This window comes from Lygodium microphyllum, chromosome 12 (genome assembly GCF_053477565.2).
Source record: "Lygodium microphyllum isolate KBCC chromosome 12, Lygodium_microphyllum_v1.1.10, whole genome shotgun sequence".
Classification (NCBI taxonomy): Eukaryota; Viridiplantae; Streptophyta; class Polypodiopsida; order Schizaeales; family Lygodiaceae; genus Lygodium; species Lygodium microphyllum.
Genome location: NC_141146.1, coordinates 30,626,214 through 30,914,571, shown reverse-complemented (window position 1 = coordinate 30,914,571; position 288,358 = coordinate 30,626,214). Strand labels below are relative to the sequence as shown.

General features: G+C 42.8%; 1 protein-coding gene and 1 pseudogene across 6 annotated transcripts; both read right to left on the bottom strand.

The window, feature by feature from the left end:
* Positions 1-59,906: 59,906 nt before the first annotated feature.
* On the bottom strand, positions 59,907-272,509 carry LOC148027597 (uncharacterized). Of its 6 annotated transcripts, none has more exons than XR_015692610.1 (20): positions 271,846-272,507; positions 270,318-270,380; positions 212,965-213,068; positions 180,837-180,923; positions 180,655-180,730; positions 180,140-180,214; positions 179,997-180,050; positions 173,543-173,602; positions 173,255-173,371; positions 173,051-173,145; positions 172,764-172,957; positions 140,376-140,473; positions 139,046-139,149; positions 138,768-138,930; positions 138,014-138,136; positions 137,730-137,812; positions 89,996-90,131; positions 74,458-74,528; positions 60,630-62,050; positions 59,907-60,338 (listed from the first exon to the last, which is right to left on the bottom strand). XR_015692610.1 is itself a non-coding variant. In XM_087689309.1 (20 exons), the coding sequence occupies exons 1-20, from the start codon at positions 271,882-271,884 to the stop codon at positions 61,333-61,335; spliced, it is 2,358 nt and encodes a 785-aa protein (XP_087545435.1). In that variant the 5' UTR covers positions 271,885-272,509; the 3' UTR covers positions 60,345-61,332. The 6 variants fall into 6 exon arrangements, 4 of the variants coding, with proteins under 4 accessions (XP_087545435.1, XP_087545431.1, XP_087545433.1 ...); XR_015692611.1 differs by having other exon boundaries at positions 60,336-60,463; XM_087689309.1 differs by lacking the exon at positions 59,907-60,338 and having other exon boundaries at positions 60,345-61,778; positions 61,881-62,050; positions 271,846-272,509.
* LOC148027598 (uncharacterized) lies at positions 252,859-253,794 on the bottom strand (annotated as a pseudogene).
* Positions 272,510-288,358: the final 15,849 nt, after the last annotated feature.

Genomic DNA, 288,358 nt, shown 5'->3' with positions numbered 1-288,358 from the left:
AAAGTTGCAACATTGAGGAGAAAGGTTGAAAATCATACAGATGTAATATTTCAAGGTATGATTGTGATGGTCCTTTCTTATGTGCAATCTTCTTCCGAGGTTTAATAGTCTTTTTAGGTTTTAATGAAGTAAACCTAGATTGGACTTTAGGCTCCTCCTTGTGGCATGGCTTAGTGGATGAAGCTTGTGTTGGACAAGGTTGGTCTATGATCTCAATGCTTGTTGCTAATGATTCCGAGGAGAGTACAATGACACTTATCCTTTTGATTTCTTTGACCAGTGTACTTGAAACAAAGTCACTCAAGATATGCAATACACTTCTAATGTATGATGGTCTATGTGTTTATAATTGTACACATAGCCTTAAAATTTTAAGCAGAGCACTTAGTTGTTTTCATTTCCTGATAAAAACATTCTGATTGTGTAGGTATTAGTAGCAATGATGATTTAAACAAAGTGCCTTAGTGTGTACAAGCACTCATCTGTAGCTCATGTTGGTAAATGTCGGTCTTAATGAGCTTGATGTTGACTCTTCGAGTAGAGGAATTTTTGAAATGAGATTCCCATATTAATAACACACTTTGGAAGAGTTGACTCAGTGATTAAAATCACTGTTGATGACCAAACATTGAAAAAATTTAAAGATGGATGAAGCTTGAAGCTCCTGGCTATGGCTGCTTAACTGACAGTTAGGGTTTGGCTTGTAGCAACCAGCAGAGGTTGAATTTCTCAGAGCCCTCTTAGGAGTAGATGGCCCACTAGGGGAGCTACAAAACCCTATGGTGGTCGCCATCAATGTGTCTCCTATAGCCCACATTTCAGCACGAAGTAGTCGCCTGCCCAGAACTGCGCCGTTCTGACTCAGAACGTAATGCTGTCCTTCTGCATGCCTGATTCCATAGTCTATGGTGATAGGCAGCTATGCCCTGATATGTGGAAGAGTTCCTTAGAAGGAACAAGGAGCTTATATGGCCTCCTTTGTCCTCCCCAAGTCCTTCATCAGAGGTGGGTCTGGTTTGGCTATGGAGGCAAGAGATAAAAGGTGAAGATGATGGACAATCATGTGCACTTAGTGAGGCTGAGGGTATAGCAAGCTGAGGGGATAACAGGAGGCTCTGATACCATGTTTGAAAGCAGAGTTGTAGCATTGGAATGTGTGCACAAGAGGGAGAAAGAGGCTCAAAGTACAAGAACAAATTCTTGTTTAATAAGTTGCTCAAGGTACAGCTTGGGTACACTCTATCTCACACTTGATAGTGGCCCATAGGCTGTTTATATAGCCTCTACCAAGCTAGGGTTAGGGTTTCCCCTGCCCCTAAGGCTATTCACACCCATCTGCCCTCATACTCCCTTGCTTATAGTGGGTTCCTATGCCTATCTTCTAATAGGTCCGTGTAGATGTACTTGGGCTGATTCGGCTTTGTATTCACTGAGTAGACACCAACTTGTGTCAAGTCTTGGCAGTGGTACGTACATTTTTCCCTATTGATTGGGGGATGTACTAACTTTACTAACAGATTTTATTTGATATGCTTGGATGTTGGCTCATGTCAGTTTGACTATTACATACTTGTTGATACCCACTTGATGTTGGTTTTGCATTGACAATTAGTGATTGACTTTGAATATTGGGGTTTGCCTACTATCACCTCTCATTGCACACTGATGTCATAAATTACAACAAGCATATATCTCTGGACTATGATATATTTTTCATGCTAAATCATCCTGGTTTTGTGTACTTTTGATGGTACTTAGTGGGAAGCATCGTAAAATACTCGTTTCTTGCCATTTTGCCTTGGTTTTGGTGGTTTCTTGGTCATTTTCTATTGTTTACAACAAGTAGTTTTGAACTGTCTACATTGTTTCAGCTTGCAGTATGTCATCTTCTTCCACTAACAATGCTATCTTCAACATAACTAAGCTTGATGGTATAAATTATGCCTATTGGAAGAGCCAAGTTTGGTAGGTACTGGTGCAAAAATCACGGATAAAGCCACTAAGTATGCATGGCAAGCAGCTTGAAACTATGACTAATGACGAATGGGATGAGCTTGATGAGTTATGCAAGTCCACTCTCATCTTGTCTCTCACTAAACAGGTGCATTACAATGTGGTTGAGGAAGCACAGAGTGCTTGGCAACTTTGGGATAAAATCAAGAATCTCTATGACAAGAAAAGTCCAACAAGTCAGATGCATTGGCTGAAGCAACTTATGGACTTGCGCATGAAGGAGAATATGACGATGTCTGCTCATTTGAGCCAATTCCATGCTATTCTCAAGAACTTTACTTCGCAAGGCATTACCTTCAATGATGAGGTTACTCTATTATTTTTTAATGGGACTTTGAGTGAGTCATGGGATGTATTCCACACTGCCTTATGTGCTCCTACTACTATTTTGAACTTGCCTAATGTAGAGAGTGCTCTTCAGTAAGAAGAGATCAATCGTAAGAACTTGGATGCCTCTCATGTGTCATGCTTTGACTATTAGAGGCAGAGATGGTAAGAATGACCATGGGTGTGGATGTGGCAGAGACTCGCAGAAGTCTAAGTTTAAGTCGCATGGTAAGTCATGCAACAAGTCTCGTTGGAGAAATGCTAATGTGACATGTCATCATTGTGGCAAGACTCCCACAATGTAACGAGTTTCGCAATGATAAGCGCAAAGATAAGGGAAAAGAAAAAGTATAGGAAAATTCCTCTGTTCGTAGCATGGCACCTAAGAAATCCAGTGTAAAAATAGAAGAGATAAATGTCATGCAGACTGATGACTCCAATAGGGAGTACATACTTGCAGCTAGTTCTTGTGATGCTACACCATTGATCGAGGTTCACTCTATGTATGCGCAGTGCTGGCTTTTGGATTCTGGTGCTTCATTTCATGTTACACCTTGCCCATGAATGGTTCCACTCCTACCGCACTGTCTCTGGCTTAGTTTGCTTGGGTGATGATGACAGGTCACTTGCTGTTGTTGGCATTGGGGATGTACAGCTGCAATTCTCTATTGGTGGTAGTACTTTTCTTTTACAGGATGTACATCATGTACCTGCGCTTACACGCACTCTTATGTCTGTACGGTAGCTTGATGATGTTAGGTTTCATGTATCTTTTGGGGATTCTGCCTGGAAGGTCATCCATGGCAGACTTGTGCTTGCTAGAGGTGCCAAGGCTAGTAGCCTCTATCCTCTTGTAGTTGATGGATCCTCTGTTGTCATGTTTTGTCAGTGGGCTCCATCCCACATGTATCTCTTTGGCATGCCCGTTTGGGCCATATATTCTTGATGAAAATGCTTTCTAGTTTGCAGTACTTACCGCCCCTTGACTATGCATCTTTTGATTCATGTGAGCATTTTCTTTATGGTAGACAAACTAGGAATACGCATAAGAAGCCTGGTAGGACCACTCATAAGTGAGCCCTTGGCATTGGTACATTCGGATGTCTGTGGGCCCATGCCCTATCAGTCTATGGGTGGTGCAAAGCATTTTGTGACGTTTATTGACTATTTTATGCGTAAACTCTGGGCTTATCCCATTAAGCTTAAATAAGATATATTGGTTGTGTTTCAGAGATGGCTTGCATTGGTTGAGAACTAGACTGGGCATAAGCTGAAATGCCTTAGGACTGACAATGGGGGAGAATATGTGTCACATGCCTTTGAGCAGCTATGTGATGAGAGGGGTATTAAGCATAAGCTAACCGCCCCCTATACCCCACACCAGAATGGTTTGGCTGAGCAGATGAATAGAACCATCCAAGGGCGTGTACGCAGTATGCTTAGCCACCATGCAAGCCTACCACAGAGCTTTTGGGCTGAGGCAGTCATTACAACTGTGCATATCATAAATAGATCACCTTCCAATGGTTTGGGTTGCAGAGGAGGTATGGACTATAAAACCTCCATCTTATGTGCATCTACTTGTATTTGGATGTGAGTCATTCTACCATGTGCCTAAGGACAAGCGTCATAAGCTGGATCCTAAGAGTGTCAAATGCATTTTCATTGGCTATGGAGATGCAGGAGAGATGGGTTACTGTCTATGGGATCCGCATGCATGGAAAGCCATCCGTAGCCATGGTGTAGTCTTCCATGAAGGCAAGATGCATAAGCAGCCTTAGAAGGTGGTAGAGATATGCATGGTTATATTCCAGGAGGAGCCAGGTGCTCCTGCACAGCCAATGGGATAGCCTACAGCAACAATTGGTACACCTGACCAGGGTGTTGGACTGGCAGTACAGCCTGCAATGAGATGGTCTACTAGAGATAGACATCCGCCTGATAGTTTTGAGCCCTCGATGAATTATGTCTTTGTTACAGATGCAGGAGAGCCTCTCACCTATGATGAGGCTATGCACAGGGGTGACAGTCACTCCTGAGAGAGGGCTATGCAGTCTGAGATGGACTCCCTGCATAAGAATATGACTTTGGATTTGGTTGCATTGCCTGAGGGCAAGAAGACTTTGCCATGCAAATGGGTATACAAGCTGAAAAGTACCCCTGGAAACCCCAAGCCAGCTTATAAGGCAAGACTTGTTGCTAAGGGTTTTAAACAGGAGCATGGAGTTGACTTTGATGAATTATTTTCTCCTATGGTCAAGATGACTACCCTATGCTTGATTTTGGCATTAGTCGTGCAGAAGTGTGTGTGGACACTCTTGTAGATGTAGTGCTCCTCACTCTCTACCTCCTCTTGGCATAATCTACAAATTTGTAAAAAGATAGAGAAAAGAAGAAAGAAAGAAAGAAAGATATATTAATGTCTACATAAGGCCAATGTGGCCTATGAGACAAAATCCAGATTACATCCATGTCTAATGCCATCTCATCAGTAAGGTAAAGATAACATTACAAGTAAGTGGGTGGCCTATGAAACAATACTGAAAATAACTATACGATGGGGCTATACTAGGGTTGAACCATGTGTAGTGTTTTTTCCATCGATAGAAAAGAAAAGGAAAGGAAAGGAGAACTAGATCTGATTTAGTCATGTACAAAAGTGTGGTGGAGACTATGGGCTGTAGCTTATCTCAAGATTTGCACATGATCTCAGCTATGATGCGGTCCCTAGCTGCTTCACTGATATGCCTGGTGGTGAGTCTGCGGTGTCTCATGATAATGGCTCTAATTTGACTGTGGTGTGGCCTTCTCGGATGTGGTCCTAGTAGACGGGGTCATTATGCTCAACGAGGGAAATGGCTGTATCTAATGTGACTCCACGGTGTGACCTGTAGGGTGTCTGGTGGGGTGGCTTTGTCTCTGCTAGGCTGGTAGTGTCAATACGGTCGGCTCTGTAGAAGAAGTCTATCACTGCTCTGTGTGTGTGTTCCTCTGGGTGAGCTGACCTCCTATTTTGCAGTAGTGTAGTTCGGCGCTTCTCAAGCTCCAGGAGGAAGAGACTAGGCATCTCTGATCCTCGTACTCCATGACACGATGAAGGGGTCCAAATCCATACCGGAAGAGGTAGTGGTACCATCCTCTTATGTCATAGTATACTGTGCATCTGCATATGTAATGCTCCTCCATCTCATGCTCTTGACCACAAAGCTAACAAGTCCTATCCTCTGCTAGGGTATTTGTCCATCTGCCTATCTCCATTTGGAGCCTATATGAAGAGATGTGAATCTGACCGATAGCAACTTATATGCTATGGGAGAGATGGGTGTCCATATATGCTAGCTGAATAGTGAAACCATCATCAGAGAGGCACAATAAATGACTCATGTAGAACTCCATCCTTGATCTTAGAGGGAACGGTGGGTGGATCCATGTCCTTGCCGTCTCAATCCTCAAGATATCAGCTTTGATCACCTGGTTCAACTCTGATTGGCTGAGAGAAAGTGTAGGGCAGTCAAGGCTATAATCCAAAGGTGGAAGACAAACCATGTAGGCTCATCCAAATAGCCATATGTGAAAACCAATAGTTCTTCTCACCTCCTGTTGCTAGTTGTCTAGATGAGGTAAGTGCTAATCTAGAGTATCTATGGCATGAAAGTTCCCATAGTCTGTGCCAAAAGATCACTTCCCTAAAGAGTGCCTCCATGACTATGGGTTGTTGCCCCTATCTTTGCTCTGACAATGGGGTGTGGGTGGAGGGCTTACTCCTAATCATGCGCGCTATCATCATGATCAATGGCCTTTCCGTGCTATCCCAGCCATCATAATAATCCCTCTCTACTCCAATCTGATCAATGAGTGGGCTAAGGTGCCTATGGTACAACCTACAACCCCATACCTTTGCTCCATATAGTAATGTAGGTGTGACTAGGGTGTCAAACAACCAAAGTTTGGTGCGGGGCTCTTGGAACTATATGTGAGCACATTGAGTCTCAAGTGCCCCTAGTGCTATGTATCCACGTGCCAGACATGTCTCTGACGCCCCTCTCAATGAAAAATGTGGGCTAGAGAAAGTGACTCCCAAAGAGACATATTCCCTCACATGCTCCAGTATGTCTCCCCCAAATGTGAATTGGTACATATATCTAGTCACCCATGCTGCTAAAGTATTGAAAACCATGGTTTTGGTCTTCCCAAGGTTCAATGTGAGGTCTTTATCTCTACAAAAGATGTGCAAAGCATCTAGATAGCATTGCAAACCCTCTAGTGAATCTAAAATGAGAACAATATCATCTGCATACAGTAATGTCGGTATCAGCACCCCTGCCAGGTTGGCTCTAGCTCCTCCTCCTCGGTCTATGTAATCAAACACTTCATCTATGTATAGACCAAACAATGTGGGTGAAAGTGGACATCCTTGTTTCACTCCTATAGTACTGTCAATCCTCTCTGATAGCCCCCATTTGCTCGTACATGACCTATCACTGCCTCATATAATGCATAGACACCCCATCGTATACCCTTTGGTACTCCAATGTCCTGCAATCTCTGCATGATGCGTGTACGAGGCACTGTATCAAAAGCTTTGTGGAAGTCTACAAAGCAACAATAGATCCTCTTGTCTCAGGCTCGACCCTCCTCAATAATGGCTCTAAGTGTGAGAATATGGTCCAGCATGGTATGTCCTCATCTGAAACCTGCCTGTTCTTGTGTTATCTTGCCTTGCATTTTAGCCCACTCACTGAGTTCATGCTCCAATATAGATCCATATGTCTTGGCCAAAGAATGACCGATCATGATAGTCTTGTAGTTGCTAGGAGTAAGGGGATCACCACTTTTAAATAGCGGAATTATAGTATTGTCTAACCAACTCATAGGGAAACCTTCACATACTGCTCTATTGAACATATGTGCTAATATGGGTGCTAATATGTCACCATCATGTGAGAAATGTTTTGCTGCTAGTCCATCCTCATTTTGTGCACTCCCATTTTGTAATCTATAAATTTCATCCCTAACCATTTTCCATGTGAAGAAAGACCATTGTGTTGGCCTACAAGCTTGTGCGGGCTGCATAGGTGGCTGTCCTGGCAGGTCATACAAGTGTCTCCCATAGTCAAGCCAAGCATCTAGTGATGTAATTTGTATGGGGGGTTGTCTTTCATGAAACATCTTCCATGCACTCTTGCTGTCTTGCCCCAAAAATAGCTGATATAACTCTACTTCTGCTTTTGTTAGGTAGTCTCGTTTCTTCTTTCGCACAAGGCGTTTGAAGAACGCCTTTGCTTGGTGATTTGTTTGAGTGCCTAGCTCCACTTCCCTTTGTAAGCGAGCTCGGGTGACTCTACACTCATCATCATACCAGCTATTTTGGGGAGCAGTAGATCATGTGGGTCTACATTGGGGCAAGGTGCGTGGGAATGCATACATGGCGGATCCATGTATGGCCTATGCTAAATCCCTTGTACATTCTTCCAACGATCTACTCAAGTCCAATGTATGTAAACTGGTCTATAGAGAACCACTATAAATGTGTGAGGTGTCTTCTGTAAAGTAGTATTTGGGATGTTTAGGGAGGCATGGTGTTTCATGTTTCATGTGTACACAAGAGAGAATGAGTGTCAGAATAGCATGATCTGTTGCTATGCCAATTGGCCTCTTAGATATCTTGAAATTTTGGATGTCTAGTATCAATGCTAGTGAGCCCATCAGGTATTCCACAATGCTTGCCCCTCCTTTGTGATTCCAACATGGCAAATTGTTAGATCCTGGCCATTGTGGCAGACCATTAAAGATGGCTAGTCTATGTGCACTTCCCAAATTCAATAGTTGTGTCCCATAGTTACTGACTTCTTTATCCTGGGCTCTCCTGCGTAGGCCTATTTCATTTATGTCAATCTCTTTGAACATGGCACTGTCATGCATATAAAAGTCACTTTGTCTATCTTCAGTGCATGCATTGAAATCTCCTACTAATAATATGTCCCCAATGCTAGCATATCTCATGATATCCTCATAGAGTACATCAAAGGGAGATCCATCTCGTGTGGCATAGGTAGAATTTGCAGGAGGAATTTACCATATTGCGATGAATATATCCCGTGGTCTTCCTGCATGTATCCTAATCCATAAATATCGCACATCATCATCTCTTTTCATTACTTGCACTATCCCTTTGAGGTCTTCCCGGTATAATATGGCCGCACCTCCAGAACCCCTAGTGCTTCCTAGTTTTCTAGCTGCTGGATGAAATGCACTTTCCCACCTATATCCTCTCACGTCTAGTAGTCGGCTACCTTTACATTGGTGTGTTTCTATGTACATTGCTATATCTATGTTTCAGAAGCTATCTTCAAAGTAACCAACATCCAAGCGCAAGGCTCCATTACAATTCCATATTGACATCCAAAGTGTCTCATAGGCCTCGCACCGTCATGAAGTCCTTTTGTCAGTGATGATGACTTATCCATCCCTATAAACAGCCCACTTTCCCTCTTTGTGAGCCTCCAATACCTTGGGCATGTGTTCTCTGCGATGCCCTATCTGTGCTAGGTTAAGATCCTCATCCAAATAAATCTTCTCACCCTTGAGGGCTCTCCTCTTGGAGAGGAAGGTCTTTTTTTTCTCTATGTCTCCAAAGCAAAGAATTAGAGTCTTGGACTTAGAGTCCTCTTTCCCCACTCTCCAAGAACTAATGATAGATACGTCTAAAGCCCCAAATTATTCAACAAGTGTCTTAGCATCTTCCTGTGGGCTCCTCTTCTCCTCCCATCCTACTACATGTACATGTAAAACCCTAGTCCATCTCCTAGCCTCTTCTTCCAATGTAGCATTCATTACTTCAATCTTTTTCATTGATGTTCCCTTATTCTTTTTTATTGCCTCAATCCATGGGTTGGCTTCTTCTATCTGATTTTGTGTTGTCTTTGCCACTTCTGCCCATGAGTGAACCTCCCTTTCACATGCCTTCAAAGCCTCTTTCTCTTTTCGTAGTTCTTCTTGTGAGTTCATTCCTTTTTTCTTAAATATATTCAATTATTCCTCCAGCTCTAAGATTTCAGCTTTGTAGGCATCTACAACTTTCAACATTTCAATTTTCAGCGTGTGCATTTCAGACAGCATTTGTGCTTGTAGGTCATTCAAAGAGAGAGAGAGAGAGAGAGAGAGAGAGAGAGAGAGAGAGAGAGAGAGAGAGAGAGAGAGAGAGAGAGAGAGAGAGAGAGAGAGAGAGAGAGAGAGAGAGAGAGAGAGAGAGAGAGAGAGAGAGAGAGAGAGAGAGAGAGAGAGAGAGAGAGAGAGAGAGAGAGAGAGAGAGAGAGAGAGAGAGAGAGAGAGAGAGAGAGAGAAAGAAAGTTATATTAATGTCTTCTAAAGACCAAAACTGGCCTATGAGACAAACTGTGAGACAACTGATGAGGTCCAGCTATCCAAAATAAAAGTGCTGAATGAAAAGCTAAAAACTGGAAACTGAAAATACGGTGCTGTGAGTGTGATAAGTGTCGTGTATGTGTATGTGCATATGTAGCTCTGGTACTCCAGATAATGGCTACAAAAGGGGAACAAATGTCGGCTGTGATAGGGGAACAACTGTCGGCTGTGATAAAGTGGTGCAATGTGTATATGTAACAGATGCAGGGAGATATACTATCCTGGGATGTAGTAGCAGTCGTCGAAGTCGCTAATAGCAGGTGGTCCCTCTTGGATGCAGGATGTGGTACATCGGCGGTGGAGAAAGAGCAAACTGGAGGTCTGAGATCCAGTGTGTCGAGTGTCGTCGGATCTCAGTCTGCTGTCGATGTAGATCAAGAATCCTCCTGATCTCCTGTCGGTGTGGCTGTGGGGTCCGAAACCCACGGATCCTCGTGCGGCATCGGGTACGCTGGTCCTCAGCCTGCTGTAGAGAGAGAGAGAGAGAGAGAGAGAGAGAGAGAGAGAGAGAGAGAGAGAGAGAGAGAGAGAGAGAGAGAGAGAGAGAGAGAGAGAGAGTGTGTGTGTGTGTGTGTGAGTGAGTGAGGGAGAGAGTATACATGAAACTTTTTGTGGATACATAGTTATCCTGATTTTTCATTGTCTTCACTTATATATGACTATACAATGCTTACTAGTATAAGAGGTACTTACATAGCCTTTGGTGTAGAGCGTATAAGAAACTTTTTTATTTCATAGCACTAAGAAAAAGGAAGTAATAACATCTTTTAGTTTATTTTATGAATGTGACAAATCGACCTTCAAAGGCCAATGCACCTTTAAGGAAGAATGAAATAGTGGAAATATTAGCCAATGGTTCTCAACACTTTACAATCAGCAAAAGCTCTTGGGAGATAAACTCTTTATAATAAAATCTATAAGGTTATGATCTACATGAATCTTCATAAGGTTATGATTTGTATGGATCTTCACAAGCTCAAATCCAAGTGTTCTCAAGCACACACATGATTAAGTGATACTTCATCTCAATGTGCTTTACTTTGCATGAAAGATAGGATTCCATACCAAATGGATGGCACTCTAACTTTCACAATCCATGAAAGATAGGAATCTATGTAAAGTAGATGCCACTTTGACTATCACAATGCCAAATGACCTTGCTTGCAATACCAAAATCTCACACTAGATGAGTAGCCAAATAGCTTTCCTACATGCCTTAGTGGGTGGTCGTAGCATAATTAGCCTCAAGCAACCCATGAGACTATCCTCTTATGAATGTGAAGACAAAACCTATCATAAACTTTATATCTGCATATCTAAGAATAGATGTGTCCTTCCTTCCAAAGTATATGCACATAGCCTTAGTGATATTCAAGTATCTTATAATAATGTTCACTGCTTCCCAATGCTTCTTGCTAGAGTTTACTATAAACTTGCTAATCACTCCTACTACATAAGCATTAGGGAAGTTTTAAAGTCTTGAAAATGCCTTTTAGGATTTAGAGAGAGTGTGTGCTTTAGACCTATGAGAGTAAAGCCATCGTAATGGAAGTTCTATTTAAAAAAAAGAAAAAAAAGATTTTATAAATAGGCATGGATACAATACTATTATTAATATTTATTTTATAATTGTGATTATGACATCCTTTAAATTAACATACGATCTCCACCACTTTGTATTAATGACATATTACCAAAAAGCTTAGTATTTACCAAAATGTTTAGTGTTTACTAAATTCATATTAACCAAAAGCTGAGTGTTTATATTTTTTTCCTCCCTTATTTTGCTATTCTCGTCTCTTTCTTCATTGGTGGTAGCTTGTTTCTCTTTCTTCGCTCTCTTTGCTATGGATACAAAAATTCGATCTCCAACAAAAGGCGTCTAAGATCTGAAATTACATACATATTTATGTTTAATTCATTCCAAACAGATGGAAGATGGATTTCTATCATAATTAGTAAAGGTAGTTGGATTACCATGCAATGAGCAAAACGTAGGAAAAGACAAAGATGTGAGAGCTCATTTATATCTACTTGTGGAAGGGTAGGATCAAAGATTTCAGACTTGGAGCAAACAAGAAATTAAGAATAAAAAGAGGTCTTAGTACAACATGTATATTCATGTATAGAGAGTTGTATTTGAAACCTGGAGCATCACCCATTACATAGAACAAATTATAAGTATTTTATTCTCAATTTTTTGATGATATTTTTTATCTTATCTCTATGCTGCATAATGGCCAATGGAGAGAAATATCCCTACTTTCTTTGCCTGGTTTTACAAGCTTTGAGTTATCTTTACGAAGTTCATACACTATGCAAAATCTTTTCTGAGATACAAAAAATGTTAAATGTTATATCTCAAGTAGGGTAAGCAATATTACTTTGTTTATGATTATTAATATGCTCATTGATTTATTTTTCAATGCTGAGATAATAATATCAAAGGCTACGCTGTCAGTCAAGAGGATGGTATATGATCATATCCTACAATTTGTTCATGGGGGGTAGGGTGTCTGGATAGAAAGTAAGATAACTTCTAAGATAGATTAAGACTATGTTGGTCGCAAATACATGCTTGCTACCCAAAATTTCATCCTTAGATTTTATTATAGTAGATGGCATTATTTTGGTAGTAGAGATGTTTGGCTCAATGAGAAAATTCTTATGATACTAAAGGTTATATCATCATATACATGACATCAAGTGACTCTAGATTTATAAAATGAACATATCATTGTTATGTTCATTTGTATTTTGACTTTGTATATCAAGTTATATATATTGTGTGTGTGTGTGTATACATACATACATACATACATACATACATACATACATACATACATACATACATACATACATACATACATACATACATACATACATACATACATACATACATACATACATACATACATACATACATACATACATACATACATACATACATACATACATATATAGTCACTTTTTGAATGGTAAACATCTGTATTAATTTTTTTGTAGATATCAAAGAGAATAGATAAATATGTGCATGGACATTAAAAAAAATATACCTTTACTTTCAATATAATACAAGTTCAAATATTGTAGCAAAGTTATATTTTCTTTTTTAATTATCTATATACATGAGGTTTTACATGACAATATATAAAGGCTTTCTTTTTGTGAGAGGAATATTCTTTTTGGTCTCTACCATTCTTTAATGCTTTGGTTGCCTTAGCTATTGAGGATCCCTCCTTCTCCACTTTTACACTCGCTATCTCTTCTTTTATTCCCTCCTTATATGTGGCCTCCTTGTCTCCTTGTTTTTCTTATATGTAATTAGTAAGTACTTACTTAAAAATCTTTGCTCGTACATATCAAATATACTCACAATTATAATAATATTTGAAAAACTATCACACATCTTAAAGGAATACGAGCTTAGTGTTATTTCGCAATGCACTATCTTTAAAGTGAAATGATATCTTAAAATTATTATTTTTTCATTATCATGATGAATTTATTATTATTAAGATAAATAAACTCGATCAATCTCCTAGTATCGTTTAAGCACAAGAATGATTATCATCTTGAGGGCTCTACAAATAGCAACACAAAGAAAAATTATACAACCTATTTGTGGTAGTTTATGAAATCAAGTATCTTGATGTATTTTCTAAAAAACTTATCACAACTTTTCTATACTCCATTTGTGCAAGTAGATTAAAAGATATAGAAGGCTTTTTTTGTAGAACTTCAATTAATCTTTTTGCAGCTTTACATAAAAAAACCAATAAAATTTAGAGTACTTACAACAAGCAAAGGTTCAAATGATCAAGGAGCCTTGGGATAATTTAACTTACATCTTAGCATTTTTATGTATTTCTATCAAATAATTGATTAAAAACACTACTTATCTACACAGTCTATAGCAAGTATGTTCCAATGAGATCTAAAAATAATCATAGACAAATAATTTAGTATAATGAGATCTTTTAAAAGTTAAAAAAAAACTAAACAATTTACTTTTCATGATATAGAATCATAACAAGCTCTAAGGTATCAAAATCAAGTCTACTAAGTCAATGGTCAAATGCATTTGCTTCAAACTCACATAACCTCATATAGTGGGAAATTGAAGGATAAAAAATCTCAACCTTTTGTTGTATATTAAAAGGAAGTTCATGCATCATACACCTAGTAAAAGTAATAAAATAGTAAGTATATAAGAATAAAATTACTATTAGAAAATTATCATTATTAAGAATTGAAATTGTAAATATTTTATACCTCAATCTAGCAAGAAAGTTGGAGTCACTTACTTGTCTTCTCTTATTCTTAAGGATCTACATACATTTTGAGTCCAGAAAGATAATATACTTTCTCTTGCATATGTTACTAGGTAAGAAGCAATATACGTTGAAACCTATTGGGTTGATTGTGTCAAGCATGTCAAAAAGCTCATCCTCTATAGATCTAGTTGCTCTGTTTTTTCTCTTCTACTTTCTTTCTCTTATGGTCTCTCCATTTCTATGCTTGTTCCTTTGTAGCCTTTTCCTTTTTCTCATGTTGTCTTGTCGTCTCTCTCTCTCTCTCTCTCTCTCTCTCTCTCTCTCTTCTCTCTCTCTCTCTCTCTCTCTCTCTCTCTCTCTCTCTCTCTCTCTCTCTCTCTCTCTCTCTCTCTCTCTCTCTCTCTCATGTGTGACATCCTCCACTTTAAGATGTATCTTTTTTTTCATGTATGGTCACACATTAAAAATATTCACATGTAAGAGAAACTGACTCTAAAATCTTGGAGAATCTATGTCTCAATCTTTGTGGGATAATCATATCATTATCCATAAGTGTCACCCTACGTATATGGGCAGCACAGATGCATGTATCTTGAAAAACTTCAATTAAAAAGTACTTTGTACCCTCCTAGATGCAAGTAGGGGCACGCCTTGTCCACCTATAGCTATTGTGACTATGCAATTGTAGTTGTGGAGTCTGTGTGTGAGCTGAGCTGAGAGTGAAGGTGTAGAGAGTTGAGAGTAGTAGAGTGAGTAAGTGAGCACGACACAATGGGTATTCGATACAATGACAAAATGTACCACATTTTAGGTTTTGAGTATATATAAAGTGCAAAGTGTAAGGGTGCGTTCACACCCAAACACAATAAAGGCACGGTGAGCCTTTATTCCTAACAATCTCCCGCCTAAAGGCAACGTGCCTGAAGATAGAGGAAAGAATAAGCTAAGTGTATGTATATACAAAGTTGAAAGACACATGTACTGTCCAACCCCGATCATTTGGTGGCAATGAGCAAACCGCTCAGCTAGGAGACCTTTTGTGAGAAGGTCTGCAAGACTATCATATGTATGTACCTTGACAAGCTAAATGCCTTTGTTTTCAAGTACGTCCATGATGAAGTGCTACTTCACCTATATGTGCTTTGTCTTTGTGTAAAAGACAGGATTTCGTGCTAATATGATAGCACTCTGACTGTTAGAGTGGAGGATAGGAACCTCTGTAATCCCAAGATCTCTCACCAAACGTTAAAGCCATAAAACCTCTTTGCATGCCTCTGTGGCGGTCACATATTATGTCTCAATAGTAGACAATGAAACACACTTTTGCAGCCTAGATGTCCAAGAGATTGCTCCTCCTAGGAACATAAACACATATCCTCAAGTAGACTTCTTGCAATTAGCATGGCCAGCATAGTCTACATCCATGAAACCAATAACATATGACTTCTACTTACCAAAGAAAATACACAAATCCTTTGTGCCCTTAAGGTATCTCTTGATACCCTTCACTACTTCCCAATGCTTTTTGCCAGGATATGCCATGTATATGCTAACTACTCCCACTGGAAATGCAATATCATGACGTGTAGCAACCATAGCATATATCAAGCTACCAACAGCTGAAGCATAAGGTATCTTGGCCATTTCAGCCTTACTATCATCTAATGTAGGGATGATGTTTACACTAAGTTTCATATATGGAGGCAATTGTACACTAATAGATTTTCCCCCCCTCCATATTGAAACATTGCAGAACTTTTGTAATATACTCTTGTTGTGATAGATAAAGAAGAATTTTTTATCTGTCTCTAAGTATACACATGCCAAGAATGTGATTTGACTCACCAAGATCTTTCATATCAAAGCTATTGTGTAGGCTCTGTTTTAAGGAGTCCAAGGCATGAACATCCTTGCCTGCAATTAGCATCTCATCCACATATAAAACCATGAGAATAAGGCTGCCATGTGCTACCTTCTTGGTATATAAGCAGTGATCAACTTGAGAATGATGAAACCCCTGAGATTGCATGAATGTATCAAATTTGTGATACCATTCGTGTGGTGCCTACTTCAGCCCATACAAACTTTTTTTGAGTTTACATACCATGTGCTCTTTTCCTTTTGCAACAAAACCGTCACGCTGCTGCATATATATTTCCTCATGCAGATCACCATGTAAGAAGGCGGTTTTTACATCCATCTGTATGAGTTCAATATCCTCAAATGCAACCAAGCCCAAGATGGTTCTCAAAGTAGTCATTTTAACTATAGGAGAAAAGATTTCATCAAAATCAATTCCATGTTCTTGCTTGTACCCTTTAGCAACCAAGCATGCCTTGTACTTGGGCAAAGAACCAGAAGCGACTTTCATTTTGTAAACCGATTTGCAGGGTAGCACTTTTTGTCCTTTTGGCAAAAGTACCAAATCCCAAGTGCCATTCTTCATGAGAGATTCCATCTTTGATAGCATTGCTTTTGGTTCACATAATCAACCACATAATTTACTTTATGAACAAATCTATTTGGTTGTTTTTGCACTCTGGTCGACCTACGGACCCAGTGGTCAATATTTGCTGATTGTTCAGCTTGTAAATTTGCATTAACAGCTTGTTGTTCTGCAAGTACAACTTAACATATAACTGGTTCAAGTTGTTCTAGGTGCAGATATCCTTGCTGAATTTGTGGGACATCATGGGCAAGATCTTGCTGATCATTTATAGCATCATTTCTTGCATTTTGAGGGACATTTTCAATAGGTATTTGCTACTGTCTAATGAACATTCTTTACTGTCCTATTGGTACATCCTCTCAGAATACAACCCTTTGCAGCTCCTCTGTTCTTTTAGGTTGTTTGTGCATGCAATATTCTAGAACGATGACATCATTGCTGCGTACTACTTTTCTTTTCTCAGGATTCCATAATCTATACCCCATTTCACCTTCATCACCATATCCTAGGAAATATACATTTATAGGACTTTGGCTCAAGTTTCTTGGGTTCTTCCTTGCGTATGTGCACAAATGCCTCACAGTTAAACACTTACAAGTGTGCATAAGAAGCTAGCTTGCCCGAACACACTTCTTGGGGAACTCCCCTCCCCCCCCAAAGATCTACTTGGTGACCTATTAATCACTTGTGTACGGCTATCATAACAATCTCTACCCAAAAACCATGGGGTAAAGAAGCATGTGACAACATCGTACGAACCTTGTCTTGAATGGTCCGATTCATACGCTCTACAACACCATTTTGGGGCAGATTATGAGGAGCAGTAAGCTCCCTCTTAATCCCTTTGTTGTCACAAAGTCTTGAAAGGATTTGGACACATATTCCCCACCATTGTCAGAGTGAAGGTATTTTAACGTTTTGCTATTCTGATTTTCATCAAGTGCCATGAATTTTTTTAAATTTATCCAAGGCCTCGTCTTTGCGACGGATTGGATAAACCCAAACTTTGCGTGTGGCATCATCAACAAAGGTAATAAAATACTTCTTACATTATGCAAAACAAAGGTACATGTCTCACATTATGCAAAAAAAACATGGAGCCATGCTGAAATTCTAGTTTCACACTACCAATGCCTACAATTTTACATGCATAGTTATCCTTCAAGTGGACAACACCACATATTGTACCATTGCAGTTAGAGAACCACTCATGATGGGGTGTGACATGAAAAGACGCACCTGAATCAAGTATCCAAGTGTGAATATCATCCTCAAAATCTACAATCATCAATGCATGTGCATCCAAAGAAGAAGCTAGAAGTACATCACCGTCACTTTCATTATCATGAGTGACTACATTAATCTCTTCTATTTTCACATTGCTCTTTTTAGCTTGCTAGTTGTTCTTGTTTTTAGCCTTGTTGGCTCCATTGTTGTTGTTTTTTCCCTTCTCTTTCTTCAGTTGAAAACAATTCCTTTTGTAGTGCCCCTTATTGCCACAATGATGGCACTCCACATTCTTTCCATGAGATTTGTTTGTGCTCTGCTTTCAGAACTGCTCTTATGTTGAAATCTACCTCTGGTGTATAATGCATTTGAAGTCTTGTTTGCCGAGTTATTCTGCTTATTCATTTCTTCCATCAACAAAGAACTCTCCACATCAGAGTATAATAGCTCAGCATTCGAATTGCTCAAAGTTGTCCTAAAAGTATCCCAAATTTCAGGTAGAGTGAATAGCAAGAAGGTAGCTTTGAACTCTTCATCAATATGAAAATCCAAAGCAATTAGCTAACTAAAAATTGAGTTGAACTCATTCAAATGTACAGACATGGCTGTACCCTATTTCATGCGAAACTTCATCAGTTTTTTCCAATAAACCCTTGCTGGGTGCACTTTTCTGAGCATACAATTCATCTAGCCTTTGCCACATTGCATATGTTGAATTCGGCTTCTCAATGTTGAAGAGCAAGTTGTCTAACACTGAGAACTCAATGGTAGAGCGAGCAAGCTTGTCCAAGTCATCCCTCTCATCTTGATCCATGTTTGCTCATTTGATTCCTTTTGTTTTGATGGGCTTTACATGTTTCTTCTACACCAAGACATTATAGCATTGTTTTTGCCAAATTGCAAAATTATGGCACCCTCAGGCTTCTTAATGTGCAAAAGAATTAATGCAGTCACTCTTTCCAGCCATAATTTACAGTCCCAAATTGACTAACCAGTCACCAAAGGCAAGCCCAAATATGACACAAGTGACCACAGTGCACAAGAGTGCCAACCAACAATGAAAATCCCAAGATTGTAGAAATTTTCAAATCTGTAAATGAATTTTTAGAATTAAAAATTTTCGTTTGCTGCACTCCTTAAGCAATTTCTAACACAATTAGAGACCATGCCAATAGTCACATGTGAAATCCCTAAAATTTCAATGCAATTTCTACTCCAAAGGCATTCCCGAGCACAAATTTGACAATTTGGGTCAAAAGGCCCAAAATTTTTTAGGATAATCTGTTCAAAATTGCATCAATTCAAGTGCCCAAGTACATATACCAAGCATTTCTTGCACAAATCGATGAAATTCTACAAAAGCCCCAAAATTTTCAAGTTCGATGTGCACGAATTTCACTAAAATCGAAGAAATTTCACTAAAATATGAAAAGCCCCAAAATTTCACGGGCAATTGTGCATTGATTTCACAATTTCTAAGTCAAGTTGTCCACTTCTACATCAGAGTTCCAATTTCGAGAAAAGCCCCAAATTTATCGATCAAAAATTGCACATTGTGCTTGTGCATTTGAATGCCCGGTAGAGGGGAGAAGGAAAAATTTCAAGAATTTCACAAAAATTTTGATTAAAAAAAGGAAGACATCTATCGTCGTGTTGACTTGTCTGAGGCTGGTTACACACCAAGTAATGGACGGCCAACCCCCGCCCAGAGTGTGGGGATGCACTTTTTGAAATTGGGCACAAACATGGGCGTCATACCTTTACACACCAAAGGGACACAGTTTGTAAAAAAATAAAAAAGAATAAACTTACAAATCTTTTGATTGGTTGCAAATGCAAAAAGTACACCCTTGTCCGCCACTTTACAAAGTGGGTAGGGGAGACTCCCCGTCCAAAAGTGGGCGGGGAGTTCACCTGTTTAACAGGTAAACAACAGGTCATGTCCTCTCCAGTGTGTAAAGGACTACGGACGCCAACCTTTAAATGTGTTTTGATTGGTCAAAGTTTAAAAAGTGGGCGGCCCTTTTTTGGTGTGTAACCAGCCTGATAGCGTCAATGCCTGCCAGTGTGTGTCGTCAATGCCTGCCTGCCTCTGTGCCTTTAGCATGTCACGTCAGTGCCAGCGCTATTCATCCCGTCTGCGGCCAACTTGTCTGTCGCACATCCTGACTGCACACGCCTGACTGACCTGTCACATGCCTTGACTGGCCTGCCGCACGCCCTGACTATCACTTGTCACCTTAGGCATATCACCTCATGCCCATCACCCACTTTGATACCACTTTGTTGTTGAGGAATCTGTGTGTGAGCTAAGCTGAGAATGAAGGTGCAAAGAGTTGAGAGTAGTAGAGTGAGTGAGTAAGCACGACACAATGGGTATTTGGTGCAATGAAAAAATGTACCACATTTTAGGTTTTGAGTATATATAAAGTACAAAGTGTAAGGGTGTGTTCACACTCGAACACAATAAAAGGCACCGTGAGCCTTTATTCCCAATAGTCTATCACATATCTCTTTGACTACTCTTTGGAATGGCAACTTTTGAACTACATTACTAAGAGCTTACATTGCCTTCCTAATTTTCCTAAGACATCTCACACCTTGCGAAAATCTCCCTTTATACTTTTTGGGTGGCTTGGATGGCATAGAGAATTGATGGATCTTATCAGTAATGTTTCTAAGATTGACCTTCTACTTCTTTGCAATAGCCTGAGGTCTAATCATAGCTTTAAAAAAACAATTGCAACAACATGACAAGAAAAATAATTATCAATCAAATTGAATCCCAACATATGAAACACAAAAAATAATGCATTAAAAAAAAGAAGGCATGTAGATTGCATTTCATTTGACAGAATAGAGAAAACGGGACACAAAGCACATGAAATATAAACATAGACTAGTGGGAGAAGAAACCTTACAAAAATTTGTGTTTCACACAGTAGGGTTTCTAGGTGATTAAAAATCGCAAAGACTATGACGTTTTAGACACCAGAGAGAGATCAGGCAACATCAAATGTATAAAATTCAAGAATAAGCCAATGGGATTTGAGACTGGATAACTATTTTTATGTTTTATATGACATGAGAAAGTCAAGCAAAAACAACTTGCTCTGTGATGCATATAAACGTTAGATTTCAACATAACGTTGAGAATTCGTAGTCAATTTGATAGAAAAAGATCACAAAATATAGATTTATATATGCAAACCTGCTGATTGCTAAAAGTTTTTCATTTGAGTATGGATTCTTACAGTAGAGGAGATTAACCTTGCTAGAATACTCTTGTTGGATCTAGAAAGCCAGTTGTATTCTAAATGAGGTTGTCTTGGAATGGGAATATGAAAATGAATCTTTATTGGAAAGACTGAGGTTAAATCTCGAGTTAACATTTTAATTATTGACTAGGGTGGTACTTGCTAGTAAGGTCTCATTATTCACTATTTATAGGCCTAAAAAGAAGTCTCACATGTCCAAAAGTATCCTTTAAAATAGAAAAAAAGTAAGAGCTCTCATTTCGGGCAAAAAAAATCATTTTTGGCACAAATTTTGAGAAAATGGCTCTATTATTAAATGCCTTTTTGGGAGTCTTTTTAAAGAAGTATCTCACAATCATCGACCATTTTTACTAGTAATCTCTTCTATCTCCATTAAACTAAAGCTAGGTCCTTCTGTGCTCTATTTAAGGCAAAGGCAACCATATACAATCAAATCAAATACTATAAGAGTGGCTAAATCGACTCATTTCTCCTCTCATGTAAAATAGAATGTGATTTTTTCAACACTTCTTGTGCTTTCGTCACTTATGATTGTGTTTTACTAGAGCTTTCAATTTTTCAAGTTGCCTATCATAGTGTTGTATGAACACAAATGTAGTTATATTATTGTCTTCTACCTACTACTAAACTTGTGTTTCATATATCATGGCTTAAGTTCTTGACATAAAATTTAATTTTCATAAATTATGATCATGTAACATCAAAATTTTTAGTTTGTCAAGGTGTGTGTTGTTTGAAACGCAAATTTAGTGGTCTCGTTGTATGTTGCTTGCTATAAAACTTGTGTTTCATATGTCAAGACCTAGGTTTTTGACATACAGCTTGATTATTTACTTTTTGGTGCTTCTAAGGTTATGCTTTGCATATTCTTTGCTTTTTTAGGGTGTTAGGAAGTCAAAGAGAAAGCTATCCCTTAAGTGGACAATTCAAGAAAAGGAGGAGGACAATTGTGATAACAAGCTTTTTGATTTCTTATAGAAGACAAGGAACTCATCCAAATTTATATACATTAGGGAGATATTTAATATTCCTTTCGATTTGCAAGAGCTACTAAGAGATCTTGATGAGAAGCTTAAGGACTACAACCTTTGGATTATTTTGCTACATTTCCTACCTACCTTATCGACCAAAAAAGATATGTATTTCTCAATGACATTCAATATCTCTTTGATCTCACAGAAGATTAATATTTAGCTATTCTAGCAGCATGGGGCCAAATTGATAAGGATTTCATAAGTTATGAACCATGCCCACTAGCAACTTTGGATGTTGAGGGAGAGAATTTACCAAGGTAGCTCCATGGTCTTGCATACATGTATCAATGAGATTGTGGAATGTGGAAAAAAGGGGATATCTAGAAAAGAAGAGTTTTTAGAGGTGCAAAAAAGGCTTGGCATTGAGGACATGGGGTATGAAGTCATACTGAAGCAACCATCAGAGAAGCCAAAGAACTCAATAAATCTCTATGATGAGAACCTTCTTGAAGATTATGAAAACCTAAAGGTATTAAATATGTTTCCAAGATCTTTCCAAGCTTAGTAGTAGATATTAGAGATAAGTGACTTTAAGATATTCATCTATCGACAAGAACACAATATTAGTGAGTTTGGGAATCTCCCAATTCCCATTTTTCGAATACTAAAAAGGTGGCACCCAGATAACAATATTAGCGAGTTTGGGAATCTCCCAATTCTCATTTTTTGAATACTAAAAAGGTGGCACCCAGATAATATGCTCATAAGTTTTCCAAAACCATATGATGTGACCTATCATTGGAAAGCGCTTGAAAAATGGAATCTATTGAGCTATAGACTTCTTAATTTGGAGTTATAGTGTTCAAGTTATGACAAATCCAAAGATTTGACAATGTGTCCCAAACTTATGGGAAATTCACATATCCCCAATATGGTGTTCAAGGAAAACTTTTTAGTTTCTGAGATAACTTTCTTGAAATTGAAATTGAAATTGAAGATCCTGAGATAACTTTCTTGAAAGAGCCAAGGACTCTAGACCACTGAAGCTTGGGAAAAGTTAAGGACTTAGCTACTATATTGGAAGGTTAAAGAATTAAGCTGTTACAATTTATCACAATAGATTCTCAAGCTCTTCAAGTTTTTCAATGATGCCTTTAAAATCTATTTGCAAAGTCATTGGATTTGAAGTTTTATATAGAGGAGTGTGGAATATAATTTTGGTGGAGAAAGAAGAAGTCACAAGGATTTTTAGCTACATACTTGGGTACAGTGGGTCTAGAGTTAGATACTTTGGAGTTCTTAGCTCCTATTCATTCTCCCATGTAGAAGATGCAATAGATTTAAAGCTTCTCCCATGCTATAGAAAGTAAGAGTTTTTGAAATGTAGGGACATTATTGAGTGGATTGAAGGACCTTGAAGCATTAAGGGTTTCTTGAAACCCATCTTTTTCTTTCTCTTTGTTTAGTTTGTAACCATTCTAAAAACCTTTTCTTTGCATAAGAGTTTAGATATCCCTCTTTTCTTTTTTATGTAACCATTTGTATGGTTTTGCCAAAGATGATGTCTTGCATGATGTGGATGTATCTTTAAGCTTGAATTTATGCCAAATTTGTATGTAAAACCATTGAAAGACCTTTAATAAATCGTTTTCTTTGACTCTTTCTCCTTTACATCTTGTGTGCCTAAAGTATTTTGTTCTTTTTTGATCATGTTGTTTTTCCATGCCTTGGGTTGACCAAATTGATATGCTTCTATATTGTTTGATAAAATATAGAGCATGGTTGTATAAATATGTTGCACAATTAAAAATCTTATATGAGTTAGATAATTAAAAAACACAATAACTTTTTACCATATAGTGAGTGAAACGTTGATTACCCCAAGTTTTTGTCATTGCCTTTTTGAAAAGGGTTCAATTGGTCTTTGAGGTCTATGAGATCTTGCATATTAAATGACATTGAATCACTACAATGACTTGATGAAAGTGCTCTATTCATTAAAAAAAATGGACCCTTTCTAATTTCATACATTTTAAAATCTCACTTTCATCAAGTTTAATCACAAACCTGGCTACTCATTTTGTCCCTCTTCTAAAGATAAATCATAGAATCTAATCATCAAATGTTGCAAAGTAGGTAGATCGATGAAAATGTTATTGAATTTATTGTTAAAAAACTATTTCATCATGCTCTTGAAGTTGGCCTTGATATGGAAAGGTCACCCAAAACTTCCATCACATTGCCATTGGCTCTTCGTCTGATAATCTTCACCATAAATATCCTTGGAAGTAAACAATTGAATACTTGATCCTGTTTCATATTTGATTGTATGAGCTGAGAATTTGTGTATATGCATCTTGACTAATACCAATACTATCCAAAGTTTTTTGCACTAGCTCAGAATCCAAAGAATGATGTCTAATAAAAGAATCCAAGCATTGTCTATTTACTTTTTTGAACTTCTTTTTCTCAAGAATATCATTTGGGATTGCTAAGGGCAAGATATGATAATAAAACTGAGATGCCTTTGAAGCATCTCTCTCACCTACATTTGGCTAAAAACAGACCTAAACAAGATTAACATCATAACTCGGATACTATAAGAAGCAAAGTTATATTCAACATTTCTTAAGTAAAAATATATGCATTAATGCTTGTATTCTTTTACTGCAGCCACCTTCTTCTCATTTGAAATGCTCAATATTCTTGAGATCTTTGATGATTTTGAAGACCTAAAATAGTTTTCTTTTGTTGGTATGCTTTGATGTGTTTCACCAATGAATGATTCTTCTATTAACAATCATGTAGTTTTTGCAACAACTCATTTCTATGTTTTGTTAACAAGTGATTTTTCAATCTAAGAACATCCTTCTATGTAAATAAGATTATGTATAAATATATAACCATCATAAACAAACCAGAGAAGAGCTATTATAAAAAGGAGTATTATTTTTTACAGGATCTTTGGGCCATCCAATAAAAAATCAAGATTTTTTTTCTTCAAATCAAAACACATGTTTTATGGACTCTAAAATAATATTTTGTTTTTTTCTTTTCCTGATTGGTTCATACTTACATTCTAGCTCAACATGAAGATGATAGAGAGCTCTTTTACCAGTGTTACAAGGATCATTGGATGATTGATCCATAGCAAAAGATGTGATTTGCAACTTTGAATAAGAATACTATGTGAATTCAAAAAAATCAAAGAATGAGTAAGTAAGTAATAAGGTGAAGAAAAATAAGAAGAGAGAATGAGGATGGAGAAAGATAACGAAATGTCAAAAAATGCAAATTGAATATTTGCTAGATAGGATCTTCATTAAATTAATCATCACCATCTTTATGATGGCCTACATTTTTAGGTTTGATACAAGCCACAAGAATATTATGATAATGATCTTTTAATAATTTTAGATATGCTTATTTATCAAAATATAAACTTTTTAAAGATTGTAAAATATATCTATTTCTTAAAATATTGTCTCTCTCTAAGATCTCTTCACGACATTTTGGAGACCTAAAATCTTCCCTTATGCAATATTTGGAATAGTAATAACCATAGTATGCATCAAGCTATCAAAATAAGATGCATAAGGTATCTTGGATATTTTAGCCTTCTTCTGATTCAACTTAGGGTTGACCTCTTAGTTAAGTTTCAAATATGGGGGTGATGGAACATTGATAGCCTTTACCCTTTCCATACTAAAACACTAAAGTATCTTCCCAATATACTCCCTTGAGATAGAAAGAGAAGATTCTTATCTTTGTCCCACATAATCCATATGCCAAGAATATGACTAGCATTTTGTAAAAGAAAAAGGAGAAAAGTACAACATGTACATAGAGTACAATAGACAAAGGAAAGATGGCATCTCATCCTATAACCATCAAATTCCTAAAGAAGACATATTGTTCCATTGGGAGACTTTTAGTGAGCATATCTAGGCTCATATCTATATGGATCTTGACAAGCTCAATGGACTTGTCCTTTACCACCTCTCTAATGAATTGATAGTGCACCTCAATGTGCTTTGTCTTTGCATTGAAGACCTAATTATGGGCCACAATGGCACTCTTCAAATTCGAATGTAGCGTAGGAGTCATAGTGATTCTACAATCTGCAATTAGATAACCTAACCATAGGGCCTACTTGCAAGCCTTAGTGGTTGCAATATACTCGACCTTGGTAGTAGATAAGGCCCTTAGATTTTTGCACCTTGGACATCCAATAGATAGCACCTCCAATTACAGGGAAATACATACCTAGAGGTGAACTTCATACTATTTTCATATCCTGCATAATCTGCATTAGTATAACCCATGACTCTTGTATCCTAGCTACCATAACAAATGCATATATTCACACTACTTTTTAAGGTATCTCATGATAGCCTTCATGGCATCCCAATGTTGTGTGCCAAGTGTAGCCATATAAGGTGCCACAACTCCCACTATAAATGCTATGTCATAAGAAGTGGCTATCATGGCATACATCAAACTACCCACTTTGGATGCATATGGAACTTGGGGGAAATACTTAAATGCCCCAAGAGAAAATGTGGGTTGCAACTATTGTTCCTAAGATGCATGTAGATGCACTGAGGAGAAACTTCCTTAGCAAGTATTGGAGCATGGAGGTCCCATGGGCATGCATGGAATCAAAAGTGTGAGACATGGACCAACTAAGAGAATCAAAATATGTGCAAGACATAGAATCTTACTAGAAATGAGATTATTGTCTAACAAGTGTTCATGAAGCCAATACATCATGACTTGTAGCATCTTTGTTAATATCATGGAGGAAGATTCTAAAAAATCCTAGTTGGAAAAGTTGCCAATGTCTTCCAAGTGGTTTTCTCAAGTGCTAGACTTAAGCAAGTCTAGTGCTAGACATAAGCAAAAAAATCCTAAATACGGATTTCTTTCTTAATAGAAGGATAACTTGCATAAAGGCATGAATGAGCTTCCCCAATGAAACTGGGACTTCCATTTCAAAAACTAGGTTGCATTCTTGGCCTCCAATCTAGTTTCCCTTCATGTGAGCTTTGTAGTTGATGCCATACATTAGGCTTCAACCAAAAACTCATGAGTTGTAGATAATCTTGTAGGTTGCCTAAGCCCAAAATTTTAACCTAGTTCTCACAAATTAGATCTAACACATTACATATATTTCCATTCACACACACACACACACACACACACACACACACACTCTCTCTCTCTCTCTCTCTCTCTCTCTCTCTCTCTCTCTCTCTCTCTCTCTCTCTCTCTCTCTCTCTCTCTCTCTCTCTCTCTCTCTCTCTCTCTCTCTCTCTCTCTCTCTCTCTCTCTCACTCACTCACTCACTCACACAAACAAACAAAGGTTCAAAAGACAATATTTGTCTTTGTTGTTCAACTAACAATGACTATATTTTAGGTTATTTTAGAGTTTGTATTTTTCAAGTATGTTAGTTATAAAACCAACATTTCACATAGATATTGAACATGAAAACCAATCCTATGGCAGTCATTGTGCCTCCCCACATCATAACTTGTGGATACTAGGTCCTAAGACTAGCTAATAACACTCGATAATCCCCTCTTCAACCCCTCATATTCTCATTAAACTAACTTAACTCTTTGGTTCATATGTATAATCCCTAACCAAATATGCAACTTGCACCATGGTATAGAGCACTAAGCAAATGGTTCAACAAGAGCTCTAGGACATCCAACTAAAGAAGAAGCTTGGCCCAAAATTAGTACAATAGAGATATGAAAACCCCATACCAACAAGCTCCTATGAGACATAAGCATGAGGATATTGGCTAATGTCAATCAAGGAATTCAGCTCAAAGCAAGATAGATGGAACGACAAGAGCATCTAGGACAAGCAAATCAAAAAACAAGAAAAAGGTACAACAACAAGCTCATCCTGAAAAGCTAAAACTAAAGAAGGTACACTCCCAAGAACTCTACATATATATGTTTCCATTGTAGGGTTCAACATATGGAATAGCATACATGAGGCTAGAACTTTGATAGGATTGTGTCACGGACCAAGAACTCTGATATACTTCATGATAGCTTGGCTTCGAACAATTAGATTTTATTGTTCTCTTCAAGTCCGAGGATATGGCTCTTAAGGTACTAAGTACTCATCGATGGATGATAAAGAGAACACACATGAATTTGTTCAAATGGAATAAAGAGTTTGACTGGACAAGACCTAGGTCCACAAAGGTCCCAATTTGGATTCAACCACTAGGGCAAATACAATGAAATACCATTTTTTGTTAGCATTGTAGCATATTCCTTCTTGAGGGACATTATATCTCCAATGACTAAAGTGCTAGACTAGGGCACAACTGCATGGCCCAATCCTCTATGGAATCCAGGAGTTCTGAATGAACTTGGCATTAGTTGTAAGCTCCCAAAGTTCCTCCTCATAATAGTTTCAATAGAAGCTTAAACAAAAGGATAATTTGTCATATAGAAGATTATCCCTCCTTAAAAATAATGGGTTTTAGACATTCTCCAAGAGAGGATAGTCCCCAAGAGAGAACAAAAGGAATAATAACAATACTAATAATAGAAACCCTTGCCTTTTCATGCCTCCTAGTCTACACTCTTGTCTATTCCTACCAAGGTCATATCTATAGAGCATGGTATCCTTATGATGGCTACCTTCAACTATTCATCTATTCACAAACTTAGGATGAGGAATCTCACAAGCATAATGGCCTATGTGCCATATGTAAGTTCATTGGCTCAATACATTTTTATATCAACTTTGAAGAGTTGTACCTCTCTTTTGATTCTAAACAAGTGTGCATCAGGGATATTATTAGTGATTCTAGTTTCCTTTTCACCATTTGTTATCCTAGGCATCTGATGAATCATATAATATTGCTTTTCTTTGTGCATGATGATAGAGAAGCTGAACTTTGACAATAGCAAAAACCATCTAGCAATGCATCCTATAGCACATGGTTTGTTTACCAAATCAAGTAGTATCAGATGGTCTACAAAGAAGGTAAGCATAGTGGCAAGTAATGTCGAAACTTTTGAACTACATACACCATTCCTAATTCTTCTCATTTTTGAATAAGGGATAATAATCTATCTTAGTAGTTGCATTTACTTTCTTCCACTTTACACATACTATGATTATGAGTATGATAGGTGGTACCTAGATCATATGCTCAACTTTATATATGAATCTACCTTTGAGATGTTCATCTCACATTTCTCTAATATGATGCACATGTATCAAACGTAGGGTATATTTTTCAAGGTGTACCCAAGGTTTGAACTCGCATACCCATGTACACACCCCCACACTAGCAGGTTCAACTCTTCACTTCAGCTAGGTCCTTCAATTGGTATGTTGAAATCACTCTCTTTGTGGTAAGCATTATAAAGGTCATTATAACAGTGCAATATCCTTTCTTGAGCTCTTTAAAATGCTTCACAAGATCTTTGGGCTTCTTTTTGTTTCTCGCATTATAGCCTATATCCCTTTGGGAATTCCTCTTTGTCTTTCTCATGTTGGAAGGTTGAGAAATCTTGGGATCACTATCAATGTCGATATCCAACTCTAAGCTTGAAGCTTTCAACTCGCTTAGGAATTCACAATCTAATCTCTCTCCCTTTTGAATTGCATGAGAACTATAAGAGTAGATATGAGGTCTACGGGCTTATACCCTATGAATTCGTGATCTACGACCTTCACATGTTCTATCCATTCCATTTGTTAAGACCTTGAGAAAAAGTCACATCCCAAGTAAACACATAAGAAACTCTAGAGATACATGTATCTAACTAGCTATCGAGGGCAAAAAGGTAACATACTCTAGCTCTTTATGAGTGCAAAAGACCTCACCATCCCAATTAAGCTCAAATATAAGTGTCTTCCTTGAGAGAGAAAATTGTGACTACCAACCTACCTGACCTAATAAGTCTAATTCAAGCCTTGATAGCTAAAGAACCAAACACAATGTTTGATACTAGCTCAAACATTTGAATCTAAGCTTTGGCTGCATGGAGTTCTCTTTGAATATCCAACACCTCATCATACTATATAACCAACAAATAGGAGTAGGGCTCACAAGGAGATCAATGGAATAAATACTGATAGACATCACAACAAAAAGAAGGCTAGGTAGGGACCTCTTACAACAATGGGCTTGGTTTACATGAGCACAAAGTTTTGATAAGCTTAGGAAAAAAAAAAATATAGAACAAATCCAAAGAATCCAAAACTTAGCAAGGGGACCTACACTTGAAAAAGGAACAAAGGATGCTAGATCATCAAACACAAATCTTATAGTCTTAGAACTCCTAATCAAGCTATTAATCGATGTAACAACAATAGAAGGAAACATCATTCTCATTGCTTCAATCTTATTTAGATTAGAAGTAATACCACATTCAAGGAGTCTATCTAAATTTCCAACTGTCACAAACAAGTTAACAAGTATAGAGCTGAGGATGGCCTGTCTAGACCTTCAAGATGCTAACAAGAGAGCACAAGACTTCAAGTTGTGTTTAGGCGAGAAGGGCAAGACTTGATTTGTGAGTCTTGCTAAGATACTGAGAAGAACCATTTTAATGTGCTCAAATACATGTTCACAAAGAGATTCTCCAAAGTGGGATATGTGATAACCTTGCTCTCAAACTCATGAATGTGAGCCAAAAAGACAGAGGAAATCCCAGTCTAATCATCTATGTGCATGGCCTTTAGAGGAGAATCCACATGGTCAAAAGACCCAATTACAAGGCTGCACAATAGTCTTCATAAATGGGATCACCCTACATTATCCGAAGATTTTTTGTGTACGTTTAGTACCGTGCTAAGTCCATGTACTAGAGACATTGTATGAATTGTACCTAACTACCTTGGTCCAAATCCTGGGCATCCCTTTGCCTAAGGTGACCTGTTGATTCATCTACCTTTTTTTTTGGGTGATGTTGATATCAACAATGATGCTAAAGCAAAGATTATAAGGATAAGTTAAAGCTAGAGTAAAAACTTATCCTAGCAATCATGTCATTTACTACCTAAGAATAAGGACAGCTATATACTAATTCTCTACTTACAAGAGGATACAAGAGTGCTGAAGATGTCGACACATTTAAAATGTATTAGCATGGCCTTAGTAAGACTTGAAATTGTGTTCTAATATGAGGCTTCTACAATGCCATTCCTTTTCCTGGCCACAGCCCACATCATCTTTGATTTAGTTTACTTATCATGAGTCTCATGATACATGACACATGTACATTGTATATGATATTATGATCATTGATGACAGTGTGACACTTGGGCTATTGTGCCATGCCGATATTATATTTGTACTTGCAGTCTTGTAGTTGCCCTTTGGCCTATTTTGGCATGCCGCATTTTGCTTCAGTCTAGAGATTAGACTTTATATTTGTAGTCTTTTTTGTGGCAATGAGCACGTTCTTTCAAAGATTAGGCTTCATATTTGTAATCTTTTAAGTTTTTCGGCAATGGGACCATAGGCATGTTCTTTTAGCTTGAACTTTAAAGTTTAGTTCATTGTTCATTGTTTTATCATTTATGGCATATGTATTATGCATTTTATAATTGAATAGCTTACCTCTTGAGCCTTGTAAGTTGTAATTCAATTTCTAATGAGTAGTTTTAGAATGACACATGATATCTTAAAGTTAAAACTTAAAATGATTTGTCATTGTGGATTATATACCTTGGTTTTAACACTCAAGATTCCATATGGATTATGAGTGAAATATTATTTTTTTTTCATAAATTTTACTTTTTTAAATGCCCTTCCCATTCTCATGTCCCCGTTCCCTGGGTTTGGTGTCTCCGTCACCATCCTCGTTCCCCATTTCATGTTTCTATGACTAAATCAAAGATCATCATCATAACTAAGGCTGCTCTAGCTACTCCTGAAGTGCCAGTCTCATCATCATGTGTACCATGAATTGCTACATCTCCCTCAGCATCAACATGTATCTCCTCTTCTTGCTACATCTCCCACTCTGTGAATCGATCAAGATTTGTTGTCATACTATTACATAACATCCTCAAATTAGCACTAACGAATACTAGATTGTTTGCCCTTTCCACACAACACCATATTGGGGAATATGGGAATTTCCCATAAGTTTGGGACACATGGTCAAATCTTTGTATTTGTCATAACTTGAACACTATAACTCCAAATCAAGCGCTCTATAGCTCAATAGATTCCATTTTTCAAGCACTTTCCAATGATAGGTCACATCATTTGGTTTTGAGAAATGTATGGGCATGTTATCCAGGTGCCACCTTTTTAGTATTCAAAAAATGGGATTTGGGAGATTCCCAAACTCACTAATATTGTGTTACACCAAGACGATTCCTCTTCTTTGAAGCAATGTAAGTGTATATACTCCACAATTGTTCCAAACAAGAGGAGCTAACTAACTGGCTCAAAATACGAATGGCTAGTTGCTGCAACTCAGGACCATCTGAACCATAGTCCTCCCACCATAAACCTACCCCAATCTTACAGCAATCCTCCTGTGCATCCCCACAACCAAAAGAACCCTGAAAGGTCCTATAACATGAAAGTCGATCTTCAAACTTTCCTCTAGTGCCATGATTCGAGACAATTTAAGTCTCCATGCATCCATAACCTCAGTGTCATTCTCCTGATCCTTGCCTTGGAACTTAGGATCCACAACAAATGTAGCTGCATGCATGGGCGAGCTATAGGAGTTCCACCTCATCACAACTAAATGGCATATCTCCTCATACGCCTCATCATTTGGTGCCAAATTCTACAACTTTTCATTCAGCCTATCGATAGCCACATATACCTTGCCACATATGCCTTGCCAATGCAAGGTTGCATAGCATCCATAACCCTCAATAAATGCACAATAGGTGATACCATAGCATCTATCCACTTTACATCATCCCAAAAAGTGGAGTTATTTTCTTTCTCCAAGCATAAGATACCTGTAGGAGTATCTACCAATGTTGATGAGGTGAACTCATCACTAAGAAATAACTACCTCAAGGCACCACTGCATTCTCTTAATCTGCCTAGCATCAAGAAGTTAAAGGAAAATCGGGTATCATAGTATTTTAAAAGTGTATTCTTCGATCACAAAGAGAAGTGATGGCGAAGAAACTAGTGATTCAAAACAAAGCTAACCATTTGAGCTCCTTGCTTTAGGACAGGTGCAATCCATGACAGGTTACCAATATCCTATAGTAGGTTAATCAAGAAACGAGCCATACAATATGAAATTGTGATATGCGGATAATATCCCTGGATAATAGCACATGCTGCCTTATTTGCGAGCTCTCCATCTACAACAAGTCCCACAACATGCTCTGGATCAATAAGCTCAATACCTGCAACCCACTCTGCTGCAAGTACATCTATTGACTTTCCTATCCCCGATGCATCATGTGAAGATATGAAATGCATTTCCCCATGAGAATAAGCAACCATACCATGAATGGATCACTTACGTATATCACTCCAACCATCAACAATCATGGAAACTCCATTTTTAGCCCACATGCTCTTTCTAGTTACTATTGCTTGCTCAACAAGGTGCTTTTCCTTGTCGAGCAAAGTGGTGCGTAAGGTCTTTGATGATGGAGGTACATATGAAGGGCCATACTCACCAATCTTCTTGCACATCAATTTAAAATACTCTGACTTGGCTGCATGAAATTGAATGTGGTCATGATTAAAAAAATGTGTCACTGATGTATCCACCACTTCCTTCTTCTTGGGATCCCAACTAGCATCAAGTGTGCTCTATCTATGCGCAACATGTTGCACTGTTGATGCCATGGCTGATGCAATGCCTGCAGTAGGTGTGGAGATAGCACTTCCTAATACTGACCCTGCTCTAAACACATTTGATGGGGATGGGGTCACAAAAGTTGTATGGTTAACTGCAACATGTCGTGCTCTAGATGTAAGAAGATAAGCTTGTTGACCTACTACACGGTCACCAAGCTCCCTTTGCTTCTCCAAGGTCACATTCGGACAAAACTGTACCTTTGAATTTGGCTCATGTAGGAGATGAGCTCGAAACTAATTATGCATAAGATGGAACAAGTGACTATTGGTATTCCATATTCTAATATTTAAGTAACTTTGAAAAATTAAAATCAATAAAAAATCAATTTACAAATGCTCGGCTCAATGGATTACCTTGTTTGCTCCACTAGTTTACTTGTATGGGCAAAGCTTGCAAGTCCATGGTTGAGATCCTCCACCACTCAATGGGCGATCGGCATTTACTTCTTCCCACCCCCATGACCAATCATTCGACCTTCTTCCTTGATCACTAATCTATCAAGAATTGCGTGGTGGGGGGAGTTGCTCAAGATGCTGTGCCAAACACACACAGAATGCACAAGGAGAAGCTTACTCAAGAGACAAGAAGAGAGATGGAGGCCAAAACGTTTTCTTGCTGGTTTCTTCTTCTTCTTCCACACAATTTTACAATGTACACAAAGTATAGATAAGATGCAACATAAAGGAAAGTGGCCTACTAAGTCAAACAATGCATAACCGACTACACTAGTTGACTGGCGCTATAACTATGCCAGCTGTAAATAGGTGTAACAATCTGAAGATAATAAGTAATGAGTTAGTGGCCATGTGAGAGCCATAATGACCATCGACGTGCTAAGTGTAGATGTGTGGACCCATCTAACCAGGCAGTCCATCATCAATGTCCGCATGTGTTGAGCTTGTCATCTCAACACTCCCCCTCAAGCTCAACTGCATCTCTGTAACTCCAAGTAAGCTTCGAAACTTTTGAAGCTTCTCTGTACCCAATACCTTCGTGAAGATGTCAGCTATCTGATCCTGTGTGTTGACATACACCAAGTCAATCTCACCTGCTAGTACCTTCTCTCTCACAAAGTGGTAGTGTACCTCAATATGTTTTGTCCTGGCATGGAACACAGGGTTCCTAGCCAACTGTATACTGCTCATGTTGTCACAATAAATGACAACTGGACCTTCCACCCGCATATGCAAATCAGCCAATAACTTTTGCAGCCATACTACCTCACATGCTGCAACATCAACACCTCTATACTCAGCCTCTGTACTCGACAAAGCAACTATAGATTACTTTTTGCTGCTCCAAGCAATTGCTGCACTACCAAGAGAGAACATGTATCCGCTGGTAGACCTTCTATCAGATATACTACCAGCCCAATCTGCATTTGTGTATCCAAACACCTATACATCTATACCTGCCTCATAGAAAAGTCCATAATGTAATGTGGACTTCACATATCTCAATATGCGTCTGACTGCATCCTAATGTGGCTTTCTAGGTACTTGCATAAACTGACTCACAAGACCAACATCGTAGCTCAAGTCTGGCCTTGTAATGGTCATGTAGATCAAACTCCCCACTATCCTTTTGAACATAGTAGGGTCTTCTATCTCATCCCCAACATCAGCACTCAACTTTACATTCTACTCCAATGGGACTGAAAGTGGTTTGCATGTTGTCATACCATACTTGGACAACATATCCAAGCCATACTATCTTTGGGACAGCCATATACCATCATCACATCTAATCACCTCAATGCCAAGGAAGTACCTTATCTCACCTAAATTCTTCATCTCAAACTTCTTCTTCAAATTGCCCTTGACTTCAGCAATCCCACTATCACTATCACCTGTAATAATCAAGTCATCCATATAGATGACTATGATGACCAAACCTGCATCTCCCTTTCTCACATAAAGTGAGTGATCAGCATCAGAAACATAAAAGCCAATATTGACAAGATACTCTCTGATCTTGTCAGACCATGCTCTAGGTGCTTGCTTGAGCCCATAGAGCACCTTCTTCAACCTGCACACATACGTGGGATGATCTAAATCTTCATAACCTGCTAGCTGATCCATATACACTTCTTCTTGCAAATCACCATGCAAGAAGGCATTCTTCACATCAATTTGCTGCAACCTCCAACCTTTGGCTGCTGCCAAAGCAATCACACATCTGATAGTTGCCATCCTAGCAACTGGACTGAAGGTTTTATCATAATCTATGCCATATGTTTGGGCATAGCCTTTTGCAACTAGCCTGGCTTTGTACCTACTAATAGAACCATCTGCATTGTGCTTAATCTTATAAACCCACTTACATCCAATAGCTTTCTTGTCCTTCGGCAATGATACTAGATCCCAAGTCTTATTGGCCTCTAATGCAGCCATCTCCTCATCCATTGCTGCATCCCAATGAGCATGACCAACAGCCTCCTCAAAACATGTGGACTCAACATCCTCAACTAGTTTCACCATATAAGCATAATGGTGAGCTGCATAACCTTCAAAACCAAATCTTTTAACAGGGTATCTGACCCTGCTAGATTTGCGTGTCACTGGATCACTCAATGGAGTCTTTGCATTAACACATGCTCTCTGCACAACTAGAGTCCTCACTGAAGGAATGCCAAGCTCATCATCCAAGCTCTCTGAGCCACTGGAATCTCCATCAAGAACTGCATCAATGCCTTCTGACACTTTATTCTTTCCTTTGTCTTTACCTGTAGTGCTACTAGATGCACCCGAAGATGTAGAGGTACTCCTTAGTCTCCCAGACCAAGGACTACTAGATGATGTCTCTGGTCCACTAAGAGTCCGTGATTCTTGCTTTTCAGCCTGCACATGAGTGTCATGATCGTCATCATCATCCAATGCATCACCACTAGATGCATACCAACTGCTCATTTCATCAAAGATGACATCCTTGCTCACTCTGAACTTACATGTGACAGGGTTATAACAACGATACCCTTTTTGCTCTAAAGAATATCCAATAAAGACACACTTTTCAGCCTTTGGATCCAGTTTCTTTCGCAACTCATCTAGCACATGAACATACGCAATGCAGCCAAACACTTTCAAGTGTGATACATCAGGCTTCTTGCCAGTAAAGCATTCTTCAGGAGTCATACCATGAATTGCAGCTGTGGGGGTTCTGTTCATAATATAAATAGCAGTATGAACAGCCTCAAACCAGAAATGCTTAGGCATATTCTTTTCAGCCATCAAGGCGCGTGCAACTTTTGCAATATGCCTGTTTTTCCTTTCTGCAACCCCATTTTGCTGTGGAGCATACTTGCATGTGAACTGTCTCTTTATCCCATGAGACCTCAGAAAATCATTGAACTCATTTGAGAGGTACTCTCCCCCTCCATCTGACCTCAAGCACTTTACTTTCAAGCATGTTTCTCTTTCAACTGCAGCCTTGAAAGTTCTAAAGTGCTCAAAAGCTTCACTCTTTTCCTTCATAAAATATACCCACAGCTTTCTAGAACAATCATCCATGAATGTGACAAAGTATGAACTGCCTCCAAGAGATACATTTTGTGTAGGCCCCCAAATGTCCGTATGCACAACGTCAAGGATATTTTTGCTTACATCTCTGTCATGTGAAAAGGGTTGTCTTGCATGCTTACCAAACTGACATGCTTTGCATACCTTATGAAATTCTACAACTTTAAATGTAGGAAAACCTATAACCAACCCTTTGGACTGCATTAATTTCAGCCTTTGTACATTTGCATGTCCAATGCGTTTGTGCCAAATTTCAATGTCTGCAACAACACCTTTTCCTTTGGCATACATAGCAGTATTCATAGTAGGAATTCCAGCATCCAGAGTAAACATACGTCCAACTCTACTTCCCTTTGCTACCAACCTGCACTTGTCATTGAAGTCTTCTACAAAGCAGCCCTTTGCATTAAATCTGACTTGCAGCCCTTGCTCTACCATTTGACCGACTGACACCAAGTTCTTTGTAATAGATGGCACATGTAATACATCTGAAAGACTCTTTGTCTTACCATCATGCAAGGACAAGGGAACTTTTCCAATGTGTAAAATTGGGTGGCATGAATCATCACCCGTCTGCACATAACCTGCATTCTGCAAATCCTGCATCTCTCCAAACCATTCTGCATGGCTGGTTATATGATTGGATGCACCTGAATCAACATACCAAACATCTTCATGTGTTCCCTTTCCTGTAACAACATTCAACATATGCTGTATAACAAACAAATGTTCATTTTTGTCTTCATTCTGTCGTGAAGACGATGCATAGTTTCCTTGCTGCAACTTACCACTGTGGATATCATCTTTCTTAGCATAACATTGGGCTGCAATATGACCTGTTTTGCCACAGTAGTGACACACAATACCAGAATTGTTAGAGCCTCTGTTTTGCCATTCACCTCTTCCTCAAAAGCTCCCCCTGCCTCTAAAGTTACCAAACCTCCTGAAACCTGCATATCGCCAAATTGCTGATTTAATATGTTTTGCTGGTTGTCACTACCAGGTCCTGTACCACGGCCTCTTGAAGAGAACCTCCCACGTCCCCTTCCTGAACTGGAGTAGAAAGCCTGGACCTGTTCACCACTTCTTTCAGATGTCTCACTCTGCATGTTGATTTCTTCAGTGATCATTAGAGAGACCAACTCATCGAAATCTGGGAATGGCTTTCTAACATATACGAAAGTTACAAAAGACTTCCAAGCCTTTTCATTGTTAAATCCACTCAAGGTTGATGACACCAAATCATCCCGTGATAGCTTTGTGCCAGGGATGGCGATTCCACATGTTGGGGGGCTGTTCCGACTGTTTCATGTTTCTATGGTGGAAGCGTCCCCGGATCTTGTAGTATGTTGGGCACAAGCTGGCGGATTTGGCAGATCCGATCTTCTAGGGGGAGGGGGTGGGCCCCGTATCTATCTCCCTCGACCCGTAGCTAGTGTGAAGATATACGAATCTGTTCGATGGCGTTCTAACTCCATGGGACAAGTGTGTGTCCATGTAGCTTGGGCAGGTAATGAAGCCGTCTGGAGATATGTGTAGGAAGTGCTCCCGGTAGAAAGCCTTCTTTGTCCCTAAGTCTTCTATAGGAGTCCCCCATGTCTTGGCCATGTGTAGCTAAATAATGTCCATTTTGATGATACAGTTCATCTCCTCCCTGTTGAGCTCCAGGTGGGGGCAATCTAGGCTATATTGTAGTGGGGGGAGGTGGTCCATGTGTAGGCCATGTGGCCGTAGCCAGTCAAGCATACCAACATTCAGTGTCCCCTTGTAGTGCTAGCTGTTTGGACGACTCCACCGTGAGTCTAGGGTACTGATGCTGGTGCAAGTCCCATAGTTGGTGCAAGAAGTCCATTGCTTGGAAGAGGGCCTTAGCTATGATGGGCGGTGGCCCCATCTTTGCTCTGATGATCTCGTGGCGCACAGAGGGCTTGCTCCGGATCATCCGTGAGATCACAAGTACCAGGGGTCTCTCTATCTGCTCCCATCCCTCATAGGTGGCCTCCTCCTGAGGTAGCAGTGGCTGGTCCTATGTGGCCCTCCTCGTGTAGTAGAGATTGGATCCCCAAACGGGATCCTCGTATAAGAGTGTTGGTGTGACTAGAGTGTCAAATAACCATAGCTTTATACGCGCTCTTGGAATTGTATGTAGGCGCATTGGTTCTCCATGGATCCAAGGGCTGCGTAGCCTCATGTCAATCTATCTTATGCTACCTTTCTCAACGTGAACCTCGGTCCTAAAAATGTAATCCCTAGATGGATGTATCTTTGGACCACTTCCACAGTTTCCCCCCCGTATGTGAAGGGCGATATTGACCATCAAATCCATTGGGCTGAAGTGTTGAACACCATGACCTTGGTCTTCTCCAAGTTCACAATGAGGTCTTTATCGTGGCAGAAGGCTGATAGTGCTTCCAATTGGCGTTGTAGCCCTTCGGGCGTGCTGGATATGAGAACTATGTTGTCCCCATATAGTAAGATGGATATCAGTATCCCTCCTAGGCTAGATCACTCCCCTCCCAATCTATCCATGTATTCTAATATCTCATCAATGTAGAGACCAAATAAAGTAAGTGAGAGTGGGCATCCTTGTTTAACTCCAATGGTGCTAGTCATCTCCTTTGATAGTCCCCCCTAGTGTTCAAACTCGCCCGTGACTGATTCGTGTAGTGCTAGAGAGAAAGACTAAAAACACAAGTAGGACAGCCTGTGGGAGAGAGAAAGCTGCCAAATGCAGGTTGCTAGACAGCCTGCAGAAGTTGGGTGATAGCTAGAGGAGAGAAAAATTTGCCAAATGTAGGTTGCGCATGACGTGGCATGTAGTACGACAACATGTTTGTGCATGAATAGCAGTTGCCTGGATGGAATCAGCTCCAAATTATGAGAAGAGGATTGGAAATCAGGTGCCAACTAATGTAGACAGCAACAATGGATAGCTTTGGCTGAGATGTCCTCTACGAACGAGGTGTGGGCAGCAAGTTGAAACACCTAAAATTTGCAAAAATGAGATTATTGACTGAATGGAGGGTAGCATACATATTTATAAAAAGTTTCGGCCCTCCTAAGTGGATTTGTGCTTATGGGACAAAGAAACTCTCTAGGAAACCGTTTTCTTGAAATAAATAAGGTTTCTTCATTAATTAAGAAAGTTTTGGGACTGTTTAAATAAAGCTAATGCATTTTTAGCTCAACACCCCCTCTTAGGCCCAACAACGATACCACGAGAAAAATCTTTTACCCCAAGGCGTCCCACCCCAAAGTAGCTCGAGCATCGTACAAAGGGTGGGTATCACTGCCCAATGGCCTATTAAGACTACATAGGCGATGGTAATCTTTCCAAGGGAGCCCAAGTGATCACCCCAGAGAGGATAGGGCATCGGACAAAGGGTGCATGTCGGCTACCTAGTGGCCTACCAAGCCCTTTAAAGGCGGATGGAATCAGCTATGAACTTTTTCTTTTGTTATTTTCTATTTTATGAATTTGATAGATTTAGCATTAAGTGTAGGTTCAAATCAATTTTCGTCATATTGAGTATCCATGCCCCACATGGGAGAATGATAAGGATGGTCAAACCCAAGACCTTCACAAGCATACTATCCCTACCATTACTTGGTGTCAGTGAAGAAGGAAAATGGGTGTGGGTATAACAAATATGTGAAGCAAGCTAAGGAAAAAGTGCCTTTGAGACTGCCATGGGTAATGCCACGAATATGGTGAATCCAGAGTTGACCACTCCACAGGACTGAAAAGGGATAAATGCACACAAATGCATGTTTACATGAACAGAATGCCAATGCATGGGGTAATGCAAAGGGCGATGCAAGATGGCATGCTCACGCAAGATGCAATGCAACAATGCCACCATTGCCCTTGCAAGGGAATTGTTCACTTGCCCAAGCACCCTTTCAAAATCATATTATCTTGACAGTGCAAATGAAGGTACAAATGTTGATAATACAATACAGAAAAATAAATGAATGAATGTCTAAAAAACCATAAGCATCATCACTGTCACTATCAAGAGAAGTAGCCGCCTCCTCTCAAACTGGAAGGGAAAGCAAGAGGGAAGCACCCTCTCCCTATCAAGATGAAGAAGTAGGGGAGGGTGTACCCAAACCAATCCTAGGTAACAGGTATTGAAGAATTGGTTGGTTGATCTCTTTGGTCAAAATATCTACAAAATTGTCAGATGTAGGCACAAACTCTAGGCGGCTGCTGCCTAGCTCAACTTGCTCTCTAGAAAAATGGAAGTGAACTCCCACATGCCGCATTTGTGGTGTGATAATCAGATTGCCCGCAAGGGCAATGGCACTCTAGTTGTCGCAATAGACAATGGTGGGAGAGTCACATGGGTAATGAAGTGCCTCCAATAAACTCCTCAGGTAGATGGCCTTAGTGGTGCCATCAAAGAGAGCTTGATACTCAGTCTTGGCCGTGGAAGCCGTCACCGTCTCCTACTTATGGTTTGACCAAGAAATGGGAGTTGCACCCAAGGTAAAGAGGTAGCCGCCATGGGAACGTCGGGTGTCAGGATCTCTTGCCCAATCAGAATCAAGGTACCCTTGCAAGCATAAACAAGAACCATATGTCATGCCATAAGAAAAAGTACACCATAAATAATGCAACACACAAAGACATGCAATCCAATGTGACATCCTAGGTGTTGTGAAATACTGACTGGGTATGCTAATTGAGTACGCTAAATCTAGCCTAGTGTGAATTAACCAAAGAAGTTTTCCTACAACAAAGCAATAGGTATGTGCATCAAAGGGCTGTCCTAGGGTATCCTTCGACAAATGGACAGTAGGATCAAGAGGTGTGGCCATTGGCAATGTCTGATCCGAAGTGTGTTATTCTACTAGCTGAAGTGCGTACTTCTGCTGTGACATAAAAATGCATCCGCCAAAATGAACTGTCTCCCAAAAAATAAGACAACAAAACCAATTCTGTCATCTCAAAAGTAGCACTAAGCTTTGCCTTGATGTCTGTTATGGCAGCAGAATCTGAGCCTATGATGAGTAAGTTGTCAACATATAGCAGCATATAGGTGACGCCCTCTGCAATAGATCAAACATATAAGTTCGGATCATAAGGGGTAGAATGATATCCATGAGTCCGTAAGAACTCATCCATCCTATGGAACCAAGATCGTGGTGCTTGCTTCAACCCATAAAGAGCTTTAAGCGGAATACCTTATCCCTCAGATTCCCCGAAGGAAAGCCCAGTGGTTGCTCCACATAGACTTCCTCCTCCAAATAACCATTCAGGAAGTCACTCTTGACATCCATCTAATATATTGGCCAACCACGGTGAGCGGCTAGCACGAGAAGCAACCGGAAAGATGTCAACTGCATAGTAGGAGAAAATGTCTCTTTGTAATTGATGATGTGCTTCTATTGAAACCCTTGCACAACAAGGAGAGCCTTGTACTTATCCAAAGTCCCATCAACTTTTAGCTTGGTTCTGAAAATCCACTTTGTCCCAATGAATTTCTTGTGGCTTGGACGATCCACCAATGTCCAACTCTCATTTTGGTCAAGACTTTGGAGCTCCTTCTCAATGGCCTCTCACAATTAAGGGTGTTGAAGACCCTCTTGCCATGTATCCGGCTCAGAATGCGCTAGATAATCGGTTGTAAACAGTGACGCAAATGAAGCCTGAGGAGCAAACTGGACAGATCTTCTAGATCCCTCCGAAGTGGATGCGATGGTAGGATCCTCGAATCCCGCATGGTTTGCAAGTACTAGTGAGGTAATAGGTCTCACGGAGGGGGCTTGGGAGATGAAGAATTTGCAGTAATGTCAAGAGTGGGAAGTAGACCAAGCTCACTAGGCACGATCTCTGATGATGTGGAAGAAGGAATAGGAGCGGAATCCTATGTAGAGGATTTCACGATATCCCTCTCATAAAAAACGACGTCCCTCCTAACGATCACCTTGTTTGTCTGAGGATCAACTTTCAATTTTCAGAGGAATATTTGACAAAATTAAGGAGATCATCTTGGGGAGTGAGCTTTCTTATCTTATCATTAGGGGTGTGTGTGTGTGTGTAGACATGACACCCGAAGACTTTGAAGGGGGAAATGATAGGCCGAGAGCCAAAGAATACCTCATATTTGGTCTTTTGAAGCAGAGCCGCAGTTGGGCACCAGTTGAGGATGTACACCTAAGTGTTAACAGCCTCAACCCAAAGGTGCTAAGGAAGCTCTGCTTTGAATCGCACAGAGTGTGCCATTTCCATGACTAACTAGTTCCTACGCTCTATGACTCCATTCTGAGAGAGGGAGTTAGTAGAGATGAGCTCGCGAGAGATGCTATGCTTCAGTAGAAACTCGAAAAACTTGTGGGAGATAAACTCACCACCACTATAACTTCTCATACAACCAATACGACATCTGGTGTGGTTATGAACTAGCAACACCCAAGCAAAAAAATATGTGAAAGCATCTGACTTATGCTTGAGGAAGTACACCCAATGATCATCCACTATAAAAAAGAAGTATAGTGTGCCATTTAAGGCCGGCAGTGGATGTCGGCCCACAAAGATCAACATGAATCAATCTAAGAGGCTGCTCATCACGATGTGTGGACTACTGAGGAATGGGGCACGATGCTGCTTTTCAAAGTGCACGATTGGGTTGGGGTTCTAACCCTTGCAAAACACTCCATAGGTTTTGGGAGTCAAGGACATGTCTCATCAAGTTTGACCGAGTGATAAAGCTTCACTTGTTAAAACAAGTCTTATCATCGAAAGCATGCTTGGTAGAAGATGAGGTGGAACCATGAGGTGTCGGGAAAGTGGGATAAGATGGAGGTGGAGGGTAAGATGATGGTGGTAGGTGTGTCTGATAGGAAGAGTGAGGGGAAAAAGATAGGTAGGTAGAAATAGGCTCGAGGTGTCCAATGAGTGCCGATTGATATGGAGGCACTAACTGTTTCCATAAGGTGCCGATGGAGGTGGAGGCATTGGGACATGAAAACCTGGTCCAAAGCTTGGATGGGGCATAACAGAATGACTAGGAGGTCCACTAGGTAATGCTATAAAGACAAGCTGTGGTACCAATTGATCCACACTCGGGAGAGATTATTGGGGATACCCAAGCTGCAATGATCCTGAAAGTGTGTGAGAAGTAGGTGGAACACAACTCAATGGAGGAAAGGATAAGGTCCTAAAGGCAGTGCCTATGTTTCCATAACCCCCCAATGCGGTGATATGAGGTGTTTGATAAGGGAATGTAAATGGTGTAAAAGGAAGTGGAGAAGCAGCGGAAAAGTGTTTTGGGATGGGTGGGTTTTGAATTTGTGGAGTGAAGATGCAAATGCATTTTGTTTATTTTTACCATTTAATAATTGAAAATGAAATGATGATGATGATGATGCACCATCCAATGTAGAAATAGGAACACCAAATTCATTCTGATTTTGAGAAGTAAACTGAAAACAACGAAGGGCAGAAGAAGTACCTAAGTTTTTCTTATAATCCCCACGACGTGTGTTAACATACAAGAATTGGTCCTCAAGAGAAGCTTTTCCATAGTCAATAGATTGTACTCTATCTTCCTCATGATTTCTACCAGTATATTGCAAAGCAGAAGAGGTAAAAGATGAAGGAACAAAAGACGAATCTAAAATACCTTACACCGGAGTGGACAAAAGAGGATGAAAGAATGGAACATACTCCGGATCTCTTTCTCGAACAGGGTGGCCCATCCTTGAGAGAGGTCTCGACAATCCTGCAATATCATCAGATTTATGCGCAACATCTGAAGAGAGAAATTCATCCATACCTTCATTGAGTAGCTTCTCCTGAAGGGCAAACCTTCGATCAAGCTCCTCAATATTCTTTCCTTTGAAGTCCAGGATCACATGATATTCTTCAGTGGAAAGGTTGTTGAAATATTTGCAATCACACCTACTTTAGTCCCTTTGTGAGGGGCAATGAGGTCTCAAGACCAGAATCCCATATGCATAGTAGGAGAAAGTACCACCACTCAAATCCTATAAAGCATTGTACTTGCACTCTTTTTCAAATGCAATGATAATACTCTTTTCTTTCCAGTAAAGTGTCATGTCACTGTCAATACACAAGATTGTGTTTATGAGTCTAAGTCTCAATCTTGAAACCTAATTCACTTGTATAACAATTTGTCCTTGTCAGGGTCAATGTCTTCATGAGATTTCTTTTCCTCTTTCAACCTCCATAGCTTCTACATCTGCCATGCTCTAGATCCAACATATTTTAACATGGTATCAAGGAGTATAGAGGCTTTAGTGAAAGCAACACCTGCAAAGTGTGGGCATACCATAAACATGGCAAAACACTAGAGGGTGTCACAGAAAAGGCTAAGTGTGGGTACCACAAACATGATGGACATCCAGAGGCTATAGCAGGGGCCTCACAAAGTGTACAGAGGTTGTAGTACAAGGCTAACTGAGGAGTTTACAAGTTTATATTTGAGTCATTAGGGCTAGGAAATACAAAACTAAAAAAGTTTATCTGAATAGAAGGACTGATGAGGGTTGTCCTTCTCCTGGTGGTCTTCTTCTTCCTTTTGCTCCGTTTTTTTCTTTTTCTTCTTTGACTGCAACTAGATAGGCCTCGGGACCAAAATCCCATATGCACAATAGGAGAAAGTACCACCACTCAAATCCTATAAAGCATTGTACTTGCACTCTTTTTCAAATGCAATAAAAGTACTCTTTTCTTTCCAGTTAAGTGTCATGTCACTATCAATACACAAGATTATGTTTATGAGTCCAAGTCTCAAACTTGGAACCTAATTCACTTGTGTAACAATTTGTCCTTGTCAGGGTCAATGTGTTCATGAGTTTTCTTTTCCTGTTTCAACCTCCATACCTTCCGCATTTGCCATGCTCTAGATCCAACATATTTTAACAAAGCTTGTATAGCCTTTCTTCCGTATTGTTAGAAGTGTCTTCCACCATGTCGAAACTTTGTGGAGCAAGCTATTATGCCCGGTTCTTGACATAGGTTGTTCTGGAGATTGAATTGCTATTGATGTGTTCGAAGTCATTTGAACCTACTGTTGTTCTTGCTTCTTGCAGAGATCTTTCAGATCAAAGACCTAAGTTTCTTAGAGAGTACCAGGCTCTGATACCATGTAAAGAAATACACTGACACTGAAAACACAAATAACAATCGTACGACAAAGCACAGACTAATAAAAGAACTTAGTTAGGGTTAGGTAAACTCAGAGACAATGAACATAGAAAATAACTGAAGTGATATAACTGCTGAATATACAATGCTCATGCAGCAAACATGCTATGTAGTGAATGAATACTAAACCTCGAACTCCTGTATCTCAAGGAACAGGGCAGGGTTAATGAGCTAGAGAGTATATCGTACTCTAAATAAATCCCAAACTGCAGCAAGGCAGCCTCAGGATGTAGAACACCAACAAACGTAGTAGTGAGAAGTCGGATCTAATGCAAATGATAGTGAGGAGAGAGAAATACTAAAAACGCAGGCAGGACAGCCTGCAGGAGAGAGAAAGCTGCCAAGGACAGTCTAGCGATAGCCTGCAGAGGCTGAAAATCAAGCGCTAACTTATGTAGACAACAATGGATAGCTTCGTCTAAGATTTCCTCCGGGAACAAGGTGTGGGCAACAAGTTGAAACACCTGAAATATGCAAAACCGAGATTGTTGACTGAATGGAGGGCAACATATGTATTTATAGAAAGTTTCGGCTCTCCCAAGTGGGTTTATGCTTATTGGACACAGAAACTCTCTTGGATCGTGTTTCTTTTAAATAAACAAGGTTTCTTCATTAATTAAGTAAGTTTTGGGACTGTTTAAGTGAAGCTAATGCATTTTTAGCTCAACACAATGCAACACACTTTTACAGTTTAGATATCCAAGAGATTGCTCCATCTGTGTACATGAACACATATCTTGAAGTACACTTCTTGCAATCAAGATGGCCAACATAGTTTGCATCTGTGAACCCAACAACAGACGACTTCTGCTTACCGAAGCAGATACACAAATCCAGTGCCCTTGAGGGTATCTCATGATACCTTTCACTGCTTCCCAATGCTTTTTGCCAGATAAGCCATGTATTTGCTATCCACTCCCACTGCAAATGCAATGTCAAGATGTTTAGCAACCATAGCATACATGAAGCTATCAACAACTGAAGCATAGGGTATCCTAGCCCTTTGAGCCTTTCCATCATCTGATGTAGGACTTTCATCTGCACTAAGTTTCATATATGGAGGCAATGGTACACTCATGGCTTTCCTCCCCTCCATATTGAAACACTGCAAAACTTTTGTGACATACTCCTGCTGTGACAGATAAAAAAGACCTTTGATCTATCTCTGAGTATATGCATGCCAAGAATGTGATTGGCCTCACCAAGATATTTCATATCAAAGCTATTGTGTAAACTCTGCTTCAAGGAGTCTAAGGCATGAACATCCTTGCCTGCAATCAACATACCATTCACATACAAAACCAAGAGAATAAGGCTGTCAGTTGCCTTCTTGGTGTATAAGTAGTGATGAACTTGAGAACGATGAAATCCCTGAGATTACAATGAATGTATCAAATTTGTGATACCCTTCTCGTGGTGCCTACTTCAACCCATACAAACTCTTGTTAAGTTTACAGACCATGTGCTATTTTCCCTCTATAGCAAAACCTTCAGGTTGCTACATATAGATCTCCTCATGTAGATCACCATGTAAGAATGTGGTTTTTACATCCATCTATATGAGTTTCATATCTTCAAATGCAACCAAGGCTAAGATGGTTCGCAAAGTAGTCATTTTGACTACACGAGAAAATATTTCATCAAAATCAATTTCATGTTCTTGCTTGTACGCTTTAGCAACCAAGCATGCCTTGTACTTTGGCAAATAACTAGAAGTAACTTTCATTTTGTAAACCCATTTGCATTGTAGCACTTTTTGTCCTTTTGGCAAATGCACAAAATCCCAAGTGCCATTTGTCGTGAGGGATTCCATCTTTGATAGCATTGCTTTGTGCCCTTTTTTACTATCATGTGTGTCCATTGCTTTTTGAAAGCATAACGGTTCACCACAATTTGTTAACACGACATAATTGGCCACACTTTACATCAAGAATGAACCTATCTGGCTATTTTTGCACTCTGATCGGCCTACGGACCCAATGGCCAAGATTTACTGGTTGTTTAGCCTGCAAATCTGCATTAACAACTTGTCCTATAGGTTCAGTATGTTGTACAACTAGTTTAGGTTGTTCTTAAGGAACATGTTCTTACTAAATTTGTGAAAAATCATGGGAAAGATCCTGTTAATCATTTTCAGCATCATTCCATGATTTTTTAGGAATATTTACAACACCTATTTGCTGATGTCTAATGGACATTCTTTGTTGTACTATTGGCTTATCCTCCTGAAATACAATCCTTCTGACCTCCTCTGTTTTTTCAGGTTGTTTGTGCATGCGATCTTCCCAAAAGATAATATCATTGCTGCGCACTACTTTTCCTTTCTCAGGATCCCATAATCGATACTCCATCTCACCTTCATTACCATATCCTAGGAAAATACATTTACATGACTTTGACTCAAGTTTGATGCATTCTTTCTTGCGAATGTGCACAAATGCCTCGCAATCAAACACTCTCAAGTGAGCATAGGAAGGTGGCTTGCCTGACCACTCTTCTTGAGAAACCGATCATCTTGCCCCTCCTCCCCCCCTCGAGCGCCCCCCTAAAGACATGTTTGGTGGCCAATTAATCAAGTATACCGCTGTCATAATAGCCTCTCTCCAAAATCCATGGGGTAAAGCAGCATGTAACAGTATAGTACGAAACTTGTTTTGAATGGTCCTATTCATACGCTCTCCAATACCATTTTGGGACAAATTATGGGGAACAGTAAGCTCTCTTTTAATCCCTTTGCTATCACAAAAGTCTTGAAAGGCTTTGGACACTACTCAAAGCTATCCTGAAAGTATCCCAACTTTCAGGCCAAGTACATAGCAAAAAAGTAGCTTTGCACTCTTCGTTGATATGAAAATACAAAGCAATTAGCTGTTTGAAAATTGAGTTAAACTCATTCAAATGTACAGACATGGCTATAGCTTCTTTCATGCGAAAGTCAATTAGTTTTTTCAGCCAATAAAGCTTGTTGGTTACACTTTTCTGAGTATACAATTCTTCAACGCTTTGCCACATTGTATATGCTGAATTCAGCTTCTCAATGTTAAAGAGCAAATTGTCTGACATTGAGAGCTCAATGTTAGAGCAAGCAAGCTCATCCAAGTCATCCCACTAGTCTTGTTCCATGTCTATTGGTTTTAATTCCCTTTATTTGCATAGACTTTACATGTTTCTTCTGCACCAAGACATTGTATCATTGTTTTTGTCAAATTGCAAAATTATTTGCACCCTCAAGTTTCTTGATGTGCAAAAGATTATTGTTGTCATTGTTTCCAACCATAATTTGCAGTCCCAAATTGACTAATCAGTCACCAAAGATAAGCCCAAATGTAGCACAAGTAACCACAATACATAAAAGTACCAGCCAACAGTGAGCCGCCTCAAGTAATTACTGATACATTTAGAGACCAAGCCACCAGTTACATGAGAAATCCCCAAATTTTCACTACAATTTTTGCTCTAAAGACATTCTTGGGCACAAATTTGACAATTTTAATCAAAAGCCCCAAACTTTTAGAGGATAATCCGTCCATATTGCATCAATACATGTACCCAAGTACATGTACGATGCATTTGTTGCATAGATTGGAGGGATTTTGCAAAAGCCCCAAATTTTTGGATTCAAAGTGCACACATTTTAGTAAAATTGAAAAAAATCCGCAAATGTTAGAATCCCTAAAATTTCTCGGACAGATGTGCACCCAATGTGCAATTTTTGAGTCAAATTGTCTTGTCCCACGCTGAGATCCCCAAATTGAAGAGAAGCCCCAATTTTCTTGGGTAAAATTTCACTTTATGCCTCTGCATGTGAATGGACGGTAGAGAAGGAAAAAATATATATATATTTCAGATAAAAAAAAGGTTGACTGGCGTTCTGTCGTCGTGTGGCCTCCGTGGACTGGTCGCCGCGTGCCAGTCTCGTGGCATCCCGTCGTCACCTGGCCACCGTGCACTGGTAGGCGCCAATCTTGTGGCAACTCATCCTAGTTGCCGTCCCGCTGGCCTTGCCCATCGTCAACTGCTCGAGCCCCAGTGCGTGCCCTGCGACCTGCAACTCCTACGACAACACTAACATGCACTTCAACACCTGCAACTCCTGCTTGCCTGTGACACTTGCAACTCCTCCTGCTCGCCTATCCCGTGGCCTGACGCCTGTCACTAGCTCTGTTACCAGTTTGCTGAGGGCAAGCGAGTAAGATATTACACAGAGAGTAGAGAGCATTAGAGAGGAGAGTGAGCACGGAACACTTGATGATGTTCGATACAAAGATGAGTGTACCACTTTTTAGGGTTTGATAATATATATAAAGTGCAAGAGTGTAAGGGTGTGTTTATACACGAACACTGTAAAAGGCACAGCAAGCCTTTATTCCCAACACCGTTTATATAGGACATTGTGGTCAGAGCTTCTTCCAGCCACCTGCTACCATTTGGTGTCTGACTCTAGCATTCTGCACGTATTTGTTAGTGTCACCAGGTCTGTGAGGCTATCACCTACAGTTGGGTATCGTCACCCACTATTCGATGTTGTTGCCACGTGTTGTCTATTATTGCTAGGATTTTCTATCTTCTGTGAATGCTGCATTTGCACTTTTTGGCTGCCCAGCTCTGTCATTTGTGTTTGCATCTAATAGCTATTGTGCAAATTTTCTCTCTCCTCAGGTACTTGCGTTTTTAGTCTTTCTCTCTCTTGGACTACCGGCTGCATCATTGCGTTTTCTCCAATGCCTGGTACAAACCCTATTATTTTAGATTATATGCCAATTGCTTCTGTATTTTCTGTTGGATTGGGGAAGCTCATCAATAAGAGACTCTTTAAAACAAGCTTTGGTTTGTGAGTAATGCGAAAGACATGTATTTCTTAATCAACTCAAAACTAGGTAAAAAGCTCAAAGAAGAACCAGTAAGTATTCTTACCCTTCCTTTTTCTTCAAATGATTTTATTTCTTATGGTTAATATGGAGTGGGTGCATCTTCATCTAGTGCATTTAATGGACAAAAGGAACCGACGACGTTTCCCACAATAACATACATCACAAATCCATTTCAGCTTCCACCCATCCCTCCTTCATTTTCCTTTACACCTTTATTTCCGCTTCCATTAAGTACACCATATTATCCACCATACACCACACTAGGGGGTTTTGTACATTTAGGCATAGCCTTTAGGTCCTCTACATACCTGTTTTTGAGTGGTGTACCTATGATATGGAGGTGCGACCTCCCACACACATACTTTCGAGTTTTCCCTCTCTAGAGCATTCTTGGAGTGTGGATCGTTTGGTATAGTAGTTTGTCTCTATGGCATTATCTAGTGGACTATTCAATCATTATGTAGTATCCTAGCCGACATTAGGACAAGGCTATCATGTCCAAGTGTCTTTACCTACACCTATGCATCATATGGACCTATGTCTGTTTTGGTACCTCCAGCAATCAACACTCATTGGAGATTAACAACCTATTTCAACATATCCATCTTTACCCCCTGCTACTTCTTATCCCCCACCACCACAGCCATCTTGTCCTCCATCTTATCCCATCTATTCATCTTCCCAAACATCTCATGGTTCTAGTTCCTCATCTACTAGGCATGCATTTAATGAAAAGACTCGTTTCAATGGGTCAAACTACACTACTTGGTCAAATTTGATGAGGCATGTCTTAGACTCTTAGAACCTATGGAATTTAATACAAGGGTTGGAACCCCAACCTGATCCCGCCCTTGTTCCATAAGAGGTCGTTCGCTCATGGAAGGCTCATAATGCCTCCGCTATTGTCGAGCTTATGCAGGGCTTGTTGTTCGAGTTTCACTCTCAGCTTCAACATTTGGACTTAGCACCTAAGCCTTAGGCACACTTGATTGACTTCTATGCAACTCGGGATAGGACCCATTGCATCAATTTGGATTATAAGCTTCAAAATTTCAAAATCACTGATAACTTGAAAGTCAAGTTGGCTGAGTGTTGGCATCTCCTCGCCGAGTTCTCAACCAATAAGGGTTCTAAGTTCTCTAACGATAAGGTTACCTTGTTCCTTAACAAGCTGCCAAGAACATATTTCCATTTTGTGCAGCATGTGATTTCATAGCCTCATATGCCCACATTTTATGAGTTTGAGTGTCAACTGATGCATTATGCACGGTTGTGCAATCAATCTCATAATACGTCCTCGATAGAGGGGGCTTTTGCTACATCTTCTCAAAGGGGGCAATAGGGCAAGGGCACACAAAACTCAAATCAAAATCAAAATCAAAATCAAAATAGGGCTAGTGAATCCCAAAGAAACGATAAATCTATACTTAAACTTGGATGGTAGAATGTATCTAAAAACAATAGGTATTATCAACATTGTCAAAAGGTGGCGATTATGACGATGAGTGTTGCTCTAAGGTAAGAGGCACACAACCCAAATCTAAGACTCAAACCCCCTTACCCCAGTCGGATGACCCTCAACAAGGGAAGCAAGGTGGTAGCAACCCTCAACAAAGGCTGTGGAGAGATCAGATCCACATTGCTATCGGTTCATCAATATAGTCGAGAAAAACTACCCGACTCTAGATATAGAGGGTTTGTTCGACCAGTTTACAAAGGTCCACATCGGATGTGAGTCTCATTCACATCTGTGTTGCCTCTTGATGAGGTGGCTACAAAGGCCCACTGGTCGCAATAGAGCACGTCGGTACTTGTTTGCCTTGTGGACAATGAAGCTACCCATTCCATGACTCGTAGAGCGGACATTTTTATTTCTCAAGCCCCTGTAGCTTGGATTGTTTTTGTAGGAAATAACTCTTCAGTCACGATTCAGGTCTACAATCGTGTTAAATTTTTCACTAACCTAGGTCCAAATCTTGCTTCATTGGATAATGTCTATCATGTCATCCAACTTGGGGTGAAGTTGTTGTCCATTTAGTAGCTTTGCTAGTTGCGGCGAGTAGTTTTCTTCAGAGCGACCATAGGAGAGGTCTTAGACTCTTAGATTGATTTAATAATTGCTCGCGGCAAGGCATAGCCTAATGGCCTTTAACACATGACCCATTTTCTTACGAAGTCCATTGTGGATGATTTTGAGTTTCATCGCTTCCAAGCTTTGGCTACTACACATGGGAGCCTACAGACTCTAAGCATCTTTGGCATTTTTGCTTAGGACATCTTGGCTATGACTCTCTTTGTGAGCTATCACATCAGGGGAGGGTTCATGGCCTTCCATGCCTAAAACTATCTCCAGAGGTTTGTAAAGCATGTTAGCTAGGTAAGTAGCATCTTACACTCTTTCCTATGCAATCTATCACTCGTGCTTATGAATCCCTTAGGCTTGTTCATGTAGATCTTTGTGATCCCACATCCATTGCTGCCTTAAATGACGCAATGCACTTCTCTTTGATAGTGGATGATTTCTGCAGATACGTGTGGGTGTATTTCCTCAAGCTCAAGTCCGATGCTTTCACTTATTTCAATGCTTGGGTGTTGTTGGCTCATAACTAGACTAGTTGTCGTGTGGGTACTATGAGGAGTGATTTTGGTGGTGAGTTTCCCCCCCACAAGTTTTCTGAGTTTCTACAGGAGCAGGGCATTGCACACCAACTCACCTCTACCAACTCTCTTGCGTAGAAAGGAGTCATATAGTGTAGGAACCACACTGTCCTAAACATGACACATTTTATGTTCTTCGCATCAAAGCTTGATGAGCACCTTTGGAATAATGGTAGGAGCGCACCTCTCGCAAATCTCATGTAGGATGTAGAGGGTGCACTCTTGATTAAAGAGTTTAACAAAAAGAATGTCGATGCTTCTTGCACCTCTCATGCTTTGACAGTTAGAGACAATAATGGTAACAGTAGTAATGCCTGCCGTGGGAGAGACTCTCAATAGTCTAACTCTCAATCGCGTGGACAGTCTTGTGGATGTCAAACCTCATTGACGTCTCATTATTGTGGTTGTTAACACTGAGACTTGGACCCTCCTGGATCGTCTTAGTCACAAGCACGTCATTGAGACAAAGTGGATCTTTAGGAGCAAGCTAAAGTCCGATGGTACTTTAGAGAAATACAAGGCTTGCCTTGTAGTGCAAGGTTTTAGGTAAAAGCATGGCATTGACCATGAAGAAACCATCGTAACTACTGCTCGGTTGATGTCATTTCCTTTGTTGCTTGCGCTTGCCGCTTGCTACAGTTGGTTGATCTATCAAGTGGACATCAAAAGTGCATTTCTGAATGGTTATTTGGAGAAGAGTCTATGCGGAGTAGACCCAGCTTTTCTTCTGCTTGCCATAGTGGTATGGTATTTTGCTTGTGGAAAGCTATTTATGGGCGTAACAAGCGCCATCGTCTACAGGATGGACGAGTTTTTACGAACTCATGGATACCATTTTATCCCCTATGATCCAAATCTATATGTTCACACCCCTAGCGCGAGGATTAGCTATATCGTGCTATATGTTGATAATATACTATTCACTAGCTTAGATTGTGCAGCTCTCGCAAAAATTAAGGCACAACTTTGTGCTACCTTTGAGATGACAGACTTAGGATGTCTTATTTCTTGGGAGTGGAGATTGTTAGATCTGAGAAAAGTATATTTCTGTCACAACAAAAGTACACACTACAACTAGTGGAACATTATTGCATTGATCAAATATGTTTAGTGGGAATGCCTCTAGATCTCAGTGTCCATCTACACAAGGATATCTCAAGTCTGCCTTTTGATGCTTGTATCTATCGTTATGTTCTAGGAAAATTACTTTGGTTGATTCATAGTAGGCTAGATCTTGCATTCTCAGTTAGTTTGCTAAGTCAATATTTTAATGTGCCTAGAATGTCTCATTGGATTGTCGTGTATTAACATATTTAAGATATACCTATCATTTTGGGCTAACTTACGGAGATGGTTTATGCTTGCAAGGGTACACTAATTCTGACTGGTGGGAGATCTTGATACCGACATTCGCATGGAGGCTCTCTGTACCTTAGGTACGACAACCATCTCTTGGGTCAGTCGTAAGCAAGAGATGGTGGCGGCTCCCACGGTCGAGGCAAAGTATCAGACTCTCTTCGATGGCACTATAGAGGCCATCTATTTGAGAAACTTACTGGTTGCGCTTCAATTCCCTTGCAAGTTGCTTATAGCTGTCTACTGCGACAACAAGTAGAGTGCCATTGTCCTTGGGGATAATCCTATCATCTTCCCTCGGATATGACACGTGGCGGTTTACTATTACTTCACCAAAGAACAATTTGAGCTAGGCATCATTCGCCTAGAGTTTGTACAGTCAAGTGACAACATTGCAAATATTTTAACCAGGTGGTTAAACGACCAGTTCTACAATATCTGTTATCAGGGTAAAACAATATATATCTTAAGAGCTAAGAGCTTATTTCTCATGGGCTTTGTTTTGGACCTAACACGAGGCATTGAGCTAAAAATGCATTGGCTTGACTTAAACAACCCGAAAATATGCTTATTTAATGAAGAAATCCTATTATTTTAATAAGTATGATCCTAGAGAGTTATTGTATTCCACATAGAAAACCCTAATTTGAGTATCCCAAATTTTCTAAAAATAGCATGCAAGCCGCTACTCTCCCTCCATCTCATTTTTGCAGGTTTCAAGAGCCATAACTGTGTTGTCCACACACTATTCACAGAGGAAATTGCACTTAGAGCTTCCACTACCGCTTGCTACCATTTGGCATATGATTCAAGCCTTGTGTATACGTTTGCTGCTGTCACTAGGCATGTGGAGCTGCCACCTATAGTCGGGTACTATCGCTCACTATTGGATACTTCCGTCACCTGTTGTCTGCTGTCGCCATGATTCTCTTTCCTTTGAATGCTGCATTTGCAGTTTTTGGCTGCTGCCTGACATTGTCTCACCTCTCTTATCTGCATTTGCATCTACTAGTTGTGCGGATTTTCTCTCTCCTCAGGTACTTGCGTTTTTAGTCTTTATCTCTTTTACAAGGCCGTTTCCATCAAATCCAACCTTCCTTGACTGTGTTTGTTGATGTTCTACAATCGAAGGCTACCTTTGCTACAACCTGGGATCCGTTCGGAGTATGACACACTCTATAGCTCATAACCTCTACCTTGATCCTAGATATATGAGAGTTCAAGGTTCAATATTCACTGTATAGTGTGTTTGCTGCATGAGCACTATATATTCATTATTCATTCACTTTATTATTCATTGCCTTCATTGTTTGAGTTACCCTAACCCTATGCCTAACTATATTCTGAGTTTATCAATCTATGCTTTATTATACGATTGGTTTTATGCTTTCTGTGTTTAGAGCATTTTTTTACATATTCCACTCCCCCAACCTATCCACCCTACCTTCATTATATACCTTATCTTGTAGCACTACCACTCTTGTTGCAAGACCAAAAACACCTTTACAGATAAGACTTGTTTTAATGGGTCAAATTTCACCACTTGGTTATCTTGATACAACAAGTGCTTGAATCTCAAGGACTTTGAAATCTTATCATTGGTCTAGAGCTTATATTGTAGCCTTGATCAGCTCACACCACACTCAATTACAACATTTTCTCATCGCATCCAAGCATTGGAGTCATCTCATTCACCGTTATGCAACAAAGGATCGCACTTGACCTATTGTTAGAGTTTTTCATTAAGGAAGGGGATGATGTGAAAGTCAAGTTGACTGAATATTGGCAATTACTCGTTGAGTTTGCCACCAATGGCTTTTTGAAGTTAGACGATGATCTTCTTGAACAAGTGTGTCGAAAATACTTCCATTACCTAGCACATTGTCTTAGTACCTAGATTGCTGACCTTCTACAAGTTTTAAGTGCTAGTTCTTGTCTTATGCAAGGCTGCAGGACCAAGTCCATAGCAAATTCTCAACACATACTTACTCATAGAGAGGGCTAGTTGCATCTTCTTTTTAAGGTAAAACCAGCAATGGCAAGAACTTGTAGGATGCAAAGGCAAGCCAAACTAAGGGTAACTCCCCCTCTTCAAACAGACCCAAAGAAACAAAACCCATTTGGCAATAACTCCTAAGAAAAATACGTACACATTGCCAGAGATGCAGTCGTGTGGAAAAGAAGTGTCATACTAAGGCCTAGGGTCTCCCTCCTAAGAAACCTTTGCAAACTGCTACGACTTGCCTTGACTCCCGTTGGCCAATCCAATGGGGTTATGCCTCTTGTTGCTACCCCATCTACTCCTTTGGCCACACATTTTTGAACATGTGGCATAGAGATAAGCTCAATAACCGTCCTCTACTCTTTAGGGGTTGTTTGATTGCTTTGTGAGTACCAATTCGATTGCACTTCATGCATCCATTTCACATTCACTTACACGTAGGGCTACTTGACAACCTTGTTAGGAGTTTCATTGGCAAAGACTTACGAGTAGGTATATGCAATGATGGTAACATCCTTGGATTTTCTCCATCTTTCAACTCTTAGGTCTTTAGTCTATTGAGTTGGGCCCATAGAAATTTGTCCTTGGGTTTTCATTCTTAAGACTTTTGTTGCATTTACTCATACACACATTTTTATCATTGCACTATTCATTCAGTTAGCTTTTCATTTCTGTTTTGTTTTGTTTTTGGAGCATCTCACTATTGAGCATCTATTTTAAATGACTTCTTTCATTTGCTCTGCAGATACCCCTTTAACAATCTGCTTCATCATCACATTGAGAACATTATCAATTCATGCATTGAAAGCAATACTAAGTTGCTCATAAATCACCTCTTGTTGGAATGTGATTTGGTCAAGCAAATTTTGGAGGTTGATGCTCTCTATCCTAGGTATGTTTTTATTACCTGCTCTCTCTTCTCTATCCTAATTAATTGAAGTGTGGTTTCGTTTTAAAATATCAAAGAAAGCATTAGAAATTCTTGACTATAAAAGCACAAGAGCTATTTCATAAGTGTGGTTTGGTTTTTAACTATCAGACAAAGCTTTAGAAATTCATGACTATAAAAGCACAATAGCTATTTCATGCTTGCACTTGTTGTTGGTTCTTCCTGTTGAGCTGTGATCCATGAAGTGTGATGTCCAACCTAGGTCTTTGATGTTGACCTTTGTCTAGATAATGAGCTTCATAAATTGATAACAGCAAACATCAACCACTAAAGTGAGTACCAAGCAAGGGAGGAGCTTCCAATACTTATTAGGTCCCAGCCTAGGTTTCGAGAGATTTTTCTCTTTTCAAAAAGAGAAGGCATTTCACGATATATAAATGGTTCTCCTCGTACATCGAGGAGGAATCGAAAATGCAAGTGGACTGTAGTAGTTTACTTTCTAAGGACTTGATCAAATATGAGATGCTTGTACATAGTTCTGAAATAACTGGTTCAACATTGTGTCACTGACATGATGATGGTATGCTTTTAACTGAAGCCAATTCTGAGGACTGTCATTTTTGACAGCCTACATTTCCGGCACCCAGTAAGGCATCTCCAAGGCTAGGTAACATTGGCCACCTAACAAGGATTGCTAATCGACTGGTTCAGGCTGCAAACAACAATCTAGACATTCAAGCTCACTTACAGGTTATTGATTTTGCTAGTGTAATATGATTGGGCTGTAAGGTGTAAGAGGATGTGAATTTGATTTCTTTTTATCTTTGCAAACATATAGGTACTTGATTTTGCTAGTGTGACATGAATGCATTGTAAGGTGTAAGAAGATGTGAACTTGAGTGCTTTATAACATTGGAAATGTATGTCCTGAAGATTTGGCATTCCATTCAGGGAAATCCAGCGTGGTCTGAGTGGCAAGAAAATACACTATTCAATCGTAACTCCACCGAGAATGTGTGCCACTGGACATGTGGGTATGTTAAGTACCAACCTTGTTCCTTTACGAGTGTGATTGCAAAGGGCTGTGTGTGTGTGTGTCTGTGTTTCTGTGTGTGTTTTCAAGCACTTCCCTTGAAAATTTTACCACTGTTTAGTGACAAAGAGGTATCTTTTAGCATGCTTTAACGTAGTTCCATACAATCTTCTCAGGTGACAAAAACCCAAAAGGTTTATCAGAATTTCAAACCTTAGGCTATCAGTATGATTTTGGGGGCTAAACAATGACCCTATTTTTAGCCACATTTTCTCTAGACATTTATTTTTAGTCGAAAAAGTGAAAATTGCCTAAAAGGAAAACATTAGTGGTTGAGAAATGAAATGAAATGGTTTATTAATGTCTATGAAAGAAATGGTTTATTAATGTCTATGAAAGGCCAATATGACCTATGAGACTAGGAGTTACAATCATTTGTATTGTGATATAGTAGTTTGAAAGAAAATAATAAATATAAATATGACCTATGAGACTAGGAGTTACAATCATATGTATTGTGATATAGTAGTTTAGAAGAAAATAATAAATATAAATGAAAGGCAACTAAAATAAAAGTCCTAGCTGATACAATGTGAGAGAGAGAGAGAGAGAGAGAGAGAGAGAGAGAGAGAGAGAGAGAGAGATTAATGCCTACAAAAGGCCAGAGACCAAAATCTTACATCTGAAAGTCATGGAAATTTTTGAAGTCCCAAAATAGCTGTCATCTAATGCTTTGACTAACTAAATGGAGAATAAACAATATATAGGTGATGAAGACAACACAATGTCAAAACCAGATACAATGTGGAATTGCTTTAGGGGTACATGAAATCGCAACCCCTGGCACGATTCTGCATGCCGGGGGGCCATTCCGGCTGTTTCATGTTTCTATGAAACAAACTCACATGACCATACCTTTGATTTGCCTACACCAAGTCATCGTTTGCTGTTGGGATGCTCAATCAGCCTAGAATCATGGTACTTTCGGCAACCTGGTCGATTCTACCAAAAAACCACCTGTCAAAGAGTACCTCAATGGAGTGAGAGTGGCCCAGCATCCTCAACTTCCAGTAGTGTTTCTAGACTTCATCAAAGATATTCAATTTACTTCAGGTGAAAGGTCAATACACCATCAAATCTGCCTGTTCAGAATAGCAAGGCTTTAACAGCATGAGCTGCTAGGGTGGTGGAAATTAGGCACAGAACAAATGATCATGAAATCTTATTTTTAATTCTAAATTTCCACTGGAAAATACATAGACATTTGACAGGACATTTCCCTAGAGGCTTCAACAAATTTGAGCATACCTTGGTGTGAACAGTAGTTTGAGTGTAGGATTTAAGTTCATATTGGAAACTCTTGTTAGTTTATTTTGAATAAATCTGCTGGTGTGCATAGAAGTTTGAGCATATGACTCCCATTCATAATGGAGATCTCTGTTAGCTCATTTGAAATTCATCTGCTAGAAATGAAGTGATCAAGAAAGTTCTATATATTCCATGGCGATTCCAGTTTCACATGGATGTTTTGCAATAAGCAGGCAAACAGCTGCCCCTCAACCACCCATCTGGTGTGGCTACTCTTCTGCAAGTCCAAGCAAACTGCCCTTTGGACAGAATAATACAGGTTAGGCTGTCTTTGAGGCTATGGCCTTCCATTAAAAAGAAACTGAAGGTGTGATCATACAACCTCAATGCATCCCCCTTGTGAGAGAATCGACAATCACATCTAGCTCCCTTCAAGAACTCTGTGAACCTCGACAAGGAATGAATTTTGAGGGAACCTAATATACAGCAGGGCCCATAACTCTAACTGCAGAGAGCCCAGTGAAGAATGAGTATTAATAAGAGAGCTTGAGAGAACCTACCTAAAATACAAGCATGGGCATAGGTAAGAAAGAGATGCAACATGTTTCTCTCCCCTTAATGCCATTACAAGCTTCGTGAAGTTAGTGGACAGGTGTACGTTCCACCTCAAGCCTGCCCAATCGAGTGACTTGATTCTTGCATCTCAAAGTGATTCCACTTCAGTAAGTGATGGATTAAAGTCACTTCTCCAATAATTCACATCACTATATGCATAATCCCCTACCATGTCACTACTCTGGGACTGGAGTTCTGTTTGTAATGGATGCTTCACTGGATGGATTGGTCCAGCCTCTGCAACTATGCCTTCCTTTAGAGCATGCTCCATAGCCTTTGCAGTGCCTTCAGACTCTACACCTAGATATTGAACTGCTTCATCAAACAGCAATTGACCAGTTTGTTCACCCTCTAACTCTGCATTACCTCCCCCAAGATTGCTACACACACTTGCATCTGCCATTGTCTCCGTACAGGCATCTCTGTCTTCAACAGGCCTACACCTTGTCATGTTAGCTGCTTCAAAATTTTGTGGATCGTCTTCAGAGAAGTTGTTCCTTAGAGCCACCTGTCCCAATTGACCTGAAACATCTCCTTCATCCACTCCAAGGCTGTCAGTCCCAAACTTGTTTTTACACCCATCGGTTAAAAAAGTGTCGTCAGAAGTAGCTGTATCACTAAGCTCATCATCCTCACCAATAATGACTTCATCATTAACACTGCTGCTGTTAGAAGATGTATTGTGGCTCCGCTGTCTATCTTGATGGTCTGACGTAGATGTGGAAACCGAAAATTGTTGGTTTGTTCTTTCTTCAGAAAATGTGAACCAATTTGTCCCTGAAAGAAAACTGTCCTTTGCTCGCCCACTGCAAACAGAAGGCAGGCTTGTAAGTATTTGTTAAAAACCACGAAAAGTGACAGGGAATATTGATTATTGAACTTGCAACAGTCCTGATGAAAGAAAACCTTTTCCTCTCAGACAATATTCATAACATACTGCATGATGAAGAGGAAAATCACGTCACCAAATCACAAAGACTAAAAGATGCACTTTTAAGGATTATGGCAGAGAAGTCAAGTTTAATGTACCATAAATATAGCCCAAACATCTCAAGTAGTATGCGCTATCAAGTAAGGATCTGCTTCTAATTGGTGATGGAAATTTGACACGAAACATCGAAACTGTGAGTGTGCACTCTCACACGTTATCAGAGCCTCGGTGGGCACCAGAGACGATGAAGTGGAGATGCTGTTCACATTGCTACCAGCCAGGTGTCACCTTTCCCTACTGCTGGCCCTGGATTTGCACCATTTGTGACCAGGGAGGCCTGTTTCTGCCCTCCCAGTTGCATTTGTAGGGACAAACCCTTCCAGGTCTGTGTTTGCTGGCTGATGACCAACCATACTGCAGTGTTTCACTCTGAAGGCTGCTGTACCAGCCAGGTGGCACCTCATACCTACTACACAGCCGGTTTCAGGTGCCAGCATCATCCTTTCAGGTCAGAACATCTGCATTTTCTGCACATTCATTCTTTCCCAGCTGTCTTAAGTTGTTTTCAGCCCTCTACAGACTGCATTTCAAGCCTGCAGACCCTGGCCAGCCTGTGTTTTCACTTCAACACATCTTCCCAGCAGCATGTGGCCACTCCCGCCTCGGATACTTCCCATCTACACTGCTGCACATCAGTATTTTGCTGCCCAGCAGACCAACGGGCCCTGAAGAGGTGGAGAATATCCAGAGCAGCAGTCTTTTCTTGTGCTTTTTGCTGGTTTTCTTGAAGCACATCTATGGCCGATGAGTGTGATTGGGGGGATTGTGTGGACCCGGGCTGCAAGGACCATCAAAGTTACAACTAAGACCGTGACAATCGGCATTCACATAGCCGTGACTATGAGGTGTTGAGAAACCCTTCACCGGCAGTTGCGTTTTGCGTTTAGGGTTTGCAGCTCCAAAAGGGGCGCCATCCTAGACTGATTGCACATGGGCCACTCTCTCATTCATTCCTTACGGCTGATCCTTCAGTCCGTCACTGCCACTCTCTCTTCGTCACTCTTTTGACACTCTCTCTTCCATCATCTCTCTCTCTCTCCTCTCCAACCATCATCTCCACAATCTCCTGGCACCAACCTTCATCTCCAGTTGGCTGCGTTTATGGTGGCACTGTGCTCTTCAGCTGGCATCCAACCTCCATTGTTGGTGACAGCATCTTCTCTGCTCCTACACCTTGCGTTTGGAGTCCACACTCTCTCTCGGTGTCAACATCCACCTTATCTGGTGTCATCCTCCACCCTTTTGGCGGCACCATCTTCTTGCATTTGGCTACCAAGGAGGTTCCCCACCATCCATTGTTTCTCTCTAGTAGGTGTTACCTTCATCAGAGGAAGTTGCACCTTGCGCTTCACAGTTGGCGTTTCACTCCCAGAGGCTATCTTCAACTGCGTTTTCAGCATCTTGCTCATCCTCTCCACCTGGGGTCACTCCCAGCAACTAGCGTCACCTCATCCAGCTTGTGTTTGCAGATGGAGGCTTCATCAGCTATCTCCCTGCTTGTAGGTACCACTCTTAATCCCTACGTTTGCAGATTCAAAGGCTTCTCACCCTTCGACGGCAATCTCCCTGCTCCAAGCGACACCTCCTCATCCTATGTTTGCAGACTCAGAGGCTTCTTTGGCAGTCTCCCTGCACTCCAAGGCTTCCTTTGTGCTACAACACCCTTGTATCAGATTCATTTCATCAGTATGATTCATCTTTCATCATCTTCTGTGTTTCTTTTCTCTTTCAATGTTTGCCGTACACACTGTGTTTTCCCTCACAAACCCTATTGTCTCTCTGGTCACTTAGTAATTCTGACATGGTATTAGAGCTGGAGGTGCTCAGAGAGCCACAAAGATCCTCCTCATCAGAGAAGACAAAGACTGGTGATGGGTTCAGCATCAACATTTGATTTCTCTATCATTTCCGCTACGCGTTGAGAGATCTCCTTTTTCTCCCTCCCACCCTTCCTTCTCCAGTTTGGCACACCGGTACCATGGCATCTCCACCCATAAATTGCCACTCTACTGGGTGTTCCTACTGTGGAAAGAATGGTCATTCCACCGATGACTGTCGACATCGACATTTGCTCCCCACCCCCCCAGAGTATATGTATCTCCCACCTGGCACTTCCTGTGCCACCTCTCCTTTCTAGGCCACACAAATCGTTCTGCATTGGCTATCGGAGTATTATGCTCAAGGCAATAAGTTCCAACCGACATGCACTAAGTCCTTTCAAGCACAGAGTGGCTCTAAGACCTTATGAGTTGATAAGCCCTCCTGGAGACCACCCCACTGCACGGAGGTTTCCCCCACCCACTTCTGGGTACAGTGGCTTCCATGGCCTACATCTCCTCCACAGTCCACTCTCCTAAGAGCCCGCAACTGTTCCCCACCCTGGGCTCATCCTAAGCCTCCTTCCCCACCCTTTTCCACTCAGGTTCGGGAGGCCACTTTTGGGTGCTTTCCAACTTCTTCGGACCCCTTGATACCTTCTTCGGTACGACTGGTAGCACTTACTTTGTCATCAGATGCTTCGCAGTCTGTGAGCCATGAGTGGTTGGATTCCCTTTGTCTCTCAGACTAGATTCAGAGGGGGATTTTCTTACTTCGCCTTCAGAGGGGGCTCCTACTTCTCCTTCCGATTCAAAGAGGGACCCTATGTGCCATGAAGTTCTTCTTACACCACCACATTTGACTTTCGAGGAGTGGATCTTCTTTGAGCAATCGTTTCCTCTACTCATGCCGAGCATGCAACAAAAAAAAACGCTCCCTAGCCCATCACGCTGCTGCCGCCATTGCACCCAGCTCTCCCCTCTCCTCCCACAGCATTACGCCTTCCCCACTCGTTTCTGTCACGCTACGCTCCCCCTAAATCTTGACGCGTTGTGCCCCTTCTTCTGCTAGCTCATCCTATTTACGCTCCCCCCCCCCCCCCCCCCATCGTGCTGCACCACCCTTCCATCCTGACGCGTTGCACTACCCTCCCCCGTCAGCTCCCTTCCCTAGCCCTACGACTCTGTCCAGAAGGTCCCCCCACCCACGTGTTCCATCAAGATTCGGCAATCCATGGAGACCAGCGCCTCCCCCACCGCCAAAAAGGAGCATCTGCCCCCCCTCCTCACCACCGACTCCCCCCCCCCGTTCCCGTTGCTCCCTCCATTTGCAGCAACACTCCCCCCCCTCCGGTAGCACAGTAGCGTGATTGGTAGGTTCTCAGCAAGGACGCGCAATGGAAACCTCTAGTCAGACACCGGTGCATTCTACGAGTACCCGCTAGTCAAATATCTTGAGCGTCGTCCTTTCTGAGGAACAACTCTTAGCTATCTGTGCCACAGAGCTGGAGCTAAAAGAAACAACGATCTTTGGTCAGGTAGTAGGACATTCCCCATCCAAGGCCCAGCTTTGGGATGGCCTTCACTCCACGCTGTGCATCGGCACAAGGCAGATCGTGAAGGCAGTTCTAATGGGTCAAGGAATCTTCATGGTACGACTCACCTCGGCAGACACATCTCGTGAGCTACTGGCCAATTCACCCTATGCTTCCACGAAGGGGACCATCCACATGATCCCCTCGTATAGTGGTTTCACATTGGAGGCATTTGCACTCCACAACAGATTCCTGAGACACCCGGTCACCCTACTGTTCCCCGGACAGGCAATGGAGTATCGCTAGTTAGTGGAAGACTTTGGACGGCTCTTCAACACTGCCCTTTCTTCCTCTTTCGCAGATGCAGTGATAGCCGCAGGAGTCCCAAAGATACAGGTGGTAGTGAAAGAGACAAAGGATATACCACAGTTTCTAGAGATCGAGGCAGGTGGACACTCTTTCAAGCAGCAGGTTATTGTGATTGGGTAGCCAAGGCAATGCCTCTGTTGCCATGACTTTAGGTATCAGGCAGCAGAGTGCACACACTTCGGAGACAAGGCAACCTCGCCGACAGGCCCACATATGGATGTGGATGGCTTTACACGCTTCGAGAGACAACAAAGAGCGAGACGGCAAGGGGGGCCGCAGTCAGCCCCTCAAACACAGCCATGGCAGCAGGGTGCAAAAGGGCAAGCATCGCCACCCCGACAGAACACCACGCATGCCCCTCCTTCCTGTCCCACCTGGCAGGACCACAAGCCTACACAACCACCACCCGAGGAGGCGTCATAGGCCACCTCACCTGAGGGCCCACACCCCCCACACCCTACCCGCCCTACACCCGCCTTGTGCATCTGACCACCCCTCCATCCATCGATCCTCCCTCTCCCCACCATTGACCCCGTCAACCACCCCCCCTGATTCCCATCCAGTACAGGTGACAACCCCTTCCCCCTCTATAAGAGGTGAGAGGGCCATACGCCGACATCCTCCGCTCATAGGCAGTCTAGCTCCTCCCCGCCACACATAGCCACCCATTCATCTGCCCATGCTACCCATAGAACCTTCCTAAGACAGACACAATTGCTACCATAGAAGTTTTTTCGCAATAGGATCGTGGTTCTCCCTTAGAGTTGCAGAGCGCGGAGAGTTCCCACTACCCCTTGAAGTGGAAATCTTCGTGGTACGCAAGTCAAGGAGTGGCAAGGTCCATCTAGTAACACCACCGAATGGACCAAACTACGCTTCCTTCTTTCAAACCTCTCACATAAGAGACTGGGCGATGACTCAGATAGAGGAGGAGGTGAAGTGCCAGGTGGCAGATCACATCTCCCAGTGAATGGGAGGAGGACTAACATTTTTTTCCTAGCAATGGCCAGGTTGCATGATGGATATCAACTGGTGGACTGGGGCCGAGGTCCCACATCTGAGCATTATCTTTCGAGCCCCCCCGTATTGGAGAGCTCCGATGGATGTGATCGAGTGGCGCCAGGCACAGGTGGTCCGTTTCTACTAGTGTACAGAGTCCCACCTATGAGCCTCGCTGATAGATGCCCTGGTGGTACCACCAAGTGCATCCATCACCCCCATCGTTCGCACCATGGGGAAATGGAGTTCAACGTCCAGGCCGACAGCAAAGCATATCTACATGCCTCGTAGCTCCTCTTCTTCGTCAGTAGCCTCCACACCGATCAGATGCTTGTTCGGTCAGTCACAGGTTTCCCTATGAGCTTACATCTTGCATCCTAGAATGTGAATAGCCTCCACTATAGTGGAGCAAGTGGTTCCAAGAAGTTGATTGTTTTGTACGAGCTGCAGCTTGCCCTTGCCGGACATATCGACATCTTACTGTTACAAAAGCACAAGCTCACTTCCGCCTAGGCCCAACGGGTAGGGAAGGTACTCCCGGGCAATTCACACACTTACTAGGAGTTTTCCATCAGTGCCCACAGCGGGAGTGGACGTGTATGCACCTTGATTGACCTGAGCCTTACTACCTGTGTACGAGACCATGGGACAATTGTGGCAAGGAGGGTTCTATGGATCAAATTGGATTTTGGGGACTCGTACCTTAGAGCCCTCAATGTCTATGTCCCTACTCAAGTCAAGGCACGCAGCAAGTTCTGGATGGAGATTGCAGCACGACTCCCAGAGGTGGACTCTAGGATTTTTAGAGGAGATTTCAACAACATGGAGGCCTTAGAGGACCAACATGGCAAAAGCAAAAACTATCAAGGCATGGCTAGGGAGAAGCAGGAGGCATAGGAGGTCTTCCTACTGGCAGTAGGAACACGCGATGCTTGGAGAGACCCAGCTTTCCATAGGAGGGAAAGGTTACTAGACTTCTCGTGGGGATACAGGCGGCTAGGCGAAGTCTTGCTGGAGCAATTGGACAGGTTCTATGTGGGAGAGCGAGGATGCTCTCACGGAGGCTAGATAAGGCAGTTGGCTAGCACCACTCTGTCCGATCACTGCCCGGTCCACCTGACACTTGATCCCCTAACATCTTTCCTAGGTACACGATCCTGTCGGATCCCTGACTCGATCTACAAGAGGGAGGAAGTGAAGAGACAGATTGAGCAGATTTGGAGAGCAGTATCTGCCAGGAGGCAACTCTACAGGCCAAGCAGCCGAGCTGGAAGGAGGAGAGAGCACTTTGGTGGAACCTAGCAACCACGCAGAGATTACCATCCTCCACGCACAGGAGGTGCACGCATGAGCAGCCATTGCCGGCCTAGAGGACAGATGCTCGGAGTTCTCATTCACAGGAGGTGCACACATGAGCAACCATTGCCGGCCTAGAGGACAGACGCTTGGAGTTCTCATTTTGCACCTCAACAGCCTTCTAAGCGCGGAAGGGGGACACGATGTGCACAGAATTTTTTCAAGTACATAAGCCTCGCACCTCAGAAGAGGATAAAAGCAATCTTCAGGATCAGTATGGAAGGATTCCCTCTAGCCCAGATGAGGTGATGGAGATTGCCATCAACTACTACACACGCCTTTTCCAGCAAGAGAGAGCCTCAGCCAAAGAACAGCAATGCAGATAGCACGTGTGGGATCACATCCCGTCCTCGTCATAGAGAAGATGGGACGCTCCCTCCTAGACCCCTTCACAGAGAAGGAATTAGAGGAGGCTTTCCACAAACACGACGGGCAGAATTGCCTGGGAGAGGATGACCTCTCTAAGGCCTTTACCACCTACTAGGAGGTAGTGAAGGACCCCTTGCTGCTAGCTTTCCAAGAGATTTTCAGCTCAAGACGAATGCCATGGAGTCTATCGACAGGTCTTATCAGTCTCCTCCGCAAAGGGAAAAACCAGTTGGAGCTATCCCAGTGGCGATCACCCCATTGCCACTAGCCTATAAGGCACTGGCAAAGATGATTGATAGGCGACTCCACCCTATGCTTCCAAACATCATTCATGACACACAGACAGGCTTTGTCCAGGGTAGGAGCATCCTAGACAATGTCTTTACCTTCTTTGAGGCAATAGAGTGGGCCCAATACAGTGGTCAGGGAATGGCTATACTACTCCTGGACTTCAAGAAAGCCTATGACAGGGTGGACTGAGACTTCTTGGAGGGCACCATAGTTAGCTTGGGCCTCCCCGAAGGCATGGATCCGTGGGGTCTCTGCACTTTGCAAATCGGCTACTAGAAGGGTTCACATTGTTGGTAGGTGAGGGGAGGAGTTTCAGCTGGAGAGATCAGTACGGCAAGGCTGCCCCAATAGCCCCGTATCTGTTCCTACTCTTTGCAGAGGCGACGTCTCACTTCCTCAGATCACGTATGAGTGGGTTACGCAGCCTCTGACATCCGGTGAGAGAGGAGACGAATCTGTTAGACTCAGAGTATGGAGATGATACAACACTTTACATAGAGGATAATGAGTTGATGCTGGAGAGAGTGAGACTAGCTCTTGAGGTGTTCTGTAATGCAGCGGGAGCGAAAATCAACTGGCGAAAGTCGGTTGGTTTCCTTACAGGCTTGGACTCTAGTACGGAGTGGGGCATCCACTTGAGATTTAGATGGTTGTGCAGAGGGCAGACCGTCCATTATCTAGGGTTCCAAGTGAGACTCGACATCACTCCCGCCCAGTAGTTTCTTACAGTCCTCGACTCTATTCGAAGGGAGCTGATCTACTAGAGTACTCCTTGCCTTTCCCTAGCAGGCTGAGCCCTGGTGGTCAACCATGTCCTCCTAGTAACGGCTTGGTACATCGCCTCGTGTTGGTGCTTCTCCTCGTCTTGTGTAGCTCAGCTTCGCTACCTAGTGCAGAATTTCCTTTGGGCCAGGTCAGACGGTTCTAGGAACTCTCAAGCCAAGGTGGCTCACACCGCCACAGTTACATATGAAGATCTTATTTCACTTTTTCAGATACTGGGGATGCTCGCACATTTGGACCACGCGCAATGCTTTTCTCTTTGATTCGGCCTCTAATGTACCGAGACATATTGCCAGGCTTAAAGGGCTCTTGCATTGGCAGCTAGATCTCATCCGACACTCCGACTTGCTCCCTCGAGAGGATTTGCATCCCTGGCATATGGCAATTGCCTCTGGGTCGTTGCCATGATTGGTGTAACCTTTTTAGTGCATTAGTACGGGGATTTCCCACACGTTGGCCTAGGGCCCTCGTGTCTCTTGTAATCATGTAATCATGTAATCTTGTACCTTTTTTCCGTAATTAATACAATTACCTTTTACGAAAAAAAAAAAGAGAGAGAGGTGTGTGGAGGGAGGAGGGGAAGGTTTTATTGCCGATCTTCAACCCTCAATCTTGTCTCCATTACTTTTATATTTCCTTGATTGTAATTTTTTAAATAATTATCATATTCAAGTTTAAATATATTTTTTCTCCATTTCTTGAAATATTAAGTCTTGAAAACAAACAAATATTGTTCTTATTGAGGTTACTACGTTGTTCGGAGTGTTTACACTTTTCTTCATGGACCATGTGACTTGGTATTCTTTGGCTACATCTACTAGGCTCGAGAGAAGAATAAAGATGCACAAAATTAAAGCACAAGTAGTACCCACCTTCCATTTGCATAGACAAGGCATCCCAGAGCTTTTTATCAAACTTTTAGAGAAGGCTAGATGAGAGCTTTAGGCCACTATTAGCCCACAAAAGCTTAGCAATTCGCACTTGACTTGGATGCAACACGGACCCAATGCCATGTGGGAGACACAGTTAGCTAGAGAAGATGCAAAGATATTGAGATTGTCCTGTTGCTTAGGAGGTTTAGAGAAGAGCCCTTAAGATGGCCTTCTATGGCACACCAAAGACCATGGTTGTGACTTCATGGGCTATAGCTTAGGAACAGATAGAGACCCAACAAATGGATATAAGGATGTTTAAAGAAACCGGTCTTTCCTCATTACTCCACAACATTTGAGCATGGTTCCCACTCCAAACATCTCACAAGCACACTAGATCAAGAACACAGTCACCTATAGGAGCCAATTGCTAGTATTATAGCTCGGTACATCTGGACCGCGGTTTATAGCTATATCAATGACCTTTAGGATGTATCCCTAGCCAAAACCCCTTGAGGATTTCAACGAAGAATATCCACACTCTCCGCTGAAGATGGCAGAGGATGTTGGGAGAATCTGAAATGATGATAGAAGAGAGGCCGCCTTGCAAATTTAGAACTCAAGTACTTTTTTCCAAGGGCTCTTCGAATGGTCTAGCATCATAGCCAACCCGATTGGTTGTTCACACAACCGTTGTACTTGTAATGTAGTTAAGAGTCTTAGTCACACTCTTCAAAGTCACATTGTACTTCATATTTTACAGCAAACTATTTTCTCCAATGTGTTATTAATAGACTTCTCTTTTCTTGGGAGAAAAAAAGTTTGCAAAGCAAAGAGACTTGTTTCTAATAAAGATCCACAATATTTTTCATTTGTTCGGGAAAGAAATTTGCAAAACAAAGAGACTTGTTCCTAATAAAGATCCACAAGATCATCTAATAATATTGTCTACCATTTAATCTATAAGTAAACATGTATACCAAATTCCAAAATTGTTTCACCCAATGATTACTATGGCTTACATGACCCTAATGCCAACGGGGTGACATCGCCTATCGTGACTTATGTCACGCCCAAATACTACATCCCTAGATTGGTCACCACCTCGTCTCCATCCCTCACCTCCCTTCCACTTGTCATTCCTTATTCTCGTCACATGTTGGTGCTGTCACTCCAGCCAACATACTTCTCCCCAACCCTGCCTAAGTCTGCTAGACATAGCCTACCCAAACCTGCCTCTACTTGCCAACCTCTTGCAAGACTTGAGGCCTACCCTGCTAGAAGCCAATCACTTGTCACCTACTTTCAGCCTCCTCTTTCATCCTTGCAGCCTTCTTTCAATTCCTTGCCCAAGCTGCGTCCCTCTCTTCCTATCCCATCTTCCCTCCTCATGCACCGGAACTACAACAACAAATGTTCAACTTGCACAATGCAACAAGCCAGCCACTCATTGAGCTTGCTTTCAGCATCCTCTTCCACCCTCTTCTATTTTCCCTCCTTGAACATCAAAATCATTGCAATAGGCACCCAACATACACAATGCTCAAGATACTTTAACAGCTCAGGCAAAAGGAGCACATCAAATCTCTAAGTGTACAGTTAATTCTTCAAAATCACAAATGGACTCCAGTGCAGCCTCCCATGCACACGCAGTCAATACTTTTCCGATCCATTCCTTGTTACACCATGGTCCATGACATTAGGAAGATTATGGGATCGATCAGAGTGGGTTTGGAGAGGCCCAGACCATGCAATGTAGCCTTCTCTAGCTACACCACCAGGCTAGGGAGGAGGATATAGATAAGTACCATCAAAACAGAGCCGACAATCACTCATCACTAGCATAGACATGGTATCTAAGCCCCCTTCTTGGGAGACTTTTGAAGGAGGTTGGATGAAAGCTTCAAGCCTAGGCAGATCTCTCTCTTCCTAGACTAGTGCCTCATAGGAGTTTGGCTTCAGCACATGGCTCAATTATGGCAGGACCCCAATGGCATGTGTGATGTATAGACTTAGAGAAAACTCAAAAGCATGGTCTATGCGATTGTCCCAAAGCTAAAGAGTCTAAAGGAGAGCCCGCAAGATGATCTTAGATGGCATAGCAGAGACTATGGTAGTGACTTGGGAGGCAGTAGCTTGGGTCATGAATAAATGTCTAGGATATAGATAAGAGGATTTTCAAAGGAGCCACTCTTCTCTCATCATCGGTTGGTATTTGAGCAAGATCCCTACTGAAGATTACTCGCACACGTAGCCAACTTAAGGACACTGTCATAGATAGGATCCAAGTATCATTCCTTGGTTCATTTGGACTGCAAGGTGTAGCCATGCTAGTGACCATTAGGTTGCTTCCACTGCAAAGACTTTTTGTAGAATTTGAACAGAGATCTTGTATACTCCCCACAGGAAATGGAAGAGGTTATAGAGTGCCTCTAAGTGGAGACAACAAGAAGGAGAGATGCTTCCACGAGAACTGGGATTCCATTACCCATTTTCACCTAGCCCCTCATACAGTCTGGCACTACAGCCCACCAGATTGGTTTTTCAAAGAAACATTCTAATTGTGGCATCCCAAATACAGGCTACAATATCCAGATTATAATGAGGTCAAAACCAAAACTAAGGCCATCAAGCAAACATTTTCTTCATTTACATAATGGATCAATTAGTTGTATATTTCAGTTCTGAATCTTCTCCTTAACAACACTAAAGCGCATGATTCTTATGCCAGAATTAACATAGACAATGCCGACCCAAGCATGCAGCCATTGATGGGAGCTCATAACTAGCATTATTGCTTGGTATGTATGGACCACCAGATGTAATAGTGCTATAGATTTATTGGACATATCCACTGCAGAGAACCTCTCCAAGATTTGGGTGGACATTGTCCACACACTCTGTGGGAGATGGTAGAGACTCTTCCTTTCATTGTCACCCTTATAGAGTGTGCCACTATAGACCTCCTGACCCATTATCCATTCAGGCCTTGTAAATGACTTCATGCTTGTTTTTGTTACAGAAGTCCCTTACACAGTTGTTTTATACTTTGGATTTTGCCTTTGGATTTTCCCCTTACACTCTGGTTTGAGTACTAATAGCTCCTAAATATGTCTATTGCAATACCCTTTCACATGTGATACTGATGATTAATCCGTCTGCCAATGATCATAAGCTTTTGCAACCTTATTTTAGAATATTCCAGATATGCTGACATCACAAGTGCATGTTAGATTTTAAACCCATCTTAGGAACCTAGAGATCTAGCTTCAACAATGTCTTCAGCTTAACCCCCCTCAACACAGCTTACAAAAGATTAATGTGATTAACCTTTTATTTTTAAACAAATCTAATTTAGTAAATATTTGCAAGGTGCACATTTATCAATTTACTCCTGCTAATAATCTTAAGTTAGGCTGAGGTTATTGCAAATAACCTTAGAATATGGCTTGCGGCTAAACCTTTTTGAACAAAATGTGCGAGATGCATGTTTGGAAATGTTTTCCCTCCTTAGAAAACTATCCTCATAGGATAGGGTTAGAGGCATTACCTTCAGAAGTAAGGGTTAAGATTGTAAACAAGGTAAAATATTTCCGTCTCTTCTATTTCCTTTTTCCTTTATGTTACTAAAGCACATTGTGGTTTACTGTTAGACATATACGTACATGTGTACATGTGCATGTGAGCTTGCATGCCTGCATACATGGTCTCTTCAGTATTGAATGTGAATGTGTATATGTATGTGCCCATGTGTATGCCAGGGTGATTCTCGTTCCACATTTTTGAAGCTCTCTAAATCTAATAAGTCCAACAATATATTATAGAGAGAACCTGTCGTGTTCTTCCCCAAGTCGTAAGGAAGAGATCACCACCTCTGCAGACTCATCATCAAAGAAAACATCCTGCAATCATGAAACATTTTTCATATGAAACCCAATGTGACCAATAAAAGCAGAAATAATTATATAGACAACGAACAAATGATACAAATAGACATGTTGTACCTTACAATGTACAAAGAAAATTTGAATAGACAAAACAAGTAATCTATGCTGGACACCCTTCCTTCAAAAGAAATAATCCTTCTATTCTATGGTCTGCTGTAAACGGATACAAACACATCAGCAGATCCCTTTGCAAGTGCTGCAACCAATGACAGTTGAAGTCTCTGTGTGTGAATGAGATCAAGAAAAACATGGACTATATTCACTGGGATGTCCCCCAGATGGTGAATGATAAAATAGCACCAAGAAATCAAGTGGTCCACATAAGCCAAGGAGTAAGACTCGCTATAATTCCTATCTCTGAATCATGTAATTTGAACTCCAAGGTGGAATTGGTGCAGTAGGAACATAGTCAGAGGACAGGAAGTCATCCCAGTGCAATACACTGGCCAAATCCACAGGTCAATTAGCTAAACCACATGGTAAGGTGAAGCACAATCGCATAAGAAGAGAGAATCCTCATAACAATGTAAGTACTTTACAGAACCGTAGGCCTCCTCTAGATCTGGGTTGTGTGATAGCATCCGAAGCCACCTTCATGCTAGGCAAGTTCCCATCTTCTCGTGACCAGCTAAAGTTCCTAATAAGGTGCTTCACCTGGCTAATGCATTACCTGAAGAATTCTCAACAGGAAGCAATGATCCGCATGATCACGAGAAGAACCTCGTTGGCAACCACCACTCTCCCTACTAATGAGACCCTCACCAAGCTCTAATAAGTCAGCTTCTCTCTGATGCTAAGAAGAAGAGATGCCGACTGCTGCTCTAAGGTAATGTCAATGCCCACATGGCATCCCAGCTATCTCACCGCAGTCCTGCAGGAAGCCCAAGTAAAATCATTGTCTAGTGACCATTCCAACTGCCTATTGTTGTCAAGAAATGACAAAGAAACCAGAGAGACAGTTGGGTTTGCAAGGAGAAACACAGTGTGTCTGGCAAACAATAAAAAGAGAAGAGAAACTCATATAAATAAGATGATGAACTGAATAAATAAAGTGAATCTGATACAAGGGTGCCATAGCACAAATGATGCCCTTGAGTAGGAACACTGCCAAAGAAGCCTCTAAATTTGCAAACACAAGGATGATGAGGTGTCGCCTGAAGCAAGGGGACTGACTGCTGTCGAAGAGATGCCTCTAAATCTGCAATTCAAGGATGAAGACTAGTGATGCCTAGAGCAAGAAGACTGCCGTTGAAGGGTGAGGAGCCTTTGAGTCTGCAAACACAGGCCTAATGACTGACACAAGCTACTAGGGAGTGATGCTGGAGGTGGTGGAGTCAAAAGCTGAAAATGCAAATGTAGCAGCCTCTAATGCTCACACATGGTGAAGGAGGAGGTCGCCACCTGTGAAAGAGATCCCAAATGCAACAAACACAAATGGGTGGAGCCGCTCGATTGCCAAAAACACAAAGTGTAATGGCTGGTAATCTATCGCCAAGTGATGGAAGAGCCCTCCAGACAGCCAAACGCAAACTGATGAAGCTGCCTAAAGGAGGAGAAGCAAACGACCACCATGTAGGAAGGTCGCCAAGAGAGGAGCAGAGCAGAAGATGACAAACACAAGGAGTGCCACCCTAAGGATGCTATTGTCGTGATGAAGGGATGATCACCAGCTAGAGATGGAGCCTCTGCGACCATAAATGCACACCTTTGTGGGAAGGTGATTGGTGCTTGATGAGCACGGATGGAGATGGTGGAAGGAGAGAGAAGAGACAAAAGTGTGGTGAGTACCCATACAAAATGAATGGGAGGTCCCATTCATATAGGCACGAACAATCTCAAGTCTCACCCATTGAAGTCTCTTGAACAGCGCTCAGACACTCTCGGAAGGCCCTAAAAAGCTTTTTTGGGACTGGAAAGTGAAACCAAAAATGGGAATGATGAAGGGAAATTGTATAAAATGATGTGGTTTCTCAACAACCCCCTCTCAGGCCCAAAACGGAGCACGAAAGAGGAGTGAGGGAAAGAGAAGAAGATCCACCTTGTAATCAGAGGATGCCACCTGAAAGGAGACCTGTGAAGATAGTCAGGAGACCCAATGAGTAGTAGAACCTGAATCACAACCTTAGGTACGGAGCCACTCACTCCATGACACATGTCAGAAGGAATACGAAGGCCTAGTCACAAAGTTGCTGCTGAAAATCCAAGGGCCCCAAGATCCTCTAGATGTTGGGTTTCAATGGAGGCAAAAGTACTCGAAAGAGAGCCAAACCTCAGAAGTAAAAGATGGTTGGGAAAGAACTCCGAGAGTAGTAGTGTCCCCCTTTGAAACTCGAGGAGTGGGAGCCCCCTTCAAAGCTAAAGAAGTAATGTAAGCCCTCTCTGAATCCCCCTCTAAAGGAGATAGGAATCCAAATGCTCATGATTCATGGACTCCGAGATCTCAAATGACGAAGGAAGTACCACCGATCCCGCCAAAGAAGGTAAATGGGGTTCAGAAGGAGTGAAAGCCGAAGAGCACCCAAGGTGTCTTCTCAAACCTGAGTAGAAGAGGGTGGGATAGGACACTTAAGACGAGGATGAGCAAAGGGTGGGGAATAGTACCAAGCTCTCAACAGAGTGGACTGTGGAGGAGATGTGGGCCATGGTAGACATTGAACTCAAAAATGGATGGTAGAAGCCTCCACATAGTGTGGTAGTCTACAGGAGGATTAATTGCCTCGTGAGGGCATAGCGCCTCCATTTGCTCGTAAGGAATTAGTGAGCATCAGATGCATCTTATTGCCTTGAGCATAGTAAGCTGAGAGCTGATACAAAATAATCTCTACGGCCCAAAAAGGACACGTAGCACAAGGAGTCCCCGGTGGAAGATGCATTTACTTCGATGCGGTAGGGAGTAAAAGTCGATATCGATAAGCTTCGAATATGTGACCGTTCTTGCGGCAATAAAAGCACCCAATAGATAGGCAATTTGAAGGTGGAGACACCAAAGTACCAGAGTGGCAACCTGTAAAAGGGAGGGTGTGAGGAAAAAGAAGGATATCTCCCAGTGACACAGCAAATGTAGAGTAAGAATCAGATGTTGATGCCCACCCTGCAACCTGTCTTTTCCTTCTCTGATGTGGAGGATCTTCAAGGCTCATTGAGCACCTCTGGCTCTAATACCATGTCAACAAATGACTGAGCAACTAGAGAGAGAGAGTAGGGCTTGCAAGGGAGAAACATAGTGTCTGTAAGGAAAACACTAAGAAGAGAAGAGAAACTCAAATAAATAAGATGATGAAGAGCTAAATAAATGAAGTGAATTAGATACAAGGGTGTTGTAGCATGAATGATGCCCTAGAGGAGAAAGACTACCGAAGAAGCCTCTAAGTTTGCAAACATAGGGATGATGAGATGTCACCTTGAGTAGGGAGATTGCCTTCGAAGAGAAGCCTCTAAATCTGCAATGCAGAGATGAAGAGTGGTGATGCCTCAAGCAAGAAGAATGTCGTCGAAGAGTAAGGATCCTCTAAGTCTGCAAATGCAAGCCTAATGACTAACAGGAGCAATTGGGGAGTGATGTCCGAAGTGGAGGAGTGAGAAGCTAAAAATGCAAATGTAGCAGCCTCTAATACTAACATCTGATGGAGGAGAAGGTTGCCAACTATGAAGGAGATCCTAGATGCAACAAATGCAAATGGGTGGAGCCTCTTGACTACCAAACACAAGGTGCAAAAACTAGTAATCTATCGCCGGGTGATGAAGGAGCCACCTAGACAACTAAACGCAAATTGATGAAGCTGCCTAGAGGAGAAGCCGACACCCATTTTGTAGGAAGGTCGCCAGGTGATGAGCAGAGCAAAAGATGACAAATGCAAGGAGTGTCACCCTCAAGATGTTGCCGCCATGATGAAGGGATCGTCGCCAGCTGGGAATGGAGCCTCTGCCACCATAAACGCAGACCTCTAGAGGAAGATGATTGGCACCTACTGATGAGCAAGGATTGAGATGGTGGAAGGAGAGAAGGAATAAAAGTCTCAGAAGAAGTGAGAGAGTGTGGTGAGTAACAATAAAGAATGAATGGGAGGTGTCGTATATATAGGCATGAACAATCTCGAATCTCACCTACTGAAGTGTCTCGAATGGGGCTCCAACACTCTTGGAAGGCCCTAGAAAGCCTTTTTGGGCTGGAAACTAAAACCAAAAATGGGAACAAAGAAGGAAAACTATACGAAATTATGTGGTTTTCAACAATTGTTACGTACCTAGAATCCATAGGACTTGTCCTAGTTAATTAGTGCCCATGTTGCTCTCCAAAATATCTCCATGGTTGCTAAAAAAGCCCTAAAGTTATTGTCATCCCTCTCTAAATAAATTGTTGTGTCATCAACAAACTCGACATTAAGAAGTTGCTCGAACTCAAGAATGGGTGTCATGATACCTTTGAAACCTCTCAATCTCTCTCTCAAGAAGGATCTCAACTACAAATAAGAACAAGAAGGTGGTTAATGGGCAGCCCTATCTCATTGATCTCTGGATGCACAACCCACCAATCATAACCTTGAGGCTCGTTGTTCCTAAGGAAGAAAAAGGCGGTACTCCATCCTCGATATTGTGCGCTTTAAGAACTCCCAATCCAGATGGTGATATGCCTTCTCAAACTCAAGGAGCACAACAAGGTATTGGTTCCCTGAGAGCCATGGGCTCCCCAAAAGTGAAGATGTTACCCAAGATGGTACGCGGACAAAGCCAGTCTAGATGGGTGGATAACATCTAGCATCAATAGAGCTAGTTTGAGACTGATTGCTATCACAAGGATCTTGTACACAATTTCAAGCAAAGTGATCCAACTCCACTATGTGATCTCCAATCTGTCTCCACTTCCCTTGGAAATGAGGTGCATCAGTCCCTAAAAACGTCTCTCTAGCATAGCCGCTAATGCCATAATCTCTTAAAAAGTCTCACTGACATAGTCCCTAAGAGATTATTACATAGCCCCTAATGCCATAATCTCCTAGAAAGTGGAGATAAGGCCCACACTAATAAGATCCTCGTAGATCAAAGAGAACTTATCTAGTTCAACTTCTCCTGGAGTCCTGCTTCAGGATAGTAGTGTCTTTTCCAACTTTTTCTCTATAAAAAAAGGTCATAAAGTGTGTGCTCATCTTATTTGTGACCACCCTCCTAGTGATTTGCCATTCTCTCTCTCTCTCTCTCTCTCTCTCTCTCTCTCTCTCTCTCCGTAAAAGGTAATTGTATTAATTACGAAAAAAGATACAAGTTTACATGATTACAAGATACACGATGGCTCTAAGCCAGCATGTGTCAACTGTCAGTACAAAACCAGGGCAGAGTTACACAAGTCATGGCAAAGACGCAGAGGAAATTGCCATATGCCAGGGAAGTAAGTCTTCCCGAGGGAGCAAGTCAAAGTGCCGAATGAGATCTATTTGCCAAAGCAAGAGGCCTTTAAGCCTGGCAATGTGTCCCGGAACATTAGAGGCCGAATCAAAAAGAAAGGCATTCCGAGTGGTCCAATTGTGCCAACATCCCCAGTATCTAAGAAAATGGAACAATATCTTCATATGCAACTGTGCCGGTGTGGGGTATTTTGGGCGTACAAAAACCCAATCGAAAGGGCTCAGCAAGAAACCAACCATAGCTCGCTGAGCGAGAGGGCAAGAGATAAATCGATGACGGGCCGCGGTCAGCCCTGCACAGCCACTGCCATCGAAGATGGCACATTATTATACACAGTTCTTGAGGATATCAGAGCAGGGATTCATAGAGATTCCGAGATATATGCAGATCTATATGCCACATCGATTGGGAGTTCTTATTGGACAGCTCAGGGTATCATCACATCAGCTTATGATTGAGAGTGGCAGAGCCAGTGGCATCCCGCGGGAGGAGAGGATATGCCCCCTTTGCAGATCAGAGGTGGAGAGTGAGGAGCATTTTGTTCTTAGATGCTCGGCATACTCAGAGTTGAGATCTAGATACACATTGAGCAGCTCACTTCAGGGATGTATGACTGATATGGATCAGAGATCATTTGGCCGTTTTCTAGGAGAGGCATGGCACATCAGAGAGCAGAGCACACAGCGGGTCCCAGTCAGACAGGGGCCCACCCAGACGACTATTACACAGTTCTTTCAGACAGACAGAGTGAGAGCTACTGTACCAGCCTCGAGCTAGACCTCCGGGCTCACACTACAGCAGGCTGAGGACCAGCGTACCCGACGCCGCACGAGGATCCATGGGTTTCGGACCCCACAGCCACACCGACAGGAGATCCGGAGGATTCTTGAGCTACATCGACAGCAGACTGAGATCCGACGACACTCGACACATTGGATCTCAGATCTCCAGTTTGCTCTTTCTCCACCGCCGATGTACCACATCCTGCATCCAGGAGGGATCACCTGCTATTAGCGACTTCGACGACTGCTACTACATCCCAGGATAGTATATCTCCCTGCATCTGTTACATATACACATCGCACCACTTTATCACAGCCGACAGTTGTTCCCCTATCACAGCCGACATTTGTTCCCCTTTTGTAGCCATTATCTGGAGTACCAGAGCTACATACGCACATACACATACACGACACTTATCACACTCACAGCACCGTATTTTCAGTTTCCAGTTTTTAGCTTTTCATTCAGCACTTTTATTTTGGATAGCTGGACCTCATCAGTTGTATCACAGTTTGTCTCATAGGCCAGTTTTGGTCTTTAGAAGACGTTAATATAACTCTCTCTCTCTCTCACACACACACACACACTCTCTCTCTCTCTCTCTCTCTCTCTCTCTCTCTCTCTCTCTCAAAAGATAATTGTATTAATTACAAAAAAAAAGTACAAGTTTACATGATTACAAGATACACGGTGGCTCTACGCCATCGTGTGTAAAAACTCTCTCTCTCGCTACAAGAAGTAAACAACCCAAGAGTTACAAAAAGTCATGGCAAAGACGCAGTGGAAATTGCCATATGCCAGGGAAGTAAGTCCTCCCGAGGGAGCAAGTCAGGGAGCCGAATAAGATCTATCTGCCAGAGTAAGAGACCTTTCAGCCTAGCCATGTGCCCCTGAACATTAGAGGCGGAATCAAAAATAAAAGCATTCCGAATGGTCCAGTTATGCCAACAGCCCCAATATCTAAGAAAGTGAAACAAGATCTTCATATGTGGCTGTGTCAGTGTGGGGTATTTGGGCTGCACAAAAACCCAATCAAACGGGTGAGCGAGAAACCAACCACCGCGCGCCAAACTGCCGACAAGAAAGACCAGATTTTCTTAGCGACAGGGCAAGAAATAAATCGATGACGAGCCGATTCCACACTGGTGGTACAAAAGAAACAATTGCCATTGGAGATGCGACGCTTGGAAAGGGCTGAAGCCAGCGGAAGACCACCAATCATTACCCTCCAAAGAAAGACCTTATATTTGAAAGGTGTCTTGTTCAACCAGGCTTCCATCACCGTTACCCTCCACCACGACCGGGATTTACGCAATCCCCATAGAGTATTGGCTTTAGTAACCAGCCATTGATGATCTTTAATCAGAAGATGATACACCTGGTTAGCTGAAGCCTTTTCCAAATTCAGCCGGCCTGCAAGGTCCCAGTCCTGCCAGGGACGATCCGAAGCAAGGGAAGGAAAGGGTTGTCTGTTCTGGAGCATCATCAAAAGCTATCCCCATAAATCCCTGTATCCAGGAGGGATCCTGAAAAGTCTCCTGGCTGTACGAAACGCTATCAATACATTGCGACTGGCAAGGATGACATCTGCGACCGAAGTCAAGCCCAAACGTGCCATGCGGTTAAATATTGGTCTAAGCTCATGTTTACCTTCCCAAGAAAGTAACCACAAGACTGCCAACAATTCCAGTTGGAAGGAGTTAGTAGCTAAGCGGTCCTCCGCTGGATGCCACCGAGCCTTCTGGAGGACTAGTCTCCAAGAATATACCAAATGGGCAAGCAGAGATGATGAAGGACTCGAAAACAGAGCATCTGCATTAAGAATATGCCACTAAGAACCCGGAATTTGGGTATTACCGTGCAAAAGCCCGTGATCCTCAAGAAAATAACAGGCTATAAAAACCCACGGGTGATGATCCAAGCACACGGCGCAAAAAAGAGACCAACGAAGTGCCAGCATATGAGTTTTGGCATCTAAGATAGCCCCACCACCCATGTGTTTCGGGGTACATGCATGCGACCAAGAAATCCACGAAATGCCTGCATGCAAGGAATCCTTCTTCCATAACATGAAACGAATATACTGCGTAAGAGCATACAATGTAGTAGTAGTCCAAGGCAGCAAGGGCAAGAAATATGTGAGCATTGGCAGCATAATTGTCTGAGCCACTTTGAGGCGAACATGGAAGGGCCAAGCTTGTGACTTCCAATACAGAAATTTCGCTGCCAGTTTCTATGAAATCCACTCTAGTAGCTGCTTTGGCGGAACATCAACACCCAAAGGGTATCCAAGATGCCTGACAATGGAACCACGAGGAACAACCATTCCCTGCCAGTCCAATGACTGCAAATCCGACTCCGTGCAGCTGAGAATAGCTGATTTCAAAGCATTGATGCGAAGACCAGAGGCCTGACCAAAGAGAGCGCAAACATCTAACGCTTTACGAAGATTCTCCTTGTCCGCACACAGAATCATAAAGCTGTCATCAGCCAAGGATTGACCAATGAAGTGCTGTCCAAAAGGAAGAGACAATCCAACCAATTGCGAAGAAGCTTCCAGATGAGATAACATTGAAAGAACTGGATGAGTCGCAAGGGCAAAAAAGAGAGGACTCAAAGGGCAACCCTGTCTCACAGAGCGGGCAAGGACAAAAGGCTCGGTAACACCTCCATTCAGCATGACTCGCGAAGAAGCTGCAGCACTAATGGTGTAGATCAGACGAGACATCCGAGTACCAAAGCCCATAGTAGACATAAGTTCTGCAATGAAAGACCAGTCCAGATAATCAAAAGTCTCTCTCTCTCTCTCTCTCTCTCTCTCTCTCTCTCTCTGTGAGGAACAGAGTCATCAGACAGGAGATATGGCATATTTATATACAGAGGACATGGGTCAGTCCTGCACAGCCACTGCCATCGAAGATGGCACATTATTATACACAGTTCTTGAGCATATGAGAGCAGGAATTCATAGAGATTCCGAGATATATGCAGATCTATATGCCACATCGATTGAGAGTTCTTATTGGACAGCTCAGGGTATCATCACATCAGCTTATGATTGAGAGTGGCAAAGCTAGTGGCATCCCACGGGAGGAGAGGATATGCCCCCTTTGCAAATCAGAGGTGGAGAGTGAGGAGCATTTTGTTCTCAGATGCCCGGCATACTCAGAGTTGAGATCTAGATACAAATTAACCAGCTCACTTCAGGGATGTATGACTGATATGGATCAGAGATCATTTGGCCGTTTTCTGGGAGAGGCATGGCACATCAGAGAGCAAAGCACACAGCGGGTCCCAGTCAGAGAGGGGCCCACCCAGACGACTATTACACAGTTCTTTCAGACAGACAGAGTGAGAGCTACTGTACCAGCCTCCGTCCAGACCTCCGGGCTCACACTACAGCAGGCTGAGGACCAGCGTACCCGACGCCGCACGAGGATCCGTGGGTTTCGGACCCCACAGCCACACCGACAGGAGATACGGAGGATTCTTGATCTACATCGACAGCAGACTAAGATCCGACGACACTCGACACATTCGATCTCAGATCTCCAGTTTGCTCTTTCTCCACCGCCGATATACCACATCCTGCATCCAAGAGGGATCACCTGCTATTAGCGACTTCGACGACTGCTACTACATCCCAGGATAGTATATCTCCCTGCATCTATTACATATACACATCGCACCACTTTATCACAGCCGACAGTTGTTCCCCTATCACAGCCGACATTTGTTCCCCTTTTGTAGCCATTATCTGGAGTATCAGAGCTACATACGCACATACACATACACGACACTTATCACACTCAACACCGTATTTTCAGTTTCCAGTTTTTAGCTTTTCATTCAGCACTTTTATTTTGGATAGCTGGACCTCATCAGTTGTATCACAGTTTGTCTCATAGGCCAGTTTTGGTCTTTAGAAGACGTTAATATAACTCTCTCTCTCTCTCTCTCTCTCTCTCTCTCACACACATACACACACACACACACACCCAAGAGGTCTAGTCATGGATCCGAGCAAAGTTGTGTACACCTTTGTAGCCACATCTTCCAACTCCAAAAAGCCTTGTACAATAAATACATCAGCTCCCCTAGGCCTTCGTACACCTTATCTAAAGTGCAGAAAAAGTTTCAATTTACCATGTGTCACAAGGAGGTGAAATTTTATTCCTTTGCTTAGCATTTGATTAAAATTTAATCAATGTGCCAATATGACTTGTACATGTGAGGTGCAAGTTAATTATTTCATAGTGTGGGACCCAAGACCCCAAGATATCAGTTGATGCCAAAGGCAAAAGTTGTAATAAGTTATGCTTGGCAGGTACTAGGTGGTACCTAATGTTAGATTTGGACCTAGACTAAATTATTGACGCATTGTATCCCGCAGGGATTTGTTTACCTTTGTTGTTGCAGCTTTTATTGGCAAATTGGTGCAATATACCGACAATGCACTGTTAGAGGTGTTGAAGAGATTGTCTTGAAAGCCATTGATGGCTCTACTCTCCATTTGCAAGATGCTTTATATGTGCCAAGGATGAAGAATTTACTATTCATGTCTTCTTTAGCAAAATGTGGAATATAAGTCACTTTTGATAATGATAAATACATGGTCGAGGATAAGGAATTCTTTACTTTGGTACTCACTCGCACATTATGTCATTGACTTTATGAGTTAGATGCTCATTCGGTTTATCAATCTGTTTATTTGGCATCCACTATTACTCTTGCTATATCACAAGCAAAGTTATGGTATGCTCATATGGGGCATGTGAACTATGGTAGTTTAATGCTTATGCAAAGTACGGAAGGCTTACCTCTCTTGGAGAGATTTCCTGAGCACATTTGTGAGGGATGAATTTTGGGAAAAAAGCATCGGTTTTCTTTTCCTTATGATGCGGCTTTTAAAAGCTACAACCACGTTGCAGTTTGGGCATTCAGATGTATGTGGACCCATGAAAACAAAGTCATTGGATGGATGTTATTACTCGGTGACCTTCAATAATAACTTTACACGTTTTTGTTGGGTTTATTCATTGGTGAAAAAGTCGAGAGTGTATGATGCATTTTTGGCTTTTACTGCACTTGTGGAAAATCAATAAATATCTTCCTTGCCAAATAATTTTTTGAAGCAAAAAGGCATTGCACATCAGTATACTATTGCACATACTCCACAACAAAATGAAGTTGCAGAAAGAAAGAATCGGTCACTCATGGAGATAGCCAGATGTATGCTGAAAGCTCAAAAAAATGCCACATGGCTTTTGCATGGAAGTAATTATGTGCGCTTGTTACCTTTTGAATAGGTGGCCTATTAAAGCATTGAAAAATATAATGCCTTTTGAGGCTTGAAACAATCAAAAAACTTCAGTTGGTCACTTTCATACTTTTGGTTGTCTTGCATATGCTCATATTCCCAAAGTATTGAGAAAAAATTTGGACAAAAAGGCTATCAAGTACATATTTGTGGGGTACAATAGTGAAAGCAAAGGGTACATATTGTACAATCCTATTTCCAAGAAAGTCTTCGTCAATAGAGATGTGATTTTTTATGAAAAATCAGAATTATCTCTTGTTGGTTATGACACATATCAAGCCGCAAACGATATGTTTGAAGGGCCACTGCCTATTTCTTTTCGTGATACAACTAGAGTTCAATTAAATGAACAAAATGTTCAGCCAATTGCTCCATTACATAGTGTAGAAATTCAGCCTATGGCTGATCTGAACATTCAACAAGATACCGAACTTGAGGTCATCAACGTCATGCACATAATCAGGAGACTAGATAAACACCTAGATGGTGCTTGCAAACTCTACAAGACGATCATTTGGATACTCCTTTTGTTGGTCGTACTCGAAGACAAACAAGTTTGCATAATCATGCTAGTGCGATGGAGTTTCTTATGGCAGAATACACACTTGATGATGATGAGCCTGATTCTTTTGAGGATCCACAACAAAGTGAGCATTGGATGGCAGCAATGCAACCTCAATTTGATTTTATCATGAAGAATCAAACATGGAATCTAGTTGCATTGCATGTTGTAAAGAAAGCCATTGGTACTGAATGGGTCTATAAGCTGAAACAAAAAGCGAATGAATCCATTGATAAGTACAAGGCTAGACTTGTGGCAAAAGGCTATACGCAAAAGAAAGGCATTGATTATGAGGACACATTTGCTTTTACAAACCGTACGACCACTATTAGGCGCATGGTTATATTGGCTGCCCATTATGGTTGGATTGTGCACCATCTTCACATTAAAACTGCATTTTTACATGGGGAACTTCAAGAAGTGTATGTTCAGCATCCCATGGATTTTGCAATTGAAGGATCCGAACACTTGGTATGCAAGCTGAAAAAGGCTATGTATGATTGTAAGCAAGCTCCACGAGCTTGGTATGCCAAAATTGATGCTTCCTTACTTAACCAAGAGTTCATTAACAGCCCATTAGAGTTCACTCTTTATATATGCAAAGAGAGGGGATCCTTGCTAGTCATTTGTCCTTATGTATATGATATTTTGCTCACAGGGACACATGCTGGTTAAATTTCAGCATTTAAGAAAAGTTTGCAGCAAACTTTTGATATGTCAAATTTGGGGCCTTCGCATTACCATTTGGGCAGTCAATTTATTCATGATACTAGAGGCATTGGATTGTCACAGTCAAAATATATTGGTAAACTCCTTCAGAGATTTGGCTTCCACGATTGCAAGGCAGTAAGCACACCAATGGAGACTTGACTTAAGCTACCTTTGCATGATGACAGTGATATGTTTGACATTCATATATATACTGCAATAGTTGGATGCCTCATTTATTTATGCAACACAAGGCTATATATTCAATTTGCAATTTCATCCTTGAGCAGATATATGTACGACCCACGCATGTCACATTGGCAAGCTATGAAGCGCGTTTTCCATTATTTGCGAGGCACTAGGACTCTTGGATTGCTTTATGCCAAGGGTAGGACACTGCAATTACATGCTTACAGTGATTCCGATTGGGCTGGAGATTTTGATTCTCATCACTCTACAGGTGAAAATTGTTTCTTTGTTGGCTCTTCTTGCATTTCTTGGCTTGGGAAGAAACAATCCACTATTACCACATCGTCTTGTAAAGCTGAATACAAGGCAGCTTTCACTACTACAGTTGAATGTGTATGGCTGAGACGTTTATTGGCTGATCTTGATGAATCTGTCATGGAGCCTACTCCTTTGTTTACTGACAATCAAAGTGTAACTGCAATGGTGCGGAACCCAATGTTTCATGTATGGATGAAACACATTGACATACATTATCACTTTGTCAGAGAGAGGCTACATGCAAGAGATATCAACCTTGTCTAATATCCTACCAACAACAAAGTGGCAGACATCTTCACCAAAGCTCTTCCTCATGACAAATTTGAAGCATTTCACAATGCTTTAAATTTAATCTCCTTTCATAGATGATGCTTTATGCTGATCACTTATCACTCCAAGGGGGTTTGTTGGGTTTTACTCGTGCCTACGCTCACACAAGAGTATCGATGATCCACGGGGGCACTTTTTACAATCCACACGTAGGATAATGGGGCACTTTTTACTCTCCATAAGAGAAGTTTTTTCCCCCAGTCACATTATTCTTTATTTGTGTATTTATGTGACAATCTGGTCACTTACTGCACACTACACACATTTGTGTGTCAACGCACTTTAAGCCACTTACACAATCTTAAAGTCTAAGGGTTGTACTTTGTACTTTGTGTTACACACTTTCCAATCAATCAAGTGTCAAGCAGTGACCATACACTCTCTCTCTATTGTCTACACACTCTCCCAGGCTGAGTTGTTGTCCATCTCTATCGAAACTCAAGTGCTCCGAGGGCTGCATAACCTCTACCCAACCTAGCAGCAGCTGCATTTTGCAATGAAAATGTGGGTCCAATGAACATGACCTCCACATTAACATAGGATCTAGCATACTCAACCATATCACCTCAGAGGGTAAACTTATGCCCCACTCAGGAAGCTCATGTAATACTAAACAACATCACATTGATCTTTCCGAGGTTCACTGTCAAACCTCTATTTGTGAAAAAGGCATGCCATACATCCATGGGTCTCTGCTACCCTTAGGACAGTTTGTGATCACTACCACATCACCTGCATAAAACAAGATGGAGTATTGATACACAACTACGCTCACACCTGGTTGAAACAATCTATCCACATAATCTAAGAGCTCATCAACATAAACACCGAATAGAGTAGATGAAAGAAACCCTTCATATCACTTATCATGCAAAGCATAAATCCCTACACTATAGATCCTCTGCAATGCGAATATCCTGTAATGCCTGCATGAGTCTGGCTTGGGGGGGTGTGTGATTGGGTGAGGGGGTGGGGGTGCTGGCTGCTCCTCAATTGTTCACTTCAACTTTCCATCTACAACTGCCCAAAACAAGTATATATTGGAACACCCATCATCATCACTGAAGCCAGATCAAGCTCCATTCTTTAGCATTCCAAACCATTTGCTTCTATTTGAAGGCATTTGCTTGAAGAAGTCGCATGGTAGGGATAGTATTGTAAGGCTGACCTTCATCTCAAAGTTCTTCCATCGTCATTTGGAAATACAGATAAACATTTTCTGACACTATTTACCTAGAAATTATTACCCTGAAAGTTTATCTACAACCTTGCCTGCCCATAGTAATATGGGATGGCTATTTTCTAGATTCCCGTTCCAGTTCCATCCCTCCCATCCTGTCCTCATACTATCCCAATCCCATCCCCATGTTAGAACCCCCTCTCATGGTGATAGGGGAAGGCCATTCCTGTCCCCATGCCTGTTCCCAAAACGCATCCCATGTACTAAGTGCATGCCTCATTCATAAAAGAAAGCAGTAAAACACTAGGGAACTAGAAGATAAAAAATCCTAACTAGACATAATCGTCCTTTAAAATTTTGAACTTGCAGAATTCAAACCTCACAACTATGTCTGACAACATACAAGAGTAGGCCTTAACATATGCACACCTATTTACATGTTCAGAAGCATTCAGATACTGAGCCTAATTAGGGAACCTTTTAAAGTGGCAACAAGTAAACTCTTGAACAAAAACATCCAAGGACATTGCAATACCAATACCGATTTGGAAATCATTCTTATACAAAAAGAGAGTGATCATACACGAGCTCAAGCAACACATCATCATTATTTCCCAGTTGTGAAAGACTACCTCATCCGCATCTTCAGGGTCTAAAATGCCATATCTAAGGTCTAAATTTCGTGACATTGAGGTGATATCATAGTCCTTATCTCGAAAATCATCTTCATCACTATCAGCAGGCCGAACATGCACAGACGTTGGACGCCTGTAACAGGAAAAAAAAACAAACCATTAAACAACTGAAAAACTCTCTCTCTCTCTCTCTCTCTCTCTCTCTCTCTTTTTTTTTTCGTCAAAGGTAATTGTATTAATTACGAAAAAAAATACAAGATTACTTGATTACAAGATAGTTGATGACCCTAAGCCATCAGGTGAAGAAGTTCTCTCTCTCTCTCTCTCTTTCTGATTACAAGAGACACGAGGGCCCTAGGCCAACGTGTGGGAAATCCCCGTAGTAATGCACTAAAAAAGTTACACCAATCATGGCAACGACCCAGAGGCAATTGCCATATGCCACGGATGCAAATCCTCCCGAGGGAGCAAGTCGGAGTGTCGGATGAGATCTAGCTGCCAATGCAAGAGCCCTTTAAGCCTGGCAATATGGCGCGGTACATTAGAGGCCGAATCAAAGAGAAAAGCATTGCGCGTGGTCCAAATGTGCCAGCATCCCCAGTATCTGAAAAAGTGAAATAAGATCTTCATATGCAACTGTGGCGGTGTGGGATACTTCGGGCGCACAAAAACCCAGTCGAAAGGAGTTAGTGAGGATCCCACCACAGTGCGCCAAATGTGCGACAAGAGTGACCAGATATTCTTGGCGAGCGGGCAAGAAAGAAAACGATGTCGGGCCGATTCCGCCGATGTGGTACAGAAGAAACAATTGCCATTCGAGATGCGACGCTTGGCAAGGGCCGAGGCAAGAGGAAGACCACCAATCATTACCCGCCAAAGGAAGACCTTGCATTTGAAAGGTGCCTTATTCAGCCAGCCCTCCATCAGCGTTGTCTGCCACCAAGTCAGCGATTTCCGCAGGCCCCAAACAGTATTAGCTTTCTCACCCAGCCATTGGTGATCTTGAATGAGAAGATGATACACCTGATTAGTAGAGGCCTTTTCCAGACTCAACCGGCCTGCAAGGTCCCAGTCCTACCAAGGGCGATCCACAGCCAGGGAAGGAAAGGGTTGCCTACCCTGAAGCTCCGACGAAAGCTTTCCCCATAAATCACGGTATCCGCGTGGGCTCTTGAAAAGTCGCCTAGCAGTCCGAAACGATACGAGGACATTGCGAGTGGCAAGGGTAGCATCCGCAACCGATGTCACACCCAAACGGGCCATGCGGTTAAATCTCAATCTGAGCTGATGTTTATCTTCCCATGAAAGTAGTCTCGATACTGCCAACAATTCCAGCTGAAAGGAGTTAGTCTGCAAGCGGTCCCCTACCGGGTGCCAACGGGCCTTTTGGAGCACCACTTTCCAGGAGCCGACCAAGTGCAGTAACAAAGCGGAAGAGGGACTGGAAAAACGGGAGTCAGCATTAAGGACATGCCACCAGGAGGCCCGAAGCCGGGTGTTACCATGGCGGAGCCCGCTGTCCTCAAGAAAATAACGGGCTATGATGGTCCACGGGTGATGATCCACACACATGGCACGAAAAAGGGACCAACGGAGAGCTAGAATATGAGTTTCTGCATCCAAAATAGCTCCACCACCCATGCGCTTAGGGGTACATGTATGTGACCATGAAATCCACGAAATGCCTGCCTGCAGTGAATCCTTCTTCCATAGCATGAAACGGATGGGATGAGTGAGAGCCTTCAAAGTAGTAGGCGTCCATGGCAACAATGGCAGGAAATACGTTAGCATTGGGAGCATAATTGACTGAGCCACTTTGAGGGGGACATGGAAGGGCCACGCTTGCGACTTCCAATACATAAACTTCGCCGCCAGTTTTTGTGAAATCCACTCCAGCAGGTCCTTTGGCCGTAATTCCACCCCCAATGGGTATCCAAGATGCCTGACAATAGAGCCACGGGAAACCACCTGGCCTTGCCAACCTAATGACTGTAAATCAGGCTCCGTGCAACTGAGAATGGCTGACTTAAATGCATTGATGCGAAGCCCAGAGGCCTGACCAAAAAGCGTCCAAACATCTAATGCCTTGCGAATGTTGTCCCTGTCCGCCTGCAAAATCATAAAGGTGTCATCAGCCAAAGATTGGCTAATGAAGTGCTGGCCCAAAGGAAGAGACAACCCTGCCAGCTGAGCAGAATCTGCCATGGAGGATAACATCGAAAGGACCAGGTGAGTCGCCAGGGCAAAGAAGAGAGGACTCAAAGGACAACCCTGTCTGACTGAGCGTGCAAGGACAAATGGCTCTGTAACCCCACCATTGAGCATAACTCTGGAGGAAGCCGCAGCACTAATGGTGTAGATCAATCGGGACATCCGGGTACCAAAGCCCATAGCAGACATGAGATCTGCAATGAAAGACCAGTCCACATAATCAAACGTCTTTTCCAAGTCCAATTGAATCAATACCACTTCCTGACCGGAGTGTCGCGCATAGTCAATAGCCATTTGCACATTTAAGATATTATGCAGAATGTTGCGGCCCTTAATGAAACCATATTGGAGAGGATGCACAATAGCGGGAAGGTGCTTGTGAAGCCGATTCGCCAGCACTTTGGAGTAGATTTTATACATACCCCATTTCTTCAGGTCAAGTAGGTATAATCCTTGCAGATATATGAGCAATATGCATTATTATACCAATGTTATCATAGTCTTATTTCAAGCGCTTTGAACTTTTTCTTTCAATTCACGCAAACTACACAGGATTAGTAGCTATGCAAATCACATTAGAGAGCTGATGTTAGTTTCTAGAGAGTTGTGAAAAGCTAGGGATAGCTGTGCAATGAAAAACAAAGATAAGAGGAGATTTTTAGTTGAGTCAAACCATATTGAAGATAAGGGGGTGAGGGTAGTGACTCCTACTGGGAATACGTTGGTTGAGAACTTCACTCTCAAGGAGGAACTTGGGTCAAATCTATTGATTACTTCTCAAAGATAATATACTTAGAATTCTTCATCAATCATTAACTATTCATTCCAAAATATCACAAGCACCTTATCAATCTCTATCCTATAATGATATCTAGTCACATTGGGATCATATTTCCATCTACAAATGTGCTCTCACTATTATTTCACTTTGCAACTATCAAGTTTCAATTTCAATATATCATCTATCTATATGATGAGCCCCCATCAAAGAGATTGGTCTCCAGTGTTGCAGCTTTGACGACGAAGGGACCTTTGGAATCAGTTTGATAAGGCCTTCTTTCCATGAGGAGGGCATGACCCCTGTTTCCCAAACCTGCTGAAACATGACCACCAATGGCTTCACCAACTGCGTGGCCGAGTTCTGAAAGAATTCATTAGTGAGACCATCCCAGCCAGGACTTTTATCCGTAGGCAGGTGCAACAAAACATCCATAACCTCCTCCTCGCAAATATCCACCTCCAAAGTGGCTTGCATATCCAATGGAACCTGCTGGCGAACCAGCTGATAGAAGACCGAGCGGGCATGCGTAACCTGGCTAGAAGGCAAGGGAGAAGAACCAAGAAGTTCCATAAAATAGTTTCTGCACATATTGACAATGGTCTGCGGATCAGTGACCATGCGACCTTCCGAATCCTGGAGTCTGGTCATATTGTCGCGAGCCGGAGACGCATGCAAGGCGCGAAAGAACTTATGAGACTGGCAAGCACTATCTTGCAATGTGTCAGTCAAGTTATGCAGCTTGGCCTGCTGATAAGATTTCACTGAAATACTTGAAGAAGATGGGCCAAACGCCTCTCCAATGACAGCAGAAAATCATCATCTGGGGAATCCAGGAGCAAGGAACGGACCAAAGCCAGTAACTCCTCTGCTGCAGATCGACGACGGCGACAAAGCGAGGCATGATGGATCCCATACTGCCGAGCAACCCGCTGTACATTAGAGAGCAACCGTGCAAATGAAGGCAAGCCCTCAGAGGCGAAGTCCAGTAAGAACCTCTCAATCAATTGCTGCATATAGCCTTGGAAAATTGAATGCTTCAAATAAGAGGAGTTGAAACGTAAAGGGAGCCTATCCAGCAACTGCATAAAAGGTGCAATAGATTGTGCCCGCATCTCAAGCTGGAGAGGGAAATGATCCGACAACGAATACCGCTGCAAGACCTTCATTTCCAGCATCTCGGGAAGAAAATCGTCCCCCTGCATGATATACATTCTGTCCAGCCACGACCAAGTAGTTGCATATTGTGCGGAATGAAAAGTAAACCCTGAAAAAGAAGGGTGAAGCCACGACCAAAGATCCTGCTTACGTACGTGCAAAGCAAAGGAATTCCACACCCGGCTTTCCGGCGCATCCATTACCGAATGCCCTGAAGTGGACTGAGAAGACTGAACACACATATTGAAATCTCCCATCAGAAACCCCCTTCGGCCAAGGAGGCCTGCAAAGTGGACCAAAGATCCCGTCCGGATGCGGGATCATTCGGAGCATAGAGGCCCAATAACCATAAAATCTCTCCTTCAAATAAGACTTCGATTACCAGAAAGTGGCCCTGCACATCATTTTTAATAAGGACAGGCTGATATTTCTCATGGACAATCATCAGCACGCCCGAATAGTGCGTAGCATGGGTGCCTGCATAAAACAGACGGAATCCATGATAATCCACAACTTTTCCTGCTTCACCGTGACTTTTCTGCTCAACTGCACACAATACATCCCACTGGTTCTCATGCAAGACAGTCCACATGGCATGTTGCTTATGGCAAGAGCAAATGCCTCGCACATTCCACGTGGCTATCTTCATATATCTTCAAAAAAGGAAGTCAGGAACGAGGCGCCTGTTGCCTCGATTTCACCTTTTCCGCGAGAGCTTCCAGGACGCCCTCATCCAGAAAATCAGCCAATACTGCAAACGAATTCTGGCGACCTGCTTTGGAGGTAGAAGGGAAATCCACTGCCTTGGGAGTGGGGCGGGGATAACGCCGATCCCAGGGTGTAATCACATTACCTTTGGTATCAAACGCCAGCTTAGTAGGAGGGCCTTTGGGGCCATCGGTATAGACTTTCCTTGGAGACTGATTACGGGGGGCAGACGGGGCCGTAGTATGCGCAGCCTGCTGTGAAGTGACCATTTATTTTCTGCGCGTATACGTGCGCACGGAATCCTGGGAAGCAATAGGCCCAAGATCCGCCAGGCCTGCATCCAACTTTTTACCTTTTTTGGGACGTGCCTCAATCCAGTCAGTGCGACGGGAATCCAAACCCAAGACCTGTTGTTTGCCTTTATCCATGACATGAGGTGACTGAAGGGCTTCCTGGGGCGGGGCATCAAGCACCATGTCATCCTTGGGCAGCACAACCTGCGCATCCTTCGAAGACGGTTGCCTTTCAGGGCATTCAGCCATGAAATGCCCCAATTTACCACATGAAAAGCAGTGTCCCGCAAAGTTGCCCCATTTCAAGCGAAAATGCAAAGAATGCATGCCTGAACAATTGAGGCGAAGCCACGCGGGCCTTTTCCTGGCCGTGTCCCATAACATGCATAAACGGTTGCGGTTCATTGCCCTGAGGCTTGGGGGAACCAGCACTGTTCCCACAACCGCCATCGCATCCTTCAACATTGGCCAATAGACCGCCGGACAATTTTCCACTTCCACCCACACCCGGCATTCTCGTTGAAGCAGACGCTGGAAGTCGGCCATGGGGCGCCATGGTACAACATGGACCAAGCGGCGATCAAAGAATAGTGGCAACTTGGACAGGAGCTCAGCTCGATGCGTTTCCGATTTCAACAGCACCTCATAAAAGCCGCGAGGTCCAAGGAAGATCTCCTCAACACACTCCCCTTGCAATAAATGGTGCATCCACTGGCGAATATGCGACAGCACTGGGATCCTGCCAGTGAAGAAAAGTATAACTGCACGATCATAAAATACCGAGAAGGATCGCAAGACCGATTTGGGGTCCACCGTGGCTTCCAGCACATCATCCGTTCCTGCTTCAGAAAAAGATTCAGTATTATGCTGGACATAATCGCCAAGCAGAGTATTGGCAAAGTCTAGCAAATGCTCCCAGTCAATTTCCTGCGAATCCACAGGATCAGAGGCCACTTGTGCATAGGAACGTTCCTGAGGACCCATTGGCTCAATTAGAAGTATGCTTGGAGCGTTTGCCGGCAGGCGGCAGTTCAGAACCCGGCAGTTCAGAACCCGGAGGCAGCTCCTCCGTGCATGGCACCATATCCTCCGGCTCCTCTGCATCGGAATCAGGGCCAAGGGCTGCCACCGTCCGGTCGAGAAAATCCATATCCAGGCCAGCCATACTGCTGTCTTCTCGCTCTCTCTCTCTCTCTCTCTCTCTCTCTCTCTCTCTCTCTCTCTCTCTCTCTCTCTCTCTCTCTCTCTCTCTCTCTCTCTCTCCCTGTGCAAGTCCCGCAGACCTGCAAAATCAGGGAACCACCCGAGGTAACGGGTCAGGCACCGGTGAGGCGTCAACGCGGCTGCAACAGCCCTGTTCGTTGACGCAGAGCAGTCAACCACGGACGGAATGCTCTGCACCAGTCAATCGTGGACGTGGCAGGCGTCACGGGGTCAGGCAGAAGGCAGACGGCGAGGGGTAGATGCGAAGGGCGCTGCTCGCTGGCATAGAACCAGCGACCAGCGGCGGAAGTGGCGGGCAGATGGCGGGCGTCCACGGGGCCTGGCGATAGAGGGCGCAGGTTAGGGCGACGGCAGGAGGCGCGAGACGTAGGCAAAACGGGGCGATGGGGCGCAGGTTCTCTCTCTCTCTCTCTCTCTCTCTCACTCTCTCTCTCTCTCTCTCTCTCTCTCTCTCTCTCTCTCTCTCTCTCTCTCTCTCTCTCTCTCTCTCTCTCTCTCTCTCTCTCTCTCTCTTTGTAAATCTTTCTCTCTCTCTTTTTTCGTAAAAGGTAATTGTATTAATTACGAAAAAAAGGTACAAGTTTACATGATTACAAGATACACGATGGCTCTAAGCCAGCGTGTGTCAACTATCAGTACAAAACCAGGACAGAGTTACACAAGTCATGGCAAAGATGCAGAGGGAATTGCCATATGCCAGGGAAGTAAGTCTTCCTGAGGGAGCAAGTCAGAGTGCGGAATGAGATCTATCTGCCAAAGCAAGAGGCCTTTAAGCCTGGCAATGTGTCCCGGAACATTAGAGGCCGAATCAAAAAGAAAGGCATTCCGAGTGGTCCAATTGTGCCAGCATCCCCAGTATCTAAGAAAATGGAACAAGATCTTCATATGCAACAATGCCGGTGTGGGGTATTTTGGGCGTACAAAAACCCAATCGAAAGGGCTCAGCAAGAAACCAACCATAGCTTGCCAAACCGCTGACAAAAGCGACCAGATATTCTTAGCGAGAGGGCAAGAGATAAATCAATGACGAGCCGATTCCACAGTAGTGGTGCAAAAGAAACACTTGCCGTTAGAGATTCGACGCTTGGAAAGAGCCAAGGCAAGAGGAAGACCACCAATCATTACCCTCCAAAAAAAACCTTGCATTTGAAAGGTGTCTTGTTCACCCAGCCCTCCATCACAGTTGCCTTCCACCATGACTGACATTTCCGCAACCCCCATACAATATTAGCTGTAGTAAAAAGCCATTGATGATCTTTAATCAGAAGATGATACACCTGGTTAGCTGAGGCCTTTTCCAAATTCAACCGACCTGCAAGGACCCAGTCCTGCCAAGGACGATCCATAGCAAAGGCAGGAAAGGGTTGCTTGCTCTGGAGCACTAACAAAAGCTGTTCCCATAAATCACGGTATCCACGAGGGATTCTGAAAAGCGTACTGGCAGTACGAAACGATATGAAGACATTACGACTGGAAAGGGTGGCCTCTGCAAACAACTGAAGCCAAGCCCAAACGGGCCATGTGGTTAAATTTTGATCTGAGCTCATGTTTGCCTTCCCATGAAAGTAATCTCGAGGCTGCCAACAATTCCAGTTGAAAAGAGTTAGTATATAAGTGGTCCTCCGCTGAATGCCAACGCGCCTTTTGGAGAACCAATTGCCAGGAGCCGACCAAATGAACAAGCACGGATGAGGAAGGACTCGAAAACCGAGAGTCTACATTAAGAACATGCCACCAGGAGCTTCGAATTTGTGTATAACCATGCAGAAGCCCGCAGTCCTCAAGAAAATAACGAGCTATAACGGCCCACGGGTGATGCTCCACACACATGGTACGAAAAAGAGACGAACGAAGTGCCAGCATGAGTTTCGACATCCAAAATAGCCCCACCACCCAGGCGTTTGGGGATACATGTATGCGACCACAAAATCCATGAAATACCTACATACAATGAATCCTTCTTCCATAACATGAAACGAATGGGCCGAGTGAGAGCATTCAAAGTAGTAGGAGTCCAAGGTAGCAATGGCAAGAAATATGTGAGCATTGGTAGCATAATTGTCTGAGCCACTTTGAGGCGAACATGGAAGGGCCAAGCTTGCGACTTCCAATACAGAAACTTCGCTGCTAGTTTCTGTGAAATCCACTGTAGTAGTTGTTTTGGTCGAACATCAACACCCAAAGGGTACCCAAGATGCCTGACAATGGAACCACAGGGAACAACCTATCCCTGCCAGCCCAATGACTGTAAATCGGACTCCGTGCAACTAAGAATGGCTGATTTGAAAGCATTGATACGAAGACCAGAAGCATGACCAAAGAGCGTCCAAACATCTAAAGCCTTGCGAATATTGTCCTTGTCCGCACGCAAAATCATAAAGATGTCATCAGCCAAAGATTGACTAATAAAGTACTGACCAAAAGGAAGAGACAATCCGGCCAACTAAGTAGAAGCTGCCATGGAAGATAACATCGAAAGAACCGGATGAGTCGCCAGGGCAAAGAAGAGAGGACTCAAAGGACAACCCTGTCTCATAGAGCGTGCAAGGACAAAGGGCTCTGTAACACCACCATTTAGCATAACTCGCGAAGAAGCCGCAACACTAATGGTGTAGATCAAGCGGGACATCCAAGTGCCAAAGCCCATAGTAGACATAAGTTCTGCAAGGAAAGACCAGTCTAAATAGTCAAAAGCCTTTCCCAAATCCAATTGAATCAATACCACTTCCTGACTAGAGTGCCTTGCATAGTCAATAGCCATTTGCACATTTAAGATATTATGTAGAATGTTGCGGCCCTTAATGAAACCATATTGAAGAGGATGCACAATGGCCGGAAGATGCTTGTGGAGCCGATTCGCCAGCACTTTGGAAAAGATTTTATACATCGAACCCATCAAAGAAATTGGTCTCCAATGTTGCAACATTGACGGCGACGGAACCTTTGGAAGCAATTTGATAAGACCTTTCCATGAGGAAGGCATGAACCCTGTTTCCCAAACCTGCTGAAACATAGCCATCAATGGCTTCACCAGTTGGGTAGCAGAACTCTCAAAGAATTCATTGGTGAGACCATCCCAACCGGGACTTTTATCCTTAGGCAAGCACAACAAAACATCCATAACCTCCTCCTCACAAATATCTGTCTCCAAAGTAGTTTGCGTATCAAGTCGAACCTGATGTCGGACCAGATCATAGAAGACTGAATGTGCATGCGTAATCTGGTCAGAAGGCGACTGAGAAAAAACAAGAAGATCGAGAAAATAATTCCTGCACATATTGACAATAGTCTGAGGGTCAGTGACCATTCGACCTTCTGAATTCTGGAGTCTAGTCATATTTCTCGAGCAGGAGAGGTATGCAAAGCGCGAAAGAACTTATGAGTTTGACAAGCACTATCTTGCAAATTCTCAGTCAAATTTTGCAATTTGGCCTGCTGATAAGATTTCAAGTGAAACTCTTTAATAAGATCAGCCAAACACATCGCCAGTGATAGCAGAAATTCATCATCCAGAGTGTCCACCAGCAGAGAACAAACCAAAGCCAGTAAGTCCTCCACTGCGTGTCGACACCGCCGACAAAGAGAGGCATGGTGGATCCCATACTGCCGAGCAACCCGCTGCACATTAGAGAGCAATCTTTCAAAGGAAGCAGTGCCCTCAGAGGCGAAGTCCAATAAAAATCTATCAATCAATTGCTGCATATAGCCCCGAAAGATTGAATGCTTCAAATAAGAGGAGTTGAAACGTAAAGGGAGTCTATCCAGCAATTGCATAAAAGGTGCAATGGGTTGTGCAAGTATCTCAAGCTGGAGAGGAAAATGGTCCGACAAGGCATATTGCTGCAAGACTGTCATTTCCAGCATCTCATGAAGAAAATCATCATCCTGCATGATGTACATTCGGTCTAACCGCGACCATGTAGTTGCATACTGTGCCGAATGGAAAGTAAACCCTATAGAAGAAGAGTGTAGCCATGACCATAGATCTTGCTTAAGTACAGCAAGAGCAAACGCATTCCACACCCGACTTTCCCGAGCATCCATCACCGAATGCCCTCAGGTGGACTGTGAAGAATTAACACACATATTAAAATCCCCCATCAAAAAACCCCGTTTGCTAAGTGACAAGGAGGTCTTCAAGGTATTCCAAAGATCCCGGCGGGATAAAGGGTCATTCGGAGCATATAGGCCCAGCAACCATAAGATCTCTCCTTCAAATAAAACTTAAACTACCACAAAGCGGCCATGTACATCATTTTTAATAAGAACCGGTTGATATTTTTCATGTACAATCATAAGCACACTAGAATAATGCCCGGCGTGTGTCCCTCCCTCCCTCTTTCTCCCTCCCTCTCCCTCTCTCTCTCTCGCTCTCTCTCTCTCTCTCTCTCTCTCTCTCTCTCTCTCTCTCTCTCTCTCTCTCTCTCTCTCTCTCTCTCTCTCTAGAGGTAGTATCTACTTTCAAATACTTGTGGATTGAGATACCTACAAACCACAGATGGCATACCTGTGTGGAGCAACAATTAGCGGCAGGGAAAAGTAAGTATTATCACTTTGGAAACGACTACAGTTGTACAGATACTAAATGCTGGAAAATACGTTGTATGATTTTTATGCATATGTTCTACAGACGGTATTATATGGAGTGGAAGTGTGAAGGGGGAGCATCTCCTCATCTGCATGGAACGACATTGAGTAGCTGCAAAAAGCTTTTATTCGTAGACATTTGGGCATCAAAAGCACCACACCATATGTACTTATGCTTTTCAAAACTGGCCGTGGGCCAATTGACGTATATGCTATGATCCGAGTACTGAGATATGCCATCTGAGTACATCAAATGAATGACACTAGGCTCCCCTAACGGGCATGGGATGCTAACACACGCCTACAGAAAACATGGAAAAGTAAAGTGCTTTCAACAGGATGGGTGTTTGATATGCGAAAATGGTCTAAAGGGTAGGGAGTGGATAGATACCTAGATAGGGCATCCGAAGATATATGCATGGACACATTTCAATCACACCTCTTACGAGCATATCAAGCAAAACATCAAAGCAAGGGAGCAAATGGAAAACTTTCTTATAACAATATGCATATCTATCCTTCATGTTGGGAATCCTACATGCAAGCAGACGCACACAAGCAACCATACATAGCCAATGTCACCAGGTGGTGATACTTTTTGTAATTGCTTTCCTTATTTACTTATATAAATATTTTATTTTTATTTTCTTTAGTTGTTGTTGCTTTTTAACCCAGAGTTCTCTTGGATTAAGCCGGGATCTTTGCATGGCCAGAAGAGACAGCCATTGGGACAAATTGGACTAATGGTTTGTCTAAGCCTTACGACACGTTCCATATCGAATGGACACTAAAGAATAGAATGCCAGTGGTTTGGGACTGTGTGCTCTGGTCTGTGCCAAGGTCACAATTTGCACCGATCACAGAGAATTTTAGACCAGAAGGTTTAAACGGAAAAATTATTACATGTATGCCATGAGGCATAAATTCCCAAAAGAGAGAGAGAGGGAGAGAGAGAGAGAGAGAGAATTAAAAAAAACGTAATAAACATAATAGGCAGATCTAAGAGTGAAGTTTTGAGGAGCTGAGGGCAGATTGTTGCAAGCCCATCACCTATGGAGAGTGCTTCTTCGTCTCTGACTCATGTACGCATATAAAGCTTGCTCCCTCTGGTCAACTCTCTCTCTATTCTCAGAGGAAATGCTCTGCATGATGGGCTGATTCCATCGAAGGTACAATTCTGTGTTTTCTTTGCACTTCTAATGAGGCAAGAGCCTCACTGTCCAAGTTCAGGAGAAGCTGTTGGCTACTCCAATGCAAGAACTAAAGAAAGTGATGACCATGCCACATAGAACAGGGTTTTTCAGCTTTGATTTAGTGCTGTTTGTGGGACTGTTTTACTACTAGAATGATGCTAGGGTGAAAGGGATGTTGTTCTGAATATTCTGAACAGTAAGAACAGTAACTACAGAGTTCTATAGACTGCAATTCTACACATGAATCATTGACTTATGGTCACAAAAAATGCTTTCTGAAAAGAGATGTTCTGGATATGCTAGATAGTAAAAACAGTAAGTACAGAGTTCTGTAGACTGCAATTCTGCACATGAATCATTGAGTTATGTTCACAGAAAACGCTTTCCTAAAAGGGATGTTGTTCTGGTCATGTTGTACTGTCCTTATGCAGCTGGGATTTATTCCAAAAAAAAAAAGAAAAACCAACTGTTCACAGCTTATGTATTTTCAAACATTTCATTTTTTGTAACTTTCCATCTTTTAATTCATAAAGAAATACCGAGAGGGGCGCTAGTCTTCGAGGCAAATCTGGTGTTGAGAGAGGGAATGAGAGGGGGGGGGGGGGGGGGGGGGGGGGTTGTGTGTGTGTGTGTGTGTGTGTGTGTGAATGTGAAAAGACCAGGCGTTAATTGAAGAAACTACCGCTTTATGTGAGTCATAGACCGGTTTCATGGTTCCATTGCCGAGATTTGAATTCTTTTCTATAAGAATTTAAGCTCAGACAGTTTTGGGTGAGAAGGCCATACACAAAGGTTTTACAGAGATTACAGGACGAGAGAGATGGCAGACATGGATAAAGGCAAAGGAAAACTCCCTCGTAGACACCAAAGAGAGAGTATCAGTGCACATGTGTCAGCACCTTCTAGAACCGACATTGAACCACACGATGAGGAGCAAGAACTGGAGGACTTGTTTATGGCACAACTCCTCAGTATGGTTGGCTCTTTCTAATAGCTTGTAAAGAATCCTCGAATGCAAAAATTTTTGAAGCCACATAATGAGGATTCTCAGGCTGAGTCATCACATCATACCATGGAGCACTCAAAAAGGCAAACCTCTAATGTGCGTGAGCATGCGGAAAGGACACCAAACATGGAGACAAGTCCAGTGCAACAAGAAGGACAAGCACAAGACTGAGGAGTGAATAGTCAAGGCAATAATGCACAAGTGGCACAACAGACTATTTCTCCTCAATTTGCTACTTATCCTGGTTACTTTGGTGGTGGGTTAGTTTTTCAAGCAAAAGCTGGATTACCCATGGGTTATCAGGGATACTTGCCTAGAGGGCCACTAGGAATGATGCCTATTGAGGTAGTGAACCCACTTTATGCTAATATTGGTCTACAGCATGATTATCAAACTCTGCAAAGTCCTATTTGATGCCTGGAGTACAAAATGCAACGGCTGGTTTTTCTCAGCCTAGTGGGCATATGGCAGCTGAGACGTGAAATGAATGCTGATAATGCACCTAAGGAACTCCCCTTTTTACAGCCACCTGTCTATGACAATTTGACACCAAAAAGTGCAAAGCCTAAAGACTATAAAGAGGGTGCTTAGGCATTAATGTTTGAAACCTTCAGTGGTATGCAAGTTAAGCTGAAAGCTTTGACATTTATATAGCAGTTTGATGCACGTTACACTTGAGGGAATTTTACTGAGACTTCTAAGGTGCGGAAGGCTGCAACTTTTTTGAAAGGTAATGCTTTGCAATGGTGGAACATATTGTTGATACAAGGATATGCACCCACCACTTGGGTCCATTTTAAACAGTTCTTTGCAGCCTCATGGTTAACTAACACATTTCAAGTAGATGTCATGATTGCATAGCATAAATTGGACATGGCAAATTATGCGGATTTAGAAGAGTACAATAAGAAATTTTGGTAAGCACTTTTGCCCGTGAGTTCTTACAGGACAGTTCCCCTGAGAGAACAAATTGAAAAGTACTATTGTGGTTTGCCTGAAGCCATCAGGGATTATTGAACCAAGACTAGGGTTATAAATATGGTACAATTAATTGAAAATACTGGTGTGGCAAATGCATTGTTGAAAGGAAAATCTGACAGCTTTAAAAGCACTGAAAAGAAGGATTCTCAGTTTAAGCAGGATCCTGGCAAGAAAAAGAAGCAATTTCCAGAAAAGACCAGTTCTATAAAGAAGTCTTTTTGGAATAAAAGATTTCAGCAGCAACCTCAAACTTCTTTTAAATAGGGTAAAGGACAGAAGAGGCCACTTTTTGGCAAATCATTAAAAGAAAGAAAGGCTGTTATGATGGCTGGGAAATGCTTTATATGTGAACAAAAAGGCCATATGGTTCGAATGACCATGCCCCTGTTGGCAGCCTCATGGTTCGAATGACCATGCCCTTGTTGGCAACTCGAACTCCTCGCCCACGAGCATGCTGACTACGACTGTCACGGGTGTCTGCTGCTATGAGCTCTCTATAGAGCTTTGTAAAGATCTACTCCTCCTCCTCATCGACCTCCTGATGTACACCCGCAAGAGTGTCGCCCGTCAACTTGAATGTATCAACATTCACCTACAGAATGCATATAAGATAATAGATTATAAATACTTGGTTTTTTTTGCGCACTTGGTTTTTGCAAAGCAAATTAATAAAGTTGACAGTAATGTGTCTGTACTAGATGAAAGTAGAAGGGCTTTCTTGGATAAATTCAGTGACTGTTTCTCAGATTCGTTACCAAGAGAGTTACCCCTTGAGAGGCCTGAAGATCATACCATAGATCTTATTCCAAGAACTAGTCTGCCCAACAGCCCACCGTACAGGGTTAGTGCAACACAACAAAAAGAGATTATGACACAGGTTAATGAGCTTTTAGAGAAGGGACTAATTCAGCCCAGTAGCTCTCTGTTTTGTTCACCTGTGTTGCTAGTTCAAAAAAAGGACGGCTCTTGGCGAATGTGTATTGACTACAAAGCCTTGAATAAGAATGTTAACCCCAAGTCAAGATGGCGGAAAACGAAGGAAAAAAAGCACAGAAAAAGCACGGAAAAAAAGCAAAGACACGCAGGCAACCACTAAAGCTAACCCGGGACAAAAAGCGCAATTTTAAATGAAAGGCGCCTCAAAAACTTGGAAAACTCTTGTAAAAGAGCGCCAGGCTCCCTCCTGTGCCAATTGTAAAATATTAGACGGGTGTAGGCTAAAGGCATAATGCTAGAAGAGTAAAATGGAAAAAGGACCTTGCCACAATGGCCGGTCATGTAAAAAAGGGGATGGGTGTCCATGGGATTTTAGGGCTTGTATATAAAGTTCAATAAAATGAATGGAAGCTCATTATTTGGTGTGTGGCTAACAAGAGCTCTCTTCTTCTCTTCTTATTTTCTTCTTGCTTGTGTGTGCTCTTGAGAGAGGGAGTGTGAGAGTGTGAGGGAGTGAGTGTGTGGGAGTGAGGGATCAAGAGGGTGAAGCTCTTCACCATCTCCTCTTCTCTTTTTCTCTTCTCTTTTCTCGCGCGCGTGGCTATGGACGATGGAGCTTGGAGATGGAGGAGGCTTGAGAATGCTTGAGCTAGCATCAAGAATCGTGGAGCTACCGAGGTGTGCGAGGGAGGAGGCTACTCACATCGGTATCAAGGTAAGCTCACTACATTCGTAGGATCGACGGCGCATCGGCTAGGTGAGAGATAGCCATTAGAGCTCGCTTAAAACGCTTGAAGCAATAAGCGGTCCGTGGGTCTTGGCGGTTGAGCGAAAGCTCCCACATTTTGGTTCCGTTGCAGGGACCAACGGATTCAAGCTTGAGCACTTGCGCGCCTCATATCGAGCATCGAAATAGGGGATTCATCCCCGAAAAGGAGCTTGAGATAGGTAGGAAGTTTGGGTGTTTTTTATCTTCAAAACAAGTAAGTATTTTGGGATATTTTGGTTGTTTGATGATTGGAAAACATGGAGAAATTATTTCAGTTTTTTGCTTTCGATTCTTGTTGCGTTTAGAGTAGGCTAACATTAGGAAATTGCACACGAGAGGCATAGGGTTTGCTGCTGTAAAACAGGGAGAAAATCGGGGAAAACAAGTGAAAAATAGAGAAAATGCTCATTTGAATGTGTAGGAATCGCAAGGAGAGTGATCGGTAACATCCGGGTAATGTCTAGCAGGGGTATAAGTTCTTGGAGGGCAAGGAAATCCTCATTTGCAACTAGTTTAGAGAGAGAGAGAGAGAGAGAGAGAGAGAGAGAGAGCTTGGGTGACCCATTTCAATCGATTAGTGCGAGGAGTTACGTTGCTATCGGCGATCCCCAGGTATATAGACCTCTTCCCCATTACTCCAGCATCATTCCTCTTAAATCTTGTAGCCTGTAATAATCAATACCTTAAGATTTTTTACGATTTCATGCTCGAAAGTGCGTTCGGGTCGGCGAGATCAGACATCCGATCCAGTGTCCGATTCTCAGAATTGGACGTCCGATTCTAAGAATCGGACGCTCGCACAACCGTCCGAACCGGACCATCCTGTCCAATCGGACCACTTGGACCAACCCGTCCGATTTTGTAAATCGGACCATAGGAAATCGAACCACCTGTCCGATCGGACGCCTCGTCCGATCGAGGCAATCGGACCCACGAATTAGGACACGTCAGCAATCGGACCACCCACCTGGTCCGGTCGGACCACTTGTCCGATTTTCGAAAATCGGACACTTGACCCTTGTCTGATTCTGAGAATCAGACAGCTCAAAATTGGACCAACCTGGTCCGATTCTGAGAATGGGACAACTGGTAAATCGGACGTCCTATTCTTAGAATCGGACACACCCTTAGGCAGAAAAAAGAAAACATAAAAAATTGACCCCCGCGACCGACTGGAAGCACAACCCGCTCCAAGATAACATAGCGAACGCCTTGTAGGCAGTTCCCGACGTAGGAGTCACAACCAAGGGACAGGGGAACAGTGCTGGAGCACTCTCCAGCGACCTGACGCGTTGAGAACGGAAATCCAATCATAGGACCTTTGATCAACCCCCGAGTGAACAGCAAGAAGCAGCGCAGACCCTAGAATCCTCTAGAACGGCCAGGACTTGAGCGACGAAGCTTATCAGGCCCGAGACGAGACAAGAGGGCGTAAGGCATATAGAGATTGTTTGCCGCACTCACATTAAATTCCGCACTTGAAGTACACATAAGAAAGCTGAAAGCCTGATTGACCACAACTGCACGAGAAACGACACTTACTGAGTGATCATAAATTGAGGATTGTATTCAATAAGTCAAGGAACTCGCTCAGATAAAACCACTCAAGGAACCCACGAGCAGGAGAGAACCAAGACAGAGACAAACCATCAAAGCGCAGAGTAGGACCAAGCAAGAAGCGCCAACGACGTGGATCTGTCAAGTCTATTCAACCTGATCGACAGCTTAGTGGAGCACGAGAACTCGACCATCGCGGAAGAGAGCTCAGACCATCGGTCTAATGAGGAGCTCGATTTGAACATATTCCCAGATACTATTCAGCAGCTGCTGGTGAGCAGTTATGACGCGCACGCCCGGTACGAGCACCGCGGCAAGACAGCAAACGCAATCATCGCAGATCTAAAAGAGGAGAGAAGGATAGCCCGCAAAGCATTGCACAGCATAGCCGAGTACAATAGGGATCAACAGGCTAGGAGCCAAAGGCAAAGAATGGAGCTGCATGAGGTGCAGCGAGTGCTGAACTTAGCTGGCCGAAACCGAACGGACCATGAGAGAGCACTAGAGAGAGCCTTGACGTTGAGCGAGCTTCTCATGAAGCGGCTGCTCAATAATACAGCAGCAGAGCAGAGTGCCACCGCACTAGTGACGTCGCTGCTCGCAGGACTAGGGGCGAACCAAGGCTCAAAGAGCCAGTCCAAAATACCGATTGTTGCCAAGCAACTCGACAAGAACCAACCCCATGACGACCCATACAGCTTTGTTAAGTAGTTTGAGCAAGTCTGCGAGGCCAACGGCCTCAACGACCTAACTCAACGCTTGCAAGCGTTCGGGCTTTGCCTAGGCGGCAAGGGTAGGACGTGGTATACGAGCCTAGATGCTGTAGAGCGAGCCAACTTCAATGGCCTCAAGGATCTCTTCATCAAGAGATTTGCCGAGCCTGGATACTCCGATAATCTACTAGTACGCTTGATGAACGTCAAGCAGAAAGAGGAGAAGGATATCCGCGACCACGTAACCCATGTGAGGAGCCTCTTCAAGAGAATCCCTATGGGCGAGCGACCGACTGAAAGAGCAGTTTCGACTATATTCATCAGCGGCATTCGGGACGAGGAGTTATATAAGGCTTTAACAGGCAATTCGAGCTTGCAGCGAGACGCGATAGCTAGAGTGTTTGAGGAAGCCATCAGAGTCGATAATCAGTTGAAGGAGCAGAACTCCAGGAGCTCGAATCTAGAGGAGACCAACTCGCGAAGCTCAGAGAGAGCGTCAGCCTCTAGTGAGCGATCAATCCCATCATCCCAAGATAAGGGGAAAGCCACTGAGACAGACCAAGGCTTGGCTGATGTCAAGATGGAGTTAGCCAAGTTGCAAGACATGTTGAGACGACCAACGCGCCCGCACGTCCAATGCGTGTACTGTGGCGGAAACCACTTGCCGGCCGAGTGTCAAGACCCTAGGTCAAGACCTTGTGCTAATTGCGGTAGGTTCGGCCATGATATCGCACGTTGTAGATTACCAAGAAGACTTCCGTACTCGCAACCCTATGGCCAGCCTTACCCAGCGAACCGGCCACAACCATTCTTCGAAAGAGGAGCCCCATTGGCTCTTCCCGCTTCTAACGATATGAAACCAGCCGTCCCTAGAATGGACATAAACCCTACAGGCATTCCTAGACCGCCTGGTCCTTACGTGACCCATCCATCGAGCGACGCTCCAGTCCACTACGTGGAGGAGCCGAATGAGGAAGAGACCTACATATACCCTTACGTCTCGCACGACGACGAGGGCAACACTGTCCTCATGGACTATCGACCTGTGCCGGTGATGGTGTTAGGAAGAGGACGACGTAGAGGCCTAGGAGGGCAGATGCAGGACCTAGTCACCTGTTGGACTTGTGGTCACCCCGGTCATGTCTCATCATGCTGCCCTGAAAGAGAGCAGCAAAACAGAGATAAGGCTGACCAAAGGTGCGCAAAGTGCGGAATCACCCATCTCTTTGTAGATTTCCCAAAGCGAAAGCCATCTTCTAGCTCAGCCAACGTACCATCTGTCCCATTGGGGCTGTTTGGTGTCGAAAACCTCGATGGGGAGGCCACACCTATCCCATTGCGCGTAATGACCCGAGCATTTTGCACATGCATGTTATGCACTAGCCCCTATCTTGGCGAGTCTCTTCAATAGAGCCTTATGTGAGGGATTTCCAGTAAGTTGGTGTGACCACACAATAGTGCCGATTTTTAAGAGATTCATTGGTCGCTAACAACTACCGCACTATTATGATTGGCCATATACTAGCAAAGATATGCACCTCTATTGTGGAGCATGAGTTGAGTTGGTGGGCTGAAACAAAGAAAATACGGTCTACAGGACAAGCCGGTTTCCGCCAGGGATACAATACGCTAGACCATATATTCACGCTAAGGGCCTTGATTGAGGAGGGACAATCCAAAGGCAAAGAATCTACTATTGTTTTGTGGACCTCCGCAAAGCCTTTGATACTATGCCACATGCAAGACTCGTGCAAAGGTTGCCAGTCGTTGGGGTCCCAGAGGTTATGCAATGGTGTATTTATGCATTGTATGAAACTGTGACAGGGAGAGTACGAGTGCCTGGAGGCACAACAAACTCAGTCTCTAGTACGATGGGCGTAAAGCAAGGTTGTCCCCTTTCTCCTTTGCTATTTGGACTGTACATTGACGAGATCTCTGATTATATGCAAAGATGGGGTGGTACAGGAGCCACTTGGCTGGGGTATTGATACCAATTTTGTTATATACTGATGATATGGTGCTTATCTCCAATTTACCAGAGGGACTACAACGGCATTTGGATGGATTGCATGTGTTCTGTGAAGAGAAAGGTCTCAAGGTTAATCTCAGAAAGACTAAAATCATGGTCTTTAACACCTCATCAACTTGGGTGACACACTCAAAGCATTACTTTGTGTATGACGGCCAGCCTGTGGAAATGGTTAGACAATATGTATACCTCGGGGTCACTTTCAAGGGGCCACAGTTTTCATAGAAGGAGACTTCAGAGGCTAGGCTTGCACGGGCATATGCAGCTTTGGGTATTCTAGAGCGATAGTGTGCACATATACAGTTTCAAGAGCCTCGTACCAAATTGTGGCTTTTTGACACTTTAGTTAAGCCCACACTGCTCTATGGGGCAGCCATTTGGGACCCAAGCCTTTATCATACTAGACGGATGCCACTTATGGACTGCAATGGACCGGAAGCACAACATTATGATGGCTGGGAACACGTGGAAAGACCACTAGTCATGACGATAGCACGTATGATAAGGTCAAAAGCCTCAGTACCACAGAAGATCATCCGGGCAGAATTAGGCGCTACACCCATGGTAGTTGAGGCATTATTCCAAGCAATTACTTTCCTTCAAAGGATATGGCAGCTCCCTAAAGACCGATATCCTAGACTAGCACTGGAGTCTTCAAGACAGCTTGCAACAGAGGGAGATAGACAGTGTTGGTATGCACACATGAGCACGTGGCTGAATTTGCATGGCATGAGTACAGATAGACTACCACCGTTTGATTACAGCCTCGAATGCCCTACTTTGAGCCTTAGTCGTGCAGAGCTGAATAGTGTGATCAGGGCAGACATCACTAAAGTGGGGATAGAAAGGACTTGGTCCAAGCCCCCTTTCCCATTAGGCATGAAAACGGCACAATACCAAAGTCACTTCATGCAGCTTTCTCATGACGGTTTCATAGTGAGGCCTAGATACATGGATGCTCAACTCTCCCACAGACTCCGAGTTGCTATTGGTCAGATCCACACCTCATCGCATCAGCTCATGATTGAGACAGGTCGATGGAGCCATATTGCAGCCGATGAGAGGATGTGCCAGCTTTGTGGATGGGAGCCAGAGACACAGAAGCACTATATTTGTAGATGTATTGTATACTATGATATCCAAAGCCGCTATCATTACCTCTTTAAGGAGGGGTTTGGACCACTAAGACGAGTGATGGACTATGAGGACCAAAGATGTTTGGGCCTTTTCTTACTAGAGCTCCAACGACGCAAAGCATTATTGTTACAGGATAGGAGGCGACCCTAGCATCATCCACCCCTCCAGAGAGCAATTACAGACTACCTCAGCGTAGATGAAACCCCAGCCGCAACCACCCCAGACACTACATCTCCTACTGATAGGCGTTACTGAGATACAACATCAGGAGGCATCACAGTTGACAAAGCTACAATGCTACGCAGAGCACAACGCCCTAGAGTACCTACATGGCAACATAGGCGTGCCCATATGCACCACATTTGCATCACGCTAGCTCGGTACAGAGGCAGATTGGCTCGATGACTCAGTCGGAGGTAGCTTGCAGAGTCTTGGTGGATTCCATAGACTGAGGGGGAGATACCCTACACTCTTGATCTTTTTAAACTTAGGTCTTTTTCCAACTTTTTCAGTTTTTTCAGTTTCCATACATCTCATTCCAATATACCATGTAAACTTACACATAAATTTTCTCTCTTTTTATCTGGTGAGAGATGATGATACCAGTTGTATTGGTTATGGTCTCATAGGCCATTCTAGCCTTTTAGAGACGTTAATAGATCTCTCTTTTTTTTTCGTAAAAAGTAATTGTATTAATTACGGAAAAAGGTACAAGTTTACATGATTACAAGATACACGAGGGCACTAAGCCAACGTGTGTGAAATCCCAGTACTAAGCCACAAAAAAGTTACACAAGTCATGGCAAAGACCCAGAGGAAATTGCCATACGCCAGGGAAGCAAGTCCTCCCGGGGAGCAAGTCCGAGTGCCGAATGAGATCTATCTGCCAAAGCAAGAGACCTTTAAGCCGGGCAATGTGTCTCGGTACATTAGAGGCCGAATCAAAAAGAAAGGCATTCCGAATGATCCAATTGTGCCAGCATCCCCAGTATTTGAAAAAGTGGAATAAGATCTTCATATGCAACTGTGGCGGTGTGGGGTATTTTGGCCGCATGAAAACCCAATCGAAAGGGGTTAGAGAGGACCCCACCACTGCACACCAAACCTGTGCAAGAGCGAGCAGATCTTCTTGGCTAGCGAGCAAGAAATAAATCGATGTCGGGCCGATTCCACAGTAGTGGTACAGAAGAAACAATTGCCATTCGAGATTCGACGCTTGGAAAGGGCCGAGACAAGAGGAAGACCACCAATCATCACCCGCCAAAGAAAGACCTTACATTTGAAAGGTGTCTTATTTAACCAGCCCTCCATCACAGTTGCCTTCCACCATGACTGAGATTTCCGCAATCCCCATACAGTATTAGCTTTAACACCCAGCCATTGATGATCTTTCATCAAAAGATGATATACCTGATTAGCAGAGGACTTTTCCAGACTCAGCCGGCCTGCAAGATCCCAGTCCTGCCAAGGACGATCCACAGCAAGGGCAGGAAAGGGTTGCCTGCCTCGAAGCACTAACAAAAGCTGTGCCCATAAATCATGGTATCCACGCGGGATTCTGAAAAGTCTCCTGGCAGTACGAAACGATGCGAAGACATTACGACTGGCAAGGGTGGCATCCGCAATTGAAGTCACACCCAAACGGGCCATGCGGTTAAATTTTGGTCTGAGCTCATGTTTGTCTTCCCATGAAAGTAATCTCAAGACTGCCAACAGTTCCAATTGAAAGGAGTTAGTATGCAAGCCGTCCTCCGCCGGATGCCAACGCGCCTTTTGGAACACCACTTTCCAGGAGCCGACCAACTGCAGTAACAGAGAGGAGGAGGGACTGGAAAACCGAGAGTCTGCATTAAGGACATGCCACTAGCAGCCCCGTAGTTGTGTATTACCATGCCGAAGCCCGTTGTCCTCAAGAAAATAACGGGCTATAATAGTCCACCGGTGATGATCCACGCACATAGCGTGAAAAATAGACCAATGAAGAGCCAGCATATGAGTTTCAGCATCCAAAATAGCTCCACCACCCAGGCGTTTGGGGGTACATGTATGTATCCACGAAATCCATGAAATACATGTGTGCAATGAATCCTTCTTCCATAACATGAAACGAATGGGGCGAGTGAGAGCCTTCAAAGTAGTAGGAGTCCACGGCAGTAATGGCAAGAAATATGTGAGCATTGGCAGCATAATTGTCTGGGCCACTTTGAGGCGGACATGGAAGGGCCACACTTGCGACTTACAATACATAAACTTAGCTGCCAGTTTCTGTGAAATCCACTCCAGTAGTTGCTTTGGCCGAACATCAACACCCAACGGGTACCCAAGATGCTTGACAATGGAGCCACGGGGAACAACCTGACCATGCCAGCCCAATGACTGTAAATCAAACTCTGTGCAGCTGAGAATGGCTGATTTGAAGGCATTGATACGAAGACCCGAAGCATGACCAATGCTCGAGCCAAATTTTTTATGTGTAAATTTTTCTCTATAAATGTGTCATTCTAATGTGATATAACCATAGCATGCATGCTTTGTGGGTGGGTGCAATACATTTTTTGTATTTGCAAATCACTTTGATAAACAATAGTGAGTGCTCAATAGTTTTGGAAAATAAATCAAAGTTGAGTCAAGATCCAAATTAGAATACACAATTATGAAATTTTAGATTAGTAAGTAAAGAAAAGTTGACCCAAGATGCATCCAAACATCTAATGCCTTGCGAATGTTGTTCTTGTCTGCACGCAAAATCATACAGCTATCATCAGCCAAAGATTGGCTAATGAAGTGCTGTCCCAAAGGAATCCGGCCAGTTGAGCAGAAGCTGCCATTGAAGATAACATTGAAAGAACCGGGTGGGTTGCCAGGGCAAAGAAGAGAGGACTCAAAGGGCAACCCTGTCTCACCGAGCGTGCAAGGACAAATGGCTCTATAACCCCACCATTGAGCATAACGCACGAAGAAGCTGCAGCACTAATGGTGTAGATCAATCGGGACATCCGAGTACCAAAACCCATAGCAGACATAAGTTCTGCAATAAAAGACCAGTCTAAATAGTCAAAAGCCTTCTCCAGATCCAATTGAATCAATACCACTTCCTGACTAGAGTGCTTTGCATAGTCAATGGCCATTTGCACATTTAAGATATTATGCAGAATGTTGCGGCCCTTAATAAAACCATATTGAAGAGGATGCACAATAGCTAGAAGGTGCTTGTGGAGCCGATTCGCCAGCACTTTGGAAAAGATTTTATACATCCAGCCCATCAAAGAAATTGGTCTCCACTGTTGCAACATTGACGGCGAAGGAACCTTTGGAAGCAGTTTGATAAGGCCTTCTTTCCAAGAGGAAGGCATGACCCCGGTTTCCCAAACCTGCTGAAACATAGCCGCCAATGGCTTCACCAGTTGGGTAGCCGAGCTCTCAAAGAATTCATTGGTGAGACCATCCCAGCCAGGGCTCTTATCCTTCGGCAGGTGTAACAAAACATCCATAACCTCATCCTCACAAATATCTGCCTCCAAATTAGCTTGCATATCAAATGGAACCTGATGGCGAACCAGATCATAGAAGACTGAACGTACATGCGTGACCTGGTCAGAAGGCGACGGAGAAGAACCAAGAAGATCCAGAAAATAGTTCCTGCACATATTGACAATGGCGTGCGGATCAGCGACCATGCGACCTTCTGAATCCTAGAGTCTAGTCATATTTTCGCGCGCAGGAGAAGCATGCAAGGCGCGAAAGAACTTATGAGTCTGACAAGCACTATCTTGCAAATTGTCAATCAAATTGTGCAATTTGGCGTGCTGATAGGATTTCAACTGAAATTCTTTAATAAGATCTGCCAAACGCTGCGCCAGGGACAGCAGAAATTCATCATCTAGGGTATCCACCAATAGCGAACGAACCAAAGCCAGTAAGCCCTCTGCTGCATGTCCGCGCCGCCAACAAAGAGAGGCATGATGGATCCCATACTGGCGAGCAACCCGTTGCACATTAGAGAGCAGTCGTTCAAAAGAAACTGTGCCCTCAGAGGCAAAGTCCAATAAAAATCTCTCAATCGATTGCTGCATATAGCCCTGAAAGATTGAATGCTTCAAATAAGATGAGTTGAAACGTAAAGGAAGTCTATCCAGCAACTGCAGATAAGGTGCAATGGGTTGTGCCACTATCTCGAGCTGGAGAGGGAAAGGTCCAACAAGGCATATTGCTGCAAGACTTGCATTTCCAGCATCTCAGGAAGAAAATCATCATCCTACATGATGTACATTCGGTACAACCGTGACCATGTAGATGCATACTGTGCAGAATGGAAAGTAAACCCTGGAGATGAAGGCTGTAACCAAGATCATATATCTTGCTTAAGTACCGCAAGAGCAAAGGCATTCCACGCCCGACTTTCCGGAGCATCCATCACCGAATGCCCTGAAGTGGACTGTGAAGAGTCAACACACATTGAAATCCCCCATCAAGAAACCCCTTCTGCCAAGTGACATGGAGCTCTGCAAAGTCTTCCAAAGATCCCGGCGAGATAAAGGGTCATTCGGAGGATAGAGGCCCAGCAACCATAAGATCTCCCCTTCAAATAAGATTTCAATTACCACAAAGCGGCCCTGTACATCATTTTTAATAAGAACAGGCTGATATTTCTCATGGACAATCATAAGCACACCAGAATAATGCACAGCATGTGTCCCTGCATAAAACAAGCGAAACCCATGGCAATCCACAACTTTTCCTGCTTCACCGTGACTCTTGTGCTCCACCGCACACAAGACATCCCACTGATTCTCATGCAAGACAGTCCACATGGCATGTTGCTTATGGCAAGAACAAATTCCTCGCACATTCCACGTGGCTATCTTCATATATCTGTAAAAGAAAATCAGGAACGAGGCACCGCTTGCCTCGATTTAACCTTGTCTGCCAGAATGTCAAGGACACCGTCATCCAGAAAATCAGCTAACACTGCAAAAGAATTCTACCGGCCCGCTTTAGAGGTAGATGGGATATCCACTGTCTTGGGGATGGCACGTCATAGAGATCTCTCTCTTTTTTTTTTTTTTCCGTAAAAGGTAATTGTATTAATTACGAAAAAATACAAGATTACTTGATTACAAGATACATGACGACAATCCAAGCCATCATGTGAAGAGGTGCTAAGTACTACAGGTTACAATGTCATGGCAAGGATGCGGAGGAAATTGCCATATGCCAAGGACGGAAGTCCTCCGTAGAGAGCAAATCAGAACGATGGAGAAGAGCTAACTGCCAATACAAGAGGCCCTTAAGCCTCACAATATGCCGCTGAACATTATGGGCGGAGTCAAACAGAAAAGCATTCCGAATGGTCCAGTTATGCCAACAGCCCCAGTATCGAAGAAAGTGATACATGAGCTTCATATGTGGCTGTGCGGGAGTAGGGTATTTGGGCTGGCCCAAAACCCAATCAAAGGGGCGCAGTGTGATACCAACCACCCCTCGCCAAACGGCCGACAAAAATAACCAAACTTTCTTAGCGACGGGGCAAGAAATAAATCGGTGGCGGGCGGATTCCATAGTAGCGGTGCAAAAGAAACAGGTGCCATTGGAGATTCGTCGCTTGGAAAGAGCCGAAGCAAGCGGAAGACCCCCAATCATCACTCTCCAAAGAAAGACTTTGTATTTAAAGGGTGTCTTGTTGACCCAGCCCTCCATCACAGTTGCCCTCCACCATGACCGGGATTTACGCAATCCCCATAAAGCATTCGCTTTAGTAACTAGCCATTGATTATCTTTAATCAGAAGATGATACACTTGGTTAGCAGAAGCTGTGCTCAAATGCAGCCGGCCTTGTAGGTCCCAATCCTGCCAGGGCTGATCCGAAGCAAGAGCAGGAAAGGGTTGTCTGCTCTGGAGCACCATTAAAAGCTGTTCCCATAAAGGCCTATATCCACGAGGGATCCTGAAAAGCCTCCTAGCAGTACGAAACGATATAAGCACATTGCGACTGGCAAGGGTGGCATCTGCAACTGAAGACAAGCCCAAACGTGCCATCCGGTTGAATTGTGGTCTAAGCTCATGTTTACCTTCCCACGAAAGTAAACGCGAGACTGCCAGTAATTCCAATTGAAAAGAGTTATTAGCCAAGCGATCCTCCGTTGGGTGCCACTGAGCCTTTTGAAGGACGTGTTTCCAGGAACACACCAAATGAGTAAGCAGCGATGAAGAAGAACTGGAAAACCGCAAATCAGCATTAAGAACGTGCCACCAAGAACTCCGGAGTTGGGTATTGCCATGCCAAAGCCCATGGCCCTCGAGGAAATAACGGGCGATAGCGACCCACGGATGATGATCATCGGAGCACATGGCGCGGAAAAGGGACCAACGAAGTGCCTGCATGTGAGTTTGGGCATCTAAAATAGCTCCGCCGCCCATGCATTTGGGGGTGCACGCATGCGACCACGAGATCCAGGAAATACCTGCATGCAATGAGTCCTTCTTCCATAGCATGAAGCGAATAGACTGAGTGAGAGCATTCAGAGTCGTAGGAGTCCAAGGCAACAATGGCAAGAAATATGTGAGCATTGGCAACATAATTATCTGGGCTACTTTGAGGCGAACATGAAAGGGCCAGGCCTGAGACTTCCAATACATAAACTTGGCCACCATTTTCTGAGAAATCCACTGCAGAAGCTGCTTTGGGGGAACATCAACACCCAAAGGGTATTCAAGATGCCTGACAATGGAACCTCGAGGAACAACCAGACCCTGCCAGTCCAAGGACTGCAAATCCGACTCCGTGCAGCTTAGAATGGCTGATTTGAGCGCATTGATACGAAGGCCTGACGCCTGACCAAAGAGACCCCAAACATCCAATGCTTTTCGAAGGTTAGCCTTGTCCGCACGCAAAATCATAAAAGTATCATCCGCTAGGGATTGGCCAATGAAGTGTTGTCCTGTAGGAAGCGACAGTCCGGCCAACTGGGAAGAGGCGGCCATATGTGATAACATGGAAAGAACTGGATGTGTCGCAAGGGCAAAGAATAAAGGGCTCAAAGGGCACCCCTGTCGGACAGAACGGGCAAGGACAAATGGCTCAGTAACACCTCCGTTCAGCATGACTCGCGAAGACGCCGCAGCACTAATGGTGTAGATCAGACGAGACATCCGAGCACCAAAGCCCATAGCAGACATAAGGTCAGCAACGAAAGACCAGTCCAGATAATCAAAAGCCTTTTCCAGGTCCAGTTGAATCAGTACCACCTCCTGATTAGAATGCCGGGCATAATCAATGGCCAATTGGGCATTCAAAACATTGTGTAGAATATTTCGGCCCTTAATGAAACCATACTGGAGAGGGTGCACAAGGGCAGGGAGATGCTTATGGAGCCGATTCGCCATTACTTTGGAGAAGATTTTGTACATTGAACCCATCAAAGAAATTGGGCGCCACTGTGTCAACTTAGATGGCGAAGGAACTTTTGGAAGCAGTTTAATAAGTCCTTGTTTCCATGAGGGAGGCATGATCCCCGTTTCCCACACCTGCTGAAACAAAGCCTGCAATGGTTTCGCCAGTTGGGTAGCGAAAGCTTCAAAGAACTCATTGGTGAGACCATCCCAACCCGGACTTTTATCTTTGGGCAAGTGTAACAAGACATCCATAACCTCTGCTTCACCAATATCTGACTCCAGAGTAGCTTGCATGTCCTGCGGAAGCTGATTGCGGACCAAGTCATAAAAAACCGAACGGGCCAAAGTAATTTGGGCTGAAGGTGGAGAAGCGAAACCGAGAAGGTCACGGACATATGCACAATAGTCTGTGGATCCAGGATAAGGTGGCCTTGTGCATCCTCGAGTCTGGTCATATTCTCTCGAGCAGGAGAGGCATGGAGAGCTCGAAAGAACTTATGGGTCTGACATGCACTATCTTGCAAAGTCTCTGTCAGATGTTGCAATTTGGCCTGCTGATACGATTTTAACTAGAATTCTTTAATAAGATCGGCCACCCGCATGGCCAGTGCAAGCAGAAATGCATCATCCGGAGTGTCCACCAGCAGGGAGCGAACCAAAACCAGCAGGTCCTCCGCTGCCTGTCGACGGCGCCGACAAAGAGAGGCATGATAGATCCCATATTGCCGAGCAACCCGCTGCACATTAGAGAGCAATCTTTCAAATGATGCAGTGCCCTGAGAGGAAAAGTCCAAGAAGAATCTGTCAAGCAATTGCTGCATATAGCCCTGAAAAATTGTATGCTTTAAGTAGGACGAGTTGAAACACAAAGGGAGTCTCTCCAGAAATTGCTTGAAAGGGGCAATGGGTTGTGCAAGCAACTCGAACTGCACAGGGAAATGGTCCGACAAGACATATTGCTGCAACACTTTTATTTCGAGCATCTCAGGCAGAAAATCATCATTCTGCATGATATATATACGGTCCAACCGCGACCATGTTGTGGCATACTGGGCCGAATGGAAAGTAAAGCCTGGAGAAGACGGGTGTAGCCAGGACCAAAGATCTTGCTTAAGAACAGCAAGAGCCAACTCGTGCCACATACGACTTTCCGGCGCATCCATGACCGAGTGCTCCGATGTAGACTGGGAAGAATCAACACACATATTGAAATCCCCCATGAAGAAGCCCCGTCTGCCAAGTGACAAGGAAGTCTGCAAAGTCTGCCAAAGCTCCCGGCGAGATAACGAATCATTCGGAGCATAAAGGCCAAGTAACCATAGGATTTCCCCTTCGAATAAGATTTCAACCACCAAAAAGCGGCCATGAACATCATTTTTAATAAGAACAGGCTGATATTTGGCATGTACAATCATGAGCACACCCGAATAATGCATGGCCGGTGTTCCTGCATAGAACAAACGAAAGCCATGGCAATCCACAACTTTACCGGCGTCACCGTGACTCTTGTGCTCAACAGCGCACAGGACATTCCACTAATTCTCATACAATGCAATCCACATGGCATGTTGCTTGTGGCGAGAACAAATTCCTCGCACATTCCACGTGGCTATTTTCATGTGTATACAAAACACAATCAGGTACGAGGCACAGCTTGCCTCGATTTGACTTTGTCGGCGAGAATGTCCAGGACTCCCTCATCCAAGAAATCCGCCAACACCGCAAAAGAGTTCTGAGGACCAGATTTGGAAGTAGACGGCATATCTGCTGGCTTGGGGTTGGAACGTGGGTAACGACGGTCCCATGGAGTAATGACGTTGCCTCTGGTATCAAAAGCCAGCTGTGCAGGTGGACCCTTTAGACGATCCGAATACATTTTCCTGGCGGGCTGATGACGGGGAGCTGAGGAAACCATAGCAGGAGCAGAGCGCTCGGAAGACATCATTTCCTTCCTGCGCATATATGTTCGCATGGAATCTTGTGAGGTAGTAGGCACAGTACTCTCCATGCCAGCACCAATCCTGTTGCCTTTTTTGGCACGTACTTCAACCCAATCACTGGCACGGGAATCCAGACCCGAAACCTGTTGTTTACCTTTGGCCAGAACTTGGGGCGGGTGGATAGTATCCAGCGACGGAGCATCACACACCATATCTTCCATGGGCGGAGCAACATGACCCGCATCTGAAACGTGTTGTTGCTCTGGGCATTCAGCCATAAAGTGCCCCAACTGTCCACAGGAAAAGCAATGGCCTGCAAAATTGCCCCATTTCAAACGAAAGTGTAACGGATGCATGCCAGAGCAATTGAGGCGTAACCAAGCAGGCCGTTTCCTTGCAGTATCCCATAACATGCACAAGCGGTTGCGATTCACAGCCCTGAGACTGGGAGGGACCAGAACCGTGCCCACAGCGGCCATAGCATCCTTCAATAGCGGCCAATAAACAGCCGGACAATTTTCCACTTCTACCCACACAGGGCATTCACGTTGCAGGAGGCGCTGGAAATCTGCCATCGGGCGCCATGGAACCACATGAACCAACCGACGATCAAAAAACAAAGGCAGTTTAGACAGGAGAGCAGCACGGTGCGTCTCTGTTTTCAAGAGGACCTCAAAAAAACCTCGGGATCCAACAAAAATCTCTTCAACACATTCCCCTTGTAGCAGACTCTGCAGCCATTGGCGAATACGGGAAAGCAGCGGGATGCGACCAATGAAGAAGAGTATCACCGCGCGATCATAAAATACCGAAAAGGAGCGCAGGACAGTTTTTGGGTCAACGGTAGCTTCCAGAACATCGTCTGGAGCAGAGTCAGAGAAGGCTTCCTGATTATGTTGAACATATTCACCAAGCAGAGTGTTGGCAAATTCCAACAGATGCTCCCAGTCCACCTCCTGAGAGTCCACAGAATCCGAAGCAACCTGCGCATAGGAACGATCCTGAGTAACACCTATCTCTTCCGGGGTATGCTTGGTACGTTTACCCGCAGGCTGGATGTCAGGACCCGGGGGCAATTCTTCAGTGCACGGAACCATATCCTCCGGTTCCTCAGCATCAGAATCCGGGCCAAGTGCTGCCACCGTTTGGTCTATGAAATCCAGATCCAAACCAGCCATCTCTCTCTCTCTCTCTCTCTCTCTCTCTCTCTCTCTCTCTCTCTCTCTCTCTCTCTCTCTCTCTCTCTCTCTCTCTCTCTCTCTCTCTCTCTCTCTCTCTCTCTCTCTCTCTCTCTGCCAATCGCTGCAGGAACAGGCGGCAGGCAGCTGAGATGCAAACGGGTGGCTCACAGGTCGCAGTCCCACAGGGGTGCAGTGTTACGCACACAGGCCTTCGTCACACAAGCAGCACACGCGCAGGCGCACGGTCGCAACTTTCGCTGTGTCTCTCTCTCGAACCAGGGCAACCCCAGAAGGAAGGTCGCAGCCAGCGAGCAGTAGGGGTCGACGGGTAGTCACAGGACGACCAGCGCGTAACACTATGGCGATGGGGCAAAACGGACCCAGCAAACGCCTGAGGGGAGAACTCAGGCAGGGCGCAGCTCGCGCTGACAGGTGACGGCATGGTTAGGGGGGTTAACAGGCGACGGCAGGGTTAGGGCGAACAGGCGATGCACGGCGGACGGGCGGACAGGCGATGCAGAGCGACGGCAGGGTTAGGGCGAACAGCCGATGCAGGGCGGACGGGCGGACAGGCAACGGCCCAGATCTGACGGCAACAGGGCCGACGGCCGACGACCACACGCAGGACACGCAGGTCAGACGGCCGGCGGCAGGGCGGAATCCACCGTCGCGTGCTCTCTCGCCATCGCGTTCGTCAGACGTTTCTTTCTTTCTCTCTCTAGGTCGTCGTCTCTCTCTCCGCCATCGCCCGATCTCGTCTCAGTCTCTCTCTCTCTCCTCTCTCTCTCTCTCTCTCTCTCTCTCTCTCTCTCTCTCTCTCTCTCTCTCTTTTTCGTAAAAGGTAATTATATTAATTACGAAAAAAATACAAGATTACTGGATTACAAGACACATGATGACCCAAAGCCATCATGTGAAGAGGTTTTCTCTTTCTCTCTCTCTCTCTTTTTTCTGATTACACGATACACGAGGGGCGTAGGCCAACGTGTGGGGAAGCCCCATAGTAATGCACTGAAAAGGTTACACCAATCATGGCAACGACCCAGAGGCAATCGCCATATGCCACGGATGCAAATCCTCCCGACGGAGCAAGTCGGCGTGTCGGATAATATCTAGCTGCCAATGCAAGAGCCCTTTAAGCCTGGCAATATGTCGGGGTACATTAGAGGCCGAATCAAAGAGAAAAGCATTGCGCGTGGTCCAAATGTGCCAGCATCCCCAATATCTGAAAAAGTGAAATAAGATCTTCTCATGCAACTGTAGCGGTGCGGGATACTTCGGGCGCACAAAAACCAAGTCGAAAGGAGTTAGCGAGGATCCCACCACCGCGCGCCAAATGTGCGACAAGAGTGACCAGATATTCTTGGCGAGCGGGCAGGAGAGAAAACGATGTCGGGCCGATTCCGGCAATGTGGTACAGAAGAAACAATTGCCATTCGAGATGCGACGCTTGACAAGGGCCGAGGCCAGAGGAAGACCACCAATCATCACCCGCCAAAGAAAAACCTTGCATTTGAAAGGTGTCTTATTTAGCCAGCCCTCCATCAGCGTTTTCTGCCACCATGACAGCGATTTCCACAGTCCCCAAACAGTGTTAGCTTTCTCGCCCAGCCATTGGTGATCTTGAACAAGAAGATGATACACCTGATTAGTAGAGGCCTTTTCCAGACTCAGGCGGCCTACAAGGTCCCAGTCCTGCCAAGGGCGATCCACCGTCAAGGCCGGAAAGGGTTGCCGACCCTGAAGCATCGACGAAAGCTGCTCCCATAAATCACGATATCCACGCGGAATCTTAAAGAGTCGCCGAGCAGTCCGAAATGATACGAGGACATTGCGAGTGGCAAGGGTAGCATCCGCAACCGACGTCACACCTAAACGGGCCATGCGATTAAATCTTGGTCTCAGTTGATGTTTATCTTCCCATGAAAGGAGTCTCGATACTGCCAACAATTCCAGCTGAAAGGAGTTAGTCGGCACGCGGTCCCCTACTGGGTGCCAACGGGCCTTTTGGAGCACCACTTTCCAAGAGCCGACCAAGTGCAGCAACAAAGAGGAAGAGGGACTGGAAACACGAGAATCAGCATTAAGGACATGCCACCATGTAAACGCCCCGAACAACGTAGTATGCTTAACAATTATTATATTCGCTTGTTTTCGAGATTTAATATAAAAGAGACTGAACACTTAAAGCTGAAAATGAAAATTACTCACAAAATTACAGCCATGAAAATGTAAAAGTAATGGAGACAAGATTGAGGGTTGAAGATGGGCAACCCCCCCCCAAAGGAATGTATTTCTGCTCAACCCAAGTCCCTTAGGGAAGAGCTCAGTTACAATCAACCTGAGAGTGAGAAGAAGTAATTCTCACTCTCACAAGATCATGCAAAGATGTACAAACACACATGCATTATCTATTATGCAATGATAAGAACTGATTTCTTTACAGTATGAGAGAAGAAAAAAGGGAATTCAGCCTTTCTCCATCGTTGATCAGCAGTACATGGATAGGGCTTGCTTCTTGTAGCTAAAATGGAAGAAAGAGCTCGAGAAGGAGGTGCTGTAATGAATTTACAGGCTTGCTGTCTTGTAAAAAAAACAGTGATAGAAGAGGAAATATGGAGGAATTTGATAATGGAGAAGTGGGGGATGATGATGGGGATGGATGGGGCCAGTTTCTGGCTATCTGTGGATGCTGTACATGAGTTTACAGCAAAGAAAAATGATGATGAATGAAGAAAAACGAGCTCTTATTTATAGGAGAGGGGAGAGCTAGTATAAAAGGGGAAAGTGGAGTAGCACAAGACAAGTGTCCAGCCACATGTCATGAGATGTGACAAGTGGTGGGACACTTGGAAACTTGTGTGACAAGTGTCTTGACACTTGTCTCTTCTCATTGGCCTTCCTTTTTGGGTTGAATACTGTCAAGAATAGAAACAACCAAATTTAGTAAGCACAGTCAGAGTACAGAACTTACTATTTTTAGAATGACATCCCTATTTTTTAGGACTAGCATTTTTAGGCTAATTCGAGGCTCCTAAATTTTAGGGACCTCCTAAAATTTAGGGACCCCCCCAATATGGGTGTCATATGAAAGCTTTTTCCGTGTACATCGCAAAAATGGTATCCGAATCTTCATGTGACTTTCCTATGCAAAGAAATGTGCATTTCAAGCTTTCAGCCCACACATGCACATTATACAAGCATTTCATGATCATGCCATCTTGTTGATTGTAACTGTTTGTTGTGGTGGATCTAGCCCACACTTCAAGGCATCAATCCTTTCTGTGTGCGAGTCTAACCCTGATATGTGTGAGTTCTAGTCACAGGCGCCCAATCGGGTCATATAGGTGGAAGTGTGAACTATCTTTTCTCTAACCCACCGCGTGGGTCCACCATAACCTGTGACCACTCATCAGTAGCCAGCTCCAATGCACTTTTCTTTATATCTAATTAGTGCAAAGGAAATAAATTTAATAAATCATTATATAGACAAATTAATGAAAAAGGATACAAATTCTGTTTCTATAGAGTTGTGACACACCAGGAGGCCCGAAGCCGTGTGTTGCCATGGCGGAGCCCGCTGTCCTCAAGAAAATAACGGGCTATGATGGTCCATGGGTGATGATCCACACACATGGCACGAAAAAGGGACCAACGGAGAGCTAACATATGAGTGTGTGCATCCAAAACAGCTCCTCCACCCATGCGCTTAGGGGTACATGCGTGTGACCATGAAATCCAGGAAATGCCGGCCTGCAGTGAATCCTTCTTCCATAGCATGAAACGGATGGGATGAGTGAGGGCCTTCAAAGTAGTAGGCGTCCATGGCAACAAAGGCAGGAAATACGTTAGCATGGGAAGCATGATTGTCTGGGCCACTTTGAGGCGGACATGGAATGGCCACGCTTGCGACTTCCAATACATAAACTTCGCCGCCAATTTTTGTGAAATCCACTCCAGCAGGGCTTTTGGCCGTACATCCACCCCCAATGGGTATCCAAGATGCCTGACAATGGAGCCACGGGAAACCACCTGGCCTTGCCAGCCTAAGGACTGCAAATCAGGCTCCGTACAACTGAGAATGGCTGACTTAAGGGCATTGATGCGAAGCCCAGAGGCCTGACCAAAGAGTGTCCAAACATCTAATGCCCTTCGAATGTTGTCCCTGTCCGCCTGCAAAATCATAAAGGTGTCATCAGCCAAAGATTGGCTAACGAAGTGCTGACCCAACGGAAGAGACAGCCCGGCCAGCTGAGCAGAGGCTGCCATGGAGGATAACATTGAAAGGACCGGGTGAGTCGCCAGGGCAAAGAAGAGAGGGCTCAAAGGACAACCCTGTCTGACCGAGCGTGCAAGGACAAATGGCTCTGTAACTCCACCATTAAGCATAACTCTGGAGGAAGCCTCAGCACTAATGGTGTAGATCAATCGGGACATTCGGGTACCAAAGCCCATAGTCGACATGAGGTCTGCAATGAAAGACCAGTCCACATAATCAAACGCCTTTTCCAAGTCCAATTGGATCAATACCACTTCCTGACCGGAGTGCCGCGCATAGTCAATAGCCATTTGCACATTTAAGATATTATGCAGAATGTTGCGGCCCTTAATGAAACCATATTGGAGAGGATGCACAATAGCTGGAAGGTGCTTGTGGAGCCGATTCGCCAGCACTTTGGAGTAGATTTTATACATGGAGCCCATCAAAGAGATTGGTCTCCAGTGTTGCAACTTTGACGGCGAAGGGACCTTTGGAATTAGTTTGATAAGGCCTTCTTTCCATGAGGAGGGCATGACCCCCGTTTCCCACACCTGCTGAAACATGGCCACCAATGGCTTCACCAACTGCGTGGCCGAGGTTTGAAAGAATTCATTAGTGAGGCCATCCCAGCCAGGACTTTTATCATTCGGCAGGTGCAACAAAACGTCCATAACCTCTTCCTCGCAAATATCCGTCTCCAAAGCGGCTTGCATATCGACCGGAACCTGCTGGCGGACCAGATGATAGAAGGCCGAGCGGGCATGCATAACCTGGCTAGAAGGCGAGGAAGAGGAACCAAGAAGTTCCATAAAATAGTTTCTGCACATAGTGACAATGGTCTACGGATCCGTGACCATGCGACCTTCCGAATCCTGGAGTCTGGTCATATTTTCGCGAGCCGGAGACGCATGCAAGGTGCGAAAGAACTTATGAGACTGGCAGGAGCTATCTTGCATTGTGTCCGTCAAGTTGTGCAGCTTGGCCTGTTGATAAGATTTCAACTGAAATACTTGAATAAGATGGGCCAACCGCCTCTCCAGAGACAGCAGAAAATCATCATCAGGAGAATCCAGGAGCAAGGAACGGACCAAAGCCAGTAAGTCTTCTGCTGCATGTCGACGTCGGCGGCAAAGCGAGGCATGATAGATCCCATACTGGCGAGCAACCCGCTGCACATTAGAGAGCAGCCGTGCAAATGAAGGCCAGCCCTCAGAGGCGAAGTCCAATAAGAACCTCTCAATCAGCTGCTGCATATAGCCCTGGAAAATTGAATGCTTCAAATAAGAGGAGTTGAAACGTAAAGGGAGCCTATCCAGGAATTGCACAAAAGGTGCAATAGAGTGTGCCTGCATCTCAAGCTGGAGGGGGAAATGGTCCAACAACGCATATTGCCGCAAGACCTTCATTTCCAGCATCTCAGGAAGAAAATCATCGCCCTGCATGATATACATTCTATCCAGTCGCGACCAGGTAGTTGCATATTGTGCGGAATGAAAAGTAAACCCTGAAGAAGAAGGGTGAAGCCAGGACCAAAGATCTTGCTTGAGCACGTGTAAAGCAAAGGAACTCCACACCCGGCTTTCCGGCGTATCCATTACCGAATGCCCTGAAGTGGACTGAGAAGAGTCAACACACATATTGAAATCTCCCATCAAGAACCCCCTTCGGCCAAGTGACATGGAGCCCTGCAAAGTGGACCAAAGATCCCGTCGGAATGCGGGATCATTCGGAGCATAGAGGCCCAACAGCCATAAAATCTCTCCTTCGAATAAGACTTCGATCACCAGAAAGCAGCCCTGCACATCATTTTTAACAAGGACAGGCTGATATTTCTCATGGACAATCATCAGCACGCCCCAATAGTGCGTAGCATGGGTCCCCGCATAAAACAGACGGAATCCATGACAATCCATCACTTTTCCTACTTCACCGTGACTTTTGTGCTCAACTGCACACAATACATCCCACTGGTTCTCGTGCAAGACGGTCCACATGGCATGTTGCTTATGGCGAGAGCAAATGCCTCGCACATTCCACGTGGCTATCTTCATGTATCCTCAAAGAAGGAAGTCAGCAACGAGGCACCTGCTGCCTCGATTTCACCTTTTCCGCGAGAGCATCCAAGACACCCTCATCCAGAAAATCAGCCAATACTGCAAAAGAATTCTGGCGACCTGCTTTGGAGGTAGAAGAGAAATCCACTGCCTTGGGAGAGGGGCGGGGATAACGCCGATCCCAGGGTGTAATAACATTTCCTTTGGCATCGAACGCCAGCTTGGCAGGTGGGCCTCTGGGGCCGTCGGTATAGGCTCTCCTTGGAGACTGATTGCGGGGGCCCGACGGGGCCGTAGGACGCGCCGCCTGCTGTGAAGTGGCCATTTCTTTCCGGCGCGTATACGTGCGCACGGAATCCTGTGAAGCGGGAGGCCCAGGATCCGCCAGGCCTGCATTCAACTTGTTACCTTTTTTAGGACGTGCCTCAATCTAGTCAGTGCGACGGGAATCCACACTCAGGACCTGTTGTTTGCCTTTATCCATGACATGAGGAGACTGAAGGGCTTCCTGGGGCATGGCATCAAGCACCATGTCGTCCTTGGGCAACACAACCTGCGCATCCTCCGAAGACGATTGCTTTTCAGGGCATTCGGCCATGAAATGCCCCAATTTACCACATGAAAAGCAGTGGCCCGCAAAGTTGCCCCATTTTAAGCGAAAATACAAAGGATGCATGCCCGAACAATTGAGGCGAAGCCACGCGGGCCTTTTCCTGGCCGTGTCCCATAGCATGCATAAACGGTTGCGGTTCATCGCCCTGAGGCTTGGGGGAACCAGCACTGTTCCCACAACTGCCATTGCATCCTTCAACATGGGCGAGTAGACCGTCGGACAGTTTTCCACCTCCACCCACACCGGGCATTCGCGTTCAAGTAGACGCTGGAAGTCGGCCATGGGGCGCCATGGCACAACATGAACCAAGCGGCGATCAAAGAATAGCGGCAACTTGGACAGGAGCTCAGCGCGATGCGTTTTCGATTTCAGCAGGACCTCATGAAACCCGCGAGGTCCAAGGAAGATCTCCTCAACAGACTCCCCTTGCAATAGATGGTGCAGCCACTGGCGAATATGCGAAAGCACCGGGATCCTGCCAACGAAGAAAAGTATAACTGCACGGTCATAGAACACCGAGAAGGATCGCGAGACTGATTTGGGGTCCACCGTGGCTTCCAGCACATCATCCGTTCCCGCAACAGAAAAAGATTCGGTATTATGCTGGACATAATCGCCAAGCAGAGTATTGGCGAAGTCCAGTAAATGCTCCCAGTCAATTTCCTGCGAATCCACAGGATCAGAGGCCACTTGCGCATAGGAGCGTTCCGGAGGACTCATTGGCTCATAAGGCGTATGCTTGGAGCGTTTGCCGGCAGGCGGCTGTTCAGAACTCGGCGGCAACTCCTCCGTGCATGGCACCATATCTTCCGGCTCCTCTGCATCGGAATCAGGGCCAAGGGCTGCCACCGTACGGTCAAGAAAATCCAAATCCAAGCCAGCCATACTGATGTCTTCACACAGAGGGCGAGCTCTCTCTTTCTCTCTCTCTCTCTCTCTCTCTCTCTCTCTCTCTCTCTCTCTCTCTCTCTCTCTCTCTCTCTCTCTCTCTCTCTCTCTCTCTCTCTCTCTCTCTCTCTCTCTCTCTCAAGGCAGAGGTGCACGTCTGTCTGCCTCAGACGTGGCCTGTCCAGAGATAGTGTAGGTGACGCAGAGGGCAGGGCGCAACCGAAGGATGCAGGTTTACCCACCGGCACCCACCAGCAACAGACCGAGTAGGGTGGGCAGACGGGGCAACAGCTAGGGCGTACTAGGTATCTGAATGGGTGGCATAGCCTGTCGAGGCGACCTGATGTGCAGCAGGTGACCAGGGGCGACGCGACAGCCTGGCGAACTCAGTCGGGCCCAGAGCCAGCCGTCGACAGCGCGCAACGAACCGACGAAGAGGCGGGCGGGATGCAGCAAACAGGCGACGGGCGTAGATGCAAGCGTCAACGGAGAAGGGGGCGTAGGTCCAGGCGTCCACGCGGCAGTGGAACCGCGACGGCAAGGTTCGACGGCAGGGCTCAACGATAGGGCAGGAGCCAGAAACCCGTTGCTAGGTCACGGGGGCATTGGGTCCGCCATCGCTCTCTCTCTCTCTCTCTCTCTCTCTCTCTCTTTTTTTTTTTTTTCGTAAAAGGTAATTGTATTAATTACGAAAAAAGGTACAAGATAACTTGATTACAAGATACATGACGCCAATCCAGGCCATCATGTAAAGAGGGGCTAAGTGCTACATGTTACAAAGTTATGGCAAGGGGGCAGATGAAATAGCCATAAGCCAGGGACGGAAGTCCTCCCTAGAGAGCAAATCAGAATGCCGGAGAAGATCTAACTGCCAATACAAAAGGCCCTTAAGCCTCGCAATATGTCGCTGAACATTATAGGCGGAGTCAAAAAGAAAAGCATTCCTAATTGTCCAGTTATGCCAACAGCCCCAATATCGAAGAAAATGATACATGAGCTTCATATGTGGCTGTGCAGGAGTGGGGTATTTGGGCTGCCCGAAAACCCAATCAAAGGGGCGCAGCGTGACTCCAACCGCTCCTTGCCAAACAGCCGACAAAAAGAACCAGATTTTTTTTGCGACAGGGCAAGAAATAAATCTGTGGCGGGCTGATTCCACCGCAGTGGTGCAAAAGAAACAGTTGCCATTGGAAATTCGTCGCTTGGAAAGAGCCGACGCAAGCGGAAGACCACCAATCATCACTCTCCAAAGAAATACTTTACATTTGAAGGGGGTCTTGTTCAACCAGCCTTCCATCACAGTTGCCCTCCACCAGGACCGGGATTTTCGTAGGCCCCATAAAGCATTGGCTTTGGTAAGTAACCATTGTTGATCTTTGATCAGAATATGATAAACTTGATTAGCAGAAGCTTTGCTTAAAGGCAGCCGGCCTTGTAGGTCCCAATCCTGCCAGGGATGATCTGAAGCAAGGGCAGGAAAGGGTTGTCTGCTCTGGAGCATCCGCAAAAGCTGTTCCCATAAAGGCCTATATCCCCGCGGAATCCTGTAAAGCCTCCTGGCTGTACGAAATGAGATAAGCACATTGCGACTAGCAAGGGTGGCATCCGCGACCGAAGACAAGCCCAAACGAGCCATCCGGTTGAATTGTGGTCTAAGCTCATTTTTGCCTTCCCATGCAAGTAAACGCGAGACTGCCAATAATTCCAATTGAAAAGAATTCGTAGTCAAGCGATCCTCCGCTGGATGCCACTGAGCCTTTAGAAGGACCCGTTTCCAGGAAAATACCAAATGATTGAGCAGCGACGAAGAGGAACTGGAGAACCTCGAATCAGCATTAAGAACATGCCACCAAGAAGTCCGGATTTGGGTATTGCCATGTAGAAGCCCATGGCTCTCAAGGAGATAACGGGCTATATCGACCCATGGATGATGATCTGAACACATGGCGCGGAAGAGAGACCAACGGAGTGCCTGCATGTGAATTTGGGCATCTAAAATAGCTCCGCCACCCATGCGTTTAGGGGTGCAGGCATGCGACCACGAAATCCAGGAGATACCTGCATGCAATGAGTCCTTCTTCCATAGCATGAAGCGAATAGACTGAGTAAGAGCATTGAGAGTGGTAGTAGTCCAGGGCAATAATGGCAAGAAATATGTCAGCATTGGCAGCATAATTGTCTGGGCCACTTTGAGACGAATATGGAAGGGCCAGGCTTGAGATTTCCAATACATAAACTTGGCCACCATTTTCTGAGAAATCCACTGCAGAAGCTGCTTTGGTGGAACGTCGACACCCAAAGGATACCCAAGGTGCCTGACAATGGAGCCACGAGGAACAACCAGACCCTGCCAGTCTAAGGACTGCAAATCCGACTCCGTGCAGCTGAGAATGGCTGATTTGAGCGCATTGATGCGAAGGCCGGAGGCTTGCCCAAAGATGCCCCAAACATCCAATGCGCGCTTGAGGTTGTCCTTGTCCGCCCGCAAAATCATAAAAGTATCATCCGCCAGGGATTGGCTAATGAAGTGCTGGCCTGAAGGAAGCGACAGACCGGCCAACTGAGAAGAGGCTACCATATGGGATAACATGGAAAGAACTGGATGCGTCGCGAGGGCAAAGAATAGCGGGCTCAAAGGGCATCCTTGTCTGACGGAGCGGGCAAGTACAAATGGCTCAGTAACACCTCCGTTCAGCATGACTCGCGAAGATGCCGCAGCGCTAACGGTGTAGATTAGACGAGACATCCGGGGACCAAAGCCCATAGCCGACATAAGTTCAGCGACGAAAGACCAATCCAGATAGTCGAAAGCCTTTTCCAGGTCCAATTGAATCAGTACTACCTCCTGGTTAGAATGCCTTGCATAATCAATAGCTAGTTGAGCATTCAATACATTGTGCAGAATATTTCGGCCCTTAATGAAACCATACTGTAGAGGATGCACAATGGCCGGGAGATGCTTATGAAGCCGATTCGCCATTATTTTGGAAAAGATTTTGTACATTGAACCCATCAAAGAAATGGGGCGCCACTGTGTCAACGTAGATGGCGAAGGAACTTTTGGAAGCAGTTTAATAAGGCCTTCTTTCCATGAGGAAGGCATGATCCCGGTTTGCCACACCTGCTGAAACAAGGCCTGCAATGGTTTCGCCAGTTGGGTAGCAAAAGCTTCGAAAAACTCATTGGTGAGACCATCCCAACCCGGGCTTTTATCCTTGGGCAAATGTAACAAGACGTCCATAATCTCTGCCTCGCCAATATCCGACTCCATAATAGCTTGCATGTGCTGCGGTATCTGATTGCGGACCAGGTCATAAAAATCGGAACGGGCCTGAGTGATTTGATCTGAGGGTGGAGAAGTGGTGCCGAGAAGGTCACGGAAATAATTCCTGCACATCTGCACAATAGTCTGCGGATCCATGATAAGGTGACCTTCTGCATCCTCAAGTCTGGTCATATTTTCTCTAGCAGGAGAGGCGTGAAGAGCTCGAAAGAACTTATGGGTTTGACATGCATTATCTTGCAACGTCTCTGTCAGATGTTGCAGTTTGGCCTGCTGATATGATTTCAATTGGAATTCTTTAATAAGATCCGCCAGTCGCATGGCCAGTGCGAGCAGAAAGGCATCATCCGGAGTGTCCCCCAGCAAAGAACGAACCAAAGCCAGCATGTCCTCAGCTGCCTTGCGACGCTGCCGACAAAGAGAGGCATGGTGGATCCCATACTGCCGCGCAACCCGCTGCACATTAGCGAGCAATCGGTCAAATGACGCAGTGCCTTGAGAAGAGAAGTCGAAGAGAAATCTGTCGATCAATTGCTGCATATAGCCCTGAAAGAGGGCATGCTTCAGGTAAGACGAATTGAAACGCAAAGGGAGTCTCTCTAGAAATTGCTTGAACGGGGCAATGGGTTGTGCAAGCAGCTCAAGCTGCAGAGGGAAATGGTCCGACAGGGCATATTGCTGCAATACTTTTATTTCGAGCAGCTCAGGAAGAAAATCATCATTCTGCATGATATATATACGATCCAATCTCGACCATGTTGTGGCATACTGGGCAGAGTGGAAAGTAAACCCTGTAGAGGACGGGTGTAACCAGGACCAGAGATCTTGCTTGAGGACGTCAAGAGCCAACACCTGCCACATACGACTTTCCGGCGTATCCATCACCGAATGCTCCGATGTGGACTGGGAGGAATCCACACACATATTGAAATCCCCCATGAAGAAGCCCCGTCTACCAAGCGCCAAGGAGGCCTGCAAAGTTTGCCAAAGCGCCCGACGAGATATGGAATCATTCGGAGCATAGAGGCCAAGTAGCCATAAGATTTCGCCTTCGAATATAATTTCAATCACCAAAAAACGGCCATGAACATCATTTTTAATCAGAACAGGCTGATATTTGTCATGGACAATCATGAGCACACCCGAATAATGCATGGCCTGTGACCCAGCATAAAACAGTCTAAAGCCCTGGCAATCTACCACTTTTCCGGCTTCATCGTGACTCTTGTGCTCAACAGCGCACAGGACATCCCACTGATTTTCATGCAACACAGTCCACATAGCATGTTGCTTGTGGCGAGAACAAATTCCACGCACATTCCACGTGGCGATTTTCATGTATACTCCAAGCAAAATCAGGTGCGAGGCACTGCTTGCCTCGATTGGACTTTGTCAGCGAGCATGTCTAGGACTCCCTCGTCCAAGAAATCTGCCAACACTGCAAAAGAGTTCTGCGGACCAGATTTGGAAGTAGACGGCATATCTGCTGGCTTTGGGATGGACCGGGGATAACGACGGTCCCACGGGGTAATAACATTACCTCTGGTATCAAATGCGAGCTTCGCAGAGGGACCCTTAGAACGATCCGAAGACATTTTCCTAGCGGACTGATACCGGGGGCCAGAGGAAACCATAGCAGGAGCCGAGCGCTCAGCCGACTGCATTTCCTTCCTTCGCATGTATGTACGCATGGAATCTTGAGATGTAGTAGGCACATTGTTCTGCATGGCCGCAACAACCCTGTTGCCTTTTTTTGCACCTACTTCCACCCAATTATTGGCGCTAGAATCCAGACCCGCAACCTGTTGTTTACCTTTGGCCAAAGCTTGGGGCTGATGAGTAGCATCCAGTGATGGAGCATCACACACCATCTCCTCCATGGGCGGCACAGCATGGCCATTATGGGAAGTGTGTTGCTGTTCCGGGCACTCGGCCATAAAGTGCCCCAATTGTCCACAGGAGAAGCAATGCCCTGCAAAATTGCCCCATTTCAATCGAAAGTGTAACGGGTGCATGCCAGGGCAATTGAGGCGTAACCAGGCAGGCCTTTTTCTTGCAGTGTCCCATAGCATACACAAGCGGTTGCGATTCACAGCCCGGAGACTGGGAGGGACCAGAACAGTGCCCACAGCGGCCATAGCATCCTTCAATAGCGGCCAATAAACAGCCGGACAGTTTTCCACCTCGACCCAAACCGGGCATTCACGTTGCAGCAGACGCTGAAAATCTGCCATTGGACGCCATGGAACCACATGAACCAATCGGCGTTCAAAAAACAAAGGCAGTTTCGACAGGAGAGCAGCACGGTGCGTCTCTGATTTTAACAGGACCTCAAAAAAACCCCGGGAGCCAATAAAAATCTCTTCAACACAGTCCCCTTGCAGCAGATGTTGCAACCACTGGCGAATACGGGAAAGCAACGGGATTCGACCAGTGAAGAAAAGTATCACAGCGCGATCATAGAATACCGAAAAGGAGCGTAGAACCGTTTTTGGGTCCACGGTGGCATCCAGCACATCGTCAGGTGCAGAGTCGGAAAAGGCTTCCTGATTATGTTGAACATAATCGCCCAGCAAAGTGTTTGCAAATTCCAGCAAGTGTTCCCAGTCCACTTCCTGAGAGTCCACCGAATCCGAAGCAACCTGGGCATAGGACCGATCCTGAGAAACGCCTATCTCTTCCGAAGCATGCTTGGTACGTTTCCCCGCAGGCTGGATGTCAGGACCAGGGGGCATCTCTTCATTGCATGGAACCATATCCTCGGGTTCCTCCGCATCAGAATCCGGGCCCAGTGCTGCCACTGTTTGATCTATGAAGTCCAGATCCAAACCAGCCATCGTAGATGATGATTTGCTCTCGAATGAGGACTGACCCTCTGTTTTGCCGTCTCTCTCGCTTTCCCTTTTTCCTGTACCGAGGCGCTGTCCAGGGGTGCACTCAGCAAGGAGAGCTAATGAAAACCGAGGTTTACCTGTCTCCGTGCAGGGGCAGACAGGCGAAACACAGGCCGGGCGGTCTCCACAGCAGGACGGGACAGGCTGGGATGTCGGTTAGGGGTCCGTCGGCAGCGTCCGGGAACAGGGCGTTAGGAGGATGCTATCCTGAACAGGGCAACAGCGAGAGGGCAGCTGGGCGTTGACAGGGCGGCCGGAACAGAAGATGCGAGCTCCAGGGGCAGGGCAACTGCTCCCGCCGGCTCCAGGAGCTGGACTGCCTGACGACGGCACCAGGGATGATGGTGGTGACGAACTCGAACGCCTGGCGAACAGGGGCGACGACGCGCCTGAGGCAAACGCGGGGTGGCGACAGGTAGGGTTTTGCAGGCGGCGGCTGGCAGGGAACTCGGCTCAGTCGTGCGCGCGGGGTCCCGTGGACGGGCTGATCAACGTCAGGCAGTGGTCAGTCAGGGCGCGGACCAGGGTGAGCTTGGGCGAACGGGCGCAGGCAGGCGCGACCAGGCGTGAAGTGGGGCGGACAACGGGCAGACGAAGGCGGGCAAAAACGGCAGGAACTAGGGCGGACGAAGGCGAGCAGAAACGGCGCGAAGCAGGGCGGCCTGGTTCGAACAAGCGTGGGCAGGTCAGGGACGAACGACGACAGGATGTGCAACGCACCTGCGAGTCGCGACAGGCGCCGAAACGATAGGCGCAGCATCAACAGTTGCAGAGACGGGCTGATCGCTCGCTCCCCGCCATCGCTCCCTTTGCCCTCTCTTCTCTCTCTCTCTCTCTCTCTCTCTCTCTCTCTCTCTCTCTCTCTCTCTCTCTCTCTCTCTCTGCGTGTACAGATCAGTGGGCACACTGTCCACGACACTGCCGCTAAGAGCTGGGCGCCTCTACAATCTCTCTCTCTCTCTCTCTCTCTCTCTCTCTCTCTCTCTCTCTCTCTCTCTCTCTTCGTAAAAGGTAATTGTATTAATTACGAAAAAAATACAAGATTACTGGATTACAAGATACATGATGACACAAGGCCATCATGTGAAGAGCTCTCTCTCTCTCTCTCTCTCTCTCTCTCTCTCTCTCTCTCTCTCTCTCTCATTGTATCACCTAGGACTTTTCTTTAAGTTGCCTTTCATTTATATTTATTATTTGCTTCTAAACTACTATATCACCATACAGATGATTGTAACTCCTAGTCTCATAAGGTCATATTGGCCTTTCATAGACATTAATAAACAATTTCATTTTGTTTCCCAGCTACTAATGTTTTCCTTTTAGGCAATTTTCACTTTTTCGGCTAAAAATAGATGTCCACAGAAAATGTGGCTAAAAATAGGGCCATTGCTTAGCCCCCAAAATCATACTAATAGCCTAAGGTTTGAAATTCTGATAAACCTTTTGGGTTTCTCTCTCTCTCATTGTATCACCTAGGACTTTTCTTTAAGTTGCCTTTCATTTATATTTATTATTTGCTTCTAAACTACTATATCACCATACAGATGATTGTAACTCCTAGTCTCATAAGGTCATATTGGCCTTTCATAGACATTAATAAACCATTTCATTTTGTTTCCCAGCTACTAATGTTTTCCTTTTAGGCAATTTTCACTTTTTCGGCTAAAAATAGATGTCCACAGAAAATGTGGCTAAAAATAGGGCCATTGTTTAGCCCCCAAAATCATACTGATAGCCTAAGGTTTGAAATTCTGATAAACCTTTTGGGTTTTTGTCACCTGAGAAGATTGTATGGAACTATGTTAAAGCATGCTAAAAGATACCTCTTTGTCACAAAACAGTGGTAAAAATTTCAAGGGAGGTGCTTGAAAACACACACAGACAGACACACACACAGCCCTTTGCAATCACACTCGTAAAGGAACAAGGTTGGTACTTAACATACCCACATGTCCAGTGGCACACATTCTCGGTGGAGTTACGATTGAATAGTGTATTTTCTTGCCACTCAGACCACGCTGGATTTCCCTGAATGGAATGCCAAATCTTCAGGACATACATTTCCAATGTTATAAAGCACTCAAGTTCACATCTTCTTACACCTTACAATGCATTCATGTCACACTAGCAAAATCAAGTACCTATATGTTTGCAAAGATAAAAAGAAATCAAATTCACATCCTCTTACACCTTACAGCCCAATCATATTACACTAGCAAAATCAATAACCTGTAAGTGAGCTTGAATGTCTAGATTGTTGTTTGCAGCCTGAACCAGTCGATTAGCAATCCTTGTTAGGTGGCCAATGTTACCTAGCCTTGGAGATGCCTTACTGGGTGCCAGAAATGTAGGCTGTCAAAAATGACAGTACTCAGAATTGGCTTCAGTTAAAAGCATACCATCATCATGTCAGTGACACAATGTTGAACCAGTTATTTCAGAATCATGTAGAAGGATCTCATACTTGACCAAGTCCTTAGAAAGTAAACTACTACAATCCACTTGCATTTTCGATTCCTCCTTGATGTACGAGGAGAACCACTTATATATCGTGAAATGCCTTCTCTTTTTGAAAAGAAAAAAATCTCTCGAAACCTAGGCTGGGACCTAATAAGTATTGGAAGCTCCTCCCTTGCCTTGCACTCACTTTAGTGGTTCAAGTTTGCTGTTATCAATTTAATAAACCTCATCATCTAAACAAAGGTCAACATCAAAGACCCAGGTTGCACATCACACTTCATGGATCACAGCCCAACAGGAAGAATCAGCAACAAGTGCAAGCATGAAATAGCTCTTGTGCTTTTATAGTCAGGAATTTCTAAAGCTTTCTCTGATAGTTTAAAACCAAACCACACTTATGAAAGCTCTTCTGCTTTTATAGTCAGGAATTTCTAACGCTTTCTCTGATAGTTTAAAACGAAACCACAGTTAAATTCGTCATTTAATTAGGATAGAGAAGAGAGAGCAGGTAATAAAAACATACCTTGCTTTGTAGGGGAGCAAAAGGGTTGGCATCAACCTCCAAAATCTGCTTGACCAAATCACATTCCAACAAGAGGTGATTTATGAGCAGCTTACTATTGCTTTCAATGCATGAATTGATAATGTTCTCAATGTGATGATGAAGCAGATTATTAAAGGGGTATCTGCAGAGCAAATTAAAGAAGTCATTTAAAACAGATCCAGCAGACCATGTCGATTGCTGCAGTAACCTTCTTTTGAAGATTCTAGATAAACTTTAAACTAGATCAGGTCACCTACTCAAAAAACAACTTCAAGACAGTCTGAATCGCACCAAGCCGAACTAACTCCTTCCTAGCTTCTTCATTGTTGGTTTGTAGCAAAACGGCAAGAAACTCAATGATCTGTCAACCATAAAAATGGATGGCATCCATTAACTTTTGCCCGGATACTCTTTGCTTGAGTTATCATATAAACATCAAAAATCAATAATACTAAAGGCCCAAAACAAATCCACATAATATGATGCTCCTTGATCTGAATGCTGCATCGTAATGATCACCAGTATTAAGTTGGAATAAACATGTACAAATACACCATTTTTCTTCCTGCACATTTATAAGCATTTATTCTGACATCCTGGCACGATCATGCACTAGTAACAAGGGGGTACTATACCTCAAATGCACAATGTTCCTCCATGCTCCAAGTTAGCTTGTCACGGGAAACAAATACCTTATCTAGAGACTCACATACCTTTGTATTTACAGTTCTAGCAATTCAATTTGCCTCATGATCTTTGATAGCATTGTGGACTAGCTTCCTGAGGCTGTACTTCACCCTCAAATCATAGCCTGATTGTCTTCCAGGCCTCCTCTTCTCTGAGGTTGAAATAAAAATCTTGGAGCTTTGACACCACCAATCAAGGGTTTGATAGGGACATCTTTTCCATTTATGAACTTCTTAAGATCTTTTGTTTATGTAAACATCTCCACAGCCTAGACAAATTTCAGATAGAAATTTCTCCAATTGCTTGTAATACTTGTCTCCTATATCCCTTTAGGATGAAGCTTCCACGAAATCCAATATAAAAATATACCAATTCTTCAACAGCTCAACATATAAAATCATAAACAAGAAGCTCATTAAAGGGTAGCAATAAGAGCACCATTACTTATTGGGCTTGCAAATTGAAAAGAAAATAAAGGACCTGTACTGTGGTCTGATATTAAGTCCATGGGAATCAGTTATCTCTGTTGATCTCAAATTCCGAAGTCACACTAAGGAACTGATTTTTTCTGGAGAGACAATTCTTACCAAGGAAGAAAATAACTCAAAGAGCTTTAATCGAGACTACTTACTAAAATTACAACACCTCAAATTAGTCAACGCATGATCATTCATCCAACATATCATACTAACAATGGGCCTGCATGCTTTGTTGTTGTCAGATCAATGAAACATATTTCAAATATGAGGAATTCTATCTATATCTTCAAAACTCCAGACTTTGAAACACATAGTAAACAAAGGAGAGGGGGGGGCTTCTTTTCTCAACTTGGAGGTTCTCAGCTCTATTTCATGTCTCGGTTTCTTAACTTATTGAGGGTGCATAAAACAATCAGTGTACCTTCAAACGATGTGTCCCAAGGGGTGGGCGAAGCTCTCCATACGTTGTTGGTAATATAGTCTCCTCTTCCAAAATATTGAGTAACTTCAATAGGTCACCTGCAGTCCAAACGCACACATGTGCACATGCACACTCTTAAGCTAAACGAAGCGCATTTCACATTAAGCATTACCTAGCTCATTTAAACAGACCCAAAACTCAAAACTCCATACTGAAAAGAGTTTGTGTCCCATAAGAAAACTCCCACAGTTTGGTTGGTTCATCGTCTATAAATCGATAGTGTGCTCAGTCACCTAGCATCCCAATCATTCAGTTCAGCCTGCCCCATCCAGTCTTCATCACTCATTGGCTGCCAGCTCCATGACCAACTGCTGCCACCTGTCTTCTATAACTTGGCGCCTTCTTTCCAGCTGTCGCCTTGTCTACAGGATGTTCCCACATGTGGCCTTCTGCACCAGCCTGCTGACATCAGTATCCTGCACAACTCACAACCAGTCTGCCTACTATGTTTTGCTGTTTACAGCTCTCACCTGGCTGCTGGACATCATCTCATTCCCGATGGACCGCTTCCTCAACTGCCTCCAGCTCCTAACACCCTATTCCTAGCTGCTGCCCTGGTTTCCCGCCACATGGACAGCTTCATTTTCAGGCCTGATCAATCACCAGCTGTGACAGCTCCGAGAGGCCAAAGTCTGCTCAGATACACTCCTACAAGCTGTGTTCCTGCTGCCTGCCCACTCCTCTCAGCTCCAACTGATCATTACAGCACTTCGGATCCATCTCCAGTGGACATCGCCTCCAACATCTCCCTCAGCCTGCTCCCACAAGAGCCACAGCTGTTGGACAGCTCTGCCTTTGAGCATTCTATGCAGCCATTCATTTACTTTAAGCATTCATAAAGTTTCTTCAGAGTTATCATTTTCTCTGTTTTGTGTTTTTGTGTTATAGTCTGAATTATTGTGTTTTGATCATGTTCATGCATTCTCTGTTTTCTCAATGCAAACCCTACCACATCTTTACATGGTATTAAATCCAGTGCTCTTCTAAAGAGTATCATACAACTATTGTGGAGGCCTGATTTGTGCAAGATACACAAGTGACATGTAGCCAATTCACAACCGCTGAGAAACCTTCCTCTTTGGAAGCTATGGTGTCTTCTTAGGATTCTCCTTCATTGGAGGCCTTGAGGACGCATTATGGCCTCAATTGTGGTGGTGATGGTGGTTTTTGGGGGCTTCTTCTTTTGCAGATGTAAGGCAGACAGTGGACAACAAGTTTAGATTATTCGTGTGTATCAAATACCCGAGCTACACTCTATCCTTAAATCATTCTCCCAAAGGACATGTGCAAGAGTCGAAGTTTAATGGTTAGGATGGCCACCTCTCAACTTAGGAAGAATGTAACCACATTCAAAACAATTAGCCAACCTTTGTCCTCATCACAACCATGCCCAATGTCAAGTTCATACAATCCCTTTGCTTTACATGAAACAAAACCCTTCTCTATCACTACCATGGAGACCATGACCAGTACATGTTAATATCCATAGAGGTAGGCATATCTACAGGTACACATGATACAATACCATAGCTTACACTTGCATTCCACATCTGCATCAAGCACAACAAGATCAAGATCTTTTGTTTCCATTTCTAGTACATTTTATTTTTCAGTTCCACATGTTAGCTACCAACAAGTGAATGCCACTCTAACCTTAGTACATCATTATTGGGAATATCACCTACAACTATCGTTAAGGCTTGGGGTGTGCGAGATACACGGGCAACACGTATCCAACCCACCATGGCTTAAATACCTTCCTCTTGGGAAGCTATGATGTCTTCCTAGGTTTCTCCTTCACAAGAAGCCTTCCAAAGGCATTATGCCCTCAACAAGGGGGACAACACATCATCTCCTTCTTCTATAGATGTAGGTTGGATGAGAGACAAGGGGTCCAAAGAATTTATCCATATCCAATACCCCAACTACACTCCTCTATGCTTAAATGGTTCTCCAAAAGAAGTGTGCATTGATCATAGTCCGATAGTCAAGATGGTCACCTCTCCACTCAGTGAGGATATACAACATTCCAAGCAACTAGAGAACCTTTGCCTTACTCACAGCCACACCTAGTGTCAGGTTCGTATAATTCCTTTAATTTATATGAAGCAAAGTCCTTCTCTATTACTACTAGTGTGCAAGATTCAGATCTCAATCACAATGGAGACCATGACCAATATGAGTATGTTAATGTCCGTAGAGAAGGCTCTAGAGGCAAATGTACGTCTACAAGTACATCTAATATAATGCATTCTATTCCATATAAGCATGTTGTCAGTTTCCATGCATCGCAATACCCTCCCATCCCTTCCTCCTCTCTTGATCACTTAGACTCTCTTTCCTTTTCTTTTAATTTCCTAGACTTAAATTTCACATTTGCATCAAGCACAATAAGATTAGGATCTTCCATTTTTGTCCCTAGGACATTTTCTTTTTCAATTCTATACATTAGCTACCAACAAGTGAATGCCATTGTGCACCCCTATAAACCATTATCGACAATCTCACCCAATACAGACCATAACTTAAGTGTTACACATAGTTGTCAAGTACGAAAGGTACGATATAGTATGGTATGATAAAATACAGCACTTCATAGGGCAATAAGAAACAAGGGGCACGCAAGTGCCACTATTGCGATAAGCCAGGCCACTACATCAATGAGTGTAGAAAGCGCATAGCCAAGGAGAAGGAGTCAAGGATATCTTTTTCTAATACACCTTCTACTGCTACTGAGTCCGCATCCTTTGTTGCATATAGGGACTATTGTTTTTACACATGCAGTTATGTGTCTTCTTGGGTTGATAGAGCATTTAGCTCTACTGCACATGCAAGCACATGGTTTTTTGATAGTGATGCTTCCAAGCACATCACATCTCACAGAGATTTGTTTGCTTTGTTACTACAGCCCCACTTGGCAAGTCTGTACAGTGTGCCAACAATGCATCATACCCTGTTAGAGGTATTGGGGAGATTGTGTTGACAGCCATTGATGGCTCTATTCTCCGCTTGCAGGATGCCTTGTTTGTGCCAAGTATAAAGAAGAATTTATCTATTTCTTCTTTGGTAAGGTGCGGTTTGCAGGTCACCTTGATGATAATAGATACATGGTGAGAGATAAGAAACAGATGACTTTGGTTTTGACTGGCACTCTATGTCATGGGTTATATGAGTTGGATGCTTTTTCAGTTGATGAGTTGGTCTATTTAGTGTCCACTCTTAATTCTACTATGTCACAGGTAGAGTTATGGCATGCTCACATGGGGCATGTAAACTATGATAGCTTGATGCTTTTGCAGCGTACATAGATGCTTAACAGTTTACCTCTCTTGAAGAGACCTCCTGAACACTCATGCGAGGGATGTATTTTGGGAAAAATGCATTGTTTTTTGTTTCCTCGTGATGTTGCTTTTAAAGCAACAGCCAAATTACAAATTGTGTACTCAGATGTATGTGGCCGTATGCAAACAAAGTCATTGGGTGGTTGTTACTATTTTGTCACTTTCATTGATGACTTTACTAGTTTCTGTTGGTCTACTCTTTAGTGAAAAAGTGAGAAGTGTATAATGCATTTTTGGCTTTTGCAGCACTTGTTGAAAATCAATCTGACTGCAAGGTGAAGATTCTCCATTCGGATGGAGGGGAGGAATACATGTCCTCCATGCTGAATTCGTTTTTGAAGTAGAAGGGCATTGTTTATCAGTATACTACCGCTTATACTCCACAACAGAATGGGGTTTTTAGAGAGGAATCGGTCACTCATGGAGATGGCCAAATGTATGCTGAAAGCAAAGAGCTTGCCACAATTTGTGGATGGAAGCAGTTATATGTGCTTGCCATGTCTTGAATAGGTGCCCCACGAAGGCATTAAAGAATGTCACGCCTTTTGAGCTTGGGACAGCCGAAAACCTTCTGCTGAGCATTTTCATACTTTTGGGTGTCTTGCATATGCACACATTCCCAAGGTACTCAAGAAGAAGTTGGATAACAAGGCTGTTAAATGCATTTTTGTGCGGTACAACAATGAGAGCAAAGGATATAGATTATATGATCATGTCTCTAAAAAGGTATTTGTCAATAGGAATGTGGTTTTCGATGAAAAATCAGAATTATCCCTTGCTGATTTTGACACATATCAAGCTGCCACTGACGTATTAGAAGGGCTGCTGCCCATTTCTTTCGGTGATACAAGTGGAGCTTCAGCAAGTGAACTTAATCTTCAGCCAGCTGCTCCATTAGGTAATGCAAAAAATCAGCTCATGGCTGATTTGAATTTTTAGCAAGGTGCTGAATTGAAATTCAACAAGAGCTTGTACATAGTCAGGAGGCTAGACAAATGCCTACATGGTATTTGCAAACTATGAATGATAGTCATTTGGATGCTCATATTGCTGGTCATACTAGAAGGCAAGCTCATATGCATGATGGTGCGCATACCATGGAGCTTGTTATGGCAGCAAATTCATTTGATGATGAGGAGCGTGAATGTTTTGAGGATGCACAACATAGTGTGCATTGGATGGCAACAATGCAAGCTAAGTTTGATTCCATCATAAAGAATCAAACATGGGATTTAGTGTCTTTGCCTATTGGGAAGAAAGCCATTGGTACGAAGTGGGTCTATAAGCTGAAAAGGAATACACATGGATCCATTGACAAATATAAGGCCAGGCTTGTGGCCAAGGGCTACGCACAGAAGAAAGGCATTGACTATGAGGAGACATTTACTCCTACCTCTTGCATGACTACCATTAGGTCTATGGTTGCTTTGGCTGCCCATTATGGATGGACTGTGCATCAGCTTGATATAAAGACTATATTTTTACATGGGGATCTTCAAGAAGAAGTGTATGTACAGCAGCCCATTGGTTTTGCAATTGAGGGATCCGAATACTTGATTTGTAAGCTCCTCGAGCTTGGTATGGAAAGATTGATGCCTTTTTACTCAGCCAAGGGTTCATAAACAACTCATCAGACTCTATCCTTTAAGTATATAAAGAGGGGGGATCCTTCCTGGTCATATGTCTATATGTTGATGATCTTTTGCTTACTAGGACACATGCTGATCAGATTTCAGCATTCAAACAAAATTTGCCGCAAACTTTTGAAATGTCAAATTTGGGGCCTTTACACTATTATTTAGGCATTCAGTTCATTCATGATGCTAAAGGCATTGAATTATCACAATTGAGATACATTGGTAAACTTCTTGAGAGGTTTGGCTTATAGGATTGCAAGCTAGGTTTGTACACCAATGGAACCTGGACTGAAGTTGTCATTGCATGATGGCAATGACTTGTTTGATATCCATGCATATGCTCCAGCAGTTGGATGTCTTGACTCTTATCTACCTATGCAACACAAGGCCGCACATATAGTTTGCAGTTTCAGCACTGAGTAGATATATACATCAACTACCCATGTCACATGCAAGGTATTAGGACTCTTGGATTGCTTTATACCAAGGGGGGACCACTGCATTTACATGCTTATAGTGATTCTTCTCACTCCACTAGTGGCAATTGTTTCTTTCTTGGCTCATCTTGCATCTCTTGGCTTAGCAAGAAACAATCCACTGTTGCCACATCGTTATGAATACAAGGCAGCTTTCACTACCACAGTTGAATGCATATGGCTTAGATGCTTGTTAGCTGACTTGGATGTATCTGTCCCGAAGCCTACTCCTTTGTTCACTGATAGTCAAAGTGCCATTGCAATGATAAGGAATCCATTGTTTCATGCACGCACGAAACACATTGAGATCCATTATTACTTTGTCAGAGAGAGGCTACATGCATGTAATATCAGTCTTGTCTACTGCCCTACTACCAGTAATGTAGCAAACATCTTCACCAAAGCTCTTCCTCCTAACAAATTTAAAGCATTTCACAATGCTTTAAATTTAATCTCCTTTGGTGGATAACCCTTGTATTTTGATCACTCCTCACTCCAGGGGGGTTTCTTGGGTTTGACTCACGCCTACACTCACATAGGAGTGTCGGTGATCTTCAGTAGGACAGTAGGGCACTTTTTGCTCTCCGTACGAGAGGTTTTTTTCCCCAGATTGATTCCCTTTATTTTATGTGTCTATATTACACAGTTTTAGGCACTTACCATGTTTCACACACTTCAGGTGTACACACCCTCTTACAACCCTTTAAGGGTTGTACTTTGTACTTGCATCTTACACTTCAAATAATTGTATTGGGTGTCGTACTCTCACACTCTACACTGTCTACTCCACTCTCAGCTAAGCTTCAATCTCTTCTTGCTCTCATAGAGAAATGCTGAGATTTCCTAAGAAGGGGTTTGAGAAGGTGAAAGAAAGCCAAGATGAGAGAGAAAATTGTTTATCTTTGCAAGAAAATCCTAGAATCTGTAGGATGCTTGCTCCAATCTGCATTTAATGGAGTCACCTACTGCCAAGCACCTCCAAAATGTTGTCACCTAATGACCAATGTTATTACCAGTCCCTGGAAGCTGTCTCCCTGCTGTCCCCTGCCTACTAAGGCCCGAGATAGCTGTCTTCTACAGAAAATTACTATTCTTTGATCACAAAATGGACCAGCATCTCCCTCTCTCTCTCCCCTACACTGTAAAGTGACTGAAAGGCTCAAACCCAACCACCAAAAACGTTTTCTCAAATTGCATGGCATTTTTGCGAAGTGGCAGCCTTCTAAACCCATTTTTCAACATTATCCAACCATTTAATTGATCTTCAAACTTAAATAATCTTGAAATTAAATTTCAATCCTTCCAACCCTTTCCAAAAATTAAATGTGATCATCCATAATTAAATTGGCTAAAACATTTGCAACCTAGAGTAGTCCCCAACCTTTGTTGACCCTTAAAAGGTAACTAAAGGGCAAACACAAGCAAAAATAGTGTGTGTGAGGGTTGGCGATAGCAATAGAGGTTTAAATACAGCAAACGGATGGTCACCACGCAACAAATAGCAACATGGACGAAGTCGCCAGCCAATTGGAGAATTAGAGAGAGAAATGGCAGCAATCTTGCGAAGGTTAGATGGTGAGTAAATAATGGCCGAAATCTGCAAACAAGGATAATGAACCTATACCAAAGTGATGTAGACTAAATGGGGCAGCATGTCTATTTATAGATGAGGATGGGCACTCCCGAATTAGGGTTTCATAGAAAATCTCTCGAATTGCGTATTGTTTTAGGATTTCTCATTAAACAAGTATGTTTTGGGGAAATTTAAGAGGGTAATTAGCATGTAATACCCAAGTTTTTCCAAGGCATCCCATCCCAAAGCAACCAAGGCATCGGACAAAGGTTGCATGGTGGCTGCTCAATGGCATATCAAGACTACAAAGGCAAGTAGTCACCCCACAGATGACAAGGCATCAGACAAAGGGTACTTATCGGCTGCCCAATGGCCTACCAAGTCTTACAAAGATGGATGGAACCACAAAGAACTTTCTTTTTTGGGCAAAAGTTTATAAAGGTGATTTGAGATGGTTTGCGGTCAATTAAGTAATTGTATCATACGGGAGAATGAGAAGGGATAGTTAGGTCCAACCCATCACAAAACAGACAAGCTACCTATCCACTTGAGGGTATCGATGATCAGGAAAGGGTGATGAAGTAATATTGGTGTGGTGTATAAACCACTGGCGGAAACAACATAGGATCCGTCTAGTGGTCCTTTGCACAAGGAGTATGCTACATACTGTGAAAAGCTCATGTAATAGATGCCACTTGAGTGATGTCCCTCATGGGAAAGATGTTCACTTGTCCAAGAACCCTTTACAAAGATGATGAAATCATGCAATGCAAAAGGACAAGGTACAACACCAACAAGGATAGCAATCCCCTCTCAACCTTGGATGTTAATGATAAAGGAGAAAGAGAAGCCAGATGTCAATCTTCGTGTGGTACCAAGAACCATGAAGCAAGAAAGCAATCCAACTCGAAGAACAAGATAGAAGCCACCACTATGATAGCATCAAGAGAGATGCTACATGATCCGACTCAAGAGCGGAAGCCACCATCCTGGTAGAATAGCAAAACTCCTAGGATGATAAAACCATAAATGAAACAACGTGCATCCCAAGTCTCTAGCCCGGGTAGAACTACCACAAACATGCATGTTAGCCCTATGTTGAAAACAAAACCCTACAAAAGAGAGAAAGATCTGCAAGCATAGAGCTCAATAGTGAGAAGCCCCAAAAACAAAACAAAACTGAAATGAAAAGCTAACTGAATGAATAGTGCAATGATAAAAATGTCTGTGTGTGAGAGAAAATGCAACAAAAGTCTTAAGAATGAAAATCCAAGGACAAAATCTTATGGACCCAACTCAATAGCCTAAAGACCTAAGAGTTAAAAGATGGAGAAAATTTAAGGATGTTACCACCATTGTGTATACCCACTCGCAAGTCTCTGCCAATGAAACTCCTAACCAGGTAAGTGAATGTGAAATGGATGCATGAAGTGCAATGGGATCGGTACTCACAAAGCACTTAGACAACCCCTCAAGAGTAGAGAAGAATGGCCGCTGAGCTTATCTCCATGCCACATGTCCAGCAATTTGTGGCCAAAGGAGTAGATGGGGTAGCAACAAGAGGCATAACCCCACTGGACTAGCTAACCGGAGTCGAGACAAGTCATAGCAGTTTGCAAAAGTTTCTTAGGAGGGAGACCCTAGGCCTTAGTATGACACTTCTCTTCCACATGGCCACATCTCTGGCAATGTATACGTATTTTTCTTAGGAGTTATTGCCAAATGGGTTTTGTTTCCTTGGGTTTGTTTGAAGAAGAGGAGTCACCCTTAGTTTGGCTTGCCTTCACTCCTACAAGTTCTTGCCACTGCTGGTTTTACCTTAAAAAAGAAGATGCAACTAGCCCTCTCTACGAGTAAGTATGTGTTGAGGATTTCTTGTGGACTTCGTCGTGCAACCTTGCGTGATACAAGAACTAGCACCTAAACTCGTAGCAGGTTGGCAATCTACGTACTAAGACAATGCACTAGATAATGGAAGTATTTTCGACACACTTGTTCAAGAAGACCATCATCTGATCATCGTCTAACTTCAAAAAGCCACCGGTGGCAAACTCAACGAGTAATTGCCAATATTCGGCCAACTTGACTGTCACATGATCCCCTTCCTTAATGAAAAACTCTAACGATACGTCGAGTGCGATCCTTTGTTGCATAGCGGTAAATGAGATGACTCCAATGCTTGGATGCGAGGAGAAAATGTTGTAATTGAGAGTGGTGTGAGCTGATCAAGGGTACGGCATAAGCTCTAGACCAACAATAAGATCCCAAAGTCCTTGAGATTCAAGCACTTGATGCATGAAGTTGACCAAGTGGTGAAATTTGACACATTAAAACAAGTCTTATTTGAAAAGGTATTCTTGGTCTTGCAACAAGAGTGGTAGTGCTACGAGATAGATAAGGTATGTAATGAAGGTAGGGTGGATAGGTTGGGAGAGTGGAATAAGTGAAAATATGCTCTAAACACAAAAAGCATGAAACCAATCATACGATACAATTAGGTATAGGAGGGCTAGGGTAACTCAGAGACAGTGAACACAATGAATAATAAAATGAATGAATAATTAATATATAGTGCTCATGCAGCAAACACACTACGAAGTGAATAATGAACCTCCAACTCTGATATCTCTGGGATCAAGGTAGAGGCTATGAGCTGTGGAGTGTATCGTACTCTGAACGGATCCAAGATTGAAGAGCAAAGGTAGCCTCCGACTGTAGAACACCAACAAACACAGTCAAGGAAGGTTGGATCTGATGCAAACGGCCCTATAAAAGAGAGAAATACTAAAAACGCAGGTACCTGAAGAGGGAGAAAATCCGCACAGCAACTATTAGATGCAAATGTATATAAGAGAGGTGAGACAATGTCAAGCGGCAGCCAGAAACTGCAAATGCAGCATTCAGAGGAGAGAGAAAATCCCGACAACAACAGACAATATGTGACGACAGTATCCAACAGTGAGCGACAGTACCCAACTATAGGTGACAGCTCCACATGCCCAGTGACAGCAGCAAACGTATGCACAAGGCTGGAATTAGATGCCAGATGGTAGCAAGTGGCGGGTGGAAGCTCTCACTGCAATGTCCTCTGTGAACAGGGTGTGAACAACACAATTATGATTTCTAAAACTTGCAAAAATGAGATTCAGGGAGAGTAGCGGCCTGCATGCTATTTATAGAAAGTTTGAGACACTAAAATTAGGTTTTTTTATGTGAAACGCAATAACTCTCTAGGATCATACTTCTTTTTAAAATAACAGGATTTCTTCATTAAATAAGCATATTTTTGGGTTGTTTAAGTCAAGCCAATGCATTTTTAGCTCAATACCTTCTCTCAAGTCCAAAACAAAGCCATGAGAAATAAGCTCTTAGCTCTTAACATATATATTCTTTTACCCCAGAGCGTCCCACCCCAAAGCAACCAGGGCATCAAGCAAAGGACAGAGATTGACTACCCAGTGACCTACCAAAACTACAGAGGCAATGGTTATCTTACCAAGAGAGCCCAAGTGATCACCCCAGAGAGATCAAGGCATCAGACCAAGGGTGTGTGTTGGCTGCGCAAGGGCCTACCAAGGCCTGCAAACATAGGTGGAATCAACAATGGACTTTGTGATTTTTATTTTTTGAAGGGTTATTTGTGTGATGTTTTTTTCCAACAAATTTAGCATTAAGTGATAGATTCAAATGAGTTTTTATCCTATCAAGTCATTGTGCCCTGAAGTATGAGAAAATAAGGATGGGTAGTCCCATGACCTTCAGAAAAAGCAGAACAATCCCACATACTACTAGCAAAAGTGTATAGGGATATCTAAGTGTGTGTGTATGTGTGCCAATCATATGAAGAGTATCTAAAGAGAACAATAAAACAGGTAAGCAAGCAAAACCAACGGCGCCAATATGCAACCATAGAAAAAAGAATATCTTTGGAGATTGCCATGTGTAATGCAACGATTATGGTTGTTTATAGTCGACCACTCCAAGGGTGACTGAAAAGAAATAAATATGAATAGATGCATGTTTACATGACCAAAATACAAATGCATAGGGTAATGCAAAGGAAAATGCAAATATTGAGGCTCATGCAAAATGCGATGCAAGGGTGCTACTTGCACAGTGCCCTCATAGAGAAATTGTTTACTTGCCCAAGCGCCCTTTTACAATCATGTCATCTCAACAATGTGGATAAAGTTACAAATGCCCATAATACTACAATACATAAGAAATAAATTTCGAAAAGTAAAAAGGTATAAACATAATCACGCTCACTATCAAGAGAAGGAAATAGCCCCTCTCAAACTGGAAGGAAAATAAGAGGGAAACAGTATCTCGCCATCAATCTAAAGAAGTAGAGGAGGGTGTATCCAAGCCAATCCACAGTAACAGATACTGTAAAACCGGCCGGTTGACCATCTTGGTTAAAATATCTCAAATGTTGTCACTTGACCATACAAACTCTAGGTGAATAATGCCTAGCTCAAACGGTTCTCTGGTGAAATAATAGTGAACCACCACGTGTCATATCCAAGGGGAGATGATAGGATTACCCCCAAGGACAATGGCACTCTACTTGTCACAATAGACAACTATAAGCAACTTGCAAGGAAACTGAAGCGCAGCCAATAAGTTTCTCAAATAGATGGCCTCTGTAGTGCCATCAAAGAGAGTCTAATACTCTGCTTCGACCGTAGAAGCTGCCACCATCTCCTACTCACGGCTGACCCAAGAGATAGTTGTTGTACCTAAGGTATAGAGATAGCCCCCATGAGAACGTCAGGTATCAAAATCTCCCACCCAGTCATAATTAGTATACCCCTGCAAGCATAAACCATGTCCATAAGTTAGCCCAAAATTATAGGTATATCTTAAATATCTTAATGCACGACAATCCAATGAGACATTCTACGTACATTAAAATACTGACTTAGCAAACTAACAAAGAATGCAAGATCTAGTCTACTATGAATCAACCAAAGTAATTTTCTTACAACAGAACAATCGGTACCACTATCAAAAGGTAGACTTGAGATATCCTTGTACAGATGGACAGTGAGATCTAGAGGCTTTCCCACTAGACGTATTTGATCAATGCAATATTGTTCCACTAGTTGTAGGGGATACTTTTGCTGTGACAGAAAGATACTTTACTTAGATCTAATAATCTCTACTCCCAACAAATAAGATAACAATCCTAAGTCTGTCATCTCAAAGGTAGCATAAAGTTGTGCCTTAATTTCTGTGAGAGCTACACAATCTCAGCTAATGAATAGTATATCATCAACATATAGCACAATATAGCTAATCCTCACGCCAGTGGTGTGCACATATAGATTAAGATAATAGGGGATAACATGGTATCCATGAGTCCGTAAAAACTCGTCCATCCTGTAGACCGTGGCGCTTGTTACGCCCAAAAACAGCTTTCCACAAGCAAAATACCATATCAATCCGGCCAGCAAAAGAAAAGCTGGGTCTACTCCACATAGACTCTTCTCCAAATAATTATTGAAAAATGTACTTTTGATGTCCATTTGATAGATCAAAGAACCAAAGCAAGCGGCAAGCGCAAGCAACAAACGAAATGACGTCAACCGAGCAGTAGGTACGATGGTTTCTTCATGGTCAATGCCATCCTTTTACCTGAAACCTTGCACTACAAGGCAAGCCTTGTATTTCTCTAAAATACCATCAGCCTTTAGCTTGCTCCTAAAGATCCACTATCTCAATGACCTGCTTGTGACTAGGACGATCCACGAGGATCCAAGTCTCAATGTTAACAACCACAATAATAACAAGTCAATGAGGTCTTACGGCCACAAGACTGTCCACGTGATTGAGAGTTACATTGTTGAGAGTCTCTCCCACGGCGAGCATTACTACTCTTACCATTATTGTCTCTAACTATCGAAGTATGAGAGGTGCAAGAAGCATCGACATTCTTTTTGTTAAACTCTTTAATCAAGAATACACCCTCTACATCCTACAAGAGAGGTGCCAGAGGTGTGCTCCTACCATTATTCCAAAGGTGCTCATCAAGCCTTGATGCGAAGAACATAAAATGTGTCATGTTTAGAACAGTATGGTTCCTACACTCTACGGCTCCTTTCTGCATAGGGGAGTTGGTAGAGGTGAGTTGGCGTGCAATGTCCTGATCCTGTAGAAACTCAGAAAACTTGTAGGAGGTAAATTCGCCACCAAAATCACTCCTCATAGTACCCACACGACAACCAGTCTAGTTATGAACCAAGAGCACCCAAGCACTGAAATAAGTGAAAGAATCGAACTTGAGCTTGACGAAATACACCCACATGTATCTGGAGAAATCATTCGCGGTAGTCAAAAACTGCAAACGCAGCATTCAAAGAAGAGAGAAATCCTAGCAATAGTAGACAACAGGTGGCAACAGCAACAAACACGTGCAGAAGGCTAAAATCAGACACCAAATGGTAGCAAGTGGCTGGCAGAAGCTCTGACCGCAATGTCCTGCATAAACGGTGTTGGGAATAGGCTCACTGTGCCTTTTACAGTGTTCGCGTGTAAACGTACCCTTACACTCTTCTACTTTATATATATTATCAAAACCTAAAAAGTGGTACACTCATCTTTGTACCGTACATCAAGTGTGTCGTGCTCACTCTCCTCTCTAATGCTCTCTACTCTCTGTGTAATATCTGACTCGCTCGCCCTCAACTCACTCAATCAAGATCCGTCAAGCTCCATCAAACTGGTATCACAGCTAGTAACAGGCGTTAGGACGCGGGAAGGGTGAGCAGGACGAGTTGCAAGTGTCACAGGCAAGCAGGAGTTGGAGGTGTTGAAGGGACAGCAACCACGACCAGTCGCCACAAGACTCGCACGGGTCTACCAATCCACGGTGGCTAGGTGACAATGGGACGCCACAAGACTGGCAAGCGGCGACCAGTCCACGGAGGCCACACAACGACAGGACGACAATCAACCTTTTTTTTCTAAAATATCTTTTTTCTTCCCCCCTTCTCTACCGAGAGTCAACACGCAAAGGTACAAAGTGAAATTTTACCCAAGAAAATTGGGGCTTTTCTCCAATTTGGGAATCTCACTCAATGAGGGACAAGACAATACGACTTAGAAATTGCACATTGGGTGCACATCTGCCCGAGAAAATTTGGGGATTCTAAAATTTTAGTGGAATTTCTTCAATTTTACTAAAATGTGTACACTCTGAATCCAAAAATTTGGGGCTTTTGCAAAATCCCTCCAATCTATGCAACAAATGTATGGTACATGCACTTGGGTACATGTATTAATGCAATCTGGACAGATTACCCTCTAAAAATTTGGGGATTTTGATCTAAATTGTCAAATTTGTGCCCAAGAATGCCTTTAGAGCAAAAATCGCAATGAAACTTTGGGGATGTCACATGTAACTAGTGGCTTGGTCTCTAAATGTGTCAATAATTGCTTGACGAGGGCAGCAAAAGACATCCTTTTAACTCTCAAAATCTATTTGCAGATCTGAAATTTCTGCAATCTTGGGATTTTCTCACTACTGCTGGGTACTTTTATGTACCTGGTTACTTGAGCCACATTTGGGCTCATCTTTGATGAATGGTTAGTCAATTTGGGACTGCAAATTATGGCTGGAAACAGTGACACCAATAATCCTTTGCACATTAAGAAGCTTGAGCGTGCACATAGTTTTGCAATTTGGCAATAACAATGCTACAATGTCTTGGTGGAGAAGAAACATGTAAAGCCCATCAAAACAAAGGGAATCAAACCAACAGACATGGAACAAGATGAGTGGGATGACTTGGAGGAGCTTCCTCGCTCTACCATTGAGCTCTCAATGTCAAACAATTTACTCTTTAACATTGAGAAGCTGAATTCAACATATGCAATGTGGCAAAGGCTTGAAGAATTGTATGCTCAGAAAAGTGCAACCAGCAAGGTTTATTGGCTGAAAAAACAAATGGACTTTCGCATGAAAGAAGCTACAGCCATGTCTGTACATTTGAATGAGTTTGCCTCAATTTTCAGTCAGTTGATTGCTTTGGATTTCCATATTGACGAAGAGTTCAAAGCTACTTTCTTGCTATGTACTTTGCTTGAAAGTTGGGATACTTTCAGGACAGCTTTGAGTAATTCGAATGCTCAATTGTTATACACTGATGTGAAGAGTAGACATGAAACTCATACAAATGGATGTAAAAACTGTCAGAGTGCAGCGGTGCGGAAGCGTAGGACTGAGAGAGAGAGAACGCAAAGATAGAAGAGAGAGAAAGAGACAGTGGAAGATGAAGATCTGCTGTATAAAGTCTCCTGAATACAAAGATATGCAGATATATACACGGGCGCAGTGCGCTGAACTGCGTGTCTCCACCTCGACGATGCAACCTGCTGTTCACCTCGAAGTCCGCTGCAGTCTGCACTATCTCCTGTCTGAAATCTGCGAACAGAGACAGAATCTGCGCGTGTCCCCATCTGAAGATCCAAAGCCAGGAGGCTACTCAACATAGATCTCCTCCTTCAAATCACCATTGAGGACGGCCGACTTCACATCCAACTAGTAAACAAGCCATCTCCTATGGCCAGCCAAAGCAAGAACAGCTCTAATGGTCGCCATACGAGCTGTGGGGGCAAAAGTATCATGACAGTCAATCCTTGGGCGCTGTGCAAAACCTTTAGCAACGAGGCGAGCCTTGTGCTTATCCAAAGAACGGTCGCTAAGGGATTTGGTCTTGAAGACCCACTTGACGCCAATCACCTTCTTATTCGGGGGGCGGGGCACGAGTGACCAAGTGCCATTCCTCTCAATAGCCTCCAATTCGGCTTCCATAGCTTTCTTCTATGGTGCGGACTATAAAGCCTCCTTCACGGAGGTGGGCTCTTGATCCTGCATAACACGGGTCATCAAACAATAGTTAGAGCAAACAAGCTCCGTAGAATGTGCCTGGTGCCGCAATGACCGCCGCGGACCATCCTGCGGTCCCCACTCCTCAGGAACACCCTCGATCCCTAAATCACGGAGTGTGTCACGGGCCCAACGAGGAGGAGGCCGAACCTCCCCTCCTCTCTCTCCATCAGCAGAAGACTCTGGAATATCCACCGGTGGTAACTCCTCTGAGATGACCGGTGGAACAGTAGACTCTGTGTCAGAAACAGAATCATAATCAAAAGGCACGGGCTCCAGTGGAACTGTAGAAGGAGCCCAACTCTCCTCTGGATCTCCAAGAACGGGATGCTCCTCAACCGTTGAGATAGCCGGAACCTCCACAAACCGCACATCGCGGCTAGTGTACACATCCCGCTTGACGGGATCATACAATCGATAGCCTTGGGACTGGGAGCTGTAGCCAACAAATACCTGTCTTCGGGAAGCTGCCTTAAATTTATCATGGTGAGCCTTGGGAATGTGAACATAGGCATCACACCCAAAGACCCGGAAGTAACAAAAATCTGGCTTCGTCCCAAAATAAGCCTCAAACGGGGTCATCCCTTCCACGGCCGAAGTAGGGGATCGATTAAGGATGTGGACGGCAGTAGCCACAGCCTCGGCCCACAGAACCTGAGGGGTTTGTCGGTGCTCCATCATGGTGCGCGCCATCTCGATCACACTGCGGTTCTTCCATTCAAGAATGCCATTTTCTTGAGGAGTGTTGGTATTGGCAAACTCCTGGTGAATTCCTTTATCTGCACAAAACCGAGCAAACTCATTAGAAACAAATTCACCGCCCTTGTCGGATCGCAGGGTCTTCAACTTCCGGCCCGATCGGTTCTCCTCAAAGAGAAGCCAATCCTTGAAGTGTGAGAAAGCTTCTGACTTTAATGCCAAAAAGTAGGCCCATGTCATCCTGCTGTAGTCATCCACGATCAGCATGAAGTAGAGCTCCCACGCAAGGACTCATTCCTCATAGGACCACATAGATCCGTAGATACAAGCTCCATCGGTGAAGTAGACCGCCGCGAAGCTGTGTGGGGAATGGCATCCCTATGCTGCTTCCCTCGAATGCAGGAGACACATGGCTGCTGGCTCACCACTATATCCGGCAACCCTCGAACAAGCTATCCACGTGACGCCCTCCGAAGATAATCATAGTTCAGATGACCAAACCGAGCATGCCATAACTCTAACTGTGACTGAGAGGTAAGAAGAAGAGTAGAGAGGGCGGTGGAAGACTTCAGTTTATAAATGCCGTTCTCCTCATGTCCGGATGAGAGAACCTTCCTCGATCCACGATCAAGGACTCGCACCGTAGTACTGTCAAACTCCACCAAAAGGCCAAGGGAGCAAATCTTATGAACTGAAAGGAGATGGTACCCTAAGCCTGGTACATGTAAAACCTCTGAGGTATGGGTACCACCTCGTCCATCGGGAATAAGCTGCATCTTACCCCGACCTACAATAGATACTGAAGAGCTGTCTCCAATGAGAATCTGCCCACGCGAGGGTCGCAACTGGGCAACACCATCTGATGAAGGAGTCGTGTGCCGTGAGGCACCACTATCAACGATCTACTCTCGAGCTTGGGGAGCCGTCATCGCAGCATCAGAAGCATTCGATGAAGCGTCCTCAATGACAGCTAGATGAAGAAATGCAGTTGATGAGGGTGCAGCCACCACTCCAGAATCCTTGGTGTCCTTCTTGTCTTTGTCAGGGCAATCCTTCTTCCAATGGCCAGTCTTTCCACAAATATGGCATGTGGAGTCTTTGTCCTTGTCCTTCTCCTTGTTCTTCTTGGACTTGTTATCCCTCTTCTTCTTCTTTTGGTCCTTCCCCTTCTTCTGAGAGGCTTGACTTGTCAGCGCCTCCGACTTGGAAGCATTCTGTCCCTTTAACTGTTCCTCTTGGTCCAAGACCATAGGAACCAACTCTTCCCACCGAAGAGTAGACTCTCGCCCCGAAGCAATAAGGGCAGAGTAGAATGTACCGAATCGTGGCGGCAACTGGGACAAAAGTGTGATTGCCATGTCTTCGGAGGAAATCGGCTTCCCCGCATTCTGAACCTGCTCCCGCAGCGAAGAAGACTTGTTTACGGACAAGGTCCGCATCTGTACCTCCAAAGAAACCCGCTTCAAAAGGGTCATCCGATTGTACATCTGATCAAGCTCCAGCCATATCCCCCGAGCCACCGTCAAGTGCTCGATGTGAGCGATCACGGCTGTAGTACATGATAGAAAGAGAAAGAAACGAATCTTGGCATTCAGTTTGTCCCAATGAGACTGAGCCTTGGCCAACTCCGCACGAGCATCGGAAGAGAGTTTGGACTCATCTCTTACCGAGGGCCAGTCGATCTCCTCTTGTACCAGCTCCGCCAAATCATAGGACTCAAGGATGGCCAACATCATGACGAGCCAAATGCGGTAGTTGTCGCCGTCGAGCTTCTGATCTGCAGGAAGAGCCGATAAGACAGGCACCTTCCGGTCCATAATCGACTGGAACTCCAAGTCAATCTCTGTAGACATCTTCACCTGTAATGCCTTCACAAACGCAAAAGCAGCCCCCTCTGACTGGGAAAACTCAGCCTGCTAAGGCTCTTCCGCGTCCTGAACCTTCTTCACCTGCCGGAGGCGATGAAAAAGCAAAACCTGCACTTGTAGGCTGAAAACTCAAACTTCCTCCGCGTCAAACAGCAGTAAACAGCAGCAAATCCACCACCTGGACTCCTTTCCTGCGCGCCCACACTCGCTTCAGCCTTGTTCCAAGGCGCAGCCCTCCTGTCCGCCCTTAAACGCAAAAAACCACAAATTTGTGTCGCGATGGAAACTCCTCTTCAGGTTGATTCTGCGCTCAGTCAGCCCTCTAACACTGCTCTGATACCATGTCAGAGTGCAGCGGTGCGGAAGCGTAGGACTGAGAGAGAGAGAGAACGCAGAGATAAAAGAGAGAGAAAGAGACAGTGGAAGATGAAGATCTGCTGTATAAAGTGTGCTGAATACAAAGATATGCAGATATATACACGGGCGCAGTGCGCTGAACTGCGTGTCTCCACCTCGACGATGCAACCTGCTGTTCACCTCGAAGTCCGCTGCAGTCTGCACTGTCTCCTGTCTGAAATCTGCGAACAGAGACGGAATCTGCGCGTGTCACCGGTCTGTAATCTGTGAGCAGAGAAGTGTAGGAGACTGCTGGAGATGTCGGCTATTTATAGCCAAAATCTGGACAAAACAGGGCGCTAGAAATACCCTGTCGGCTGCATTAAATGCAGCCGACTGCCTGCACAGGTCGGACTGCTACGTGGCAGTCCGACTGCACACTGTCCGACTGGTCACTGCAGCACCTAACTGACTGAACCTGGCTATGATCTCTAACAAAAACCACATTCTTACATGATCTACATAAGGAGATCTATATGCAACAGCCTGAAGGTTTTGTTGCAGAGGGAAAAGAGCACATGGTCTCTAAACTCAACAAGAGTTTGTATGGGCAGAAGCAGGCACCACAAGAATGGTATCGCAAATTTGATACATTCATGCAATCTCAGGGATTTCATCGTTCTCAAGTTCATCATTGCTAATACACCAAGAAGGCAGCAGATGGCAGCCTTATTCTCTTGGTTTTGAATGTGGATGATATGCCGATTGCAGGCAAGGATGTTCATGCCTTGGACTCCTTGAAGCAGAGTTTACACAATAGCTTTGATATGAAAGATCTTGGTGAGGCCAATCACATTCTTGACATGCGTATACTCAAAGACAGATCAAAGGGTCTTCTTTATCTGTCACAACAAGAGATGTCACAAAAGCTCTGCAGCATTTGAATACTGGCACAAATTCAAGCTCATAATCACGAATATAAGAGGCTAAAAATAGATATTGGTAATACAAATTCATAATATTATTATATATGTATCTTTTTGTAAAATAATTTTTTACATTTTTTAAAATAGAAATTTTGTTACGGAGGCTTTGCTCCTATTGGTCTAGAGCACTCTCTTTCTATCTCCTAAAAGGCATTTTCGAGTCCTCAAAACTCCCCCTAATGGGTTCCTTCACCAACAGTGATGGTGACAAAAAGAAGAAGGGCGATAAGAAAAAGTTTCAATGAGATTTTTTCTATTGTAAGAAGAAAGGACATGCAAATGCAAATTGTGATGTCAAGTAGGGAGAGGCTCAAAGGACCAAGATACCCTATGCTTCAATTGATAATAGCTTCATGTATGCTATGGTTGCTACACGTCCTGACATTGCATTTGCAATGGGAGTGGTTAGCAAATACATGGCACATCTTGGCCAAAAGCATTGGAAAGCAACGAAAGGTATCATGAGATACCTCAAGGGCACCAGATTTGTGTATCTGCTTCGGTAAGCAGAACTCATCTGTTATTGGATTCACGGATGTAGACTATACTGGCTATCGTGACTGTAGGAAGTGTACTTCAAGATATGTGTTCATCTACACAGGTGGAGCAATCTCTTGGATATCTAGGCTCCAAAAGTGTGTTGCATTGTGTTGAGCTAAAAATGCCTTAGCTTTACTTAAACAGCCCCAAAACTTGCTTAATTAATGAAGAAACCTTGTTTATTTAAAAGAAACGCAATCTTAGAGAGTTTCTGTGTCCAATAAGCATAAACCCACTTGGTAGGGCCGAAACATTCTATAAATACATATGTTGTCCTCCATTCAGTCAACAATCTCGTTTTTGCAGATTTCAAGTATTTCAGCTTGCTGCCCACACCCCGTTCACGGAGGACATCTCAGCTAAAGCTATCCATTGCTGTCTACAGCAGTTGGCACTTGATTTCCAGCCCTCTTCTCACAGTTTGGAGCTGATCCCAGCCAAGCAACTAATGTTCCTGCAAACACCTGCTACCGTACTGCCTACCGACGTATCTACAGCCTACATTTCGCAGTTTTCTTTCTCCTCCAGGTGTCGCCCAGCTTCAGCAAGCTGTCCAGCCTGTGTTTGGCAGCTTTTTCTCTCTTGCAGGCTGTCTGCATAGTGTGTTTGTTGCATGAGCATTGTATATTCAACAATTATATCACTTCAGTTATTTTTTGTGTTCATTGTCTCTAAGTTACCCTAACACTAACTAAGTTCTTTTATTAGTCTGCGCTTTGTCGTATGATTAATATTTTTGTTTCTATGTCAAAGTATTTCTTTACATGGTATTAGAGCCTGGTACTCTCTGAGAAACTTAGGCCTTTAATCTGAAAGCTCTCCGCAAGAAGCAAGAACAACAGTAGGTTCAAATGACTTCGAACACATCAACATCAATTCAATCTCCAAAACAACCTATGTCCAGAACAGAGCAAGAGTGGGCAGAACAGCTTGCTCCACAAAGTTCCGACATGGTGGAAGACACTTCTGACAACACGCAAAAAAGGCTATACAAGCTTTCCACTAAAGAATATAATGTGATCATGGACTTTAGACGAAAGAAGATTGAGGAGCACGATCAAAGGATTGCCCTTCAGGAGAAGCTACTCAATGAAGGTATGCATAAATTTCTCTCTTCACATGTTGCACATAAATTTGATGATATTGTAGGACCGTCGAGACCTCCCTCAAGGATGGGCCCCCCTATTAAAAAGAGAGATCCGAAGTATGTTTCATTCTTTCATCCTCTTCCGTCCACTCGATGCAAGGTACTTTAGATTCGTCATTTGTTCCTTCATCTTTTACCTCTTCTACTTTGCAATATACTGTTAGAAATCATAAGGAAGATAGAGTACAATCAATTGACTACCGAAAAGGTTCCCTTGAGGACCAATTCTTGTATGTAAACACATGTCGTGGGGATTATAAGAAAAAGCCACGTACCTCTTCTTTTACCGTTTCTTCTTTTCAATTTACTTCTCAAAATCAGAATCAATTTGGTGTTCCTATTTCTACATTGGATGGTGCATCATCATCATCATTTCATTTTCAATCATTAAATGGTAAAAATGAACAAAATGCATCTACATCTTCACACCACAAATTCAAAACCCTCCCATCCCAAAACATTTTTCTGTTGCTTCTCCACTTCCTTTTACACCATTTACATTCCCATATCCTGTTTCCATAAACCCCTGTTTCCATAAACCCCATTTCCTTAGTAGTCCACACATCGTGATGAGAAGCCTCTTAGATTGATTCATGTTGATCTTTGTGGGCCGACATCCACTGCCGCCTTAAATGGTGCACTATGCTTCTTTTTCATAGTGGATGATCATTCTAGATACATGTGGGTGTACTTCCTCAAGCATAAGTCAGATGCTTTCACATATTTTTCTGCTTGGGTACTATTGGTTTATAACCAAACTGGACGTCGTGTTGGTTGCATGAGGTGTGATAGCGGTGGTGAGTTTATCTCCCATGAGTTTTCCGAGTTTCTACTGAAGCATGGCATCTCTGGCCACCTCACCTCTACTAACTCCCTCTCTCAGAATGGAGTCTGAGAGCATAGAAACCGGACAGTCATGGACATGGCACATTCTATGTTATTCACAGCAGCGCTTCCTTAGCGCCTTTGGATCGAGGTTGTTAACACTTCGATGTGCATTCTCGACCGATGCGCGACTGCGTGTCTTCTTCGAAAGACCCCGTATGAGGTATTCTTTGGCTCTCGGCCTGTCATTTCTCACTTCAAAGTCTTTGGGTATCGTGCCTACACACACATACACGCCTGATGATAATATAGGAAAGCTCACTCCCCGAACTGATCTCCTTATTTTTGTCGAATATTCCTCTGAATCGAAAGCCTATTGTTTGTTCAATCCTCAAACAAACGAGGCGATCGTTAGGAGGGACGTCGTTTTTTACAAGAGGGATATCGTGCAATCCTCTACACAGGATTCCGCTCCTATTTCTTCTTCCACATAATCGGAAATCATGCCTACTGAGCTTGGTCTACTTCCCGCTCCTGACATTACTGCGGATTCTTCATCTCCCAGGTCCCCCCTCGTGAGATACATTACCTGCTGGTGCCAGCAAACCATGCGGGATTCGGGGATCCTACCACCGCATTCCACTCCGGAGGGACCTAGACCATAAGAAAGTCATCGAGACAAACTGGATTTTCAGGACCAAGCTAAAAGCTGATGGGACTTTAGATAAGTACAAGGCTCGCCCTGACGTGCAAGGATTTCGACAGAAGCATGGCATTGATTATGAAGAGACCTTTGCTCCTACCGTGCGGTTGACATCTTTCCAGTTACTTCTCACGCTAGCCGCACCACGATTGGCCAATATATTAGATGGATGTCAAGAGTGCCTTACTGAATGGTTATTTGGAGGAGGAAGTCTATGTGGAGTAGCTACCAGGCTCTCCTTAAGAAAACCCGAGGCATAAGGTATTCCGCTTGCAGAAAGCTCTTTATGGGTTGAAGCAAGCACCATGATCTTGGTTCCATAGGATGGATGAGTTTTTACGGACTCATGGATTCCATTCTACCCCTTATGACGCGAACGTATATGTTCGATCTACTACGAAGAGGGTCACCTATATGCTGCTATATGTTGACAACTTACTCATCACAGGCTCAGATTCTGCTCCCATAGCAGACATCAAGGCAAAGCTTAGTGCTACTTTTGAGATGACAAACTTGGATTTGTTGTCTTATTTTTTGGGGATAGAGGTAATTCATTATGAGGGATGCATTTTTATGACACAGCAAAAGTACGCACTTCAACTAGTGGAATAGCATACTTTGGATCAAACACGACCAATGGCCACGCCTCTTGATCCTACTGTCCACTTGTCGAAGGATACCCTAGGACAACCCTTTGATACACATACCTACCGCTCTGTTGTAGGAAAACTTCTTTGGTTAATTCACACTAGGCCAAATTTAGCTTACTTAATTAGCATACTCAGTCAGTACTTCACAACACCTAGGATGTCACATTGGATTGCATGCCTTCGTGTGTTGCGTTATTTACATTGTATTTTTTCTTATGGCTTGACATATGGTTCTAGTTTATGTTTGCAAGGGTACACTGATACTGATTGGGCAAGAGACCCCAACACCCAGCATTCCCATGGCGGCTACCTCTTTACCTTGGGCATAGCTCCCATTTCTCAATCAAGCAGTAAGCAGGAGACGATGGCAACGTCCACGGCTGAGACTGAGTACCAAGCTCTCTTCGATTGCACCACTGAGGCCATCTACCTGAGGAGTTTACTAGCGACATTTCATTACCCATGTGACTCTCCTACCGTTATCTACTCCCAACAACTAGAGTGCCATTGCCCTTGAGGGCAATCCAATTATCACATCACGAATGTGGCATGTGGGAGTCCACTTCGATTTTTTCAGCGAGCACGTTGAGCTAGGCACCATCTGCCTAAAGTTTGTGCCTACATTCGACAATTTTACAGATGTTTTGACCAAAGCGGTCAACCGACTAGTTCTTCAATGCCTGTTACCCAGGATCGGTTTGGGTACACCCTACCCTACTTCTTCAAATTAATGGGGAGAGGGTGCTTCCCTCTTGCTTTCCCTTCTAGTTTGAGAGGGAACGGCTACTTCTCTTATTAGTGACAGTGATGATGCTTATAGCTTTTTAGACATTCATTCATTTATTTTTCTGTATTGTATTATGGACATTTGTAATTTCATCCGCACTATCAAGATGATATAATTGTAAAAGGGCGCTTGGAAAAGTGAACAATTCCCCTACGAGGGCACTGTCCAAGTGGCACCGTTACATTGCATCTTGTGTGAGCATGCCATCTTGCATCGCCCTTTGCATTACCCCATGCATTGGCATTCTATTCATGTAAACATGCATCTGTGCGCACTTATCCCTTTTCGGTCCTTTGGAGTGGTCGACTCTGAATCCACCATATTCATGGCATTACCCATGGCAATCTCCAAGGCAGTTTTCCCTTAGCTTGCTTGCTTGCTTCACATATTTGCTATATCCATACCCATTTTCCTTCTTCACCGACACCAAGTAATGGTAAGGATAGTATGCTTGTTTTGTGAAGGTCTTTTATTTGACCATCCTTATCATTCTCCCATTTGGGGCACGGATACTCAATAGGACGAAAACTGATTTGAACCCACACTTAATGCTAAATCTATCAAATTCACCAAAAAAAAAAACAACAACAAAAAAAAGTCCATAGCTGATTTCATCCGCCTTTGTAGGGCTTGGTAGGCCACTAGACAACCAACGTGCACCCTTAGTCCGATGCCCTATCCTCTCTAGGTGATCACCTGGGCTCCCTTGGTAAGATTACCATCGCCTCTGTAATATGAGTAGGCCACTGGGCAGCCGACGCGCACCCTTTGTCCGATACTCGAGCTACTTTGGGATCGGGCGCCTCGGGGTAAAAGATCTTTCTCGTGGCACCGTTGTTGGGCCTGAGAGGGGGTATTGAGCTAAAAATGCATTAGCTTTACTTAAACAGCCCCAAAAAATGCTTAATTAATGAAGAAACATTATTTATTTAAAGGAAACGCGATCCTAGAGAGTTTCTGTGTCCCATAAGCACAAACCCACTTCGGAGGGCCGAAACTTTCTATAAATACGTATGTTGCCCTCCATTCAATCAACAATCTCGTTTTTGCAAATTTCAAGTGTTTCAGCTTGCTACCCACACCCCGTTCGCGGAGGACATCTCAGCCAAAGCTGTCCATTGCTATCTACATCAGTTGACGCCTCATTTCCAGCCCTCTTCTCGCAAGTTGGAGCTAATCCCAGCCAAGCAACTACTATTCCTGCACAAACCTGCTGCTGTGCTGCCTACCACATCATGTGCAGCCTGGGTTTGGCAATTTTCTCTCTCCGCCAATTGTTGCCCAACTTTTGCAGGCTGTCCAGCCTGTGTTTGGCAGCTTTCTCTCTCTTGCAGGCTGTCCTGCTTGCGTTTTTAGTCTTTTCCTCTCTTGCAGCCTGCGTTTTTAGTCTTTCTCTCTAGCACTATACAAATCGGTCACAAGCCGAGTCCAAACACTAGGGGGGGCTGTCAAAGGAGATAACTAGCACCATTGGAGTTAAACAGGGATGCCCACTCTGACCTGCTTTATCTGGTCTCTACATTGATGAGATATCAAAGTGCATGGATAGATTGGGAGGGGAGGGATCTAGCCTAAGAGGGATACTAATACCCATCTTACTATATGCGGACAACATAGTTCTCATCTCCAACACGCCCGAAGGACTACAGAACCAATTGGAGGCACTATCGGTCTTCTGCTAGGATAAAGACCTCACCGTGAACCTAGGGAAGACCAAGGTCATGGTGTTCAACGCTTCAACCCAATGGATTCGATGGTCAGGACTCCCCTTCACATATGGCGGGGAAACCGTGGAAGTGGTCCAAAGATACGTCCATCTGAGGATTACATTTTGAGGACGAGATTCACTTTGAGAAAGGCAACAGAAGATAGATTGACACGAGGCTATGCAACCCTCGGATCCATGGAAAACCAATGCGCTTGCATACAATTCTAGGAGCCCCATACAAAGCTCTGGCTAATTGACACTCTAGTCACACCAGCACTCTTGTACGAAGCTCCCATATGGGGATCTAGTCTCTACCACATGAGCAGGGCCACATAGGACTAGCCACTGCCTCACGAGGAGGCCACCTATGAGAGATGGGAGCAGATGGAGAGACCCCTGGCACTTATAATCTCATGGATGACCCGAAGCGAGCCCTCTATGCCACACGAGATCATCAGAGCAAAGATGGAGGCACCGCCCATTGTAGTTGAGGCCCTCTTCCAAATAGTGGCCTTCTTGCACCGACTATGGGACTTGCCTCGGCATCGATACCCCAAACTCGCACTAGAGTCGTCCAAACAGCTAGCACTGCAAGGGGACACTGAATGTTGGTATGCTGGAACAGAGACCTAGCTATGGCCACATGGCCTACACATGGACCACCTCCCCCCACTACAATACAGCCTCGATTGCCCCCACCTGGAGCTCAACCGGGAGAAGGTGAACTGTATCATCAGAATGGACATCATTCAACTACACACGGCCAAGACATGGGTGACTCCTACAGAAGACCTAGGGACAAAGAAGGCTTTCTACTAGGAGCACTTCCTACACATATCTCCGGACGGACTCTTACCCACAGCTACATGGACACACACTTGTCCCATGTAGTCAGAAGCGCAATCAGACAGATCCGTAGATCTTCACACCAGCTACAAGTCAAGACAGGTAGATATGGGGCCCACCCCCTCCCCCTAGAAGATCGAATCTGCCAAATGTGCCAACTCGAGCCAGAGACAGAAGAACACTACATATGTAGGTTTCTACCGTACTACAAGATCCAGGACGCTTCCACCGCCTGTTGAGAGAAGGATTCAGGCCACTCTCTAGTGTGATGGGTTTCAAGGACCAAAGATGCCTTGGGCTCTTCCTGCTGGAAATCCGACGCCACAGAGGCCACCTCCTCCGGACCTTGGAGCAAAGACAAGGAGCCATCCAACGCCTGCTCACAGAATTCTACCGAGAGCCAACTACCATCCCTACCCCTGAGTCCCCCACCAACCCCACTGGCCTCCCAGCCGCGGGAGACTACCCTAGCCATAGCCACGGCACGAAGCAAAGCCCAGTGCCCACATCCAACCGGCGCTCATCCCTGCAAGAGGCACAAGTCGACAATACAAGGGATACTACGCCGCTACCGGAGGGCCCTACCCCGCCGATTCAACCTCCCGATGTTAGATAGACCCATGCGAAACATTTTAGAATGACCAAGCTCCATGAGCAATTCCACACCATACTTGGAACACATATGAATTGTACCTAACCTATTTACCATTTTGTACCTACTCAATGTGTTTATCATAGTATTAAATGGTAGCTTTACTGGGACCTGAAAAGTTTCCCAGACATTTTGTATGTAACGTTTTGGTCTCATAGGCCAACTTGGCCTTTCGTAGACATTAATATAACTTTCTTTCTTTCTTTCTCTTGCAGGCTGTCTTGCCTGCGTTTTTAGTCTTTCTCTCTCCTCACTACCGTCTGCATTAGATCCAACTTCTCACTGCTACGTTTGCTGGTGTTCAACATCCGGATGCTGCCTTGCTGCGATTCGGGATCCGCTCAGAGTACGACACACTCTCCAGCTCATTACCCTTGCACTGATCCTTAAGATACAAGAGTTCAAGGTTCAGTTTTCATTCACTGCATAGTGTGTTTGCTGCATGAGCATTGTATATTCAGCAGTTATATCACTTCAGTTATTTTCTGTGTTCATTATCTCTGAGTTAGCCTAACCCTAACTAAGTTTTTTTATCAGTCTATGCTTTATCGTACAATTGTTATTTATGTTTCTGTGTAAGAGTATTTCTTTACACATTATCTACTATAGAGGCAAAATATGTGGCTGCCACTAAGGCATGCAAAGAAGCTTTATGGCTTTCACGTCTGGTGAGAGAGCTTGGTATTACAGAGGTTCCTATCGTCCATTGTGACACTCACAGTGCTATCATGCTAGCCCGAAATCCTGTGTTTCACGCAAAGATAAAGCACATATAGGTGAAGTATCCCTTTATCAGGGATGTACTTGACAACATAGACATTGAGCTTGTCAAGGTACATACAGATGATAACCCTGCAGACCTTCTCACGAAGGGTCTTCAAGCTGAGCGGTTTGCTCATTGCTGCCACATGATGGGGGTTGGATAGTATATGTGTCTTTCAGCTTTGTACATATATAGACTTAGTTGATCTTTTTCTCTATCTTCAAGCACGTTGCCTTTAGGTGGGAGGTTGTTGGGAATAAAGGCTCATTGTGGCTTTTACAGTGTTCGAGTGTAAACGCACCCTTACACTCTTGTACTTTATGTATATTATCAAAACCTAAAAAGTGATACACTCGTCTTTGTACCGAATATCAAGTGTGTCATGCTCACTCTCCTCTCTACTACTCTCTACTCTCTGTGTAATATCTCACTCGCTAACCCTAAGCTCACTTCACTCCAGATCCGTCAAGCTCCATCAAACAAGGTATGGGCAACAAAAATTACGGCTCTTGAAACCTGCAAAAACAAGATTCAAGAAGAGTGGTGGGCTACATGCCTATTTATAGAAAGTTACGGGTACCCAAATTAGGGTTTTGCATAGGGAACATAGTAACTCTCTAGGATCGTGTTTCTTTTTAAAATAAGAGGTCTTTTTTATTATTTAAGCATGTTCTTGGGGCTATTTAAGTCAGGACAATGTATTTTTAGCTCAACATAATACACTTCAGCATTAAACCCAAAGTGTGTGGGAACTGTGCACAATGGATCCGAATGTAGATATGGACTCACTAGGCATAGGCACAGTAACTGCATGAGGAGCCCATGGTGGAGGGATAGGGACACATGGAGGAAAGGATGGGAATCCCTACACAGGATTGACCCATGGAAAGTGTGATAATGCACCATAAGCAAAGGATGCAAATCCATGCATCTGAGAGATCAAAGGATGTGTCAGACTAGGGATAGCGAGAGGGATGCTCATCACAGTCATCCCAATGGAAAATGATGTGCTCACTTGTGAAAATTTGGAGGGAATTGTGTTGAAGGATGGCATGACATGTAATGAAGTCCCATGGTGCAAAGCAACTTGAGGGTAAGTGAAGAGCATAGTGTTAAAGGGTGGCATTACCTAGAGCAATGGATCGTGATGTGAAGTGGTGGGAAAATGTGAGTACGAAATGGAGAATGAGAATGTGCTACGAATGGAAGCCGAGGTTCCAACTCCCAATATGAGGGATGTAGATATGGAATGTAATCCAAGGGTTTGAAATGAAGAACAGAGGAAATTGACATGTGAGCTAAAGGAGGGTGGGATAGGAGGGATGTGAGAAGAGTGGATTATATGCTCTGATGAAACAGAAGATGTAGATATACCTAATGAAGGATGTCTCCCTCCAGAGCCCCCTCTATTGAAGTTTACATATAGAATCTCATCCGGATCTTGCACACCAAAAGGCAAAACAGAAGAGGGTTTGACTCATATGACTTAAAGGGACTATATGAACCTAACAATCAACCTAATTGAGATGAAGATGATGGCTTGCCAATCGTCCCAAATGTCATATGTCATCCATTATCACAGAGGTAGCCAACCTCACCAACCGGTCTGGATGAAGTAGTAAAGCTAGTAGAAGGGATGCAAGTTCAACTATAGGTAATGCGCAAGTACTCTTTAAACTCCTCTCTCATGAGATTGAAATCTAGATCAGGAGAAAACAAAGAAGGTGAAGATGGAGGTGGGTTGTCGTCTTCCTCACTAAGTCCATAATGACTCCTCAAGGCCTCCAATGATGGAGAAGCTTGATAAGACATCATGGGGTCCCAAGAAGAAGGTGTCTGCGACATTGTGATTCAATTACGGGTCGTTCATGTGCCTCCACAAAAGCAAGCCTCCACAACATACGCAAGATACTCTTTACAAGAGCGCCGGTTCTAATATCATGTGAAGAAAATTGTGTAGTAGATCTTGGGGTTTGCACTAAAGAAACACAAAGTGTACGACCACAATAGGAACACAACGATACAAACACAAACACGCAAAACTCAAACTCTAAAGCCAAAACTCAAAACTCAAACACAAAAACAAATACAAGCAAAAGGGGAGAGAAAGAACACAACTCTAAAGTGAATGAATACTGTAGATGGATATCAGAGGTACAGAGTGCCCAAGGGTACAATGGTAGTGTCGTAGAATGATGTCTACCAAAGATGGATCCCAAATATTGTGACCACCAGCCAGAGTGTCAAAGTGAGGAAAAACTATCAAGCACAAATCCCAATGGAGGTTGGAGAAGCTAACAATACCAAAGATGATGCTTGAGAAGGCAGGCCGCACTAGAAGCTGCAACGTAGCAGTGGAGGGGGTGATGACAAGCAGCGGCAACCAGAAGCTACAAACACAAGTGTGGAGCAGCCGCCTGATGAAGTACACTTGTCGCTTGGGCAGCTGAAGAGTAAACGCACGCAGAAACAAAGTGTCTGAGGGGTGGCGATGGTAGTGGAGATCCAAATGCAGCAAATGGATGGTTACTAGGCAACAGGCAGCAGCATGCAGGATTAGATGGAGTGATGGCATCAATCGTGAAGGCTAGGCCACTACGTGGTGGGAGACTGATGGCCAAAAGCTGCACACAAAGGGTGAGAAACCTGCACCAAAGAGATGAAGACTGAATGGGGACAGCCTGTCTATTTATAGATATGGATAGACCCTCCCAAATTAGGGTCGACAGAACTGCACACCATTTTAGGGATTTTGATTAAATAAGCATGTTTTGGGGCTCTTTAAGAGACTAATCAGCATGTCATGCATTTTTTAGCTCAACAAACCCCTGCAGATATGCAGGAACAGTAGAACTAGTAGACAACTTGATGGAAGTACCAAGTGACAATTATGTTAAATCACCATGTTGCAGCTTAGCCACTGCGCCGCCCCGCCCCCCCGGGGCCTGTTTTTCAAACCACCCAAAAAGAAAAAAAGAGAACCTTTGACAGCAAAACCCAAACACTTAAAGACTCCATTGAATTTCAATAGTGCACCTCAATGCAAGAATGTTTCATGTCCCATAAAAGCAAACAAATAAAGGCACCTTTGGAACCACCCTATGCTGCCATGGATGTCGCCATATAAGAAGAAGGGACCAAAACTGTAAAACCCAAGTCTGTTTCTGAACAGAGCTCATGCCAATAGGTAAAGGCTAGAAGGCTTAATGAAAAGTCATAATGAGCAGCTACGAGCCACCCCAAAAGTAAGGGCAGCCCTTCCATCAAGCAGTGAGGTTAGAAGCAATAGAAAGCTGCCAATAAAATCACCCAGCAGCACAAAGAATTGCCATAGGTAGAAAGGGCAGTTGTTGCAGAAGATATAAAACCTCTTGGTGGCACAAGTCTGAAATGCAGATGTGGTCCACTTTCATGTGTTCAAAGTGTAGAGCTGCATTGTATCTATAAACTTCAGCTTGCCTATATAATGGAAGGCACGCAAATTGAGCAGAAATTGGTTTCAAAACATAGCATTCAGATCTTACGTGTAGTGATACCCTTGCATGTACATGGTCATTTTTGTAGAGTTCTAATATCTTGTCATACTATGTAATTATTAGCAAGTATGTATTAGTATATTTAGAAGGTGCTTAGAACTGATTTCATGGCCTACACATAGTATCAAAGCCACACTTAGGTACAGTAATCATGGTAGAAGCCAATCATCCAAATAGGAAATCCTATCCACTTTCATGAAAGCAAAGACACTAGATAGAAAGTGTTGTAACAACAGTTGACAACACACTAGTCAGCTTCTCTAATCACTAACACTAAATTAGCTACTGGGACGTGACTTAATATCTATTCCAAGAAAAATTAACACTTGGAGACATTTTATTTTGAAGGCTGCAATACAGACCTAGCCTCTGCAACATTCCCTCGATAAGATCAGGACTTGTGGGTGATGATAAGGAGTCAGGAATATGTTGTCCTCTGCCAACCAGCACATACTTCTTTGGATCCAGTAACGAGATGCATACAGTCAAAGAATGTATTAGAGCAGATTTGGAATCTGGATCCTCTAAAGCATGATGGAATAGCTTCCCAATAAAACTGCAATTTCCAAGTTTTCACACAATTTGATTAAATAACTTTAAAAACATAAATGAAAAAACCATCTTCTTGCTTGCAATTAGCCATTCAAACCTGGGCCTTGACAGCTTAGCTGCAAGTGCTGACTGTGACAAACGAGACACTGCTGAAAGAGCTTCCGCGGCATTAGCGTGTGTCTCTGAGGAGTTCTAACATCAATTGAATTCACCACCAACATGATTTAAGAAAATGTCAAGATGAGACTACCCTTCAAGATTTGTCAAAATGAAGTTACCCACTTTGCAAAGTGCAACTTACTGGGGCGCTGAGCTTATCTATAAGTAACTCTAGCAAGTCTGTATCCACCAACCAATGAAAAGAATCTTCATGAAAAGCTCGAATGGTGTCATCAGCTCCAATTAGCCGAATCAAGACCTGCTAAAAGAAGCATTGTGCATCAGATGGTTACACTAATCATTAACTTTAACCCCATCAACATATTGGCGAGGTAACACTTATGTCCAAGAGGTATGTTTGTTTGATCCCAGCAAACAGCCTACAACATATCCTCTAGAAAACTTTTTGATTAATTGGTTAGTGTTTCACCTCCATGATTGATGTTATTGCAACCAAATCTACTAATTTGTTGAGAATCTCTTGGTGAACCTGCAAAAAAAAAAAAATTGGAGAGAGTAAAGTTTCAGTCCAGCTGTAAATCAAAATGTAAGACCTATATTTAAAAAGATCCAAGTATTCCATAAAAAGGTTCCAGTGAGGCAGCACGTATTCCATCTAAAGTCTATGATGACACCCAAACTTGGCCAATGTTGGCCTGACTTAATACACGTACTTAATATTATTGAAAGAAAGTAACTAGCATGTTGAAGATAGCAAGTTGTATTTACAGCCAAGTGTGCATCTCTTGAATGGTGCTTGCAGTATCCTTGTAGTGTGCATGTACAACAACTTGACAACTCTACCCCATTGTCAAAACCAAGAACATGTTTCCCATTGAGCCTATGATTGAAGATCATATAAATAGATTGTAAGCTAGACGGAGGCAAGCCTGCATTGTCACAAATGGGAGCTTGTAGCTACCATTATTGTTTGGTACATACGGACCAAGGTAAACACAAAGCATTTCACCCTTGAAATGCTTCACTCTCAAAATGTTGCATTTCAGCCTAGAACATTTCACTCCTGGGGATACGTCATAAGTGAAATGCCGCATGACACAGCAGAATCACACATTTAAAATACATATGTCAAGCAAAATTTTCATGGAATTGCTCTTTTCTCTTAGAGTGAAACGGATAGGCAAAACAGGTCCACATTAAAACATTTCAACAGTGAAACACGTTTCACATTTCAACCCTAGTGGAACACATTTTATGGTTACCATGTATGATCTGGACTGCCAAATGCAGCCATGCCATAGATTTATTGGACATATCTACTACACAGACATCTTGGAGAGAGATTGTCCATACTCTCCACAAGAGATGGGAGAGGATACATGGCAGCTCTAAGACTGAGCAGAGATGCTTTTTCTCAAGACGTAGGATTCTTGCACTTTTTTCCATTGTCAGCCCCACATAGTTTGGAGCTATAGACATCCCCATTGGTTATTCAGTCAAGCCTTCTAATAAACATCCCTTGTTGTATATTTCAAGTTATGGAAGCCTCTTATGGGGCTCCTTTGAACTTTGTATTTTTTCTTGGAATACTTTGCAAACAGATTTATTAGATTTGTTTCTCGTCTACAAAGAAAATAAATAGATTGAGAAAGGCCTCCAACTCAACAAGTAATAGATCGATACAAACTTAGATTAAGTTGTAGTAATCATGCAGGCCACCCCCTTGCTGTAGACTCTTCCTTATCCCCACATCCTAGAGTCTTGCTCAAACAAGATCAGGCCACAGGCACTTACCAATGCTAGTACTTGGCAACCAGTTGACTTCAAAATTCCAACCAGACTGCTAGGCTTAGTAGGCGTTACCAAAGTTGAGAAGGTTAAAGTGAGAAGTCCTCCCCCACAATTGACACCAAGGGGTTTTTTCTTTTGTTGCCCCTCCTTAAAAACTTCAACTTAATTGCAAACGCCCCGAACAACGTAGTATGCTCAATAATTATGATATTTGTTTCTTTTCAAGATTTAATATTTCAAGAAATGGAGAGAACAAATACTCAGCTGAATACAACAATTTACACACATGGAAATGTAAAGGAATACAAGATTGAGGGTTGAACATGGGTAATGGGTAATCACCCCCCCAAACCTTCCCTAGCAACAACAAATTTATTTCTGCTGAACCCAACTCCTTTGGGCAAGAGCTCAATTACAATCAACCAAAGAGTGGACAGAAGTAATTCTCACTCTCACAAGATCATGAAAAGATATACATGCACACATGCATCACTTAATATGCAATAAAAACAAAAGATTTTCTTTACAATATGTGAGTAAAAAGAAGGAAAAATGGCCTTTCTCCATCATTGATGAGCAATGTAGTGATATGGCTTGGTTCTTATTCTTGAAATAGAAGAAGAGCTCGAGGAGGAAGGGCTGTAATGAATTTTTAGGTTTGTTGTGTTGTAAAACAACATAGAAAGAAGAGCAAATATGGGGTATTTGATGGTGGAAGACTGAAATGCTAGGCGGTATATCTACGGGCAGTGGCCATGAACACAACAGCCACGTGGCGACCAGGAACACAGCAGTCAAGCTGCGCTCCAGGTGGCAAGGACTAGCACTGTCAATCAGCGCTTGCTTGTGACTGAAGTTGGCAATGCTGGAGCTAGCAGGATTGCTGCACGGTGGCATTGGGTGGTGGCAGCCTGAGGAGGCAGCAACTGCACAGTCCAAGACAGTAGCTCCTCCTCCTTTCGGACAGTGAATCTTCTACTCCTCTACCTCAAGCTGAGAGCCGAGCAGGTGACTATAGAGACTCAGGCGGAGTGGCACCAACTAGCAATGGTGGTTGAGCAAAACCCACGCACAGACAGCTCTAATACCAAATGTTGGAAACTGGACCAGCTATGAAAAGAGAAATGAGAGAGTAAGAGTAGACAAAGCGAGCTGAAAACAATGGATTATACTTGTTGAACTGAAAGTGATCATTGGAGGTAGAGTAAACCCCTAACTCAACTAAAATTAGCTAACTCTAGAACTAACTCTAAGTGTGGTGACAAAACTTATTAACTTAGTTGTGTTCACATTGCAAACTAACTAAATGAAACATTAGGCACTGCCTACAGAGACCTCCAATTCTATGGAATAATTGATTGCTCATCTACAACCGAAATCATGAGGTTGGACTTATTTCTTGAACTGATCTTCTCGACAAATGCGTCATAGGGTAAGATTACTCAATAGTGGTAAAGAGTGTCCAAAAGATTATTTTATTAAGCCTCTTTAGTCACCAATTAGCGCACCCATACTTCAAGTAATAGAAGGATGGCCTAGTAATAGGGACTTCTAGCATCTCTTCTTGTGAACCCAACAAAACTCTTGACAGATATTGAATGTGTCCAAGACTCTTTCCCTGCTTTTTAAGTTACTTTATCCCACCTTTCATTGCCATTGTTACTCTTAGAGATTTCGGTCTAGATGCTTCATCCATGTGCTATATACTGCATACTCACAATGTTGTTCATATTGGGCCTTGTGCTCCTGTTCTAGCACCCCGCCACCCAAAAAAAAAAAGAGGTCTCTACCCCCTGCCACCCTAGGAGGAATCTAAACATGTTCCATACTTGTATGAGACATACAAAACCTTTCATTCTTGCAGAACATGTTTTTGATACAGCTTGAAAAACGTTTCTTTACGTGTTAAATTTGATTTGGAAAATTGAAAGATAGAAAAGATAAGTAGAGAGGAGAAAACCACATTATGATTAGAAACTAATGGTTACTGGGTAGTATGACAAAGACTAGTATGTGGGTAGCTTGCTTAATCATGAATCAATGTTCATTGATTAGTTGTGAATCCGTAATTGATAGATTATGGTTCATGAATCTTAGTCAAGGTTCATTCAAGCTGAAAAGTGTATTCTAAGTCTAAGATTGTAAGTTGAAGACTACCTATCTTTTGTTTGCATATTCAACTTAAATTTTATATATTAACATTTTTCACAAGACTTATTTCTTGCCATTTCAAACGTTCAAATAAATCATTTCCTACATATAAAACCTCCTGGTTCTGACACTCCTGGCAACCATGCAGGTTGCTGCCTCCAACCAACCACCGTGCCTGCATTACCAGTAATCTACCAGCATTAGGATTGACCTGCATTACGGTAAACCTGCACTACCAACAGATTACCTCCTGCACTACTTTCTGCACCTCTCCCTCAGCATGAATGGCAAGCAACTTGACAGCTGCAAACATCTGCACATGAGGGAAAGAAAGACAGGAAACAGGCTCTGGGAAATATTCAAGATTCAGGATGCTAGGTTAGAGGTGCATCAAAGAGGAAATGGAGAAGCTCACAAGCAATACAAAGGATGCAATTATAACAAACCATTATACAAGAAATGGTAAAGGAAATGACACACTGGAAAGCAAAGAGCTATGAAGGGATGGATGCGCACTTTTTGTCATGGAAACCTGAAGCAAATGAGGAAATGTATACTCAGCTTACTTCATGCAGATCAGACATAAAGGGAATTGTCACTCAACATCATGACTCATTTAGTTGTTTTGAGTCTTGACATTAGTATTTGGGTCTTGGGATCTATCGTTTCCCTGTTCTGTATAGTATACTCCTTCGAATATTTATGCAAATTGCAGCTCTATTACTGGCTCAATGCTCATTGTTTGTAAGCTGTAACTCAATATTTTACGTGCTTCAAGTTTGCACTAATCATATATGACGTAAGTTGTAACATGTTCAAACTTCATGAATCATCTGACATGAAGGCTTGAAGTTTCATGTAAAATTTGAGTAAATGTTGTGGACATTGATATATTTAAGTACATGTGTATGGAGTTTACGCTAAATCCGAAAGTCCTCCCCCCATTCCCAAGACTGGTGGAAACTCCAAAACTGTTTTTTTTGTTATCTGTTTCATTTCCAAAGCTCCCCTGTACTATGAGATCTTAGAGGATGATCTCACACCAGCCCAAGTTCCACACCACTTGCAAGTATATGCTGAAGATTATGGAGACCTGTAAGGCAGGCAAATGGACAGTTGGCAGAGATGGTGATATGATCGTCACAGTATCCAGCCTATGAGACATGAATGTGCTTAGCAATATAGAGCTGCAATGAAGCAATGACAACAAATGTTGGCTTATTTGAAGACACCTTTAGAGGCAAAGATATCATAATATAACAAACATACACCAGGCCCTATATGCCCACTAGAAGGTGAGAGGCTACAAATGGGAGCCCACATGCCATTCTCAAGCACAATCGTTAGAGGTACTAAACAATCTAGAGAAGTCATAGTCCTCTATAAGAGGATCTACAACATGCTACGCAGGAGGGTCGCTTTAAGAGAATCTACAAGTGCATTGACCACCCATGTGACTTCTGTATGGCTATATACTATTTGGGGCCTAAGGACTCCACTTATTTCACAATTGTCTGCCTCTGCTAATCGTGTTGTTTTCACTAGTGGTAATGCTGTCTCCGGACAAAGCAAGTTTATTTGTGCCTAGTGATGCTGCTTTGGTGGTCTCGAGGCTGGCAATACTGATTCGGACAGGGTGATGCTTTCCTAGAGCTGATCATGAGACCTAAAAGCTGGTTCAAGCACTTTTGCGTGCTTCTGCAAGATTAGTTCTTCCTGCTATGTTTTGTGGCATCTAGGAGAGATCTTTCGCAACAAATTTTGCCAGAGGGTTTTCTTCTACATAAATTGTGACTGATGTGTTCTATGGCTGCACTGTTGGGTGCATGATAAGTGAAAATCTTGTCTAGTTTGGGCCTTCCTAATAGTGCACGTGGAGAATCTGGTAAGACTTAGGGTTCTGGCAGATTGGTCTTCTTGTGCTTTTTTAGATTCATAGCAAATATTTTCCAATAGTGTTCTTGGTCCTCGCTAGTGAGAGCAACTGGAAACAAGTTGTTGAGCACTGTAGATCCATTGAGCAGATGTGCTGAATTGGCATGTTGAAGGCTGAGATTGGAGATCAAGTGAGTAATGTTCTCCAAGCAGTTGTACCAGCAATTCAGTAATGACAGAGAAATACCGAAAGGGGGAAAAGGCTGTGGGGCCAATGATTCTTGGTCTCATGGTGCATGAGCATTCAAGCTCCAAAGTTTTATTTGGATTTCTGTTGCTCCATTTCTGTTCTTAAAATTAAGTGCTTACCAGCTAAAGTCTGCTGCCCATTGTTTTACTGAAGGCTAGTTTCATCAAACATCTATATAAAGGTACAAAGACTTTTCTAGAGATGGGTCAAACTAAGTTTCCACAACTTCTCAAAGCTGAAGTGCACCAGCCATGCTGAAGGGAGGGTGAAAGGCTAGTACCAATTAAGAACAATCTTAGATTCTGGTGTGGGACAATACTAGTCAAAATAACTTTGTGCCTGTGTGCATGCACTTTAGATGCATTTAAAAAGAGTCAAGCTACTTGGTATTCTCCCTTCTTGTACTCATAAATTCTCTCTTCTTCAACATCAAACAGCACTTAATGAATCTTTCTCCTCTCTTTGAACTTCACGCTCTGCGAGTGTTTCATCCCTTTCAAAACCGAACACAAAGTGACGAAGATAGCCAACCATTCTACATCCTTCCTTTACTCATATATTCTATCTTCTTGTACTCATATATTTCTCTTCTTTAACATCAAACAAAAATCTATGAGTCTTACTCCTCTCAATGAGCACACTCTTCAAGTGTTTCATCTCTTTCAAAAGTGAACACAAAGTGATCAAGATGGCTAATGATTCTACATCCTTATCTTATAAGAACATAAAAATATGTACCCCAAATGTTTAGAGTGATAAAGAAAAAACCCTTTAGACCAACAAGACAACAACATCAATACTTGAACTTCGTCCAATGTTTACCATGCTAAAGATGAAACATTTAGCACCATGTTACCTGTAAGTACCGCATTACAGCAGCCGTCTTTCTCATCAAAAGACTGATAACAACCTGTGAAGAGTTATAGCTGATCAGATTTGAAGACTGGTTATACATGATCTGTTATGTATGCAACCATCAACATCACCATATCATTCCACCTTGCTGAAATAACCAGCCAGTAAAGTCCCATGCGGCCTATCTGAATCCAGGAAGGAAAATAGCAAATCCATTAACTGCACACAAACAAGGAACTGGGATTAAATTTAAAGAAAAAGATCCTTCATTAGACATAACCTTGTTTCACAAACAGTAATGATGATATCAGTATAGAAACAATAATAATAATAATAATTTACTGTAAAAGGTTTGATTTGGTTTATAAAACATGGTTTCCAAAGGAAGAACTTGCAAAACCACTTTTGGAAAATTGTGCTATCTATCATCCATATGGAGGATCCAACAACTATCCAAACTGTATGGACTAAAATTGTGTCTATACAGCAATGCTGCTAGTTTGTCAGGAAAAGAGGGGAGCAATGAGTACTTGATTAAGAAAATGAAAGAATGAAATACAATTTTCAATTTTTCAATAGAAACAGTATCTCCATGAAAAGAGGAAAATATGCCTCAAGTTCTAGGAAAATGCAGAACACTAGACAGAACACATACTTACCTCTTCATCTTCCACCATTGTTCTGCAGATGACCTCAATTTCACAAGTAAAAATTTCACAAGCAATGAAAGGGAACCTGCACGGAGCAGAGTAGATAACAAAGCCTTCAGTAGAGATATTATTAGCCAAGTTATTGCTAAAGTTGAGCCTGATGAATACAATGCACAGTGAACTCTATGTACTTAAGTGCCCGCTTAGTGTCTGCCCCTTCTGGTGGTTCTTCAACCACATATTGCACAAGTTGTTGTATTTGAGATTTGCCACGAAGACTATCAAAAAAGCAGACAAAAAAGAGGAAGAAAGATGGAATCAGTAAGTTGCTGTATAAGTTTAACTATAAGCTATTCATTAGAATCATAACCCAGTGTACAGTACTACACAAGAACCCCAGAAGCATCACATGTAAACATAGACTGAGCCAAACACTGTAGTACAAACGTTAGGGCAATTAAAAGCAAGAAACGGCTCTAACCTTTAGCCCAAACGTTAGAAGTTGATACTAAAATCTGACTGTTGTTGCATCACTTCTGATCATTGAAACAGTGAGCTGTAGCATACAGTAACTAGTTTACCTAACCTGTAGCATTCAGACATATCCAGCTTAAATATGCAAGAGATGGTTGCCTTTCATCTTAGCATGTTTGGGCATGCCCAAGTACCCAAGGACCTTTCTAAAGGGTTTTCACTCACGAGTCTCAATAACATCAAATAAGAAGCTTCTCGTTGTAGGAAGCGATCATCCAATGCACTGCCCAAGAATGTGAGAGAAATGCTACTAATGACAAGGTCTCAAGCAATCCACTTCCACCACATTATAACAAGAAAGACAACTAGGTACAAGAGGCTTTGCTTTCTAGTACGCCATCATCCAATTCATCACCAAGACTATGAGACAAACTTGAGCACCTTACTTGAATGGCAACATGTCAATAAGCCACTTCTTTCCACCTGGCACCACAGCACAGCAGAGTTGTTTTCAGACATGTGCGATATGTTGTGTAGACATTTGCAAAGATTTGCAGTCTTTGAGTATGATATATGGGTTTTACATTTAGGACTTTTTAAGGCTGAAATTCTGATAAACAGCTGAATGAAGTGATGTTTTTGCTAATGCTTCTACGCCTGCTGGTCCAAGAGGAGGAAGAGGACATTGTAGCCCCATTGTCAAATATGGGAGCAAGCACAAGTGATGTTTCCTGGCCCAAGTGAGCATGAAATGGATGACAAGGACGACAAGGAGGACAAGCAGGAAAAAAGGGAAAACAAACTCTCCTTTCAAGAAGGATGAAGACAACCAGTAAGCTAGTTTAACAAGTACACTACACACTGCCTATGAGCCGGATGGCATCAATTGATGCCAGCTTTCTGGACTTGTTTGAAAAGCTCAACCACATCACATGATGTTTCAAGCTAAATGATCAAGAGACGCTTATAGTAAGCCAAGTTGGCCATGGTCAAGGCTTTTGCTTGTATAGAGAAGCCCAATAGGGAAATCATAGTTCGGCTGAGCAAGGAATCTATGATGTGTTATCTAAACTGGCTCTCTCAATGAAGTGCATTGATGTGTTGTCCAAATTAAAAACTCCAAAACAATCTCAGGATTGGTTCTTGAGGTTTATGGACCACTAATGGGGTCAAACATACCCTAATGGCTCGACTACAAAAGTATAACAAGGATCCACTTACTCTTCAAGCTATTATCAATCGATCTTCCCATGAATCTCTTGTTTGTACATCAGCTCAATGGTTTGAACCATACTCCAATCATACTTTTAACCTAATTGTGTAACAATTGATAGTCATTGGTAACTAGACTGAATATGTAACCTCTAGTCACCTCGACCGAAGAGACCACAAAAAAACATTGAGTCCTGCTCCCAAGACAAGAAAACAGTTTCCTCCACAGCACAAAGTCACTAAATTAATCACTTATTGCACACACCTCCTCTTCTTGCATCCTCTTCATGCTCACTCCATGCTCCACAACTACTACTACTCTCGACCCTCAAGAAAACAAACCTTGGAAACCAACCCTTAATCACCTAGAAAACGCATCAAAATCATAATCGATGAGAAAGGGAGTATTAGGAGCACAAACAAAAGCATTAGTCAAAGCCTTCAACACAAGAAATTAATTTGTAAATGCAAACGCATCAATAACACCACCAATTAATTCCTAGAAACACCTCAAACACAGTTGATTCAATGAAAACTCCATGACAATGATCGGCCTGTCACACGAAAACAAAATCGCACCCAAGCTCAAAGACGATCACATACAACATAATTTGCAGCTTCCTTTAATGTGGAAAACTTTTATGGTGTATTTGTTTGGTGGATGCCATTAACTGTGGGGCTCTAAAAGATAGCTGGCAATGCTTTTTGTGATATGTTTCATATGTTGTGTCCAATGATAGTAGTATCCTCCTCCATCTATAATAACTCGAACAACTTTTTTATGAGATACATATTATTAGAGTCAGTTTCCTTTTCATAAGTGTCAATTGCTTCTTCCATAAGTCATGTGTAGTGGTCTCATTCATAACTATAAAATACACACATTTGGCCAAGCGCAACTTGACAATGGGTTTGGTCAATACATCAAGCTCTAGCCAATCCTCTTCTAACATGTCTATTAGTTTTGCATCTATACCTCTTATGGGCCTCAACTACTACAGGATATCTTGGATCTGCTCCTTCCACAAAATGAAGTTAGTACCATCAAACTTCCTGATGCTCTACAATTCCATGTCCATTGCAGATGATGAAGCCATTTATGAAAAAAACAACAAAAACTATCAAGTAATAGCAATCAGAAAATCAACAAACAACACCGCAAAACTGTCAAAATTTCAACAGCATCTGCTTAGTATAATCATACCTAAGAGAAGATACGAAATGAACCACTACTGAGCAGTAATGCATATATCACTATCCAAATGTTGTGAAAATCATTGTCTATAGTCACAACATTGTATTATTGCTTCAGTACTTCCTCACAGATATAGCAGCATAACATCATCCAACTATTCAGAAGTACATCAGTAGATAGATCTCCCCAAAACCACTACAGTACATCAAAGAACAATGCTCCTACTCTTTAAAGAGCAAATATGCATGGATAGTCTTTTGATACTATATGCAGCTCAAGAATTGGTATATCTTATACATTAAAGTCTGTACTCTAGTAGTCGTTGCTGTATACAATACCATCCAACAACAAACTCCAAAACTGTGAAATCTAACCTGCAACTTGTGTCAAGCAACTTGCAACGTGTATACAATACCATCCAACAACAAACTCCAAAACTGTGAAATCTAACCTGCAACTTGTGTCAAGCAACTTGCAACGTGAAACTACTTATTTCTAATAGTTTGTTGCTAGTTACCAATGCTTGGTAACCTATATCAATGAACGTCGTAAGCCTTGACCTGTTTTGCAAATTCTAACAACTTGTGCACAATTTCAGAAAAAGACAAAATGTTTTGTGCAACACTTATACGTTCTTGAAGTAGCCTCAAATTGAAAAATGGAGTAGATTGAACCCCAATGGGATTATCTCGAGGATTTGTTGACCTATTTGCATATGTTGAATCTCATCCAAAATGGAGACCATGAAGAATTCCAGTGGCCTGCTAGCTAGAGACTTCCACTTGTTCTCATGCCAATTGATGGAGCTACAAAGAGAATGGAGATTGCACAATGATATATTAACACTAATAGAAGGCGAAAATGGCCCATGAGTTACAATCATGTGTATGATGGTATAACTTTTTTGAGCAAAACATGCAGCACAAAGCAAATAAGAAGGAAACTAACTAAGACGATGTGTAAAACATAGAGCTCTATCTAGTAACATTGAGCTCGAGATGGTACAATCTCATGTGGATATGGAGGGCCTCGAGGGATAATCTCCTATAACCGCCTATGAAGATATCATTGATGCTTGTGTCAAGGCCTAGGCCATCTAGATCAGCTAAGCTGAACGGCTCAATCAATCAGTACTCCTTGTCTGTGTAAATTGGTGCGGTGAGAGTCTCCCATGTGGACTGGGGCTATAAGTACACTGAGGTCTCTTGAGTCCCCCTTGCAAAGAAGTCTCTGAGTTGCCTCTCAAAAGGGCCTCGACGTCCTACATATAGCTTAGTTGGTTAAGTTGAAGATGTGGTGACCATAATGTCTTTGGGTCAACTCTTGCATTCTACATGATCATTTCAAATAGGTATAGGAAAATTGAGATTTGAACCTCGGTCAATGGATTAATAAAATAAGTGGCTTACCACTAGAGGAGCCACTAGATAACGAACATAGAGAGAGAGAGAGAGAGAGAGAGAGAGAGACTATGTTTGTGGTGCCTCCAATAGCTCTCTTGTGAGCAACACATTATTTTCATATCACCTCAAAGAACAAAGAATGAGTGTATACATGTATGGTTAGGGTTATTGGGACTACCGGCCACAACAGCCTTTACCCTAACACTGAACTACAACGTACAATAATCACGGTCATAGAAACAAGCAGCTTCATGAGCAACAAGGGAAAGCTATATCAATAATAGCTTAAGGCTTTAATAAAGGGTTAGCCTTTAAAAAAAAGTAGGGTGCCTCCTGTCCGATCTTAAAACTATATAAGGGGGCCCCCTCTTCCCTTCATGACACAATAACCATATGCCTAACTAAATCTTCATTTCCTCCTCTTGCCATTACCCAAGAGGGTCTTCTCAATTGAGATGTCACTCTTTTCGTGTTGTATCACGTTTATGCCTATGCCTTGAATGCCTCACCACTTCGCAATTCAAAATAGCACTTTGCCCAAGGCATTGTCACACATATTATTAAAGGTACTACAAAATGCTAGATAATTTCACCATTTCAGGGCAATTTTCTCTCTCTCCAAGAACTTTACATTGATTTTTCCCAACAGTTTATACAACTATCATATAATTGTTGACCCAAGTCCACAAACACAATCCATGAGATTTGGAAATACCTATGACTACGGTCGATCCTAATTGTCCTAGTTATCTATGAAGCTAAGCACTTTGTTTGTGAAAGGAAAAGGAAAAAATTTAGACAATAGTTTAATACCTAAAGGTCCTTGTAGAGTGCACACTATGAAATCTAGGTGAATGATTTGTGTAAAAATGGTTGATAACAAGACACTCAGACAATGTATAGATGTGAGTCTAGACAAGTCTGCCTTTAAAATTATGAACTTGGATAATGTACACCCTACTAAAGTTAACAAAAAGTATGATAAGCAATTTCTCTCTCTTTCAAAAATCTAAATATTCATTTTTGTAGCTCAAATGGTATTTAGAAAGCCCAAGCTTTCTAAAGCTAAAGCCTTATGCACTTCTGAGGACTAGCCCAACTCACCCCTTCAAAGTCTCCAATCTCAAGTACCACATTACCAAAATTTCATCTCAACATGCATGTCTTAAAATTACATTCTCTTGCAGTAAAATTTTGAATGGTGCACATTACTTCTACAAACAAGAAAAAAAAAATTAGGTTCTTAAAGCACTACTAAATTCTCAAAAGCTTCACCCATAGAACGTTGCAAGAACACACAGGTCTATTGAACTAGTGAAGGTAATATTGTACCTCTTGCAAGGGTAGAAATGGATATCTACCTTCCACATGCCCAAACAACACTTTCTACTAAGTACATTGCAATTTGTAAATTATCCAATTCTGGTCTTCCATCTGATTGCACCTTTGTCTATCAAGACTAAACACAAGCTTTATAACCAATTCTATCATAGTTGCCTCCGTACGTTGTATGGCACTAATTGTACCGTACGATATGGTACGTATGCATTTGATTTCGTACAGTCAAACTAACCATTTCTAGCCGCTGCATCTAGCACATTTCTACATGTTCCTCTACGTGCTATGCATTTTTGGGTCTATGTCATCCTACGTGGCACTTTAAGGGGGTGGGAAGCCTTGGATACTTCAATACACCCCCTATTCTGGCTATGCACTCCTCCCCCAATCCCCCTTAGATTCCATCTAGCTAGAAAGCCTATTTGATTGTTTGACCCTTCTCTCATCTACAAAAGGTGCTCCTCTCCTCCATGCTTCCACACCAATTCAGCAAGCATTTTCCATTCTCACCTTCCTCTCTAGGATCTTCAATATCGGTAGTGATTTGTGATTCACGAAGCTCTAGCCTCTCACTCTCTCCTCTTTCCCGCATCCTATCAAGCCTCAAGCCTCAAGCCTCTCCCATCCCCTCCCTCTCACTCTTGCTCTTTCTTAAGACTCAAGCATCATTATAGATTTCGACGTATGAAGCCAGACATCTAGACGGATCTCAAATCTGAGCACGTTTATCTCCTAAAAAGTGAAAAACCCACTTGGGCAAGAGTGTCAACACAAAGTAGTAAACCAGTTTTTTCTAACCAAAGGCTTAAAAGCTTAAAACAAGCTTTATGAATGAAATAACATGACTTCTCAAAACCAGGGGAGGGGAGGGAGGCGGGGCTTTTTTATGGCGCCTCCTTCCATGATTAAAAAATGATTTTCTTGATCAACAATCATTGAGGGAACCCTCTTGGTTGTAAGCTCCGCTATTTTATTGTCCTTCATCATCGCAAAGATGACCGAATTTGATGCATTATACAAAAAGATCTGATTTTAGTCTTTCTCTCTCCTCTCTCCTCTTGTGGGCTGTTCTCATGGATCAATGTAAAAGAGAGGGGAATGGGCTGAGATGGCCATTTTTGGTCAAATGATGATGCAGGAGTGCAAAGAGACATGAATTGAAGTTAGATGGATCGTCAACGGCCTGAAAGAGCGTCAACGGGCCTCCAACGTCGAAAAGTGCGCGTCATAATGAGCAGTTTTATGAGTAAAAGGTAGATTTTACCGTTTTATGATCAATTGTTATTTGAAATTATTAATAATGCTTAGATCTGATTGCCAATCCTTTGTTTGATCAGTCATGTTGAAAGAATCATGAAACAATCAATTGTATAATAATTCTATGCAAACCACGCAAAACCGGACTAGGCGGTTTAAGGGAAAATATGCGGTTTTTCGGGTTTTGGTGTGCATTTGCCGTTCTTATGGAATGAAACATGCTAAGAAAATCATTTTCTATAAGAGTAATCAGTCTATACCTGAAAATCAGTAATTATCTACAATTTTCTATAAATAAATATGAAAAAACAAAGAAAAATGAAAAAATTTAGGTTTTTTGCGTCATAAAAATAAGGAAAAATAAGATTAATGTGTGTGGACATATGATGGAGCTGAAGCATGAGGTTTAGCCTCAGTTCAGCCCCATCTCTTTGTTCAAGTGAGTTTTTATCGCTTTCAATAAAGAAAAATACATTAAAAACCACGCCTTACACATATTAATGCATGCAAAATTTTAAACCATAGAGAGTAGGGGGTTGCTGAGTGGTTGAAGTACATTTATTGCTTGTGTTTCATGTTGCATATCATATAGGGTTCACGGTTGTTTAAAATTAAAAGGGACCAGTAGCACCAGGAAGCTCAGTGCTAGCCCTAAGCAACAAAGCACTATCGTAGTAGAAAGAAAATTATGAAAAGAATTATCTTCGCACTTTCACGTTGTTGATTTCCAATGAATATTTGTCCGAGCACGATGGTCATATTCACACTTACATTGATATACCACATGGTATCGTATCTTGGATGCATAGCACCTGTTTGTATGAGTGATGACCGACACTGAGAGTGTGAGATATCCCAAGTTGTAGAGCTAGATATTTAGTTCCTTGGGAGTTATTTAGTAAGGTCTATCTATCATCTCCTAGATCGTTTAATTAAAAGAGTGGACTTTGTTTCAAATGTGCTTTATATTCATGGCACATCTTGGGGCCAATCCCCGAGGTGTAGGAGAGCCATAGTGAAGCCGTAGTGATTAACTGAGGGGTACTCCCAATGTGTATGCTACGTAGTATATAACACCAGCATGTTTAAGGACTCCTTTTGAGGACGGGGCGGGAGGAGCGGGAGGAAGAATTATTCATTGGACTACCAAATCAGACAAACGCAAAGCTCTTGGACGCTCCTAGCCATGAGGCTGTGTGGGGTGGTTTTAGGTGAGTAGTAGAGGCCTCGCTAGTGTCTTAGAGCCAACATCGGGCCCATTTTAGATCTCGATATGGTAGTAGGGGCAAGCGCATTCAGCACCCTCCGATATCGAGGAGGAGTGGTTCAAGTGGCTTGCATATATATTAAGACAAGGCTCTAGTAGCTCCTATCCCGTGTCTTATGATGATATCCCCCCTTGTCTACTTAGCTGGCGCCTAAGAAGCCATCATTTGATGATGATGGTAACCTCATTAGTGAGGATGAGTAAAAGAGTGTCTCATCATCTGACGTCGAGGAGTCATCTTCAAACTCTCTTGATGAGCACTCAGATGGTTCTGATGATGATGGTGATCATGATAGTGATACCTCATCATAATCTATAGATTCATAGGTCTCTCTCCTTTTTTAATTGTATCCACATGCCACTATGATCCATTATCCATAGATGTACTAGACTCTAGTTGTATCGCATCTTGCATGCAACTCATGCAACCATGAGAGCCACCCTCATGTATATCATCTTATTTTGTAATGAAATGGCTATTTCCACTTTAAACATGTATTTTATCATTTTATAATTTAAGATATTTTTAATGAAATTTTTAAAAAAAATCGAACTAATACTGTACCATACCTTATAAAATCATAAGGTACCATTTAGTACCGTATTTTATCGTATTGTACCGTATCGTACCATTCGTACCTGACAACTATGAATTCTATTGAGAGATCATCTAATCAAGTAGGGTATTGCTTACTGTTATCTTTAACCAGTATTTAAAATTTTGTGACGTTACCTATCAACCCATTGACCACTTTTTGACAGATTTCTAAGAGAGTTCACAAACTGCCCCTTTCTCCCTCGTTTCTAGTCTCTAGTTGCACCTTCCCCTCTTGCTCTCACTCACACAAGTAACACAAAAATCAAAGCTCTTGGCATATTTGATTTTCTTACGCATCTAGTTCACTCCTTATTGATTGTAGTTGTAACCCTGAGATATGGATCTAATGCTGAATCCTCTATCATGAGAAACCAGCATTTTTATTCCAGAATAAGGAGGACAATAGCTTAACAAACCTCCCCGTGTTAATGTTTTCTTCTTGTGTCTCAAGGTATATGTCAATCGCACAATGCCTGCCAAGTTTTATATGGCCTCATCCTTACAAAAATTATAACCAATTGTCCTAAGGATGTTTATTAGAATATGGGCCCAATCCTCCTAAACAAGCCCACTATACCGCCCTCAAATCTTTCAAATGAGAATAATGAGAAGATTCCTTCCAAAATTCTGAATCATGATAATCAAAACTAGAAAATCTGATAAAGATGGTCCTTGTCCAGCCAACTTTGCCCTCAAGAGAAACATGCTTGCCTCAAAAGACATGAAAAAGCCCAACATATGTCAATCAAGTAAAACTCTAGATGGCTGGAAATGGAAATTGCAGCCTTCTAACAACTAGTGGAAGAAAGTTATCCCAAACAATTAGCCTACCATGGATGCAAAAGGAATAGAATGGCCTCAACTGTTGAAAAATGGTGCCTAGACAACGACTAGACTACTTCTAAAATGTACAAAGCATTGGAGCAAAAAGGCCAGAATAGGAGCAAATCAGCCTAAATTGATGGGAGCTTGACCAATCTCTGTAATAACGAGCATAGTTGTCAAGTATGAAATGTACAATACGATAAAATACAGTACTAAATGGTACCTCAAGGTTTTATAAGGTATTGTACAATATTAGTACCCAAAAAAATTACGTGATTATTTTGGACTATATGAAACCTACCTTCCTTCTTAAATAGGGTGTTATGTGACCTGATTTCACACAACTACAGCAAGCAATTAAATTAACAAATCTAAAATGCATGCTTTACCAAGTAATCTTGGACAGCCAACACCCAATTGACCCCAACAACTGGTGCCCCTTGCAATATTTCTTTAACTTGTATTGCACTGAGTTGAAGTACACCAAAATATGGCCCCTTGATTAGGCACTTTAATTCGGGCACAAATTGATCTTCAATCTCTTGCATGCAAGTACAATCAAATGGGAATGGGCTCACCTTTGGATCAGCTATAAATTCCCAATTCACAGCTACTGCTCCAAATTTTGGGTCTTTGATTATTGGGCACAAATCCCAAGATGGCTAAGAAACCCTGATTGCTTCTGTAAATTAGGATTTCAGCAATAAAAATCAACCATGCACACGATGACACCAAGGCATGCTAGACATGCACATGACACCAAGGAATACCAAGCAACACATCACAACCCTCCAAAAGTGCTATGAAGCACTCTTTGCTGTCCACATAACTCTAAATGTGCAAGCAAAGCTTTCTAAGAAGAGGTATGTGATATACCAATCTCTCCCATGGGACCTATCTCATCCTCTTGATGCCTACACGGGCAACCACGTGTTGAGCTAAAATATGCATCACTTGCTAATTAGCCTCTTAAACAGCCCCAAAACACACTAAAAATGCTCTTTTAAAGTAAAACCCTAAAAAGGGGAGAGGTTCGAGAGAGTTCAGTCGAAACCCTAAAACAAGGAGCGGTTCGAGCGAGTTTAGTGGAAACCCTAATTTTTGGGGCGCCCTTCCACATCTATAAATAGACAAGCTGCCCCATTCAACCATCATCCTTGTTTGCAGGTTACACCAGCCCACACACCCTCTGCTGCTGTTTGCGCCCAGTCTCTAGCCTGCAGCCCGCCTCCATCTGCTGTCCAGCCATCATCGACTACAGCCACATTATCTTCAGTCTGTCCATTGCTGTAGGTGACAACTCTCAACTGCTGGCGACTGCTCCAGACTGTCCAAGACTGTTGTTCAGCCTGCTGTCCATCATCCCCAGGGTCAGCCAACTTGCGTTTTCAGCATTGCAGACCTTGACACTCTCAAACATTGTTTCAACCTGCTGTTTACAGCAGACTATGCACAGTTTCTAGCCTACGGTCGGTGGTACACTGCTACGTTTACCAGTTTCCAGCCTCTAGACTACTGCGTTTTGGTGACCAGCCTACTGCCATTCACTATTCAGCACTCCTACACTCCGACTCGTGGTCACAGACTTGGGATCCATCTTTGGTGGACGTCACACTCCAACATTGCTCTGCCCTTGAGCACACTATACACTCTTACATTCATTTACAGCATTCATTCACTTCAGAGTTGTGTTCTCTCTCTCCCTTCTTCTGTTTGTGTTTGAGTTTTGAGTTTTGTGTTTAGGGTTTGAGTTTTGCCCTCTGTGTCTGTGTCTGTGTCTGTGTCTGTCTCTTTGTGTTTCTATCGTGGTCGTACACTTTGTGTGTCCTCAGTGCAAACTCTAGCAAATTTCCTTCACATGGTTTTAAAGCCGGTGCTCTTGTAAAGAGTATCCTGCGGATATTGTGGAGAGCTAGTCTTTGTGCAAGGCACACAATACGACTCGTAACCAAATCACAATGTCCCAGACACCTTCTTCTCCAATTCCTATGATGACTTATCAGGCTTCTCCATCATTGGAGGCCCTAAGACAGCATTACGGACTCGGTGAGGAGGACGACACTCCACCTTCACCAAATTTCACTAACATGACAGAGGAGGACTTTGAGGAGTACTATCGCAACAAGTATGGTGATGTTTACACCCCTCCTACTAGTTTTGCTACCACATCTGGACCAATTGGTGAGGCTGGCCACCTCTCCGATCATGGAGGACATACGGCATTCGAAACGTCTGGCGATCCATCTTCATCATCTCAGCCAGGTCCAATGTCAAGTTTGTACAATTCTTTTGTGTTGCATGAATCAAAACCCTCGCATGTTCCTTCTTTTGAGATACAAGATCCCGATGGCTTTGCATATGTGAACTTCAATGGAGGGGGCTCACGAAGCAGACGAAATTCAGGCACATCCACAGCTTTTGTTTCATTTGAGCATATCACACACACTTCACTTCGCTCCCATCCCACCCTCTTCTATATCACACCTCTTATCATATTTCCAAAACCTTGGATTACACTCCACATCTGCATTACACACCCTAGGGGTTGCATCTTCCATATCCGCTCCTAGCATCTTTTCCTTCTCCACCCCATTCTCTACCTCTTTGCACCATGGTACTTCGTTAGGGGGAATGCCACCCTTTAACATAGTGCCTCTCATCTTTCAGCACATGAGCACACCCGTAACTCTTGGGACGACTGTGATGGGCATCCCCCTCACTATCCCCAGCTTCACATCTCCCATGACCACTCATCCACAAGGGTTTCCATCCTCAGCTTATGGTGCGTCTTCACGCTCTCCTTGGGTTACACATACGCAGGGATTCCCATCTTCTTCTCACAGTGTTCGTGTCCCACCTCCTTGGGTTCCTCATGTAGCTACCATGCCCATGCCTAGTCAACCCATCCCTACCTATGGATCCACCTTGCACACTACGCGCATGCCTGGTGGGCACTCTGGGACCCATTCCCAAGTGTACTCCACTCCCCCATCCTACCCACACTATACTTTTTAACACTATCCATCTCCGAGCACTACCACTCTTGTTGCAACGGCCAAGAATACCTTCACGGATAATACACGTTTTAACAGGTCAAATTTCACCACTTGGTCCAATTTCATGCAACAAGTGCTTGAGTCTCAGGGTCTTTGGGACCTCGTCATTGGTCTAGAGCCTATGTCGGACCCTCAACTAGCTCACCCTGATTACATCCATCAATGGAGAGCCCGTAATGCCACAACCAATGTTGAGTTAACGCAAGGATTGCTTCCTGAGTTTCGCTCTCAGTTGCAACACTTCCCGCTTGCGTCAAAGCATTGAAGTCACATTCTCGACCGCTATGCAGCTCGTGATCGTACTCGGCGCATCAATCTCGACTTTGAGCTTCAAGAGTTCTCTATTAAGGAAGGGGATGATCTGAAAGTCAAGCTGGCTGAATATCGACAGTTACTTGCTGAGTTCGCCACTACTTGCTTTTCAAAGTCAGATAACGATCAGGTTACATTCTTCTTGAATAAGTTGCCCGACAAGTACTTCAATTTCATTCAACACATCATCTCCCAACCTAGATTGCCAACCTTCTACGAGTTTGAGTGCCAGTTCTTGCGTTACGCAAGGCTGTATGATCAAGTCCACAAAAAATCTTCATCACAACCTTATTCAGAGCAGAGGGGGTTGGTTGCCTCTTCTTCGGGAGGGACAACCACTAGTGGCAAGAACTCGCTAGATGCGAAGGTAATCCAATCAAAGGGTGACTCCTCTTTCTCAGATGGAACCAAAGAATCTAGACCTATCTGGCAACAACTGCCTAAAAACCCGGTTTTGCACACATTGCCAGAGAGCAGGCCATGTGGACAAGGAGTGTCGCTCCAAGGCCGAAGGTCTTCCACCTAAAAAGCCTCAACAAACCACTACAACTGCACAGTCCAGTGGGGCTACACCCTCGACTCCCGCTTCATCTGCTCCTTCAGCACCCGTTGTTGTTGCTGTTGGACATGTGGCTCGAGTACAACCTCAGCGGCCCATCTCTTTCACTACCCCTGAGGGATTGGCTGATTGGTCTGCATGTTTTGATCCCGTTGCACTTTATGCATCCATCTCACCTTCCTCTCCACCTCGTCAGGCGTTCCCTTGGCAAAGCCCTGCTACTGGACATACGCGATGGTAGCCACCTTCTTCGACTCGCATGCCTCTAGGTTCTTTCTGATACCCTAGGTCAGTCTAGCATTCATTTTTCGCACTCTTAGAGTCGGGCCCATAGGATTCATTATCCTTAGTTTTTCCATTTTTTTGTCTTCCACTGCATTTCCTCACACACATACACATTCATTGCATTTATTTTGAGTTAGATTTTCTTTCTGTTGTGTTTTGCTTTAAAGCATCTCACCACTAACATCTGTGTTTGCAGATTCTCATCTTTTTTGCACGGTTTTGTCTTTCACTGTAGGGCTAACTTGCAGCTTGCTTTGGTTCTCCTTGGGCTAGAGACGTGGGGATGCGCACTATTCCTTTCATGGTTTCATCATCCTAGGAGTGCTTGCTCTTCTTCCAACATGGCGGTTTCCCCTCTCGAGGCGGATCGTGCAGCATCTCTCTTGATGTTATCATGGCGGTGACTTCTACCTTGCTCTTCTAGCGAGGTGCTTCATCCACTTCATCTTCTTTCATTCCTTATTGTTCTTGGCACCATATGAAGACCGACATCAAGCTCCTCTTCCTTCTTCGGCATCTACATCCAGGTTGAGAGGGGGTTCCTATCCTTCTTGGTATTCTACAGACTTCAACACTTTGTCTTCGACATCAGCTTCTTTCCCCTGTTGTACCTTACCCTTTGCATTGCAAGATTACATCATCCTTGTACTAGGGTGCTTGGGCAAGTGAACAATATCCCCACGAGGGACATTGTCCAAGTGGCACCTGCTGCATGAGCATTCTTCAGCATGTAGCATACTTTGCATCTCATTGTGCAGAAAATGTTTCCACTAGCGGCTGTTATTACCACACCACCCTCCTTCTTCATCACATGGATACCTCATTACCTATTTTTCATCGTCATCGACACCCTGAGTGGATGGGTTAGCTTGTTCTGTTTTGTGATGTGTTGGATGTACCCTTCCTACTCCCGTCTTTTGGGTCACTTTTACTCAATCGGCCGCATCCCAACAAATTTACTTCACTTATTCAAAAAAAAAAACATTCCATGTAGTTCCATCCGCCTTTGTAGGGCTTTGTAGGCCTAACCTTTTAGCTCAGTTTTGGGCTTGAGAGGGGATGTTGAGCTAAATTATGCATTACTTGTTGCTGATTAGCCTCTTAAACAGCCCCAAAACCATAGAAACATGAAACGGGGAGCAGGAACGGGGAACGGGGACCGGAACGCCAAACCTAGGGAACGGGGACGTGGGAACAGGAACGGCATTTAAAAAATCAAAATTCATGAAAAAAATTTAATATTTCACTTATAATCCATGTGGACTCTGGAGTGTTAAAACTTAAAACCAAGGTATATAATCCACAAGGACAAATCATTTTAAGTTTTAACTTTAACATATCATGCATTATTCTAAAACTACTCATTAGAAATTGAATTGCAACATACAAGGCTCAAGAGGTAAGCTATTCAATTATAAATAATAAAATCCATAATACATATGCCAAAAATCATAAATGATAAAACAATGAACGATGAACTAAACTTTAAAGTCTAAGCTAAATAGTAAAAGAACATGCCTATGGTACCATTGCCAAAAAACTTAAAAGATTACAAATATGAAATTGAAGTCTAATCTTTGAAAGAACATGCTCATTGCCTCAAAAAAGACTACAAATATAAAGTCTAATCTCTAGACTGAAGCAAAATGCGGCATGCCAAAATAGCCCAAAGGGCAACTGCAAGACTGCAAGACTCAAGTACAAATATAATATCGGCATGGCACAACTGTCAACAGCCCAAGTGTCACAGTGTCATCAATGATCATAATATCATATATAATGTAAATGTGTCATGACTCATGTATCATGAGACTCGTGATAAGTAAGCTAAATCAAAGATCATGATCATGATCTGAGGCTGCTCTAGCCACTCCTGAAGTGCCAGCCTCATCATCATGTGTACCATGAATTGCTGCATCTCCCTCAACATCAGCATGTGTCTCCTCTTCTTGCTGCATCTCCCACTCTGTGAATGGATCAGGCTTTGTTGTCATACTGTTACATAACATCCTCAAATTAGCACTAACGAATACTAGATCATTTGCCCTCTCCACACCAAGACGGTTCCTCTTCTTTGAAGCAATGTGAGCGTAGGTACTCCACAATTGCTCCAAACAAGAGGAGCTAACTGACTGACTCAAAATACGGATGGCTAGTTGCTGCAACGCAGGACCATCCGAACCATAGTCCTCCCACCACAAAGCTGCCCCAATCTTACAGCGATCCTCCTGTGCATCCCCACAACCAAAAGAACCCCGAAAGGTCCTATAACATGAAAGCTGATCTCTGATCTTTCGTCTAGTGCCATGATCAGCACTAGACGAGACAATATAAGTCTCCATGCATCCATAACCTCAGTGTCATTCTCCTGACCCTTGCCCTGGAACTCAGGATCCACAACAAATGCAGCTGCATGCATGGGTGAGCTATAGGAGTTCCACCTCGTCACAACTAAATGGTGTATTTCCTCATACGCCTCATCATTCGGTGCCAACTCCTGCAACTTTTCATTCAGCCTGTCCATAGCCTCATATACCTTGCCAATGCAAGGTTGCATAGCATCCATAACCCTCAATAAATGTACAATGGGTGATACCATAGCATCTATCCGCTTTACATCATCCCAAAAAGTGGAGTTATTTGCTTTCTCCAAGCATAAGATACCTGTAGGAGTATCTGCCAATGTTGATAAGGTAAACTCATCACTAAGAAATAATTACCTCAAGGCACCACTGCATTCTCTTAACCTGCCTAGCATCAAGAAGTTAAAGACAAATCTGGTATCAGAGTATTTTAAAAGTGTCTTCTTCGACCGCAAAGAGAAGTGATGGCGAAGAAACTGGTGATTCAAAACAAAGCTAACCATTTAAGCTCCTTGCTCTATGACAGGTGCAATCCATGACAGGTTACCAATATCCTTTAGTAGGTTGTTCAAGCAATGAGCCATACAATATGAAACTGTGATATGCGGATAATATCCCTGAATAATAGCACCTGCTGCCCTATTTGCAAGCTCTCCATCTGCAGCAAATCCCACAACATGCTATGGGCCAATAAGCTCAACACTTGTAACCCACTCTGCTACAAGTACATCTACTGACTTTCCTATCCCCGATGCATCATGTGAAGATATAAAATACATTTCTCCACGAGAATAAGCAACCATACCATGAATGGATCACTTGCGTATATCACTCCAACCATCAGCAATCAACTAAACTCCATTTTTAGCCCACATGCTCTTTCTAGTCACTGCTGCTTGCTCAAAAAGGCGCTTTTCCTTTTCGAGTAAAGTGGTGCGTAAGGTCTCTGATGATGGAGGTACATACGAAGGGCCATACTCACCAATCTTCTTGCACATCAATTTAAAATACTCTGACCTGGCTGCACGAAATTGAATGTGGTCATGATAAAAAAAGCGTGCCACTGATGTATCCACCTCTTCCTTCTTCTTGGGATCCCAACTAGCATCAAGTGTGCTTTGTCTACGTGCAACATGTGGCGTTGTTGATGCCATGGCCGATGCAATGCCTGCAGTAGGTGTGGAGGTAGCACTTCCTGATACTGACCCTGCTCTAGATACATCTGATGGAAATGGTGTCACAAAAGTTGCAGGGTCAACTGCAACACGTCGTGGTCTAGATGCAAGATAAGCTTGTTGACCTGCTACACGGTCACAAAGCTCCCTTTGCTTCTCCAAGATCACATTTGGATAAAACTGCACCTCGGAATTTGGCTCATGGGAGATGAGATCGGACCTGATTATACATAAATATTTTAAAATGGAACAAGTGGCAATTGGTAGTCCATATTCTAATATTTAAGTAACTTTGAAAAATTAAAATCAATAAAAATTTGAAATACAAATGCTCGGCTCAATGGATTACCTTGTTTGCTCCACTAGTTCGCTTGTATGGGCAAAGCTTGCAAATCCATGGTCGAGATCCTCCACCACTCAAAGGGCGGTCAGCATTTACTTCTTCCCACCATGACCAATCATCAGACCTTCTTCCTCGACCACCAACCCGACGAGCGGAGCGGAAAGATGAAGCCATTTATGATTTCAGGCTGAAAATTGAAGGTTCAAGAGTCGAGAGAAGAAAAAATTGAAGGCTCGAGAGAAGGGAGAAGGCTCAAGAGTCAAGACTCACTCAAGAGTCGAGAGAGAAGGGAAAGGGAGAGAAGGGAGAAGAAAAAGAAAAGAGGAGAACTTGGAACTTGGAAAAGAACTTAGAAGGAAGACTCAAGAGAAGAGGAGAAGAAGGAAGAGAAGGAAGAAGGTTCAAGGAAGAAGGAAGAAGAGAAGGGAGAAGTGAAGAGAAGATAGAAGGAAGAAGAGAAGGAAGAGAAGAAAGAGAAAGAAGAGAAAGAAGAAGAAGGAAGAGAAGGAAGAGGTTGGAGGTGGGAGGAGAAAGAAGAGAAAGAAGAGAAAGAAGAAGAAGAAAGAGAGAGAAGAGAAGAAAGAGAAGAAAGAAGAAGAAGGAAGAGAATGAAGGTGGCTGACCGCTGGGGGCAGGATGTAGGCAGGTCCCGGGAGCAGGATGCAGGCGGGAGTAGAACGCGAAGAGCAGGATGCAGGATGCAGGCGGGAGTAGAACGCGAAGCGCAGGCAGAAGCAGAATGCGGGCGACCGGGCGCAGGTAAGTTTTGTCTGCCACGTGGCGTTCCCTGTCCCGTTTCAGACAGGGAACGCAGTAGGGTTCCTTGTCTGAAACGGAACAGGGGACGTTCCATCATTTGGAAACGCAGTCCATGACGGATACATTCTGGGGACGGCGATTCCACGTGCCGGGGGGCCGTTCCGGCCATTTCCTGTCACTATGCCCAAAACACACTAAAAATGCTCTTTTAGAGTAAAACCCTAAAATGGGGAGTGGTTCGAGAGAGTTCAGTGGAAACCCTAAAACGGGGAGCAGTTCAAGAGAGTTTAGTGGAAACCCTAATTTTTGAGGCACCCTTCCACATCTATAAATAGACAGGCTGCCCCCATTCAACCATCATCCTTGTTTGCAGGTTACACCAGCCCACACACCCTCTGCTGCTGTTTGCGCCCAGTTTCCAGCCTGCAACCCCCCTCCATCTATTGTCTAGCCATCATTGACTGCAGCCACATTATCTTCAGCCTGTCCATTGCTGTAGGCAATAGCTCTCCGCTGCTGGCGACTGCTCCAGACTGTCCCAGACTGTTGTTCAGCCTGCTGTCCATCATCTCCAGGGTTAGCCAGCCTACATTTTCAGCATTGCAGGCCTTGGCACTCTCAAACACTGTTTCAGCCTGCTGTTTACAGCAGACTATGCACAGTTTCTAGCCTCCGATCGGTAGTACACTACTGTGTTTACCAATTTCCAGCCTCCAAACTACTGCATTTTGGTGACCAGCCTGCTGCCATTCACTATTCAGCACTCCTACACTCCAACTAGTGGTCACAAACTTGGGATCCGTCTTCGGTGGACGTCACACTCTGACATTGCTCTGCCAATCTTGGACAGTTGACACCCAATTGAACCCAACAAAACTAGTGCCCCTTGTGGTATTTCTTTAACCTATATTACATTAAGTTCAAGTACAATCAGATATGGATTGATCCTCTTCAAACTTCAATACAATGGACTATCATAAATGACCAGCAGCAACTATTATAAATTTGCCCCTTGATTAGGCTTCAATTTGGGCAAAAAGTGTTCCTCAATCTCTTGCAAGCAAGTACAATCAAATAGGAATAGGCTCAGCTTTCAGATCAGCTGAAAATTCCAAATTTACAGTTGCTTCTCTAAATTTTGGGTCTTCAATTATCGAGCATGGATCCCAAGGTGGCTAAGAAACCGTAATTGCTACTGTAAATTAGGATATCAGCAGCAAATATCACTGCTACTCTACACGAATGGCTGGAACATGTTAACAACTTGAGAGAGAGAGAGAAAGATATGTTAATGTCTACTAAAGATCAAATCGGCCGATGAGACATATCCATGTACAAAGTAATATCCTCATGATATCATGAAAGTGAAAAGTGAAAATGAAAATCCTATCTAAATGTGCAATAAGTGTAGACATCATCATCTAGGCAAGCCCTCAATGGATACAACTCTGTCCATTTGGGGATACGAGGCTATATACATGTAAGATACAATGATCCCATGTAGATCTAACACCATTCAATGAGTGTAGGGGGATGTAAAATGCAATAGTTGGTCAGCGACTCCTGGAACAAGCTCCTAAGTAGCTCGTAAGCACAAGTGTGCCGGCTCAGTGGGCCATGCAAGTCTCATGCCACTATCAGATCTAGATGACCTCTTGCTAATGGAAGTACGGCCTTCTCCTACTAAATGCACCAGGTCATCGTCCAGCCCTAATCTCTTGTGCTCTCTGTAGCGATACCCCTCTCGGTCTCCTTGTCCCTAGATCTGTGTCCCCTAACTAGTGCAGCTCCTTGATAGAACTCTGTCAAGATTGTCTGCCATGTTCCTCACCCTATACCTACTACCAGGTGGAATGCTCTAACCCTCTGGATTTCCGATATGTATTGCCCCAAATATCTCTGATGGCAATTCTAATGGCGCCAACAGCTTTGAAAGGGAGGGTAAAATCCTAGTGCAATTGAACAGCCCTTCTCTTCTGTCACCACCTCTACTGAGGCGGGGAAGGAATTCTACTGCCCATGTCATGTCGTGTTGTGCAATCAGCTGTCACCTCATTCTAGGTGTTCCTTATGGCTGGTTCTCCTCTCTCAACTATTCTCCACCCTCAAAAAGATTGCCCAACCTTATGGCTAGGTCTCCTCTCTCAACTATTCTCCACACTAGTCAAAAAGGATGAACCCTCAAAAAGGATGAAGCTTGTGTTGGACAAGGTTAAGGCTGGTTCTCCTCTCTCAACTATTCTCCACCCTCAAAAAGATTGTACAATGACACTCATCCTTTTGATTGCATTAACTAGTGTACTTGAACCAAAGTCACTCAAGATATGCAATACAAATCTAGTGTATGATGGTCTATGTGTTTATAATTGTACACATAACCTTACAATAATATAAGAAGAGAAAGTTGACAAAATAACACTCACTAGATTTAGTAAATACCCAGCAAGCAAATGATCAGATGATTAATGATTAGTGTTTAGAAACACTAATGTCAAGCTTAGTGAAATGCTTGAATGAAAGCAGGCTGGAAGTCGGCTTCCCAATGCACTAAGTGATGTCCATCGAGCATGTCCGAGAGCTTTTAGATTTCAAATAAGCTTCAGAGAAGATGCTTTAGTGATTAGAATCATTGTTTAATAAAGCTCGGAGTGAAAAAGGTGAAAAATGCCAAGTTTAGAGCTTACTGGCTATGGATACCACAGGGTACATAGTTAGGGTTTGTCAGAGATTTCTCTCTGTAGAGAAAATTTCCAAGAACCCTTGTATATGAGGATAGCCCCAAGGTGGTTGTTGGGATTGTGTCGTCTGCTGCGTCCACAATGGTACAAATGACACGCTGACAAAAAACTGCACCTGTTCTGAAAAACCCGCAATGTCGGGCTCAGTCGTGGACAATGTTGGGGGCAGACTTGACGAGCAGTTGCGCCCTAATGTGGGGATCTCCAAAAGAAAGCAATGCACAAGAGGGAGAAAGAGGCTCAAAGTACAATAACAAATTCTTGTTTATTAAGTTGCTCAAGGTACAACTTGGGTACACTCTATCTCAAGTTTGATAGTGACCCATAGGCTGTTTACATAGCCTCTGCCAAGCTAGGGTTAGGGTTTCCCCTGCCCCTAAGGCTATTCACACCCATCTTCCCTCAAGCACCCTTGCTTACAGTGGGTTCCTATGCCTATCTTCTAACAAAATGGCTAATGCCCATCCACATTTAATGTACTAACCCCTTTGAAGCTTTAAGTTGTTCCCAACATTAAATGGCCTTAGACTAGCATTAAGTTATGAATTAATGCCTAGTCCTAATGTCGGCAAAGGACATTTTAAAGGCCCATTTAATGCCTTGGACCCAAACAAACACCATGCACCCACAAGTAATTGTCCAACATAGCATTTGCAAATGTCACCCACTACATGATTACGATACTTAGGCTATCAACAAGACTTAATTGACTTGTACTTCACATGTGCACCTCACACTTGCACAGCTTAATTGACACTATAGATGATAGAACACATGTTTAAACTAAAAATAGCAATGCCATTAGAGTATATAAGATAAATACATGTAGGTAACGAGGCAAAACATGTATGGCATATCCCACATATGCAACATATGCTACAACTTACAAGTAGATAGATGCATGTAGCATATGTCATATAACTTACAAGTAGATAGATGGGAGTGGATACATCAATTATCATACAAAAGGGGCAATTTTTTCATACTTAACCATATGGATGCATACGGTACGGTACTATATGGATTTGTACCACACAGACTAATCCATAATACCACATATAAATGCACTATGCTCACGACGACGTAAATTCTTAACTTAATGATCTTTCGACATTTAAGTTGGGCACACATGAGATTAAGTTGAATGTGAGTCATGATGACAAAATATCCAAGCTTGAGTAGTGGGGGCCATTACCAAAAGTTATTGTGGACAAGTACAAGTGGGATACCAATTAGAGATTAGTCATCCCCCCGACTAGCATTTCTCAAGTTACCATTGGTGCAAACGATTCTCTTGGAGGTACTCTTAAAGGACATTATTCATTATTCCTATTAGTTTGTGGGCATTTCCAATAGCCACACTATATGGTCAGTTTATTAGGCAGGCCATGACGCAACGTGGCAGCTGGAGGACTGGTCGCTGATTATTTTATTCATTTGTGCAGCAGTCGGCAGGTTTTTTACCAGGTCGGCCAATTTTGCTAGCCGATTGCATTATTTCCTCATATTTAGGCCTAGTTGGCAGCCTGCCCTCCTCAATTGCTTTTTAAGTGCTGGTGGGAGAGATGCCGCTTGAATAGATATCCCTACAGCCCTATATATCTACCCTCTTCATTTCAGCATTCATTGACTGCAGATTTTTGCGCTCTTGCATCTCTTTTCTCTCTCCCTTTCTCTCATGTTCACTTTTCTTTCAATCTTGTCCATATGCTTCCACATTCGCTACACTCAGACATGGTATCTAAGTAGCGTAGAAGGGCTAATTGATCATGGACAGACCTGATTGGGAGGATTCTTTGCAACAGAAGCTTGAGTTTTCATCCTTTGGAAGCTGGGGTGAGCAGATTTTGCACAGAGGAGTAAAGTTGCTGTTTTTTGAAGGTCCTTGCTGTTCATGAAGGAGGAAAGGCTGTGTTTTCAGCCTTTTGCTGCAGATTTTGAGTTTTCATCCCTCCGGCGGGTAAAAGTCTTTGAGGGCAAGTGGAGGACACCCTTGCAAACACCAACACAATGCACAGAGTCAAACGAGGCTGCCCTAGTTTTTGTGTAGGCTATTCTATTTACAATGTCGACTAAAATTGACGTGGAGTTTCAAGCTATTATGGACTGTAAGATCCCCATATCGCCAGCTCTTCCTTCAAATCAAAAGCTTGATGGGGAGAATTACCGCATGTGGCACATAATGATGCTTTCCATCTTGGAGTCTTATGATTTGGTAGAGCTCATGACCAAGGCTATAGACTATCCTACAGCTCATGATGCCTCCAAGCTTACTTCAAATGAGAAAGCTGAATCAATGAAGGTACAACCGCATTGGGATAAATTGAATGGCTACATCCGTTCTTTCCTCTTTCTCCCCTGCACTCCAACCATCATTGCTCACATCGAGCACTTGACCGTGGCTTGAGACATATGGTTGGAGCTTGATCAGATGTACAATCAGATGACCACGATGAAACGTATCTCTCTAGAGGTTCAGATGAGAACTTTGAGTCCCTACAAGTCTTGTTCTATGCAGGAGCATGTCAATAATCTTCAGCAATTGCCAATGCAAGTCTAGAACACAAGGAAGGTGATTACCTCGAAGGACATGGTGATAACTCTTCTTTCTCAGAAACCAGCTCAATTCCGTGTCTTTTATTCCGCCTTGATTGCTTCAAAACAATCAAAGACTCTTCGTTGGGAAGAATTGATTCCTATGGTTTTGGACCAAGAGGAGCAATCGAAAGGACAAAATGCTTCCAAATTGAAGGCATTGACAGGTCAATCCTCGTAGAAGAAGGAAAGGACCAAAAGAAGAAGGAGAAGGACAAATCAAAGAGGGGAACATCAAATGCAAATCCTCCACAAGATATCAAGTCTAAGAGAGTATCCTAGACTCTCTTTATTTTTTACTAACTTTTAGTGGCTTACGTTACTCATAAAAAAATTTGAAAGTTATTCCCTTATTAAAGTACAAGTCATAAAATTTTCAGGTCTTGTACATTATTCTATTATTGGATTGTTTTTTTTTTTTAAACAAAGTATCAGTTAGCCTAAATTTATACTCTGATGGAAAATTGATAGTGGTTTTGCTAGGCTCGACTATATGTTTTTTTAGGAGGATTTTTATTTGCATCCATGGCCAAGAGGGGATAATCAAGATAGCTCCATATTTTTAGATTGGGGAAGAAGTAATTATGAGGTCGCATTCCAATGCGATTAGGATTTACATCTCTTATGAGTCGTGAATACACATATTCATTCTAGTTAATCAGTTAAAGACAATGCTCACTTCAATCATTAGGATTTACAATTCTTATGAGTCGTGAATATACATACCGATTCTAGTTGATCAGTTAAAAACAATGCTCACTTCAATCCTTACTTTGGCCTTGAACACTAAGATGACCACATGGATATGTGGAAAGGCCGAGGCTATGACTACTACAGTCTACATCCTTAATTGATCCCCCACTTCAGTCATTGTTGGTATGACACCCTATGAGGCGTATTTTGGGTCTAAGCCAAATGTTTCTTATTTCACGGTTCTTGGGTGTGACACCTATGTCCACATCCCGAAGACACAGTGTGATAAATTTGAAGCAGGTTCTCGAAAACAGGTGTTTGTGGGCTAAAACTCGCAATCCTAGGGTTACAGATTGCATGTTCCGATTAAGCGGGATGTCTACACGAGTTAAGATGTTCAATTCGTGGAGGTTCCAGCCTCGAAGTGAGGTGAGGAGCACCCTGTTCTTAGAGATCCATAAGATAGTTGGGCACTAGCAACTAAACCTTTGGAGCTCGCCCACTCTTCCTCTTCGGATGAGTTGCACATTTCCTATGCATTTCTTAGGTTTGCCAATCAATTTCCAGCCCCTACCTATGTGCGACTGCCCCAAGATAGCCACGTCAGCATTGTGTCTGCCACATCAGCATTTTTACTGATGTCAAATGCTGTCAACTGCATTTATTGCAGTCGAACTGGTGCAGTCGGCCATTTTTGGCCCCAGATTGGTAGGTTAGCCAGTTTGGCTGATATTCAGCTATTTATAGCTGAGGAGTGGGTTGGGCAGATTATTATTCTTCTACACATTGCTGAACACACTCCACCTCTGACCTACTTCTCCGTCTCCCGTGCTGCCATTGTCTTTAGCCTGATCCGGTGCCCTCACTAACGCTCTAGGCTCCCGGCAAGGACTGATCAGTCCATTTTCTCTCTCCTTTGTATTCACCATTTATTTCAAATTCAATGCAATTTATAACTTTAATCTCTCTTCTTTTGTGTTCTCTCTCTCTTTTCCTTTCTCTCCATGTTCGAGTTCCTCTTCTATTGTGCACTCTCATATGGTATCATTGCCAAAGTGAGGACACAAAGTTACCCCATCAAGAGGAGGCCCCCATGCTGAAAACGCAATTGTCAGTGCTCCCCTCCTTGATGTTAACGCAGCTTTTCTATAGGCAACATGTCCATACAACTCAAGCGAAACATCTACAATCTTTCTTTCCCGGAGGTGTAGCTGATTTTTACCATTTGGGGCCATCTATAGAGAAACACAAATTTTTGTGGGTGTTTACAAGTGTTGAAGATGTCTTATCTACAGCAAAACGCAGACTTTTGTGGATGTTTGCAGGTGTTGAAGACGTCTTACCACTAGTTCAATTGCTTTGATGACTCTGATGAAGAGATTTTTCATCGATCCTCTGCACGGCAGCATGATCAACGTGAAGAATGGAGGTCTCCAAGCCCTTTTGTTTGGTCTCATTATTCAAAGCAGCATTTTGCATCTCCTTCCGCCTCTCTCCATGTTTCCCATAGAACATGTTCTACTAGCTTTAAATTGCCCAACATGGCACCACCTATGCAAGTGTCTATTCTCCCTTCTTTACCTAGATAGGACCAGCTAGATAGTTCCTCCTATTTGCTTTGGTCCTATAAGGTGGAATGCATGCCTAACACCTTTGATCTTTGGGACCTTGTTACCCAACTTATACCCTATCCCGTGAAGAATCCCTGTGAGGGAACAACAATGGATCATGCAACCTTATGGGATCACGTCAACTCTCAAGCTCGATCTTTCCTTTTCATCAGTTTACAGGATTCTGTCCTAGTCCATGTTCGCAAGTTGAAGACCATGGCAGAAGTGTGGATGAAGCTTGCATCTTTGCATCATCTAAACACATTTGCCCATATGATTTCTATTGAGAAGAAACTTCGGATGGTCAGTGTTGATGACTCTCCTTCCATGAAGGATCACATCAACAAAGTGGAGGACATGAGGGATGAGCTTGCATCCCTCCAAAGCACTATATCTTCAGAGGAGATGGCAATGATTTTCTTGACTCGGCTACCATCTCCAAAGTTCGATGTATTGTATATCAACCTTCTTACATCAAGGACCCAAGGGACTTCCTTTTTGGAACGAGCTTGCCCCGCTAGTCTCAGAGCATGACAAGTGGCTTAGATGAGGTTGATGCCACTGGAGTTGGTTCCATGCAGGCTTTCACAACAAGTTCAGGAGGAGGAAAGCAAAAGGCAAAGCCAAAAGCAAAGAAATAGAATGGCACAAAAGAGGACACGAAGGATACTAAGAAGAAGCCCAAGTGACCACACTATGGGAACAGCAATCATACGAAGAAGTGTTTGCAAAAGTACCCTCACTTGAAGCCAAGGGAGAGGTCTAAGGATTCGAAGACTACCAAAGCTACCATTGAGTCTGTCTTCGTACATTCGTTTGAGGAAGAGGATACCACTCTTACTTCTTTCTCTCAGGAGAAGCCTTGGCTCATGGAAAGTGGGGCTTCTTCCCATGACTTTCCGACAAGATTGGCTTCAAGTCATGTGTTCCAAAGGGGGATCCGTCACCATTAGTGACAACCCTTCTATACCCGTTCGTGGAGTGGGGACCATTCCCCGATTGTCAAATTGCCAAAACTCTTCCGCCAAAGTTCTTTATGTACCAGATTTAGGATTTTACCTATTGTCTCTTCCTGGTCTTACACAGCTAGGTACTTGAGTGGTCTTTACACAAGATGCAATGATTGTGGAGCATGCTTCTATAGGAGCAATTATTTGGACAAGTACACAAGAGGATGGACTTTATCAGCTCACACCCCTTGGACAAGTACACAAGAGGGTGGGCTTTATCAGCTCACATCCCTTGCTGCGAGGACTTCCCGTGAGCTTGGACTGCTTTGGCATGCCCGATATGGACATCTCAACTTTGGTGCTAGTAGGCAGGCTTAATGGAAAAAGATAGTGGAGAGACTTCCAAGTATCTTATGTTGCTACTTGATAATTTCAGCAATTATGTGTGGACATACTTCTTGGAGAACAAGAGCAAGGCATACTCCAACTTCTGTGAGTGGAGAGTGTTTGCAAAAACACAAATGTTTTTCAAGGTTCAAGGTGTACAAGCTAACCACGACGGCAAGTTTTACTCTAACATTTTTTCTCACTTTTGCAAGGCTCGCAATATTCAAGTGGAGTGCTTCCATCCAAGCACACCATCTAAGAAAGGTGTAGTGGAGTGCGCCAATTGGACCATGCTAGAGATGGCCCAATCGATATTGGAGCATGAGAGGTTACCTCATTCTCTTTGGGTTGAGGTAGTAGCTATAGTGGTTCATATCTGCAACCGGTCCCCTACTTTAACATTGTAGGACATGACTCCCTTTGAGGCTTTCTTTGGGAAGAAGCTTTCCATAGCCCACCTTCACATCTTTGGATGCAATGCATATGTCCATGTGGACAAGAAGCAAAAGAAAGCAAACTCAACCCAAAGTCAAAGAATCTTATCTTTGTGAGCTACAGCATTACCACAAAGGGCTATTGGCTCTACGACCTAACTCAAGGTGAGCATGGACGTGATCTTCGATGAGACAACAGCCTCTGAATCGATGTTTTTGTTGCAAGTGATTCTTCATCATGGACTTACCCCCCCCCCCCCAAAATCAGCCCCTCCCCTTCCTTCCAAGCTACCAATTCGCACCCCTTCTTCATCTGTGACTCCTCCCCCTTCTTCCTCTACTACCCCATCTCCTTCTGTTTTTCCCCTTTGACCCTTGGCGGCTCCCTCTTCTTCTACCTCATGCTTGAGTACTCCTACCCTTTCTCATCTCCTCAGGTTTCCTCTGAGGGGTTGGGCCACCAAAGGGAGAGCCTTCTTCATCCAATGAGGGGGATTTACCTTCCCTTAGTGAGGGGGAGTCCCTTCCACAAATAGGTGCATTATAGGTACCAGAGACTCCTCAACCTCCTTCAGTCTCCTTCCCCGTACGATGAGCCTATCACCATTCCTAGGTGGTATCGACAACTCATGCATGAGTCACGGATTAATCATTTCCCTAAGATACCTATTGGCCCCTGTAGATCTTGAGAAGGTTGATTATTCACATGGGAAGCCTATTATTATTATTGTTGATACAAGCCCAATCGCGATTGAATGGGAAATCAGGTAAGATGATGAGGAAGGGAAAAGATGTGCAATTCTATTTGGTACTAAAGTATTGATTAGATGGCATAGAAGGTATCCACAAGTAAAAAGAAAATAATGGGAAATTGCGATAGCTCTTAAATGAGATAAGGAGTATTTTATGGGTGCTCATGTAGTCATTGAGATTGATTGTTAGCTAGTATTAGGTATGATTACTAGTTGTGCTACCTCAAACATTGCTATGCTCTCGTGGATTGCATACATCAAATCTTTGGACCTTGAATTTCAGCATATTGTTGGAAGAGATAACCCGGTGTGGTAGACATATTATCTCGAGCACACTATGAGAATTAAGATGGGATGATGGATGAGGAGGAAGAAGATGACTTTCTTGCTCTGCTGAAAATGATGTTTTGATTGGTGAAACTAAATTGGCAGTTATTGTAACTACAAGTATAACTCTTATTAATGCAAGGACTACAGTTATTGGTGAAACTAAATTGGTAGTAATTGGTTTATCAAGGACAAGTGCTGTAATAATGAATTCAGCAATGCAAGGAGTTGCAACAGCACTAACATAAGCTTGTTGCACAAGATGTTTGTACTGTAGTATGCAGGTTGAGCTTGATTCTATTGAGCATAACCAAACTTGGGAGTTGGCTCCACATTCAAAGAAGCAAAAGTGATTGGTGTGAAGTGCGTCTATAAGACCAAGCATTTTGCAAATGGATCCCTTGACAGGTATAAGACATAGCTTGTTGCTAAGGGATTTACCTAGCGCGTGTAGGGTTGGATTACTCTAATACCTTCACAACTACAGCTCAGATGTATGCTATTTGAGCTATCTTGGCTCTTGTAGCTCATCACCATTGGCTTCTTTTTCAAATGAACATCAAGTCTACCTTTCTGACTGGCCTTGGAGGAGGAGATTTATGTCTCACAGCCTCCTAGTTTTCTTGTGCACGAGAATGACCATGTTTACAAGTTGCAAAAGGGCCCCTATGGGCTAAAGCAAGCTCCTAGGGCTTGGTACAAGAGGATTGATCGATTGTTCTTACAAAGTGGGTTCCATCCATCAAATCATGATCCCAACCTTTATTATAAGGTTAAAGATAACAAGTGTGTTTTCATGATTTTGTGTGTTGATGGTCTTGTTATCACAAGGAGTGACTCGTAGGAGGTTGATCCGACTCAAGAGATATTACAATAGGATTTCGACATGATGGATCTTAGGATCCATCACTTCTTCCTTGGCTTGGAGATCTATCAGAAGGCATTGGACATTTTCATATCCCATGAGAGAGATATTTCTGAGTTATGTTCAGAGTTTGGCAGGGTCGAGTGCCAGCCTATTTCTTGCCCATGGACCTAGAGTCCAAGTTATCAACTACCAATGATACCCCTTCCAGACACTAGCCATTACAGGTGCCTTGTTGGTTCACTAATCTGGCTTATTTACACCTGGTTTCACATTTCCTTTGTGGTGCCATTGTTGTCTTCTTTTATAGAGACTCCTACTCACGCTCCCTGGCGAGCCACTTTGCGCCTTCTATGCTATTGACAAGGGACTCAATCCTACAAGATCATGTATGGAGAAACGGACACTATTTCTAGATGGAGTGACTCAAATTGGGCAACTAATGTGGAATTGAGCCCGTCCACTTTCTCCCTTGAATCAGGAGCTATCTTTTGGAGCAATAGAAAGCAACCTACTATGTGACTTTTTTCTACAACGAACAAGTACTGCGCCCTTTGATCCACAACTATGGAGGCAATTTTAGCTCCATCCAATGTTAGCAGGGATTGGCTTTCCGTAGACAAGTCCCACTCAGTTATGCATTGATACACCGAGTGCCTTAGCTCTAGCCAAGAACCCCGTGTTTCATACCCGCATGAAGCACATAGAGGTTCAATATCATTATGTACATGAGCAGATCATGGATTGCGAGTTAGTAGTGGTCTATTGTCCTATGGCGGACAATGTGGCAAATCTCTTCACAAAGCCTTTGCCCAAGGCTTCCATGCTTCATCACATGAGATTGTTGGGTCTTCAAACTCTCCCAAGATGTGAGAGGGGGTGTTAGCCTACCCATTTCATTCTATCACTTTGTCATCTCCTGGTTGTGAGCTCCTCAAAGTCTAACAGAGACACAGGAGCTCTGACTTAGTTTTGTGTGCATTTCTTCCATCTCTGCACATTTCCTCTGTATTTCTTAGGTTTGCTAGTCAGTTTCCAGCCCCTATCAGTGTGCAACTGCCCCAGGATTGCCATGTCAGCATTGCACCTGCCATATCAGCATTTTCACTGATGTCAGATGCTGCCAACTGCATTTACTACAGTCAGTGGACTGGTGCAGTCCGCCATTTTCGGCCCTAGATTGGCAGGTCAGTAAGTTTGGCTGATATTCAGCTATTTATTTCTGAGGGGTGGGCTGGGCAGATTATTATTCTTCTACAGGTTGTTGCACACACTCAGTCTCCGATATACTTCTCAATCTCCGGTGCTGCCATTGTCTTCAGCCTGATCCGGTGCCCTCGCTGACACTGTGAGCTGTGTGGAGGGATCAGTCCATTTTCTCTCTCCTTCCGCATTCAGCATTTATTTCAAATTCAGTGCAGTTCATCACTTCACTCTCTTTCTCTTCTGCTGTCTCTCTGTTTTCCTTTCTCTCCATGTTCAAGTTCCTCTTCCATTGCGCACTCTCACATTTTTGGTGTTTCTCAGCTTTAATTTTTGGATTTAGCCTTTCCCAGTTCTTTGATGCCAAATATCAAAAATAGATGGCTGTATGTTTGAATCTTGTGACTGAGATGCTTCTTTCAATACAAATCTTCGACTTCTGAAACTGTTAGAAAATGCACTTTCAAGAGATGAGTAAATAAGTAACCTTTCTTTTACGAAAAACAAATGCAAACCCACAAATCCATATTCATGCATCACTTCATGAGTACACTGTTGCCATGTTCATTACCATAAACCTGATCTTGCATAGGCAAGTTCAAGCAATGTCCATAGCTCAAAAAAACTCAACAAAGAAAAGTCTCATGTGAATGCACTTGCTTGTATCACAACTTGACACAAAAAACAGAAAAAAAAAAAAAAGATCAAATTTGCAATAATGAGTAGTCACACTGCAGTAGAATCAATCAATGGCTTTCAACAAAGGTAGAGTACACTTCCATCTATATTACCCAGTTGATCGTATATGGCTAGAACTCAAGTAAATTAGAGTCAGATTGGCACACAGAAAGGCTTAAGATCTTAGAGTGTGGGCTAGAGATCCCCCATGTGCACATGAACTAAACAAAGATGTCACTCAATCAAAAACCCAAGGTAGCAATCAACACATGCATGGATTTAGAGTTCTAAAACTATCTATAACAAGTGGCATCTGATGGTCCTTGTAATATAGCAGCCCTAGGTGTTGACAAGACAGTCTAAGTAAACCAAGCAAAGACATCCAAACGTTGAAGGCACAGTAACTTGACATGGAATAAAGTACCTAAGGCTGAAGTTTTGCACAAATAATGTAATCTCTATTTTAACTGTCACTCATAGGTCAAGCACAAAACTCTCTTCACCAAGGACAAAACTCACACATATAGAAGAAGTCAAACTTCTACAAACTACAAAAGGTCTACAACTTATTTACTATGGCATTTCTTTGTAGGTGTGAAAAATATATTATATTAAAAGTTAATCCAATTGCCTAACAACATAGGCTAAAGATACAAAATGCCTTACAAATTTATCAGCCGTGTATTCAATGATTTGCACTCTTGAATTAACTCATCCTCATCCAAGAGTTCTTCAAGTGTAAATGTGTGTCTATCGAGTAAAGACTCCACCTAATAACAAACAAGTCAAAACAAGATAATCAACATTAATTTTGCAAGTAATAGTACAATGCTTTCAATGCAAAGCAAAGCATGAGACAAACAAACGCGCGTGGTTTTCACACGCACACGCACACGCACACGCACACTCACAAACTCTCTCTCTCTCTCTCTCTCTCTCTCTCTCTCTCTCTCTCTCTCTCTCTCTCTCTCATGGAGGTGCATCCATACTATCCCTGTGATGTACTTTATGAGAATATTATGCGATATGCTAGCATTGGGGACATATTATTAGTGGGAGATTTCAATGCACACACTGAAGATAGACAAAATGACTTTTATATGCATGATAATGCCATGTTCAAAGAGATTGACATACATGAAACAGGCCTATGTAGGAGAGCCCATGATAAAGAAGTGACTACCTATGGGACACATATATTGGCTTTGGGAAGTGCACATAGGCTAGCCATCTTTACTAGTCTACCACAATGGCTAGGATCTGACACTTTTGACATGTTGGAATCACAAAGGAGGGGCAAGTATTGTGGACTACTTTGATAGGCTCACCAACATTGATACCAGACATCCAAAATTTTAAGGTATCTAAGAGACCAATTGGCATAGCAACAAATTGTGCTATTTTGACTTTTTTTCTCTCTTGTGGACATCTGAAACATGGAACACCATGCCTCTCTAAACACCCATGCATTGGACTTGACCATATCGCTAGAGGAATGTACAAGGGACTTAGCAAAGGCCATACATGGATCAGCCATGTATGCATTCCCACACACCCTGCCCCGATATAGACCCACATGCTCTACGACTCCCCAAAATAGCTATTATGATGATGAGTGCAAAGTTACTTGTGCTCACTTACAAGGAGAAGTGGAGATCGGCACTCCTGCATACCGTCAAGCAAGTCCGTCCTTCAAGTGCCTTATGTGGAAGAGGAAGCAAGACTACTTGGCGAAAACAAAGGCAAAGATATCTCAACTATTTTTGGGACGAGATAGCAAGAGTGCATAGAAGATGTTTTACAAAAGATGGTCCCCCCCATACAAAATACATGACCAAATGCCTAGCTTGACTATCGGAGACAGTTGTATGATCTGCAAAAGGACAGCCACCTATGCAGCCTCCACAAGCCTATAGGCCAACACACTGGTCTTTCTTTACCTAGAAAATGGTTGGGGACGCAATTTATAGATTACAAAATGGGAGGGCACCAAATGAGGATGGGCTAGTGGCAAAACATTTCTCACATGCTTGTGACATACTAGCACCCATACTCGTACAATATGTTCAATAGTCTAGTATGCAAAAGTTTTCCTATGAGCTGGTCAAAAACACTATAATTCCACTCTTTTAAGAGTGGTGATCCTTTGATCCCTAGCAACTACAAGACTATCATGATAAACCATACTTTGTCCAAACTGTATGGATCTATATTGGAGCATGAACTCAATGAGTGGGCTAAGATGCAAGGCAAAAGAGCACAAGAGCAGGCAAGTTTCAAACGTGGATATACTATACTAGACAATATCCTCAGACTCAAAGCTATTATTGAGGAGGGTCAAGCTCAAGACAAGAGGATCTATTGTTGCTTTGTTGATTTCCATAATATTGGACTACCAAAGGGTATACAATGGGGTATTTATGCATTATATGAGACAGTGATAGGTCATCTATGAGCACTTGGGGGGCTATCAGAGAGGATTGACAATACCCTAGTAGTGAAACAAGGATGCATGCTTTCACCCACATTATTTGGTTTATACACAGATGAAGTGTTTGATTACACTCAGAGAGAAGGGGGAGCCAAAGCCAGCCTGACAAGAGTGTTTTATAAATTATATTTCTCTCATTACGGATTCACTGGAGGATTGCAACGCCACCTAGATGCTTTGCACGTCTTTTGTAGAGACACGACCAAAGCCAAGGTCTTCAACAATTCAGCAACATGGATGACTAGATCCATGTACCATTTCACATTTGGAGAAGACAGTGGAGCATGTGAGGGTATATATCTATTTGGGAGTCACCTTCTCTAGCCCACGATTTTCATTGACACCAACATCAAAGGCACGTCTGACATGAGGCTATGCAGTATTAGGGGCATTCAAGAGCCAATGTGCTCACATATAATTCCAAGAGTCTCACATCCCAATTATGGTTGTTTGACACCCTAGTCACACATACACTACTATATTGAGCAAAGATACGGAGCTGCAACTTGTGCCACAAGCCTTTTAGCCCCACTAATCAAATTGGAACAGAGAGATGTAATTATTATGAGGGTTGGGATAGCATGGAAAGGCCATTGACCATGATGATAGCACATATGATTAGGAATAAGCCCTCCACCCCATATCCCATTAGCAAAGCATAAGTGGGGCAGCATCTATACTCACAAAGGCACTCTTCACGGCAATGACTTTTTGGCACAAATTATGGGAGCTTTCACATCATAGATACTCCAGATTGGCACTAACTTCATCTAGACAACTACCAACAAAGAGCAAGAAGAATTGTTGGTTTTCAGAGATGACTACTTGGATGAACCTACACGGTTTTGGATATTGACTGCCTTCCACCTTTTCAGTACAACCTTGACGTTCCTACACCCTTTCTCAGCCGATCTAAGCAGAACGAGGTAATCAAAACTAATAGCTTGAGGAGTGAGATCGAGGACATGGATCAATCCACCACTCCCTCTAGGATCGAGAATGGCTTTCTACAAGCATCACTTCTTGAGTCTCTCTGATGATGAATTCTGTCATGACGACATGTATTTTTGAAACCTCACTTAACATGTGGATTAATTTTTAATCACATGATTTAGTAAATGTTGCACATGTGAGGTGCAACTGCGGTTAGAGTAAATTTACAAGCTCGGGACCCAAGAAAATCACCGGATGTCAAAGACAAAAGTTGCTATAAGTCATGTTGTACATGTACTTGGTGGTATCTGGTGTCAATTGTTGGCCTAGGTCATTCATTTGGCCATAAGTGTTAGTTTGTGACAGTAGAGATGTGTTTAATGGTACCTAATGCCGATCTAATGGTCAAAGATGGCACAAAGAGACTCGAGAGTGGAAGATACCTAGCCAATTTAATTATTGGCCAGTCTACTTTTTTTCTGCACACCAAAATAATTATTCGATTAATTTTCAGTAATTAAAGACTGAAAATTAATATTTAATGATGGATAATGTTGGAAAAACCATTTGGGAAGGTTGCCACTTGGCAAACTTGCACAAGTTGGTAAAAGGCTGAAGAAGAGAAAAAGCGAGAGGATTCTTGCTATAGCAAAGGTGGGAGAGCTGTGAGCAACCGTGGCTGGTCTATTTTCAACCATTGCAGCTAGCCAGGAGTGAGTTTTGAGGAGGCAATTGCAGATTCGGACCCTCCACAGCTGGGTGATTGCATCCAGTACAAAGTGACAGCTGATTTGGATGTCTCAGTTGTAGGCGACAACATTTAATACTGTTTTGGCAGGGCAGCAGCTGCATTTCACTTATTTTCAGTCATTCTTCACAACAAAACTCTGAATTTTCTCTCTCTACAACTCTCTCTCTCTCTCTCTCTCATCTTCCAGCCATTTCACAGCCTCGCTTCGAAGATCTCAACGTTTGAACCCTTGGAGACTAAGAAATTGCAAATTTCTCTGCTGTAAACCGTAATTTACAGCAAAAATTAGGGTTTAGCAGCAACCTCAGGAAGCATGCCAAAAATTGGAAGCTTCAAGACTTGGATTTTTCAAGGCTGAAGGTGAAAGCTAAATTCAAGTGGAGGACTAGCCAACCATTGAATTTAGGGAATTTCCATCATCTATGAAGTGGGGTGAAGACCAATTAAGTGCCCGAATCAAGGGGCAAAACAGATTGAAGAGTTGTTAGTCACTTTGGACAGCAAGGGGAGTTTAGATTGCAAAGGGGATCAAGAGAATCCCATTGTAAACCAACTTCTTCTTCAAAACAGCTAAAGAAATACTAAACGGGTCACCAACTTTAGGGCCAATCGGGTGTCCATTGTCCAAGATCAGTAGGTAAATTTATATTTTCAGATTTGCATTTACTTTTTGCTACTGTAATTAAGTTGTAATCAAGGATTTACTAGACATCCACGGAAGGGAGGCTGGTTTCAGATTCACTATTCGGCCAACACACATGGACAATCTGTCAAATTGCAGCGATGCGGAACTATGGAACCAAGACTGAGAGAGTAGGGTGAACAAAGAGAGAAGAGAGAGAGGTAAAGAGACAGAAGAACAAGAAGATTTGCTGTATAAAGTATGCTGAATACAAAGGAATGCAGATATGTACACGGGCGCAGTCCATATGTCTGCGTATCTCGACCTCAACAATGTCTGCCTGCTGGACACCTCGAAGTCTGCTGCAATCTGCCCGATCTCTGCCCTGAAATCTGCAACTGCAAGTGTAGGAGAGTGTGCTAGTGTCAGGCTATTTATAGCCTACTGGAAAAACAAAAAAACTATCAGGTCGGCCAACTGATCTAGAAACGGTCAGACTGGACTGCGATGTGGCAATCCAACTGCAACCTGCGTGTCTGGCTGCTGACGTGGCACTGACAGATGAAAAAAATTGTTCCGCACACCAATGGTCTTCATCTCTGAAGCTTTCAAAGTGTCTCTTACCATAGCAATTTCTGCATCTCTTCTTAAAGTGTCTTCAAGCTTTCTGGCTCACGCTGCATCTACGCTTTGAATTCCAGTTTCAGTATTTTGTGTTGTTTCCGCCGTCTGTTTCCGCCGTCCACTGCGCTCACGATGTGTTTGATAAGGTAGTTAGTGACAAGTGAGGTCTTGCTTGTGTTAAGGCAATCAGGCTGTGTCGCCACTTTTGCCGTGTGTTCTGAGCGTTAATCCTCAACCGTCCAGTAAACCCTAATGGCTTTCTCTCACCAAGCTGGCTATGTGTTTTCCTCTGCTCTTAAGACACTCTCGGAGCGTTACAAATCATTGGGCAACTCAACGATAATTAAGGATGAGTCGCAACCAAGTTCTAAATGGATACTTCCCGAGATAGGTGCATCTCATATATATGATGAGAATCAATTGTTTAAGTTTAAAGCTTCTACAATGTATATAGAAGACCAAGGCATTCTGACAGTAGGTGAAACTCTTTCTGAAGACCAGCATGTAAATCTTCTGGCTCTTGTTCTTCCAAAAATATAAAAACATCAACATAAAAAAGACCATCCTTATCTTCATCTAGGATATATAGCCATACGAATCATCCCCCTCTTTCGTCGAGGTTTAAATGCCTCTTGTATGGCCCAAAAAGAAACAGAAAACTCCCAAATCCGTCATCTCGAACTTCTGATGTAAGGCTGCCTTCGTCTCTGCAACCTTCTATGCATGATCACTTGTAACAATCAAGTCATCAACGTACAAAACAAACAACACACGATCAACCTTGGAAGTGTGCACATAAAGTTGTGGATCGGCCCTGGAGAGCCGATATCCCAACTTCTCCTTGAGGAATGAGTCAATCTTCTCGTTCCAAGCACGCGGAGCCTACTTCAGGCCATACAAGGCCTTCTTCAACCTTTAAACCTTCCCATCTGAGGATGCAAAGCCAGGAGGCTGCTCTACATAGATCTTCTCCTTCAAGTCGCCGTTCAAGAAGGCTGACTTCACATCCAACTGAAAGACGGCCCATCTCCTATGGCTAGACAAGGCAAGAACAGCATGAATCGTCGCCATACGAGCAGTGGGGGCAAAAGTATCATGGAAATCAATGCCTGGGTGTTGAGCAAAACCTTGAGCAACAAGGCAAGCCTTGTGCTTATCCAAAGAGCCATCACTATGATACTTGGTCTTGAAGACCCATTTGACACCAATCACCTTCTTATGAGAGGGACGAGGCACAAGATACCGAGTGCCATTCCTCTCAATAGCCTCCAACTCAGCGTTCATCGCTTTCCGCCAATGGTCAGACTGTAAAGCCTCCTTCATGAAGGTAGGCTCTCTATCATGCATAACACGAGACATCAAACAGTAATTAGAGCAAGCAAGCTATGTAGAATGTGCCTGGTGCGGTCGTGACCTCCGCGATCTATCCTACGATTTCCACTCCTCAGGGACCCCCTCGATCCCTAAATCTCAGAGCATGTCACAAGCCCAATGAGGAGGAGGCCGGATCTCACCTCAGTGCTCTCCATCTGTTGAAGTTTCTGGAAGGTCCACCGACAGCGGGGGAGCAATCGGTGAATCCAGTGGCTCGAAACTAAGCTCCTCCTCCGAAAGAAGAGTCCTCAAGAGGCAGAAGCTCTAGAGGAATAGTCACTGGGGCCCAGCTATCACTGGGATCTCCAAGAACAAGGTGGCCCTCACCACCCTTTGGGGCTGGAACTTCCACGGACCAAACGTCACGGCTCATGTAGACATCCCGCTTAACAAGGTCCTACAATCGATAGCCTTAAGACTACGAGCTATAGCCCACACACACCTATCTTTTGGAAGCCACTACAAATTTGACACGCTGTGTCTTCAAGATGTGAACACAAGAATCACACCCAAAAACCCTGAAATAGGAAACATCGAGCTTGGACCCAAAGTATGCCTCATACGAAATCATACCAACAACAGCAGAAGTAGGGGAACGATTAAGGATGTGAACTGCGGTAGCCACAGCCTCAGCCCATAGACACTGAGGTGTTTGCCAAGGCTCCAACATGGTGCGATTCATCCACTCTAAGATGCCATTCTCATGAGGGGTGTTTGTATTGGCAAACTCCCAATGAATACCGTGATCTACACAAAAACGAGGAAACTCATTAGAAACAAATTCTCCGCCCTTATCCGAATCGTAAGATCTTCAACTTCCGGCCCATCGATTCTCCTCAAAGAGCAACCAATCCTTAAATTTAGAGAAAGCCTCTGACTTCAGCTTCAAGAAATCGGTCCACGTCATCCAACTGTAATCATCCACAATGAGTATGAAATACAAGCTCCCTCTAAGGGACTCCATCCTCATCGGTCCACAAAGATCGGTAGAAACAAGCTCCAAGGGTGCTGAAGACCGCCTCGAAGCCTTGCTGGGAACAACATCACGAGTCTGCTTCCCATGGATGCAGGATACACAAGGCTGTTGGCTCACCACAATATCCGGCAAACCTGCAACAAGTTGTCCCCCTGAGATGCCTTCCGAAGGTAATCATAATTAAGGTGGCCAAACCAAGCATGCCAAAGCTCTGACTGAGTTTGTGAGGTAAGAAGAAGAGAAGTCAAGACAGAAGAAGATCGCAACTTGTAGACTCCATTCTCCTTATTACCTGAAGAAAGAACTTGTCTCAATCCTCGATCAAGAATCCAAAAAGAATCCATATTAAATTCGACCAAAATGCCGAGGGCACAAATCTTGTGCACCAAAAGAAGATGATACCCCAAAGCCGGCACATAAAGTACCTCGAATGTAGGGGCACCACCACGTCCATCTGGAATAAGATACATGTTGCCCTGTCCCTATATAGGAATAGACGAATTGTCACCAATGAGAATTTGGCCATGCAAAGACCACAAATGAGTAACCCCTACTGAAGAAGGAGTCATGTGCCGAGAGGCACCACTATCAATGATACACTCCCGAGTATATAGGGTTGTCAACACAGCATCAAAAGTCATCAAGGGCGAATCCTCAACCACCTCCAAATGGAGGAAAGCAACTGATGAGGAAGCAACCATTGCTCCAGAATCCTTTGAAGATTTCTCCTTCTCCTCCTTCTCCTTGTCGGGGCAATCCTTCTTCCAATGACCTATTTTGCCAAACAAATGTGATAAGTAGACTCCTTATCTTTGTCCTTCTTAGATTTGTCCTCCTCCTTTTAGTCCTTCTTCTTCGCAAAGGACTGGCCAACCAAGGCCTCAAATTTCGAAGCATTGGTTCCTTTCAATTGCTTCTTTTTGGTCCAAGACCATAGAAACCAACTCTTCCCACACCGAAGAGTCTCAGACCGCCCTAAAGCAATCAAGGCGGAATAAAAACCACTGAAGCGGGGCGGTAGCTATGAAAGGAGAGTTATCGCCATGTCTTCAGAAGTGATCACCTTCCCTGCATTTTGAACTTGCATATGAAGCTACCTCAGCTTGTTGATATGCTCACGCATGGAAGATGACTTATTGACACTCATAGTCCGCATTTGCACTTCCAAAGAAACTCGCTTCATTACGGTCATCCGATTGTACATCTGACCCAACTCCAACCATATCTCTTGGGCCACCATCAAATGCTCAATACGAGAGGTAATAGTTGTAGTACATGAGAGAAATAAAAACAAGTGAATGCGAGCATTGAGTTTATTCCAATGTGCCTGAGCCTTAGCCAACTCCACCTTATCACTAGAAGAGAGTCTGGACTCATCTCGTGAAGAAGGACAGCAGATAGCCTCCATAACAAGCTCCACCAAATCATAGGACTCCAAAATGGCAAGCATCATGACCATATGCAGTAGTTCTCGCCATTGAGCTTTTGATCTAATGGAAGAGCCAGCAGGACGGACACCTTCTAGTCCATGATTGCCTGAAACTCTGTCTCGGCCTCAGAAGACATCTTCGCCTACAATGCCTGCACAAAACACAAAAAGCAGCCCCCTTTGACTATGAGAATACAGTCTGTTAGGACTATGGTTCGCTCGTCCCGCTCCTTAACCCGCCGAAGGCGATGAAAAGGTAAGATCTGCACTTAAAGGCCAAAAACTCAACCTTCCTCCTCTTGAAACAGCAGCAAACAATAGCAATTTCACCAACTTTGCTCCTTTCCCGCACACCCACGCTCGCTTCACCCTTGTTCCAATACACAACCCTCCTGCTCGCCATCGAACGTTGGAAACGTAGCCTTGTGCCGCGCTGAAATCTCCTATTTAGAAGGGTTCTTCACTCAATCAGTCCATCTGCACTGCTCTAATACCATGTCAGAGTGCAGCAATGCAAAAGCGTGGGACCAAGACTAAGAGAGTAGGGTGAACACAGAGAGGAGAGAGAAGAGAGAGAGAGAGAGAGAGAAGAACAAGATTATCTGTTGTATACAGTATGTTGAATACAAAGGAATGCAGATATGTACACGCGCGCAGTTCATATGTATGCGTTGGTGTCAGGCTATTTGGCTATTTATAGCCTGCTGGAAAATCGAAAAAATTGTCAAGTCAACTGCATTAAATGCAGCCGACTGTACTAGAAACTGGCAGACTGGACTGCCACGTGGCAGCCGACTGCAACTTGCATGTCTAGCTACTAACGTGGCCTGAGTGTCTAGCTGCTTACGTGGCACTGACAGATGAAAAACACTGCTCCGCACACCGAAACACTCTCAAATGACTGCCCGGCTGGAAAAATGTATATGTACACAGCCTGAGGAAAATGCATGTCCAAGGGATGACAATCTCTGACACAATCATCTCTCCCACAACATACAGGCTGCTATCAAACAAATTTGCACCTCCTCCCATAGGCTACAAATGGAGGCAAGCAAATGGACAAATACTCCAGTAGAGAATAGGACTTGCCAGCTTTGTGACCACGAGCCTAAGACAAAGGAACACTGCATAGGCAAATGTACATTATACTATGACATACAAGGACAATACCTTTGCCTCTTCCATGATGGTTTAGAACCTCTTTGTTTTGTTATATAGTACGAGGACCAGAGATGTTAGGTCTTTTACTCCTTGAGCTCTAGAGGTGCCACATAGCACTACCATGAGACAGAAGACCATCTCACCCAAAGGGACCCACACAAAGAGCAGAGACAGACTTTTTTCACAACTCTAACCCTACTAGCACTACTAGCCTAGCAGAGATAGAGCCACCCCGCTAGACGCCTTCCTTTCCATGCCGTGGAGTCACATTGGATAGGGCCATTTTATCAATGGAGCAATCAAGGACTGCATCATAGCTGAAGACCATCTCACCCAAAGGGACCCACACAAAGAGGTACAAACTTTTTTCACAACTCTGACCCTACTAGCACTACTAGCCTAGCAGAGATAGAGCCACCCCGCTAGACGCCTTCCTTTCCACACCTGGAGTCACATTGGATAAGGCCATTTTATCAATGGAGCAATCAAGGACTGCATCATAGCTGAGATCACGTGTAGTTCAACCTATAGTCTCCGTCAAAGTTTTTGTAAATAGTTCTCTCAATTTAGGTTTTACTTTCCTTTCTACCAATACAATAACATTGTTGAGGTGAGTGCACAATGAAGTGCAAGACAGAAATGGAGCAAGAACAATGTAGAGAGAGAGAAAGAGAGAGACAGAGAGAGAGAATCCGAAGATGAGTGTACCAACAAGTATCGGTACACAAAGAAATAAAACGTACTTATATGTTAGGGTACAAATAAGGGTGTGTTCACACCGGTATGAGTTTATACACATGGAGATTAAAGGGACTTTACACCCAAAAACCTCCCACTCAAAAGGCCGAAGTGGTACCTTAAGCTAGCCAACTCCCACTAATGAAATGCAATGCTCATGCTAAGCCTTTACAAGACTCTTAGTGAGAACATCTCCAAGGTTATCTTGGGTTTTACCCTCAGTCAATGTAACAAGGCCATCATCCAAGACCTGTCGAATAAAGAGATACCGAACATCTATGTGTTTGGTACGTGCATGAAACATGGCATGCTTAGCCAGACATACGGCACTCTAGCTATCATAACTAAGTACTGGAGTACGTGAAGAGAGACCAAAATCCTTGACCAAACGGCCAAGCCAAATACCTTTCTTCGAAGCTTTTATAGAGCTAAAATATATTCACCTTCTGTAGTACTCAATGCCACAATTTACTGCAACCTTAAACCCAAAGAAATAACCCACCAGTCAAAGTAAAGACATACCCACTGGTAGATTTTCTAGTGTCAAGATCTCCTACCATGTTTGAATCACAGAGTCCCTGCAACTCTAGTGTACCCTTTCCATATCATATACACTTTTCCTATGTACCTTTTAAGTATCTAAAGATACATTTCACTGCTTCCCAATGTGGCTTGCCAAGGTTATTAGACATGAATCTACTAACAACTCCCACTACATGAGCAATGTCACAGCGAGTTGCAACCATGGCATACATCAAAGAATCACAAGCTAATGCATAAGGTAGGCCCTTCATAGCACTAGCGGCTGCATCATCCTTTGGGCAATCAACTTTGCTAAGCTTTGTATGTGGCGGTAAAGACACACTAAGAGACTTACTATCAGCCATATTAAATCTATCAGGTACTTTGCTGATGTACTTGTCCTGTGAACTCAACTGCCTTTTGAGAGCATTCAAAGTACTCTTATGTTGTCCTACAATCAACATATTATCCACATATAAGACCAACACAATAAGGCTTCCATCATCAGCCTTTTTAGTGCATAAGTAGTGATCTACATGACTACGTTCAAATCCATGGCTGAGCATAACGGTATCAAACTTTTCATACCACTATCTAGGGGCTTGTTTCCACCATATAAGCTACATTTCAACTTACAAACCAAATGCTCTTTGCTTGGAATAGCAAAACCTTTGGGTTGTTTCTGTTAGCAGATATTAGTCAGCTCATGGTGTGAGTCTGTGTGCAGAGGCTGGGCATTTTATGTAGCATTTTATGCAGTATTTTATGGCACATTTTAGTGGCCATTTATGATGTATTATTTAGCATTTGTTGCTGGCCGACCAGCATTAAATGCTGGCCGACCTGCATTTTATGCTCCCCACTTTTGTGGCTATTTATAGGGCTCCTCCTCCACAGTCTTCGGTACTTCAGCCATCACTGGAGATCCTTCTGGGAGAGAGGAGCCGGTGCTGAGGAGCCCACGCAGCTAGTGACTCACCGTTGTATGCTGATGTCTCGTGTTCGATATGGATTCCATTTCCCGAGCATACATCTGAGTTCTCATCTGTCTACTGTGTTCATTCTTTCTTTCTTTCTTATGTCTTGTGTTTCAGCATTTATTTCAGCATATTCTTTACGCTTCCATTGCTGCACCACTTCTGACATGGTATCAGATTTCAGGTTGCAACCTATTTGTGCTGTGTTTTCTTGCTGATTTCAGGATTTACACCCTTCTTGCTGATCAGGCAGCTGTCCTTCCTACTGGCGACTGCTGATTTGCTGCTGGCGACAGTGTTTCAGCATTTGCGTTTTGCGTTTTTCTAGACAGATTTGCGTTTACTGCTGTTCCACTCTTTGCTGCCCGTGTTTCCTTCATCAAACTGCTGGCAACAGTCTCTAGCCCCTGTTTCTTCAGTTTGCAGCCTGCGTTTTGCTGTTTACAGCATTATTTTTGCCTGTTTTTTCTGATTATTCAGGCCGTTTTTGCTGTTTTTGGCAGTTTTAACCTGATTTTTTCACTTTGTGCAGCAGCTTTTGGCTTATTTTGGTCAGCCTTTGGGTTATATTGCATGTGAACTCACTATTTTTGGTGTTTTTGGTTGCGTTTTGGCTGTGCTCACTCTCCAAACGACCTTCTTTTCTTCTACTTCTCTTCTTATCCTCTCCATATGGCTCCTCCGTGCACTTCCTACAAGCTCCCCCCGGAGTTTGATGGAGTGGCCAATGCTTTGCGGACACAGACATCATCGTCTCCTGTCAGTTTTACACATATGACCTCGATGCTTCTTGAGCATGAGGCATCCTTGAGATTACAGGGGCGGCTTCCGGCACATTATGGAGGTGAGGCTTATGTAGCTTCAGAGAGGGGTGACGGGAAGAAGAAGTCGAAGGCCCAGTGTTACCACTGTGACAAACAAGTTCCTTAACTTATCTTCAAGTTAATCTTTGTCTCCTACCCATACAGGAGAATTATGTATCCCTTTTGTCCAATAGAAGTACCCGGTCCAAATCACATGGCACCAAAATTTCCATCCTTTATCTGGAATAGGATCTTCCAACGCCTTAGACGTTGGGCTCATAACAGACAGTCTACAATTCCATTTCAGTCTAGGCAAGGGGTGTCCAGAGCTCCACTAACCCCAAGCAACCTAGGAGTGAGACACAACTTCCGCGGTTGGCCTTTTCACCACTCAACATTTGACCCCTGAATCGAGCAATGCCCTCTCGGCAACATGTCGGGGGGAGAGAGAGTGGGAGTGGTGGTGATGGGGGGGCATGCAACCCCCAGGTGGGAGGGTTGGCCATGCCACCCACCTCCTCCCCCTCCTAATGCAATGATAGTACTCTTTTCTTTTCAGTGAAGTGTCAATGTCATTGTCCACGTACACAAGATTCTATAAAGAGTGCTTTTAGGGCGTCAAAGGAGGCTTCTGCTTCTCAATCTTGATTCTTGCCCTCTCTCTTTTCATGTACCTCTGGACTCGTTCTAATGCTTGCCTCTTGATTGCGTCGTTCATTAGGGGCTTGGATCCAACCAGTTGTTCAGTGCTCAACAAGATAGAATCAGAGAGGGGTTTCAGTCTATGGGGGATTCTCTGACCAACATCTCCTCTACTTCCTTCTTTTCAACATCTCTGAATTCGGCTTTCAAACCACTACACAGAGGGAGATATTCCATTTTGAAAGTATCAAAACTCATTCTTCTTAGGATCGTTGTTGTGCCAATATTATAAGGGACATTTGCGGAAGGACTGCAAGAAGTTAGCGGCTTCCAGGAAGGAGCAGAAGACGAAGCGGGATGCTGACTCTACCGATGAGTCCTCTCCTTCATCAGACTCCGACTCCGATCCTCCAACCAAGGAGAAGTCTAAGGCGTGGAAGGGATCCTCTTCTTCGGAACGCGGGAAGGGCTTGGTGGCCCCTTCCTCGGCTGCTTTCTAGTGGTGGTGATGCGGTCATCCCTCACGACTCTCTTGTGCCAGAGAGGGAGTGTGAGTGGGTGTTGGTGGGGCTGTTGTGCCTCATCTATATTTTGATATAGATGCACAGGATCCAGAGAGGGATGTCTCTGACGCATCGACGGTATCTGGCAGTGAAATCCTAGAGACTGGTGTTGATTTCTGGGTTCATGATGAGCTGTTCTTCTTGACAGAGAGCGAGAGGCTTTCGTCTGGAGCTCACATGAGGGGACACTTTGGTGACAAAGGCGGGAACTCCATGGTCACATGTTCAGAGACATGTTTGGCAGATTGGCTTTGTATGTCCTGAGTGACATAGGTGACATTACACAGAGAGCTGCTATGATTCTTCTCTATTTTCAGGTGTTGTTGGTACGATCGACATCGACATCAGATACTCTCCGAGGCATCTTGGTGGTGGGCTGGCCACTCACCGCTTGGACATCCATGGTCCTTCTGGTGTTTCTTTGTTGTGTAGTTTATGATTCTCCATCATTGTACTATTTCATTGTATCAGATCACACATGATCTGAGAGAGGGTGTTAGCAGATATTAGTCAGCTCATGGTGTGAGTCTGTGTGCAGAGGCTGGGCATTTTATGTAGCATTTTATGCAGTATTTTATGGCACATTTTAGTGGCCATTTATGATGTATTATTTAGCATTTGTTGCTGGCCGACCTGCATTTTATGCTCCCCACTTTTGTGGCTATTTATAGGGCTCCTCCTCCACAGTCTTCGGTACTTCAACCATCAGTGGAGATCCTTCTGGGAGAGAGGAGCCGGTGCTGAGGAGCCCACGTAGCCAGTGACTCACCGTTGTATGCTGCTGTCTCGTGTTCGATATGGATTCCATTTCCCGAGCATACATCTGAGTTCTCATCTGTCTACTGTGTTCATTCTTTCTTTCTTTCTTCTGTCTTGTGTTTCAGCATTTATTTCAGCATATTCTTTACGCTTCCATTGTTGCACCACTTCTGACAGTTTCATGTACGGCTCTTCATTCAAGTCACCATGAAGAAAAGCAGTCTTATCATCCACATATAAGACCAACACAATAAGGTTTACATCATTAGCCTTTTTAGTGTATAAGCAGTGATCTACATGACTATGTTTAAATCCATGGTTGAGCATGAAGGTGTCAAACTTTTCATAACACTATCTAGGGGCTTGTTTCCCCCCATATAAGCTGCATTTCAGCTTACAAACCAAATGCTCTTTGCTTGGAATAGCAAAACCTTTGGGCTGATTCATGTACAACTCTTCATTCAGTTCACCATGAAGAAAAGCAATCTTATCATCCACATATAAGACCAACACAATAAGGTTTCCATCATCAGCATTTTTAGTGTATAAGCAGTGATCTACATGACTATGTTTAAATCCATGGTTGAGCATGAAAGTGTCAAACTTTTCATACCACTATCTAGGGGCTTGTTTCCGCTCATATAAGCTGCATTTCAGCTTACAAACCAAATGCTCTTTGCTTGGAATAGCAAAACCTTCAGGCTATTTCATGTACAACTCTTCATTCAAGTCACCATGAAGAAAAGCAATCCTCACATCCTTTATCTCTTCCTGCATAGCAAGCTCCCACTTTCTCTTATTTTCACATGATTGTGCCTCTCTAAATGCCAGAAGCTCACCCTCATTCGTCAACAAAATGCAATCCAAAGATGGCTCAAACCTCTGTGGCTGCCTTCTGACATGTGTAGACCTTCTTATCCAATAATCTGGATTGTTACACAATGGGCCTACATCCTTAGGTATATGCACACCATCACCTGATGGCTAATTTTCAGGTATTTCATGCTGCTATAACCTATTTTCAACATGTTCTTCTTGCTGTCCTATTCCATCATGTGCATCTATTTGCTGGCCATTATCTTCTGGCTATAGCACAATAGGTTGTTGCTCATTTTCAATACCAAAAGGAACAGAATCTTCAGCTAATGGCTGCTGAATGGTTGGCTGTTCATGCTGAAATTTGACGACCTTTTTGTCAAGGTCATCCTGTGTAACATGTTTCAACAACTTTGCCTCATTAAATATTACATCTTGGCTACGTACTATCTTCCTGCCCTGAGGAAGCCAAACTCTATAACCCATCTCTCCCTCATCTCCCTATCCCATAAAGATGCCCTTATGGATTTCATGTCTAGTTTGGTCCTTTGATCTATAGGTACATACACAAAGGTATCACAACCAAAGACACGCAAACAGTCATATGAAGCAAGTTTGCCAAACCAAACCTCTTCAAGAATGTCATTTTCCAATGCAGGATTTGGAGAGCGATTGTATACATGAACTACAATTTTAAGAGCTCCCTAGAACCGCTGCGGGAAATTAGTTGTAGACAACATGCATGTGACTCTCTCACAAAGTGTGCAATTATATCTTTCAGCCATGCCATTTTATGCAAGATTGCAAGGGGCTGTCAACTCCCTCTTAATGCCATGTATCTCACAAAACTTTCTAAAATTCATTAGAAATATACTCGCTCCCATTATCCGTTCTTATAGCTTTTGACTTAAGCCCTTTTTGTGTGGTAACAAAAGCATGAAACCTTTTAAAGGCATCCAACACTTCATTTTTGCCCTTTAACACATACACCCATGACTTTCTACTAAAATCATCAATAAAAGTAACAAAATATCGTGCATCCCCATATGAAATAATAGGCATATTGCACACATTAGAGTGTACTAAATCAAGAGCACCGGACTTCTTAACGACATGAGCATAATAAGAGACTTCACATGTTTCCATATTTGCAATCATTACAAAATTCGAGACCAAAGTCTTTTACATCATATCTCTCTAAAGAGAAGAAAACCTAAAGGCGCCTTTTTGGCTCATATGGTCAAGTCTTTTGTGCGAAAGCTCTATCTGTGAATAAACTTCAGCCACAACCAAGAGCTTGCCAGGTAATACCTTACAATGCAAATAATACAAAGTCCCCCTTTTGCTGCCTTTAACAATCAGAACAGAGCCCTTGTAAACATTCCAAGATCCACCACCAAAGGTAGTAAAATACCCTCTTGCATCAAGCTAGCCTTTTTGGCTCATATGGTCAAGTCTTTTGTGTGAAAGCTCTATCTGTGAATGAACTTCAACCACAGCCAAGAGCTTGCCAGGTAATACCTTACAATGCAAATAATACAAAGTCCCCCCTTTGCTGCCTTTAACAATCAGCACAGAGCCCTTGTGGACATTCCAAGATCCACCACCAACTCTCTTGCATCAAGTTGCTCAACTGACAATAGACTTTTCTTTATGCCAGGTACATATCTGTCATCCTCTAAAATTAGCTCTTGGCCATTTTCAAGGACCAAGTGAATGATATCTACATCCTCTATCTCATATGCATAATTATTGCAAGGGTAAACCTTGCCTACGCAACCTGCTATGTATTCAAAAAATGACTATAAAGAGGCACCATTGTCCATTGTCCATGGTTGGGACAGCCATGATGAGTTGAAAGTACGACATCAATCACCTCCTTTTTGGTGATGTGCATATCACTAACCTTTTGATGAGTTATCATCTTTCTTGTCATCCTTCTTTTTCTTTCCTTGATGTTTCTTTCTTTCTTGCTCTTTCTTGTAGTACTAACAATAGAGCTTTTTATGCCCTTTATGCCCACACTAATAGCAAGTAACATTCTACTATTTGCTCTTGCTTTTACTCATGCTTTTGCCTTTATTTTCTGCATTACCTCTCTTTTCTGACCTACCTCTAAGATGATAGGCTGAACCACTACTTTCTCCACTGGACTTTCTTCAGATCTCCTCATTGAGAATAGAGCCCCTAACACCATCAAAGATTAAAGCAAGGTTGTTGCTTAGTGAAACAATCAAAGACTCCCAGCTATCAGGCAAAGTCATCAACAAGAAAATAGCCTTCAATTTATCATTGAAGGGCTGCAAACCAGAGTCCTGCAAAATTGACTCAAAATCCCTATGAAAGCAGTCAAATACTCTGATGTTGGCTTAGACTCGTCTAACTCCATGTTCACAAGCTTACGCATGAGATGCACTTGATTTGCTGGAATTATATTTTCACAAGTGTACATCAACTTTTTTCCATATAGCATAAGTCATATCAAGACGCTTAATGTCTGTGGGTACATCATCAGATACAACCATTTTGATGTATGCAATGGCCTTCTTGTTGAGTCTAGCCCAATCCTCATCTATCATAGCTGCAGGCGTGATTTCCAAGAGAGTATCATCACAGTTCTTGAGAAACAAAACACCTTGCATCCTGTCCTTCCACAAATCAAAGCCAGTGCCATCAAAACTCTTGATTTCAAGAAGGGATTTAGTATCACTGTTGTTAGAAGCATTAGTGGCCATTGTTCAGCAAAGTGCCAAGTACCAATGTTGTATTTTATGACAATGAATATTAGGCTGAATATTCAGCTAATTTAGCCCAAAATTTCAAGAGATGAGAACAAGATTTAAACCAAATTCATGTACAGCAATAGAAAGAATGACTTTCGACAACATAACTGAGATTTCAGCATATAATCCATGCATACACCACAGCAAGGTGACTCCCACTTCAGCAATATCACCAAAAAATACATTTGCAACAAACCCAGGTCTGCAAATGATTACTAAGACTGTTGCACCATGAATATTTAGCAATACATCAACTCAATGGGAGCTAGCAAACATGCATACTGCATACATATGTGCCCAAAAGCACTTTTGATACACAAGAACACCAGAATTCTCTGCAATTTCTTCAAAATCTCACAAGTGGGAGATAATAAACTCAAATTCCACTGCTTACAACACCAAGATTGCTTCAGCAATGTCCCTAATGTGCATTTCACACATCAAGTTTGACAACATTCACAAATTTCAGCAAAAGCCCCAAAATTTCACTGACCAATCTGCCCCAATTGCATTAATATGTGTTCCCAAGAGCATAAAGCAGGCAAATTTAGCAAAATTTTGTAGAATTTTGCAGAAGCCCCAAATTTCTCAAGTCCAAATGTGCACCAATGTCAGTAAATTCCGCTCAGCTGAGCAAAATTTCACTAATACATGAAAAGCCCCAAAATTTTCAAGGTCACTGTGCACAATTTCTGCAATTTCTGGATCCAATGTCACTGTTATGCATGAACGACATCAAATCTGGGAAACCCGCAAATTTTCGGGAATAAATATGCACAAATCTGAGAGTTGTGCTTACGTGTGCGAACCCCCATCAGTGAGAAGGGGAACTGTACTGCAGAAATTAATCTGTTTAAAAGTGACGAAAAAGACTTCTAGATCATGATGTTGTTGACCTGCCTCCCATCACGTGGTCTCCGCCAGGCCGTCGCCTGCACACGCCTTTCCTAACTAGGCCATCGCTTGCTCACGGCATCGACCACTTCACGCCTAACCTTTCCAGGTCAAAAACTACCTATCACCACACGCGCTACCCACACTGGCCTGAAAAGATGCGACTGACCAACTTGACCAATCGCCTAGTCAAGACGAACACCTGCTGCCCATTGATTGGCTGAAAGGTGAACAACCTGAGTCCTCCTTTGCACACACTGAACTAACTCGCACTTTCCTCAAGAAGCGCACACTCTATTGCCATAGCTCTGATACTAGTTTGTTGAGGTGAGTGCGCAATGAAGTGCAGGACAGAAATGGAGCAAGAGCAATGTATGGAGTGAGAGTGAGAGAATCCCAAGATGAGTGTACCAGCAAGTATCGGTACACAAAGAAATAAAATGTAATTATATGTTAGGGTACAAATAAGGGTGTGTCCACACACGTATGAGTTTATATACACACAGATTAAAGGAACTTTACACCCGAAGGGACTTTACACCCAACAAACATTAGACATAGTTCTCCTCTAGCATAGTCCCATCGTACAGTTACTCTCAACATTTTTTCATTGACCACTTAATTATTTTAATGTTATCTTCACATTACTTATGAGATGACCATTTGACATAGATGTACTCTCGATTTTGTCTCATAGGCAACATTGGCCTTATATAGACATTAATATATCCTTCTTTCTCTCTCTTTTCTTAATCAAATGGTTACCCTAATGGTAAGCCACTTGTTTTATTAACCCACATACCCGGGTTCAAATCTCCCTTTCTTCCTTTCTTTCTTTCTCTCTTTACTTAATCAATGGTTACCCTAGTGGTAAGCCGCTTATTTTATTAACCCACCTACCTGGGTTCAAATCTCTCCTTCTTCTACATCTATACTAAATGATCATGTAGAATGTAGGAGTTGAACCCAAGATCAGGTCAGCACGCATTCAACTTAACCAATTGAGCTACATCCATTTGGTCTCACAAGTGCACACACACACACTCTCTCTCTCTCTCTCTCTCTCTCTCTCTCTCTCTCTCTCTCTCTCTCTCTCTCTCTCTCTCTCTCTCTCTCTCTCTCTCTCTCTCTCGTATTGACACACACCAATACACTAGTATGCATTTACCTAAGGTACGAGGATATGGATGGAAGTCGGTTTGTTGCCCTCAATCAGCCATAGCTAGGAAAACCAAAGGATCTGGAGGAGTGGTAGTGTTGTTTAGGGAGGAGCTCCATGATCAAGTACATGCAATACATAGAGAAACTAAGGCACGATATTGATGGATCCAGGTACGTAAAGATCAACTCAAAGAATTGTACATCACAATTTGCTATTTTCCATCAGCCAATTCAAGGTATGCACCATCAACAGATGCAACAATAGTCATAGGGAACACCATTCCACAAAAATTGGAACATTGGAACATGCTAAACCTTTGGAACTTCAGAACATGATGGAATGAAGGCACCATGACACATCACAAAAGCAATGTTCCAAGAACGTATAGGCGGACGTTTTATCCTTAGAATGTACATTTATATTGTTAGTTGGGCCAATTAGAATCACATTAAAATAGTTGGGCCATTTTTAGTTCCAAAATGTCGAAAAATGTTAACAATTTGTAACATAGTAAAGAGTCAAGCTTCCATAGTTGTACTTGTAAAAAAGTTTTAAAAGGTCAGGTTTTTAAACATCTAAAAGAATCGGCCTATTTGCCTTGATTTTCCTTTTAAAAACGTTTAAAAATGTCAATGTTTTAAATGTGTGACATAGAGTCGACCTATTTTCCTTAATTTCCTTCAAAAAAGGTCAAAAAACATGAATGGTGTAAATGTGTGAAAGCATCACCTTTTTTTTATTTTCCACATTAAAGCGCCAAAAATTTTCAATGCTTTTAATGCTTTAAAGAATCAAGTTATTCTCCCTAAGTTTCCCTCTAAAAAGTCGAAAACTGGTAAAATTCTTCACTTTAAAAACCATCAATAAACTACAACACTTTACACATTTTGAAAAAGAGTATTTATCTTAAACAAAAACATAAAGCGTAAACTAAAACGATACCTTACTTTTTATTCAATGATCATGGGATAGCAATTGAGTCTATTGTGTTAGAAAAGGACACATCAATGTCAAACAGTCACATCAAATGCCCCTATCAAACATTTTAATTCTTTGACTTTTGATGCCATGATTGTAGAACATTCAAGCAATTTAAATTAAATATTCACATCATTTTTAAATTTTGTTTTTATGTTTTTATATTTTAATTTTATAAACTCAAATAGTCTAAATATATGCATGATGTGGCATTGTCATTCCCGTTCCACTTTTTTCAAAGCTCATTTCCGTTCAATGAGTTGTGCTCATTTCCTTTCCCATTCCCATTCCATTGTGACTATGGACGCAGCAAAAGAGTCATCTTACATGCTATTATGCAAGGATATTTTGAAGTCTACCAACATGGGTAATGTATTGGTAGCCGAGGATTTCAACACAAGTACGGGTACCATCTAGACAATGGTGGAAGACAAATGGTATGCCATGTATCGAGAGCTTGCCTCAGAGGATGGAAACATGTAAAGATGGGAGTGCACACGAAATGGTCACCTTTACTAAGCATGTCACAATGGCCAGGTTCAAGTGGATTCACATCAACTACAATAGACTATTTGATGGGGTCACCCTCTTTGTTGTCTAATGTCATTGACTTTAGCCTTTCTAGTAGACATATTGGTTTAGCAATGGGTCGTGCATACTTGAGTTTCACAATGACACGTGGCTAGCTAGGGACTCACTTGCACCACAGATACCAATTTCTACAAGAGATTGCTCATGTATATAGAGCTACAGTATATGATGGATTGTTTACTATGGACCCACATTGCCCTTTGTGTGAGATCACAACAAGATTAAGAGAAGTTTTGCATGCATCGGCAACACGTACTTCTCCTCATCCTATGGCTTCTTCCACCCTTCCATTAAGTACTGCCCCACAAAACAAATGGCATTATGATGAGTGTCATACAACACAAACACAATTGCAATGCAAGAGTGGGGATCCTATGATACTAGAGAACTACTAGACAATCATGATTGGTCACTATGCATAATAGAGGTCATTGTTTGCTATCCAAACTAGAACTCTATATAATTCAACTCTATGAATACTTACTTAGATATGTAGCTCTCAGTAGGCTCTTTATTTCTAGCTATAGAATGTCTAAATTTGATACCATATGCAAAAGTTATGGCCAAAATACAAAAGTTTTGTCAAGCTACTGTGCATGTTCCTTGCCTAGTTGTTCCATACAAAGAGACCCCTCAATCACAACCATGAAAAGCACTGAGTATACATGGGTTGTCATGAGTAGAATCTTGCTAAGTGTGGATATACCACAAACATAGCAAAATGTCCAGGGGCTATTACATGGCCTCACTAAGTGTATAGACGCTGTGGTATATAGGTTACATGAGGAGTACAAGACTTATGATAAAAACATTAAGGCAAGTACATACAATACTCTAAAAAAGTTGGTCTAAATAGTGGAAATAGAAGGACTGATGAGGCTTGTTCTTTTGCTCTTGAGTAGCTTATTATTATTATTATTATTCTTCTTCTTCTTCTTCTTCATGGTCTTCTTCTTCTTTGACAGTTGCAAGGTAGGCCTCCTGTGATCTTTTCTTGGCATGACAAAATTTTTTAATGTGCCCAATTCTTTTGCAAAAGTAAAAAACGTATTTCTTCCCTTTGTACTTGTTGTTAACATAGAGCACCCATTCTTCTTTTGAAGTGCTTGCTTCCTCTTTACCTTTGAGCTTCTTCTCTTGCTCAAGGAGTGATGCTTTGATGTCTACAAGCTTTGGATTTGGCATATTCATGAGAACTTTAGAAATGGGATGTTGGTTTGATGGGCCATTCTATTAGGAATTGAATAGGTGGGATAATTCGAGCTAAAGCAAAGGATGAAAAAGCTCCTCAAATGGTTGGCTCTGATACTAGTTGAAATATATAACTTGAGTGAAAGAAGACAAGCAAAAGCAAGAGCTATGGCAGATGGAGCAAGAGAGTCATTACTACTCTTACCATCATATCTACCCCTAACAATCGATACATGAGAAGTAGAGAGGCATCCACATTCCTTTTGTTTATTTCCTCAATGAGCAATACATCCTGAGCATCCTAGAGTTTTAAGCCATCCTTAGGCATATTAGCACACATGGCTATATGAACAGTGTCCCATGACTTGGGAAGTATCACAAGCAAGAATAAGGGAGGTATGTTATCCTTGGAGCACGAGCTTAATACATGGGTAAAAAGACACAGGTATAGGGCATAGGGCAGGCAAGCTTCACCAGAGGGTTTGCCACATTGGATCATATATATAGACCGTCATAGCTATTATAGAAGAGGGTAGGGCAAATGGGAAGAGGATTTGTTGTCGCTTTGTAGATTTCCGCAAAGCATTTGACATGATGCCCCAAGGGAAGTTCATGCAGAGACTACATGATAATGGCACTCCAAGAGATCTACAATGGGGGATTTATGCCTTGTATGAGTTAGTGAGGTAGAAGGGTATGTGCTCCAACAAGGCTTTCCAATATGATGGACAATACCATTAGGGTGAAGCAAGGGTGTCCGCTTTCACCTTTACGCAAAATGTTATTTAATATTGATCACCCTTTTTCAGCTCATTAAACATCCCCAAAACTCAAATATTAAATGCATCTAAAGTGTTTGGGTGCAAACCATGACATTTGGTTGGCTAATGTGTTGATAAATAGGGGATCTATCCAACCACTATGTATCCCACACAATTGGTGCCCATCATCCTTGCTCCTATGCCGTCTCCACCTGCTGCCTACCTATTCCCACATCATCATTGAACGGCTGATTAATATGTTTTTTGCACAGAAGGCCACCCTGCTGCTGCCGAACTTCCACATCAGCATTTGTCATCTAGCAACCTGATTCCAGCCCTTTGTTCAGTGTTTCCAGCACCTGCTACAGCTGCGTTTGCCACTGATCAGGCCCCCCTGGCTGACATCATCATTCTGGACAGTCTCTTAGCTGCCTTTTCATCAGATTTGCTGCTGCTCCACTTCCCAAAGTTTTCCTACAACTGCATTTCTCCTCCAAAGGTGGTGTTTACTGCCGGTCACTCCTCTGGAACTGCTACAACTGCATTTTCTTCATCTTCCGCTCTGTGGGATCCTCTGACATCTGAGCTTTGCTGGTGTGCTGCTTCAGGATCTTCTAAAGGCCATCTCCATCGACGCCCTCCACTCAGCCTGCTCCTTGAGAAAGAGTGGCTGGAGTTTTTCTTTCCCCTTTGAACGTATATTTCATCATTCAATTTATTGAGTTAGTTCTTCACTCTACACTTTACGTTTTATGCTTTTGAGGTTTTTTCTGAATTCAATTGTTAGTTGCATTCATAGATATTTTGTGTTTTCTTTGCAAATCCTGAAGTATTCTCCTCACATGGTATGAAAGCTATCATGAGACTAGGGCTTGGACAAACGAACTTCACTAACATCTGATGTCTCATTTTGATACTTCAAAGCCCTCTCTTGTGAGTCCATCATTTCAAGCTCTAAGGGATTTCCATACATCTTTAATGATGAACTCACGGTCTTTGAGCTTTAACTTTAACAAGCCCTCTAAAAGTAGCACACAATCAAACAAGGTGGTTTTAAAAAATCCTAAAACTTCTTCCACGAGAAAACAAACCACCAAAGGGGCATCCTATGGCTACTCCAACCAGCCATGTTTGAATGTTTCTTATACAAAACATCTCTTTCATCTTGATTCAGCTGATGTGCAGCCAAACATGAGTTACCATTAGAATTTAAAGCACAAAACTATGTGGACTACAATAAGCCACATGCCCATGGTAGACCAATTATTTCTATTGATTCGCAAATTATTACTTCCAGGCACTCTTTGTTGATTGATGAATATTATATTGCACCTACCTATGCTTCCACACACACACACACACAGTACACAAAAATTTTTCAATCCCTCCCACCCATCCTATTACTATGGGATACCCTACAGAGACTATCAATCACACACTCAGAGGAACTTCACTTCCATTAAGCTTCGCCCCCAAACATGTCCTTGGCTCTACCTCTATCCAGTTTCTTTGGCCCCAACTAGAAGCAAGGTTTTTGGTGCTCCATCCAAGGGATCCTCAACCCCTATGGATGTGACTTATGGTTCCATGCAAGGTGTTCCAATTTGAAGACTTCCATATTTGTGCCTATGAGAGTGCACAGCGTAAAGGAAACACAAACACAAAGACAAAGGAAACAGAGAGATTGCAAGAAAAGAATAAAGAAATCTGCACTGAACAAGGAACAAATGTTGAATCCAAAAGGAGGACTGATCCATCCCTCCATGCAACCCACAAAGTCAATGAGGGCACCATATCAGGCTGATGATAATGGCAGCACTAGAGACGGAGGAAGAATGCAATCGGAGTGTGCACCTACCAACCTACAAGGGAAGAATGGGAGATGATCTACTAAGTGAGTGGGGGGCGGCTATAAATAGCCAAACACTCCTAAATTTGGCCAACCTGCTATTTGGGCCCTAACAATGGACCAACCAGCATTTAATGCCAGAACAATCTCAGATGTGCATGAAAAAATACCGGCAAATGTGGACAATGTCCAATAGGTGAAGGCAGATTGGTGAATGCAAAAACTGCCCAGGAAATGCACACAAAATCCTGACTGAAGGAGAAAATGCACTAAAAGGCAATCAAAAAGGTGCTCTAGAATGAGCTACCTCCTCCGTCAAAACAAGTGAGAGACAGGTCAGAGCTCCTAAAGTCCTCGTCTGACTCAAATTGAGGCTCACAAACAATAGATAACAAGGCAAGGCAATCATGACTGCTAACAGTGCCACGCCCTAGCTACTATGGCAACCAAAACTACAAATTTAATAATAGGAATTTCTTTAAATGAGAGTTTGTATATGCCAATGGGCAGTCGCAGTTCTTGGACTTTCAATTCTTGAACGTAGCACACCACCAATCTCACAAATGGTTAGTCAATTGTCCTCTTTGTTACGAGTGTTCCTTTTGAGCTCCCATGACCTTCACGTTTTCCCCCATTCTTTGGGGATCCCAAGATCATTTTGGTCCAATTATTCACCCTCTTATGGACCTACTAGTTCCAATACCTCTACTCCTTTGGGGATCCCTAGAGCTTCAAGTTCTAGTATCCCTCCTCCGAGCCTCCCCAAGAGCTTCTAGTTCCAATCTCACTCCCTTTGGGGCTCACAAGGCATTCTTCCTATTATTATTTGACCATGTTGGGATATAAAGGCCCGGTGACCTCCGTGTATATAGTACACGCACACTGTACATGTGAACGCACCCTTTACGTGCCCTAAGTATAAATACATTTTATTCTTTGTGTACCAACACATTGTTGGTACACTCTTATCGTCTCATACTTTCACTCTGCTCACTCTCTCTCCAGCCGTCACACTCATACACTCACTCTTGCTCAATCTCAAACTCTCTCAGCTGTGTCCTTCCAGTTCCAACAATTGGTATCAGAGCCAAAGGTCCCACACGCTTCCCAAGATTGACAAGTCCGGTCTGACCTGACGGGATCAGTTAACAAGAGCTGGGCGCAGTTGTTAGGTTCACGTGAAGGATCAGGCGAGACCAGGACCAGGACTAGTCAAGATGCTGAGCGTGTAGCTCACGACAAGCAACAACAGCGTGATAGCTGGGCGAACTGGGAACGAGGCGGCTTCTTGTCTAGGTGGTGTGCAACTGGGAACGAGGCGGCAACTTGTCCGGGCGGTGTGCGATTGGGAACGAGGCGACATGCAAGTGACGACTGGGAACGAGGCGACGTGCAGGCGACTTCTGCGGGCGGTTCACGACTGGACAGGCAGGCGACATCTGAGGGTGATGTGACGCGACGGGGGTCAATGGATCCCCCCCGTTAGTTCCTTTGTTTTTTTCAAAAAAAAATCAATTTTTTTCTCTAATCCCCTCATTACCACTTGTCATTGACGGGAGTTCACACGCCAGAAGCACAAATCACTGATCTATGAGGATTCCACCCAGAAATTTGGGGCTTTTCGTGTATTGGCAAAGCTTTACTCAGCTAGGTCAGATTGACTGACATTCATGCAATTTTGGACTTGAAATTTTGGGAATTTGCGCAGAATTTTGGTAAATTTCTGCATCTTTTGCCCGTGCAGTGGTTGGTTAATGTATAAACAGCAGAGATTTATTTCTGGTTGAGAAAAAACAGCAGGGTACTTTGCTGGTTCAACTTGTGCTTCCGCAGATTAGTGCATTTACTCTTCTGTTCGTGATAAAATGGCTGCAACTTCTTCCAATTCAGACATTAAGAGTTTGATGGAGATTAAATGGTTTGATGGTCATGGATTTGACCTTTGGAAAGACCGTATGCAGGGCATTTTGTTCTTGAAGGATTGTGAGGATGCTTTGCAGGAAGATAAACCCGCACTAATGCCTGATGCAGATTGGGCCAGAGTGAATAAAAAGGTTGTGGCTTACATAAAGATGGGTGTCACTGATGACATTCTGACAAACATTAAGGGTTTAGACACAGGTTATGCAATATGGGAGAAGCTGAAAACTACGTATGAGATCACCACATCTGTTAATCGGATGCATTTAATGCGCAAGTTGGTGAATATGCCACTGGATGAGTCAAAGCATGCAGCTAAGCACTTGAGTGCATTTACAGGGATTCTAAATCAGCTCAAAGATGCAAACTTGGACTTTGATGATAAGTTGAGAGCGATCTTTTTTATCATGACACTGCCGGACTCGTGAGAAACCTTGGTGGTTTCACTCAGCAATAACCCCAATCTCTCATATGATGGGGTGAGGGGTTCTATCTTGAATGAAGAAATTAGACATATGTCTAGTGGAGAAGGCAACTTATAATGTAAGAGGTTCCATGCTTATAAAGTAAAAAGGGTTCCATGCTGATTGCAAAAGGAACCAAGAAGGGCACATTGTATTGTTTGCATTGTAAAGCCTTGAATGGCAAGTTTCTTGCAGTTGTTGAAATTTGCAGCCACTTGGAGTTATGGCATAAGAGATTAGGCCATATTAGCCAAAAAGGACTTGATGTTCTTACCTCTCTGAAGAGGGTTGATGGAAAAGGCTCTAAACTTGATTTTTGTAATGAGTGTCAGTTTGGAAAGCAAATAAAATTTTCCTTTTACTCTGGTATCTCTCATAAGTCCAATGTCTTGAACTTAGTGCATTCTGATGTATGTAGTATGCCCGTGAAATCATTGGGTGGTACTGCATATTTTGTCTCCTTTATTGATGATTGTTCCAAGAAGATTTGGATGTACTTGCTAAAAAAGAAAAGTTAAGTGTTTGCTGTTTTTAAAACTTTTCATGCATTTGTGACCACTCAGATAGATAGATAGTTGAAATGCTTGAGAACTGATAATGGGGGTGAGTTCACATCGATTGAATTCAAGTCATTTTGTGACTTACATGGTATTAAGAGAGAGCTTACAGCCCCTTACAGCCCTTCTTCAAATGGGGTGGCTAAAAGATATAACAGGACTTTATGTGAAAGAGTGCGGTGCATGCTGTCCACTGCTAATCTCCCTCATGCATTTTGGGGAGAGGCACTCAAAACCGCGGTTCACATTTGCAACCGCTCTCCAAATAAGTCCTTAAATAATGGCATCCCTGAGAAGGTTTGGTCTGGCAAATTGGCCTCATATGACCTTTTACGTATATTTGGCTATGATGATTTTGTACATGTTAGGGATAAGCTGAGGAACAAACTTGACCCAAAATCCACCAAAGGCATTTTCATGGGCTATGGTAATGAGGGTGAATTTGGCTACAAGGTGTGGTTACCTCAGTCCAAGAAAATTATTCGCAACCGTAATTTTGTGTTTAATGAGGCAAAATTGCTGAAAGGCTCTTTAGCCTCTAATGAAGATCTAGAAAAGGTGAAATTTCAGAGTTTGCAGCCACCCATAACTTCAGAAAATGTGCCTCAAGGTGCTGTATCACAGGTTGAAACCGATGATCAGCCGGTTACTTTTGAGCCAGATGATGATGGACAACAAATAGAAGCACAAGGAGGTCATGGACAGCAAGATAGGCTTGCTGATTATGAAAATGCAGGTGCTGGAAATGAAAATGAAGGTGCTGTACAGCATGAACAGCATGCTGAAAACGGTTTACAACAGCAAATGAATGCTGAAAATAATATACCTCCTGATGTAGACCCAATTCCTAAAAATGTTGATCATTGGGTATGCAGGTCTACACACGTAAGAAGGCATCCACATAGGTTTGACCCCTCCTTGCATTATGTGATGCTTACAGATGAGGGTGAGCCTCTTACATACAAAGAGACCAAGTCATGTGAGTGCAACTGTAAGTGGGAGCTGGCTATGCTGGAAGAGATTAAATCTCTATATGCAAATGATATTTGGGATCTTGTGTCATTGCCGAAGGGAAGGAAGCCACTTCCAAACAAATGGGTGTACAAAGTCAAGACAATTGATGGGAAACCCAAGTACAAGGCAAGGCTAGTTGCCAAAGGTTATGCACAAAAGGAAGGGATTGACTTCCAAGAGGTCTTCTCACCTATTGTAAAGATGACCACTTTACGTGTGCTTTTTGCTCTTACTGCTATTTTGGATTTAGAGCTGTATCAAATGGATGTAAAAACAGCTTTCTTGCATGGTGACATTGATGAGGAAATCTACATGATACAGCCCGAGGGCTTTGGAGTTCCTGGAAAAGAGCAGATGGTGTGTAAGCTAAAACACAGCCTGTATGTAAGCAAGCACCACGGCAGTGGTACAAAAAGTTTGACACTTTTATGCTATCTCATGAGTTTACACGCAACCATGTAGATCATTGCTTGTACATGAAAAAGGATACAGATGGCAGCCCCATAATACTTGTTTGTATGTGGATGATATGTTACTAGCTGAGAAAAGAAATACTAGCTTGGATGCTCTCAAAAATCAGCTGAAATCAGCTTTCTCCATGAAAGATTTGGGGGATGCAGAGCATATTTTGGGCATGAGGACTCGTAGAGATAGAATGCAGAAATTGCTGTTTTTATCTCAGGAAAAGTACATTGGAAAGGTACTGGACAGATTTAACATGGCTGAAACTAAGCCTTTTGGGGTACCCTTACCTTCTTATCTCAAGCTTAGCAAAGCCAACAGCCCGAAAGATGGCGTAGAAGCAAATGCTATGAAGGGAGTTCCTTATGCATCAGCTTGAGGCTCTCTTATGTATGCTATGGTTGCTACTCGTCCAGACATTGCTCATGCAGTTTGTTAGCAGGTTTTGTCAAATCCTGGCAAAGCACATTGGGAGGCTGTCAAGTGTATTCTTCGATACCTTAAGGGTACACAAAGAAAAAGTATTTGCTATGGGCAGGGTGCACTTAGTTTGCAGGGTTATTGTGATGCAGACATGGCAGGTGACTTGGACACTCGTAGGTCCACCAATGGGTATGTCTTTACAGTTGCTGGTGGGGCTGTTTCTTGGTGTTCCAGGTTGCAAAACATTGTTGCACTGAGTACCACTGAAGCTGAATACATATCAACTACTAAAGCTTCTAAGGAAGCTATATGGTTGAGCAGACTTGCAAATGATCTCGGTATGTCTATGGGTATTGCAGTTTTAGGATGTGATAGCCAGAGTGCTGTGTATTTGGCTAAGAATGCAATGTATCATTCATGCACACAGCATATAGATGTACGATATCACTTCATCAGACAGATTCTAGAAGATGGTCAAATCACATTGACCAAGATTAAAACACAAGATAACCCTGCAGATGTTCTCACTAAAAGTCTAAGCAGAGCTCAGCACGAGCATTGCATTCGCCTAGTGGGAGTTGGTTAGCTAGAGGTTCATATCGTACCTTTAAGTGGGAGGTTGTTGGGATATAAAGGCTCGGTGACCTCCGTGTATATAGTACACGCACACTGTACATGTGAACGCACCGCACCCTTTATGTGCCCTAAGTATAAATACATTTTATTCTTTGTGTACCAACACATTGTTGGTACACTCTTATCGTCTCATACTTTCACTCTGCTCACTCTCTCCAGCCGTCACACTCATACGCTCACTCTTGCTCGATCTCAAACTCTCTCAGTTGTGTCCTTCCAGTTCCAACAGACCATACGTACATCCCATTGCAACAAATAAAAATGCTTCCACTAACAAGACAAGGTCTAATCAATCAAATTATTCCCCTTGGTCCAACTTCATGCAACATGCTCGAGAGTCGAGGCCTTTCGAACTTAGTTCACAATGCTACAATTGTTTTGGGCTCATGCAAGGATTGACGTCGAAGTTCAGTTCGCAATGTTATGACTATTGTCAAGCCCATGCACGGACTGATATCGAAGTTAGCTCACACCTCCCACTTCCTCTTGCATCAAATAGTTAGGCTCGCCTTACTGACTACTATGTAGCTTCGAATAGGACACAAAATTATCCTTGATCATGAGCTTAAGCAATTTTCATTCACATGGGGATATCTTGAAAGTCAAGTTGGCTGAATAAAGGTGGTTACCAGCTGAATTCTCCACCATTGGCACTCCAAAGCCAAAAGATGATCATGTTTCTTTTTTTCTAAAGAGGCTGCCTCCAAAGTATTTCACTCTTTCAAGAAATTGTTTCCTTACCCAATATGGCTTCCTTCTATGACTTTGAATGTTAGCTTTTACGCTTTGTAAGGCTGCATCATCAAGTCCATAGGAAAAATATACTTTCTTCCAAATGTGCCCCAATTTCTTCCTTTCAAAAGGGAAAATAAGACATTATATCTAAGTCTAAAGGGAAAGTCAATACTCCACAAAACAATTCCCCTCAACTCGACCCCAAGAAGTGGTGACACAATGTGCCCAAGAAAATTTTCTTCTGTACACATTGCCAAAACGCAACCCATGTGGACAAAGCGTGTCATGCCAACGCCAAAGGGACTAACCCTAGCCCTTCTAGTCAAACCTTTACCACATAGGGTTAGAGAGGGGGAAACGTTGTACCTCAATCTCAAAATCAAGGTACTCGAAACCACCGATGTTGGAATGTTGGCCCTCTTGGTTATGTGGCTTTTGGAAATCCCTCTCAATGATCACCCTTTCAAACTCCTAAGGGTATGTGTGACTAGTTGGCTGGACCTCCATTGTGAGCACAAAAAATTCTAGCTTAGTCCATATCATATCACTCCTCAACAACCCTCAACAACCGTTTGAGGCCCACCACACTCTCCCCTATGGCCATCTAGTCCAATGGATTGTTGATAGTGGTACTACTCACCACATGACCCCCATCCTTGACATTTTTCACAAAAACCCTTGAGTGGATCGATTTGTTGTGGTAATAACTTTAAGGCCAGATTCAAAGTGTTGATTCAAGTTTGTTAGATACTAACCAAGACCTAGATCAAGCCATGGTCCACAATGTTTACTTGTCCCACACTAGCAGTCAGCTTTGCCAGCTACAATGAGCTATCTTTTTTGCTAAAGACACTGTTGAGCTCATTCATGAGTCTATGGGTTTGATTATGACTCACAACACTACTCATCCAAATGGCCTCTATCTTATCACTAAATTTGTGTCCAAACCTAGTTCTAAGAGCTTTGAGTTACGTCGAGTGCATGCACTCGTGAGTCAAGGCACCTCTATTTTGGAGCGTTTATGGCATTATCATCTTGGACTCCTCTCGTATGATACACTTTATGAGTTATTGAGAGAGGAGCTTGTTGGCTATGTTGTTTCTTGTGAAGCTTCTTGAACTCCTTTGGTCTAAGGCAATTATCACTTTAGTGTAGCTCCCCACCCAACAATGGTGGTACCTTGTCGAAGCCCCTTCGAGGCTTTTTATGGAAGAAGCCTTCTCTTGCCTATCTGCATGTCTTTAGGTGCCGTGCTTACATGTTCACTTCAAATGACAAGCAACTAGAGCTCTCACCCAAAGCAAAGTTACTCATTTTTGTGGATTACTCTACAAAGGCAAACCCTTACCGAGTGTTTGATCCCCACACAAACAAGATCTACATTTAGCAAGGCATCACCTGTTGACTGTCTTCATCATCACAAGCTAATCAGCATATGTAAAAGTGCAAAACGGAAAGAGGAAAGTGAACACGAAGAGGAGGAGACAAAGAGAATGCAAGAGAGAGAAGAAACAATGTTACTACAATGGCTGAAGGTACAAGGCTGAAGCATCAGCCCCAACACGCAGCTCTACACGTCAGTGTGGGCACAAGACAATAACAAGGGGATGAGAGAACAAGGAGGACTTACTAATCATGAAGGATCAATGATAGATAATGAAAGTGGGAGGGCAAGTTGCCTATATATAGGCGAAAAAGAGGGAAAACCCTAAATGTGGTCAAACCCCTAAAAATAGCCAAAAGTTCACCAAAAGAAATGTGCTAATGTGCCCTCCATCTAAAGTGTCTAAAACACATAAAATGATAGACAAAGACAATGTTAGAGCTCCTAATGTCCTCCTCTAACTTAGACTGTGAGGCTCACAGGCAAGAGATGACCACACAAGACGCACATCTGCTAACACACCCTCTCAAATCTTGGATGTGGCAAAAGACCAAAGGAGATGCGGACTTGAGGGTGGCAGGAAGAGTGCCAATGTCGATGATGTCCGTCGATGAAGATAGCCAACCAAGGAGAAAGACCCCCTTGCCATAGAAAACTCTAATCAAATAGAAGGCTACCAAAGGGCAAAGGAAACAAAGAAGCCTCAAACAGATCACTCCTAAAACCTCCAGTCATCAAGGATGGGTGAGCCAAGCCTCGAACCCAACTATGAGACGATAGTGAGGAACAATCGAAGACGCCATAAGCTGCATAGAAACACCAAGGACCAAGGGCCAAGCAGCAAGGGATGTGGCTCGACAACGAATAAAAGGGGTAGCTGCATAAAAGAAAGGCCCAAAGTAGAATGAAAACCTTGAAGCAACTCCTCACGATCCTGGGAAGTCCCCCTCTAAAACACAAAGGGCCAAGAAATCCACAACTGCATCACTAATATTGTCCCCCTTTGAAAGCGATGGGAGTTACGAGGGAACCACTAGAGGAGATGGTGGGGCATGGGATGGAACTTGTGGGATAATGGTGCACAATCGGGAACAAGTATGACTATGAAAGATGCCTCAGAGGGCCTTGCACAATGGAAGAGGAATGAAGCATAAGTAGCTCTCTCTTGCCAACCTGTCACAAAAGTGGCTCCTATAGAAGAATCCTCAACAAAGACGGCCGGTCGATGAAGACAATGTAGGTCCCAAGTCTAAGAAGGCCATGAACTAAGAGGAGGGAAGCCAAGGTCAGGAACATGAAGGGCCTCAGAAATGGAGCATGGTTAGAGCAAGGTACCAACACCACTAATAGGCACCAAAGAAATGTCACTAGCAGTGATGATACCCTTCGATGTACAAAGAACCTATAACAAATCACCTGAAGGAGTCATAGGACTTGACACACCACTAGCAAAGAGCCAAGGCTACTTAGAAGAAGAGAGAGTCAAAGAAGGCTCCTCCACCTCATAAATGTGTAGAAACACGGACTCAGGGGAAATAGTGGGTGACGAAGTAGAGGCAGATAAAGACTCTAATGTAGATCCACCCTTCACTCCCAGACGAAGGTGAGGGTATATCCTCCAACACTTCTCCTCGAGGTGCGAGGTCTTCCCACAATGAGGACATGTGGGATATCCTCTATGCTTCCCCACAAGTTCTTTCAGAGTCCAAGGATGACTCCAACTTCTTCCTCTTTCCTTTCTTCTGCTGGGCTTGTCTTGTACCTGTAGATAAAATCGCATAAGCATGGACATGTGTATGGACTCCACAAGAATCTAGCTAACTATGACGCACATTGTGCTCAAGCACCAATGGGTTTAGCTCATCCCAAGTGACTCTCCCGACTACAAGAAGTAAGAAGATTGGTGTAGAACACATCATATGTCAATGACGGAAGATGTGAGGATCCATGGCAAGTCGGAGTATAGGGAGTGTAACAAAATCCCAAAGGTCACAATCGTTGAGGAGACACTCCATGTGGCATGACCATAGAGGGTAATTCGTTTCATCCAACTTGTCAAATGTGGAGAGAGAGCGTAGGACTCGCACTTGCTTAGGAGATCCCCTCAATGCCAATCAGGGACTAGAAGCCCCAAAGAATATAATGGAAAAGAGTAATAAGATGGTGGTCGGTCTGAACCGCACAATCCCTCATAGCATACATGTCAACCATATCTGTCCTTCAAGAAATACCTGCAAGAAAACAAAGAAGATGTTGCCAATTGAAAGTCCTCCACATGTATGGGGTCCATCGATATGCTGATCAGAGAGCAAGGTAGACGGGGAGTACCCAAGGTGTGAGAGAGAACTTGATGCTGAGATCTGCAAAACACGGATATGGCTGCAATGAATGCAGTCAAAACAGGTCAAAAGCCTGTCACCCAACCAAGAAAGAGGCCACCTAGCAAAGAGAGAGTTCGTCCAGTAGAAAATACAGCATAAAAAGGTCTATTCGCCTGTTAAAACAGGTTGCCTAATACACAAAAGATGTCACCGAGCCTTCAAGTGCACTGCCCAGCCTGGATAAGGTCCCCGAGGGTGTATGAAGCCGCACAAAGTTGGAGACTGCCCTGCAGGAATAAAACGCAGATGTGGCAATGGCTCACTTGCAGAAAACAGGCTGCCCAAGCTGTAGACTGCCCAAAACGCAGATGGGAGGGGGGTGACCTGCATAAAACGCAGGTCACAACCTGCATAAAGGGCCGCCCAGCAGATAGGAGCTGCCGCCAAGCACTAAAAAACTGCCGCCCAGCAGAGAAAACCTATCGCCCAACAAGAGTAGGGTATTGCCTACCTGAAACGCAGGTATAAACCTACTACACGTGTGCTCCCTGGAGGGGATCTGCCTGCAAAACACAAATCTGAAAATAATCCGCCCGGGCAGCTTGTCAGAAGGAAAAACGCAGGCCTACTGCCCCCAAACTGACAATGAAGATAACTAGAACCAGGAACAGAGTGTTCTTCTAAAACTCCGGCTCCCACACGTGGCTCTAATACCATGTGAGAGTGTGCAACAGAAAGAGCAAAGTAAACATGGAGAGGAGACAAAGAGAATGCAGGAGAGAGAAGCAACAATGTGACTGCTAAAACCAGCCTTCCTTCTGCGGATGGGTGATAAATCCCTGATTACAACTTAATTACAGCAACAAACAATAAATGCAAATCTGAAAATACAAATTTACCTACTGATCTTGGACAATGCACACCCGATCGGCCCCAAAATTGGTGCCCCTTTCAATATTTCTTTAGCTTTAATGAAGAAGAAGTTGATTTACAATGGGATTCTCCCAATCCCCTTCGTAATCCAAACTCCCCTTGCTGTCCAAAGTGACTAGCAAGTCTTGTTTTGCCCCTTGATTCAGGCACTTAATTGGCCTTCACCCACTTCATAGACAATGGAAATGCCCCAAATTCAATGGTTGGCTAGTCCTTCACCTAAATTTAGCTGAAATTCACCTTCAGCCCTGAAAAATCCAAGTCTTGGAGCTTCCAATTTCTAGCACGCTTCCCAAGGCTGCTACTAAACCCTAATTTCTACTGTAAATTAGGGTTTATAGCAAAGAAATTTGCAATTTCTCAGCCTCCAAGGGTCCAAATGCTGAGATCTTCAGAGCAAGGCTGGGACATGAGAGAGAAAGCTGTAGAGAGAGAAAATGCAGAGTTTTGTCGTAAAGAATGACTGAAAATTAATCAAGTGCAGCTACTGCCCTACCACAACAGCTTATAGATGCAAAGAACTGAAGAAAATCAGTCATTTACTGATGTTGCCCTTTCTCAACAGCCTGTAGATGTTGTCACCTTCTGTTGATTGGTCTTCTCTTGCCCCTGGCTGCCTAAGAAGGTCCTCCAATGACTGCAAATCAGACCATCAATATCTCCTCCCTCTCTCTTACAGGCTGAATACACTAAAAATGCCTCTCCCCAGTCTCTAAAGACGTTTTTTAGTCTTGCATGGACATTTTTGACAAATGGCAGCCTTCCCAAATGGTTTTTCCAGCATTATCAATAATTCAATATTAATTTCCAACCTTTAAATACTGAAAATTAATCTAATAATTATTTCGGTGCCCTGAAAAATAATCTGACGAGCCAATAATTGAATTGGCTAGGCATCTTCCACTCCCGAGTCTCTCTGTGCCATCTTTAACCATTAGATCGGCATTAGGTACCATTAAACGCCACATCTCTAGTGTCACCAACTAACACTCATGGCCAAACCAACTAACATTTATGGCTAAATAAATAATCTAGGCCAACAATTGACACCAAATACCACCAAGTATCTATGCAACATAACTTATAGCAACTTTTACCTTTGACATTCCGTGATTTTTCTCAGGTCCCGAGTTCGTAAATTTACTCCAACCCCACTTGCACCTCACATATACAACATTTACTTAATCATGTGATTGAAATTAATCCACATGTTAAGTGAGGTTTTAAAAATACATGTCCTCATGACAACTGTAATGGCTAAAGGTATAAGGCTACAACACTCAATCCCAACACGCAACTCTACACACCAGTGTGAGCGCCAAACGATAGCAAAGGGCTAAGAGAATGAGGAGGATTGATTGATCACAAAGGATCAATGATGGATAATGAAAGTGGGAGGGCAAGCTGCCTATACATAAGCGAAAAAAGAGGGAAAACGCTAAATGTGGTCAAACCCCTAAAAATTTGTCAAAAGTGCACAAAAAAATACAATAATGTGCCCTCTATCTAAAGTATCTAAAACGCATAAAATGACAAACAAAGACAATGTCAGAGCTCCTAATGTCTTCGTCTGACTCAAACTATGGCTCACAAGCAAGAGAGAACCACACAAGTGAAACCGGCCTGTTCACTCGAAAGGGCGGTACTATACAACCAAAATACATAAATGCTTTCACCCAATTTACAATCGTCCACTTTACCTGAACTTAAAGACACAGAATCAAGAAGAAAAACAGGAAGCTAGAATGCTCCTGATGCAACACAGACACCCTATTGGCCCCTAAGTTAGGCGCCCCTTGCGGTATTTCTTTATTTATAAAAAGAGAAAGTACAATGGGCTGTCTTTCACCTATTCTGGGTGAAATTTGACAGCATAACAGTACAATTACTGACCCAAATCAAGTTGACTAGGAGGGGAAACTCTGCCCAAGTCTGAATCTTCTGGTTGGAGTGCGGAATTGACCATTTCAACCTGCTGTATTTACTAGTTCAAACCTGTTCTGAAACCTATTTATAACTCATACTGTTTCCTGTACTGTTCAGCCCACTGTAATTACTGGTTCAGACCTGTTCTAAAACCTGTTTTCAGTTCATACTGCTCCCTGCACTATCCTGCATCATCTGGGCCAAGTGCCCCTTGACTCTAACATCAATTGGGCTCTAAATTAACCTCTGAACAGTCCAAAAACAGTACTGATTCAGTGCTGTTACAGACACTTACTTGGTGAGGTTACCACCCTCACCTGTCCCTGCTAGAACAGCATACAACTGCTCTTGTTCCTGGAGAAAGGAGGCTCTTGCCTCATGCAAAAACAGCATATTCCCACACAGCTGTACTTGAATCAGAAGAAAGGCCCTTGATTCTGCAGCATAACCATACTGTCAGGGAGAGAGAGAGAGAGTAGGAAGCAAGCTCAGCCCTCTGTGCATCATAGACAAGGTAGACCAGCTCTCAAGAGCTCTCCATCTACAAGAATCCATCTCCCTTTCACAAAATGAGCCCCCCATGCATTGAAACTCGTTTTTGTGCTGCCCTCTCTCTCTCTTTTGGGAATTTATGCCCAAATTGTGACACATGGCATACATGTAACAATTTTCTTGTTTAAACCTTTCGGTCTAAAATTCTCCATCCTTGGTTCAAAATTTGACCTCGGCACAGACCAGAGGATTAATCCTCGTACAAAAACGAAGATAATGACGTGAACAGATTCTGGGGTCCAAAAATAGTAACTCCTTAAATTTTAGGAGTTGCTTCCATTGCATCCCCACTAGTCTTCTGACCATCTTTGCAGACTATGACTACATCCAAATCTGTAATGTAGCTCAACTGAAAGTGAATTTCCACTGATGACCATCTTCACTTTGAACTAGTCTCTTCCAGGCTAGTTCTTCAACACACTTGTCCATATACACTTTCACAAAGTCTCTTCCAGGCTTGTCAATCTACAGCGCCATCAGTCTCTTCCAAACTTATACTGGATCTTAACTGTCCAGTCTTGACTCACTAGACATTCCTATCCGTTTCACAAACTGGCCATGCAACTCGGGCGTTTAGATTTCAAGAGGGATCCTTCCAAAAAGAAAAACCAAATAAAATATGTAATAAAGAAATCAACAAAAAGGTAATAGTTGTCAGTCTTGTGACATACCTCCCTCTCGAAATCGCAAATGTCCTCGTTTGCATGAATGTTATACATGCTTCCAGCTAACCTAGTGAACTTACACCTGGCAGCACATGTACAACACATACATACTATCAATCAACATTGTGTACTGAACACACTGTTAACACATGTATGTTCTAACTGTGAAACATGGCAGACTATCATCATGTGACTCCACATCACTGTTTCCAGATATAGTGGCCGGTACACCACAATGATATCCCCATAGTGGCAGATTCTCATTTGATGACTCCACATCACCCTGACTAGAGATCTAGTGGCCGGTACATCAAAATGATATCCCCACTAAGTCAATTCACAAAATACATGCCCGATCGAGTAACCATTGTTACAACATGTATTGAATCCAATAGAAGTAAAAACTGTATTCTTGCAAGCAATACTTACTTCTTTAGCACTGAGAAAACCATATGGACACAATAAGTGATAACCTGTACAAAATCTGTTTCTGTACATAATTTCTTTCTTAAGCAATTGTCACTTTGACAATCTATTTCAGCTTAGAGATACAAGGGGTCAAGGTAGGTTGCAAGCGAAATGCTTCAAGGTAAAGTTCCAACACATTAGGTGACTCTGCAAGTTTACCTTCATCCATCCACTTAGCATCTATAGCTGGATAGTTCTTGAACTTAACCAAATACCTTCTAGCAACCTTGCCTTTCACTTTCCTTTCTTTGTGTGCCAATACCTGTTCTGGAACAAGAATTTCATCAAGTTCCTCAACTTCGGGCTGTTTCTCAGCTGGCATATCTTCTGGCACATCACCCACATAAGGTCTAAGAAGACTTACATGGAAAGCATTATGAATCTTCCAATTGTCAGGCAATTTCAGCCTATAGCTGACCTCACTAATCTTCTCTGTTACTTGAAAAGGCCCATAGTATCGCATACTAAGCTTAGTGAAAAGACTTTCCTTGCCTTTCCGCTTCTTTAAGCGTGCTTTTTCAAACTACAACAGTACCCAATCACCAAGTGAAAACAACAATTCACGACGGTGATGATCAACAGCTTTCTTTTGCTTTGCCTGAGTCCTTTCAAGGGCATGCTTAACTTTCAGATATATTTCATCCATACTCTGCACATACTGATCTGCCTGAAAGATCTTATCCTTTGTATGCAAAATGGGAGGAACCTTTTTACCACCTTCAACAATTTCAAAAGGGGCTTTGCCTATTGACGAATGCACATATTATTGTATGCATACTCGACCAAAGGCAAATACTACTCCCACTTTAACTTGTGCTCTGACACATAGCACTTAAGCAAATCCAAGACAGTAGAATTTGCCTCTTCTGACTGTCCATCAGTCTGTGGATGAAATGACGATGAGAACTTAAGCATTGTGCCCATGTTCTCAAATATGCCTCTCCAAAATAGACTTGTCATCCGTGGATCACAGTCACTGACAATAGACTGTGGCATACCATGATACTTGAAGACATTGCACATAAACAAACGTGCCATCTGATCTCGTTTTATCTTCTTCCTGACAGGAATGAAATGAGCATGTTTGCTAAACCTGTAAATAATAGTCCATATCCCATCATTTCCTATCTGTGTCCTTGGAAGATCAAAGATAAAATCCATAGCTATGCTTTCCCATGGTTTATCTGGAATAGGCAATGGCTGTAAAAGCCCTGGTGCTTTTTGCCTGTCAAACTTGACCTTCTGGCAAATCAAACACTGCCGCACAAAAGAATCCACATCTCTTCTCAAAGTAGGCCAATAAAAGAATGACTCTACTGCTTTGACTGTTGCATCAATACCACGATGCCCTACATACGGTGAAGAATGACTCTCTGTCATAACTTTCCGTCTCAATGGCAAGTCACACATAGTCTACCATGCATCAACATGAAACCATCCTTGAGAAGATAATGCTCATGATGTTGTCCATTGATAAGCTGATCAAAGATCCTTGGCTACTTCTAGCAAACAGTCTTCCAAAAACTAGAAACTCAATTATCCATGTCGTCCTTGGAACATCCAGAAACCATTGGGCAAACTGAACAGATGAATCAAAACATGGAGAATATGCTTCGTACATATGTCTCCCATAGGCAATTTGATTGGGAGGTTATCTTCCTCAAATTGAGTTTGCTTAAAACAATGTTGGGCATTTAACTACTAGTTATAGCATGTTTATGCTTATGTACGATTATGAGCCAAAATCATTGATTGCAATCTTTTATCCTAACCAACATCGTACTCCCAAGCAGCTCCAGGAAGGCATGTGGATTTACCTTAAAAGTCCTTAAAAACTATGACACATTGATTACCAACAAGTGCTATGAATTGTCTTTAAGGTATTGTGGTCCTTTCCAAATCACCAAGATAAGAAGTGTATCCTATGAGCTAAAATCCAAGTTCACCCTGTGTTCTACATGAGTTGTTTAAAAGAACGACTCGGACAAGGTGAGCACATTGTCCCAATTAAGGAAGTCCTAGAGCTTGAGGATACTACTCATTATGTTCCACTCAAGCCCGAATTGGCTCTTGACCAAACAATCCCATTGGACCATTTATCCCAAGTATTTGATCAAATGGAAAAACCACTGGGAGATAGAGGCTACTTGGGAGTATGTACGTTCATTGAAGAGTTATTTTCCACACTTCATTTCTAAGGATATTGCTGAGGACAGCAATCATTCATAAGGGGGAAAGTGTTATGTCCTTGGACATTCATATGGGTGCTAGCAACATTGATCACGCTGGTTATAAAGTAGCTTAGTGCGAATACACGAGGTTAGGGCAGCTAAGTCCTATTTATAGAACATATTGTCACGGACATGCCATGATCAAGTGTATGGATTAATTCTTGCTCATGCCATATGAATCCACACCCCATGAGAACGCACCCTTAACAAGGCATCCCGGAGCCAACCATGCGTACCCACCCTTGTCATGTCATCATAGAGCCTTCTAGAAGATATGCCATGCCATCACCTACATCATCTATGATGTCATCATGGAACATTCTAGAAGATCTTTAGTCGCCCTCCAACACCTATAAAAGAAGGGGCTCGCTATAGAGCTCCTCAGTCTTGCCAATGCCAGTCTTGGGAGCTCAAAGAGTCAAGACCTCTAAGTAAGTAACTTTGAGTTCCAGTTCTAGTTATTGTCTAGTCATGGTATCTAGTCTTGTATTGTCTTCCATTATACTCCTCTTGTCTTGTCACCTTGTAATCTCGTAGTACGAGATCTTGTCTAATACTATCTTGTATCTTGTTCATTCCCATCAAGGGAGACCTTGTAATTCTGATATCTTGTATCCATACCTACGGTCCCGGGTTATGGAATTTTACGTATCTTGTTATCATTGTACCTTATGCCCCTAGGTGGGATTATCTTGTAATCAGAATTCTTGTAACAAATCTTGCATCTAGTCTAGTCTCTCGAGCATAGTCTAGCGCTCCCATAACAATTACGGCCCTATTGTGCACATTAATTTGTGCGATACCACTCTTGGGCTCTTGGCACGTTGGCCAATGCATCCATACACCGGAATGGACTTGGGCTGATGCTATGAGACGCCAACCCTTGGGATGTGGTCGTGGCCCAAAGCGCTACTAGCTCCCAAGCTCGAGGGGGTGAGCCCGTTTGGCTCTATGGCTAGGAGGTGAGTCTGGTGTCCCATCCCTTTTATGATGAGTTTGGCTTGCGTTGTGTCTCGTATGTAGGTTGGATCCTAGGGGAATGTTTCACCTCCCACGACATACGGGCTGCTATTGAACAAATTCACACCTCTTCTCACACGCGAAAATTTGAGAAAGGCAAATGGCCAAATATCCCAATGGAGGATACAATTTACTAGCTTTTTAACCAAGAGCCTGAGACAGAGAAACACTACATATACAAATATACAGTACACTACGACATACGGGATGGTACCACACTCTCTCATGATAGCTTTCGACCTCTTTGCCATGTTATAGAATACAAGGACTAAAGATGCATAGGTCTCTTCTTCCTAGAGCTTCGGATGCAACCCATAGCACTATTATGAGATAGGAGGCCAACTCACCCAAAGGGACCTACATAGAGAGCAATGATGTACTTTTTTCAGAGATCAAACACTATCAATGTCATGAGGACATGTATTTTTGAAACCTTACTTAACATGTGGATTAATTTTAATCACATGATTAAGTAAATGTTGCACATGTGAGGTGCAACTGGGGTTAAAGTAAATTTACGAGCCCGGAACCCAAAGAAATCACAAAATATCAAAGGCAAAAGTTGCTATAAGTTATGCCACACAGGTACTTGGTGGTATCTGGTGCCAGTTGTTGACCTAGGTCATCCATTTGGCCATAAGTGTCAGTTGGTGACACTAGAGAAGTGGTGTTTAATGGTACCTAACACCAATCTGATGGTCAAAGATGGTGCAGAGACACTCAGGAATGGAAGTTGCCTAGCCAATTTAATTATTGGCCAGTCAGATTATTTTTCAAGGCACTGAAATAATTATTAGATTAATTTTTAGTATTTAAAGACTGAAAATTAATATCTAATTATGAAAAATGCTGGAAAAACCATTTGGGAAGGCTGCGACTTGTCAAAAATGCCCATGCAAGACTAAAAAACGTCTTTAGAGGCTAGAGAGAAGCATTTCTATAAATTCAGCCTGCAAGGGAGAGGGAGGGGAGACTGTTGGTCTGATTTGCAGCCATTGGAGAACCTTCTGAGGCTGCCAAGGGCAAGGGAAAACCAATCAACAGCAGGAGACAACATCTGTAGGCTGTTGAGACAGGGCAACAACTGTAAATGACTAATTTTCTTCAGTTCTTTGTATCTACAAGCTATTGTGGTAGGACAACAGCTACATTTGACTGGTTTTCAGTCATTCTTCACAAGAAAACTCTGAATTTTCTCTCTACAGCTTTCCCTCTCATCTCCCAGTCATTTCACAGCCTCACTCCGAAGAACTCAGCATTTGGACCCTTAGAGACTGAGAAATTTCAAATTTCTCTACTGTAAACCCTAATATGTAGCAAAAATTAGGGTCTAGAAGCAGCCTCAAGAATTGTGCCAGAAATTGGAAGCTCCAAGACTTGGACTGAACAAGGCTAAAGTTGTTTTTAGCCTATTCAAGTGTATTCAAGTGGAGGGACTAGCAAATAATTGAATTTGGGGCATTTTCCATTTCCATCAAAGCAGGTGAAGGCCAATTGATTGCCTGAATCAAGGGGCAAATCAGATTAAAAACTTGTTGGTGATTCATCATAGCAAGGGGAGTTGGAATATCAAAAGGGATTGGGAGAAATCCCATTGTAAATCAACTTATTCTTCAATAAAGCTAAAGAAATACCGAAAGGGGCACCAATTTTGGGGCCAATCGGGTGTGCATTGTCTAAGATTAGTAGGTAAATTTGTATTTTCAGATTTGCATTAATTGTTTGTTGCTCTAATTTAGTTGTAATCAGGGATTTACCATCGATCCACAAAAGGAAGGCTGGTTACAATTAACCTAGCAGAGATAGAGCCATCGTGCCACGCTTCAAAGGTAAAGCGTAATACCACTACAAGATAGGAGGCCAACTCACCCAAAGGGACCTACATAGAGAACAATGATTCACTTTTTTTAGAGATCGAACACTACTAACCTACTAGAGATAGAGCCATCATGCCACGCACCTCCATTCCACGCCATGGAGTCTCATTGGTCAAAGCCATTTCACTTCGCCAAGCACGATGACCCTATCTACAAAGACCACAATCAAGGAGGTCGCACCAAAGTGAAGGATCACAACTATCATTACAAGACCTCAAAGTCTCACTAGGCATATTAGTTAGGCACTTAGTGTTACATCCTTGGACATCTAGACAAGCATTAGTAGCATTGGTCATAGTGGTCATGAAATAACTTATTGTGAATGCATTAGGGGCACTTCAAGGCCAGGAAAGTGATGTCCTATTTATAGGACTCAAGCCCCCTATTGTGCACATTGTTGTGTGATCACCACTCTTGGACTCTTGTCCCATAGGCCAACACATCCATACATGATGGTGTGGGCTAGGGGTCTAGCTCCTAAACCAATCATATTTTTTTATTTATTTTACACGATTAAAAAGAGCCATGCAAGGGCTGCGCCAAGCAGCCCGGGCCGGTTAGGGGAGGGGAGTGGGGAGATTATAATTAATTTTTGACCTTAACAGGCAGCTCATTAATATAGCTACCCAATTATAGCAACCCCACCCTCGTTTTTCCTCACCCACCCATTTAAAAAAACTAAAACCCCCCAAAAAAATACAAAGCAAAACCATTATTTTTTCTTTTAAAAAACCTTGCCTCTACATTAAATGCAAATTGTTCTCAAGCCAATCTGTCATTTTAGCAGCCAACAAATTGTCATGTCTTTCCTCTTGGACACTTGATGCTCCAAATAATCCCTCTTCATTTGCACTCTCTATTCTTCTCAATTTTCTCCATTACTCTCCACACTGCTACAGTGTACTTTCACCATGGCTTCTCATGGTGTGCCTTATTTCAACTGAAATCAGGCCTTCGCTCATAATTTTCACTGTGAATAGCGAAATTAATATCTGAAATTTAATGTCAGCACCTTAAAATTTTATTTTAGCCCTTTGAAGTAAAATTCCAGCCCTTTGAAATCAGGATTTCTTTGTAGATCAAGATTCAAATGTCACAATTTAATTCTCCATCATCATGTGAAGTAACAACAAAAGATGCTTTATTTGGAGATGGGTCGTATGCCGGATTTGGAGCAGCAGTATTTCATCAAATTAAAACGAAAGAGGGAAATTCACATGTATATGCAATCATTGTGGTCATTACTAGGATGGAGGTTCAAATCACATCAAGACACATTTCAGTTTGTCTGAGGTTGCACACAAGTGGAAAGGCCCATAGCCGAGATGTTTATCTGGATGCCCAAGTTGATGATTTAGGTGTAGATAGCCAAGGTGCCACAGGTTCTGCATCATTGGGCACACAAGCAAGTGTGCAACCTAGTGGACTGTCAAACAAGAAATGGAAAGTTTCAAGATAGAAGGGAGACTTGCAAAGCACATGGGACTTGCAAGCACACAAGAAAGCTATCGTTACCTTCCATCATTTCTTCTATGCTGAGGACATCCCTCATTCGAAAATGAGAAGTTCCTACTTCTTAGACATGGTGAAGGCAAATGGGAAGGCTGGTCCTATATATAAGCCTCCATCTTAACAACGAGTTGTGCACAAAGGAGTTGAAAGAGGAGGTTGAATGCATTCACGATGAGCTCATGGCAAGAGGAGAAAAATGGAATACATATGGGTCCTCTACTGTATGCAATGGCTGGTTGAACACAAGGTGAAGGGTGTCACGCAAGGAAGTGAAATTTTTGAGATGCATTGCTCTTGCTAGTAACATTTGATTAATTTAATAATCAAATGTGCAATAATGTAAGGCATATGTGACACACCTATGGCAATCATCTCATGGTAAAAAGCCAAGGACCCCAAGGATGTAGTGGGTGTCAAAGGGAAAACTTGTGACAAGTTATGTAGCTGGGTTTTGGCTATCAGTTGGTGTCAATCTAGCCCTAGGACAATTAATTGGCCAATAAGTGTCAATGGTGACACTAGGGACTAGGCACTAATTAATTAATTTATGCATGTCCAAGGGTCAATTAAGGCTGGGAACCACTTGGGGTTGCAAATGGCCTACCCAATTAAATTGTGGATGGGCACATCTAATTTTGGGTAGGGTGTCAAGGATTGAAATTAGTTTTCAAAATTAATTAAATAGCTGAAATTTGCTAGAATATGGGATTAGAAGGCTGCCACTTGGCAAAAATGCCCATGCAATTGGGGAGAAGGCTGTTTGGAAGTTGTAGAGGTCCATTCAGTTCTAAGTTGTGTGTGTGTGTGTGTGTGTGTGTGTGTGTAAGGTGGTGTTGATCAATTTCTAAGGTAGAAGACAACCATTTGTTGGAGGTGACAACAGACAAGAGCCATCACGGATTAGGCGACAACACATTGAGACCCACCTTAGGCTGGCGATAGCATTTCTGAGCAAGCGACAACATTTAATGCTGATCAAGGTAGGCAATAGGTAGATTTAGGGGTTTTCCCACGTGGAAACTCTGAATTTTCTCTCTCCTCAACATTCTCTCACCTTCTCCCTCCATTATTTGGTTATCTCAGCCATTTGAGGAGTTTCTCAACCAGATTTGGTGGGCAGTAGGGAACTTTCTACAGTAAACCCTAATTCACTGCAGAAATTAGGGTTTATCAGTCACCTTGGGACCCATGCCAGCAGTTAGAGGCATCGTACATTGAAATCAGCAGCTGGAATTCAAGGAATTGCCAAGGATTTTAGATGCCAACCCATCCCATTTGATTTGGGGAAGCATTTGGCCAATCAAGGATCCAATTTGCACAAGTCCTAAGTGAAGATTAAGGGACTAATTGCCCAAAAGGCTTGCTGATCATTTGTGATAGCAATTGGATCAGCAAAGGAGATTAAGAAATTTTAGTTGTACTCCATCCAATTGCAATACAAGTTTAAAAAATACTGCAAGGGACACCAATTTTGGGGCCAACAAGGTGTCCAATGTCCAAGAATGTTATGGTAAAGTGTGCATTTCGGCTTATATTTATTTGTTAATTGCTATAATTAAGTGCTTGATCAGATTTTGCCACCCTCTCCAAGAAGGAAGGCTAGTTTCATGGTTCCACCCATGGGAGAAGTTGGTATGGCATGCAAGGGCCGTGCAGAGCCTATCGCACCACTCATTGGAAAGCTTCGTTTGCATATTCAGGGATATGTGGATAGCGAAGAGTTCTTTATTGCTCCACTTGGGCCTTGTTTGAGAATATGGATACCATGCTGAAATTCTCATCATCCTTCCATTTGCAGACAGATTGTTAGTCTAAAGAAGCAAATTCCACAATGTTAGATCTTTTGAGGTGCTATGTATCCGACCATAAGACGCAATGGGAGTAGTATTTGCGGAGTTTGCATACAATAATACAACGCAGAATTTCACTAGTCAAAATCCATTTGAGATTGTCGAGGGTAGCAAGAAGATACCACCTATCTTGCACACTAAGGATAAAATCTTTGAGGCTAATTGCTATGAGGAAAGCTTGGATGCAGCCTATGCAAAGTATGCACTTGAGAGGTCTCAGGAAAAGCAAAACAAGGCAGCTACTTACCATAAACGTGCTTTACACTTCATAGAGGGCGATTCTATATTGTTGTGTTTTGAAAAGGCAAGGCTACAAAAGATGAAAGGTAGAGAGAAATTGTACCCAAAGTTGAATATGAGATACTATGGGCCCTTTCAAGTGTTAGAGAGGATTAACGATGTTGCATATCGAGTGAAATTACCTCCCCATTGGCGGATACACAATGCCTTTCATGTCAATTTGTTGAGGCCTTTTCATGGTGATGTGCCAAAGGATGTTCCTGCTGAAATTGAGTCAGAGTTTGAGGTACCCAAGCAAAATCTGACACATAATAAAAGAAAGGTTAGGATAAAGTTTCCAAAAGATGTTTGGTGAAGTTTGAAATTTTTTCACTAATGAATGCTAAGTGAATGGAAGAGAATGACCTGGCAGACCATCATTAGTTGTTGCATCTTTACCTAGATGCCTTTCAATTAGAGCCAACTTTGGTACAAGCTCAATCAAGTTCAGCAGAGCACGGGTCCAAAGCAGGGTCTAATGCTCAAGGGAAAGAGAGCACTTCAACTTCTCCAATTATGGACAGCTCTCATATGTAGTGGATCTCAAATGTATTTAGCATGCATCCAAGGTACTGTCAGCACAGTATGTCTACCATGAGGTCACTATTCAGTGTACTAATCAATGTGAGATATATGCACGAGTATGGTTGTTACCACGACTCTGCAACTATACATTTGCATTAGCTTGAGATTAGTTTTTGATCAGTTGGACATCCATGGGTATTTGAAGTTTAAGGGCTCTCCCTCTCCCAAAAACAATAAAACTTTTTGTTTCAAAATCCTCCAAAAAAAAGGGTGATCTCAAAGCACATTTCAATGTGTGTTTTCCTTTCGAGCAACTATGTGTGGGATTGAGGATCGATTTGTTGAAACTAGATGGAACTTCAATTGAAGGAACTTGGACAGATTTCCAGCCCTCGATCTAGTCTCCCAAGGAAAATTTTCAATGGAAGAAACTTGATAGATTCCGAGTTCTTGGGGTCTTCCCAATTTTAGAGCTTCAGCCTTTCACAATTGTAATCAAACTCTAAAATTAATGTGAAAGGAAATACCCCAAGGGCCACCAACACTTTTAAGGCTAATCGATGTTGGCTCCTCTCTTCTCTCTCAAGCAATTTAGCTCAAAGTGGCAAAGTGCTCAATTTTCCATTCATCATCTATTTTATGTATTAACCACTTGTGTAATCAATTGCAAAACAAAGTTTCAATCTTGCATAAACTTTTAGAATCACCATATACTAGTAAGGGTATGATCTTGTGAAGGAGTCCATAAAGCCAGGGGTGACTCCCCATCTCCAAAATCACAATCCCCCTTTGTGAAGGGGAGAGAGAGCAATGGAAGTGCGAGACAAAAGCGCAAGCAGCAGTGTTGAGAATGAAAGAGAGTGAATGTCAAGATGAGTGTACCAATTTGTGATGGTACACAAAGAATAAAAAATGTATTTATATGTTAGGGTACAATAAGGGTGTGTTCACACCTATATGAGTTTATACACACGGAGATTAAAGGGACTTTATACCCAAAAACCTCCCACTCAAAAGGCCCGAAGTGGTACCTTAAGCTAGCCAACTCCCACTAATCGAATGCAATGCTCATGCTGAGCCTTTGCAAGACTCTTAGTGAGAACATCTACAGGGTTATCTTGGGTTTTGATCTTAGTCAATATGACAAGACCATCATCCAAGACTGTCGAATGAAGTGGTACCGAACATCTATGTGTTTGGTACATGCATGGAACATGGCATTCTTAGCCAGACATACTACACTCTAGCTATCACAGCCAAGCACTAGAGTACGTGAAGAAAGACCAAAATCCTTGGCCACACAACCAAGCCAAATAGCTTCCTTAGAACCTTTTGTGGCTCAAATATATTCAGCATCTGTAGTACTAAGTGCCACAATTTTCTGCAACCCTAAACACCAATACATAGCCCCACCAACCAAAGTAAAGACATACCCACTAGTAGATTTTCTAGTGTCAAGATCTCTTGCCATGTTTGAATCACAGAATCCCTGCAACTCTAGTGTACCCTTTCCATAGCATATACACTTCTCTTGTGTATCTTTTAAGTATCTAAAGATGCATTTCATTGCTTCCCAATGTGGCTTGCTAGGACATGAATCTACTAACAAATCCCATTGCATAAGCAATGTCAAGGCGAGTTATAAAGATTCACAAGCTGATGCATAAGATATGCCCTTTATAACTCTAGCAACTGCAACATCCTTTGGGCAATCAACTTTGCTAAGCTTTGTATGTGACGGTAAAGGCACACAAAGAGGCTTAGCATCAACCATATTAAACCTGTCAAGTACTTTGCTAATGTACTTGTCTTGTGAGAGAAACAACAAGTGCTATCCTCTATCTCTTTTAATGCACATACCCAAAATGTGTTCAGTTGCACCCAAATCTTTCACTGAGAAGGCTGACTCGGCTGCCTTTTAAGAGCATTCAAAGTACTCTTATGCTTTCTTGCAATCAGCATGGCATCCACATATAAGACCAACAAAATAAGACTTCCATCATCAACCTTTTTAGTGTATAAGCAGTGATCTACCTGACTACGTTTAAATCCATGGTTGAGCATGAAGGCATCAATTTTCTTTGTACCACTGTCTAGGGGCTTGTTTCTGTCCATATAAGCTGCGTTTCAGCTTACAAATCAAATGCTCTTTCCCTAGAATAGCAAAACCTTCTAGTTGTTTCATGTACAAATCTTCATCTAAGTCACCATGAAGAAAAGCAGCCTTCACATCTATCTGATCCAACTCTAAATCCAAGGATACAGTGAGAGCAAACAAAACACGGAGCATAGTCATCTTCACCACTCATGAAAAGACCTCCTAGAAGTCTATACTTTCCTTCTATGTATAGCCCTTAGCAACCAATCAGGACTTGTACTTGGGCTTCCCATCAATACATTTCACTTTGAAAACCCATTTATTAGGGATAGCTTTCCTATCATAGGGCAAAGACACAAGCTCCTATGTGTTATTTGCATACAGAGACTTCATCTCTTCCTGCATAGCAAGCTCCCACTCTCTCTTATTTTCACATGATTGTGCCTCTCTAAATGTTTGAAGCTCACCCTCATTGGTCAACAAAATGCAATTTCAAAGATGGCTCAAACCTCTGTGGCTGTCTTCTGACACGGGTAGACCTTACCCAATGATTTGTATTGTCAAGCAATGGGCCTACATCCTCAGGTATGTGCAGACCATCACCAGGTGGTTGATTTTCAGCATTTCCTTGCTTCTGTAACCTGTTTACAACATGTTCTTCTTGCTGTCCTATTCCATCCTGTGCATCTATTTGCTGTCCATTATCTTCCGGCTGTAGCACAATGGGTTGCTGCTCATTTTCAATATCAAAAGAAACAGAATCTTCAGCTAATGGCTGCCTGTTCATTCTGAAATTTGACCTTCTTTTTGTCAAGGTCATCCTGTGTAGCAAGTTTCAGTAACTTTGCCTCATTAAATACTACGTCTTGACTACGTACTATCTTCCTGCCCTAAGAAAGCCAAACTCTATAACCCATCTCTCCCTGATCTCCCTATCCCATAAAGATGCCCTTGATGGATTTCATGTCCAGTTTGGTCCTTTGATCTATAGGTACATACACAAAGGCATCACAACCAAAGACACACAAATGGCCATATGAAGCAAGTTTGCCAAACCAAACCTCTTCAAGAATGCCATTTTCCAATGCACAATTAGGAGAGCGCTTGCATACATGAACTACAATTTTAAGAGTCTCTACCTAGAACCGCCGCAAGAGATTAGTTGTAGACAGTATGTATATGACTCTCTCACAAAGTGTGCAATTATATCTTTCAACCACGCCATTTGATGCAGGATTGTAAGAGGCTACCAACTCCCCCTTATATCGTGCATCTCACAAAACTTTTTGAACACATTAGAAACATACTCACCTCCATTATCTGTTCTTATAGCTTAAGCCCTTTCTATGTGGCAACAAAAGCATGAAACCTTTTAAAAGCATCCAACACTTCCTTCTTTCTCTTTAACACATACACCCACGACTTTCTACTGAAATCATCAATAAAAGTAACAAAGTACAGTGCATCCCCATATGAATTAACAAGCATAGCGCACACATCAGAGTGTACTAAATCAAGACCATTGGACTTCTTAATGACACCACAGTAATAATAAAAATTCACATGTTTTCCATATATATGTGATCATTACAAAATTCGAGACCAAAGTCTTTTACATCATATCTCCCTAAAGAGGAGAGAACCTAAAGGCCTTTTTGGCTCATATGGCCAAGTCTTTTGTGTCAAAGTTCCATCTATGAATGAACTTCAACCAATAACCATAGCCAAGAGCTTGCCAAGTAATGCTTTACAATGCAAATAATACAAAGTCCCCCTTTTGCTGCCTTTAACAATCAGCATAGAGCCCTTGTGAACATTCCAAGGTCCACCACCATAGTAAAATACTCTCTTGCATCAAGCTGCCCAACTGACAGTAGACTTTTCTTTATGCCAAGTACATATCCGACATCCTGTAAAATCAGCTCTTAGCCATTTTCAAGGACCAAGTGAATGGTACCTACACCCTCTATCTCACATGCATTGTTGTTGCCCAAGTAAGTCTTGCCTAGGCAACCTGTAGTGTATTCAGAAAATGACTCCAAAGAGGAAGTAACATGAAAAGAGACACTGCTTTCCACTATCCATGATTGGAATGGTCCATCATCTGAAAGTAAGGCATCAATCACCTCCTTTTTGGTGATGTGCACAGCACCTCCTACTGCCATAGCATCTACATCATTGCATGAGGCTACAACAAGTATCTCTACAATGTCAAAGAGCTCTTCAATAACCACACTAGATGCAACATTTGCCTTTGCAACGTCTTTTAAGAGAGAGTTGTCATCCTTCTTTTTCTTTCCTTGTTATTTCTTTCTTTCTTTCTTGCACTTTCTTGTAGTACTGACAATCGGGCTTTTTATGCTCTTTACGCCCACACTCATAGCAAGTAACATCCTGTTGTTTGCCCTTGCTTTTGCCTTTATTTGTTGCATTACCCCTCTTCTCTGACCTACCTCTAAGATGATAGGTTGAACCATTGCTTTCTTCACTGGACTTTCTTTTGATCTCCTCATTGAGGATAGAGCTCCTAACACCTTTCAATGGTTAAAGCAGTGTTGTTACTAAGTGAAACAACTAAAGCCTCCCAACTATCAAGCAAAGTCATCAACAAGAAAATAGCCTTTAATTTATCACTCAAGGACTGCAAACCAAAGTCTTGCAACTGACTCAAAATCCTTATGAAAGCACTCAAATACTCAAATGCTAGCTTAGACTTGTCCAACTCCATGTTCACAAGCTTGCACATGAGATACACTTGATTCACTAAACTTGTATTTTCATGAGTATCCATTAACTTTTTTCATATAGCATAAGCCGTATTAAGACACTTAAAGTTTGTAAGTACATCATTAGATACAACCATTTTAATGTATGCGATGGCCTTCTTGTTGAGTCTAGCCCAATCCTCATCTACCATAGCTACAAGCTTAGTTTCCAAGATAGTATCATCACAATCCTTGTGAAACGAAATGCCTCACATCCTGTCCTTCCACATATCAAAGCCAATGCCATCAAACCTCTTAATTTCAAGGAGGGATTTAGTGTCACTACTACCACGAGCATTAGTGGCCATTTTTCAGCAATGCACCAAAAACCAATGCTGTAATTTAGGACAGCAAACACAATCTGAATATTCAGCTAATTTCAGCCCAAAATTTCAAAAAAGAGCAAGATTTAGTGTCAATGTATTACTGACAATGCCCAAATACATGTGCAGCAGTAGAATGGATTACTTTTAGCGAAATAACTAAAATTTCAGCATACATTGCATGCATGCATCACTACCAAGTGACTCTCACTTCAGCAATAACACCAAAAATGCATCTACAATAATCCCAAATCCAGAAATGATCTCTAAGACTGTTGTACCATGAATATTTAGCAATGCGTCAACTCAATGGGAGCTACCTAACATGTATACTACATACATATATGCCCAAATCAACTTCTGATACACAGAGAACACCAAAAATTCTCTACAATTTCTCCAAAATCTCACAAGTGGAAGATTAAAAAAACTCAAATCACACTGCTTACAACACCAAGATTGCTTCAACAATGTCCCCAAAGTGTATTTTACATATCAATTTTGCCAAATCCACAAATTTTCGCAAAAAACCCCAAATTTTCGCTGACCAATCTGCCCTAATTACATTAATACATGTTCCCAAGAGCATAAAACATGCAAATTTAGCAAGTTTTCACAAAATTTTGCAAAAGCCCCAAAATTCTTAAGTCCAAATGTACACCAATGTCAATAAATTCGGCACAGCTGAGCAAAGAAAAACCCAAATTTTCCAAAGCCAATGTGCACAAAATTTGCAATTTCCAGGTCAAATGTCATTGTTATGCATGAACAGCATCAAATCTAGGAAAAACCCCAAATTTCAGCCATGAAATTGCTGAAAAAACTTAACTATGCATCCACGTGTGAACCGAGGCCTACATAAATATGCCAAGTCACACAAAAATGTCAAGCAAACTATCGACTAACTACCGTGACCTGTCATGAGCTATCACCTCTGTGTCGCCTAACTAGAGAGCTATCGCCTGCACTCACGTTGACCTAGGAACTGTCGCTTGTCTGTCCAATACACACACGTGCTTGATGTTTCTTCGCGCAGACGAGCTAGAGCTAACCCACATGGACTTTGGGAAGCGCGCACACCTTAGCCATGGCTCTGATACCAATTTGAAGGGGGGAAAGAGCAATGAAAGTGTAAGACGGAAGCGTGAGTAGCAACATTGAGAGTAAGAGAGAGTGAACGCAGAGATAGGTGTACCAGATTGTGATGCACAAAGAATAAAGAATGTACCAAATAGGTGTACACAAAGAATAAAGAATGTATTTATATGTTAGAGTACAATAAGGGTGTGTTCACACCCATATAACTTTACACACAAAGACGAAGGGACTTTACACCGAACACTTTGAAGGAGATAGGTGAGAAACAAGGAACACCGGTGAAAGAGGTGGTAAGGGACAAGGAGGAGGACATCCGAGAATCCAGAGAAGCGAAGGTGATTTGGAAGTAAGGGGAGAGGCATAAGGGGCAATGAAGAGGATGAACATTGGACGATACACCATTTGAGGGAGAAGAGACAGGATGTAACAATGAAGGTTAGAGCCCCAAAGCTAGGGTCCAAAGTCCCAAAGACAACTATTTGTGAATTGAGAAGACACCCCCACAAGCATTGGACGAAGAAAATTTCTCTAGACTCCATCTTCAGCCAGCAAAGTTACCAATATGAGCACAAATTCCCCAAAAAATGTGATGTTCAGGGAGACTCAATCCCCACTAATGGAAGCAAAAACCAGTAAACCTCCGCAATTCGCTAAATTGAAACATATAATAGCTGAAATGCAACTATGCAAAGGACTTTCCTCAAGGAACCACATGGTCAAGACTACTTGATGGAAAGAGAAATTGGTAGACCACAAGATTCAAGAAACGTGACAATCAACCTGTGACAAAAAAAATGAAGAGTTATCCGAGAGAGCTGCTGGATGATCTTTGTATTGGAACCTTCTAGAAGACGATCATTATGACCTCCTCGACAACCTAATTCGACCCCAATTGAGGTCAAGCATTGAGCTTTAATTGAACTGTGTCAGGCCATCCTAGTGCTGGTCTATCATCCCCAGTCACCTTGCGTACACAAGGATAGGAAATCTAGGAAATGCAGGAACAAGAGCAGATCTGCTACTATAGTTTGCTGAAGCCAGCTTGATACCTACTGTAACCTGCTGCCCAGATGGCATGGGGTCAATCCTCCCTAGTGGCTCAACGGACAGGACACAAGACCAGTGACTGATAAGGGCTGACACCCCAAACTCCTCTATCAGAAGTCAAATAGAGCTCCTTGAAATGAGCAAATGTGTCCTTCATTCTGTTTGGAGTAAGTATGTGTGGTTTTACTAAACAACATTCACTTTCATAAAAATTTTAAGATCCTGATCAAGCACTTGCCACCCAACTTTTCTACTAGGTACTCAAATTCGATAACTTCAATAATGACCATCAACATATAGTTTAAAATGATACAAGATTACAAAAAAGAACTTTACAATGCAGTAAAATAGAATTGCCCTACGGATTTGAATGATGTTTGATCAAACAAAAACCTACTTCAACACAAACCTTGCAAAGGCTTCCTAAAATTTACCAAATTCTTTTCATCAATCTACACATTTCAAACAGATGACCTAAAAGCCTTGAGGATCCCTCCTTTGTTCTTGAAAAAAAAAAGTCAATCCAACGTGCAATAACAATTACCCCCCAATTGGACCATGAATAACCGCTTCCACATTCCTCCACTTGAACCATTTGCTGAACCAACTGCAAGCAAATTTCAGAACAAAAAAATCCGCCAAAACTGGATGCTGTAAATAAAGCTTGGAAACTTGTCAGTAAAACAGTCTTGACACCATTGAACCAACAAAAAAGAGTCATGCACTCCTGTTTTTAGAACACAAGCAATAATTCATGCCATAACCCAAGCTTAAGGACAAGACGGTGGTGGTTAACCATTCACGGGGCACCAGCAGTTATTGGCCAACCCACAGTCAAAAAGAAAGCATGGAAGGATTGAGCATTGGGGACAGCAGCATGGTCCACTCAGAAGAGCAAACCTACCTAAAGCAAAGAACATGGCAGCGTCACACAAAATTTGTGCTGTATGCTTCGACAACAACCCTATTGCTCAGAAAGCACCAGCCAAGCAAACAATCTTCAAGAACCAGCACTATAACGCATAGAATGGACATCAGAACTGAACATAAACAGATCAGGGGCTGTAATGAAGCTTGTGAAGTAGGAAACTCCAATCTTTGGACATACTGCCAAACTTTATCTTGAAATACGAGGACCAGTGGTCTAAGTGCCCCTGGACCCTTGATTCTTGCAGCCATAGTTCACAGTGCAGGATCATTGTGGTAGGCAAGGACAGAAACTGCCTTCATAATATCACAACAACATACTAGTAACAACAAAAACTCATGGATATAACACAATATAGCTTCAGTGCCAAGCCTGCACGCCAAGTCCATCAACCGCTAAAGTTTCTTGAAAACAAGGGTGACAGGTCGTCCAATGAGATCAGGTACTCAAGTGTTTACCAATCTCAGACAAAAGCTACAGTTGGTTCAAATTAGGGAAGTAAATGAGGTGTCATACGTTTGCTTGAATGCCCTCATCATAATCAAAATGAGAGCATTTTTCAACAGCTGCTTTGAATGAATATCTCATCAATTGATTTATTTGCTTGATAGATCAGATTAGGAACAAGACCCTTGTGCCTCTATTGAATAAAAAAGAGATTCGAAGAAAAACCTCCATACATATTCTACAACTAATTCGAGGTGGCAGCACAAATACTACGAGCATTTCCCGTTCCCAACTGCTGGACAAGAAGACTAAAAGACAATGCAAAATATTGCAGTTCAAATTTTACAAGATTGTGTCTGTATCTCATATCCTCTTGTCAATCCAGCAGCAAACAATTGATATTGCACATGCACTGAAGTTAAATATCAACTGATAGGATCACTCTAACAGATAAGGTTCACAATTTCATGCCTTTCAAAATGAGAATGTGTATATAAGACGGAGATGTCACAGCTGCAGGAAAAAGCATAGATCACACAGTACATTCGGTCTCAATTGCATGAGCCAGTTAAGAATTTGAAATCATGTCGGCCAATCAAAGTTCTGATTCCATGATGGGGAAATTCAGAGGAATGGGATGTATATGTAGGCATTTCCAAGTTCAAAATGACAATGGAGGATTTGGAAGCTGACTTACGGGGGAAGTCGTGGATAAGCCAGCCATGCGCCAAAACATCTTCACAAATGGGGGTTGACCGGAGCGCTTGTGTTAGCAGGTTTAGTGCCTCTTCTGACCGTTGTATTTGATGTTCCAACTGCTTCCTTAAATCCCCTGTTTCGAAAAACTCTTCCTTAAAATAAAAGCCTTGTTATCCGATCCCGATTGCCTCCTTAGATCCCCTGTTCCAGCTGTTGTGCGCAACCCACAAGCTAAATTGCGAGGGCCTCCAGCTTAACCTGTGTAACCAAGACGAATTGCCCACAACCCTGCTAGGCACTTGAAGACTTGAAGAATTAGAGAGGGGAACCCTAAAGAGAGGCAGAAAATCAGGAACCCGGCTATGACGATCGATCCGAGGTTCGAGAGGGAGGACAACTGATGAAAAACGGCTGTCTTAATGGGTGAAACCTCCAAAGAGGAGGATATATGGGCTGTTAAAGCACTCTCTTCTGTGAGAGAGAGAGGAAGGGGGGGGAGAGATGAGTGTGGGTTGAATTGCAAACTCCTATGACAACCCAGGATCCCCGGGGAGGCGAGAGGGTGGGAAAGGGAGAGAGAGGCGAGGGAAGACACTTTTTTCGATCTTTCATTCCGAAAACACGGTCCTCTGAAGCTGCTGGCTGCTGCCCTGTGACCACTTCCCATATGTTCTCTTTTCATGTCACATGTTTGCCCATATGTTCTCTTTTCATGTCACATGTTTGCCAAAATGGTGTGAGTTCCCACCTCCCTATACCCACCTAACACATGGTCCTATGAAGCTGCCTTGTGACCACTTCTAGCCTTGCCAGTATGTAAGTTGAATCCCACCCCATTTTTCTTTTGTCAATTGATCCATGTATTTCCAAAATGGCGTGTGCAAAGCGGCCTTGGTTCTTGAAGCCAATCCACGCAGGGACTCTCATAACTCGTATCTTACTTTAATACAATAAATCAACTTAAAATGAGCATATTCATTAATGTCATCGTACTTGAAAATGCACCCGAAGATCTCTTGCAACTTCCAAGTGCTTCACTTGAGTCTAGGGTAAGATGCCCCTAGAAGATTGAGCCTTCCATCAATGAGTATATAATTATATAAGGGTGATTGATGCATTCTATCAAGTTTTGATTTTGTAACAAATTCTTTGTGTAATTTGATGCTCAACAAAAAGTTTTTTTCACATATTTGTGGCATGAGAGGGGAGAGCAAGTGGAGGAATTACACCAACTTCACCCAACCATATGCACACATTTTGATCTAGTGCCAATACCATGTCTTCATATGCAATGAGCTTTCGGTTGTTGCCTCACCCACATCCTTATGATAATTGACAACTCAAAAGTCAACGCGCAATGTCCTGGGATTGCTCACATTTATACTATCAATGTGCTCTTTACCATCCACTTCTCCCATTAGTCTCTAAATCCCATGTACCCCAAATATGTCACCTTATCTAAGCAAACACTTGTTGACACTAGCAAAAATCAAATCTAGCATTGTCATATCATGGCCACACTTGGGTTGTAAGTTTAACACTTCACTTACCTTAAAGTTGGCTCATTTTCCTCTCCATCTTTGAACCATTGTGTGCCTAATCATGCCCACTTGCCATAGCCAATTGTAGTGTGGGTGCAAGTTTCCTTGCCAACACAAAATGATCCTAAAATAAATATTTCCAAGGTTTCGAGGTCATCTATTGAATCTAAGTTATCAAAAATGAAAGTATGCCCTTAATATCCATGCTTCTCTTCATTTTTATCCCAATCCAAGTTACACCTGATAGGGAACTTTGGTAATCAAATGTTCAAGAGGCAACTACTCTGCTACACCAGTTGGATGTACACTAGTGTGAAGGGTTTAGTTAGAAGATAGTACATCCTTTCTCCTTCCTTGCAATTGTTCTTCTTCTTTCTTATGCACGTTCATGGTTGTGTTGTGATGTGACATTGGTGCACTTTTCACAAATGTAAAGCCAAGTTGTAGTCTCTAAGTCTTGTTAAGAATTGTATTTAGTAACCTAATGCTAGCACACACAACTTAAGGGGACATTTGCATTGAGGAAGAAGTTTCCAACTTACACCACATTGTTCATTTTATTTTAATGATTGCAAGTAAATAATACGTAGGCACATCAAGCGTGTGATAAGGTTGTATGAAGCACTTAACCCAGAGTCCCATCAAACAGTCTCCTCTTAAAAGTCCCTCACATCCATCTTGCAATTATATACGTAGTTGAAAATTGCTATTTGACTTTGAAAAGAAAGCACGTGATTCATGGATAAGAACGATTTGTTGAAAGAATGACATGAATTCTGTTTTATTTTGCTAGCATCCTTTTAATAAAACTATGGTGGTCATTATTTTATTCTCTTTAGTCGTACTTCCAACCATGAGAAAAAGTACCAAGTCTATATGAAGAGTAGTCACATGCATCTTGAGAGCTCTACATATCTTCATCCTCCAAGATGGTTCGACCATTAGACGAATAATGGCCTTGTCCCAATACAAACACCAATGCCTCACATTAAAAGAAAAAAGGTTGACATGAACCATTCTACAAGCTAATTGAATGGTTGTATGAGAGGTCCATTCCTAGATTAGACAATCATATCCTTGTAGATACATGGATAGGATCTAGGGTGATTCAAAGGTCATGCAAAGGAGATGGGGAGGCTTTCCTAGCCACCTAGGATTCATGCATCTTCTTCCATAGTTCTCCTTACATGCATTAGTAGTATAACTCTTTAGATTGGATATTTATTGACACCATTGGATAGGGCTTCCCCCCTAAGGGCATCCAACTATATCTTTTGCTACTCACTTGTTGAGATTCACAATGTGCTATAAAGTTCTAGGGCATGAGGATTTGTGCATCAAGTAGGCATATTTCAAGTCATGGAGCTCATTAAAAGGTTATAGATCGATAGTAGTTTACTTACTCTAAGGGGCTAGATTTTTGTGCTTTATGTGAGGAATTTAAAAAGCAAGCATATTTGGGGCTATTTCTATAACAAACCGTTTATTTTGTACATGTTATTTTATATAACAATACACATGACTAATAAGTATATGTTGAGTTTATTACACAAATTTTCAACTAAATTAGCCCCCTTACCATAAAATATATTGGCTAGTGGGCTTGTCTAGCATTTTTATCAACAAAACAAATTTCACAAGTTACATACTTCAATATGAATTGTATGTGAGGTGTCACTTGATGTTGGAATGAATGAAATTTGGATACACTCCAAACATAATGACCCACTTAGATATACTTGTCATTGTCACTTCATGCCACCATTGTACTTCAATATGAATTAGAACAATGTGATGCTACTATGTTGCTAAATACATCAAATAATGACATCCTTGAAGTTTCATTAGTATAAGCACTGCTTTTGCACGTTTATGTTGCTAAAATACTATTTGTTTTTGTTCATTGCATTGAGAGTTTCATATTTCCCTTCAAAGCTAAGCAATGGTTGACATACCTTTTAAAATTATATTATGATTTACAAGGATCTACACTTTTCAACAATACATATCTTCTTCTTCTTCTTGAGAAGGCTTGAAATCTATAAGATGCAAGATGCCTCTAGGTTGTATCCAAGGTTTGAACTCACACACCCATGTACACATCCACACACTCACATCACTTGGGGTGCAACCCATTGGCTACATATCATAAATATTGCCATAGTGAGGCAAACAAATTTTATGTTCTTAAAGTTCTAAGTGGTTGAACACCCTAATTTATCTCTTTCAAATAATATATTTTTAGCAAGAAAATCTCATTTTTGCATTTTACTTAACCGAGGGGGTAGTATCACATATAGGAGCGGCTTTTTTTTCAATAACTAATCAATGTATTAATATTAGTGCTTGCATTCTACCAATTAGTTGTACATTACTATAGTACATGAAATATTGTGAAAGGTGATAATCTTGGATGCTTCTCTCTTTAAGCACATGCTATGAACATGTACGCTTTTGCAAAAGAAAATAATTTGAACTCAATTTTGTTAGGGTATACCTTTTGCACATGAAACATTAAAGGTTAGGGCAATAGTATAAAGTCAAAAGGTACAAAATATGTAGCAAAACAATAATGTAATAAATGGATGATCCCAACAAAATCAAGGATCGAATAATTGACTCAACACAACTTTAATACCAGTCCTTGTTAAATCTCCATCCTAAAACAAAAATAATAGTCATCCTTCTTAAATCTTCACTGCTTTTCAAAATCAAAGACAACTACCTAGCATGTCTGTGAAGTCTCTAAGTTAGAATGAAGACAAGCAATTAATTCGTGCAATCAACAAGCAATAAAGCATCATTTAAGAGTAGACTAATGTCACTCATATGCTTAGTGAGAATAAACATTATAAAGATGTGTCTAATTAACCCTACAATCAACAAGCAATAGGGCATCATCTACAAGTAAACTATAACCAATATTTTTAGTGAGGAAAAACTTTATAAATGTGGGTGTCTTTATTCACAATAAATATGACTTTAAAGTTACCCATTTCTTTTTCTTTTTTTGAGATTTCAATGCATATTCTTCTAATTTTGTAAGATAGCTTTTTCAAAGTTATAACATTAAGAAACCTTTAAATACTAGGGCACTAGCTAAAAATTGTGAGCACTAATTAATTGTGTACTAAGCCTTGTTAAAGCCTCTTCATTTCCTTTCACTTATGTCTTTATTTAAAATTCATCGAGCTCAATCATACCACCTTAAGGATTTATAAATATTTAGCACATTAGTTATATTTTGCAAAAGCAACATCCAGTGTTCATGTCTTCATTGGGAGTGTCGCATTGGCTGAAAAAAGTCAAATAAGATACCTGAGTATCTATGTTTGTGTGCTATTTTTTAGATCCATTGGGTATGCAGGAAGCCTCTTACGTGTTTGCTTTTCCTACAAGTAAAAAGTACTATGGACCAAAATAGAAGACTGGCACTTTCCTTACGAAGCAAATACATAGTACTTCTTGCTAGTAAAAAGTACTATGCACCAAAACAAAAGACTAACATTTCCCATGGGAAACATGTGAGGTTTCCATTGCAGGTACAAAAGTTGCAGAGAGTTGTGAACACCTATCCTTCAACAACCCTCCCATCTTCTACAACCTACAATCCTTATTCAAGTTTATCCAACCAAAGCACCATCAATCAAGGTACCAATACCAATTATGCACCAGGCTTTGTCATGGACCATAACTTTAGCCCCTAACTAGTGAGTATCCATAAGTATTAATTTATATTGTTCTCATACAAGGGCAATGATATGGCAATCCATGTTTATGGTGCAAGTTGAAAGCATCCTACCTCCAACGGTGAGTGCTAAGAGACTGACATTCATCTTTTTTTATAAATGTGTGTGTGTGTGTGTGTGTGTGTGTGTGTGTGTGTGTGTGTGTGTGTGTGTGTGTGTGTGTGTGTGTGTGTGTGTGTGCGTGCGTGCGCGTGTGCGCGCGTGCACGTGCGCGCGCGTGTGCGTGTGCACGTGCGTGCGTGCGGGTGCGTGCATGCGTGCGTGTGTGTGTGGGTGTGTGTGTGTGTGTGCGTGCATGTGGGTGCGTGCGTGCGTGCGCGCGTGCGCACGTGTGTGTGTGCGTGGAGGGGGTGGGGGGTTAATGTAACCTTCAAGAGCAAAGAAAAAGGCACTCTAGACTTCTGTGCATGATCTAACATATGTAGCCCCTACATCTTTGAGAGTGTGTGTGACTGTCTACTATGCAAAAGTCAAGTCAAAGTGACAATTTTATTTTTGAAAAAGGGTTATTTCAAGTTTTCAATGTATTATCTTGAGCATTATCCATTAATCGTATGTAATTGTAAATTATTCCATTAATTAGTTATAGATGCATAAATTTTATAAAATTGTAACATTAGGTGAGAGGCAAGCTTGATCCCACACAAATTATAAGGCCTCCCAAAGCTAGGGTAGAAGACTCACAATGAACATGAGGGTTGAGAGCATGAAACTTCTATTCACTTTTATTTAGATGAGATCCAATTGACCTAAGATGTATGCAAAAATTAAAAAGGATTTGTCAAAAGTCTAAAAAGTGGGAGGGTGCCCAACTTCTAGTGGAAAACCCAACCCTAACTCTAATGCACAAAACCAAAATGTGAATGGAAGAGCTCATTCTTGTTGAGCAACTTTGAGAGAAACCCTTCTCCTTGCTTATACATCCTCCTATGCATATTATTGAGAGTGAAAGAAGAGAGCAAGAGAGTGAGAGTGAGAATGTGAGTGAGGGACTTCGAGAGTAAATATATTCTATCTTCTTTATTTCCTTCTCTTCTTTCCCTTCTTCTTCCATAGCTTGGAGAGTGAGAGGTTGAGATTGAGTAAGAGTGTTTGTAGTATTGTAGAAGCTCTTCTCGGCATCTTTCTTATTCTCCTTCTTCTCTACTTCCTCTCTTTGATAAAGCACTTATGGATCTGATTGGATGCAATGGAGTAGCAAGAGCAAATGAAGAAGTACCACATGAATTGTGAGGCCATCTACTTCATCCTTCAAGGATGGACTATAATGTGGAGGTATTGAATAAATGAGTCTACTATAACCTCTTTAGTCGTTGGCTTTCTTGTTTGTCTCAGGATTGTGAAAGGAGAGGGTAATGGCTTGGAGAGTGGAATGTGATCTAGTTATGGGAAAAATGGTTGAGTTCTTGTGTATTTCAAGCTCTTGAAAGAACACCAGTCAATCTAATGTGCCATCATCGAGGGTATGCACCAACATTTTGGTTGCTTTTCCAAGATAAAGAATGGAATCAATTGCCATGGCACTTGTATTCCTAGCATGTAGTAGAATGTGAGGCTTGTGCCCTTGAAAGTGGAATATAGCTACAAGGAACCTACCTCTCGCTTTTATGCCTTGCATGCTCTAAAACTCGTGTGACTAGACCGGAAAATCAAATCAATAAGGACAGTTGGAAGTTTGGTTTTGATTGCTTAAAATAGAATAGAATAGATTAGGAGTGTAAAACATAAAGAAAACCATTGAAATTTTTAAAAATTAATTTGTAAAAAACTATAAAAACTATGATTCTTGCTTGGTTGCTATTATGGTCACTACCAATTACAAATTTTGCACAATGTTAGTGGATTGAGTTGTGATTGCTTCTCCTTATACACCAATGTTTGCTTTGGTCATTCCTCATGTTCTTTAGTTGTCAAAAACCATGATCAATTAAACATATTTAATTGTGAGTATTTTCTTCTTGAGTTTTAATTGAGTTGGTATATCTTCACATCTAGACTTCATGGTTCTTATTGTTGGGTTGGATACCAAAGGTTTCTATTGTCAAGTTTTTGGTAGTTAGAGGGTGTGGTTGGCCTCATAACACCCTTGTGTGGGGAATAATATATTGGCTATCCATCTTAGTTTGAGTTGTTTGAGTTGCTTCTTCTAATATCTCCTCTACTTGAGGTATTATCTTTGTGGTTGTTTTTTGCCCCTCCATGCATATCACATAGAGGATTTGTTATTTCAATCTTCATGAGCTTCTTCACTTACTTACCCTTTCCTTCTACTTTCTCTAATGGGGTGATTGGGCTTGCAAGCTTTTGTTATTTTGCATAGACTCATGTAATGCTTCCATGAAATCCTTACCCGATTGCTAGTACAAGCATTGGGTTGAGGGCCATGAGGAGCTTCCTTAAATGGTTCTTTTCAATATATGCAAAGTCTTTTAGAAATTGATATCATCTAATATAGTACAAAATAACTACATCTTCTTTTTGAAGTCTTTAAGTCTCATATCATGCATTTGCTTTCGTCTCTTTTGTCATGTTTCTAAACATTGCAATGCAAACACACATTCTTCATCCAAATTACCCAACTTATACAAATGCATAGTTAGAGAATTCATATCCCCAAGTCAGTTAGATACTACAATTCTCAAATGGGATTTCCAATTCAATAGGAAATGCTACTTTAGTTCCATATACTACATTAAATTGTGGATTGTTAGACCTAACCATATAATAAATTCTACATGCTCAAAATGCTTATGGTTCTATCATCATGTTCGAGTAAAGGCCAATGGCCAATAGTCAAGTGGGCATTCGTTGTATATATATACACTATACAATCATATACAAGTGAAGATAATAACAAATAAGGCTACCATTCATTTGTATGCACATAACTCTCTCATGTGCTTCTCTCTCTCTCAATCCTCTTACACTCCATAGGCTCTACCTTGCATCCACCAATACTTCCCTCTCAATTGGAATGTTTGGTGTTTCTGAGAGCTTGTGCTTGAAGCGAGGAGCACAAGAAGTGAAGCTTTGTCACAAAGGTCAAGGATTCAAGCTTCTTCTTCAACGTTAGTGGTTACTATCTACGTCTTGATAAAGGTACAATTCTCATCAGTGAGCTCTACATCTAAAGCAAATATGTGCTTTGGCTAAAGGAACCATTGAGGCTTGATTTGTGAGATTACATAACCTAATTTGGTTACACTTGGGATTCGTGCAAAATAGATTGGCTTTGGGTGCTCAAAGAGTTTAAGTAGCATTGAAGCTTTCCAAAAGAGGAGAAAAATATCATTCTCTTCTATTTTCCTCCTCTCAAATGTATGTTTAGTAGAGAAAAAAGTGGAAATACCTTTCAAGCAATCCCTTTGGGCGCCATTCTATCCATTTTGAGTGAATACAAAGCATGTTGCACAAGTTGTGGATAGTCATGGTAGTTTGATAGAACTTTAGTGTTTTGGATAACTTTTACATTTAGTATTAGACGCAAGCATTCTATAGCTCTAACCAAAGAGTGCGATGAGAGCTGCAGAGTTAGATAATCAAGGATTTGATTCTATGTAGTTTTTAGCTCTCTAGTTTACACATAACAAAATTGTTATCCTTTGGACGACAATTTTGGGTGGTAGCTTGGAATCTGGTTGTTGCAAATGGATTATTTAATCATTTGCGATGATTATAGTCTTCTTTTGAAGCCTATTAAACAACAAGAAATAAGTAGATAAGGTGATGTTCTATCTTTAATATTAGTTCTGGGTTATTGATGCTATTTAAGCCTTTGTTTGACTTTGCAATGTACTTGTATTGCAACTAGTTGGTCTCTATTTGAGCTTGCAATTGAGGATATCTTGGATATTTGGTGTGAGGACATATCATTGTGATTATGGCTTCTTCATTTACTTTTAAAAAATGCATTCTTCAATATTGAAAAGCTTGATGATATGAAATTTTCATATTCAAAAGAGCAAATCTACAATGTATTTCATATTCAAAAGAGCAAATCTACAATGTATTGGTTTAGAAGAAACAAGTGAAGCCAATTAAATGTAATGGAAGTAAGTCTTAGGATATGGTTCTAGATACATAGGAGAAATTGGATAAGCTAGCAAACTCTACTGTTATGTTGGCATTCTCAAAGCTTATGTATTTTAATGCAAAATACATGGCGGGTGCATATGGTATATGGAAAAAGCTTGGTGACTTTTATGAGAAAGAAAGTGTAGCCTTGCAAGTTTACTAGTGGTTGAAAAAACTCATTGATCTCTACATGGAGGAGAGAGCTTTAATATCTAATCACCTCAATGAGTTCAATACTAAATTTAGCCAATTGATATCTCAAAAGTTTATATTTCATGATTCAATGGAGGCTATATTCTTATCAGTCACCTTGTTTGAGAGATGGGCTACTTTCAGGACTACCATTAGTAGCTTTGCAAGTCGTCTTATGAGTGATGGGACCTAAAATGGGCCGGCATTGGTTATGGCACTAGCCGAACCTCATGCACACAACAGACAACCCCACCACATGGCCTCACGGGCCAGGAGCATCTGTAATACACCAACGTACACTAAGTAGACTTAATGATGCGTTTGTAGCTGATATGTAGTCCAATGTTTACCTTCCCTTCTCCTCAAAGGGAGATCCCATAACATATAGGCATAATGCCTTGTAACACAAACATAAGGAAGCTCCCCTCGGATGATTGCCACGGCTCCACTGCGACTCTCCTACACCTCGGGGATTGGCCCTAAGATGCGTCACTCCAACATATAAAACATAACGCACAAACTCCACTCTTTTCTTGTTTTGTACAATCCAGGAATATATAGATCCTCACCAAACAATCCCAAGGAAAGCGTACAACTACCCTACAACAAAGGCTCCTTTCCACTCAACATATAAGTCATGTCGTCCTAGGAAGATAATTGTTATGCAATTTAGGACTGATACCATGTCATGCATCATGCATAGTGCATATGATCCTAGTGCACAAACAATATTTAACAAATCAACATTTTGTGATGTGGAAAAAATTAGCCATTTCATGATTTTCACTAAACGTATGCTTCGATGTATGGAGACTAGCACGGATTCCTCATGCTACTAGCCCCTTAAACTGAAATATCACAATTCTAAATGAAATGCACCATCAAATATTTCAAAGATTCACACTCTCTCAGCCCTCTTGATCTCTTAACCTCGCTCTTTCCCTCTAACGTTTAGGTTATGCTGCGTTGCATAGGTGTAGGGTTTTGTTTTGTATGTATTTTTTCGCATAAAATGAAAAAAACCATGAACTATGACACATAAACAAAGCCAAACTGAAGCCAAACTTCATGCCTCAGCCTTGATATATAGCCACAACCAAGAATCATAATTTTCTAGATTTTTATAACACGAAAATCCTATTTTTCTCCATTTTTAGCTATTTTTCTCTATTTATTTGTGCATAAAAATAGATTATTTTCTAATTTATGATTATTGACTGATTATGATAGCTGAAATATGTTTTGTCTCAGAATTTTATCCCATGCGCATCTCTTTTCCCCACCCAAAACCAACAAAACTTTAATTTTTACACTAAAAATGCGCTTTTTGGGCTATAATTTAATTATTACGACTATTTATTATTATGGATCTACATTTCTTTTATGCACAACCCTCAATCATAATGCAAAAAATCTCCAAACAAATATTTGTTCCATTTGAATTCCATTTCAACCATCAAACATCAACAAGAAGCAAATTTCATTTGTAAAAATGGTGCATACCGCTTACTTGCGTGTTGCGGGTTTTTTTGAATTGTTTTTCCGGGTTGCCCACAGATGGAGCAGCAGCAAATCTTCAATGCTGAACATCTCTTCTCAGCCTCCTCTTGATCTTGGAGCAATCCGGTTCATGACGGACAAGCATCCTTCAACCGGTTGTTAACCCCAAGTCAAGAAGGCGGAAAAATGAATGAAAAAGTGGAAAAAGGATGGAAAAAGAGCAAAGACACGTAGGCGGCCTCTAAAGCTAAGCTAGGGCCAAAAGCGTAATTTTAAATGAAAGGCACCTCCAAAAACTCCAAAAACTCGTGTAAAAGAGCGCCATGTTCCCTCCTGTGCCAAGTGTAAAATATTAGACAGGTGTAGACTACAGGCATAAGGCTAGAAGAGAAAATAGAGAAATGACCTTGCCACAACGGCCGGTCATGTAAAAAAGGGATGGGTACCCATGGGATTTTAGGGTTTGTATATAAAGTTCAAAAAGTGAAAGGAAGCTCATTCTTTGGTGTGTGGCTAACAAGAGTTCTCTTCTTCTTCTCTTCTTCTCCTCCTTGGTTGTGTGTGCTCTTGAGAGAGGGAGTGTGATAGTGTGAGAGAGTGAGTGTGTGGGAGTGAGGGATCAAGAGGGTGAAGCTCTTCACCATCTCCTCTTCTCTTCTCTTTTCTTTTCTCGCGCGTGTGGCTATGGTAGATGGAGCTTGGAGATGGAGGAGGCTTGAGGATGCTTGAGCATGGAGCTACTGGTGTGTGCAAGAGAGGAGGCAACTCATATCGGCATCAAGGTAAGCTCACTACACTTGTAGGATCGACGGCGTGTCGGCTAGGTGAGAGATAACCATTAGAGCTCGCTTGAAACGCTTGAAACAATAAGTGGTCCGTGGGTCTTGGCGGTTGAGCGTGAGCTCCCTCTACATTTTTGGTTCCGTGTGCTGGGACCAACGAATTCAAGCACCGAGTGTCAAGACCCTAGGTCGAGACCTTGTGCTAACTGCGGCAGGTTCGGTCACGACATTGCACATTGCAGATTGCTGATAAGACTTCTGTACTCGCAACTATACGGCCAGCCTTACCTAGCGAACAGGCCGCAACCACTCTTCAGAAGGGGAGCCCCATTGACCCTTCCTACGCCTAATGACATTAAGTCGACTGTTCCTAGGATGGACATAAACCCTACAGGCATAGCTAGACCGCATGGTCCCTACGTGACCCATCCATCGAGTGACGCTCCAGTCCACTACGTGAAAGAGCCAAATGAGGAAGAGACTTACGTATACCCTTACGTCTCTCATGACGACGAGGGCAACGTAGTTCTTATGGACTATCGACCAGTACCGATGATGGCGTTAGGAAGAGGACGAGGTAGAGGCCTAGGAGGGCAGGCGTAGGATCCAATCATCTGTTGGACTTGTGGTCACCCAAGTCATGTCTCATCATGTTTCCCTGAGAGGGAGCAACAGAACAGAGACAAAGCTAACCTAAGGTGCGTTGAGTGCAGAATCACCCATCTCTTCGTCGATTGCCCAAAGTGGAAACCTTCTTCAAGTTCAGCCAATGTACCATCTATCCCATTGGGGTTGTTTGGTGTCGAGAACCTCGATGGGTAGGCCACACCTATTCCATTGTGGGTCATGACCCGTGCCCAGACGAAGCAGGTCGGCATATCACTGCCAGGACCTAGCAACCTCGATGCAGCCTTGATAGGGAAGAAGAGCCGCAGGCGGAGAAAAAAGAGGTCGGAAGCTAAGATTGCACTGAAAACTGAGAGTCCTACAACTTTCCTTGTTGGAAAGAAGGTCACGGACGCAAAGGCAGAAACTTTAGCCCCTAAGACGGCCGAAAAGGGAAGTGCCAAGGTAGGGGAATACCCGCATCCGAAGTGCCAAGTAGAGGCCATAAAGAAAGTGAAGAACTGGGTGAAAGAGGCCCAAGAGCACTTAAGGGATGTTGAGCCCATCCTAGAGGACGAGATCGATGATCTCCCTAGCATAAGCACTCTAGTCTCACCCCCTTGACCAAAGTCAGGAGATGCGACCACACCACAAGCAGCACCGCTTAGGCCAAGCCTTGATGTTGCAAACCCGCAAATCCGTCATGGCCATTGGCCAGGACAATCCGGTTTAGGAGAGAGACGAGTAGCCAACGACCTCCTTACCACGCTAGCAACCACCCCTGTGATGTTAAGCCTAGGAGACTTGCTTAAGCAGCATCCCACCCTATGGCAAGACCTGAAGCAGTGGGTTGAGGGGTCACGAGAACAAGCTGCTGATTTGCACGACCATGATGTAAAAACACAAATACCGAGTCTAACGTTGCACTCTGTGCCAAAATCCTTACACGTTAATGCTTTCTGGGAAGGCACCGAGATGCATGCAGTATTACCGGTCCTAGCCCTAGGCGACACGACGAGAAAGGGGATCGTAGACACAGGAGCTAGGGTTAGTATGCTGAGCCACGCAGTACTTCAGACTTGGGGAAACCCACCTATTGAGATTGCTCAGTTTAATGTCACATTAGCAAAAGGCATGAGAGTGAAGCCATTCGGGGTACTTAAAAACCGGCCAATGAAAATCATAGGTGTTTAGTTCTCTATCAACTTTATAGTCATGAAGGGAGTGGACTACGATATCCTATTAGGCCGACCCTGGATGCGCAATGCCAGAGTTATCAAAGATTAGGATAACGGCTTGATCTTCCTAGGCAATAGAACGAAAGCTGTGAGGGTAGAGATGGACACTTGGAAGACCTCACCAGTTGACTTGGATGCCATCTCCATGACGCTCAAAGGTAACGCTCAAGTTAAGAAGTCTTATGGGCCCTTGACCAAGTATATCCCATGCCCAGAGGATGAGCGAGATTGGATGCATGTCCTTGCTATAATCAACCTGCCGTTCTCGGATCATGAGGCATATGAGCAAGGCATCAAGATGATGGGCAAGTCTAATGCCACGCCCTCCGTACCAGTTTGCATGATGGCAGGAACCCTTCGTGGGAGACCTAAGCCCGTCACCTTCCAAGTGCCAAACAACAAAAGAGAACTCCAGGAGTGGAATACTTAACATACAAGCTAGCTGACAATCCAGTAGCAAACTTCAAACCACTCCAGGATCTCTTAGATGAATCCAAGTGGCAATGGACCAGGGTGCATGACTTAAACCTCATGTACAACTGGGCCCTAGTCCCTGATCAACGACAAGAGATATACCAAGCCCTAAGAGACGATGAGCAGTCTGAAGAAGAGGACTCTAATGACGAGTACGAAGACTATCAATCCTTCAATGACAAAAGTGAGGGTGAGATAGATACCGTAGAATACGACATTGAGGGACATGAAATAGAACAAATACGGGTACACTCCAAGCCACAGAAAAAGAGTGTCTTCAGGATAGAGCGAGGGGTCATGCGCATGGATTGTGATCGCACCTGGTTAGAACACATAGGAGCCATAGAATTTGAGCAAGCAGGCCTAGCCCAACCAGGAACGACACCAGTGCTTAGGATAGAATCACCATCTGAACTGCGACCACCAGGGGAGACCACCTCTTCTAGTGAAGATGGGGAGTTTGACTCTAAGTCAGAGGTAAGTTCGGATAGCGACCCAGAAATACCTAGGCCGCCCAAGACCCGCGATGCGCCAAGGGGGACCTACCCGTCCACCTGAGGCGCAGGCGATTGAAGTAGGAAAGGGCAAAACAATCCAGGGACACACGAATAGACGAACATCGAAAACCGCGGGACCTCCCTAAAAGATTTATGAAATTAAAGAAAGGAGATAGGGTAGTGATCCTGTTGGGTGCCAAACGGCAAGGGCAAACGAGCGAACCAATTGAGGGACTAGCCAAGGTCAAGAAGGTGAACCTAGCCCAGGAGGGGAGACACCCCGACCAACCTTCATTGCCGATGACTTGACTGAGGAAGAATAAACGAGTCTTGTTTCTCTCTTGCGAGAGTACATAGACGTATTCCCTTGGTCCTTGGAAGAGCTCAAAGGGGTAGATCCGAGTGTAGTGACTCATAATATACCCATGACACCAGATGCAACGCCGGTGAAGCAGCAACCATACCCTATGAATCCAAAACATGCTCATGATGTCAAGGAGGAGATTGACAAGCTGATGAGAGCGGGATTCATTTATGAAATTGAGCACACGGATTGGGTATCACCCATAGTCATCGTGATGAAGAAAAACGAAAAAATCAGAGTGTGCATCAATTATAAGAAGGTGAATGCTGTTACTAAGAGGGACAATTACCCATTGCCATACACCGAGCACATGCTTGAAAGAGTGGCGGGCAAGGAGGCCTACAGTTTTCTGGATGGCTTCTCAGGATATAATCAGGTGCAAGTGCATCTTGTCGACAGGCATAAGACTGCCTTCGCCACTGAGTGGGGCGTCTTTGCTTACATAGTCATGCCTTTCTGGGTTGACTAATGCCCCTGCCACTTTCCAACTGCCTCATGTGCACCATATTTAAAGACATGCTTTGCAAAGAGTTGGAAGTCTTTGTCGATGACCTCTGCATTTACTTGACCTGGATGGAACACTTAGACAAACTCCAAGCAGTCTTTGAGCGGTGTTGCCTATATCGTCTCTCCTTGAATCCCTTAAAATGCTAGTTTTGGGTGAAGCATGGATGCATCCTGGGCCACGTGGTGTCGAAGAATGGCATTACCACTGACTTCTCAAAAGTCAAGGTTACTATTGACCTTCCACCCCCAATCAACTATAAGGGAGTCCAATGCTTCTTAGGCCATACGGGATACTATCGACGGTTTGTGCCGAATTATGCGTTGATGGCCAGACCTTTATACAAGCATGCCAACGAGCATATGAAGAGTTGAAGAAGGCTCTAACCACATCACCAATTCTACGAGCCCCAGATTGGACCCTTACCTTTCATGTGCATATCGATGCTTCTAAATTTGCTGTGGGGGCAGTGTTGTGCCAACTTGGCAAACACAACCTAGACTATCCAGTTAGCTTTGCTAGCAGACAACTCACTGAGACAAAAATGGACTGCTTGACGATAGAAAGAGAGGGCTTGGACATAGTGTTTGCTATGAAGAAGTTCCGGCATTATCTATTGGCTACACCCTTTACCTTTTTCGTGGACCATCAAGCCTTACTATATCTAGTGAATAAACCTTGCGCTACAGGATGCATAGCTCGGTGGTCCTTCTGCTTTTGGAGTTTGACTTCTTCGTGGTTGTACAGAAGGGAAAATAGCACTACATGGTTGACCATATGTCACGCATCCCCACAGGAGAAGCCACTAGAGAAGGCATTGCCAATGAATTACCAGACGCCCATCTCTTTAACCTTTCCAGTGAGAGAGATTTATTCAAGGCCAATCTAACGCCATATTGGGCAAATGACATAGTCTAAGTGCTTGAGTACGGACTACCTAAGCGGCCGATAGAGAAGGCAAGACTTAGGCGACTCATTCTCAAGATCCA

Bases quoted from the DNA above. Each gene is read 5' to 3' on its own strand.
- LOC148027597 (XM_087689305.1), bottom strand. From the start codon at position 271,884: ATGTTTTGGCGCATGGCTGGCTTATCCACGACTTCCCCC. The intron at 180,731-180,836 runs GTACATAGAGTT...TGCTCCGTGCAG, and splicing joins GACACTAAGCGGGCACTTAA to GTTCCCTTTCATTGCTTGTG. The intron at 172,958-173,050 runs GTTTGAATGGCT...TGGAAATTGCAG, and splicing joins GCTAAGCTGTCAAGGCCCAG to TTTTATTGGGAAGCTATTCC.